At 44.6% G+C, this 288,358-nt stretch overlaps 13 protein-coding genes and 3 pseudogenes across 22 annotated transcripts; 9 read left to right on the forward strand and 7 right to left on the reverse strand.

The window, feature by feature from the left end:
- Positions 1-5,544: 5,544 nt before the first annotated feature.
- LOC311355524 lies at positions 5,545-6,608 on the forward strand (annotated as a pseudogene). Its single transcript has one exon. The product of its transcript is annotated as an uncharacterized misc_RNA (transcript).
- A 24,178-nt stretch (positions 6,609-30,786) lies between these two features.
- On the reverse strand, positions 30,787-36,841 carry LOC311355353 (inositol monophosphatase 1-like). Its single transcript, XM_084475115.1, has 9 exons — positions 36,799-36,841; positions 35,463-35,551; positions 34,951-35,084; positions 34,558-34,662; positions 33,815-33,860; positions 33,307-33,415; positions 32,480-32,588; positions 31,722-31,873; positions 30,787-31,067 (listed from the first exon to the last, which is right to left on the reverse strand). The coding sequence occupies exons 2-9, from the start codon at positions 35,523-35,525 to the stop codon at positions 30,940-30,942; spliced, it is 846 nt and encodes a 281-aa protein (XP_084331241.1). The 5' UTR covers positions 35,526-35,551; positions 36,799-36,841; the 3' UTR covers positions 30,787-30,939.
- A 7,314-nt stretch (positions 36,842-44,155) lies between these two features.
- On the reverse strand, positions 44,156-49,307 carry LOC311355354 (inositol monophosphatase 1-like). Of its 4 annotated transcripts, none has more exons than XM_084475116.1 (10): positions 49,219-49,307; positions 48,691-48,768; positions 48,264-48,397; positions 47,663-47,767; positions 46,622-46,667; positions 46,113-46,215; positions 45,685-45,793; positions 45,392-45,543; positions 44,544-44,699; positions 44,156-44,439 (listed from the first exon to the last, which is right to left on the reverse strand). In XM_084475116.1, exons 2-9 carry the CDS (start codon positions 48,751-48,753, stop codon positions 44,581-44,583), a joined length of 831 nt encoding a protein of 276 aa, XP_084331242.1. In that variant the 5' UTR covers positions 48,754-48,768; positions 49,219-49,307; the 3' UTR covers positions 44,156-44,439; positions 44,544-44,580. The 4 variants fall into 4 exon arrangements, with proteins under 4 accessions (XP_084331242.1, XP_084331243.1, XP_084331244.1 ...); XM_084475117.1 differs by having other exon boundaries at positions 48,691-48,803; positions 49,219-49,285; XM_084475118.1 differs by having other exon boundaries at positions 48,691-48,771; positions 49,219-49,238.
- A 1,031-nt stretch (positions 49,308-50,338) lies between these two features.
- LOC311355440 (ADP-ribosyl cyclase/cyclic ADP-ribose hydrolase 1) lies at positions 50,339-54,336 on the forward strand (the record flags this gene model as incomplete). The annotated part of the gene is made up of 9 exons (XM_084475202.1): positions 50,339-50,381; positions 50,734-50,854; positions 51,063-51,189; positions 51,524-51,659; positions 52,127-52,209; positions 52,631-52,704; positions 52,797-52,889; positions 53,071-53,157; positions 54,215-54,336. The coding sequence occupies 9 exons, from the start codon at positions 50,339-50,341 to the stop codon at positions 54,318-54,320; spliced, it is 870 nt and encodes a 289-aa protein (XP_084331328.1). The 3' UTR covers positions 54,321-54,336.
- A 5,099-nt stretch (positions 54,337-59,435) lies between these two features.
- Positions 59,436-83,460, forward strand: LOC311355182 (ADP-ribosyl cyclase/cyclic ADP-ribose hydrolase 1-like). Its single transcript, XM_084474911.1, has 8 exons — positions 59,436-59,763; positions 69,338-69,464; positions 74,886-75,015; positions 75,165-75,244; positions 78,376-78,449; positions 78,736-78,822; positions 78,913-78,996; positions 82,301-83,460. Exons 1-8 carry the CDS (start codon positions 59,576-59,578, stop codon positions 82,356-82,358), a joined length of 828 nt encoding a protein of 275 aa, XP_084331037.1. The 5' UTR covers positions 59,436-59,575; the 3' UTR covers positions 82,359-83,460.
- Positions 63,435-68,219, reverse strand: LOC311355181 (zinc finger MYM-type protein 1-like). The gene has a single exon (XM_084474910.1). It carries the CDS (start codon positions 65,811-65,813, stop codon positions 63,783-63,785), a length of 2,031 nt encoding a protein of 676 aa, XP_084331036.1. The 5' UTR covers positions 65,814-68,219; the 3' UTR covers positions 63,435-63,782.
- An 884-nt stretch (positions 83,461-84,344) lies between the features above and the next one.
- On the forward strand, positions 84,345-91,969 carry LOC311355494 (uncharacterized protein). Its single transcript, XM_084475248.1, has 10 exons — positions 84,345-84,482; positions 84,662-84,757; positions 85,482-85,554; positions 85,875-85,946; positions 86,050-86,115; positions 86,260-86,394; positions 86,509-86,601; positions 90,048-90,128; positions 90,851-90,964; positions 91,357-91,969. The coding sequence occupies exons 2-10, from the start codon at positions 84,678-84,680 to the stop codon at positions 91,492-91,494; spliced, it is 852 nt and encodes a 283-aa protein (XP_084331374.1). The 5' UTR covers positions 84,345-84,482; positions 84,662-84,677; the 3' UTR covers positions 91,495-91,969.
- Positions 91,970-92,448: 479 nt separating this feature from the next.
- On the reverse strand, positions 92,449-119,202 carry LOC311355260 (F-box/LRR-repeat protein 7-like). 2 transcript variants are annotated; one of them, XM_084474998.1, is made up of 4 exons: positions 118,831-119,202; positions 114,178-114,267; positions 95,535-96,197; positions 92,449-94,053 (listed from the first exon to the last, which is right to left on the reverse strand). In XM_084474998.1, exons 1-4 carry the CDS (start codon positions 118,865-118,867, stop codon positions 93,317-93,319), a joined length of 1,527 nt encoding a protein of 508 aa, XP_084331124.1. In that variant the 5' UTR covers positions 118,868-119,202; the 3' UTR covers positions 92,449-93,316. The 2 variants fall into 2 exon arrangements, with proteins under 2 accessions (XP_084331124.1, XP_084331125.1); XM_084474999.1 differs by lacking the exon at positions 114,178-114,267.
- A 1,084-nt stretch (positions 119,203-120,286) lies between these two features.
- med1l (mediator complex subunit 1-like) lies at positions 120,287-127,224 on the reverse strand (the record flags this gene model as incomplete). Its single annotated transcript, XM_084475203.1, is given in 17 exon segments — positions 120,287-120,701; positions 120,834-120,936; positions 121,370-121,468; positions 121,805-122,003; positions 122,234-122,355; positions 122,582-122,706; positions 123,338-123,458; positions 123,760-123,822; positions 123,941-124,017; positions 124,215-124,289; positions 124,364-124,438; positions 124,635-124,663; positions 124,869-124,995; positions 125,498-125,552; positions 125,705-125,777; positions 126,990-127,050; positions 127,052-127,224. Coding segments are annotated over 17 exon segments (1,992 nt in total).
- Positions 127,225-127,947: 723 nt separating this feature from the next.
- ralaa (v-ral simian leukemia viral oncogene homolog Aa (ras related)) lies at positions 127,948-138,686 on the forward strand. Of its 3 annotated transcripts, none has more exons than XM_084474928.1 (5): positions 127,948-128,086; positions 129,987-130,251; positions 131,016-131,224; positions 132,345-132,519; positions 135,984-138,686. In XM_084474928.1, the coding sequence occupies exons 2-5, from the start codon at positions 130,138-130,140 to the stop codon at positions 136,104-136,106; spliced, it is 621 nt and encodes a 206-aa protein (XP_084331054.1). In that variant the 5' UTR covers positions 127,948-128,086; positions 129,987-130,137; the 3' UTR covers positions 136,107-138,686. The 3 variants fall into 3 exon arrangements, with proteins under 3 accessions (XP_084331054.1, XP_084331056.1, XP_084331055.1); XM_084474930.1 differs by lacking the exon at positions 127,948-128,086 and adding an exon at positions 128,418-128,484; XM_084474929.1 differs by lacking the exon at positions 127,948-128,086 and adding an exon at positions 128,432-128,551.
- A 363-nt stretch (positions 138,687-139,049) lies between these two features.
- Positions 139,050-151,700, forward strand: cdk13 (cyclin dependent kinase 13). Its single transcript, XM_084475134.1, has 14 exons — positions 139,050-141,109; positions 142,923-143,483; positions 143,641-143,808; positions 144,188-144,327; positions 144,451-144,621; positions 145,117-145,306; positions 145,574-145,630; positions 146,367-146,468; positions 146,887-146,964; positions 147,313-147,429; positions 147,689-147,820; positions 148,247-148,443; positions 148,931-149,530; positions 150,065-151,700. The coding sequence occupies exons 1-14, from the start codon at positions 139,983-139,985 to the stop codon at positions 150,706-150,708; spliced, it is 4,284 nt and encodes a 1,427-aa protein (XP_084331260.1). The 5' UTR covers positions 139,050-139,982; the 3' UTR covers positions 150,709-151,700.
- Positions 151,701-156,064: 4,364 nt separating this feature from the next.
- LOC311355214 (uncharacterized protein) lies at positions 156,065-157,139 on the reverse strand. Its single transcript, XM_084474950.1, has 2 exons — positions 157,053-157,139; positions 156,065-156,943 (listed from the first exon to the last, which is right to left on the reverse strand). The coding sequence occupies exon 2, from the start codon at positions 156,712-156,714 to the stop codon at positions 156,289-156,291; it is 426 nt and encodes a 141-aa protein (XP_084331076.1). The 5' UTR covers positions 156,715-156,943; positions 157,053-157,139; the 3' UTR covers positions 156,065-156,288.
- A 31,903-nt stretch (positions 157,140-189,042) lies between these two features.
- Positions 189,043-193,224, reverse strand: LOC311355442 (uncharacterized protein; the record flags this gene model as incomplete). The annotated part of the gene is made up of 6 exons (XM_084475204.1): positions 189,043-189,386; positions 190,890-191,049; positions 191,416-191,636; positions 191,844-191,996; positions 192,136-192,213; positions 193,152-193,224. 6 exons carry the CDS (start codon positions 193,222-193,224, stop codon positions 189,256-189,258), a joined length of 816 nt encoding a protein of 271 aa, XP_084331330.1. The 3' UTR covers positions 189,043-189,255.
- A 32,725-nt stretch (positions 193,225-225,949) lies between these two features.
- Positions 225,950-232,681, forward strand: LOC311355445 (N-acetyllactosaminide beta-1,3-N-acetylglucosaminyltransferase 3 pseudogene; annotated as a pseudogene). The gene is made up of 2 exons: positions 225,950-226,190; positions 231,531-232,681. The product of its transcript is annotated as an N-acetyllactosaminide beta-1,3-N-acetylglucosaminyltransferase 3 pseudogene (transcript).
- A 511-nt stretch (positions 232,682-233,192) lies between these two features.
- LOC311355446 (N-acetyllactosaminide beta-1,3-N-acetylglucosaminyltransferase 3 pseudogene) lies at positions 233,193-238,626 on the forward strand (annotated as a pseudogene). Its single transcript has 3 exons — positions 233,193-233,207; positions 235,326-235,477; positions 237,706-238,626. The product of its transcript is annotated as an N-acetyllactosaminide beta-1,3-N-acetylglucosaminyltransferase 3 pseudogene (transcript).
- Positions 238,627-240,538: 1,912 nt separating this feature from the next.
- On the forward strand, positions 240,539-241,417 carry LOC311355447 (uncharacterized protein; the record flags this gene model as incomplete). The annotated part of the gene is made up of 1 exon (XM_084475207.1): positions 240,539-241,417. The coding sequence occupies one exon, from the start codon at positions 240,539-240,541 to the stop codon at positions 241,394-241,396; it is 858 nt and encodes a 285-aa protein (XP_084331333.1). The 3' UTR covers positions 241,397-241,417.
- Positions 241,418-288,358: the final 46,941 nt, after the last annotated feature.

Here is a 288,358-nt window from a genome sequence, read left to right on the forward strand (position 1 = left end):
CAGCCCCCACCTCGTCCCTCCTGAGGCCAATCTGCTGCCTTATTTGCATAATATTAGCATATATGGCTGTGATAGGTTCAATATACTTGTAATGTCACAAATGCTATCATACCTGCACATCTCTCTCCCTCCTCTGAGACGGAGAACAGAGAGAGCAGGGCGTCTTCGGGGACACGAGGGGGGCCGGTCTGAACCGGATCTGAGACACGGCCCCACTGGCTTTAATCATCTTTCTTATCTCTTTTCTTACATCAGAAAAGATTTTCTATTACGTGTTGAAAACTTCTTAATATAAGGTGGGTGTTAGACGACAAGATGAGCTCTCTGCTTTTTGTAAAATAATAGTTTGATATTTAAAAGCATTTGTTTTGAAAAAAAAAAAAATTGTATTATATTCATCCAATATGATACATTCATAATTATTTTAATTAATTCATTGTTAATTGAATCAAAATGTTTCAATGATTAATAATGCTCTCATTTCTAAATGCTAAGCCAACACTAAATAGGAACAATTGAGATATGTCATTAAGGAGCAGGTATAAAAGAGTTATGGCATATAGTTTGCCTACAGGTTAGACTGGGACCATTGTGGGTAGAACTTGGACTAGACTATCCTGCCCCCTTACAAACAACAAGAAATCCTACACCAGAAGTTGCTTTGCCTCTGTTTGTGTCAATGTATTCAACGTGAAAATATTCCATCACATCTCTATGGCAATGATTCCTAACTCACCTGGAACCTCATATGTGAGTACTTTTATTTAGTAGAGCAACCTCCAAATTCTCAATTTATGAATGCTTCCCAAGCTTCACGTAGAGAAGATAATTTTCCTTCAGAGCAAGCCAGAATATTCTTAAACTCCTTCACCCATCTCTGCCCACATCACCACTACAACCACCACCACCTCCTTATCTCCATCTTCACAACACCAGCACTGGCCGCAAACTGCAGCAGACGAGGGAAGATCTAATTAGCCAGGAAACTGAATTACCCAGGCCTGCTCAGAGTGCTTGTGGCAAACCCTGCACTTCATTTATTGCAAGTATGATTGATTCTAAAGACAGCCATTACTCTAGGTCAGAGCTGGGCCCCAGGGGGGGAGTTTAAAAGCTTAAGTCTGTAGCGTGTTTTCACAAAGTGTGTTTACACATGCGACACACATGTTTCCTTTAAACGGTGTACTCTCGGCAGATCTACTGGAAGTCTTCCAGAGCGCCTCTGGTGCGTGGTGAAAAGGGAAGGAGTTCTCAAGTTCTCAAGGAGATATAAGCACGGGATAAAATGTAGATTTGGTTTTAGGGAAAGTTTGTTACGGATTCTCTTGCTAAATTGGGACAGTGATTTGAGTAAAATTGAGTAAATTGGTAAATTTGGGATTTTGAGTGAAGAGTTATTTTTTTTGTGTGATTTATTTAATAACTTGATACTAAAAGTGGAGAAATGGCATGAGGTGAATGTCATTCGATCTTTAAGACACCCTCCCTCAAACCTGACAATTTACAACCGAAATAGCCTATACTGTCTCCAGTTTAAATAGGCCGTACCCAAGGAAAGACATAATTCACATTTTGAAGACCAGCTGAGCGGTAAAATTAATGATATTTCTGCTGCTCCACCTCTGTCTCCTCCTCCTTCATCGCCTCCACCTTCTCAACCTCTACCCCCTGCTCCACCTACCCCCTTATCCACCTCCCTCACCACCACCTCCTCCTCCACCACCTCTACCACCTGCTCCACCTCCACTCCCTAATCCTCCTCCACCTCCACCCCCTGATGCACCTCCCTCACCTCCACCTCCATCCTACCTCCATCCCCTCTCATCCCCCGCTCCACCTCAACTCTCTGATCCTCCACCATCTCTGCCCTCTGCTTCACCTCCCTCATCCACCACCTCCTCCTCCACCCCCTCTACCCCCCCCCCCCCCCCCGAGAGAGAGAGAGAGAGAGAGAGAGAGAGAACGAATCAGAGTGAGAGAGAGACATAGAAACAGAGAGAGAGAAAGAGAGAGAGAGGGGGGGGGCGGGGGATGAGACCACAGATCACCACCATGTTGTGACATAAGGCAGTGTTATTTATGAAGCCCAGATTCACGACAGCGCTGGCGGAGAAAGAGAGATGAATATTATGGTCTGCATCCATCCATTAGGCACAGGGAGGTGGGGATGTGAAGGCTCCGAGGGGCTGTAGATCTAGCCCCTGCTGGGACAACAGCAGACGGCTGATCACGGCTCTTCCAGAGGCTCCTGGAGAGAGAGGCATCCCGGGATGCAAGAGTGAATGAGGGGCTGTTGGTGTGTTTGATCATAGGCTGGTCTGGAGGAACGTGATAAAGATGTGAGGTGAGGTGTCAGCTGCAGCCATTAAATTTGTGGAATCATCTTAGAAATGAACTAAAAACGTGAGCACTTCCAAAATAATGTTTAGGGCAAATGATATTGATCCGTGCAAAACAATGTAGTTAATATTGACCTTTGTTTTTTTATGTTTCGTTTTTTCACATTTCTAATTTACAGTATTATATGTAACTGTAAAAAAAGGAATGCAAAAAAGAAAACACATTATGCGTTGGCTTCAGCCTACACACATTCATTCGTTCATTCGTTCGTTTGTTCGTTGGAATACACATATTTCTATTTTCTTTGATTTTGTACTCTCCTAGCACACTGACCTTTGAAAATGTTGTTAGAACATGACCCAAATTAAAGAAGTGACTTTCTCACTCTCTCCCTAACTCCTAACTATGCAGAGTGTCTCCAGCGCTCCAGTGAGTCAACATGAGGGCTCTTGGGTGGAGCAAGGCCCGGCCAGGTGTGAGCCGGCCTGGGCTCTCTGACCTGGGAGAGTCAGCTCTGCTGTACCGAGGGCACACAGATCCTACAACGATAGGACACACAGCAGCCACGTATGCAACACGGGTGGTGCAGCATGATGTGCTGAAATCAAATGGCGGCTTTGACGTTGGATATGTGGCTGTATGGATGGGAGGTTGGATGGTTGGACAGATGGATGGACGGTGTGTGTGTGTGTGGATGGAGAGCTTAATGGGTTGACGGATGCGTGGATAAATGCATAGATTAATTTACATTAACCTTTAGGGCATTTAGCAGTACATTTGTCAGAAGAAAGATAAAGGTTATACCGCTGTTGGTACAGTAAGGATGTTCATAGAAATACATACCAAGTATTTACAATCGCTAGCTAAACCCATTCCCTGTATACAACAAAGTTACCTAAGATGCTACACAGTGCTAAGTATTATTTCTGAGTGCCGGATACACTGTAGAAGTCTTTATAGGCGGTGGATGTTCAGATGGAGAGTTGCTGGATCGATCTAAAGATGGGTGGATGTTCAGAACGAGAGAAAGATGGATGACGATGGATAGATAGATGGTTGAATGAATGATTGGATGGATGAGATGTAGTTTGGACTGGATACTGTAATGCATTCCACAGTGTATGTTTCCTGTGCTGCGCGTATTTCCCGTATATTATTAGCTGTTTAACTAGTAGGAGACAGGAGTACAGCAGACTGTCTGTTCAAGTCTGGGTTGTCACTGGAGGCCAGAGACAGAGCCATGAGAAGAAACACAAAATATATATAAATTACTCATCTGCTCGGTGTATGTGTGTTTGTATGTGTGTGCGTGGGTATGTGTGGGTGCGTGTGTGTGTGTATATGTGTGTGCGTGAACAAGGGTGGATTGTGTTTGGCTGTATGAATGTGTATATATATGTGGCTGTGAGTGTTTGCCTGTGTGTGCATGTGTGTGAATGCATGTGCATTTGTGATTGTGTACATGTGTGTGTCCGCGTGTGCTTGCACATTAATGTGTCCCACTGTGTGTGTGTGTGTGTGTGTGTGTGTGTGTGTGTGTGTGCGTGTGCATGCGTGTGTGTCTGTGCCTGTTGTCAGTGTGCTTGTGTGTGTGAGTGTGTGCATGTTTGTGTGTGTGTGTGTGTGTGTGTGTGTGTGTGTGTGTGTGTGTGTGTGTGTGTGTGTGTGTGTGTGTGTGTGTGTGCTTGTGTGTGTGTGTGTGTGTGTATGTGTGTGCCCATGTCGGCGCTGCACTTAGTATGCAGCACCTGCAGTACAGTAGCTTATGAGCTCTGAGGGGATATGAAAACACAGTAAGTGGTTGGGTTACAAGCGCGACCACAGACACTGGCTGGCACACAGCGGCTGCAGACCGCTGGACCACGGCCCAGAGCCCCGGCCCACTCCAATTAATGAAGCCTGGAGCGCATATTAATCCAAACCCCACAGAACGTGACCTTTTGACTGGACCCGTCATGTGATACCTTAGGGGCGGCCGGAGCATGTAAATAGGCCTGTGAGTTACAGCTACATAGCACTACTTGGCACATCTGCGCTCCGGTGAGTTAGCATCCCATGATGCAACTGATTGGTGTTCTGAGCCAAGCCACATCCTCGCCTTGACCTGACTGTAGCTAACTTAATGTTTAACTTAACCATCTCTAACCTAATGGCTGAACCTAGCCATGACTTTTGCCAGTACATTTGTATTTAACTTAACCACCTCACTATTATGAAATAATTTTAAAAAAAATGAAAAGATTGAATAAAATGAATCTGGGTAAGACAGGCAAATGCCAATTTACATATACCTCGGTGTATACCTTTAACCCTCTCTTTAACCTTTAATCAAATATATACCTAATTCCTGTGTGTGAGTATTTTGACCTATTCAAATAATTTTCTAAAATAGTAGATGTTACCATCTCTACTGCATTGTGAGGAAAACTGCAAAAAAAAACAGATTTAATAATTTGAGCCTAAACGGTCCAGCAGCGGTCCTCGTGCTCCGCGCAAACTTTTACTTTGAAAAATCAAGTGTCTCCATCAGCCTTTCAACCACTTCCCTCAGCCCGATGCCTCCGTCGGTGGGTACAGTCGAAGCTTGTATTTAACGTTTGACTTTCAGAAGAAGAGAGATGTTTGGTGGACGCTGAGGCAGTAGAATGTTTCGTGTCTACATTCACAGATCCTCTCCTGACCTTCCTGACCACCGTGTCTCCTCCTCTCCAAGCCCCGTCCTGTATGTGTGGCAGGATAATTACCTGCTACAGCTCTTATCAGGGACTACACCCTCTGCCATACCGGCCCTCATGTAGCCTGGGCCGGGGGTAGACCAAAGGCCCACCAAGTATCTCTAAATCTTGTCAAAAATCATTTGAGGATCGTTGTGGAGGGGGGCGGAGTCTGGCCGGTAGGGGGAGTATGGAGCACCAGGTCGGCTGGGGCGATTGGGTCTGATTGCCGACAGGTGTCCGCAATCAGACCCAATCAGGAAGTGTGTATTTATGTGCCTGCTTTGCCTTTCAGTAGGGGGAAGAACACAGAGAGCGGCAGACGCTCACGTGGACAGATCGACAGGGGAGAAAGGGCAGAGAGCCTGGCCACAGTGTTTGTGGACCCTACTGTGCACGTTTCGTGCGTTCTATGATTTACTTGTTGTTCGCTTTTTGAGCAATAAAGCGAACCGCGTGTTCAAAACGCCAAGCCTGTGTCCGCCCACTCCTTGAACTCGCTACAGTGGAGCCCAAGGTGAGGCGAGTGCGGCTATGGAGCAGTCACCATTGGCAGCGATACTCGGGCATCTCACGCAGATGTCCGAACGGCAGGCGCAGCTACAGCAGGCGCAGAACGAGGTGCTCCTGGAGCTGGGCCAGTCTTTGACCGCCGATCGGGCGGTCCTCCAGGAGCTCCTCGTCTCCAGCGACCGCGATCGGGAACCCAGAGCGGCGGGGGCGGTGGGCCACATCCACGTCCCCAAGATGGGCGAGACCGACGACGCGGAGGCCTTCCTGGAGACGTTCCGGGGGGTGGCCGAGGTCTCCGGGTGGCCACGCCAGGAGTGGGCTCACCGCCTCCTGCCGCTCCTGACGGGCGAGGCCCAGCTCGCGGCCCACAGTCTGCCAGCAGGGGCCCAGCGGGACTACGAGGCGGTGGACAAGGCCATCCGGGACCGGCTAGGCCTGAACCCGGAGGAACATCGCCGCCGGTTCCGGGCCCTCACCTTTTCAGAAGGCGATCGCCCCTTCACCTACGCCCAGCAGCTGCGGGACCAGGCGAGGAGGTGGTTGGCCCCGGAGAGGAACAACCCCGAGGAGATCGTGGAGCAGGTGGCCCTCGAGAGGTTCGTCGAGGGGCTCCCAGCCAGAACATCCACCTGGGTCCGGTACCACCGGCCCGAGAGCCTCTCGGCGGCCGTCAAAATCGCGGAGGGCCACCTGATTCCCCCCTCGACCGACAGAAGACCACCAGCACCAACCCCGAGCCCGCGGACCGGTGCGGCGGCCCTGCGGGGGTACAAACCCACCCCGCTACCAAGAGCGAGGTGGGGGGGGGGGGCCCACTCCAGAGCAGGCACATGAATCACCTTCCCCCCCCATCCCGCAGGCGGGCCCTCAGACGGCAAGAGAGGGGTGTTGGCGGTGCGGACAGCCGGGACACCTTCGGAGGGACTGCCCGATGATGGAGGTGGGCCAGGTTGTCCGCGTCACCGGTGCCCCGATCCCTCCCTACGGTCCCGGCGAGGCGTACCGTATCCCGGTGAGGATACAACGGGGTACGTACCAGGCGCTGTTGGATTCCGGCTGTATGCAGACCATGATCCATCAGCGCCTGGTGCGGTCCGAGGCATTGGTCGAGGTGTCGAGCGTTTCGGTGAGGTGCATACACGGGGATGTTCACACGTATCCCTTGGTCCCTATCGAAATTCGTTATGGGGGAAAAACGCATAGGGTCAAGGCGGCGGTTAGTCCGAGCCTCACGTACCCCCTGATTCTAGGGATAGATTGGGCTGGGTTTCCAGGGGCAGTTAGCGAGAGTGCGGGGGTACGGACACGACAGATAGGGACATGTAAGTCATGTGCTGTGTTCTGCGCCGATGCGAGGGTGTCCGACGCTGCTCAGGGATCGGGGGAGGAGGCGGGAGGTTCTCAGCCCGAGGGCCGAGCGTCGACATTCCCACCGGTGGACGATTTCCCCCTTGAGCAGTCTCGTGACGCTACTCTACGCTCCGCCTTCGACCAAGTGATTTCCATTGATGGTCTTCGGGTACAGCCAGACGCAGTGCTGACTTACCCACACTTTGTGGTGATTAGGGACAGGCTTTATCGGGTGAGTCGTGACACCCAGAGTGAGGAGGTTGTTACCCAGTTGCTGGTACCCAGGAGCCGCCGGGAAATGATTTTCCAGGCGGCGCATTACAACCCAATGGCGGGCCATTTGGGGTACGACAAAACACTGAACCGGATAATGGCTCGGTTCTATTGGCCGGGAATTTGTGCGGAAGTGCGCCGCTGGTGCGCCTCCTGCCCCGAGTGCCAGCTGGTGAATCCCCCGGCCATCCCCAGGGCTCCCTTGCGGCCCCTTCCCCTGGTGGAGGTCCCATTCGATCGCGTGGGCATGGACATTATCGGGCCATTAGAACGTTCCGCACAAGGGTATCGATTTGTGTTAGTCCTGATCGACTACGCAACCCGATACCCGGAAGCAATTCCGTTGCGCAATATCTCCGCGAGGAGTGTTGCGCAGGCGTTGTTTCACGTCATATCGCGGGTGGGAATCCCAAAGGAGATTCTCACTGACCAGGGCACCAATTTCATGTCACGCACGATCAAGGAACTTTACGGGTTGTTGAAGGTCAAGGCCATCCGCACGAGCGTCTATCACCCAGCCACAGACGGCTTGTGTGAGAGGTTTAACCGGACGTTAAAGTCCATGATCCGGAAGTTTGTACTGGAGGATGCTCGAAATTGGCATCAATGGCTAGACCCTCTGTTGTTTGCGGTGCGGGAAGTGCCTCAGGCTTCCACAGGGTTTTCCCCGTTTGAGTTGCTCTATGGGCGCAGGCCCAGGGGCGTCCTGGACCTCATTAAAGAAAACTGGGAGGAGGGGTCCAGCGACAGCAAAAACGAAATCCAGTACGTCATGGACTTGCGTGCAAAGCTCCACTCACTCGGGGTAATGTCACGTGAGCATTTGCGCCAAGCCCAGGAGAATCAGAAACGCCTGTACGACAGAGGGACTAGATTACGCGATCTCACGCCGGGGGACAAGGTCCTTGTTCTGTTGCCCACCTCTAGCACCAAATTACTCGCGAAGTGGCAAGGTCCCTTTGTGGTCACACGGCGAGTCGGGGACGTGGATTACGAGGTAGTGCGGTCGGACAGGGGCGACGCCCGACAGATCTACCACATCAACCTCCTGAAAAGGTGGAATGATGTGGTCCCGGTCGCGTTCGCCACGACGCTACCGGAGGGAGAGGAGCTTGGACCGGAAGTCCCTGCCCCGGGGCCCGTCCCTCCGGTCGGCCGAGGAGAGGATCTGTCGGAGAGTCAGGCGGCGGACGTGGTCTCTCTACAGCTCCAGTTCGCCGACGTCTTTTCGCCCCTGCCCGGTCGCACCCCGTTAATAACTCACGACATCGAGACGCAACCGGGGTTAACGGTGCGGACACGCCCCTACAGGCTGCCCGTACACAAGCAAGACGTGGTACGGCGCGAATTGGCAGCAATGCTAGACTTGGGCGTCGTCGAGGAGTCCCACAGCGACTGGTGCAGCCCCGTCGTGCTTGTGGGGAAGCCGGACGGGTCTGTCCGGTTCTGTGTGGATTACCGTAGGGTGAATGCGGTGTCTAAGTTCGACGCCTACCCGATGCCTCAGATCGACGAGCTTGTGGACCGGCTTGGCATGGCCACCTACTACACGACCCTGGACTGCACGAAGGGCTACTGGCAGATTCCGTTGTCTCCAGCAGCCCGAGAGAAAACGGCGTTCTCCACTCCGCTCGGTCTGTACCAATTCAAGGTACTTCCGTTCGGGTTGTTCGGGGCCCCAGCCACGTTCCAGCGGCTGATGGACCGGGTGCTGCGACCTCATGCTGCATATGCTGCCGCCTACCTCGACGACATAGTCATCTATGGAGACGACTGGGGGCAGCATATGCAGCGGGTGGCGGCCGTCCTTCAGTCGCTGAGACGGGCGGGGCTCACGGCCAACCCGAAGAAGTGCGTGATCGGGCGGAGGGAGATCCAGTATCTGGGGTTCCACCTGGGGCGGGGGAAGGTCCGGCCGCAGGTCGGTAAGACCGCGGCGGTCGCTGCCGCCCCCCGCCCCAGGACCAAGAAAGAGGTGAGGCGGTTCCTGGGGCTGGCGGGGTACTATCGGCAGTTTGTCCCAAACTTCTCCGACCTGGCCAGCCCCTTGACCGACCTCACCCGGAAGAGGGCCCCAGATACGGTCCAGTGGTCGGAGCCATGTCAGGTGTCGTTTGATGCTATTAAAACAGCCCTCTGCGGGGAAGCCGTCCTGTGTGCTCCTAATTTTGCTCTCCCTTTCTCTGTGCAGGCAGACGCGTCGGATAGGGGGTTGGGCGCGGTCCTGACCCAGCAGGTGGGGGGGGCCGACCGACCGGTGCTGTACCTGAGCTGGAAACTATCGGACCGGGAGGGTCGGTACAGCACCATCGAGAAGGAGTGTCTCGCCATCCGATGGGCGGTCGGCGCCCTCCGCTACTACCTGCTGGGTCGCCAGTTCACCCTCTATTCCGACCACGCCCCCCTCCAGTGGCTCCACCGGATGAAGGATGCCAACGCGAGGATCACCCGGTGGTACCTCGCGTTGCAGCCCTTCCATTTCCGGGTGGCCCACAGGCCGGGGTCGCAGATGGTCGTGGCTGACTTCCTCTCCCGTTCCGGGGGGGGGGAGTAGGCTACGGCCGGATGGGTCCCCGGCCTGTGTCGGGCGGTGGGGGTATGTGGAGGGGGGCGGAGTCTGGCCGGTAGGGGGAGTATGGAGCACCAGGTCGGCTGGGGCGATTGGGTCTGATTGCCGACAGGTGTCCGCAATCAGACCCAATCAGGAAGTGTATTTATGTGCCTGCTTTGCCTTTCAGTAGGGGGAAGAACACAGAGAGCGGCAGACGCTCACGTGGACAGATCGACAGGGGAGAAAGGGCAGAGAGCCTGGCCACAGTGTTTGTGGACCCTACTGTGCACGTTTCATGCGTTCTATGATTTACTTGTTGTTCGCTTTTTGAGCAATAAAGCGAACCGCGTGTTCAAAACGCCAAGCCTGTGTCCGCCCACTCCTTGAACTCGCTACAATCGTATCTATGATGGCCCCATAGAGGATGGCGCGCTGGTGGGTCGTCTGTATTCTGACGTGATTATTCTTTATACTGTTTAGAATCGAGTTGTTTATCAGATGCTTTAATGCAAAATGGCCTCCAGTAAATGAAGATGCATGTCATTAAAGGAGACATAATATGGTGTTTTCCCAACAATAAACATAGTATATGAGTTCCAAAAAACATGTTTTTGAGGCTGTTTGCTGGAAATAGCTTTTAGGGAAAAAAATCTTGCCTACCGCTATTCCCTCTGTTTCAGTCCCTTCAGAATGTGCTGTTTCTGGTGTCTGTAGCTTTAATGCAAATTAGCTGCTGCCCATTGCATACAAATGAGCTGTGAGAGTGAAGCATGGAGGAGAAGTGATTGTTGCTGTTTGTGGACTCCCAGAGCTCTATATCTATATAATTTAATATAATATAATGTTATATAATAATAATAATAATAATAATATAATATCACATAATATATTGGTACCTATATAATATTATATTTAATATCACGGCCAAAAGTGCACTTCCAGATGATATTATGAATCATAGACTGCGTATGACGTCTCTGGTTCTTCCACAACAAGTAAAGACTCGTAGTGGGGGTTATCTTGGCCATAGTTGAGAAGAATTGGGGGAAAGGAACTTTGGCTTTGACTCTCTGAAGTCCAGAATGAACCGCGACATGGAGGAGAAAGGGATTGTAATCCCGGAGCTGAGCTGCCGGACTGCCGCCCAAGCTCCCCCGCCGGAGCTGCCAGACTGCCGCCGGAGCTCCCCCGCCGGAGCTCCCCCGGCCGGACTCCCTGCCAGGCAGTCACATGGCAAACTGACAAATTAGACATCTATTTTTGTATGGAATCTCCCTGCTTTTGAAATGCGCAAAAATCTCCGCCCAGCACTCGTCCGCTGGGCCACAAAATGTTATGGGGTATTTCTGGGTACTTTCAGAAATGCACATCTCACTCAAAAAAGCATGTACGGACTTTCAAAGGAATTTCAAAGTTTGTATGCGTGTGGCAGCACCAGAGACCCAAAACAACACCCCAAATCCCAGGAAAAGTGTTGTTTTCATAATATGTCCCCTTTAAGGAGCTGTAGAATGCCCCCAAGAAGAGTGCATTGGGGTTCGAACCCAAACTCTTCGGCTCTGGGTTAGAGTTACTGGCTCGATGCACCGATGGACAACCCTGATTAAGAGTCAAACCAAAAATGTTAAAGTAAATACCCTAACCCACTTTGAATGAATCGGTTTTACGTCTTCTGTTTCCAACATGTTCTCAACTGGGTCATCGCAACTCGCAATACAAGTTGAACTTGAAAGAAACACGCCACCTTTTAAACATTCACAGTGTTCGATGGGCCGCACGCCGGAAAACACGCTAAACTGCCATGACACACTAACAACTTCCCCCCGGCGTCGGAATGCGTAATGCTAACGTACAGCGCTCACCGAGTCGGGACCTCCGCCGCCCACCCCCCCCCCCCCCCCCCCCCCCGCCCTCTACCCTCGCCCTCTCGTTTCTAAATTCATTTCCGGAAATGAAACTGATTAACACGACGGGCGCCGTGAGCCTGGCTCCCCCTCCCCCTTCCCCCCCCCTCCCTCGCCACCGTCACCTATTCTTTGATGTTGTTGTTTGCGTGCGATGCGCCGCCCCGTCATTTGAATATCACACGGCGGCGGCGGCTCCTGCCCGGCCACTTGCCGCTCCTTTGTTGCCGTGATTAAAGCAGGTGTCGCGCGGGGTTGTGTTTGCTAACGACAGCTCGCATTTAAATAGCTGTCACTCGCGCTGTCAGGGGCGAGGCGAGGGAGGGGACGCTGTTTGGTTCCGGAAGCCTCCAAAGTACTGGCGATGCATCTCTTTTACATAAGCTTAACCTAGCTTTCGCAAATGAGCCGCGGGAAAAGTTTTGACGGAAGAGTTGAGGCTGCCTACCTGCGTCCTATAGGCCCGCCTTGCATCACTTTGTGTTTGTTGTTGGTGCGTGCGTGTGTGTGTGTGTGTGTGTGTGTGTGTGTGTGTGTGTGTGTGTGTGTGTGTGCGTGTGTGTGTGTGTGTGTGTGTGTGTGTGCGTGTGTGTGTGTGTGTGTGTGTGTGTGTGTGTGTGTGACTGTGGGGGGGTGTTGTGTGTGTGTGGGTGTGTGTGTGTGGGTTTGTGTGTTGTGTATGTGTCTATGTGTGTGTGTTGGGGGGTTTGTGTGTGTGTGTGTGTGTGTGTGTGTGAGTGTGTGTGTGTGTGTGTGTGGATTAGATGTTTCTTTGAACAGAACCCATACTGGGACAGCGCCCCCTGTGGTTAAACGTTGGCGGCAGCGATGGAGAAGTGCAAGTGGCTGATAGTGGTGCACTGTGGGGCCGCTTGCCATAAGTTGAGTTCTCTCTGATCGTGCCAGGCAATGTCACTTGCTGCATAATTGGTTGTTTCTGATTGGCAGAAATTGTGCTCAGTGATTAAATTTGTCTTCCTGATTGGAGGTTTCATATTTTAGTGTACAATTTTAGGAGAAGCTAACCAAATTTAACTGTTCTGTACATTTATCTTGTTTTAGCGGACATTACAATTTTTTTTAATACAACATGCATTTTGAATGTTCAAAAGAAAATCAAATGTATCATGTTTCCTTTTCCATTGAGGAGGGGGTTAACTTCTAAGTTTCCAGAGATCTGTTTAAGAAGCAGTAAAGTTGATGGTCAAGGATTAATCCAGAACACCAATCCAGTAAAACTGTCCTCTTTTATACCAATGTTCCAGTCAAACAAAAACGTTGTCTCCCCAGTTCATCAGCCTTCTTACACTGAACTCGGTAAAGTAGAGAGAGGCTCCGAAACAGAGATCCTGACGGTAGAGCGGTTCGGCCCACAGATGTTTTCAACAGTCGCACTAATGGAGTAATTTACATGTATGTGTTGCGTATCGTTCTATCACAATGATGAATGGTATTAACATGAATATTCACTTTCAATTACGGCATTATTAATGAACGGCGACACACACTGTAACGTTCCGTCTATAGAATCATTTGTAATACAATATTTGAGGTACCTAAGTACGTACTGCTACTATTTACAGACAGGAAGACTGCAAGTCTCCGTTTTCAATCCTAGAACATTGTGTCAAGAGGCCGCACTCCATAACCACTCAATAAAGAGAAAAAGAGGAAGCTTGAGTATGGACGTGCGTCTTATTATGGTATGTCTTGGCTATCACTTCAGATCCGGGCCCGGGATGTGAGGGGCATGTGAGTCAAGATGGCAGTTTCGTCCTTGGGAATAGACAGCTTCCTGTATGAAATAATGGCCCTGGCCGTGCTCTGCTTTGATTGTGTTTCTGTCCTTGATGGGTCAGGCTCACGCGAGTTTGCCCGTTTGCTTTGGCGCACGCTTTCATCATGGACGAGGTGGTGGGAGAAGAAAGGTTTGGAGAGGGAGCGGGGCGGAGTGGAGGGAGCGGCGGCCGCTGCCTTCCAGTGATAATTAGCCATTAGGAGGCGCTTCTGTGACCGGCGACGGCGCTGGCTTACCTCCGCTGGTAATTACCGTTTGTTGGGAGACCCAAGGGTCCTGCATCGGGGGGGGGGGGGGTTCATCACATGATGGGTTTTTCGCGGTCTATGTTGTTTGTTTTTGTTGTGTGATTTTTCTATTTAGGCCACTATATTCCATGTTTACCTACGGTGTCACCTTCCCTGAGGGACATCTTCAATGCGTGTTTATTAGGAATAAAGGTGAGCTTTTTTTAGCCTGTGAGAGACACTAGTCCTGCTTTGAAATGTTTTCCCTTTTATTTTACAGATCATCTTTAGTTTAGTTTACTCCCTCCAGTTCATTAAAAAAGTAAAACCCAGATTTTCTATCATGTGAGCCTGGATTATTTTCCTGTAATTCTTACTCGGTTCGCTCACAGTCACTTCAGTAAGTGATGTCGAAACTAAAGAGAGAGGGGAGAGTGAGATGGAGACGGAGAAAAGAGAGAGAGTGGGGGAAAGACAGGGGATTTTGGACTTAAATAAACGGTCTCATCAATTATCAACAGAAGATTTCCCATCGGGTGGGGGGGGGGGGGGGGGGGAATCACCGTGCTGCTCACCGGTGCATGCGGTCATGTGACACATCCATCCCTTACATTACACAAATGAAGACAGGGAAAAATGAATTCCGTCGCCACAGTCTGCGGTGGCTGCGGCCGCTACCCTAATGGTCCTGCATTAGCAGTGAGGAACGCAGCCTTGTGAGTTTTCTTTCTCTGCTCGCCTTCGCTATTGGCCACCTCGCCGCAGTCATGGGGAGATTAGCCATCAGCGCTCAACGCCCCGTGATCAATAATCGCCTAATTGGGGAATCGCTGTGGCAACAATGACAACAACAACAACAACAACAACCGCAACAAACAATGAGAAGAAGAACAAACAAACAAACAGGGAGAACTCAGCCAACAGCGTGAATCTACGCCGCTAAGTTTTAACGAAAAGAAGAAGAATTCAACCACAGAAGCTTTTTTGTCTCAGAGACCTTTAATTCGATACCCGGGGTTGGGGGGAGGGTATTTCTGTCGGCGAGGACACGGTTCGCCCTGGTTTCTGGGAGCAGTACCGGCGGGCGAGGGGCACAGAGGAGGAAAACATAAATCCCCCAGCGCTCAGCACGCATATTATCCCATAGGCTTTGGCTCGCATTGCTGTGGCACCGCGTGGTTCTAGTTTAACATGGGGGGGGGTTAGACAGTGTTGTGACTGGGGGACGTGTCTAACTGCCAGTGTTCAGCAGTAGTAGAAACGGTTCTGGGATCTGGGTTCGATCCCCAATATTGGCAGCCGAAACCTGTAGGCATCCTTGAGCAAGATGGCCTATAACCACCACCTGCTCCTTAGTGACCGATTTCTGGATTCACTGTAAGTGGCTTTGGGTTAAGGGGTCTCCTAAGTAGTATTAATAATTGACAATGCTATGTCTTCATTAACTGTGTCATCCACTGTATTGTTTGCTGAATATTCACGCTGTGGGAATACAACACTGAAGTTGTAATTAAGTAATTAAGTCTGGTCATAACGATGTGTACTAGAATTTTAATTGTGAAGTGACACTGCGTCCCTTCACTGTATAGCAGTATTGTGTGTGTGTGTGTGTGTGTGTGTGTGTGTGTGTGTGTGTGTGTGTGTGTGCCTAGTTCTTAAAAAGTAATTCAGTGCATTTCCCTGTTGTCCTCTTGATCAAACTGTTTATTTCCAAACCAATGAAATGTATTGAGGTCCAGAGGCGGGACTTCCTCTCCGGCCTAAACAGACCTGAACCTATCACGGAGAAGCACTGAGATAATCTGTCTGTTTGAGGGAGGGGCACTTCGGTACTCCTGAGAGAATCAAGCAGAGGGAGTAGTACATCACTTCCTGTACGCTATAGATTTCCACAAATCGAGCCTCTCGCCCTTAAAAACCCCTTGAGTTTTATCCGACGGCTGCAACGGCCGAATTAACAACATTGTCCCATTTACACAGACGGAAACGTTCTGTGTTTTCATTAATGGTCACTTATCTCCGATGTAGGCCAATCACAAAGGGAAGGACGGCGTCAGATTCATTTTAGTATCCCAGCTCCGAAAGAAAAAAGGCCCGCGGTGTACAGAAAAGCAAAAGGCCAGAATACTTTTAATTGACGGTGGACGATTTTATAAGAGAGACTGGGTCCGTGGCTGGAATATGCAAAGAAGAAATACAATTGTGGAGGAATGGTGGGAACCCTGTGTTCCTGCTCTGGGTGGTTGAGGGGGTGGGCTGCTCTGGGTCTCCCAGCGGACCCCTCGTCCACGGTAAACACCGCACGCCAACCCCAGGGCCAATTAGCGTTGGATGGGCCTCGCGGGACGGCTCGCAACGAGGGGAGGGGGACTTAATTTCAAAGCACCCTAATAACCAGGACGCCCCCCCCCCCTCTGCCCCTCCACCGCCTCCCCCTCTCCTCTCCTTCCTCTCGCCCACGGGTGAGAGCCAGCCTTCCAGTGGGATCAGTGAGGAGCTTTTTAACATTTTGTGTGTTCTGCTGTTTGCGGAGACGAGAGGGCAAACGGTGAAATCACGGCAGCCACGTGTGTTTGTGTGGAAACAAGCGGCGCATCGCTGACTAGCATCCACCACGGAGCGGTGAGATCACATGACCCCCCTCAGCACCGGGGGTCCGCCCACGTGGCCTCAGTCTCTTCCTCGGCGCTACATGCGCGCCGCCGCGTGCATCATCACGATGTATATTTGGGGGGGCGGGGAGGGGGGGTGGTGAGGGGGGGCGGGGGGGCGCCTTGAATTGTCCAATTTGGTGGGGTTTTAATTCCTGACCTTTCTCCACGGCCATCGGGGGCGGCGGTTCAGTATCCCGACCGGATGACCTCTCAGAGAGTTAGAGGTTAACCACAGAGGGCATGTGAATCAGAACAAAATGGCTAATTAGAGTTTACGATGAACGTACCGTAGCCAAGCAACAGCAACCCGGGGCCCCCATGTCAGTCTAGCTTTATGGTTGCACGACTCCCTGATACTGTTGACCCCTGGTGTTGAACACCTCGTCCTTTACGCTTGCTCTATCCCCATTGGCTGCTACCACTGCTGGAACTGTCGCCATTGGCTGATACTACTGGCTCTATTTCTACTGGCTTCCACTTGGCTTCTATTTCTACTAGCCTATTTCCATTGGCTACTTCTAGTTCTGGCTTTATCACCATTGGCTTCTCCTACTGGCTCTCGCCCCATTGGCTACTTCTGGATTTATCCCTATTGGCTACTACTGGTACTGGCTGTATCAACTTGGCTACTTTTAATTTGCTACTACATTTAGCGCTATCCCAATTTGCTACTTCTACTTATACTTCTGGCTCTATTTCCATTGTTGTCTACTTCTACCGGCTTTATTGCTATTTTCTGCTCCGAATTCAATTGTATTTTTCTTTCCATTTGCTACTTGTGATAACTACGTTTTACAGATATTTATGGTTCATACTTGGAAACTTCTCTCCCAGCAAACAAACCTCAGGTGTACCCATGTTCCATATTCATGGGGCACGGCTCGTAAACTTAATTTATAAATATTTAAAATGCAAACCCCCCCCCCAAGGGTCCTAATGTCCCTGATTTGCTCCAGACGATGGGTTAATTAGGGTCTTGTTGGCGTATTCTATGCATGCTTAAAGTACAATCCATTATTTATTAGTCAATCTATAGACTCTATAATCATCATCTAAATGTGACTTCCTTCCTGAAACTGAAAAAAAACTGAAAAACTGTGACTTCCTTCCTGAAAAATAAAAACATCTTCATCCTACCATGTTGGACTGAGGGCAGACTGGACGCTGCAGTGATGCCTTCAGTAAACTGGGCTAGTTTCTAACTTTATAGTTATTATCGCTTCAACACAATACATAGATGTCTTTGACATAGCGCTAAAATTGTTATTTCAACACTTCTGTTATAATTGTTGTTGATGTTTCCAACTGATAATCGTACATGTCAGTCCATTCTAATTGGATAGATGCTTCACAATAACCACCAACTTTCAAATTAAACATAACAATGCACTTGACAATCCAGTCACTCATAAAACACAGCCGAATGAGGATATGCCTGCTTAATATGTGGAGGGGCCCTTCTATAGGTTATTATATTATAGAATACCATTTCGCTTTCTGATTACAAGAGCAGGAATCATCAGAAATCTCATCCCTGTCCCATAATAGCTACTTACCGCTTCTGACTCAAATTAGCCAACACGCCTTCAGAGTAAAAGCGCAATCTTCCGTGCAATGGGCTGCCGCCGTCGAATTATGTTGATTTATTTCTCTTTTCTCCATCTTATTTGCTTTCCATGGAGGTGGTGGTGTGACAGAGTTCAGTGTAATTAAAGCAGCGCTGAACAGTCATACAAAAATCGTAAAAACCCACAAAAAACGAAATATACAGTGATAACATTAAAGATAAAGTGATTTATCGATATGCAGACAATAGGAGGGGTACATATAGTATACGCTAACACATAAATCACAGTGATAACCTGGTTTTACTACTGTATACCATGTTAAGGTATCTGATTTGCTAGTGGTTAGGGTTTTTGACTACCAACCACAAGGTCCTGGGTTCGATCCCCAATGATGCAGATGAACTAACCCCCTGCTTCCTGCTGAATGAATATTATTCTGAATTCACTGAAAGTTTCTGTTTAATGACTCACAAGCTCAATCCAAAAACGTACCTGAGTGTGTGTGTGTGTGTGTGTGTGTGTGTGTGTGTGTGTGTGTGTGTGTGTGTGTGTGTGTGTGTGTGTGTGTGTGTGTGTGTGTGTGTGTGTGTGTCCTCCAGGACCTCAGCCTAGCTTCGCTCCAGCAATCCATCACTCAGCAGCGCACTGGCTCACCAGGTCAACACCAGTAGAGCCCCACCACTCTCTTCATCATCCAGAGACCAGCGACATCATCACAATCATCATCACTATCCTTATCCTCCTCACCTTGATCATGATCATCACCAGTTTCATCATCTTCCATCTACTTCCTCCTTGTCATAATGGTGAAGATGAGGAGGAGGATGAGGATGAGGATGATGATGATGGAGGCCGTGCAGCCCCTGTCCCGTGGTGGCACCACTTCATGTTGACTCAGTACTGCTTTTGAGCAAACACTCCCGTGTGCTGAACACACAACCCTGCTTTGGGGAAGAATGTGCAGCGTGATCATGCAATGGGAAAGTTATGAACGTGCACAATGGTCCTGCACTCTGATCGTGCACTGGGAACGTGCAATATGAACGTGCACTATGAACGTGCACTATGATCGTGCACTGGGAATGTGCACTGTGAACATGTACTATGATTGTGTACTGGGAACATGCACTACTATGAACGTGCACTATGAACGCGCACTGGGAATGTGCACTATGAACGTGCAATATGAACATGCACCATGAATGTGCACGGTGAACATGCATTAGGAACGTGCACTATGATCGTGCACTGGGAACGCTCCCTATGAATGCTCCCTATGAACGCTCCCTATGAACGTGCACTGTAAACATGCACTAAGAACGTGCACTATCAACGTGCACTATCAACGTGCACTGGGAAGGTGAACGTTCCAACGGGATGGTTTGGTAGAATCAAAACCGCTTTGTGCAAAAGGGGTCCGCCTCCCCGCCGACACCCTCCTGCCGAAGCCGGTTTTATTCCACCGAGTGCCAAGGAAACAACCAGAGAGTCTTACTGTCAGGGTCTCACCCTCTCTCGGGGGGGGGGGGGGGGGGGGGTGGGATGGGGGGAACTAAGCTAGAGATGAAGTTCTGAGCTAACCTCATTTAACAGGTGATTCGTCCCACAATCATCACCCTCCCCCCCTTCCCTGCCCTCACCTCACCCCCCCTCTCCCAAAGCCTTCTGAGGCCGTATCCATTACAGGATCTGTGGGAGGTTAGTGAGACGCAGGGACCATGAACGAGCCGCTCCGCCGCACAGCGCTCCACCCTGCTCGCTCTCTTTCCCTCGGTGACTCTCTTGCTGTGTTTCTCTCTATCTCATTCTCCCTGTCTATCTCCTTCTCCCTCTCTGACTTCCTCTACCTCGCTTTCCCCCCCCCCACTCTCCCCTTCCCTCTCCCCTTCCCTCTCCCCTCGCCCCCTCTGTCTCTCTCTCTCTCTCCTTCTTATTCTCTTCACCATTCCCATTGTATCTCCATCTCATTCTCTCTCACTCTATTTTTTGCTCCCTCTTTCTCTCTCCCCTCTCTGACTTTGTCCATCTCGCTTCTGCTCCCTCTCTCCCCTTCCCTCTCTCCTCGTCCTCTCTCTCTCTCTCTCTCTGCCTTTCTCCCCTCTCTCTCTCTCTCCTCTCCTACTTAATCTCTCTAGCATTCTCATTGTGTCTCTCTCCCTCTCTCGCCCTTCAATAGGCCATTGTTAAATTCACAGTGCTGTCAATCGTCGCCTCCATCTGGAACTGATCCAGCAACTGAACCACTTCCTCCAAGACCATATTTGGATTTGGTTGACACACACACACGCACAAACACACACACACACATGCACACACAAACACACACACACACACACACACACACAGGAGACTGTGACCTAAAAACAAGCTCTACACTCGTATGTATTTGCTTACTTTTCAAATCATGTGTTTTTTAGGAAAATACGAGAAGTGTGTTCCCAGTGGGCGAAAAGAGCACACATATGCAAATGTCTGGTGTGTGTGTGTGTGTGTGTGTGTGTGTGTGTGTGTGTTTGTGTGTGTATGTGTTTGTTTGTGTGTGTGTGTGTGTGTGTGCGCGTGTTGTGCGTGCCTTCCAGCCTATCCGTGTGCCTGTGTGTGCAGGGAGCAGGTGGATGCCTCTTGGGCCCCCACCAATGCAAGGGTGCGACCATGTGACCGCCTGTGCTCTGATGCCAAGCCCACGAGGACCCCCCGCCCCCCCCCCCAGCTCTGCCAATTACCGCATCGGACCATGACAGCATATGCTGTGGAGCCAATTGTTTAATCTCAGGCTGTATCATGCATTTGGAAAAAGTATCTATGTATGTATTGTATTCATGTATGTATTTATGTATCAATTTCTTTATCAAGACACCTCTCAGTTATGTTCAGAACTAGAACTCAGGCGATGTAGTCTGTAAGGCCTACCAGGTTAAGTAGATGTAAAGCCCCATACAGAATGGTAGTAGTATCACTTGAGGCATTACACAAGCAAAGGTACAATCCTAAAATGTTAAGTAGGAGACTCTGCAGCTACAGGGGATGTTTGGTTTGCCGGTCGTAGCGTGGTCAACAGTATTGATTATTTAAAGTAGTAAGTACATGCTGCTGTTTTCAGAACAGCAGGATGTGTGTGGATCAGCCAAACACTGAGAAAGGAATAGAATGGAATGGAGACAATAGGCATTTTGGCACACCCTGCAATTTCACTGTCTTGCCTGTGTTAAAACCGAGGGGGTAAAATCCCCATTTGTCAAGGAGCCGGCTTTCTTGGTTCACTGGGGGCGCGGGCTACGCACCGAGAGTAGACCTCTTTAGAATAATTTGCATACTCCAAATGTTTTAATGATTCAAGATACTCACTTGCAAGAATGAGTATACATCTGAGTGTAGGCTACAAAAGTGATAAACTATTTACAAGTGCAAAATACGCCAACATATTCTTTATTTTGCTGATATTTTTTTATTCTGCTAACTTGTTTTTTATCCCGCCAAAGCCTTGTAAGGAATGTTCCTCTGGTACTTTCTCGTAGATTGCACCATATTTCCCCATCTTTGTTCAATGTGACTGCATCACCTTCTCTCCCATGATGGTCAGAAGCTCATGTTGATATCGCTGCGTTGTCTCTACAACAGAGACACCACCAACAGCAACACCTCTACCCAAGTCCTGCCCCTGGAACCGCAATGCTGTCTTTGTCGCATTTACATCAAAATGAAACCACCAATATGTGTAGGGTCCAAGAGAGTAAATTGGGGTGCAAAATCAAGCCAGTTTATTACCTCGGTCAGTGTAAACGCGCAGACCATGCCAGGAAAAAGGCGGGCATAAGACGGGCAAATTTGGCAGTGTAAAAACATTGAATGTGATAGTGTGTGTGAGAGTGAGAGAGAGTGTGAGATAGTGTGAGTAACTTTAAGTAGAGACTACCACTAAATATTACTAAGGAGTAATACTAAGTAAGAATAAGTCCTAGCTACTGATGGTATTCATTAAACATGTATACTTAGGTTCATCTGAACACGTTATAAATTCGATAAATACTAGTTGTAATAGTACTATGTAAAATGAGGTAATCATAAGTATTACAAAATAACATGTTATGTGTAGTATTTAACACAAAATGAGTTAAATACTACATATGAGTTAGCAATAGTTACAAATAGTTAGTTCATTCCTTGCTATAATGATCTGGTGTGTATCTGTCGTGATGAGGAGGCAACTGTTTGTGGGCTGAATTTGAGTACTCGTGGGCGTCGACAGTTGGAACATTTTGGTTTCAGCGATTCTCCTCCAGCTCACTTCTAAATTCGCCCTCCTTTGGCCTCACATTTCCCATCGATTCAGCGAGCCAAAGTGCACGTGAGAGTGACCCCCCACCCCCCCACCCCCCGCTGCCTCCGCGATGACGTGCTAATTGCTAACACCTACACTAGTGCCAGGCCTGACGCATCGATCCCAGAGTCGTCACTGCTCAAACCGCTGCACCGATGACAGCGTTGAATGGTGACGCCGCGGCCGAAATGCAACATACACAGTTTTTATTTTTACGGTTGTCACTGAATGCTGGTCACATCGGCGTGTGTTTTGGGAGGGATGCAAGCTGGTGGAAAATGGTGAGAAATGCCAGCAGTGGCAAGGGGAAGAGAGATAGAGAAATGAGTGAGAAAGCGGAGGGAGTTTTGTCACATCTCAATAAACCCGAGCAGAGACGTAGAGATGTAACAAGACACGTGCCACACTGTGTGTGTGGCAAGTCAGATGTTTGGTGGGGAACAGGATACTAAAGTAGTTATGGTGTTTGACTGCCAGATGTAGGCTCTGGGTTCGATCCCCGATGTCTGCCTGTAGTCATTCTTGAACATATGAACATATACATCCTTAATGACATCTGTGTTCACTCAAAGTTGCTTTTGGACCAAATAGTCAATCGTAAACATGCTAAGGACGTTGGGTAGAGGGGTCTGTATTCGGGTGAGCACCTGGTGTGCAGACGTTGAAATGAATGATGGCTCCAGAGAACACCTTGCAGGGCTAATATAAAGCAGCGTCGTCATTGATCGGGTGTGTGTCTTTGTCTTGAAATGATGTTAATGTGTCTATTGATCCTGTGAATACTTTCAAATGGGTTTTGAAAAAATACATGAGGCACATACACACACATACATACACGCGCACACACACACACACACACACACACACACACAAACGCACTCTCACTCCCACACACACCTAATCACTCAGACATGTATGTTACCAGTAGTATTCTGCTGTTTTGTTGCGCTGTGTGCTTCATTTCTTCGGCTCAGGGAGGATTATAAAAATCAATGAGGCTCAGATAGAAGCTAGGAACAAGCCTCAACTCCACCATCGACCAATCAGCACATCAGAAACAACCAGGGGTGGGTGGGTAAGTCAAGATGGCCGCCAGCCAGAAGCAGCTCATCTTTTCTGTCTTGGACTCCAAATGATCCGGAAGAGTCTGACACAACGGTGGGCGAGGAGACGGGGAACTCTGGGGGACACACAGAGCTGTCAGCTGTGCGCTGGCGGCGAGTCGGACACGGCACAAACAACCGGGGACGCCAGGAAACACACGAGACAACAGGTAACACAACAAGGCACCCAACACGAGCCAACACAGACGACAACCGCCTACAAGACAACAATAGAAAACAAGTCAACATGAAACAAACATCCACGACAGCCACAAACAAACATCGACTACGTCAACGTCAACAACCTACAAACAGCAACAACTTCCTGGTTAAGAAACAAGTTGTTTTCCTCTGGAAGGCTACGGCGGCGGTCCTTACGGCTACACACACACCCGGGAATGGTAGCCGCGGTAATGATTGTTAACGATAACAAAGCACATCGTTAATTTGCCACCCTTGTTCGTCCCTTAGTGATGATGTGTATGCTGGGGCGATTTGTTTACAGTGGGGCTTTTCGGAATGGTAAAGCCGCCCGGAGTGGCAGGAATCGATCTTAACTAGACCTGCATTGTTCTGGGCTCCACTGGAGCAGAGAGACACTCATAGTGGATATCTGGAGGCTTTTCTGCTGCTCTGTTCTCTCTCTCACTGTCTCTCTCTCGCTATTTCTTTCTCTCTGTCTCTCTCACTCTCTGTCTGTCAATCTCTCATTCTCTTTCTCTCCCTCTCCTGATTCTGATCATGCACTCTGTCTCTCTATTAAAATGTCCAATTTCTTTACTGGTATGACAAAAACAAAGTTTGTTGTATTGCCAAAGCATAATACATTAATACATATAAATACATATATATAGATATAGTTATAGATATACTCAAGTCACTAAGTAACTCATTTCATTCCTCTCTCATCTTTCACCCTTCTCGTTTCAGAGGTAACTTGCCCTCTCTCATCAACGGTCTCTCTGGTTCGCATGACTCACTCTGCCGCTCTCCCTCCCTTCATCCCTCTCCTCAGTCACAACCCACCAAACATGTTGATGTCCTACAACACCGGTGGCTCCTTTTTAGGGGTAGAAAGGCTACGTTTTTCTGACGGTTTCTTCGGTTTCAAGCCGATGTCAAACTCACCGACGTTATATCGGCGAGCCACAATTAACGCGTTTAACATGAAAAAGCCATGCTTTGAATTACCATCAAAAACAAACCTGTAATTTTAAATCAAGAATTATTATATTAAACTATACCTTGATACAGGGTTGCCAACTTTGGATTTTTGGCTGGAGTGAGACTCTGTAAAATCTGACCGAATTATTAATGGGGGGGGGGGGGGCTGTTGCATCGCTGCAATGTAGCGGATCAACTGGGATCAACGATCAGAGAATACTGCTGTGAGAACGTTGTAGGGGGATGTCTTAAACTCCTCCCCTTTCATTAAAAACAATACGCTCTGGTCTACTCTAGTCAAGTCATCAACTGTTCAAAGATTCACGGGAGTTTTTTGTTGTTTTTTGGCGTGACATTTGTTGCGTGTGCGTGACAGTGTGAGATTGAGATCACGCCAGATGCATGAGAGTTGGCAACCCTGTTGATACCCTGCACGAGGCAATCAGGGAGGTCAAAAGGACGTCAAATTCTGTGGTTGTCTGGCAAAATCAGACCTAAGTTGAAATTTACTCTTTAACCTTTACAAGTTCTAATGAAACACAAATATATCAGATTGTTATGCAGTGCTAACCCACACAGTACGCCTATGCCATTTGACTTTTTGTAACATAAAAGATTTTACAGTCAAAGTAAATATCAAACAGGTGTAAAAGGTAGTACATTGATCAATGACATTTCAAAAAGAGTAATAAGTCAAAGATCTATTAAAAACAAGAAAAGAACACCAACAACGACATTCAATTTGAAACAATTCAAACACACGTGAGACACCGACCGCCCCGGCTGGGGCTTCAAACGATTCACGGCAAGGCCTCGCTGCTCCATGCGGACCGCCTCTTCACCGCACTTGAACAGGAACACAACAACGCATGAGGCACAAGCACAACGGCTCAACAACAGTCTCGCTTAATAAAGACACACTTCCCTCGAGTGGGAAGGCCACCGAGTGCATGAGCAAAATATCCTTTTAGCTTTGCACTCAGAAAGTAGCACGATGCTGACAGCTAGCAGCATGTAGCTTGCAAGAAAAGATGTAGTATATATAGATATAGATAATTATAGATAATTACTTGTCGAGTTATGTTTGGAGATTGGAGTTGGTTGGCAAATTGGAGTTGGTTGGAAGACACGATGTCCATCAGACTGAATTGCGCCCATGTTTTAAAAAATGTGTGTGTGTGTGTCTCTCTCTCTCTCTCGCTCTCTCTCTCTCTCTCTCTCTCTCTCTCTCTCTCTCTAACACTCTCTTTATCATAGGCAAACATATAGTAACAGTAACAGTGATATCGTACTATTTGTTGCTAGGGTTCATGTCATCAAGCACATGTATCCAGGATCCTAATTTAAAAACAATAAAATAAGAAAATGGCATTCCTTTGGGTGCAGATGCTATTTCTTCTCACTGTAGTGTCCTTTATATTGAATCACATTTCAAATGTCTTTAATGGTGCAGTAGGTAAAATGTTAGACCCTATTATTTGAGTGTTTTTGTTAGAAATAACCATACTTCAGCTTTTGATGAGTAAACTGGGCTGTTTTTCGACTTCGCCGGACTCTGCATGTATGTATGTATGTATATAAGTATGTACTTACCCCACACAAATAAATATGAAAAATAGCAAAAATAAGTACCCCTTCTCTATAATGCACACTGAAGGAAGAATATACATGATTCTTCTTTCCTAGACAATGTTATAGGGGGACACACATTTTGTCAGACTGTATACTTTCGACCTGCCAAAATATGTATCCCCTACTTAAATGAACACTGAACCCATTGACAACTTCCAAAAATCGATTTTTATATTTCTAAATGTTTCCTCTTGTCTTCTGTTTTGCTCTGCTAACCTAACCCTAACTCTCACCCTTACTCTCATACACACTTACACTGCCAACCCTTACCCTGACTATCAAGTGCTTAATTGTACACATACTTTAGATCATAAATAATAACTATTGAGAATATAAATATGTTTCCTCTTTCCTAGCCAAAGTAATAGGAGGACACACATTTTGTCAGTATGTACTTTCGACCATCATGTAAAGTCATGCATCATACTGAGTGGTTACTCTTTCACAAACCATTCGTTCACCAGTAGTTACACTTTTTGAATCATTCAGTATTTAAAGGGGCCGGGGTCCTATTATTCAAAAAGCTTAACTACTAGTGTCCCCCTATTACTTTGGCTAGAGAGGAAACATGTTTATATTCTCAATAGTTATTATTAATGATCTAAAGTATGTGTAAAATAAAGCACTTAGGACAGACAGTGCTCATTTTGAGTAGGGGATACATATTTTGGCAGGTCGGAAGTAGTCCGATAAAATGTGTGTCCCCCTATTACTTTGGCTAGGAATGAAGAAACATGTTTATATTCTCAATAGTTATTATTAATGATCTAAAGCAGGGGTCAGCAACCTTTTCAACATGCAGTGCCAGTTTGACATTTTTTCGTTAACGAGTGTGCCTTAAGCAACACTATATTAAATATTAAGCTGAATCATGATACCGCGACCAAAAACATTTCCAGAAGACCTGGAATTTTATTATTTCCATATAGTCCACTATCATATATCAACATTTTAAAGTTTTATTATGTTGTTAAATTTGCAACATGGCCTTACAAATTATAATTACATATATCCCATCTCAAACACTGCTTTCAGAAACGCATTCAAAAACTGTAAGAAATGTAAAAAACAGACATTATATGAGAATGACAGAAACATCCACATCAATATCTTTAAGACATGTACAGCTTTGCAAAAGACATGTGAAGGCCATGCATACAGGCTACTTGCAAACTATTAATTGATCCCATTTCAGAACACTGCTTTGAGTAGGCCTAACTCATTTAAACTTCTTTGGGAAATGCCCAAAACAAGATAAAGTGCAAAAAAAAATCGGTAGTGATGATTATGCTGCCGCATTGTAGCAGTGAAAAAAAAGTAATAAGAAAAAAGTAATAAAAAATAACAATTAAATAATACGATTTTTTTGTTTGTTTGTTTGTGGTGACACGCGTGGCCATGCAGTGGTGGCACGCGTGCCTAGGGTTGCCAACCCCTGATCTGAAGTAGGCTATGTGTAAAATAAAGCACTTGGTGGTAGGACAGAGAGTGCTCATTTTAAGTAGGAGATACAAGCTTAAACCAAAAAGCTTAACTACTGATTCAAAAAGCTTAACTACTGCTTAACGAATGGTTTGTAAAGCTTAACTACTAATTCAAAAAGCTTTACTACTGGTATCCCCCTAATACTTTGGCTAGGAAAGAGGAAACATGTTCATATTCTCAATTATTAATGATCTAAAGTGTGTGTAGGCCTACAATTAAGCACTTGATGGTAGGACAGACAGTGTTCATTTTAAGTAGGGGATACATATTTTGGCAAGTCGAAAGTATACGGTCTGACAAAATGTGTGTCCCCCTATAACATTGTCTAGGAAAGAAGAATAATGTATATTCTTCCTTCAGCCTGCATTATAGAGAAGAGATACTTACTTTTGCTATTTGTCGTATTTATTTGTGTGGGGTAATGAAATGCACTATAATTGCGATAGGCCTACCATGATCAATGTTATAGTTATTATGTATCCGCAGATTTTGCAACTGAAATGTGGATTAGCCTATAGGAATAAAATAGCGATCAGCTGGTTTCAGTAGACAGCTGTCAGTTCGGCCGCGGTGGAATGAATGAATAAAGATCTTAAACACATAAGAAGAATAAAAACATACATTTTGACAGATGCTATGAATTACTTATTTACAACCTCGTTGATAACAAACATATAGAAAAACATACTTTTAATTCAGCCTTGGGTGAAATTGAAGCGTGTCTCTTTCCGCCTGCACTGGATGCATGCTCGCTCCCGCGGCAGGGGATACAATTTATATCGGGGGTAACTACATTGGCACGACACCGGGTCGCGCGTCTCTCTCTCTCTCTCTCTCTCTCTCTCTCTCTCTCTCTCTCTCTCTCTCGCTCTCGCTGAGGTGATCGAGTAAACAGATTTTGTCATGTGAAAGACGCGTTACGTCTCTATCTCCACATCACAGCCCTCATCTGCACTTCACAGACGCGGGGGAAATGACAGATTGTATAGTTGTATAGTAGTAATTACACACACAGGCACGCGCGCGGAGGTTGGCGTCTGTGAAGCGGCACTTCAAACGCCTTCGTAGACATTGCGGGCCTCAGGTGGGTAAAACACACACACACGCGCGCGCGCACACGTGTGTGCACACACACTGGTAATGTTTGATATCTTAAGCTTTGCCTTTGTGTGTGTGTGTGTGTGTGTGTGTGTGTGTGTGTGTGTGTGTGTGTGTGTGTGTGTGTGTGTGTGTGTGTGTGTGTGTGTGTGTGTGTGTGTGTGTCTCTCCCTCTCTCTCTCTCTCTCTCTCTCCGTCTCTCTATTAAATGTAAAAGTAATCTCTCCATATCATCTCTTTCTCTCTCACTCCATCCGTCTCTCTCTCACACACTCTCTCCATCTCACTCTATCTATCTCATGACCTTCTCTCCATTCAATTTTAAAAAATCGTAATTTTCGCGCAGAATACCTTTCACAGTGCCAACGCGGTTTAAAAGTGAAACAAAGGAAAAATAACACCGTCGACTTGTTCTTGTCCATCCCTCTCGATCTCAATCTCTCGTCTCTCTCTCCGTCCCTCTCCATCTCTCCATCCGTCTCCATCTCTCTCTCTCTCTCTCTCTCTCTCTCTCTCTCTCTCTCTCTCTCTCTCTCTCTCTCTCTCTCCTCTCTCCTCTTGTCGTCTGCTGTGACGAGTGATATATCAAAGCTCGAGGACAGCTCCCGCGGCCCAGCGTGTCTGACCCCGTCTGACCTCATCTGAACCCGTCTAACCTACGCGTCGTCACGGACGCAGCTGCCGTCGCCGCGTCAGCCCCCCGCAAGACTAAATATTGTTTCAAGCATTAATGGTACAAAACGAACAAAGTTGCTGTCATGGCGATGACGCGAGACCACGGCGGTGCTGGGCCCACGGATACACCTGGTGAAGCGCGTGGTGTTTATAGTGGGAGGGTTTAGGGTTTCATTAGTGATTAGTACTGTACTATAGGAGGGGTAGGCAGTGGGAAATGCTCCGGAAAATAACTTTGTAAGGGTTCATCTTAGAGAAGGTCTCTGGAAAGCATGGCACATGCATGTCTCGCGCACATACGCACACGCCCCAAAACGCACGGAAAAAGACACAGACTCGCGCACACACGAACGCGAAAACACAAACATGCACCCACACAAACCTCACTCTCTCTCACACACACACACACACACACACACACACACACACACACACACACACACACACACACACACACACACACACACACACACACAACCAAATGCAAACACACAACACCATAACGAGTATTTACACTCAGCGGGCGGCCCGCTCGTTTCTCATGCACACAAACACTCTTTCCCTCTATAGCCTTTTCTCCCGCGCTCCATACAACACTGCTTATTTAATTACATCCTTTCTGTGTTGTTATATGTGTGGATAATATTAGACCTACTTTTTGGGCACCGTAAACTTTTACAAATAAAACCATGCACATGTTTGGGCTCATGCGTGCTTCTGTGCGCTGACTGTGTGTGTACTTGTGTCTTTTAAGAGCCTGGCCCTCCGTGGGCTCCAGGGTTGGCCTCCTCTTTGTTGGGTGTGAAAGCGGCGCCGCTGCTGTCCTCGACAGAGCTGTCCTGCCTGCCTCGCTCCATTCACTGGTGTACATCGACACCTTAAGCGTGCTGCGGTGGGAAACGGCACGAACAACACGTGGCCCATCGGGGAGAAGTAGCCCACTATTGGACAAAGGATGATAGTTCCGTTTTTTTCGCAATCAAAAAGAAGAAAAGGAATGGCCATATTTTTTTCGAAACGCAGGAAGTCAAATAATTGAATGCGACCTCTTAAAAGAAGATGCATAGGCTTCGTCATTTATCCGAAACTACAACTGAGCTGAAGAACCCAATACGCTGGTCCTCCTCATTCAAACATTTACACACCGACAAAAGTAAACGACGAGTTCTAGATCTGCTATTATTTATGTTTTTCTGACCTCTTGTGGCCATTAGCAGAACTACACCTACAGGAACGAGGTTCATGCCTTGGCTCAGCGTTCCCCGCGGTTTAATATATGACTGATAGCAAAGATTTGACACATTGCCAAAATAGAAAATACTTTTATTGAGTCAAAAGCAACTTACTCCTATCAAACCATCTCCACCGTTATGTGTGATGGGCTAATTTTACCCACCACAGTATAAGGGTGGGGTACAAGTCATTAGGCCACCTGTCAGGACCTTTAGGAGACCTTTACAACCTGGCCTTTATTTATTGTCAACATAAAACAATCACAACAGATCTATAAGTCAGGAGCCCCCAGATTAAAGGGTTTCATCGGAGGTAAGAAACGTTGACGTGTGCGCCGCGTCACTGGTTGGTCTTCACGACATCGTCGCGCTCCGCCGGGAACACGTCGATCTCCTTGATGAGCCGCTCCGCGATCGTCTGGTTGTTTGCCGACATCATCCGCCGGGACATCAGGTCCCACGGCCCGCCTGCGGACAACGGGGAAACACCATTGCTTTACCGACTCGAGACATAATACATGTGGAAATATATAGATGGAGAAGATAGACTATTTTGATATAATTACATTAAAACAGGATATTTTATTCCTGCTAATATCCAGCGATAGGCTATTTTGGTATAATAAACAGGATATTCAGGTGAAAGATTTGATTGGCCGATAGCGGAAGTGGCCTACCTATTGTCAACTGTTTACTGTCACAAATCTATCAGAAGGCCCTAACTGTGATTTTATTGGTTGAAATGTTATTCCCGCCCACTTGGACTGTGTTTTGAATGGGTGAAATGGTATGCCTGCATCTTTGGGACACACACAAGAACCTGCCTGTTTTAGAAGTACTTCATGTGAATAGTATTTCATGTAAAATGAGTATTGAGAACCAAAACTGAGTTTATTATAATTTAATTTTGGGGTATTTTGCATCAAAATTAAATGAGTGGTAAGTATACCATAATAATTACATTTCCTGTTTTGTACTGAAAACACTAAAAAAGGTAAAAGCGGTAAAAGTTCAAGTCCAAATGACGAAAAGCCAACATTATTTCCTGTGATAAAGTCCAACGGAGAAAGGCTAATCTCAATGTAACAGATCTCTAGCTCTTTAGCCCCCCTCCGTCCTCACCGTCCACATCCAGCAACACCCCCCCAGCCTCGGTGACGATGACGGCCCCAGCGGCCACGTCCCAGCAATGGATCCCGATCTCGAAGAAGGCCTCCACCGCCCCGGAGGCCACCAGGCACATGTTGGTGGCCGCCGTGCCCGAACCGCGCAGCCTGGACCGGGGGAAACACACACACATGAGAGCCTGCTTGCTCTGGAGCTTTGGGATGGGTGTGTGTGTGTGTGTGTGTGTGTGTGTGTGTGTGTGTGTGTGTGTGTGTGTGTGTGTGTGTGTGTGTGTGTGTGTGTGTGTGTGTGTGCGCATGTGTTTATGTTTCGCAAATGTCTGTGTGCACATGCATTTGTGTGTACAAAAATTTGGTTTGAGGACTGTGGTTGGGGGGATTACATAAGAAGGAAGCCAAACGATTGGCAAAACTTTGCTCTGTTTCAGCCACCATAGGTAGTATGCGAATCTGGGGACAAAGATGTTTTGTTTGTCCTTAAGTGTTCAGTGTATAACTTAACTTATCATGTAGGTCTTGTAAAGGCATGTAAGCTTGTTGAACCTAACCTATCAATATTCTTTCTTCCCAAAATGTTTGGATCTTTTTCTCCTTCTTTGTAAATTTGGATCCAAATAAAAGCATTTAAATGTATCCTTGTTTGTGTGTGTGTGTGTGTGTGTGTGTGTGTGTGTGTGTGTGTGTGTGTGTGTGTGTGTGTGTGTGTGTGTGTGTGTGTGTGTGTGTGTGTGTGTGTGTGTGTGTGTAGCTCACCCATGCACAGGGATACAGAGGACCTTCTTCATGGTGGAGAAGATCTTGCTGACTGTCTCTTGGTCCCTGAAGGAGCCCAGCTCACTGATGATCATAGACTTTTTGATATCTGGGGAGAGGGGAGACCGCAATATAACATAACAAACACAATATAAAATATATCACTATAATATAAAACATACCATAGCAGTACAGTGTAAAACATACCACTATAATATATAACACACCATACCACTACAATATACTGCATAACATCGTGCTATAATATAACATGACGTACCACTAACATAACACTATAATATACAGCTATAATATATAACATAACACAATACCACTATTATATACAGTATAACATACAGCTATAATATGTAACATACCACACTATTATATATAACATAACACACCACTAAAATATATAACATACAGCTAGCCTATAATATATAACATAACACACCATACCATTAAAATATTTAGCATAACACACCATATCACTATAATATATAACATAACATACAGCTATAATATACAACATACCACACCCCTATAATATATGCAATTCCATTATTCCACACAATGATTACAAACTCTACCACTATCAATAACGTACCATGCCTCCATTATGACAGCTCGGTCACTAGGTTTGATTTCACAATCACTCACAGTTAAAAACACACGCTCTTCACACTAACAGACAGACAGAGATGGACAGCAGACACATGCTTCATATCGCGTCTATGGAGGAACTAGTCACATCAGAAACCTGTCGTCCGTCTCCTTCACAGTCAGCCAGACGGACGGACAGACAGAGACATTCTCCCTGGAGGTACCTTTCACATCAGAAACCTCGAGTTTCTCTCCGTCACAGAAGGCGCCCTTCCCTTTCCTGCCCGTGTACATCTTGTCCTCTATGCAGCTGTACACCACGCCGAACTCCAGCTGGAAAACACAAACGCTTGTTCTCAAATCGGTGCGAGCGTCGCTCTCACTTCCACACTCCCCTGGGCGGCCAGCCCCGCATGTCAGGGTTTTTTTTACTATCATTCAGTACTCAGTAGATAGATGAGTTAGGATAATCCAACACCAATGTAAAGGACCATGGCTGGGCTATTGCAGTTTCTGGTTAAATCTGGCTCAAGTGAGTCCCCTGGGAAATTCTAACAAAGTTGTTTTGTAGTAGAATTACAGGTTCTGATTGGCGGAAATTGGTGCACAGTGATGTCACTGGCTGGGTACACATTTTGCGTGCACAGTGAAACGATGAAGTAAAATAAAAGACAGGTACGGCTGTCCCTAAAGCTCAACATAAGTTAGAAATCGTTGGTTGAAGTGTCTTACCTCTTTGTTGACCGCAAAGCCGATGGACACTGCCACGAACGGAAACCTGAGGAGAAAGACATTTTTTAAAGTTTTTAACAAACAATCAAAAAATCCAACAGCAGAAACACCCCTTATTGAAAATGATAACAACTTGGCACATTTCATATTTATGTCAAGCAGCACTATTTCACACCAGTAGCCAATCAGAAATAACAGTTGCAATAACCTGCGTGTACAACAGAGGGCGCTATATACCTCTGAAGGATAAGTCCCGCCTCCGAGGCTCCCGGTTCCCTCGGTCAAATGTCTATGGGAAATAACATGGGTTTTTTGAATGATCGTACATAGCAAACTCTGTAGGTGGCGAATAAGTAAAAGCTGCGTCACGTTTTGAACTACACACATTTTCCATCTAGTTTCGACTGGCTTTTTGGATTGTCAGTACTGTTAAAATAGCATTTATAATCGTTTACTACTTTAACGGCACCAACAATCCAAAAAGCCAGTCGAAACTAGATGGAAAAGGTGTGTAGTTCAAAACGTAACGCAGCTTTTACTTCTTCGCCACCTACAGAGTTTGTTATGTACGATCATTCAAAAACCCCATGTTATTTCCCATAGACATCTGACCAAGGGAACCGGAGACTCGGAGGCAGGACTTATTCTTCAGAGGTCTATGGGTTGTAGAGTGCAAACAGCTAATCACGCCATTGGGTAAAACGCTATAGGTTTGATTCCACGTGCACGTGAAGAGGTCTCACCCGTGCACAAAGTTGGTGGTTCCGTCCACGGGGTCGATGATCCAGGTGGGGTCGTCTGTCAGGATACACGGGAGGCCGGCGGCCACCGACTCCTCCCCGATGAAACTGGAGACGGAATCAGAAACAAACTCATAAAGGAACAAACCAATGCTGTGTGAGTCTGTTAAAACTAGGGTTGGAAAATTAGAGAAACCAGCTAAGTAAGCTAGGACATGAAAGTGTCAAACTGAAAAAGTGTGTGTGTGTGTGTGTGTGTGTGTGTGTGTGTGTGTGTGTGTGTGTGTGTGTGTGTGTGTGTGTGTGTCTAGCCTGTGTGTATGTGTGTGTGTGTGTGTGTGTGTGTGTGTGTGTGTGTGTGTGTGTGTGTGTTTGTCTAGCCTGTGTGTCTGTTACCTGTGTGTGGGGAACTTCTCCTTGACGGAGGAGATGATGATCTTCTCCACCCTCTGGTCTGTCTTGGTGACCAGGTCCACACTGGAGCTCTTGGTCATCACCCTCACCTCGTTCTGAAGGGCATCTCGGATAACCTGCTCACACACACACACACACACACACACACACACACACACACAAACACACACATGCACACAGGCACACACACAGGCGCACCCGACCACACAAACACACAGGTTAGACACACACACCCACAGGTGAGATATACACACACACACACACACACACACACACACACACACACACACACACACACCGCCATTATAACGTGCTCTGCTCCATTACAAGGATGAATGATCTTTATAACAATTACAACCCTTCTAACTCCACCCAGCTATTATAACCTAGGAAGAAAGGAGGACAGACTTAAAACAAATGAACAAGCAAACCAGTTTGAACAGAAAAAATTGTGAATGAGTGAATGACACCCCATAGTCTTCATGCTGGCTTACCACTCCGGCCTTGCGTGCCACAGCCACAGCATGATCGAACGATTCCTTCCATGGGTCAGACATTTTGTTTTTGTTCTTTTATTGAGTTACTGAAAAGAGGGTGTAGACAAGTTAGGATGTTAGAACTTGTGAATTCAACAAATAAAGTAAGGACCTGAAGCCTTGGTTCCCACCCTTGTTTGGCATGTTTCCACATGTCTAGGTTTGAACATCTTTTGCGCTCCTAGCTTCACCACCCAACATTTTGATGCAATGAAAACCATTTACATCATATCCACGCCCCCAGGAACATATGCGCATTGCACAACCTATGCTATAATTATAGTCTTGTAATCTATGTTCTTGGCTTTTAACAGTCTATGCATTTGTCTATGTATATTAACACAATGTGATGCCCCTGGGCACCATACCTCAAACGTAACCCCCCCCCCCCCCAAAAAAAAAAATTGTGAAATGAATATTCATAATCGATTAATGTATAGTCATTTTCAAGTGAATAATATAAAAAATGACAATTCTTTTTTTTAAAGCAGTGCACCCCCCCCCCCTCCCCACTGGTTGTCAATGGGTGGTGCCCCTGGCCCCTGTGCCACCAACAAAAATATAATATAAAACTACAAAAATACCAATATAAAACTAAAGTAATCAATGTAACAAAACAAAACACAATCAATTGATAAATATCATTGTGGTGTGAGTAGTGGATGTCAATAGCAACAAACCAACTTAGGCCCAGAGAGAACATTGCAGGCTGGAAAATAATGTAACGCCGCTAGGGCTGCTTGTCAACGCTGAGCACGCACACACACACACACACACACACACACACACACACACACACACACAGACACACACACACACACACATGCACACAACCCCTGCTAGGTGCATTCTTGCTGCGTTCCTATGTTAGTACAACATGTACGAGCTGGCATTGTTTCAGTCATCCATTCAAAGCTTTAGTCTCTGCAGCTGTCGACCTCCTGCTCTGTCTCTCCATAGTCCTCTGCCTGGATCTTGAACAGTACCCTCTTATAGATCTCTCACCTCTGTAGATAGTTTAACAATGCATTCAAGTTCTGATGAAAATCGACCATTAAAAAACACAATAATAAATTAATCAAACCCAACTTAATTGATAGTGTTTCTTACAGATGTAACACAGTCAAAATAGTTAAATTAAATTAAATATAAAGAAATACATATTACCAAAATGCGTATGCGTAAAGTAACATTAATATAACATATAAAATAAAGACACACACACAGGCGCATGCAACCAGACACACACAATAACATAAAGAGTATCAATACAAATTAACTAGTAAAAACACACCTGGCTGCAGACTTGTGGAGGGAGCTTTAATCTGTTAATGCCCTGATCTGGTGTGGGATCTCTGCTTTTAAAGGACGGCCTTTCTATCTGACACGAGACGGTGATGGAAAAGTACTGGCAACGCCCTGCATATTTCCTCAGCGAGGGGAAGCCAAGAAACCCAATAAAACATGCAATCCCTGAAGACATGCAACAGCACGATGCAGGCGTCCCCAACCATTGAATTGTTTCAAAGCGACACCTATTGTCCTGAATGATGAGAGACCAACCCGTAGAAATAGCATCACTGGATCCTCATTCATACACAGTAAAGGAACCGTTGGTTTTGCATGGCATGCTTAAGGGCTACATGGATAGGACATGGACACTCTGTGTGTCATATCAGTCCGTTTGGCCCCTTCTTGCACCCCTAAACTTCCCTGGGAGGAGGGGACCCCTCTTATGGGTGCAATCTCCAGGCCACTTCTTCTCCTGAAGTTCTCAGGGTGATGGGGGGTAGTTTAATGTGTGCCTGTGCCTGGGAATCCCTCTGAGAATGTAACCGTGATCAAAGATTGCGTTAATAAAACAAACTTGACCTGACTTGTCGGCCTGTTCTCGAAGTGGATTTTTATTACGGGGCGCAGTGTCGCAAGAGGTAGAGCAGTTGTTTTAGAATTTTGGATGGGGTTGTCTTGATTTGTGTATATTGCATATAGGATAAAAGGTAGAGCAGGTTGTCTGGCAACTGAAAGGTTTCTGGTTCGATCCCCGGTTCCTCCTAGCTTAAAGTTGTGGTCCCTGAGCAAAACATTCAACATTAACTATGCCCCAGCAGGTGTTTTCTAGATGGTTTTCACTGCCGTCAGTGCATGTGTGGGTGAATGTGGAATACTAATGGAAAAGCACTTCAAATGTCTGTAGGTTAGAAAAGTGTCATGTAAACACAGTCTATTTAACCTAAACTAAATGCAACCCTGACTTCTATAACAGGAAATGTTAAAACATGTGTTTTATTGCTGTGTTCCTACGGTATGTTGGAGAATGGGTTGGCACATCATTTAGTATTTCCTGTTTCCTCACTTCCTCTCTATGTTTCAATACATGCTCGTACTCGTACTCGAGTTTTCCATCACACTGGGGAGTGCGCCTGAATGCCAGACTTCTGTGTGTGTGTGTGTGTGTGTGTGTGTGTGTGTGTGTGTGTGTGTGTGTGTGTGTGTGTGTGTGTGTGTGTGTGTGTGTGTGTGCGTGTGTGTGTATGTCTGTGTGTCTGTCTTGTTTGTGTGGGTTTTCTAAGCCCCAACTTCTAGGAGTGGCCCATATGTGTGACTAAAGTGATTTTGTGTCATGCTTTGAGGTCTTCTAATACCCTGTAATCTCTGTCGTTACGGACAGCAAAAGCGTCACATCTGTTTGTTCGTGATGCTTTGGTGAAGTCCCTCAATATCTTTGGTTATCTGTTGGAGGGAGATGGTGGTCATAAAGCTGATGACAGAAACAAGGGTGTGTTGAATGAGGGTGACACATGACGCCCCCCCCCCCCCCCCCCCCCCCCTCCATGGATTCCTCCATACCTCAAAGAACACGGCTAGCTGAGTTGACATGAGTCATGCAGGTATTATTATGAATGTTCATATTGTGACTATGACGGAACTTATTGTGCAGCCAGACAGACTTTTGAGGTGATCGTTTCCTATAGGATGATACAACGAAGAACCTTACCCTGAACGGAATTACACCAAACCGCGAACGGTGTAGGAGAGAATAATTTTGAAAATGTGTGTTGTAAGTGAAATTACCATTAACATACATTGATTCAATGAGGAATTTGATTCCTAAAAAAAGTACCCAATATTTTTGATTTTTTTGTGTTTCAGTTCAGATGTTTTTTTTTCCAACATTAAGACATATTTTAATTTATTACTACATTATATTTATTTTTTATTGCGTTATCTAGATGTCCATATACTAAACAATTTTAGATGAGATAAAAAAATCCTGCAGTGTTGTTTTTTGTTGGAATATCCCAATTAAGGTAAACCAAGATTACTTGATATAACCTCCTCATCTTCATCCTCATTATCTTTTTCAAATAGCTTAATCTCTATCACTTCATCGTGATGTGCATAGAAAACCAAGGTTGTCCTCAGTATCTCCTTGGGGAAAGGGCATTAACTGAAGTATGCCTTGGGCTTTAGTCAAATTTTACACCTTTAATCTACAAAATAGAGAAAAATTCTGAAGATCTTAGCTAGCCTAAACCTTAAACCTAAACTTAATCATTTCCATACTTAACTACAGCAAACACTTAAAAAACACCCTAACCTAACACTTTGCCCTGAACCTTAAACAACAACAACTAACAATTTCTAGCTTCAATTTACGCTGAACTTACCTGACCCTTACCTAAACATAATCATATTGTAAACTTATATTAAGCCTAATACTTTAATCATCATTAATGATCATTTTAACTTTATACCTAAACAAACCATTGTTATTGTAATATTCAAACCACATACCATTTCTGTTGGATCATGGTAAATTACCACCAGCAAAAGTAAAATAGAAAAGTCATAAATCAAATATAAAATGTACAAATAAGATGACACTTGGTGGATAATTACCTCAGTCAATTACAATTCGGCGTGTGACCATTTCACATTTACTGACAATACAGAGGGAAAAAAACTATATATTCCAACACAAATATAATAAAAAGTAATAGTCCATTCATGAATTGAGACAGAAGAATAGATTGATTATTTTTTTTCAAAGTCTAATCCTCTCCCCATCCATTGATTAATGAACTATGGGTGGGTTGGTGAAAACCGCTGTTTATGTCCGTGGACAGAATCCCTCATCCTGGTGCTCTCTCTCCCTACTAAGTCCCAAACCTGGAGGAAGAAAGCCTGACTTAATGAAACAACAATACCAATAAACCGATGAGCCAGCAGGAGGGTTTTGGAGGCGGCACCTTGACGCGCGCAAGCGCGCCCCCGCAAGCTTCACACCACTGTTCTATTCCCTAGCGTCGCCGCGCGTGAAAAAGTGCTATTTTAAAGCTGTTTTGTACATCCCGGCTTGATACAAGGTCCTGTACATATGGAGATTGTTGATACAGTAGATTAATAATTCCACAATGCAAAATGAATGAGCAATGACAGCAAATAAAGTGACTAAACCGCAAACAAAGTGCCCGACAGGACATAAGTAACTATGAATTAATGTGACGATCATTGTAAGCACAAACAGAGGATCATGGGCATCAGGGCCATATACGTAGTCATAAAACAACTCGTATAACGTAATGGTAGCCTATACCGACTATGTTTGTTAATCTGCTGCTTTCAAAACATAACCACAACGGTGCTGCAGCGCGACGCTTCCTATTTGTTCTAGGGGCGGCGTTTGACGCGCGGAAACTGAGCACCGCTGCGCTTCGGCGGCGGTGTGTGGCCGGCTTCAGCCTGCATTATCGCTGCAGTCTGAATGTCAACAATACAATACAAACTAGTGAAGGAAAAGGTTGAAATACATGTAGAACGTGCTGGTTAAATACAGTAGTCATATTCCGTACACATATGTACGGAATGAGATCTATCTATACAATACATATAAGTTACAAAATAATGTATAAACTACTATATAAATGTATATTATGTAGAGATGAGTACAAATAGATTGATGGCCCAAAAGCTGGATTCACTGGTTCAGACATGCCTCTTAGACCTGCCGCACCCTGACACCCTGAGACACACACACACACACACACACACACACACACACACACACACACACACACTTCTGGGAGCACTCAGAGCTGCCGTGTTGCAGGCGAGTTCAGTCTTATCAAAAATGTTTATTTCAACTTCTTTAACCAACAGAGCTCAAGGTGGTTTTCAGCAGACGTTCATCCAAGGCCACTTGAGAAAGGCTCCGTATGTGAGGTGGGACAAGGAGAGCTCCTTCAGGATATGCAATCGGAAACTTCCCTGGAAGATGCTTTGGACATAGTGTCTGCAACATAGTGAAGTTCTTTGGCCCTCTGTGGCCATGGGCACGTTCACACCAAATCAGGCGTACCGGCCATTACCCTTAACTGCTACAGCGATGTGGCAGCATCACATCATGGCCCATTTGTCTGACGTCATGTTGCCAACTGAAATCAAACCTTCAGGGCAGGGTTGGCCAACTCCGGAAAGGACAACACAGCGTCCCTCAGTCTCTCTTCTATTGTCCAAGTTGCTCGCTAAACAGTGGCATGCTACAATGCTAACGTTACATGGTGTAGGTTGCAACTTGCCTCACCTGGCCGAGTCTGATTGGACTCTGGGTGAGGCTGCACAGGTTCAACCAGCCGTCGCCCTCCACACTCAGAGAGAGCTCTCTCGAATGGCACAGCATGGAGCACAAGGTCATGATTTATTGTGTGCAAAACTTTCAATAAACTGGATTTTCAACATCACTACTCTGCGTCTTTTGCTTGGAGGAGCCCAGTCAAAGTCACCTCGGTGGAGGGTGGTACGGTCTTAGTCACACATGGTCATGTGTGACTAAGGCTCTTCTTGTCGCGGGTGGATTTCCGTTTGAACGCCGGCTTCTAGGAAGGAGGGATGCATTTCTCCATATGTTGATGGTTTCTACATCTCGCCTCAGGCCGGCTGTGCCTTTTCACAACCCAATGCAGCCCCGCAGCCACAGTGTTACCACAGTGTCAACACTAAACCACACACGTCTGGTTTAGTGTTGAGCCCTCCCTCTGAGGCTGGACACCTAAAGTACAGCTTGAAATATTGATACAGACCTTGGTTCTTTTTTGTATTTATCTCTTTATTCCTATTTTGTACATGACCATTGCAAGGCTTCTAAACAATAGCGTTTACTCAAGACGGTCAGACAAATAGATCAAAAAGCAAAAGAACAGTTGGTTTGCATAACTGCAACTTGAAAACAGGAACTCCAGGAACTGAAGCAATAAAAGTACTGATGTTTATTTTAACTGTGACAGAAATATCCTCAGTTGAGGTGACTTTTCCCATTCCAGTGTGATCGGCACTAGACCACCAGATTGTGGTATTTAGATTCTGTCTTATGAGTCCTGGAAAAGGGACTTTGGGGGCAGGAAATGGAACTTCTTAATAAGAAGTTAGGCAATACTGCTGACAGTATTGCCTAACTTCTTATTAAGAAGGAGTGGTCCACCGGGAGATTCAGGAGCTTTCTCCGTTGGGCCGCTTCACTGTTGGCTCGGTTGGAAGCAAAATAATGAAATGTGACACACATCAGTTCCTCTTCTTTATAAACGTTCAACCTTCTACAGTGGTGAGACCACAGCCTCTAGATGATAGCCGTAGATCGATGGACGCTACCACCTGAGAGAATCCCCCCCACTACCCACAGCGTGGCAACAATATGCAACATTTTTGGGGGTATATTTTTAGATGTGTGTGCTAACCCTCACCCTATTTTAGGCCATAACACAACGCGAAAATGTTCACTGACCAACATTGCCTGATGGGCTATATTGCCATGAGACACCAGTTTGCTTATTAGCAAGCATTCATCAGTGCCAACTGGGCTGATGGTAATTGCAAAGGTGATCCGGCCCTAAAGGTTGTTTTAGAACAAAGCTCCTTACTGCTGCTTTAAATGCTTCTGTAGCTGGTGAGAATGATGATGAGCCAGACGATTAGCCATGAAGAGGCCAGGACAGAACAGTTAGAGAGGATACCAATATAAACTTTATATATATATATATATATATATATATATATATATATATATATATATATATATATATATATATATAAATTAGAGGTATTGCAGTTTACTAGAAAACACTTAAGGCCAATTTACACAAGCCGTTTTAGAAGCGTTTTTTAGTCGGCCGTCAGACGTCCGACTTCAGCTAGAGATAGAATTCATTCAAACTAGTGCACCGATTTACACCGGCAGTGTTCTACGCCCGTCTCACGGCCGACCAAAGCTTAACTTTATGCTTCACTTCTATTTTCAAGCGTTTCTCGGTTACGTGTAGGCCTATAATGATAAATCTTGAAAATATAGCGAAATAAACGGCGGCGGTGTGAATTGATACGCCTACGTTACACGTCTCTCTCTCGCCTGCGGTGGAAATTCCCAGTTAGCCTACACACAAGCAAATGTTAGGTATTTAACATGAAATCAAGATGTTACGAAGCTTATGATGTTCATAGATTCAATAACCAGTAACTCTAAATAACACTAATGAATCATGTTGAATCAGTAAAACTCATTTCAGATTGCCCTACATAAACTTAACATTGAAGTTGTTAAGTTAATAGCTGCTCTGAGTATCTGTTTCCATAAAATGATGGGGCCTATGGACCATGGCTTTCACTTTTTTTATAAAACAATTCAATAGAGATCCTTTAGGAGAGGATTACCAACAAAATGTGTGTGTGTGTGTGTGTGTGTGTGTGTGTGTGTGTGTGTTGGGGGGGAGGGGGGGGAGGTCTCTATTATAGGCCCCTCCTGATTTAAATACATTAGGATTTTTCCTGTTAACTTCTCCTGTTCCGGTTTAATGTTCATATTGAAGTGAAATTATTAAGCTGTTCACTTTTTATAGTCCTGTTAAATATAAGTAGCCTAATAAAAACTACAGGATAGTAAAAACTGATTTGTCACATAATTTATCTTCACCACGAAAAATTGTGGTCTGGTCTTGGGCATGGGGAAACTTCCGGCTTGAAAAGGATCTCAACCCTGTCCCTTAACACTGCTGTCTTACAACACTATTGGCATGCCTGATCCATGACCAACATTAACAGACGTCATATGACTCCCCACATGAGTACTCATACAATCCTATAATCTTGGATGTATAGTAGATTAGTTCACCAGTTGGGACATTCCACTTGATAGATGTCTGGGGGAACTCCCTGACTGGGATGTCACACATCTGAAAATTTTGAAAATGCATGCAATGGAAAATAGATAATAAATATCCTGTGTATAATGACCAGAATGAATAAATACCAAATGTCGAAAGGGAAACGAGACAGGGCATAGGGAGCTCAAACGCAGAGCAGGTGGCATCCAAGGAGGTTTCAGCGCCTTCGGTTGGTAGAGCTATAGAAACGTTTGAAAGGCCGGGCTTCTGAAAGTCACAAAGTGTGTGTTTGTGTATTATACATCGTCATCATCATCTGTCTGTGTGAGTGGATATCTGTGTGTGTGTGTGTGTGTGTGTGTGTGTGTACGTGCATCTGTGTTTGATTTTATTGTGTGAAATAATACACCGATGCACAATAATATTATACTGCATGATGATAAAATTAGAACGATTTTCTTGCTTAGAATTAAGTTCACAATTCTCTCATGATTTGTTTTCAATACAAAGGTTTATTGCACAAATTACATGGTACAGAAGGAAACGCAAAAATATATATGACGGTGCCTGATATAGGACCGGCACATCAACCTTGGACAACAGAAAGAGGACACTCCTGTTTTTAGCTTAAATGCAACTGCTTCTTGAATCTCACACTGAACATATTTGTCCTTCCTTACATAACCTTTTTCTCAAACTTGTAATTCGCTGGCGCCTCACTGACTCGCCCTCTGGCTTTATTTCCCCGGGTTTCCTGCTGCTCCGCATCATGTGGTTTAAAACTGTGTTGTCATTGGTTGAGGGAGAAAGTAGGAGTGCTTGATTTAATGCAGCAGAATCATTCAAAAAATGACACATAGTTAAGAATCGAGAGCGCCGTTTTTACCACGAATCCTCGTGCAGCCCTAGTGTTGGCATGTCCTTCAGCCTGCCACGTCATCCCGTCCACACGGGAACACGGTGAGCTCCTGAGCGACGCGCTGGGCCACCTGGGGGCTGCTGGCTACGATCAGCCGGCGGGACATCAGGTCAAACGGCCCTCCTGAGGAATACATCAGGCGTTATTGATCAGCAAGCGGATCATTGTTTGTTTCTCAAGAGGGGCCACACAACAGGACAGATAGACTCTCCTTGTCACCACATGACCACATGACCAAGGCGTTTTGGTTCGAACCCAAAGCTTATTTGTCATTAGCATCATATTGTTATCATGTTATAGATTATTGTCAACGTGACCGACAGGCCAAGTGACCAGATACCTCACCACATTTTTTCCCAACCCAAAGCTGATATGAACAGTGTATTAGAAACATAGCTTCTCTAGGCTAGGTACCACATATCTCAGAGCAGGGTTGGTTTGATCCCAGAGCTAATACGACATTAGCATCCTATAAGCAACACTAGGGAGGATTAAGTGGTTGTAGTACAAACATACACTCCTTTCTGGTTACCTATAGTCTGGTTGTAGGAATGAATGAAAAACACATGATTGAGTGAGCAAATCAATGAATGAGTGAGTCAGTGAGAAAGAGAGAGAGATTGAAAGAGAGAGAAAGTGTGAGCGACTGAATGAGTATGTCGATGAATACGTGAAAGGCGGAACTGGATGAATGAGTGAGAGAACGTGTGATTGAATGGATGAATGAATCCCTCGCCACACAATGGTGCATATTTGAAGGTTATCAATTAAAGAAGGAGTGAACGGATGAAGGAGTGATTGAAAGAACCACAAACCTGTGACGTCCACGACGACCCCCCCGGCCTCCGTGACCAGCGCCGCCCCCCCGGCCATGTCCCAGCAGTAGATCCCCTGGTGGTAGTAGGCGTCGGCAGCGCCACACGCCACCAGACACATGTTGACGGCCGCGCTGCCCGGGCACCGCACGCTGACCAGGGGAGGGGGGGGGGTCAGATCACAGATTACATTAGATAACATTAGATCACATTACAGATGAGATTATAGAACACCAGACGCATGTTGGTGGCGTGCGTGTGCGTGTGTGTGTGTGTGTGTGTGTGTGTCGCACCCATGCACAGGGACTTTAAGTATTTTCTGGATGTTGTCCATCATGGTTTTGAAGTGTTCCGGATCCTTCTTCAAACCCATCTCCGTAAGAACCAGAGACTGGGTAATATCTGAACGACAACTAATGGTTGAAAAGTGTTCAATCATGAAAGAATTGCTGAGATTAGTCCAATCTTAAAGCACAATAAATCCTGATCGCTCATTATTTGATATAAATACTGAATTCTAAATGAATGAATGAAATAAACTCTAAAAATTAAATAGATCTAATGATTTGAATGGATTATATAAATAAAAATGATGAATTTCATGAATTAAAAAATTAATCTAATGAAAAAGATGAGTGAGTGTAGAGCACCATCTGGTGGCCAAACGTGGAAATTGCAACCACACAGCCGAGGGCCCTTATCGGTGTGTGCAGAACGTTACCTTCTTGACCGGACACCTTGATGGGGAGTCCATTACAGACCTTCCCTCGCCGCGCTGTGTACATTTTGTCCTCCATGCAGCTGTACACGATTCCAAACTCTACCTTTGAGTCACATATTATACAGTATGGCTCACAACAAACATAAGAGTAAAAGCCCCTGCTATTCTTCTGATGATAGACTGTAGGCCTATTAAATAGCAAGAAAAACAAGTAATCATACAACCTATTACACACTTGAGATATGAAATAACTACTATCATTTCAAGTATGTATATTCATTAATTAATAAATACATAAATTAATAAATAAATGAGCAGGGTAGTAGTGGCCTGTGTGTTTGACTCCGGGCCAAACGGTTCTGGGTTCAAACCCCACTGTCCGATACCCTCCTGCTGTAGGCGTCCTTGACGACGACTCAACCCCTAACTGCATGGTTGACCATGGCTAACGAGCTCAGGGTCTGCTAAGTGATTAGATAGCAAATTAATAAACTGATGAATAAACCAACCTCTTTGTTGACGGTGAAGCCGATGGATACAGACACAAAGGGAAACCTAGAGCCAATCAGAGAACGACAGAGAACCACTCAGAGAGACTCCTGGAGGAGTTGGCCCCAGAGGACCACGGCTGTCAGGAATTCAGATTAGCCGCGTTATGATAATTAAACATGGCAGGGAGATTGGAAATACAAATAACAATGAGGAGAAGAATGAGAGGGACAGCGTTTTATTTTGAACACACCTTACAAATTCATCAGCAACATTCTTGTTGTTGATAGATCTGGATCTGAGTGTGTTTGAGATGAAACGTGTCCTGTTTGCAGTCCATTTGATCCTGACTTAAAAGTAATCAAACTAAAGTTGAGCTACTGAGGAATAAAGTAATCCTAACAGCTCATATGGATTCACCTTCATCCTGGTCCCAGCCCCCTCCCTGCCAGACCGCTGTCTCTATACCCCCCTGATCTTGAGGAGTTGATCTAACGGCTAATATGGATTAACCTTCATCATGGTCCCTTCCTCCTCCCTGCCAGACCTCTGTCTCTAACCCCCTACTGCTCTTGAGGAGCATTAAATGGCCTTTATTTCTATCTCACAGTCGAACAGATCCTCCATAGACCGTCTGGTCAACCCTGGTCAATCTCGACCCCCCCCCCCCCCCCCATCTGCTGTACAGCCTCGATAGGGTGTAGGCAGGTTGTGATTGGGTGGTTCACAAACCAATTTTTCACTCTACTTTGGCGGTGACGTCAACGTACGATCCAAAGATTGATGCAGAGTCTACATATATATGTCTATGTGGAGAACAGGTAACGATTGGAAGGTTTCTGATAGCCCTGCCCGTGTCCAGTGTTTTGATATACTGTTGTCTATGGGAAATTAAGCAGAGGATCCCTGAAGGACTGCACTGGTTGTTTAGGGTGTCCTGAGAGAGCCTGTGAATAAATGATTGAAAGTTAAGTCTTGAATCTGTGGTCTGTTTGGAACAAAGGCCACAGAAACTATACCTTGATTTGAATCTTCTAGCCGGGAGACTTCTACAACCTTACCTGTGAACAAAGTTGGTGGTGCCGTCGATGGGGTCTATGATCCAGGTGGGGGCGTCGGTAAGAACACTGGGCGCACCTGCAGCCACAGACTCCTCCCCTATGAAGCTTTTCAAAATAAAGGCCAATCATCAACATTCCGATGTTAGATGTTATTTTATCTGGTAATGATGCCGTTGCATTCATGTTTGATGTATGTTACTTTTAAAGACAGAGATGTTAGAGTGTATCTCTGTTATTCTGTACAATGCAGTTTTTCCCCAACCTTTTAGTCTTGTACGGCTCAAGGACACTTAGCTCATATTACACTATTATCAGTCAGCATCATTATTCACACTGAAAAAGTCTGGCCTAGGGGGTGTTTATGAAGAAGGCTGAGGCATACTTCTATTATTTGTCTTCCCATTATTAGATACAATGAACATATGTTAACATCTTTAAGGGCCTACTGGACCCTGCTCAGGGGCCCCCTAGGGGACACATACCACTGGTTGGGAACCCCTGCTGTAATGCTATTTGCCAAGTATTTAAAATGGCCATCTTTACAATTGTGTAGAAGCACAAGCACAGACATGAGACCTGAGGTAATAAGAAGGCTATCTACCAGTGTGTGGGGTACTTCTCCCTGATGGCGGATATTATGAGCTTCTCTACTCTCTGGTCCGTCTCTGTCACCAGATCCGTCGGAGAACTCTTCTCCATGACCGCAATGTCCTTCTCGAGCGCCTCTCGGACCATCTGTTGGACGCAAACACTGACAATAGGTTTACTGTTTTACTTGGTAGGACAAGATTCGATTAGGTTGCATTTCCATTACCCCGACAGAAATGCAGGGTGTCACAGCAGAAAGTACAGGACAGTTAATAATGAAAAACCCATGTAAAACATAGTACTAAGAATTTAATGAAATACAAAAGATATGGGCCTACAGAAAATCTATTATTTTCTGTACACACACACACACACACACACACACACACAATGTCTACTCCATAATGACAATGAAGTTAGAATTTGGATTAATATCCCACCTTCCCCGCCTGTTTGGTTATGTCCACACAGTGGTTCATACATTCTTGCCATAAGTCCGTCATGTCGTTGATCAAAGTCTGCTTTGCACAGGAAGAACTGATTTTAATGACACCTACGGCAATGACAACACATACAATAACATTGGTAGTATTGTCCAACTGACCAGCAATGTAAGGAGTGTAATGATAGAGGAAAGGTTCTGGGTTTGATGCCCAATGAACATCTAAACTAAGCGAGATGAGCACCCCTACTACCTGCTTATTATGGTTGTCATATATCTGAATTCACTTCTGCAAGTCGGGTTGGATATACTTCTGCTGAATGACTAAATAGCAATACAATACTAGAAAATTGCCATCAAACACTATTGGACAGATTATACAGATTAGATCGAGTTTGAATCAATAAAGTCCAGCCATTAGCATAGGATGTATCGTAAGCTCCTGCTCCGCTGGTTGTATTTTAGTGAAATGGTTGCGATACTGAAGTTTTAATGATCTTCCTGTATATTCATTGAGCTGACCTACCTCAAATATAAAATTCAGTGTTGTATTATCGGATATTACGGTTAACACTTTCGCATTGAAAGGGAGTGCAATGCTTCCTAGCTGCTCCACGCTACGCCCCTCCTTTTTAGGGCGTGACAAATTGTTGTTGGCTATCATAATGAAGCTAGTTGTCGTACACAACTGCCATTGGTCAAACACATGAGAACATCTGTGACCGCACAACGAACAGAATATTTTAAGGGGAAACCGTCACAACATAAAAGCCATTTATTTGGAGATTAGATTACCATCTTAATGTTTGTATTTATGTCAAACTGAAGTTAGTTAGCCAGTCCAATCACAGGCTTTATGTTTTATTAGAAACCCTGATATGAAAAAACAAACCCTACCCCTAAATGAGGCCAATACATTGAATACAGTATACAGTTTAGTATTGGTCAATCTTAGTAGAATAAATGGATCTTGAATGCGAATTTTCAGATAGATGGAAACGTGAGACAAATCATTCATATTAACACTGAATCTATGTTAAATAAACCCTTTATTTCTCTTACTTCTGACTACCACTGGGAAAGTACATGACTCCATCCCCATTTCAACCAAATTGAAGTCATGTGCTCGTCTGTCCCTCGTGGCCCTGTGGACCTAGGAAGAGCATAGTCTTCAGGGCAGCAAACCACAAGCCCGGAGCAGACTAGTTGGTTAGTTAGGGTTAGTCAGTCAGTCTGTCTGATAGTTGATGAGTTGGTGAGTTGGTAAGTTGGCATCTTGGATTGGTAATCAGTTTTTAGTGAGTGTGCGAGTGAGTTAGTTGGTTGATGAGTGTGTTAGTTATCTGGTCTGGTGATCATGAAACGGTAAGTGCGTATTTATGTTGTCATCTTCACTCATGATGTTGCTGTGTGTTGTCGTTTGGATTACGTGACGTCATTAGTTAGTTGCCAGGGACATCCCAGGCGTCTTCTTTTGTGCCAGAGGAAAAATAAATTGTATTTTCTGAGCTCATCACATAATCAACAGACACATGCACACACACACACACACACACACACACACACACACACACACACACTGAATTGCTACTTCTTTTCACCCTTTCAGCCTGTGGACATGAATGATAAAAGGTGAGGTGGTTGCCATGGAAACCGCTTTGTCCTCGACAGCCAAAAACTTGTTTGTTTGTAAGTAGCGCCTCTTGTTTAAGGTCAAAGTTAAACGCTGGTAACTGTTTCTTTAAGGGAATTATACACTACCTTATGTCACAAATGTTTCTTTATTTCTCTCTTTCCCTCACTTTTTCTTTCTTTTCTTTACCGTGTGCTCTTTCATGATATACTTCCCTTCCTTTCTAATGTAAGATATTGTTTGAGAACGCTATTATAGGTGATCTTTCTTCTGTTCTCAGTCTTTCACTCTTTCTCTTTCCTTCTTTGTCGTCTCTCCTTCATTCTCTTTCTTTAGCTCCTGCTTTCCATCTATAATAACATCTGAGCATGATATGAAGTTTAATGTTACCTTGTCTCTGACTGAAAGGGTTTATTGTTCTGTTCTGCTGCGGTGGATGGAAATCTGAGGGCGGAACCACACCCAATCTGAAGTCTATAGTGATTGGACGATGTTACAATTACATCATGCTGATAAACCCTACCTTCAGGTTCAGTAACAAGTGTCTCATGTCAAAGTCATGAAGAGATTGATCTCTATACATTGAATACAATGAACATCTTTGTGTGTGTGTTTGTGTGTGCACATGGGTGCATGTGTGTGTGTGTGTGTGTGTGTGTGTGTGTGTGTGTGTGTGTGTGTGTGTGTGTGTGTGTGTGTGTGTGTGTGTGTGTGTGTGTGTGCGTGTGTGTGTGTAGTTGTGACTGTGAGGAGGTTTGGAGGCTGTTTGAAGAGGCTGTGGCTCCCAAGTCCTCCTGCAGCAACCAAGTGAAGGACTACCAGGAGATGTTCAGCATCCTGCCCCAGAACTCCCCCTGCCACCAGGTAACACAACCTTAGCACCTTACACTAACCAGCAGGTAACCCACGGCAACACAACCCCAGCACCTTACACTAACCAGCAGGTAACCCACGGCAACACAACCCCAGCACCTTACACTAACCAGCAGGTAACCCACGGCAACACAACCCCAGCACCTTACACTAACCAGCAGGTAACCCACGGCAACACAACCCCAGCACCTTACACTAATCAGCAGGTAACCCACGGCAACACAACTCTAGCCCCTTACTCTATCCACCAGGCTAACCCACTGCAACACTCACTGTAGCCCCCAAACTACAACAGTCATACATGATGATAATAATGTGATTTCAGTTCCTGTTCTGGAGCAAGACAAGATGGATGATGGAGGCCTACACCACCCTGATGGAGAATGTCTACACCCTGGAGGACACGCTGGTGGGCTACGTGTTCAACCAGCTGGTCTGGTGTGGACACCTCCAACACACAGGTGGAGTGGGTGTGGGTGTGGATGAGCTTATCAACTTTTCCACCATCCACCCATCTATCTATTCTTCTATCCATGAAGCCATCCGTTCATCCGTCTGTACGTCCATCCATCCTTCCATCACGTTTAAAGCGGCGTGGTGCAACAGCGTAGCCTTCTGATGTCATAGGGGGTCGCTCGGGACAAGACTAGATTCATTTTTTAATTTGTTTCCAATGTAGGCTGTTGGAAATTACAACCCTGTAAAACTCTGTGTCCTTATGGGTGTGTCCTAATGTCCTTAAAAAACACTCTGATACTTAGTTGATGTGCGGCAAAACCACATTTTAAATCGTCATCTTGATTACAAACGCACGCAGTGCCCCGCTAAATGGCCATACTCTTCCCAGAATGATCCCAGAATTGAGTGGTTCACCTCATCGACTGTACAGTTGGAGGTATTCATGTGCTTCTGTATTTTCTTCCCGTAGGATTTGATTTTGAATCCTGTCCAGAGTGGTCGACCTGCCCTTTCCATCCCGTCTACTCTTTGTGGAGACAGGCCTCCCAGCATGTATGCTGCATATCAAACTTATTTTCTTTATATCGTGCTACCTGGGCCAAACGGCAATATGCTTCACAATGTGTAACAAGTTAGGTCAACTCCATAGTATTTGTAAAGCCTGTAATCACACAATTAGAGTCTCAAAGGGCAAGAACTCTCAAAGCAATGTTTACAAGGAAGGAGCATTGCGGAGGGACACAGCAGACAGGAAAGAGAAAGCAACACCGCAGAAAAAAAAAAAAAAAAGTTTTAAATAGCAATCGAATAGCATCACATTGTCGGACAGATTAATTTCAGAGGCACAACATCATTTTAAAGATTGTTTGAATTCTGAGGAGCTGTAAGTAGATGTAATGAGTTCAATATGTAAAATTATATAAATGATAAATAAGGGTGAAAGAATCAAGTCACTTCATTCATCTGTTTTCAGTTTGCAGAAACTGCTTGCGGCAACATTACTGTTCTACTGAACGGATCCATCCACTCCCCGTTTAACAGGAAAAGGTAATAAGACCCATGATCCTTTGACTGGAGATTCCATTTAATACTATCAACACACAATCTCTAATTGTGTGGGCGTCTGTTTGTGTTTGCAGCATGTTTGGAAGCGTTGAACTCACCAGCCTTAATCCTAGCATGGTGGAGTATGTCAACATCAAGGTGGTTTCCAACCTCCAAGGACCTTTTATGTGAGGCCCCACATGAACCTGAACTGCATTGAGATGTTTCAGACTAAAGAGATGGAGATGAGATGAGTGATTTAGAATAGGTTAAGATGATTGGTGGGATTCTTCTCTGATGTTCCTGAATGGAGGAATGTCAGAGGGAACGTCAGAGGAACGTCTCTGATTGTGATGTTCCCTCCGTCAGAGAGTCGTGCGGTCGGGGTTCCGTCGCGGAGCTGATCCAGATCCTTCAGTCCCGGGGATTCAAATGGACCTGCACAGACAATGACCTGTAGGTTGAATGACCTTCCACATTTAAACTACTGCATGTTCTTATGTTTTCCTCCAGATCAGACCAGATATTACTCTTTGTGAGTGAATCATGTAGATTGACAGATCTAGCTGTGAACAAACACCATGACCTCTCCATGATTTACATTGTATATTATTCATGAGGCTGAAGTAAAAAAAGAAGATGCGCTTTATCGATCCCAGATAGAAGTGGGTGTCCCAGCAGTAGAATCACAGAACAATGAAATAATGAATGCACGCAGATGACCGCAGATATAATCAACCCTGGATGATCATGTTAACGTCAACAGTAACAGTCGTGACAAGCTGGCTCTATGCATGCAACATAAAATGGGGAGACCACGCTGTTTATTATATAATAAAGATAATAAGAAGTGTGGTGCAAGTCAGTATAAATGTAATTAGTAAATGCTACATGTGAACCTCCTAAGATTGCGCAATTTGATTGGTTCCCTATCGCGGGATATTGGCCAATATCCCATGATTGAGATCTCAAACTTGGGATATTGTTTTCGCGAGCGTGACGGTCATCTCTTCACGCTAATAAAAACAAATAAACCACTAATAATTAATATTATTACTACTAATAATATTATTTTTGGAGTGTTCACGTGTAGTATGTTAAAACAATTATTCACCTCAGGCTCCGTGAATAGTGAATTCACTTCACCTTTGGCGAATAATTGTTAAGTAACCAAAAGTGTCATGCGAATAGCAGTCCATGTGTTCCGAACAAAGGAAATGAAATGCCGGGAGGCAGGAGGGAGACCCTGGTCTGTTGTCTGGGCATGCTCTTTATACTGCGGTACCGGTCCATCCCACACCTGCCGACAGTCTCCTAAGTAGGAGGGAGAGAGAAACACAAGCATACACACAGCAGGGGCTGGGTCAAAGTCCCACCTGGGTCGTCACACAGTTCATTGGACCTTGTGTGTGACAAGAATCACGGTGTCTCTAAAGTGACTAGAGTGTCGAGTGGCCTGTGTGTGCACTGTGAGGTACAGTTTATAGTAACGCTGTCTGATTCTTGTCCACAGGACTCTGAAGCTGCTCCAGTGCATCCAGAGCCCCCAGGACCCCTCCTGCCAGACATGCTCCTCCAGCCTGCTGCAGACCCAGTGGTCTCCTCCCATCGGACCCTGAGCTCTGCTGCAGTCTGCTGTTAGTATGCAGGATGTCCTCCCCCCTAACCACGCCTCATTGACTGGGATCCTAAATCCTAAAGCAAATCAATCAAATATAAGTTCCATTGGATGAAAGTGTCTAGTAAATGGATTTGGGCCTGAACACGTCCTGTCTGTTCCTCGTTTTTTACGGACAGTTTCTTGTTATCTCTTTCTCTAGTCCAACATTTCTAACTAGTTTTCATAGAATCAGCAAGATTCCCCAGGGCGGGTTCACAAAAGTATTGTGGGAAGAAAAATTGTAACTGCCGCTTATCTTAAGATTGGATTTATTCACACATTGGGATGTTATGCTTGGATAGGAATTGATAATATCAATTTTACAGTTTTTATTAATTCTATTCACAGTATTTTTAACATCACATTATTATTATTATTATTATTATTATACTCTAAAAGACGTAGGTCTTGGTTACTACTAAGCTAACTATTCAATTTGTTTATCCCGTGATTTTTTTGTGATCCAAACACTCACCAAAAGTGAGACTTAAGAAACTCTTGTGAAGTCCTGAAGAACGTTGCCCCTGGCCATGGGCCTATACTACCAAATAACTTCACAAGCCCAGCTGCCCAGGATATTTTTTATTCTTTTCATTAGCTGGCTTCACTAAATCCTATGAACTGCAACTACGCATAAGCGGTGTCACGGTGGGGGTCATCCATTCGTTAAAGTTGTCATCTAGAATTAAGCGGTATCTAAAACAGATCAGACTTGGCATTGAATATAATATTCAAAAGTATGAAAGAATCACAGTTTGTTTTTTTGTCTTTTTGGGACCTTAAAATTAGGCTTTCATAGGCCATCATTTTGGGATTTCATGAAGAATTCTACAAAAGAGGGGTAAGTGTTATCCCCATGGCTGGGACCCATTTGTGATACTTTTTTCTAGCAGTGGCACCATTGTGTAGGAGAGTTACAATGAGCGATGTAGTCTATGAAATGCACCACGCAGCATGGCGTTATACTTTGAAGGAAGTTCCTTTGCCCCACACTAAGGGTGGCTTTTCCGGGCTCCTCCATAACCAGGACACAGGATAATGTTGTTTAAACCAGTTTATTGTAGAGCTTGAAGGACAATGATACATGTAGATGGTGCTCCATGGTGCCATGTAGGAGATCTCCCTTAGTGTGTGTGGTGATGGACGGTTTAACCTGTGTGCTGGTTGCAGGTGTACAGCCTCACCCTACCCCAAAGTTTTAACAGTCTGACTCGGTTAACCACACACATTCAACATACTATAAGTGTCCTAGAAGTTTAAAGGATAACTTTAAATTAAGGGGTTTTTAAATCATTTTGGGTCTAGGGCACCTCAGACACTGCACAATGTTGTGTCACCACGTCAGAGGATTTTCCCACACTGATCAACAAGGCTGTGCTGAGGACATTCTTTCATGTGCCCAAAATAAACTGGAGGAGGCATCCAAGATCACATGGACCAAACGGGCTACTATCCATCGAGTAATACCTTACATGTTTAAATGGATGCCATTTTTTACCTAGAGATGTCTGAGTGACAACTGTTGCATTATTAAGTTTGTCGTCATACTTTTCCACAAATCAACATGACTTTCCTCTCCTCCAGGGAGTTCAAAAGAATGCCCTGTGGTGGTGTGGTAATGTATTTGGCCCTCAAAAGAGAGCCTCTTGTTTGTGGCAATAGGCGCAGTGGGCTGAGAACACAACACTCTTGTCTTCTCTCCTCCAGGACACGCTCTGTGAGACCAGGATGGGAGGGCTGCTCGGTGGGTTCAGAGATAGGTTTGACTGCCCGTTGTTTAGCGAAAGCGTATTTGTACCAGGATATTCCTAAGTGAAAAATATATAGCAGCATCTAGTTCACCCTGTCTTTGAAGCACATGATTTCACTCGTGTAGTTTTAGGTGATTGCGGTTGTTATACAAGGAAATAGTTTCAAAATGACTGCTCGTCTTTTTTCTACAACCACAGCATCTTAGTAACTCACTTATCCCTTGAGTGGAACTCCATAAATCAAGATCATAAAATTACATTTATAAATAAATGCCACTCTATTGCTCACGCAACAAGTCGCTGAACTCCAGTAATGTAGGAGGTTAATGTTTTCCGTTCAAGTGTTCAGAAAAGGTTGCTAAGCTAAGCACCGATCGGGCCCATGTAGGAGGCAGTGCAAGGTTCTCCCCAGATAATGATGCTTTGGTGCGGTCTGATGTGGATTTGAAAGAAGTAGTTTCAAGCTAGAGGAACTAGGTCCAGTTTATTGGTGGTTCTTCATCTGCTACGTGTTGAGTCTTAAATTAAATTGCTTTTGGAGAATTATCCACCATCATCACCTTCCTAAAAAGTATGGAAGTAGGTGTAGCAATATCTGTTAATACAAGCTAGGTGGCTGCCACTCCACATGGGTGATTTTTTCTGCGCTACTCCAAACACAAAGACCTAGTTTGATGGTGTTAAATCAGATTTATTATAGTAAGCCTACAGTAAATATTTGTCGATAATGATAGGTGGTGCTTGTGCTCCACGTTGCAATGCAGGAGATCTATTCCTTAGTGTGTGTAGTGATGGCTGGTTTAACCTGGGCACACCTATAACTCAATGTGCAACAGGTGTGCAGCCTTACCCATCCCCAGAGTACAATCAAACTGAGTTTGATTGGACCGAATTATTCAGTTTGTCTTTCAATGTGGACATTATTAGCACAGGGGTTCATTTAATAACTACCATGATTTTCCATTGCTAGTTAGTATTGCTATAATGTCTATGATTACTAGAGTAGGCATGACATGGTCCAATACAGCAATGTTACGGGACAGATTAGGGTGCGGTATAAATGACGGCAGAATACAGCGGAGACCTCCGAGGACGGATTGACATTTGACACATAAGACAGGGCACATAAAGAGGGCCTGCAAACTGAGAGAGATATTCAAAAAGTTTATATTTCATACAGGAAGAGGAAGAGAATAGTGAGGAGAGTAGTGAGGATGTATTTACTGTTCACAGTATGAACACTACCATTCCCAAAGTACCTCCTCTCAGGCAGAGTTAAAAGTGTAATGTGAGGGTTGAAAATAAAAGACTGGTCAAAGAATTTCCTGTTGTAGTTGTAGCAGGGTCAGGAACAAACCTGCTTGGGTGATGATGGATTTCCGCGTTGGATGTGGACTGGCATACAATGAACAAGATAATGACAGCAAAGATGCTTTACAGGAAGTGTTAAAGAAACATAAGCAGGTGTTCAAGGAGGAACTTGGCAGTTATAAGCGGCACAGCAAAGACACATGTAGCTAAGGTAGAGGCTGAGTTTGACCGTCTCTTGAAGGACAAGATTATAGAACCAGTGAAGTTCTCAGACTGAGCCGCACAAATAGTCCCAGTGTTAAAACCAGACAATACAGTGAGATTGTGTGGTGACTATAAAGTGACAATAAACAGAGTGGCATCCCTTGAACATTATCCTATTCCTAAAGTGTGGAGAACATGCTCACGTACCTAGCGGGGGGTGAAATATTTTGTAAACTGGATACGAGTCATGCTTACCAACAGATGAGGCTAGATGACTCAAAGGTCTACAAACTCGGTGTCCAGGGCGGCTCTGTGTTGTGGGGAGCCTGTGTTGTCGTTCTAGAGAGCGGACGCACAGCAATGATGGAACCACTGCATCAGAGTCATCCCGGCATGACCAGAATGAAAGGCTTGGCCAGCATCTACATGTGGTGGCCAATTATGGATTCTGACATTAAAAAGAAGGTAAAATCATGCACCACAGAAAAGCACCTGCTAGTGCCCCACTCCATCCCTGGGAGTGGCCCAGTAAGCCATGTGAAGGCTACACATAGCATGTGTTCATGGGAAAATATGTTTTTGGTAATAGTAGCCGCACACTCAAAATGCATGGACGGACACCCAGTGAGCTCAGCTACGTCAGCTGCTATCGTGGATCGGCTCAGGAAAAGCATCAGTAATCATGTCATTCAAGAGATGATAGTTTCAAATAATGCTCAGTGTTTTGTGGGTGAGAACACCAAAGAGTTCATGATGAGAGTTCATCCCAGAGTGTTTACCATTATGGCTTTATTAGGCCTTAGGCCTTAAGGCAGTGCCCCGGGTTCAATTCCTGCCTGTGGTTCTTTGCTGTTGTCCTCTCCTCTCTCTCCAATACGATCCTGTCTAACTCACTGTATCTTCATGAATACAAATGAAAAACAAGTCTTCAAAAATAAAGAAAATGATTGTTGTCAACATCAGTCCCTAAGACCTAAAATTACAGGAAAATAAGCTCCTGGTTGAGAAACTTGCCATGTGGTTTCCAGTCCCATTCGGATCAATCATCATGATTTACTTTTATTGGTGTGGGAAAAACTCCCAACGAACATTTGCATTCAATGTGAAAGGAACCTTACTCCTAACCTCAACCCATTGACCAATTTTTAAAGTAGGCTACCTACTGCAGAATATTGTCGATATGAATGGGTAAGAAACACAACAATGTGAACCATTGATTAACGTGTTGCTTAGATGTCTTTTGATGGCGTGTATGACAATTTCAGCTTTATTCTTTCAGCTGCAGCCCCGGTGGCAGTGTTACACGGTCTTGGGCGCAAATAAAGAATCAATATAGGCTTATACAACCATAATTCAAACCGGTACTTGTTGCAGATCCAAGGTCAACAATTACCAGGCTTTAGTGCTTCAAGTAGTCTTTGTTGGAGGTTTGTGCTTGCAGCCAAGAGTTATTTGCAGCCAAGATTATCATTATTTTACCTCACTTTTCACGCACCAAGGTCCACGGGGTTTCTGGGAATGGTGATTGCTTTTTCCAAAGATGTGATTGGTCAGTAGGCGATGCTCACTCAGTATTCGTGAACCTGCTCCGGAGCATGCCAGGTGTGCGGCATGCTAGCATTCCTTTGGCTCTGGTTTAAATACATGCCTCCATAATTGAATATCTTCCGTTTATTTATCTAAACAATCCATAAACAACACTAAAGACCCAAGTCCTCGAGCTGCAGGCTGCCTAGCGGTAACCTGAAGACTGGAGGCGCGCGGCCGTGCGCACACTTGTTTCTACTCTATTCCAGGGAGCGCGCCCGTATAAATAGACTCCGAGGAGCGACAAGCGAGCGAGGAGCAGAAAGTAACAGGCGGAGGAACAAGTTCAGGACAGGGCGCGTCAACCTGTAGGGCTGTATCGTTCCAGATAGCTGACGGATTGAGTTCAGACGCAGGCTTGATGGATTCGGACCCGATCCGCGGTGGGCACCGGCGGCGGAAGTGTCGCGTGCTGGTGGTGGGCGGCTGCGCCATGGCCGTCCTGCTGGTGGTGGTCGTTGTCCCCGCGGTGGTGCTGAGCAACAGAACCGACACCTTCAAGGCCACGTTCATTCAGGACTGCGAGAGGATGACTCCGGAGAACACAAGGTAGGCCTATATAGAGCCAACATTTTCATTTTTTTTCTTAAAATCTCCCTTATGTGGGATAGTCTGTGTATGATTGATGCGTTGTTGTTTGCAAGTGCATTCACAGCTTTTAATTGGTCGTCATCCATTTAGCTTCATCAAAATCGATTCATATATTGATATTGACTTTTTTGTATTGTGTTGTTTGCGTTCGTCCATTTATCAGACGCTTGTCCAAACTAACTCACAGGGAGTTCAACAATGAAGATGTACCCCGTAAAATGCAATAATAATTTAAGTAGGCCTATATAAATAAGCAAAACAACTGCTTTTACGTGCTACGAAAACACCATAGATTCACTTCATGGCCATCCACCAATACGCGTGTGTGACAGATGAGTGTCCAGCCCGCGGCGGAGGACGGATCGGCTCTCCTCATGTCAGTCCTTTCATTGTGGCGCTAGGACAAAACAATTGAGATTTTGTTGAGCGCTGCTGGTTCTCACGTAAGCCCGATGATGGAGCAGGCTAGGCGTTTAGCACGCAGTTTGGCAGTCACGGAGCGTAGCGGACGGGCTAGGGGGGTGTCAGAGAGGGGGGGAGCGGGTGTCGGGACGTCCTGGATACAGGATGGGCCTTGAACCATGTGGCACGGCTAGGCACGTTCCAGGGTCTTGGGTGTACCAGTGCAGGGGACGGAGGAGAGGTGTAGTGTAGTGTGGGAGACTTTGGGCAAGTTGAAGTTGTTTGTAGTTGTTTCCAGAAAGCTTAGTGATCCTTATGGGCTTCTCCTCCAGCCCGCACGGTCATTCTTGTGTGTTGGCATCAGTCCCGGCCTGAGATCACACAAGTAGCCTACATTAGCGCCTGGAGTCGCTCCAAGTTCGGACCGTCAGCGAAATACTCCCTTAGTCAATATATGCTGAGTCAAACGAGGCTTTGTTAATGTGTTACGCATAATCTACTGTGCCCGTGGAATTACACTTTATATTCGGACAATTAAGACAATTAAGGCTCGGACATATCGTCCGCGTTCCGGATTGGTCGGGTTTCCACGCCACTTTAGATAGCCTTCACGCATTTCTCTCTTACAACCTGATCTAATCTTGAAATGCAGTAAACTGCGTGCAAAGCATCCCAGCAAACATTTCCTCGACCTGCGTCGAAGCGAACAAGTCCAGTAGACGTCGATTCAAGACGTGACTTCATTTCGACATGAAAACATAATCATTAGAGGAATGGTGATTTCAATGAACTTATTTTAGAGTGGTGTAACCGAATAAACACTCCTAGCAAACATTTATGCATTCAACAAGTCTAAAATACGCCGGGTCACAACGTGACTTTATTTCGACCATTTGTCGACATGAAAATATATGCCACTATGAACTATCCCAGCAAACATTTCGACGTCAATTAGACGTCTAATCGACGTTGGTCATGGAGGTCGAAACGACGTCGATTTGAGGGGCTGATATGAAAGTTTTTCTGACGTCGGTCGAAAGACCGACGTCGTTTCGACGTCTCATAGACGACATCAATCGACGTTGTATAGACGACATTTCAACCTACATGAAATTTACTTTTAAGCCAATACACTAAATACCCACTTAATTATGAAAAAAATAGTAGGCCTATTAAGCTACATTTCAGTTACCTTGTAGTGTGCCCCAATTTACGGTTTTTCAGTATAGCTACCCACTGAACCTATAACAAGCAGTTCTTGTGCTGCATGTAGATAATTAAACATTTCTCAATCTGTTGTAAACATATTTACCTCAAACCGTGTGGTCAACAAGTCCAATAGACGTCGAGTCGCAACGTGACTTTATTTCAACCCTTTGCCGACATGATGTATAGATAGAACCAAATGTAGCCTATAGAGCATTTGGTCATATCAAAAGGACAGCAATATTTGGCTACATCTATAATATTTTGTTTAATTATGCATACTCTTATCAATCAAGCATGAATACATGTCCTATTAATCTTCAACAAAAGACAGATTTCAGGGTATATAGTGCACTGCATCAAAAACATTTTATTTATACCCAAGTAGGCCTACATCTTCTTTAAACAACAAAATTAAAACTTATTGGGATCAAAATCCCATCCCCCCAGTCCTTGCAGGTGCATGTTTCAGGTGTAAACTCATGGCTGCTTCGATTACTGTATCTGTGGCCTCGGGATTCCATCTCGTCACAGCAGCTGGAAAGAACACCAGTACAAAGTTTGGTGAGAGTGAGAAGTTTGACTGGCCAAAATACACCAAGTGTTTGGCTCAGTGGACGAAGACAGTCACCATCCAGCGCCCCAGCCTCAAGGGCTACCTGGTGGCTACATCAAGTCCATTTAGCTTAACTACATCGGAAGCTATCACCCCTCTCGCTATCAATAATGAGAAGAATGGGTCCTAAAATTGACCAACAGTTCACAGGTCTAATGCACGGGGAAAGGGCTTTGCCACCCGTGTTTTATTTTCAATATCACACAGCTACCGTTAGCCCTGAAACGGGACGCTGCTGCTCCCCAGCTGGGAAGTAGCAGCGTCCCGTTTCAGGGCTAAGCTAACGTTAGCCTGCTAGCTTCCCGCTCCCAGTTCGTATGTAACGTTACAAATACGAAAACCCGCTATCCATGAGAATACGCCATGTAGCCTCAAATTCAACAGTTAGGCATGCAAATAACAAAAGGGTAATGTCTCTACAGTTGCATTTTGAATTGCAGTGTCTTTTCGAAACTCACCTGCAACTCCCGCATGCTGCTGAGTGCCGAACTTGACGGTGAACTGATATCACCTGCGCATGCGTTGGAGGGATTACGTGTTGGTGCGCAAGGAAAAATAGTTCCTCAATGGAACTTGAGTAAATGCTGGAATAAAACCTTTTAGCACCTATATTGGCCATATACATGATAGCATATTGCGTTTGGAATAATAACACTTTTTAATAATACTATTAATGTGTAAACATTACCGTTCACACTAATGTTACAAAGTTACATCGTTGTTAAGTTAAATAGCGATATAAACAGTGTTTATTCAGTTACACTACTGTCAAACAAGCTTTCCTCGAAATCACCATTTCCGTAGCGGCATATATGTTTTCATGTCGGCAAATGGTCGAAATAAAGTCACGTTGTGACCCGGCGTATTTTAGACTTGTTGAATGCATAAATGTTTGCTGGAAGTGTTTATTCGGTTACACCACTCTAAAATAAGTCTTCCTTGAAATCACCATTCCTCTAATGATTATGTTTTCATGTCGAAATGAAGTCACGTCGTGACTCGACGTCGACTGGACTTGTTCGCTTCGACGCAGGTCGAGAAAATGTTTGCTGGGTACGAAGTTCATTCACGTTCCCTGTTTACTCGCACAAACCACACACCTCGCTCTGGTTGCTGTCCGACCTGCTCACGTCAGTCACCAAACACACAAGAAGAACAGCCTAACTTGCTCCTATAGTGACACTTTCTCACGATTTTTCCGCACTGGATTATTTACCATAATATGATCGCTGAAGAAATCCAAATAAAGACAGCATTTTTTTATGAGATCTGCAAATGGCACAAAAACATGTAAAAACAGGTTTTATGTTTTTATACTCTTTGTTGACATTGGGATAACGTCATGCATGGTTTCTCTGCATGATAAAGCTTTGGGTCATGTGATCAACCGCTAGGGGTTCTAGGTGTGCCTGGTTATATACAGTATTGACTTGTCCTGATTGATTTGTCCTAACCCATGTAATCCAACATTCTATGGCCAGTGGTTTCTGTCTGCTGCCTAATCTGTGGTCCTACTTTTTAGGATTTTCTTATGAGGCGTCACTAGGTTTTAAGGACAGGGGGGGCTTAGCCCCAAGGAGATGCACAGGATGTTTCACAAACAGCTAGCAAAGACTGAGAAATGATTTATTAGTTACTAGTAGTTATTTATTAGTATTTATTAACAGTCTTTTTTAATACAGTAGAACAATAAACAAAGGTTTGCAAAGTAGCAGTATGTTTACAGCATTAACAAGAAAAAAAATTGCTACAATTACAAGTTACTTGGTGGAAGCATCAAAGAATGCCGTCTGTTTTTAAGGGTGGCAAATCGGTCTATCACTCTGTTGTGACTCAGATGCTGAAGCTCTGCTTTTTCAATTGACATGACTGCAAGACTGTGAAGTCTTTTCTGACCCATTGTTTGACGCAGCCAGGAGTGCAGCCGACGCAGTGCACTAAAGGACCTTTCACATGAGCAGCTGCTTACAGGCACTGTTAGGGCAACTTGGATGGTTGCCTTCAGAGAGGGAAACATGTCTGAGTCAAGAAGGTTGTGCACAGACAAGATATCTTCAGGTGAACATCCAGCCTCTGTTTTCCGGGCAAGAAAGTTTCTGGCCACCAGAACCTCCTCTGTTTTCAGGTCAATGCTGTAGTGTTTTGCAAGTTCATTCAAGTGTGATTCACACAAGAAGGTCTCACATTTAGGACTGCATGCCTGGATGCCTTTTAGTAGCCCTGCATCTACACTGCAAAATCTTTGCTCAAGCTCGCCAACCATCCTATCCATACAAGGGAAGAATAACTCTCTTTTCAATGTGTCTGAGTTGTTCAGTTCAGTGCGTGAACCTGCAGTTGCCTCCAGCACAAAATCCTCCATTCTCCTCTGTTTATGCCTTGTCTTGGCACCTGGTTCTGGGATACTGTGGGTGTGGCACAGGGCTTTGGTTCTCTCATATAGCTCCGTGGCAAATGCATCTGTGCGTTTGCCCTTAAGTGTGTCACACACTGCTTGTTTGCAGATCAAAGCTTCTGCCAGGTCTAAAGTCTTTTTCTGAAGGAGCTTGTGGAGTCCTTCGGTTACAGACAGAAGTGACTGAAACATCAGTAGTGCGTAGACTGCTGAGAACTTATAGAGCTTTGCTCTGAGACCAACAGCTATGGGGGAGCGAATGGCAGAAAGGCACTCCAAAATGGCAGGCAATGTCTCAAGAACTGCATTGATCGATCGCAACTGACATGCCCAGCGAGTGTTTGAAAGTTGCACAAGCTCAGTTGTTCCAAGCCTTGTCTGAGCCTCCATGAACTTATGATGATTCACTAGGGAGGTGCTGAAGAAAGAGTACACACACTCCAACAAGCTGAAAAGCTCCACAGCCTCTGGGATGGCCTTGCAAGTATGGCACAACACCAGGTTAAGTTCATGAGCATAACAATGCACATAAATAGCTTCAGGATGGAACCTTCTAAAATGTGCTTGTACACCTCCAGTGGACCCACTCATGACGGCTGCACCATCATAGGTTTGTGCTACACACTTAAGCTCTGCAAGACCATTGTTTTGGATCTGCTGCTGCAGCTCATTTGCAATGGACTTGGCATCAAATGATTTTATCTCTGCAAGTGCTAGGAAACGTTCTTTCACTTCCCCCTCTGACACATACCTGACACAAACAGCTAACTGCTCTGATTTTTCATCCCTTGCCTCATCTGCCATGATGGCATAGATTTTGGACTTTGTCATTTCAGACACAATGACACTAGTAACTTCCTGGGCACAACAGTCAATCATCTCATTCTGGGATGTTGGTGAGATATACTGAGCATTTGATGGGGGATTATGTTTTTGGAGAAAAGGATCAAATTCCTTCAAAAGCTCCATGCACGCAAGAAAATTCCCTCTGTTTGTGCTGTCTCTACCTTCATCATGGCCACGAAAAGGGATTCCCTGTCTCCCTAACATAGAAGTGACTGCAACGATTCGCTTGAGATACTCTCTTCTCTCTACTATCTCACTCACATTTGCAGATGCTATCATCTGTGCAACGTTTCCCTGTTTGCTAGTTGCCTGGTAGCTTTTCCATGCAACAACACTGTCCTTATGTGTTTGTGCCATCTCATGCTTGCCAAAGATGACTAAAGCTTTCTTCCAGTTCTTGCAACCACTACTGACCAAACTATCATGTTTGATATTTTTGCCAAACACTCTACATGGGAAGCAGAAAGCTGTATTCTGGTTGACTGAATATTCTAACCAGTTGTGCTTTTCAAACCAGCTGTGGTGAAATGCTCGCTTCTGCATACCAAAACTATCTTGTGGGTAGCTCTTCAGCTTTACCTGTCTGGGCCCTGTGTCTTTGGCACCTAAATCAAACCCTGTAGTGGAGTGAGTTGCTGAAGCTGCTTCATCATTTTCCCTCTCTTGGTCTGTTTGCTCTCCTTCTCTCTCTGTAATAAGTTGATCTTCCTCTGCCTCTGGATCCCCTTGCTCTCTCTGACTTGACCTTGCCTGTTGATCTTTTTCTCCCTCAGCATCTCCTTCTGCCTGACCCTTCAAGATACACAATGAAGTGAATTAACTGATTAACATAGAGGCTAATGCCATGACTTTCGCTCAGAACACAATAATTGTTTGCTCCCAAATATTTTGAAGTCGCACAGATTACATTTTGGGCACATATGTGACTAAAATGGTTGTAATTTCAAGCCCTCAAAAATATTACTTAATTATTTGAATTAAAGTAATATTTGGGTCAGGCTAATCTGGTTTACATCTGTATATAACTTAAAATAAAAGCTCAAGTTAAATAAGTATTATATGGTGCACAGTGTTTCCCACAGACCAGGTAGCAATGTGTGGCGGATTTGTTGACGGGGGGGGGGATAATAGAAAATGCGGATCATTTTCTTTCTCGTGTGTCTCGTTTTTCGCCCGTGCCTAAAACCGCCACTGCTTATAATGCTAAAGCCCAGTTCAGACCAAAGATTCGCGACGCAACTGCTTGCAACTCGCAACTCCTTGCGACTCCTTGCGACGAGACGGGCTGAGACGTACTAAAAACTGGGCAGTTCACACTGCTGCACCGGGCATCTGTGGCGCAGCGCCACACATTGGCCTATGTGTGGGAAACACTGCTTGACTGAAATGTTTCATATTTCATATTCAAATTGAGTTCCATAAAGTTCCAAGACTGTCTGCATCACAAATGACTCTATTCTGTGAAATCCTTTAGACTCACCTTTCCGGTAGAGGTCTCTCCCCTCTCACTCACTGTGCTCCTCTGCCCTGTGCTCATCTGCCCTGACTCCTACAGGCCAATAGGGGTGGTGGAGTTATTATTATTAGTTTAAATATTATTATTATTATTATCCACTGATGATAATCATACGTGAATGAGCTCAGCTCCTGTTTCACAGTGTGGGATGGGGGTGGGATGCGGGGCCGCCGTCGCGACACCAACAAGCATGCCGCTCCGTGATTGGCTGGCCCAAACGGCCCGCGAGAAGCCAAACGGCCCGCGAGAAGCCACGGCCCTTCTGGCATCTGCCCAAATGCCAGACCGTCCAGTCCGTCACTGATTACATGGGACTTTCTGTTGTTACCTGGGGGCTGGAGTATGGAGCTACGGTCCGTGTATGTTTTGGTCATTGGATTTTCCGTTCAGAAAAGGATATTTAAAAACTAAAAATTAGTGGTTATTTGAAAATTGAAAATTCAGTTTCGGATCTGTCTTTTTCAGTTACAAATCTTTCTTTTTCAGTTTGGTTTGGTTTGGTTTGGTTCACGTTGGTGTATTTTTCAAATTTCAAGATCAAAACTTGAAATTTCAGTTTCAGATTTCATGTTTTCAAGTACAAAAATTTTGACCCTAATCTAGCTCCATATTGGAGCTAACTGAATACTGAATACTGAATACTTACTTTCCTGAAAAACTTTCTTATATCCGTTCTTCATCCATTCATGTTCTTCTCTAACGTGTTCTATTCGGCTCTGTGTGGAACGGTAGAAGTACCAACGGCTGTGGGTACGGAGCCGCAAGCAAGGTCGCAGGGAAAACGTGGACTGGATTTTCAGTAATGTGCGTTCTTAACAAGTGGAATGGATTGGATAACAACGCACCAAAGGGGCTCTCTCTACCGTACACTGCGAAGTGAAGGGAAACTGACAGATTTATGATCACATTTAAGTCCTTAATGACAGGTTACATGATTATTTATGATGCTGGCCGCTTGATATTGAATTTGTCTGCATTTTTTTATTAAAAAAATAAAAAATAAAAATAAAAAAACACCAAACTATTTAGGGGGGCTTAAGAATATTTTAGGGGGGCTTCAGCCCCCCTAAAACAGGCCTAACAACGCCACTGAGTGACCTAACCCAGCAAACATTTCAACGTCGATCAGAGGTCTAATCGACGTTGGTCATGGAGGTCGATGCGTCTAGTTGAGGGGCTGATATGAAAGTTTATCTGACGTCGGTCGACCGACGTCGTTTCGACGGCTCATAAACGACATCAATCCACGTCATTTCAACGTTGTATAGACGACATTACTTCAACCTACATGAAATTTACTTTTAAGCCAAGTCACTAAATACCCACTTAATTATGAACACATATAATTAAGCTATATTTCAGTTACCTTGTAGTTTGCCCCAATTTGGGTTTTTCAGTAGCATATATAGCTTCCACTGCCACCATAGAGTTGACCATTGACACACCCACCAAACCTGTAACAAGCAAACTCATGCTGCGTGTGGATAATATTTCTCAATGTTATAAACATATTTCCCATTAGACTGTACTTCTTAATTCCAGCAAATATTTCCTCAAACTGCGTCGTCAACAAGTCCAATAGTCGAGTCACAACGTGACTATATTTTTACCCTTTGCCGACATGAGAACATAATCTTAAGGGAATGGTGATTTTGAGGAGAACTTGTTTTAACTTGTAACCAAATAAACAAACCTGTGATAAGGTGTCATTTAATTAAGTATTTATTATTGAATTTCACCCACTGTAAAATATGTGGCTCAATTGCTAAACACCTAGATCATTGGTTCATATCAAAAGGATAGCAATATTGAGCTAGACAGATACATCTATAATATTTTGTTTAGTTATGCATACTCTATCAATCAAGCATTAATACATGTCATATTAATCTTCAACAAAAGACAGATTTCAGGGTATAAAGTGCACTATCCAAAACATTTTATTTATACCCAAGTAGGCCTACATCTTCTTTAAACAACAAAATGAACTTATTGGGACCAAAGTCCCATCCCCCCAGTCCTTGCAGGTGCATGTTTCAGGTGTAAACTCATGGCTGCTTCGATTTCTGTATCTGTGGCCTTGGAATTCCATCTCTTCACAGCAGCTGGAAAGAAAACACCAGTACAAGGTTGGGGGAGTGAGAAGTTTGACTGGCCAAAATACACAAATGTTCGGCTCAGTGGACGAAGACAGTCTCACCATCCAGCGCCCCAGCCTCAAGGGCTACCTGGTGGCTACATCAAGTCCATTTAGCTAGCAACATCGGAAGCTATCACCCCTCTCGCTATGAATAATGAGAAGAATGGGACCTAAAATTTACCAACAGTTCACAGGACTAATGCACGGGGAAAGGGCTTTGCCACCCATGTTTTATTTTCAGGAACACACAGCTAACGTTAGCCCTGAAACGGGACGCTTCTGCTCCCCAGCTGGGAAGTAGCAGCGTCCCGTTTCAGGGCTAAGCTAACGTTAGCCTGCTAGCTTCCCGCTCCCAGTTTGTATGTAACGTTACAAATACGAATACCCGCTAGTCTCTGTTTGTGTTTGAAGCACCGACTGTGTGAAGGTCTGGAGTGCCTTTGAGCAAGCATACGTCGGCCGGGACCCCTGTCAGGTCCCCCAGGAGGCCTACGATCACCTGCTGTCCGTCGCTCCTCCGCAGCCCGCATGCAACCAGGTAAAAATCCTGAGCACACTACTACTTAACCTGTTTCTAACTCATGGTTAGGGTTAGGGTTAGTTTAGTTTTTCTTAAACAGGTGTTTTCTATTCATTTGTTGTAATTCCTTGACTTAAGTAAGATATTTATGTTAAGTGAGTCAGTGGGTAGTTGTATTTTAATCATAGTATTGTATTTTATTGTATTTTAATTAATTTATTGTATTTTATAGAGTTTATATTATAACTTTAATGCAAACTGTGTGTACCATAGTCTTTTTTAAAAGGTGACATTTTGAGTTCTGCATGAGTGACATGGTGGCAACCTGACCCCACACTCTGCACAAAGCAGTGAGAACACTGATAAACAAACGTAAGCTTTTAAATTGTCACATTTTTAAGTTTTGTTAATTTTAGCGTTTATATAGTGCATGAATGAATTATTACTGCTCAGCCTTACTATAATGACCTGCTCCCATTTTTAACAAACTTTAGCTTGGATTACAAAGCAACGTAATTGGATACAGCCTACACATTTAAAAACACACAACATTCCTGTTCTGACCTGTATCCTGTCCTCTGTGGAAAGGGGACTGAGACACTGACGACCAAGTCTTTAACTCAACCCCCGCTTACAAATGATCTCTAATTGGTCAGCCTATGCTTACGCATGTAGCCTAGCGATAAAGCTTACCAATGATAAATATTTAGTTGTGGTTAGTGGAAGAGGATGACAGGACAGAGAGAGCAATGCAGCAGTCCACCCTCCACATTTCTGTCGCAATTGTAGAAACAAGTAGGCTGTCTGCCTACGTGTGTGTGTGTGTGTGTGTGTGTGTGTGTGTGTGTGTGTGTGTGTGTGTGTGTGTGTGTGTGTGTGTGTGTGTGTGTGTGTGTGTGTGTGTGTGTGTGTGTGTGTGTGTGTGTGTGTGTGTGAATGTATCTCTCTCTCTCTATATATATATACTGTATATGTCAGTGGCGGCTGGTGGTTTTTAAAGTGAGGGAGGAAGGACTGCGCGCTTGGTTGCCATTGGCTTGCTTGCAATGTTAGTGGCGTATGGTGGCATAAGTATGTGAGAATGAAGTTGTTTCAGGGTGTTTTGGTGAACTCCAAAATAGCAGGGAGGGATAATTATGTGAATAAAAATGATACAAATCCACCAGTGGCAGCATTGTACTTTGAAAGCTGGTGGGCATCATGTCTTGGACTAGGGCAGAAGGAAAGGATGCAAAGCCAATTAGTCAAATCAGGCCTCTTGATTTGTAAAACTAAATAAAAAATCTGGGCCTATTTTTGCCCTCAATGACTGAAGCTATTGGTTGTAATTTGGCTATGTTTATTTTCAGCTACAATTGTTTTAAGAAAAATGAAGACACAAGCCCAAAAGTGATGCCATTTAAAATGCATCATGCTCTGAATCATTCACTAACATCCTTTCCACAGTGTTGAACAGAACGGTCAGACTAACAAACAATTAAAAGAACAACAAGAACATAATTTCACAACTATTGACATGGGCTGTAAACCTAACATTGTTTGAGGCAAATGTGGATGTTAATGGATGTTTCAGAATGTTGGTCATGGTGTTAAGCCAAATAAGATTGAGGGACTTCATTAATAGATCAAGTCAATCCTCCTTGCTGTTTATGTTGCAAAGATATGAAGTGCCCTTAAGCAAGGCACCTAACCCCTCACTGCTCCCCGAGCGCTGTAACTGTAGCGGCTCACTGCTCCGGGTTAGTGTGTGCTTCACCTCACTGTGTGTTCACTGTGTGCTCTGTGTGTTTCACTAATTCACGGATTGGAATAAATGTAGAGACCAAATTCCTTGTATGTGTGAGCATACTTGGCCAAAAATCTGATTTACATTTACATTTACATATCAGTGACCTGGTACCGAAAAATAGGTAGACTCAGCACGTTTATTTCGGCAGACTTTTGGCAGTGGAAACGCCAATATAAGCGAACCGCACCGCACCGCACCGCTCGGTGGAAACGCCAATATAAGCGAACAGAGCCGCACTGTACCGCAACGAACAGTAGCACACTGCTCGGTGGAAACGAAGCATATGAGCGGGTTTGTTGGTTCTCGTAGCCTAGAGAGTTGAGACTTGAGGGTATAAACCCTCCCTCCGGGCTGCTCCACAGCCAGGCTCCTGCTTATTGGTTCATAGCGCAGCGAGGGCTCCTGCTTATTGGTTCATAGCGCAGCCAGGGCTCCAGCCTATTCGTGAATAGACGTTGACTCGATTCAGATCCCTTAGCTAGTCCCACCCACTCAGAGGAGGACTTTCCTCCTCTCGCCCATTGATTCCCATGTAACTCACCGGCTGCCAGTAGTTCCCGAGAAATGAATGGGAGTTAATGGAGGCTGAGGGAGGAACGTCCTCCCCGAAGTAATATCCAATAAGCGATAGGGGGTGCTAATGTCCCTTTACCCAGGGAAACAAACATTACAGTACAAAGGCATTAAAGTAGTCATATTTAAGGGCATTAATTCATTACAGTAGTCTGGGCAATCTACATTTTTTATTCTCAACAATGTTAAGGAGGATTTTCCTCCCTCCCCTCACTGGAGAAGCCGCCACTGGTATATATATGTGTGTATCTATCTATCTATCTATCTATCTATCTATCTATCTATCTATCTATCTATCTATCTATCTATCTATCTATCTATCTATCTATCTATCTATCTATCTATCTATCTATCTATCTATCTATCTATCTATCTATCTATCTATCTATCTATCTATCTATCTATCTATCTATCTATCTATCTATCTATCTATCTATCTATCTATCTATCTATCTATCTATCTATCTATCTATCTATCTATCTATCTATCTATCTATCTATCTATCTATCTATCTATCTATCTATCTATCTATCTATCTATCTATCTATCTATCTATCTATCTATCTATCTATCTATCTATCTATCTATCTATCTATCTATCTATCTATCTATCTATCTATCTATCTATCTATCTATCTATCTATCTATCTATCTATCTATCTATCTATCTATCTATCTATCTATCTATCTATCTATCTATCTATCTATCTATCTATCTATCTATCTATCTATCTATCTATCTATCTATCTATCTATCTATCTATCTATCTATCTATCTATCTATCTATCTATCTATCTATCTATCTATCTATCTATCTATCTATCTATCTATCTATCTATCTATCTATCTATCTATCTATCTATCTATCTATCTATCTATCTATCTATCTATCTATCTATCTATCTATCTATCTATCTATCTATCTATCTATCTATCTATCTATCTATCTATCTATCTATCTATCTATCTATCTATCTATCTATCTATCTATCTATCTATCTATCTATCTATCTATCTATCTATCTATCTATCTATCTATCTATCTATCTATCTATCTATCTATCTATCTATCTATCTATCTATCTATCTATCTATCTATCTATCTATCTATCTATCTATCTATCTATCTATCTATCTATCTATCTATCTATCTATCTATCTATCTATCTATCTATCTATCTATCTATCTATCTATCTATCTATCTATCTATCTATCTATCTATCTATCTATCTATCTATCTATCTATCTATCTATCTATCTATCTATCTATCTATCTATCTATCTATCTATCTATCTATCTATCTATCTATCTATCTATCTATCTATCTATCTATCTATCTATCTATCTATCTATCTATCTATCTATCTATCTATCTATCTATCTATCTATCTATCTATCTATCTATCTATCTATCTATCTATCTATCTATCTATCTATCTATCTATCTATCTATCTATCTATCTATCTATCTATCTATCTATCTATCTATCTATCTATCTATCTATCTATCTATCTATCTATCTATCTATCTATCTATCTATCTATCTATCTATCTATCTATCTATCTATCTATCTATCTATCTATCTATCTATCTATCTATCTATCTATCTATCTATCTATCTATCTATCTATCTATCTATCTATCTATCTATCTATCTATCTATCTATCTATCTATCTATCTATCTATCTATCTATCTATCTATCTATCTATCTATCTATCTATCTATCTATCTATCTATCTATCTATCTATCTATCTATCTATCTATCTATCTATCTATCTATCTATCTATCTATCTATCTATCTATCTATCTATCTATCTATCTATCTATCTATCTATCTATCTATCTATCTATCTATCTATCTATCTATCTATCTATCTATCTATCTATCTATCTATCTATCTATCTATCTATCTATCTATCTATCTATCTATCTATCTATCTATCTATCTATCTATCTATCTATCTATCTATCTATCTATCTATCTATCTATCTATCTATCTATCTATCTATCTATCTATCTATCTATCTATCTATCTATCTATCTATCTATCTATCTATCTATCTATCTATCTATCTATCTATCTATCTATCTATCTATCTATCTATCTATCTATCTATCTATCTATCTATCTATCTATCTATCTATCTATCTATCTATCTATCTATCTATCTATCTATCTATCTATCTATCTATCTATCTATCTATCTATCTATCTATCTATCTATCTATCTATCTATCTATCTATCTATCTATCTATCTATCTATCTATCTATCTATCTATCTATCTATCTATCTATCTATCTATCTATCTATCTATCTATCTATCTATCTATCTATCTATCTATCTATCTATCTATCTATCTATCTATCTATCTATCTATCTATCTATCTATCTATCTATCTATCTATCTATCTATCTATCTATCTATCTATCTATCTATCTATCTATCTATCTATCTATCTATCTATCTATCTATCTATCTATCTATCTATCTATCTATCTATCTATCTATCTATCTATCTATCTATCTATCTATCTATCTATCTATCTATCTATCTATCTATCTATCTATCTATCTATCTATCTATCTATCTATCTATCTATCTATCTATCTATCTATCTATCTATCTATCTATCTATCTATCTATCTATCTATCTATCTATCTATCTATCTATCTATCTATCTATCTATCTATCTATCTATCTATCTATCTATCTATCTATCTATCTATCTATCTATCTATCTATCTATCTATCTATCTATCTATCTATCTATCTATCTATCTATCTATCTATCTATCTATCTATCTATCTATCTATCTATCTATCTATCTATCTATCTATCTATCTATCTATCTATCTATCTATCTATCTATCTATCTATCTATCTATCTATCTATCTATCTATCTATCTATCTATCTATCTATCTATCTATCTATCTATCTATCTATCTATCTATCTATCTATCTATCTATCTATCTATCTATCTATCTATCTATCTATCTATCTATCTATCTATCTATCTATCTATCTATCTAGAGGATGCTGTGGTGTGTGTCCTAGATGTTGTTTTGGAGCGGGACCAAGGAGGTGGCCCACCAGGTGTCAGAGGGCTGTTACCAGACCATGGAGGACTCCATGCTGGGATCTCTGCTGGACGGAAAGACCTGGTGTGGGAAGGAGGGGAGCAGCAGTAAGACACCAGACACCACTACTATATACTGTATACATTACTACAGTGTGTATATATAGTGTATTTATATATATATATATACAGCCCGCCTGTGTTTAGTCCCGCCCCCTAATATCCTCTGGTCTGTCTCTCTGCCTCTGTTGTGTCAGACACGTTCACCTCTGGGTGTCCCGGCTGGTCTGACTGTGAGAACCCGGTGAAATCCTTCTGGGAAAGAGCGTCTGCTGAGGTACGTCATCACGAGACAGTGGACTCATAATGTTTAGGCCTACATTGGTGTGGATAAGATAAGCCTAGCTTACCTTGTGTAGCACCATTCGAAAGCAGCTTACAATGTTCTTCACAAGACAATATCAAGATTCAAGCGATTCAAGATTATTTATTGTTGCATATCGTATACAAGTACAAGGCAGTACAAATTATTTAGTTCTGGCTCCTCGGCCTGGCAGCGGCAAAAATGTATATCTATAGAACACAATATAATTGAAACAATATAAATCAAAAAATAATAATAATAACTCAGTCATAAAGTCACGTAGTCATGAAAGGTATTCACAACCCACATATCTCTGGCATCAGCGACTGCTGTTGGGGTAGATTCAGGCGATTCAGGGGGGCATGTCTTCAGTCTTAAACGCGACTATGCCTCCGACAGGGGCTGGTCTTTGTTCTTCAGCACTGAGTCTTTTATTGCTCCAAAAAACACAGATACAGACACACACACACAGACTCAGACACACACCCATACCCACACACACACACCCACACCCACACATACACATTAAGGGAGGTGTCCTGTATGAGCATGACATGTTCCCAGTTCCTGCCACTTGTGATTGGACTTGTGATTGATAGAATAATGTTCCCTGATAAGCATATTTTGAATTTGCCAGAAATTTGCAAATTCGTTTTTTACACAGAAATGTACATCCATCATGGGGCTGACTGTTAACTGTAACCTGTAACTTCGACAGTTGAGTATAGCGCCCCTGATAGGAGAATTGGCACCAAATCTTGTCTACTAATTTGAAAACTTTTGGGCAATCAGAGGCTGAGCTTGAAGCGTTACCAATACAAAATAATAATAATTCACAAACCCTAGAGTCAAAAGAGTTATCCACAGATACTCTGTAAATACCATAACAGAGTGATTGTGCAAAGGAATAGGAACAGGCAGCAGGCAGCAGGCCGCTAGAGTCCACTGTTCATGAGCCTGGTTGCCTGGTGGAAAGATATGTCCAGTAGCCTGCCGGTCCAGGCCTTGAGGCTGCGGTACCCCTTGCCGGATGGAAGCAGCCGAAACAGTTTGATGTTGGGGTGTTGGGGCGCATCCACTTATGCACTGAACTGATCGCACAATCCTCTGCAGTGCTCCGTGGTTGAGGCCAGGGCAGTTCCCACTTACTTTGCATTGAAGCTCTGCTGTAACTGAGTCAGACTCAGACCAAGTCGAGACCAAGAGTGGATCCGAAAGCCACTGACTTCCTCTATACATCACTTACTTGATATTGCAGTTTTGCAAGTTTTGAAGCGTTATTCCAGTAAAGCGTGCGTTTTAACCGATACGACCGTTTCAGAAGTAGCTAGATACCTATTTTCAAATGTGACACAGCCCCTCTATTACATTGTTTTGTGAGAATTCTATAGAATTCTATAAAATATATATTAATATAGGACATATATATATATATATATATAAAACATGTTTTGGAAAACCAAGACCCCAAAACTGTGACAGAATCGAATTGTGAACTGTTCCTTCCATCCCTTATATATATATAATACATATATTATAAATGCACTGCAGTATAAGTGCAATTCTAATAAAACAGTACTTAGACTGTGTAGTAGACTGTGGAGACAAATCAGTTTGAGTTTGGTCGGGGACTTATGTATGGAAGAACAAGAAGGAGAGAAAGAGAGGAGAAGGAGAGGCTATCTCCGCCTGACTCCCTGTCAATAGCTCTTTGTTTGTTGTTCTGATCGGAGGTGCATAGTCCAGCGCATGGCTTAGCGCTCTCCTTAGCGCGTGGCATCCCACTCGCTCGAGCTGCTAGCTGCTATTGTTGCGAAGCGGAGAGGCAGAGGAGAGCAAGAATGTGCTTCCCAAGCACATCTATAGCCCTGGAAATGTTTATGCTAACAGAGCTTTGGAGGGATGAGATCTGTTGTTCTACTCCATCAAATGGTACACCTTCCATCTTAGGACTGTGCAATGTTGTACTCTGGTCCAGACAAACCCTCCGATCTACCCTGCCTACCTGTAGATATCTTTGACTGAGATGCCCCTAATAATCTATCAGCTGAGACAGTTCAGCTGTGAGTCAAACACCCTAACCTACCCTACCATGCCCCTCTAGACCTTTGATTCCTGCCTCTCAGCCTTCGTGTCTTACTTTTACTCTTGTTATCAATCAAGGGGAAATCCCGCTGAGTAAGCAACATGCCAGAAAGGACTCCGTCATCCTCCCTTCAGCAGTGCAGGAGCCTGACTCACTTAGTAGTGGTGACTCAGGAGTAGCAAATATGAATACATTCTTCTAGACCTTTCTAGAAGAATTTCTACCTTACAAGATAACAAATCAACTAAATGTGACAAATAATCATTATTTTGCTTTATTTGAGCTGGTCTGCATATCAATATGCTATATCAATGAGATGAGTGTGGAAAAACACTGAGTCGTTGGTGAGTCTCCTGAAGAGAGATTCCTTTAAAGATAAAATAATGTTCTGTGCCACCAGTATGTACTAATATTCCTTGTACAATAAAATGTGTCTGTTGAGGTCAAGACAACCAACGGTTCGAAAATGTTGCTAAAGGAAAGGATAAGGAAACTGGGCAAACCAAGTTCCGCTTAACAAAAGTCGGCTGATGATAAAGCCATGCATGGGCATTGTTTGATAACAACCCTGGCTTGGAGATGATGGGAGGTATTATATAGTTAGACAATAAAAAACTGTTTACAGAAGCAGGAAAGCAGGTGTTCTGCAGACCAGCTCTGCTTTTTTATTACCTTCTTAAAGTTATAAATAAAGTTCTTCAAGTTGATTCAACGGTTTCCTGATCTTAAGTTTAAGTGTTGTAATATCATCCCACAACAACTAACGTGCTTATCCTGACAGATCAACACAATGATGAACACGCACACCCAACACATTCTACCATTAAGCAGACTTTTATCCAAAGATACTTTTAAGATGCATGACATTAAGAGGCATTAAGAGTTGGGGGAAAAGGGGTATCTTGCCTGCAGACAGGCTGCAGACGTTGAGCATCAAACCCAGAACTCAATGACTCAATAACCACTATCCTGGCCGCCCCTGGTCATAACAACACATGTGACATGTTGTCTGGTTCAGTTTGCAGCAGTTGCCTGCGGAGATGCTGCCGTCCTGCTCAATGGCTCCAGAGTAGCCCCCTTCAGGCCTACCAGGTGAGTTACCGCGTTAATGAAACGATGTGTAACACTTAAACTAGCTTGTAGAGTAAAATAACCTGGGCATATCTGTAGACAAACAAGAACCGCTGTTTGGGATGATTAACAGCATAGCTTGAAGCTATGATTCATTGATGACCTTGTTCAGAGCCTGGCTGGAGGGAAACAAGGCAGGGCTTTTATTTTCTAAACAGGGTGCTTTTTAAACAGTTCCTGTAACTGTTTTCTATGTCTTATATGTCAATGAGGAAACTTAGCTTTTTTTGTGTTTGCACTTTTTAAGTATTTTTGGCAGCATCGAAGTCAAGAAGTTCACATCTGACCGAATGAAGAGTCTCACTGCCGTCCTGGTAACCACGGACAACGTTGTGTAAGGATTTTTACTAATATCTCCAATAATCCTTCCTAAATATAAAACTACTTTTGTTGACTAAACATACTATTTTAATTTCCTTCAAAGGGCGAACTGTGAGGATGAATCTTTAAAGAAATTACAGATGGAACTCAAACCTGGCATCAAGTACATTTGCAAGGAGGTCACAGAGTAAGTGTGTGTGTGTCGTCATCATCATCATCATCACATTTAGTAGTGGCCTTGGGGCGCTCCTGCTTGAACCTGTGGTCCGGCAGATGCAGGAACTGTGTTCTCTTCATCATCATTCTCCTGGCCTGCTGAACATCAACGTCCAGCAGCCTCTCTATCCGAGTCCAAATCTTTCTAGGCGTCCTCAGTTCAAATATAACCAGTTTCTGTAGTTCGCTATTGTCCAGTCTGATACATATTTAAGATGTTGTAGGTAGCAAAAGTCACGTATCGGGGGTGTCAGTTATTTAGCGCAGCTGTTCGTTAGAGATCTTGAAACTCCGGTCTAGGTCACCTTTGACATGTCATTTTGGGTCCAAATTCTTTCTTCTGCCACTCCGACTAGGAGCATTCTTCTGTTCAAAACCACCTCCTACCATCTTTCTCAGAAACCCGTGTCATATGACCTCAACCTTGCAGAGTTCATACTCTGAGTTCCCAGGCTTGAACACTGTAAAGAAGAAGAGATCGGACACAATGTTATAAACTACTAGCCTTATGCGTTTGTCCATTAGGACATGTTTCAGTTCATTCCATGTCTGGAATGCCGCACAAATTATTGTGTGGAGTGAAGATTAGATGTTCTCAGAGTTTGTGATGGTATATCACAGGTACTTAATGCTCTGGACATTTTAGATATTTTTCCCACCAAGAGTTATCAAACTCTCTTGGTACATTAATCCTTCATCAACATTAAATGCCATTGTTTCCGTCTTATCATATGATATTTGCATTCTGTACCATTATTGGTGTTGTGGTAAATGGAGAGTATGCTCTGCTGAGTTGGCAAATATAACCTGATCATCAGCATAGAGAAGTTCTGTGATTTGGCTTTGACCAGATGATTGTGCTTTACTACGATGCTCTCTGGAATACTTCATTGGGCATACAGTACGTACACACACACACACACACACACACACACACACACACACACACACACACACACACACACACACACACACACACACACACACACACTCGGGCTGTGTGTATGGGTGTGGGTGTGTATCCCAGCAAACATTTCGACGTCGATCAGAGGTCTAATTGACGTTGGTCATGGAGGTCGATACGTCTAGTTGAGGGGCTGATATGAAAGTTTTTCTGACGTCTGTCTTTTGACCAACGTCGTTTCGACGGCTCATAGATGACATCAATCCACGTTGTTTCAACGTTGTATAGACGACATTACTTCAACCTACATGAAATTTACTTTTAAGCCAAGTCACTAAATACCCACTTAATTATGAACAAATATAATTAAGCTATATTTCAGTTACCTTGTAGTTTGCCCCAATTTGGGTTTTTCAGTAGCATATAGCTTCCACTGCCACCATAGAGTTGACCATTGACACACCCACCAAACCTATAACAAGCAAACTCATGCTGCGTGTGGATAATATATTTCTAGTTATAAACATATTTACCATTAGACTGTACTTCTTAATTCCAGCAAATATTTCCTCAAACTGCGTCGTCAACAAGTCCAATAGACGTCGAGTCACAATGTGACTATATTTTTACCCTTTGCCGACATGAGAACAATCTAATCTTAAGGGAATGGTGATTTTGAGGAGAACTTGTTTTAACTTGTAACCAAATAAACAAACCTGTGATAAAGTGTCATTTAATTAAGTATTTACTATTGAATTTCACCCACTAAAATATGTGGCGCAATAGCAACATTGAGCTAGACAGATACATATAATATTTTGTTTGGTTATGCATACTCTATCAATCAAGCATTAACACATGTCCTATTAATATTCAACAAAACAGATTTCAGGGTATAAAGTGCACTATCCAAAACATTTTATTTATACCCAAGTAGGCCTACATCTTCTTTAAACAACAAAATGAACTTATTGGGACCAAAGTCCCATCCCCCCCAGTCCTTGCAGGTGCATGTTTCAGGTGTAAACTCATGGCTGCTTCGATTTCTGTATCTGTGGCCTTGGAATTCCATCTCTTCACAGCAGCTGGAAAGAAAACACCAGTACAAGGTTGGGGGAGCTTGAGAAGTTTGACTGGCCAGAATACACAAATGTTTGGCTCAGTGGACGAAGACAGTCTCACCATCCAGCGCCCCAGCCTCAAGGACTAACTGGTGGCTACATCAAGTCCATTTAGCTAGCAACATCGGAAGCTATCACCCCTCTCGCTATGAATAATGAGAAAAATGGGACCTAAAATTGACCAGTTCACAGGACTAATGCACGGGGAAAGGGCTTTGCCACCCGTGTTTTATTTTCAAGAACACACAGCTAACGTTAGCCCTGAAACGGGACACTGCTGCTCCCCAGCTGGGAAGTAGCAGCGTCCCGTTTCAGGGCTAAGCTAACGTTAGCCTGCTAGCTTCCCGCTCCCAGTTCGCATGTAACGTTACAAATACGAAAACCCACTATCCATGAGAATACGCCATCATGTAGCCTCAAATTCAATAGTTAAGCATGCAAATAATAAAATGGTCATGTCTTTACAAATACAGTTGCATTTTAAATTGCAGGGTCTTTTCCAAACTCACCTGCAACTCTTGCATGCTGCCGAACTTGACGGCGAAATGATATCACCTGCGCATGCGTTGGAGGGATTACGTGTTGGTTCGCAAGGAAAAAAAGTTCCTAAATGGAACTTGAGTAAATGCTGGAATAAAACATTTTAGCACCTTTATTGGCCATATACATGATAGCATATCGCGTTTGGAATAATAATACTTTTCAATAACACAATTAATGTGTAAACATTACCGTTCACACTAATGTTACAAAGTTACATCGTTGTTAAGTTAAATAGCGATATAAACAGTGTTTATTCAGTTACACCACTGTCAAACAAGCTTTCCTCAAAATCACCATTTCCGTAGGCATATATGTTTTCATGTCGGCAAATGGTCGAAATAAAGTCACGTTGTGACCCAGCGTATTTTAGACTTGTTGAATGCATAAATGCTGGGAGTGTTTATTCGGTTACACCACTCTAAAATAAGTTTTCCTTGAAATCACCATTCCTCTAAGATTATGTTTTCATGTCGAAATGAAGTCACGTCGTGACTCGACGTCTACTGGACTTGTTCGCTTAGACGCAGGTTGAGGAAATGTTTGCTGGGATGTGTGTGTGGGGGGGCTCTGGGTTCTGAGTTCAAACCCCAATCTCCCCTAATCTGCTCTTTAAGGGCATTCACTGTTGGTCACTTTGGATAAAGTGACCAATTTATTGACCTGCTTAATGACTGATAAGTAAACAGATGATTTTCCTTGTCTTGCAGGTCTGAGCTCCTCACCTGCAAAAAGGACCATGACAAAACCTGTGTAGCCTGCTGGTGAACCACTCATCCGCTGGTCCTATAAGGCTCTGTTCCAATAGTCCTTCTAAAGCGATTCCGGCCTAGATCTCCAGATGTTGTCCTCGACCACCATGTAGGCCTACCTGCTGTTCCAATAGACGTAGTGAGCTAGCAAGAGCAGCCCGAAATAGCGTTGTTAGCTACAAACGGTTGAGACGGTCAAGACTACCATATGAACTGAAATAACAGCGAAACTAGAAATATCTAGCCACAATTATTTGTTACAATATGGAGCGAAACAAACCGAATGTCAGCTAATGTTTTAATATTTGTTTTTTGGTTCACACAAATTCCGATTTTTTGGTTTCTTCTAAATCATGTCGGATTTGATATGAAAACTTTGTTATAGAGCTTTAAAATCGAGGCTATCTAACGGGTATTGAGTAATTGCTTTTGAACAAATATTTGTATTGTGTAATGACTGCATAAATAATGCTAACAACTTGAATAACTTGAGCCAGTAAAAAAGCCAGTAAAAGGGACGCAAGCCTTTATTTTTTTCTATTTTTAAAATAGAAATAGAAGCGTCCCTAGGCCTACTATTTTTTTAGGCTACGTATATATTTTTTTATAATTATGAATTACTATTACACTTATAGCCTATAGCCTAGTTTCAGAATAAGTCAGTAGGCTAAATTGTCGTGTAGCCTACTTAATTGTGTGAGTCAGCAAATGGACATTTTTTAGATTTACGACAGATATGCAGAAGTATCAAAATGGACACTATCAAAGTGTGACATAAATATATAGCCTAGACGGGTGGGAAAGAGATTCATGCTACGGGAATTACTGCTCTATTCTTCTCATCAATATTGCTTTTCTACGTGCTTTTGTGTGTCATGATGAGGAGTATAAAACACAGAGCCTGGTATATGGAAGCATGGTTCTTTATTCAAACTCATGTTTTCTCCCCATGTTTTCTCCTCATGTTTTCTCCCCAAAACGTGCGCGGGAACTTGGACCTTATAACGTTCAATATGTTTTTATCTTTCATATCCCTCTTATAGGTCAGAGGCTTTTTTTCATGTTTCGATGGAAAACATTGAAAGACATGTTTCAATAACAAAAAAATAAAAGATCGATTTACAAAAAAAGAAAAACACTCCAATATTTTACATTTACTGAAAACTGTTAACTGGCCTAGATATTTTGCGGTCATATTATGGCCTGCTATGTTCATTATCTCAGCGTCCACACACACACGCACACGCACACGCACGCACACACACGCACAGACTTATGGGAAGTTGCTGCTTCGAGTTGCTTTCCAGTCAGCGCCGCCGCTCCCCATACGCAGAGTACGCAGAGCGGGGGGCAAAATGAAGGTTGATAATTATTAGCCTACTTATTATTATTATTCCAATTTTCAAAATGTATAAATGAATTACGAACAGGTCCACCGTTGTTATTTCGCATCGGAGGCGGAGCAACCCCCCTCCCCCCACCCCCAACAATCTGCGCGTAGGGCCCCCAAAAGCTTAGCAACGGCTCTGTTTCCAGTAGTAGGCTATTACATTTGAAACAAAAGTCCACAGTGCGGCGGATTCCGCAACCGCATCTGCTGAGTCAAAAGTTTCAACCGTGTGAGAACAGAAAGCGCAACAACGTCCTTTTTTATAGATATAAAAAAAAATTAAACGCGGACATTTCCCATAAGCCAGGGTTGAAGTGTAGGTTTCTCTCTGTAGAGAAACGTGCCTGTAGTGTAGCCCTTGAAACCCCCCTCCCCCCCGTGTGACTCTCCCACACACATGACACAATCCGCCGTGACACCTCTCTGTAGTTTTTTATGAATGATAGCCAGAAGCTGCCAGTAAATTACGGGCTGTATCGTTTTCACCATTGGGATAATGAAATGCAAGAGCCAGGCTTTGGAAATGGGAGCGGGCATACTTGAGGGAATCCCAATCCAAGGTTCAAAAGGGCGCGTGCTCGGCGACACCTGACGTGAGGCTACAGGGGGCGTGACCGCCGGGCCCGACGTCACACGGGATGCTATTTATACCATACGATGAAGTCACCACACCTCACCTTGGGTTCACTCACGCGCTGGAGTTTTCATTCAAGATTTAGGGGGCGCGGGAGAAAGAAACGGACACGTGCAGTAAGTAGACAGCAATTTACGACGATTAAGTAACTTACTTGCCTTTACAATTGTGGAATATTTAGGTAATTGTTTGTCTTTATGAAGTTTGGCGCAGAACTGGTCAGTTGGTTTCGGTACTCGGTCATGCAACACGCGTGTGAGTCGTTGGTTCTTACACACACACGTCCGTTCCTCAGGTTTGACAGCGGACCGATGGACAAGCAACTGATCCCCGACACCACGAACACAGAGCAAGTGAACCATTTATATCCATCACTGCCGATCTCAGCAAGGTGGGTCAATTATTTTTAGATGGATTGCATATTTCTAGTAGCTTATTATAGTAACAGTAGAAACTAATAATAAATAATAGAGAGCATCGTTTGATCAGTGATCATCCTCCATAAACCCAGCTATGCGTTTATGGAGGATGATCACTGATCAAACGATGCTCTATTATTTTCTATTGGGTTATATTTTTGATTATATTGTCTATTAAATTATACTATGTTGCGTTCTATTTAACTTTTTATCCATTATATTATATATAATAGAATATATATAATAATTATATATAATCTATTATATTCCGTTGTCTTATATTCAATTATGTTGTATTCTGTTCTGTTTTATGCAATGGCATTCTTTATTCTATCATATTCTTATCCATTCTATTATTTTCTATTCAATTATGTTGTGTATTATTCTGTTCTGTTCTATTGTAACATATACTATTCTACTAAATTACATACTACTACCACTACCACTATTGCTGATACTACTACTACTAATACTACCGCTACTACTACTACCACAACTGCTGGTACGACTACTACTACTACCGCTACTGTCTCCTACTATTACCGCCTGGCAGAATGGTCAACAGAGCTACTGTATAGGTTTTAGGCAGAAATGAATGCTGCATATACTATACATGTGAATATGATATATTTGGAATAGCTTAATGTATCTATAAAAATAAACATATATGTGTGTTAATATATGGGCCGTCCACAGGCTGAGCGGAGAGGAGTTGCATGGAGTGCACAGAGGAGGGGTGGATGACCCAACACCAGCACCACCCAGACAAGTAATTAAGAGATTACAAAACTCAATGCTCAACATGTTGGTTTACCAAAGTTTCACATTCAGTCATCATCATGACCACAAACACACACACACACACACACACACACACACACACACACACACACACACACATAGTTGTCCCCTAGCCACAGGAAATGATGGTGTTGTGTTACTGGCAACGCTTTACATGAGAACTTCCAGAGTGTGTAAAGGGAAGTGAGTAGTTGAGATAGCATCAAACACACTCACTACTTTAACTAACCATCTCTCTCTCTCTCTCTCTCTCTCTCTCTCTCTCTCTCTCTCTCTCTCTCTCTCTAGACCAACATGTCCTCAACAGACGTAATCTCAGTCAAGGCCCAATTGGACATGTTGTGGAAGCAGAGAGCAGAGGTATGTTGAGGTTAAAACACACATACTAATGGGCATATAGAAACCCTGAGAACTATATTGAGATGTAATACAGGATTTTTGTTTTGTTTTTTTTCCCACACAGCTTATCTCCATCAATAACAAATGGGCGGATCAGTACAAAGTCATGATTTCCTATTACAAAGGAAAGGTAAAGGAATGCAAGTTTTTAGTTTAAGTTAATTTTACTTCAAGGTTAAGATCCACTTCGGAGCCTATTGTAATCTCAATAAATGTCAATGTAAGGGCATTATTTAATCTTACTCAATGTGTTTTGTATTATTTTAATCTTCAGGTCAGAGAGCAACAACCTTCGGCCAAAACCGGCCAACCAACCCACCTACCGAATGAAGATATGCGCGAAAACAGAGTGGAACAAAATGTAGAACAGAAAGTCGTAAAAGCAGAGACAAGTGAGGAGAAAGTAATGGTAAGTAAACTGGAGGAATTACAACTAATCCTGTAACCACATTTCCTTTAATTGCAGTTATCTGCTCACTGGTGTATCATTATGATTTGTATTATCACGGGAAATGTGTTGCAGAGTCACACCGACGCAGAGCAGCTCAGGGTGCAGAACGCACACTTGACCAGAAGGGGGCAGCACCAGCAGCAGGAGATACGACGTCTGAATCAGGTGAGTCATTCAAATAGTTTGAGCGTGTGTGTGTTGTTACCTCACTGAGGGGTTTCCGCAAAACTAATTACATAGTTGTTCAATGACTTGGCAAATACTTTCAACTCGCGTCAGAGATCACAATGACATCACAATCTGACTTAAAAGGGTTCAGCCGTAGACACAGCACAAAGGAAGTTTTGCATAATCTGTTGAACCCAAGGTTGCCTACATCAAAACATGGCAACTTTTGCATTCCTGCTGTAATCACTAAGAGAGTAAACAAAGGGAAACTTAGATGCACTGCTAACCTCTCAAATCTCATACCTATTCCCTCCAAACCAAAATCAACCTTAAAGCCTATCAATAACACCATCAGGATGGGTCTACTTAATGTTAGGTCTCTTAATAACAAATCTTTTTTAGTTAATGATTTTATTACCACTGCTCAACTGGATTTTATGTTTTTAACTGAAACATGGCTAGAACAAAATAACAGTGCAACCGTTCTGATAGAGACAGCTCCTCCCAACTATAACTTTTTTGATGTATGTAGATCTGGAAAAAGAGGTGGAGGGCTTGCTGCTATATTTAAAAATGTATTTCAGGGGAAACAGATGCTATTTGGTGATTTTCCATCATTCGAATACCTTTGTGCTGTATTGAAATGTTCCCCCAGAGTTCTCCTATTAATTATTTACAGGCCACCCACATACGCTGCAAATTTCTTCGATGACTTTACAGAATTATTGTCTAGCATCTCCACAGACTTTGACTGTCTAGTTATAACTGGTGACTTCAATTTTCATACTGATGATTTTAATGATAAGTGTGCAAAAAAACTTTTTACCATTTTGGACACATTTGAAATGTCTCAACATGTGAAAGAGGCTACTCATTGTAAGGGGCACACTCTAGACCTGGTTATCACAAAGGGTCTCAATGTTTCAGATCTCTCTGTGACTGATCCTTCACTGTCTGACCATTTCTGTGTTTTCTTTAATATATCTTTTATTCCCGACATACAGACAAAATCAAATACTGTCAAAAAACGGTATATCAATGAACATTCTAATGTACTTTTTAAAAAGGCCATCTCCTTGCTACCACCTCTCAACCCATGTTCTGCTGATGATCTTTTAGAAAACTTTAATTTGAAAATTTTGAAAGTCATAGATGTCATTGCACCTTATAAAGTTAAAACGATTTCTGGAAAGCAAAAGGCACCTTGGAGAAAAGCTGCTTTTGTAACAGCCCAGAAAAAAGAATGCAGGAAGGCTGAACGCATATGGCGTAAAACAAAACTTCATATACACCATGACATCTATAAAGAGAGCCTCCGTGCTTACAATTTAGACTTAAAAAGTGCTAGAGAAACATTTTTCTCCAATATCATTAAAACCAATACTAATAATGCCAAAACCCTATTTGCAACTGTTGACAGACTGACCAAGCCCCCAACACAAATTCCACCTGACCTTCATTCCACTCAGAAATGCAATGAGTTTGCAGAATTTTATACTGATAAAATTGAAGGCATCAGACGCGCCATCAATGTCTCCACTTTAAACAAAAATGCTGGACTACCACCATATTCAGGCAAAAGTAACGTGGCAATGACATGCTTTAATGTCACAGACTCTAAAACTCTTGTGGAAACTGTGACACAACTGAAGCCATCCACCTGTTGCCTTGATACTTTACCTACCAACCACTTTAAGAATGTTTTTGACTGCCTAGCAATAGACATATTGCAAATAGTTAACAACTCTCTCCAATCAGGCACTTTCCCAAAAGGCTTAAAAACTGCAGTTATCAAACCCCTTTTAAAAAAGCGGAGCCTAGATGCCTCTGTTATTAACAACTACAGACCAATATCAAATCTACCCTTCATAAGTAAAATCATTGAGAAAATTGTCCTCCAGCAACTTAGTGACTTCCTGGCATCAACTGGTTGCTATGACACCTTCCAATCCGGATTTCGACCCCTTCACAGCACTGAGACCGCCCTTATTAAAGTTGTAAACGACATCCGTCTTAACACAGACTCTGGCAAAATCTCAATACTAATGCTACTAGACCTCAGTGCTGCATTCGACACTGTAGACCATACAATACTTTTGGACAGATTAGAAAACTGGGTGGGGCTTTCAGGCACAGTTTTAAATTGGTTTAGGTCCTACCTACAAAATAGGAACTACTTTGTTTCCATTGGCGACTTTGTTTCAGAATCAACAAACGTGACATGTGGAGTCCCACAAGGTTCGATCTTAGGACCCTCTCTATTCAACATCTACATGCTCCCACTAGGGCAAATCATGCAAAATAACAATATTGACCATCACTGCTATGCTGATGACACGCAAATCTATGTATCTCTATCACCAAATGACTATCAGCCCATAGATCTGTTGTGCCAGTGCATTGAGCAAGTCAAAGACTGGATGTGCCAAAATTTCCTTCAACTAAATGAGGACAAAACCGAGATAATTGTATTTGGTGCTAAAACCGAAAGGCTTAAAGTTACCCAACACCTTCACTCTCTGTCCTTGAAAACCTCAATCAAAGCCAGAAATCTAGGGGTTATTATGGATTCAGATTTACATTTCGACAGTCACATCAAATCAGTTACAAAATCGGCATATTATCACCTTAAAAACGTAGCAAAACTTAGAGGGCTCATGTCTACCGAAGACTTACAAACACTTGTACATGCCTTTATCACTAGCAAGCTTGATTACTGCAATGGTCTCCTTACAGGTCTCCCAAAAAAAACTCTAAGGCAACTACAGCTTGTTCAGAATGCTGCTGCTAGAGTTCTAACAAAGACCAAAAAATTTGAACATATTACACCAATTCTCAAATCATTACATTGGCTCCCTGTATGTCAGAGAATTGATTTTAAAATCATGTTGCTAACCTACAAATCCCTACATGGTTTAGGGCCAAAATATTTAACTGATATGCTTCCACTACATAAGTCTTCTAGACCACTAAGATCCTCTGAGACCAATCTGTTAATTATCCCCAGAGTCAACACGAAACATGGGGAAGCAGGATTTAGTTACTATGCAACAAATAGCTGGAATAAACTCCCTGAGGATTTAAGACTTGCCCCAACTCTGACAGCTTTTAAAACAAGACTGAAGACTTTTATGTTTGCTTTAGCTTTCTGCTAAATCTTAAATCTACAATGTTTCTATTTTTATTTTTATTTTATTAGTAACTTTGCCTTTCTAAAATGCATTTTTATTAACTCTGCCTTTCTAAAATGTTGTTTTTTAACTTTGCCTTTACTTTCTATCTATTTTACTTTTTACTTATCTATTATTTTATTTTATTGTATGACAATGTTTATATGTGAAGCACTTTGAGTCTGCCTTGTGTATGAAAAGTGCTATATAAATAAAGTTGCCTTGCCTTGCCTTGCCTAAAACAAATTGCTTTGTTTTTCCATGTGTGGATAGGCCTTACAACAATCTATTGAGAGCGGTTTTGTCTGGGGGGAATCCAGAGAAGATCCACAAGACAATGTTTGGAAACATCAGGTAGTTGATTTTGAGTATTCTCTCAACATTGCAGCCTTCTTTAAACAGTTTGGGTCAGGGCCCAGTAATGCTTGACCCTCCAGCTATGGGGCTCATTGAGACCTAGGCTGCATAAATTATCAAGAGTTGGCGTATATGCAAAACTTGAACTATTTTTGGTAACCTCACGACTGCCAGGGCGGCAGTTATCCGATTTAGGGCATAGCAGACGCTGTTAGAACGACTTTCAATGAGTCCAGTTGCCAGAAGAAGGAGAAATACCAACATATATATAGTATGTATATATACTAGGGTAACCCTTTCCCCGTATACAAAGAACTTTATCATACTTATTTTTAAGTGCCAGGACGTGAAACATACAATGAATGCGTACATTAAGGGTGTACAAACATACAATAGGTGAAAAAGAGGGGTGTTCTTAGGAGAGTAAGGGAGGAGTGGTAGTAAGGGGTGAGGATGGAGGCTATGTAGAGTCCAGGTGAACTCTGAACAAGTGAGTCTTGAGTCTCTGGTGAGCGACTCTGCAGTCCTGACTCCGGCAGGGGGGGTAAATGTCTGCTATGCGGTGAATGTCTGCTGAGTTTTGTGTTTTAGAACATATTGTATATATATGTATATATATATATATGTATATATATATATGTATATATATGTATATATATGTATATATATACATATATATATATATATATATATAGTAATGTCCATTATTCTTCGTTTAGGCTCAGGTCTTCAAAGAAGACTTTCTGAAGGAGAGAAAAGACAGGGAGAGGCTCAAGGGCAAGCTTATGGAGATTGAGAAAAAGTACAGCGAACTCCACACTCTGAAGTCCAAGGTACCAGATACATAATAGTTTCAAAATAAAAGCTTGATCAACATGCTGGGTGTCCAGTGCAAAAAATCATTGTAGTTTGGGAAAACAGTTTTATTTTGAAAGTATGAGATTGCATGTGTGAAATGAGAAAGAATCCTATACATGTTAACATTTATCCGGTTTAAATGTAATAAATTATGAAGACACATTATATAATAATATATGTATCAAATTCCCTAGATTTAATTACAAATAATATGTTGCCTTGAAAAAAACATGTACTTAATTACTTTACATTAAAAGTGAAAAATGTATGTACCTTCAAAGTTTTTTTAGGTACATTTTCGGCCTACTTCGTTTGCACATATCCTTTGATGAGATGGCCAACGTTCTTTCCTCTATCCTCTTCCCAGATCACATGGGCTCCGGTCCTAGCTCCACCTGTTGCCATGTGTAACTGCCCAAACCAAGCGCCCCCAGCCAACAACTACAACACATATCCTCACACTGAGCCCCAGCAGATCCACAACCACACACCCCGGTCTACCTGACCGGCCCAGACCGCATGGCTCTGACACAGCTAGGGCCCGATGACCTCACCTTTAACCACTGTGACATCATAATCAACCAGGGATTACCTCAATCACATTTACCTTTGAAATAATACTGTGTGCACTTTACGGTCTACTTTCACTCAGGTCTAACTGTTGTACTAACCTCTCACCTGGTGTGTGTTTGTGTGTTTTGTTGAAATATATATTGAAGTTACACATTATTAAATGTGAACTTTATTAAAAACTCTTTCATGGCGGGGTTATGTTGTACTAGACTCACTCGAGTTTGCTGTATGTGTGACATTAAACTGAACTCAACAAACAAGCAAACCAATTGAGATAGTCTTGTTGTTGGTGTCTGTCTCCAAGCAGAACGTTTCTGGGTTCAAACCCCAATATTCACAGTTTACCTCTAGGCGTTGTTGAACGAGATTCCTTTAACCTCTACCTTAAGGTGACCAGATTTCTGAGACAAAATCCGGGGACATTTTCGGTTCAGCGGTGTAAAAACCTCCAAACATGTAGTGCTTTTGTCATAGGGGGGGGGGGGGGGGTGCTGCTAGTTAGCTACTACTAGCTAATAACATAGTCACTACTAGTTAGCTACCCTTAACTACTATTATAGCCTCTTCAAGTTAACTACTACTACTTTTATAGCTACTACTAGTAAGTCATTTTCTAGTTATATACTACTAACTACTATTATAGCTACTGCTTATTAGTTGCAACTATCTTCTTATTATAGCTACTACTAACAGCTATTATAGCTAATATTTAGCTACAACTAACTGCTATTATAGCTTCTCGGTATTTTGATTGCATGCTTTGATTGTTGTCAGCCTAATTATCGTTTTGGATGAAAATGTGTTTGCTGAACGACTGAATGTGAATGTAAAGAAGTGAACCTCCACAGAAAGTTGTGTTTCAAAGTTTTGTTTTTTATTGGTGCAATTATAGCAGCAACGGGTTCCTGGTCATTTTAATGTACAAGAGTCTCCGAGAGTTTTCCCTTTGGTAGCGGTCATCGCCTCTGTCCGTCCATCCATCCTCCGCTCTTCATATGACATTATCATCTTCATCGTCGCTGTCGTCGTGGCAACCGTGATTTAACTAAGCTTAATGTGTAGTGTGGAAGTCCGCTGTGAATCACTTTAAGAGTGCTTTTGCACCGTGCATCGTGAACAGAAGTCATACTTGTAGTACTTGCAGTGAGCAAAGGGGGGGTGGGGGGATTGTAACATTACCAGTTCCCTTGTTGCTGTTTGGATTATTAAGTATCTTAGTGGTTTATTATAAATAGGTGTAGAAATGAATAATGAAGAATATCGTATTTATTATTGGAGGGGTTGATGGCGATGAGAAAAAAAAAAAATCGACATGAAACAAAACAGAAAATATTAAAATGCATAAATTGCGAAACTGTACCAGGTGCTACACTTAGTAGCATCGGTTTAGAACAGGTGACACATCGGAACCGAATGCTAACGTGACTGAAAAATGCTAACGTGAATGCTTATACTTGCATGTCTTTACCTTTGAACAGATAAATATGTTAAATACATTCTTTAGAAGTATTCGTAAAATGATAAAAAAAAATAAAAAAAACGGACTGCATAATCAACATCATCATCCTCACCATCATCCACCACGCGGGCAGGAAGAAGAATTGCACACTTTGTGTCCAACCAGTCCGGGCGGCGCGGCTAAGCTAACGCCACCGCGAAGCAGGAGTAGAAAACAAACATCCACTTGTCAGAAGGGGGGAGGGGGGACTTGGAACCCAGAACCCAGAACCCTTTCACCGTCGCCACCGTTGCACTCAGTAGAACGCCGGGTTGGTGTGTTCGATGACGCAGCGCCGGCAGTGGCGCCGCACGAAGCGCAGCGCCTCCGGCGACACCTCGCAGTCCTGCACGTTGAGCAGCTGTAGCTCGCAGCAGTTGGCCGCCAGCGCGCGGAGCCCCCGGCCGCTCACGCTCTCGCACGCCCGCAGGCTCAGCCGCCGCAGGCCCTGGCAGTACAGCGCCAGCTGCTCCAGCCCGCCGTCCGACACCAGCGGACACTTCCCCACGTCCAGGGACTTGAGCTTGGGGCAGCTCCGCGCCAGGTGCCCCAGGCCGTGGTCGGTCAGGCCCTCGCAGCCGCGGGCGTTCAGGTAGCGTAGCCGCGGGCAGTAGCGCGCCACGTAGCGCACGCCCACGTCGGTGATGCGCGGGCAGTGGGCCACGCTGAGGTAGCGCAGCCGGCCCTCCAGGCGGGCCACCTCGCGCAGCCCGAAGTCCCCCAGCAGGCGGCAGTCGCTGAGGCTGAGCTCGCGCACCGAGGGGCAGTGGAGCGCCAGGTGGCGGAGCGACTCGTCCGTGAGGCGCGGGCAGCGGCGCAGGTAGAGGTGGGTGAGGCGGGGGCAGTGGCTGGCGATGATGCGCAGGCCCTCGTCCTCCAGAGAGAGGCAGTCGCTCATGTCCAGGAAGCTGATGGAGATCTGCTGGCCGTGCACGGGGGCCAGCTGCAGGGACGCCTCCTCGGTCAGGCTGATGCAGGTCACCTTGGAGCAGCCTGGAGGGGGCGCACGGGAGCAGGGAGGGTCAAGTACTTGTACCTCCAAAAACTTTTTTTTTTTAATGTAATATAGACTATTGTTGAGCACATGTTATTTATTGAGCAGCAGTTAAAATGCAGGCCGAGCAATGACAATGAACAATGTCCTCAATATTGGGAGATGGTGTAGAACGCTCAACAATAGGTTCCTACTCAAGGCATTGTTCAGCAGATGGTATTGTTAAGTGGCATTGTATTGGTTTTTAATGCCGTCTGGAAAGTTTAATAAGAACAGTTATTACAATAATTATTCTCATTAAATTGGATTATCATTACTGTATACATGGTCATATGACTTTGCTTTAAGTCATATTACCATTAAATCAAGGGGAATAAGTAGTTAGTAAAAGCAGATCTATTCCAGATGGAGCTTGTTTAATTAAATGTACTGCTTCAGTTATGTTCCTGTGTATTCGTATTCAAAGCTGTGCTATGCCATAAGAGGCCACTAGAGGACACTACAGCCAACTAGGCTCTATTTGGACAAACCTGAACTGAACCAAACTGAACTCATCGACCAACAACTCAGAGAGAACTGAAAAAAAAGAATCTTGAAAACTGAAAAAAATAAGGGAAAAAATCACTGTACATCTTTTCCAGTTAAAGAAATGGTCTTCATATAAAGACTCAGCCCTCCTCACATAAAAACACACTCATTGATTAAAAGGCCTTTTCTTCCCTTTCCAATGAGAGGCGTATTTCCTTCAGAGTGCAGCACCAAAGACCTGTCCGACTGAACGTTTTATTCGTGTCACTTTCTTAATGAAAGCAGCAGGCCAGACCTCTTACTCTCGCTGAAGAAAGACTTTCTTCTACCAGATGGGAGATTAAGGTTGGCAGAGCTTCCCCCCCACCCCCGTTCCCCTAATGGCTTTACCAGCTTCTGGGGGAAAACGGCTCAGAAGAACCCAGAAGAATGACTCTTTGATTTCAGAACCCAGACTGATGACCCAGGTCCCCAGATATGTGTGTGTGTGATGTAAAACCCAAGCAACTCCTCAAATAAAAGTGCATTAATCTTAATCCTTTAGGGTCACTTAAACAATTGAGGAGACGAGGTCAGGGGTCCCCAAACGTCCTCTTGCCAAGGACCCCCTAAAATATTGCTACGACCCTCCGTTATCTAAACGCAGACTTTCATATTTAAAAAACAAATTAAAATACTAAATTATATGTAGCTGTTTATTTAAACAGCCCTGTAAAACAGTGACATCTCTAAACGATCTGCTAAACGTTTGTCTTCTATGCATTAAAATACTCTATTTTGCACTATATTTGCACTATTTGTTCCCTTAAAACTCTCTGGTTCGAGTCGAGCCTCCCCATCATTCATCTTTTTTTCATACGATTTGTGATGTCACAAGTGGCTACAACCATCCCCAGCAACAAGATCCCTCCTCGTCCCGATTCGGGGGGGGGGGGGGGTGGGTCACACCGACCTGCCAGGTTGAGGTGCTCCAGGTTGGGGCAGCGCGACACCACCTCGAACACGGCCTCGTTGGACACGTTGTAGCAGCCGGCCACCTCCAGCCGCCGCAGCTCGGGACAGCAGCGCGCCAGCACGTAGAGGCCGCGGTCCGTCAGCCGCTTGCAGCCGCTCACCACCACCGTCTCCAGGGTCAGGCACACGCTGGGCGTGTCCTGGCACAGCCGGTGGGTCAGGATGCGGATGGCCCGGTCGGCGTGCAGCAGCTCCCCGCTCAGCCGGATGGAGCCCCAGAGGCGCGGGTCCCACGCCAGGTTGTACCAGCGCCGGCTCACGCGGGCACAGCGGCACAGCTGGTTGGTGGGCAGGTGGGCGAAGACCTGCAGGAGGGCGTGGTCGGGGAGGAGGTCGATGGGGGAGGGGCCGGAGGAGGAGGAGGAGGAGGAGGAGGAGGAGGAGTGGTGGCCTTTGGGGTGGCGGGCCGAGCGGGCGTGGGGGCCGGCGCCGGGCGCGGCGTGGACGACGGCGGAGGTCTCGGCGGGCGCCGAGGAGGAGGAGGAGGAGTGGGTGTCGTGGCCGTTGCTGCTGAGCGCCGGGGAGGACAGGGAGGAGGACTTGGAGGGGAGGATGAGGCCGGGACTCGGGGTGCTGAGGGTCCGCGTGCTGGAGTCCAGGCCTGGGCGAGAGAGAGAGAGAGAGAGAGAGAGAGAGAGAGGTGGGGGAGAGAGAGAGAGAAAGAGAGAGAGAGAGAGAGAGAGAGAGGTTTATGAGGTTGATTACATTATGTTTTACAGATGCTTTTCCCCCACAGCGTGAAGCTGAGAACAACAAAACATGCAATCAAAATCTGAGTATCTGCAACTAATTTCTACCGAGTGCAGAGTAGCTGCAATCTATTTATATTCTACTGCACATTCCTGTTGGGCCTGTTCTTGACATTTCCAGTTAAAAGTGTTTCCTCGTGCCAATAAAGCTCTTTTAAATTGAACTTAATCATTAAGTGAGAGAAGGAAGAGGAGAAGAAGAGGGAGAGAGTTCCAGTAAAGGGGCGTGGATCACAGGACAGCATCCTTCTGAACTTCCTTCCTGCACGCGATGAGAGGCCCACCGTGTCATGCCTTCTCCGTCAGCCAATCAAAACAAACGCCCGCATCGCCAAAACGCTTCGATCAGCCAACCCGAGAAAAAATAAACAAAACCCAACCAGCCAGCCAGTGTTGCCATGGCTGTCCCGGTGTCGGGGGAGAAAACACAACAAACGCGTGAGGAGTTGAGTGTGTGTAAAGTGTTATCTCCTGCGTGCTGATTGGACAATGGGGGGGGCCTCTTCATCAGGGGAGCTGGCTCCACACGACGGTTCGCTCAGCCCCTGTGTAAACACTCGGGCCCCCTCCGACAGATTGCGGCTGATTACAGACACGTTTCGGGAGGAATCTTCACATCTGTGGGGGCGACCAGGCGTCGAACCACCGGCGGCTGAACGCCACGAAGATGGCGTGCGTGCGGCGGAGCGAACACCAATCAGATGGCGTTCGCATCTGATTGGCTGAGGGATCAAATGCATCACCGCCGCCACCACTAATGCCATCAGGCTGCAGGTTACATGTGTCTGGTCTCTATGGAGATCACCTGCAGAAAGGTCCCGTTGGGGGGCTTACGGCCTCATAACAACAAGGTCTCGTTGTCTCTGTGCGATGGAGGAGCACTCCCTCCAGGGGAACCTGCGCAGGCCAAGGATACTTCTCCTACATTTAATTAAATCACTTTGTTATTCTTATCTGATTTTATGCGATTCTCATCTCCCCGCCCGCCCGAGCAAATTGAGTTAAACATTCCTCGCATGCTTTTCTTACAGACACGGCGATGAATGTCTTCATTTTCCCAAAATGCTTGAAGTTCATTTCATGATTCCCTTTTCTCGACTTCCCAAAGTGATGAATTTGTCATTTTGAGAGGCAATGAAATCCTTTCCATTCTTCCAGGGGCCATATGGATAACATTTGGGCCCCAGGCACCACTCTTGGCCCTCCGGGCGGTTTGATCCAGCTTGAGGTGAGATAAGCATTGCAAGTTTACATTTCTTTTTCCACCCCAAAACACTTTGAGCAACAGTCTGTCTGGAGGCGTGTGATGTCTATCAAACTCCATGGAATGTGTTGTTCAACTGAAAAAGGCCCTTTCCCTCTCGGCTGCTGCTAAACCCAAAGCTGGCCCCTAATACTAAATATTTGTGGCCAAAAACAACATATTGTATCACTTGTATTGCAATATTAGTAAACTTTGAAAAGTAAGCAAGCACTAGAGGGAGGCAACAGAGACAGCACCAGTAACACAAAACTGATTGGCTCAAATTGGTGCCAAAGCTTTCTCTGCCCGACGGACAATGGGACCAATTAGAATCAGTTTAGACATGACACCTTGACCTTCACTCATTTCCTCCTGAATAGTGTCATGCCCGGCTTTGCCATGCTGGGCATGCTCACTCCACTTGTGACATATTAAGTTTAGGCGGTCTCTCTTCCCCCAGTCTGAAGGGGGCACTGTCTGTTTTGGTCCTTCTGGACTAGACAGCAGTTGATTGGCGGGACATCTTCCACCAGTGGTTCGGGGCTCTCTGCTCTGCTCTGGCCTCTTTGTTACAGACAGAGGCTGGCTGCAGCAACACCTGATTTATTTTGCCATCTTTGGCCTTTTACACTACACATACATTTTACTGATCTACACTATACTTTTGCTTTGCTTTTTCCTTGTTTCTCATGGACTGCCTTTTGACATTCAATTTATGCTTTCATGGGCTAAGTTTATGATTAAAATAAATTATCTTGATTTAACTTAACAAACGGTGTGGTCTCCCCTTATGTCACTGCTACTGAGAGCTAGGTAGTCATGACAATAGTCACCTTTCTCTGTGATTGTGGCACCAAGTCTTTCCATTGCAATTGTCAATAACATTGATAATAGTATTGCAAACACCACTGAGATGTCCTCAAAGTACTCCCGCCATCACAAATCAACTCTTGAACTATCAACACACTCTCTCCCTGATCGCCTCGACACTAAGTTGAACAGCCGCCATAGGTACGCAGCAGGTACTACAGCCGGTGCTCGCATTCAAGGTTCTGTGTCTGTGATTTGGAGATAATTCTGCAAAAGTGTAAACGTGAAGACGATGTGTTTGTTCTCCACTAATCAGCAGGGCTTCTTCCTCCCTGACGTGTGTCCGATGCGTACACTTTCCTACACGTTCATCCCTGACTTTTGTCCCTTTGACCTGAAAACGTGTGTTTAATCCTCCTGCTTTCCAATGTCGAGGAGCGAAAGACAGTTGGACAGCAGACAGCCGGACAGCCCAGATCCGTCCAACGGTTCCACACGGCACAACCGGACGAGCGGGTCCTGTAAAATATCCCTCTATCTCCGTGACGGATGGCCCTGTCATGTCAGCTCGCACGGGCAGGAGTGACAGAGGGGGGGGACGTATGTGTGGAGGGGGGTTGTGGTGGATCTCTATTCCAGACCTGGGATGGATGGGGAGGGGAGGGGGTGTCTGGGGTCAATCTGTCTGTCTGTCCCATGGTGATGACATCAGCAGATGTCACCCCTCTCCCCAGGGGAGAATGTCCTCGCTATGACGGATTTAAAACTAAACTGCGCTTTAAAAATAAACGCATATGGACTGACACACACACACACACACACACACACACATGTGCAGACACCACATATGTACAGACTACACACGGCACTCACTCACTCACTCACTCACTCACTCACTCACTCACTCACTCACTCACTCACTCACTCACTCACACACACACACACACACACACACACATTATACCAACACAAACACATGGACTGTCCCTCACATAGTGGATTTACCAGTGGTTTGAGAATATATGTTGCTGATGGAGATAGTGTTGGCTACGGATGTTTTGTTTTACTTGTACACAAGAGCACCAGTCTTTGAGATTCTTCACAGCAATGGTTGTAGACTGATGAATCAATACCGTGTTTTACCTGACATGGGATGGATGTTAAACATGCACTATCACACACATGAACACCAGTTAAACCACTTAAATCCTTCCCATCCAACACCCAGTTGGCCGGCAACACCGCCTGCCTCCAACTGACAAAAAAACACATTTCACTCCACGATCACCCTCGAGGACTGAAATAAGGTATTTCTCCTTCAGTTATTACTCTCCTGTCTGAATATTTCACCCTGGCAGTGTGGCTTCTGTGTTTGCCTAAGCGCTTTATAAATATTAAAAGATTCCTGAGTGAATGCTTGGTGCTTCTTGGGTTAGCCGAGCGGTCTTGCGCTTGTTTTTCTCTCTACAAAGAAAAACTTCACATTCCCCGGATCAGTCCATTGAATAATATGTGGATAATGCTACAGTATTAGCATAATACTGAAAACCATACGCCGTCGTTATAACAATTTGAGTTAAAACAATTCTCCCATTGTCACCACCTTTATGGTTTGGTTAACTAATCCAACCCAACATGGCATCAACAACAGTAAACCAGTTTCCAGCTGGGAAACGTCTGTAAATGCTTAATGGGGAACAATATCTATCATCATTATAAGCAAAGGACTGACGAGGAAAAGTTTGATCAAGCTAGCCAGCTAGCTAGAATCTGCCACTGGCCCATGAGCAATTTCAAAGCCCACTCACTCAGAAATAAAAATATGCCATCAATGGAGGTTTGGTCGATTCACATTTCTATTATTATTCTTATTTTAATTGTTTGCTCTCCCTTTTTTCCTTTTTTTGCTAAGATCCAGCGTCTCTAACTGGTGTGAGCCTTGTGATGTAAAGACAGCTTGGCTTTATTATTATTGTTTCATTTTTTATTTCACCTCAAGCCTCGGGAGGTGGAAGCATTTCAGTCTGAAAGATCGGAATCTATCTAATTACTGTCCCCTACCGCAGCGTTGAAAGGAGAATTGAAATGCTGTGTATAAACCGGGCGTATAAAGAAAATATTTTTTATTTTCATTGCTGCTCCAGTAGAATGCTATAAGATACATATCTTCAATTTGATAGATTGCTTTTACCTAGTACCAATCTATTTTCTAATGACTGAATCTTACTCAACCAATCCACTTTATATTATGCTAGCTTTATGTGTGGGTCCATTCAGCACCTACTACCTCCAAACAGTCCCATAGTAGGAGGGATCCCTCTTCCGTGTTTCTCCTCAAGGTTTCCTCCCTCTGGGTCTTGGGGGAGTTTGGGTCCTTTAAGAGTGCTAAGGGTCGGGGTGTGTTGTATAAAGTGGGCCCGTGAAGCCCTCTGAGACTGTAACTGTGATTGAGGGCTAAACACATAAAAATGACTTGACTTCTTTCACGGTTTTCGCCAAGGCACTTAAAAATGAACAGGCTCGGTAATTATGGGATGTTGAGTTTTAGAGTAAACTGTGGAGGCCCAGCACAGGCCTCAGTCCATACTTCGCTAGCCAGACCATGACCCGTTAAAACCTGACCCCTTCAATGGCTCGAGACACGGTCCCCGCTCTCAAGAGTTCAGGAACGCTCAACTCCCATCCCAAGAGTGAGACAAACACAACCTGTCTCTTAAAAAAAAACCTGTTCTTCAAACCCCTAGCCAACTTCATTATTATTCCACTGCACGCTATCCCTCGCTACAGCCAGGGTCTGAGGCAGAGAGTGGATGCAGACAAAGAACTGGCAGGAATATCTCCCGAGACCAGAGCCAAACCCAGATAACCTGGAGAAACTGCCGTTCTATCTGTTTTTCTCCTGAAAAACTAATGCTGAGCCCTCATCCTGCACTCTTTCAGTTGACCCTTATTTGAAAACAGCCCTTACTCCAGGAATTCACTCTTTCACAAATCATACCATAAAAGTCTTAATACACACCAATCGTGTGATTCCTACTAGGTTTAATCTCAACTGCAATATTCTGTTTCATCAAGGAAACCAGAAGAACGTATTGGCTCCCCCTTTAAGAGTAAGTATTGGATAACAGGGGGGAGTTAAGATCCACCTGTGTAGACCTCCCCTGAATTCCCAATGTCTGCAGACTAAAGGTGAAAGTATATTACTCTGTATCTGTAATCTGTAATCTGACTCCGTAACTACGGAGACCCCTCGAGCATTTGCAGTTCTCCATTGGGATGTCGGATACGCAATGCAATTCGCCGCCCGATCGATCTTATATGCTGACTACAAATCATGTAACTAGTGTTGGAAATTAACTTCCGAAGCTTTTCAAATCTTAGTTGGTGTTTTACTAGTCCTTAATGTGCAAAGTAAACAATGTACAAAGTAAATTCAAAGTCACAAAGTGAAAGTCAAACCGGGAAAAGTGATTCCAGAAATGATTTTGTTAGAGGACCAATCACAGCCCGTCTCCGTCCGTCTCCATATGCATCGACGGATAGTTAAAAATATTCGATGTGCACGTAGAGCTACGGGGAGGGTCTCTGACAGGCTCTCCATCAATGGAGAGGGCTCTGTGTCTGCGTACAGCACTTTACGGAGTAGTATAAATCCACCTAAAGCTATAGGTGTCTGCAGACTACGGACTTTAGAGTAACACCAAAGTCGACCCACAGCAACAGCACCACCTCTAGGAAGTAACAGAACTGCAACTGCAGTACACCTGAATGTTTTTATTATGGCAAGAATAAAAAAAACTGTTACAATGTAGTCAGAGGCAATGTTGCCCTACTTTTCCACTTTGGAAGAAGTAACCAGAAATACATAGATCCTCACTACTTAGCTAGTTCAGTAGTTGAGCTAGTTATTTCAAGCAATCCCTTGATTAACTGTTGCTACCAATTTTCCCTTTGAGGTGAATCCACCGTTTTCCATCTCTAATGTTACTCACCATAACCGTCGTGAGCCAACTCTCATCGTTTGCAGAACAAATACACCACAGCTGGATAAACCATGTCGGAGGGTTGTTTTGAGTGCAGATGTTGCAAGACTCATTTGGGTTTGGGGAAGGAAGTCAGAAGGAAACAGATTCAAACATCTGGTTGTTACATCGCAACAAAGCAGGCATCGGAGCTGAAATGAAAGGGAAAGTCATGCGTTGTGAATGTGGCTGCGGCCGCAGCAAGGCATACCGGCATAAATGAAATCATCAGGCCGCTAATACCCGGATCTGAGATGAGCTCCAGTGGTCTGTCAGCGGGACCTCGTTAATGCAACCAACCAGAACCTCCTAGAACCAACCAGAACCCCTCTGGAGCAGCCAGCCTTTGATAGCAGAGCTGGAGTTGGATGTGAATCAACGGCTCTGTGATTGTGGTGTGGGTGAGGGGACGACGGCCCTGAGGACAAACAGTAAAGCTGTGTGTTGTGGGCACCGGGAAGGGGGTGACAAACACAGAGGACATCAGGGGGATGGGGGATTGTTATTGACTGTTTAGTCTCGCAGCAGATGCTTTTATCCAGAGCAAAAGCGACTTACAGTAAATCCAGATACAGGAGCAGATAGGGGTTAGCGTCTCTTACAAGAGACCTTAAACACCCTAAGGGATGATTACAAGAGGACTGTGAGTAATGGGACCCAGAACCTTTCCTGCTAATCCCCCCCCCCCCCACCCCCTCCTCTATATATTCCTTGTCATGGACGATGCAGGGAAAATCAATAGTCATCTCAGACAGATGAACGCACGCCAAGGTGACCAGCGCCAGGGAGGAGAATGAGAAGCAGCGAGGCTTCCAGTCGCTCGGGGGAACGGTTCCAGAGTCCCTGGAAGCCAGCGGAGAAAAGCAAACGAGGGAGACAGAGGAAAGACGAGCTGCCAGGGGGGGAGATGGTGAGCGGAGAGCCCAGATGAAGACGAATGGACGAGCGGGGTTCGGTGGAGGGCCGGTGGGAGTTCTGGAGGGGCTGGATCAGGGTTTATAAGAGGACCGTGAAGACCCAGTCAGAGCTGGACCCAGGAGGGGGATTATCACCAGTGGTTCTGGCTGAGGCGAGAGGGCCATTAGCTCACTATGACCAGTCTCCTGCCTCCAAGGACTGACACATGTGGTGATGGCGTGTGTGTGTTTGTAAATCAGAATGAGTGCATGTGTGAATGAAAAGGTATGTGTGTGTTAGTGGCGTGCATAAGTGAATGAGATGTATGTGTACGCAAGTGAATGCCGTGTGTGACGGTGGGCTGAAAGAAGGGTTTCATTGTTCCAGAGACCACCAGACACACATTAGGGTCGGCTGTCCGCGGGCCCTGCAGCCTGTAGGCAACCAAACACCAACACCAACACGAGCTGTGTGTGTGTGTGTGTGTGTGTGAACATACTTGTTTGTTAACAAAAGATTATACACTTTATACCAGATCTCTTTTCAAAATCAACAGAAGTGGTAAAGATTCTTTGAAACGGCAGTCTCACTCCTACTCGTAATGCTTAACACGTTACATCAAAAACGATCTAAACTTTCCTGCAGTGTAGCAGAACAGAAACAACCAGTTCTACGCTGGGCTGGTTTGAATGGACGGAAGTGGCTCCTACAGCTCAGGACCCTCCTGTCAGAGGCCGCACACAGGAAGTTGTGACATCACAACCACGCAGCCAGACAATAGGCCCCTGGCCTTCGCTCACAATATCCACATTGAGGCAGGAAACCTCCACTTCTGCCAGCTCCTCCACCCCTCCTCTTCTTCTTACTCTACCCGCTCTTATCCTTAAGCCACACCCACCTCCTCCTCCTGCACCATTTCCACCACCTTCTCTGCCCCCTTCTTATCCCACCTCATACACCTACTAGACCACAATTTCCTCCCTGACCTCCTCCTCAGTACTATGCCTGATTCTATTCATGTGCATCTCCCCTCATATCATTATTCCCGTCCTCTGGGTATACTCCTAGCGCTGGTTGACTCCTCCTGGTCTCCTAGCCTCCAAGTGCTTGTCTCCTAGCCCTCATAGCACTGGTCTCCAAGCCCTGCTAGCTTTGGTTTCCTAGCCGCCTTGCTCTGATTTCTTTCCTCCTAGCTCTCATCTCCTAGCTCTGGTTTCCATTACAAGCTGTATAACACTGGTCTCCTCGCCTCCAAGCTCTGGTCTCCTCGCCTCCTAGCTTTGGTCTCCTCACCTCCTAGCTCTGGTCTCCTAGCCTCCTACCTCTTTTCTCCTTGCCTCCTACATTGGTCTTCTAGCATTCTAGCTCTTGTATCCTAGCCTCCTAGCTGTGGTCTCCCTTCCGTGGGTAAGCTCACTTTAAATTGAAACAGTTCTGCAGTATGTACTCATACACAACATAAAAACTAAATCTGCTACAACTATGTGTGTTTGTCTGTGTGTTTGATTGTGTATTTGTGTGCAGAGTGTGTGTGTGTGTGTGTGTGTGTGTGTGTGCCTGCGTCTGTGTCTATTTAGCTCACTGCTAATTTGGGGAATGGAGAGGACATTCCAGACTCTGAGCTGTTTGGCACTGAGGGACAAAATGGCCTCCAGTCGCCTGCAAGACGGCCGATGCAGAAATCAAAGAAGGTAACAGAAAATGGAGGACGGCTAGTGTTTATCAGGTGGCTACAGAGTGAGGAACAGCAGCTGAACCTAACGGACCACGCATACGATAGGAAGAGTGGCCGCCTTTGAAACGTTCCAACTTCAAAGTCTTGTGTGTGTGCGCGTGCGTGTGCTTATGTGTGTGTGTGTGTGTGTGTGTGTGTGTGTGTGTGTGTCTGTATGTGTGTGTGTATTGTGCATGTGCGTATTCATATGTCAGTGTGTGTTTGTGTGTGTACATATTTGTGTACGTGTACATTTGTGTGTGTCCGTATGTGTGTGTGTGTGTATGTGTGTGTGTGTGTGTGCACAGTCACACACATACACACACACACACACACACACACACACAGAGTGACGACCATGTGAAATGACTCACGGTAAAGTGGCACACCCACACACACACACACACACACATACACACACACCCAAATATATATATACACACACACACACACACACACACACACACACACACACAGGACTGGAAAAGTGTGCGCACAGGCCCAGCAAGCTGATTGGTGTCTGATGAGGAGCAAATGTAGTGATGTCATGCGGTCATGGCAATGGAAGCATGGAATAATCTGGAATATTCCAGAGCTGCATGCGAGTGGAACGCACATGTGCGTGCCCGGGAACACCGACGCAATTTTACAAAATTCCAGAAGGGAATTCTATACCTCTATATATAGAATCAAACATACACATACACACATATACATACACACATAAAGATACACACATCCAAACACCCATATACTGTATGTATTACTGTTTAGTCCTTTCACTGTTGTTTTTTTCCAAACTGAATAACGGTAATTATACACTGTAAAACTCCAGGCAAACAGACAGGTATCCATCCATCCATCAACTGTTGAAACTTCCAATAATCAAAAGTAGCAATGTGTGTTGTCTGTGCTGTGGGGAATTTGGAAAAGTTCAAAGGTCACATCGACTAAAGTGTAGTCCCATTGTTCTCTTTCTTACCCACAATGCATTAGCAGGTACAATTCCAGCTGTCATGCGGTGGAACATTAAGTGCCAAACCACAGACTGAGAGAGAGAGGAACAGGTGAAAAACCCAGGGCAGCCATTAAGACCAGAGCCTGTGGTAGCAGTTGGAGCGCCACAATAAAAGTCCCATAATACCAGGTGTACAACCCTCCCAACCAAACTTACCCCAGCTCAACAAAAGGGTAGTGAGAGAACGAGTGTAGGGGTGGCACAGAGCGAGAGAGAGAGAGAGAGAGAGAGAGAGAGAGAGAGAAAATAAGACAGCAGGAGCATCTTGAGGATGACGGAGGGAGAGTGTGAGAGAAAGAGAAAGAGAAAGAGTGAGAGTGAGAGCATCATTAAAAAACTGGGACCCATTAAAACAGAAGCAGTTGGACCGCCATAATAAAAGCCCCTCAGACAAGTTGTACACCACTCCATCACCTCAAACTAACCCAGAGCCAAACCGTCCAACATTACAAGCCAGGAATACGCACACACACACACACACGCACACACACACACACACACACACACACACACACACACACACACACACACACACACACACACACACACACACACACACACACACACACACACACACACACACACCCTGACACCAAGACATACTTTCCACCACACCCCGTCTGTCCAGCGTATGCTAGGCTTTGAACGACTTCACAGAGTCAATGGATTCACTCAGAGGAACCAAATGGCACGCGCTGGCGGGCCCAGCGGGGTTGTGTGTTAAACTCCCCAAGTCAGGGCGCGCCAAGCGGTGATCACAGATGAGTTATGGGAGAGAACCTCCACAACTCCCCTTCCCTTTTACCCATGAGCCTCTAGTGCAGGACCTCTTGGCTGGTTGTTCCCACTGCTCCCAACGCCTGTCACGCTGGTGTGAGCTTTTTTGTGTTTACTCAAATTTCCGGACATTGGGAAGGAGGGAGGGAGAGAGCGAGAGAGAGAGAGATATGAAGGAAGGAGGGAGGGGGAGAGGAAGGGGACATGGGAGTGGAGAGAGAGAGAAGGAGAGAGAGAAGGACTGAGAAAGAGGGAGGAAGGAGGTTTAGAAATAGAGAGAGGAGACAGCGGGAGAGGAGGGAGAGTTGGAGACAGGAGTGACGGAGGGAGGGAGGGAGGGAGGGAGGGAGGGAGGGAGGGAGGGAGGGAGTGACGGAGGGAGGGAGGGAGGGAGGGAGGGAGGGAGTGACGGAGGGAGGGAGGGAGGGAGGGAGGGAGGGAGTGACGGAGGGAGGGAGGGAGGGAGGGGCCTGAGGAGACAGTAGGGAATGAGTAGGTCCAGGCAGTGTGAAAACAGCACAGGATATTCCCAACCAACACTTATCTACAAACATTTGGTTGCAACATTGCGGCTTTCAGGATAAAAAAAAACTGAATTTGGATTGTTTTTCATTTGGGATGAAAAAAAAATACTTTGAAGAAGATGTTCAAGAAGACTTTGGTCAGAGAGTTCAGCCCTTTCTAGGAAAAACTTGAAAGTCTATAAGCACACGATCATTAAACAGTTATCATGGGTTTTTTTTTACCCTCACTACTCTAGTGAGTTAGCTTGCTAGCAGTAGTAGCGCGTCACCTGTCACACCCTGCCTGGCCTCCGGATGCGTTGGGGAATTTCCTTCCTTTCGCCAAACTCCTTGTCGTGTTTCAACGCCCATCACCACCACAGCTGCTTCCCACCCGCAGAACAAATGGACGCTAAGCGCCTACGAGGTGTCTGCGCGCCACTCCTCGGCTAGCCGACAATGCACAAGGCACACAGCGCTATAATTAACCCCGGCGACTGAATGACGGATGCACGTTTGATTCGCCGCCTCATCCCGCACTCCAACGACCGTCCAGGGCCAGCCGATTCACCGCCGGACATGAAACACGATGCTTTCGTATAAATATCGGATATCGTGAGGCCGTAAATCCGGGCTCATCAAGATGTTACGAGGGCTGTGGGGGGGAGGGGGGGGGATGGGGGGTTGTTTAGCAGGTGAAGGCTAAGGCGGTTTTGCTAGCGTCCTTTGCAGATGATGGGTGATGGTGGTGGTGACGCTGGGGTTTGGAGTGGACAGCTGACCACGGCACCGGCCTTGCCGCAACATGACCTTACTCCCCCGCAGACCCCCACAGGAGAGGGCTGACGGTGGGGGAGGGGTGTGGGGGATTCGAAGCAAACAGCTGGGTTTCAGGAGGCTGATCCATCTAGTCCGGCAGTGATGAAAACCATTGTTCATCTAACCTTTATTCCAACTCAATTTTGAGATTGTGCTCCTCTTTTGCAAGAGAGTACTCATAGCAACAAAAATGTAGGAACGCTACAAGATAATATAGCCATAATGGACATAGAGGCCCAGTAAAGATTTCCAATATGTTCAGAATAATTGCTTTTTCATAATGAGTGCCAGTAACAACAACAAGATTGTGGTTGCTTCTGGCTGGATAGTCTACGACTAGGCTCTAGGGAGGCTAACCTGCCAGCCGGGCCTCAAAAGTAGCATAGTAAGCAAGGCGCCGCAAATATCTGTGTGTTTGTAGACAAACTACAATATTGTTGTGTTGTTACTGGCACACATTGAAATTTTTCGAAAGAAATTAAAAGTGTTTTCCCCTCACATGAACAGGAGCTAGGCTACTGTTACTCTGCAAGTCAATGGAATACGGCTAACAGAACAAAAATGCTAACCCCATTCCTCCTCTGGACGGAAAAAGATGAATTTGGAATTAAATAACTCTGGGTAAGACAGGTAAACACCGACCTACAGATACATTGTAGTATCCCTTTAAGGTAATACTTGATCCATAGGCCTGTAACCTGTTATCTTAGTCCCTGAAATAATAAAAGAATGCACACAGGACGTCCTTCACGAACGCACAGACTATTGTTAGATAAATATGACATATTCTCAGCGTTAATCTTGGACATCAAAGGACAGGCTGACTCCTGCAGAGATTTAGGACTCTGAGATTTACCGCCGCGGGTCACCCTGATGTGTGCCCGGAGGGATAAACATGTCTACCTGCCGATTGCTAAACGGCGTTATCTGGTGTGAAACACAGATTACCCCCCCCCTCTCACGGCCCCCCCTCCCGGCCGCGGTGCCAGGCGGACAGGAAGTGTGTACGTGCGCGAGCCTCGTTCCCACGCATTGACCGGCCCGCCGCAAACTTCCTGCTTCTCCCAGTGATGGATGACGGGGGGAGGGGGGGGGGGGGGGGGGGGGGGGGCAAAGGAGGGGACGAGCGGCACCCCTCGCCCAGGCATCCTGATCTGTCAAGGGGTTGACATTTGACCCAGACTCTGCTGATAACCTGGAATGAATGTATGAATGGAAATAAATGAACACCCTGAACATGTGTTACAGTGGAGACCTAACTTCTGTTTATCCCTCTGCCTGCCCGGTATATTACATAGATGTTAATGTCCATTAACTACTACTGTCGGTTGCCCACATGTTAAAGTGTTGTGTGACTCTACTACATGCGTGTTGGGTCGTACATGCAGTCCTACAGACGTATGTGTCCTCTACATACAGTCAATATGCATGTGTTTGAATCTACATATTGTTTAAATGTTTGTGTTTGAGTCTAGATACAGTCAATATGTGTGTTTGAATCTACATATTGTTTAAATGTTTGTGTTTGAGTCTAGATATGTTTTAATGTGTGTGTTTGCGTCTTGGTTCGAGTCTACATACAGTCAAAATGTGTGCTTAAAGACTCCTCTGCATACAGTCTACGAGTTTGAGTCTTCTAAAAACAGTTTACAGTCTACAGTCTACATGTGTGTTTGAGGCTACAGTCAACTTTACAAGTGTGTGTGTGTGTGTGTGTGTGTGTGTGTGTGTGTGTGTGTGTGTGTGTTTGGTTTGAGTCTATAGTCTACACGCGTGTGTGAGAGCAGTCGTGCCAAACAGGAATCCTCAGAGGCCCCGACACAGCAGGGAGGTCAAGGGGTCAATCCATGCGGTGTGACGCTCAACTCCGTCCTCCCCTAGGGGAGGATTAACTGTACGGCGCCTGCAGTTCCCGCCCTGCCTCTGGCAGGGGTTAGCCAGGCTACGCTAGGCTACGCTAAGCTAACTGGGTCAGCAGTCCCGCATTCCCCGTTGTAGATCTCACTCCGAAACAGAAGAAAAAGATCCAAGATGGCTGCTTTCTGAAATGTAACATTTCATCGAACATTTAACTGACTCATCAGGTGGTATAAATCCATCAGATGGGCGTTTCCTCATGAGCATGAATGATGACACATGCGTGTGGGGGGGCATGGATTATGCATCAGTAAAATGAAAAACTTTGTTCTGGGTGGATTAGTGGGCAATTAGTGTATGTGTGTATGGGTGTACAGTATGTGTATGCATGTGTGTGTGTGCCTTCAATGCCTGTGTGTAGTGCTTGTGCGTGTGTGTGACTGTGGTTGTGGTCGGTTTACACATTGTAATTATTCCCTCCTAGTAGTAGAAAAAATAACAATTTGGGTTAAAACATTGAGGGGGGGGGAATTATGGTCTTGTAGCCGCCGGCCACAGTCTAGAATCATCTATCTATATATATATACAGTATATCTACCGATCTGTCTATCTGTCAATCTGTCTGCCTGTCTCTCTTGCTTGTTCTGCTTGTCTGCGTCTCTATCTGCTTGCCTCTCTACTTATCGTTCTATTTGCCTGCTTGCCTAACTGTATGTCTATATGTCTCTCTCTCTCTCTCTTTCTCTAGTCTCTCTCTCTCTAGTCTCTCTCTCTGGCTATACTCTGTCCATCTGCCAGTCTGGCTATCCGTCTGTCACTCTATCTGCCCGTCTGTCTGCAAGTTGTTCCTCAACCATACAACAATACCAGCACCAGGACTCTTGCCTGCATCTCATAATAACACAGGGGTTAGGGTTGCATCGCCACGGAGATATCCTGGTGAGTCAGCGTTTCCGCGGGCAACAAGGGCAACTGGGGGAGGCAGAGGGGGGTGGGGGGGATGGGGTGGTCTTGAGTCTCTGAGAAGATGCAGCCTCATGTTCATGTCTTTAATCAGACAGACCTCCAGGAAACAGACCATCACACACCGCCCTCTGAGCAGCAGCCTCAGGCCTCTGACTCCACCACCAATGACCAACCTATCAGAGTCCCTCAATGACTTCAGCACACCAGTGCTTCAGGAAAATGGGCTTTTCAACTCGATAGTTGATGACTACTTTTCATAATGACATAACAGTGGATAATTAAACCTTGGATTTTGATATCGGAGGTACTGGGTTTGATTCAACCATGTCTGCAGTCTTACACTAAGTCATCCTTGAGCTATGATTCTAAGGCCTTCCTGCTACTTAATGACCTGTCTGTGAACTGTCTAACACGTACCTGTTCCTTATGGACATGCATCGGTATTCTCTATCCCCGACCTGCTCCTTATTGACATGTATCTGTACTGTCTAACCCCTACCTGCTCCTTATTGACATGTATCTGTACTGTCTAACCCCTATCTGCTTCTTAATGACATTTATCCTACTCAATGTAAGTTGCCTTTGTTAAAAGTATCTGCTAAATAACTACATTTATCCTGCACGGTTTTAATTGTCAGTGTGTGTGCCTGTGTGTTTGTGTGTGTTTGTGTGTGTTTGCGTGTGTGTGGGTGTGTTTGTCCCTTCTATAGCTGGACGACAGGCCTGGTTTAGCATTCAGTTTATTGTTTCTGGGCACATTTCACCACAACAATACAGTGAGTCACCAAACATTTAACATGGTTACACAGTGTTGCAATGCAGAGCTTGGGTGACTTTGAGTGCTTGTGAGTGTGTGTGTGTGTGTGTGTGTGTGTGTGTGTGTGTGTGTGTGTGTGTGTGTGTGTGTGTGTGTGTGTGTGTGTGTGTGTGTGTGTGCGTGCGTGCGTGTGTGTGTGTGTGTGTGTGTGAGTGTGTGCGTCCATGTGTGTGTGTGTTTGTGTGTGTGTGTGTATGTATGCTTGCATCAAACCCTGTAAAGAGAGTGTTAAGCTCTAACCATAACGTTACAGCACGTCAGGTCCAGTAAATTAAAGGGAGCATGAAGAAAGAATGTACAGAGGAAATGACTCAAGTGAAGACAAATTACAAAATAATAGCCACAGAATTCAAAATAAAAGCCCCCTTCTAATTCCCTTAGAAAAAAAGAACTACTAGTCGCTCATCTCGTCCACATCTGTGTCCCGGAGGCTTCAAAGACCACCGCCCACCACAGAGAAGCTTAGAGAGATGCTTTGCGCTACATAATACACGCGCACACACACACACACAGCCCACCACACACACAGCCCACCACACACACACACACACACACACACACACACACACACACACACACACACACACACACACACACAGAGCCCACCACCACCACCACTCTACCAGGCTCTTCCATGCTCTGTGTTGCATGCTTGGAGGGCTGCCTGGCCTGGCTTGGCCCAGGCCTGGATGTGGGGAAGAGATGGAGGTGGAGCGAGCCAATAAAGACACATGACCCATTCCCTGTCTCTCTCTCTCTCCCTCTTCGGTCCTTTGTCATGCACACTCTATCCCTGTGTCCCAATTTCGTCTTCCCTTACCCGCATCTATATCTGCCTCTCACCATCTTTTATCCATTTCTGTCCGTCTCACCCATTCTTTCTGTACCTTGTTCTGTTTCGCTTTATCTTCCTCTCCCCCTGGCAACTATCTCTGTCTCCATCTCATTCTCTCTCTCTCTCTCTCTCTCTCTGTCTCTCTCTCTCTCTCTCTCTCTCTCTCTCTCTCTCTCTCTCTCTCTCTCTGTCTCCATCTCTCCCACACACGCGCCCATGTGTAAACTGAAACATCTTGATTGTGACGAATGACTGAATTGAGTGTGGCTGAATGATTGAGAGTAAAACACAGTAGATTATCTCTTGTATGAACTGAAAAAATTGTTTTCCGCTCTCTTCCGATGTCTTGTTCTAAATAGTTTGGGCCCAGGCCCTAAATGTGTTTTTATTTATTGAATGGAACTCCGTTTCTCTCTGTCGATTTTATCAACTCAAATTACACAGTTGTGTTGGCATGATAAGACATTCCTCGAACCCTCAAAGCAAATGTCTGCACAGGTTGAAGTCTGTGTCCCTCTCTCTCAAATCCTCACCCCTATCGCTATGTTTCTACATCTCTCTCTCTCTTTCCCTATGTCTCTCTCTCTCTCTATCTCTTACACATGGTCATCCTTTTTGAGAATGTTTCTGCATTCTGAAACCTTCTTTTTCTCAGCTTTTCTCTCTCTCTTAATTTCTCTCCCTGTCTCTCTCACTATCCATCACGCTCTCCATCTCCCCCTCTTACTCAGCACCTCTCTTGTTTTTCTGTCTATACTGTCTCTCTCTTTCCCTCTGTAACTCTACATCTCTCTCTCCAACTTTCTCTCTTCAACACTTTTTGTCACACACTTCATCTCTTATTCTGCATCTTTCTTTCTCTCTCTCTCTCTCTCTCTCTCTCTCTCTCTCTCTCTCTCTCTCTCTCTCTCAATATCCCCCGTCCTTCCACACATCCATCCCTATACGTTCTCCCTGCCGCCCCCTTAGCCGTGACATTAACCACAGTTTAGACAAGCATTCTTCTGCAATGAGAAGCCCCAAAAGTGTTTCTCCTCTCTCTCTCCCTCCCTCCCTCCCTCTCTCCCTCCCTCTCTCCCTCTCTCCCTCCATCACTCCCTCTCTCCCTCTCTCTCGCTATCCTTCCCTCTCTCTTTGTCTCTCCCTCCCTCTCTCCTTCCCGCTCTCTCTCTCTCTCTCTCTCTCTCTCTCTCTCTCTCTCTCTCTCTCTCTCTCTCTGCCGCTCTCTCTCTCCGGCTCCATTCTTTTTTCTGGCGAACAACGCTAAAGAAGAATAAGAGAGAAAATAATTCCTCTGGCTCTTGGTACGAGGAGGGGCGGCGTGTTTGTTTTCGGTTTAAGGTTATCCCGGGAACACACGAGTTTCTCCAAAAATAGGCAGCAGAGATGGGAGATGAGGGGGGGGAGGCGGGGCTCAGGGTATGGAGGAATGGTGTGTGGGGGGGGGGGGGGGGGGGGGGTTAGGGGAGGAGGGAGGGAGGGTGGGGGTCCTGGAGTAGGGTAGGGTAGGGGGGGTTGGAGGGGGTTGAGTAATGAACAGCAGATGCCGTATACCTTCGCTGGTAGTCGCATTCTTCGGAGCTCTGGTGGGAGTGTGATCCGTTCCTGAGCTTATGTCAGAGAGGGTGCTAGAGCTCTGCTTACCTGCAGGAGAACAACAGCTTTAGGGGAGACGGTACAACAGGGAATAGCTTTAAGGAAGGCCATACACAGGGAATAGCTTTAAGAGAGAATTTACATGGGTAATGGATGAGTTGTACACAAGACCATACTTTGAACTTCAACTAATGTTGAAGCAGCAGACAAAAGTTATAATTAAATAATAAAACAATGTAATAATTGTAATTATTAATACTATAATATAATAATATATTATATAATAATTATTAATACTGTAAGTCGCTTAATATTTTACATTTGAGGTATCAAACAGACAGTCACCAGTGTCAAAGACTTACACTTAACCATATCACTGATGTCATGTATTTCACTACCCTTGCTAGTGACCACAAGTGGGTTAGTAGCTGTCATCTAGCACCCATAAAGACCACTCTCTCTCACTCTCTTACTTCCTGCCTTTTCTCTGGATGAAATATGATTGGTTGGAGCTGGGAGGGGCTTCCCAAGCGTGCTCAGTGTCATGACCCCAGAGAGCCATAGGATCTACTTCAGGACCCCACCCATCCTCACAAACATGCACTGCAGCGTTAGAGCAGAACTATCTGTTCTTGTTTGAGTCAGTGCATGGCTCTCTCCTCCACGACTGCCTGCACCCCCAGATGCACATCTGAGTGGTTTAAGTTATTGTGAAGATGTTTGTACTTGGTGATGTATAGAGGTGTGGTGTTTGTAGTTACGATATTGGCATTTCAGATGCAATATCTCAAGTCGCTCATTCCCATCACTGCTAATCACGTTTACGTTTGTCTGTTTGGAAAATAGCCGGGGTCAGTTTTATGTGTCCCATCCTGATGTGTGGAAGACAAATCGCCTGAACTGAAATCCCATTTAACTTGCTTCCCTCACAGTGAGCCAGAACCCGTCCTTTGAATGAGAGATGTGCATTAGCCGTGTTTGATGTACGATTACCGCTACATGTGTCATCAACAGAATACTTCATAAGTCACTCGCTCCGCTCAATGTCTTTGTTTTATTGCCTCAGCGTTGATTTATCTTTCGACTTGATGTGAACGGGAAACGTGAATGCGCCGAAGCTTATTCCTCCCATAATTCAACAGGAAACGTACGTCAAACAGGCGCTATGTTTGAGTCGGCTAGCTCAGTGAGTGCTAGGCTAATACGGCTAACATATCATGAATACTGCTTTACAATTGGGTCATTTAGAAGACACTTTTCATCCCAACGTGATTTAGGGTGAGTACAAGATCCTGCTCAATGAAGCTGTGGACATCTGGGATCAAACCCACAACCTTTCATGGTGGGAGTCGAACGCCCGAGCCACTACACTACTACACCACATTAACTAATATACATTTGAATTGATTTTGTTTAGTTTGATATTGTAAGGCATTGTTTCATATATTTGCATCAGTTAATGTTTGGTGAATTTCTGCTACTACTACTACTACTACTACTACTACTACTTTATTTCAGCAGACGCAAAGTGAATTAACAGTGAATTTTGTTTTAAGTTACGAGTCCTTAAAGTTCAGGTAGGGGTCAGGGGGCATCTTGCTCAAGGACGCCTACAGGTAGACATGTGGACATGGGGGGGTTCAAACCTAGAACCTTTCTGCTGGGAGTGAAACACCCTAAACCACTGGGTTAGGGGGACACAACTGAAGTGAGGATGGTGTGTATCGGGGCAGTGAAGGGTTGGTTGAGGAGCCACGTTCCTCTCTCTCCGGTCACGAGTGTGTCTCCGTGGCTTTCCTAAGACAAAGTTTGTCTCTCTCTAGCAAAACCCCAACCTTGACCACTGAGCTCCCAACGCGACCTGGTCTAAATAAAACTAGACGACGCAGCGGTAACCACCGACTTCTGCAAGAGCGTCAGAGTAACAGAGCCAAGAAATGCTAGACGCCGGGGTTTTTTTTTGGTATGGAATGTGGTAATGTTTCAGAGATTTCAAGACGACGAAGTCTGCTGGAGGTTAAACAACGTCATTCCATCACCCCACGCCCCTATCAGACACAAACATACACTCAACCATGTAAACACACACACACACACACACATACATGCATAAATGTTAATATATATATATACACGTGATACTCAAGACAAACACCAACACACAACCTACATTAAATACACACCCACCCACACACACACAAGGTACATTACCATGCAAACAAACTATATTCAACACACACTCACACAAACACACAAGGTACAGTGACGTGCAAGCAAACTACGTTAAACAAACACACACACATACATAAAATGACACAATTAACACACACACACACACCACCAACAACACCACCCCTCATTACAACATTATAAACTATACACTACACTGACAAATAGATATGTGTGTGTGTGTGTGTGTGTGTGTGTGTGTGTGTGTGTGTGTGTGTGTGTGGCCCATGATAACAGTATGCCATGACATCACTCGAAGGGAGGGGATATCAACTGGCCTCCGCTGGAGATGTTGGACAGCAGAGAGGAGATCTCCTCCTCTCCACCACATGAGTCCGTCTCGCTCCTCCACATAGCCGTGATGTTGCTTCACCCAAAAATAACTGTTGTTGTTTTGCTCAATTTAACATCTCCTCCTCCTCCTCCTCCTCCTCCTCCTCCTCCTCCTCCACCCTCTCTGCTTCCTCGTCTCCCCGGGCAGCGCACACGTCCAGCAACAGCGACAGCACCGTTATATCATAGGCTTACTTATATTTCGGGCAGTCACTTTTTTTTGCAAACCAGTAGTTTGCTTTGTGTATAAATAACTTGGCACCACTGTCTGTCCCTGCTGTAGAATGGTCATTTGACCCCCTTCCTGTGTGATTTACGCTGCAGGCCAGGGTGACTGGGTTAGGGCACGTGAGTCAAACGCTTTAATGAGCATGCGAACGCAGAGCGGTTTCTAGGGAGATTGGGCGTGAAAGGTTACCGACAGTCCACTTCCTGTCTGTCATATGTCCGGACTGGAGTGATCAGAATTGGTCTGGAGATTTGCCTTGTCTTTGTGACAAGTGTGTAATTGATCTGTCTCCGTGGCAGGAAAACAGGATGTGTCATTTGATTCACTCTGAAAATAGTTGATCACATTATCCATTTGATTGGTTAGACTGCTTATAAAAATCTGCCTGCAGGGTTGTAGAGCTTGTTTTAGTGTGTGTGTGTGTGTGTGTGTGTGTGTGTGTGTGTGTGTGTGTGTGTGTGTGTGTGTGTATAAATGTGCGTATGTGTGTGTGTGTGTGTGTGTGTGTGTGTATAAATGTGCATATGTGTGTGTATAAATGTGTGTGTGTGTGTGTGTGTGTGTGTGTGTGTGTGTGTGTGTGTGTGTGTATGTGTGTGTATATGTGCGTCTGTCTGTCTGTCTGTCTGTCTGTCTGATTAGCTCAAACGGGCAGTGGGAGGAGGCTAGGGAACACAGAGAGAGATCACAATATGCTAACTCCATCGGGCTAAGAGACCCATGCAGGGAATCGAACCCGGTTGGCTGATGCTTTGAGCCAATAGAAGATAGATACTCATAGTAAGTCTTGGGTTGAGTTTGTTCATAATGAACCATAACCTGTTATAATAAAGTTGCTTTCCACCTCTTTGGACTAGGCCTATTTGTAAATGTGTGACGTCACAAGTAGATTGGACCTATTGTGGTACAATATGCATATATCTGCAAATTAATGGTGGGTTTACCTGAAACTTTTGAAAGTTGCATATTTACATAGTTATTTGTATATCACTCTGTATTGTCAAATGCCAGATATGAATATTCACAAATTGGCTCATGATTGGTTCTTAATATTTGTCTTCAGTAGTCTACAGGAGTATAATGCATCATTAGTGGAGTATGTAAAGGCAGACAAGCTTCGCTACAGCAAAAGATTGTAAATCACAAGTAAACAGTTGATGATGATTGGGGGATATTGTAGCCTTTGTAGACTGACTAATTTGTACAAAATGGCTACCTTTCTTGACCCGTGATAAAAATGATTCCTATTCAAAAATACCTTAAGCATTTATGACATTGGGACTGTGCTCTGTCATGTTGACAATGCACATTGGCGTTATAATAAAGTCATGTCGTTTAGTGGTGAGAAACAAAGGAGCCTATTGAGAGCAGGACTGGCTGGAGGTGAACAGACGCTGGACTCAGGATCTTTGTTCAGACATGTGTCACAACTTTGTTGAGCGCTTCACTTTAATCCGGTTAAGAAGGCTTCGTTATTACAACTTTGTTCTCAACAAATGTTATACTTGAACGAATGCATGTTTGTGTGGAGTAGGATTCAAACAGTCTACCAATATCATGTAGGCTATTCCGTTTGAAATAACGGAAAATGAATAGCCTATAGCGCAATGGAAAGCTAACGGAATCAAATAAAGAAGTCTATTCCAGATTTGAAAATAGAAAACATTGCCATCCCCGATCTTGCTAAATCAACACATTTGATCCATTACGATATTACCAGGCTACAAAACCCCGACAGTGATCATGCCAGATAGTCCCACTCAAAACAGGATCATTCAAAAGTTGAGAAACGCCAGATGTGGAGGCAACATATCACGTACCTTCGCTTCCATACTGTTTTCCATTGTTGGCACCCATCTTAAAGAATACATAATCTATTAAAAACGAGTCAATATCCACAGCGGGCAATTGTTTTCGCCAAGGAACCGGACGAGCCGTGCACGGAGCGGGCTACTGTTCCTGGGCCGCCGACTCCCCCGATAGTTAATCCAGATGTTGCATGATCGCAGCACGGCTGAACATGACGCAAACTCAACATCCACGCTCCTCCGAGGACCCGAAGCGACGGAGGCAAGCCCGCACTGTGCTACATCCTCGGGCCCGCATTGTTTCGGAGGTATCCGGATTCGCGTGTCTTTTTCGAAAACTTTTTCAGCCCGCCGTAAATGGCAAGCAGCTGTGGATCAGGTTGAGCGCTCGGCAGTGGGAGCTGCCAAGCGAAGCGAGCGTCTGCAACACGCACAGCGCTGGTCCGGAGGATCTGGATTTAAAGAGACCGCAGACCAGGGTGGAGAAGACTAGAGCGTTCAGAGCGCACACTGCACACGATATCCAAACTCCACAACCACCAGTAGAGTGGAAGGACTAAATCACTGCGAGGAACAGAAAAGCATTGTCTGTGTGTGTGTGTGTGTGTGTGTGTGTGTGTGTGTGTGTGTGTGTGTGTGTGTGTGTGTGTGTGTGTGTGTGTGTGTGTGTGTGTGTGTGTGTGTGTGTTGGAATAAACGTTTCACAGTTTGACAGTTTTGACTTTTCATTCTGTCAAAAAGTACCCCCCCCCCCCCCCCCCCACACACACACAGACACACACACACACACAAACAACCAATACAAGGTTTCCTATTTTACTAACAAGGGTAAAAACACACAATGACACAAACCAAATAACAGGCACTCCAGAATCACACTTTTGAACACAATATAAAAAGTTTTTTTTGTACTAAGGTTTTTCTTACCACAACGTTTAATGTGCTCTAAAATGTGATCAATTGAAGTCCTAATCATTGCGGCCAGTCTTCTTTATTTACTTTTTAACTGGCTTTCTCTTGGAATGCATTACCCCAAAAACATTCAAACTCTCTTGGCTGTCTGATTGAGGTCAGATACCAAGGACCACGATAAAAAACAGTTTACGGCTTGTTTACCTCAATGGAATGCACACCGAGAACTACTCCTGCGAACTTAAAGACGCATGTTATCAATCCGTGACGTGTAAGAAAAAAGCAGAGTTAATGACAGAATTTATATTTTATTAATTTAAACATGAGCAAAAACACAGAAACAAAAATACAATCGATCAAGAAGCAAAGTAGCCCTTCAAATAGTGATGTCAAAATAGATTGGAACTATCGTGGTCCATAATGAAAACATCGGGAAAAAAATTGAGGTTTGCCTCAATATAGGGGAACTTAAATATGCATATTCATGTAGATTAGCATTCTTAATGAGTGCCTAGTTAGCCAACGTAGCACCACGTCATTCAGGCACAACGCTATGTCACATGAGGTCTGCTATTGGGCAGTCAGTGCTCATCCAATGGGAGTAAGCGCCCACGGGTGCGTCGCCCACGTCACAGGGCGATGTTGTCATGGGAACCTCAGCCACCTGCTCCGGCGTGGAGGTCGAACCCGTGAAATAGTCAGACCTGTACCCGGCGTGCTCGTCCTCTGGTCCCTGTGCATTGTGGGAATCGTAGTTCGGCGGCAAGGACCCTGGGAGGGGGTCGCCGGGTTGGGAGATGAGGAGGGTCTCAGAGGAGGATGGGGCAGGACAGGAAGTGACACTGTCACCTCCTGTCTGGGCGTGGAGGAGGTCCAGGGGGGGAGGAACCGATGAGGAGGAGGAAGAGGAAGAGGAGATCTTCTCCAGCTTAGCACAGAGCGCCCTCATGGTCACCGGGATGGACATGCACCTGCACATGCAAAGCTAGGGTTGTGTAGTTGACAGGTAGGGGTGAGGGCATCTTGACCCGCTAACCACTAGACCGTGTCCTTGTCATAGGATACCTCAGACCTCTTGATGTGGAGCACTACATGCATCGTACCTGTTGATGACCCTGCAGGTGTACTCTTCCAGGGAGAGCTCTCTGGTCCCGGCGGTGAACAGACTACAGCTCAGCTCACCAGAGAGCGGAATCTCCACCACCACTGCAGACACACAAAGAACCTTCCAGAACCTCTAAGGTGAATTCCCCCCCCCCCCCCCCCCCGACCGCCACTGGAGTGAACCCATAGTAGGTCCAGTCTGTGGGCCCCTGGTACCCCATAAGCCCCTCCATGTCAGAAGACGCATTTAACATTGAATATAAGTAGTTATTATGTATCTATGATGCATATGTATGCAGCCAACCTTTAAGCCTCTACCCAACTGTCCTTTGGGGCCCATTGGTCAAACAGACAGCGCTCCCTCACTGGTTACCTCCTCCTTGGATGAATCCACGGATTAACCGCAGTATGCCTTGTATTGGCCCAAGGTTCCCTTCCCCACCTGTGGTCCTATGCTACATGCCACTCCCTCTCTCTTTAATGTCCCCCTTTACTGTCCTGTCCACAAAGGCACGAAGGCTATCAAAACACTCACGGATAGCGAGAGAGTCAACGTCTGGTCTCTGGAAGGTCACGGCCAGGCTGGTCTCTGACTGCATGAGAATCTCAAACACCAGGTCCTCTCCTGAGCCTCCTGCAGGTTTAGGATAAACAACAGCAATAATCATACGACACCAATCTTCAATTTAAACACAGAAAAATGGGGGTCACCTGCTAAACCCATTTCTTCCGTCACTCTGGAATCAATCTTAATCCTCTGTGCATTTATTTTATATTGCTGACGACAATCTCTCAAGGAAATTGTAATTGTCACCAACCCATTGGGGAAATAATGATGTTTTTCAGTACAATCACCATCATCATGTGTGATGACCTCCCCAGCAACACAACTGCCCGTCCTTTACCATTGCACCGAGAGCTCAGACCCTCTCTGTCCCCCTCCTCTGTCAGCTAAGCACGGCCCCCTTACGTGGACCAGCCGTCTGTGGGGCTAGGCAGCTGGCCAGCAGGGTATTGACGGCACACTGGTGGCGAAGGACCTCCAGCAGGCCGGGAATGTGGCCGGGGTGAGAGAAGGGAAGGCTGCCCACCACAGTACCCCTCAGGGCGGGCAGCTCCCACGCACCGGCTTGGAACACGTAGCGGTGCTGGAGGTCACCGGGAAGAGACTGTGACGCAAAGAGAGAGCACAAGAGAGAGAGACACTTTGGCCACCTGAAGGCTTTGACATTTACATTCGTAGATATACAGTACAGACTGATGATCGCACTAATGCATTTTTAAGGAGTTATAAGCTAGCTGGTAAAACGGCCACTCCTATACCCCAACAAGAATGTAAAGAATAGTAATTTAAGAGAAATGCTTTCTTTAAGGTCATAGCAGGTGAATTTCGAGGTACCACTTTAAATTCTCGGTCCGCCTGGTCCAATGCCTCGTCATCACTACTGGAGTCGCTCAAACTTTTCATCAGAATTGTATGAAATGGCGCCCACTGTAGGTCAACATTAGGTACTGCCACATCTATAAGGTAAAACAAAACAAACGCATTAAAACAAAAGTAAAAAAGGGTCAACTGAGATTTAGACTGATGTGAGACACGTTTAACCTTAAGACTTAAATCTGTTGCTATCAATCATACAAAAAGAATAAATAAGTTGAGTAAGTAGGTAATTAAGTAAGAAGTACAAATTTTTAAGTTTAAATGTCAACAGACAGAACTACCGTTAATGGACAGTATTACCCAGACCTGTAATTTGGCCGATCTTGGTCAGAAAGGAGGAGAACATGGGCAGAGGTGGGTGTAACCTAAGCACAAAGCATGCTGGGAAACTCTCGCTGGGTATTTCACTCAATGGCATAAACACTGGATTACTGCCAAAAGACATAAGAACCACAATCATAGCATCAACAAGTAGTTTATGTAGCATTACATACACAATAGGGTAAGTAATAACAATATACAGAATGTAGTCCTATAGCAGAAGCTTTTATCCAAAGTGAAGGGGTTATACAGACAGTCTTTAAGGAGTAGATATGGGTTGGACAATGCATACAGAGACAGGTAATAAAAGAGCAGGTAGGGGTTGGACATTGCAGAGTCATGTTATTATGGAGCATTTAGTAATTAAGGGAGCCTCTTGCTGTAGGATGACAACAGGTTAGGCTGCAGACAGTAGCTTTTGGCTGGGAGTCAAACATCCTACCCACTCCCCTATCTATCCATCTATATCTCACAATACAGCTTCCTCAGATAAGGCCTTATACACGTGGATGTTTATGTATGGTATTACTAAGATGCTATTATCATGTAATTTATATTTTATGTCCATTACTAGGATATCATTACCATTTATTAATTAGTAGGATTTAGCGGCACCTAGCAGTGAGGTTGCAGATTGCAAGCCTATACTGCACCTTTAAGAGTAAGCGTTGTTATGGTTTTGCTGCGGTATTATGATGGTGATGAGATGATTTTACAATAGTAGTAGTAGAGACTTGTTACCCCTGTGTATCGAGCTGTGGGGGAACTGGAAGCAGGGAAGCCATCTGCAGAACATGGACCACATCACTGAGACCTATCATCACCTGGCCCACCTGGCCTACCTCCTCCATGTCCCAAACACCTGCACAAACAACATTAAAAAACCCAATATTGTCCATGGTCAGTGGCAGGAATATTTCTTTCATGGGGTGCTCAAAGACATGAAAAAATCAACAGCAACAAGTTAAAGGTATGGTTGGCAATCTTGAGAAACCTGCCAGAGTAAGATAGATCACCTATAAAACACATGACTAGCTTTCTAGCTTTAGCAATAGGTTTGCCTAGCCTTGTGGACGACTACGGTCATGCTCCACAACACACGGCCAGAATGCTCGCTGTTAGCCACGTAGGTAGGTTCACAGTCAGCTAGGTTATCACCTTACTTGAACTTGAAGCTTTGAGCACATCAGAGGGACTGACGTAGAACTGGATGGTCAAAGGGCAATCTGAAAGAACCGCGTTTTCGGATCAGTTTATTTAGCAACATGAGTAACTTTTGAGGATGAGGAGGATGAGGATGAGGAATAACTTTCGAGGGTGAATTTAAACAATGTCCACACGCACCTTCCTTTCCTTCAGTTAGATACCCCGTCCTTCCGTTAAGTATTGCGTCCAATCTGGTGTTATAATCCTTGATAACTCTGACGGGGAAATACCATTACATGCAGTATTTATTTAATTTTTTTATTATTTTATGTATTCCTTTGTGTGTCGATGCCACTCCTTAGTAAAACTCTCTGCTTAGTAACGTGACATGCTATAAAGACTAGCATGACAAGTAGCCTTCAAGTGCCTTGTAGGCTAGGTTGCCAAAATTCATAAGTATCCCCACACTGACCTTGGTAACCGAGAAATCTTCTGCAGATCCTTTCCCAGATACTGTAGCGACGTGAACAACTTTATTTTGTCTTCACTGGAAACAACCGAAAACAATTTAAATGGGTAAACTGTGTTGGACCTTGACCAGGACCATAGGTTGAGGCTCACCTTTCATTCCCTGGCACGTTGTAGAGAGCAGCGAAGCCCTCCAACTTCTTTGAAAATGCCACAAAATTCTTTGACCTGTGTGACAACCAAGTACGCTGTTTGTTGTGACTTATAGTTATGGCTCATGAAAGTGATCCAGAGGTACTTAACAAACCAAATCTTGGCCAAGTAAAAAATTAAAACTGAATAATAATATTTAGATACATTTACGATACAAAACACAGGTATCTTTAAACATTTTTTAACAAATAACATTGATTTATACTGGTACCTCAAGAGCACTAGCAGGGATTCATTGGACTGAAAGGAAAAAGGGAATTCATTGATAATCATTAAGATTATTACGATTTTATTCCAACTTCGATCATCAATCAGCCAATCAAATCATTGCGTCCCAATCTATTGGAATTCTAAGGACTCTTTCTAAGGACCAATTAGCCAATCAAATTAACAAGATGGGTTTACACAAGCTAACATTGGTCTGATCATGACATATCGTTCTCACCATGGGAGGCTGTCCATGGGGGGCCACCTTGACGTCCTGAACCCCTCCCTGGAGGGACAGCGCCACCTCCAGGTAGAACAGGTCTGCTGTCAGGTAGCATGTTGCCTCAGAGAAGTGGAAGCCCATCCTGAGAAACCCAGGTGGAAATTAAAATGGTTATTATTAATGAATTGCATTTGTAGGAGCCAGAAGGGTTGTTATTGTTTCTCATATTTGATGGTTGGTTGTATTATTCTGATGCATTCACATGCAAAACCACTAGTAGGCCTTTTCCCCATGAACTCCAGATTAACTCTGGAGAATCAGGTCGGGAGATGATCAGGAGGTGCCCTTTCACACATGTAACACACAACCGCATCAGACATGTTCACACATATTGGAGATACTCCATAGGCAAGGGGTGGCACCTCGGTAGAGCCTGTAAGAGGCAGAACGTGACACAACAAGTATGCAGTGGAATTGCATTGGAGTTTTGTTTACAACACATCGAAGATGGTTGGTGAGTCCACCAACTCAGTAATACTGACTTTTCTTTCTGTGATATCAGTACTAGTACGAGTTTATCTAGACTTATCCACAATATCAACAGAAGAGTGGAAAGCAGAAAGAGGTTATTTTCTGGCGTTTACCCTCGTTGTTGGGCTATCTTCTCAAGATGGGACATCATGGCATTGAGTGAGAACACTGAAACACACAAAGTTGAGTATGATGGTATAATATCAGGCATTGTGTTACGAGTTAAAACTGACAATCGACACTCCATGATACCTCTATTTTTTATTATGTCTCCACAGATGAATGGACCTGTTAAACAAGTGTATCTTTTGTTTTCTTACCATTGAGAGCTCGGAATTTCTCAAGACATCGAACCAACGGCTCACAAGGTTTAGTCTTGTCTCTCGCTTTGTCCTGAAAGAAACAAAACAAAACAACAAGATGTGATATTTTCCATGCTCCCCCTAATCATCAAGACAGAATCAGCTAGTACGAAACATTTGGTTATTTTGCACCCCACAAGCGGGGTGGCTGTTAAAACCTCAGGGGGCTGGATTCTGTAAACACCTGGCCTGCTAAGATTAAATTACTGTTTCTACCCAGCACCCTAATAAATAAGGCAAAGACCATTACAACTGGTTTGAGACCCAACCGGTCACCCACTTGTGTCCTCCTCCTCAGCCAGATCATACACAGCAGGTCCAATAGCTGCACCACCCACACTACTCTCTCATGCTCTATTTACATTGGCTCTGACTCATGTCAATCATGATGTGCATGAATTAACTCGAAATAGAACGAACAAAAGCCTTAGAAGGCCTCCAATCTTCTAGTTGTCCTACTAATAATTATTATTTGACAGTTGCTTCTCTCGGTGTGCCCATCCCCTGAATACTCCCGAGTCAACCACTGACCTGAGCACCTGCCTATTCCACGATGAATCAGACCCTCAACACACCCTGATTAGCAGGCCAACGCCTCTGTGTCAGCGCTAGAAAAGGCAGCACAGCACAGCATACCACAACTAGGGGTTATGCACTGCTTAGCTTTGCTTCAAAACAACATGATGGCAAGCTAGAGGCATCACTTTTAACGTGTTTGGGGCCATATCTACTTAATTATAAGTAGAGGTCTGGTACCACTTGAATATCTTCAATGAGCCAGCAATAACCCTGTCTATTTATTATAACCATACACACAACACACATAAAATCAGTGGAACAAGGCCCTATCTTTCACAACAAGTTTGTGGCGTCCAACATTTGGTACCAATAAACAACACTGTATGAAGCCGGTGTGAGTCATCTGCTCTGGCGATGCAAACCGGTTTCAATTTCCTTCACTGAATCCTGCAAAAGGCGCAGCGGTTGATGACAAACGATCTCCAAGAGGAGTCGACGGACAAACGGACCCCGCGTGTTTATTACCCAGAGACAAGATAAATGTTTCCAGGATCACCACAACAATGACATCATCATCTTAATGATCCTGTCGCCTGGTTTTCTTCCCTCATTGATCAACATTTCAAAACAGATAAAAAACCCTTCAGTGAAGAGCATCCCTCTCTGATAATGTGCATTGGTTATGTAAATATAATCTGTCATTATAAAAAGTTCAAACAAGGACCTTTGCTTTTGAAGGTAGAAAGGGTTTGAGGGGTAACTGTCGTGATCGTTGTAAGGATGTAGATGTGTGTGTAGGCTATATTAAGACATGGTTGTAATATGATGATGTAACGTGGAAATAATTTGAACATAAATGGTGAACTGTTGATGTAATGATAGAGGGCAGGAAAACAAAGCATGGTCATCGTGTGGTGATGTAGGCTAACTCCACTAAAATGCTTTAAATAATCACTCATCATTGGAGAATCAGGAACCTTATTCGTTATTATACAATCCCTCATTATGGCCTATAGAGAAATTGTCAACAGATATATTTTAAAATATTGTCAAAAGTTTGTTTTGTTTGTTAAATCCCAACATGTTTCTTATGTTTACCATGCATCTGCGGACAAGCTGGAAGGTCTCGTTCCAGGTCTTCTCTCCAAATTTGACGTGCAGGTCAGGGATTATGTTTCGGCTATTCATCTCTGACTCACAAACGATAAAATATGGATGAATTATGCTTTTCGTTGACTGACTTGGAGAGTTGAAACGGACGACTGGCTACTTTTAATGGCATAAATAGAAAGGCAACAAAACAACCTCTTACTGGTTTGAGGTAATCATAATAACATTGTTTTCTATTACGATTTCCTTTACACCTGTAAATATCGGGGGGAATCGAGGCCTACTGCTACTACAATCTTTACTAATATGCATGCAGCACGAGGGATGAGTCTCCGCTAATGAGCCAATTAATCAATCACCTGCCGGCGATCGATCCATTGTCTGTCTGAAATATAAAACCAAAATGCCGTTTAACAACAATCACGTTATACAAAAATCCCATGCCTTACCTAAAATAAACACCGTGCCAAAAATGACACAAACGATACAAGAAGTAGGCTTGGTTTCAACACTGGTTTTTGCTGTGTCCCCGGTGGGCGGGCGTTGTCTGCTCTGTCAGACGGAGCCGAGCCCTGGACATGCAGTCTGCTAGGGACCTGTCTCGGGAGTTACCTCGGAGGCTAGTCATGAGCTAACAAGTACCCAATTTAGGTCTTCCTCCCCCCACTTAACCACTACAGCCCAGCCTTCACGTCTGGAGGCAGTGCTAAGGTAAGCCTGGTTCGACTCACCTTTAGTGGGTATTTGTTTTACTGGAACCGGTGGTCTCGGCTTCAATGGCAGTGGGAGGCGGGCTTATCCGATCCGCTGTCAGTGCATCGTCTTGGGGTTAAGCTATGTTCACGCCTTATGGGAATTTGTGTATTACCTTACCCGTACGAATTTTAAATAATGTCCGAACCAACATTCAAATTGTAATTACAAGAAGGAAGTTTGAATCTTTTTCTAAAAGGTCCGTAATTATCCGGCTTTATGGGAAAGATTTCCCACATGACGTGAACGCATCATCATGCTGCCTTCACGTCTCGTGGGGGTAGCAGAGAGTGGCGATGGGAAAGCGGAGTTGCCTTTGCTAGTTGGCTATTCCGGCTCCGGAGCTAAGTAGCTAGGTAGCCTATACACTTGACACAGACCGTGTGATTTCCATGACACGATCGACCGAGCTGCGGACGAGAGGTATCTTGCTGTGTTTTAATAATTGTCCGTTATGATCACATGGAATTGTGTCCCCCTCCTCGCTAAATTAGCTTTGTGCTCAGCCGGTTAGCTATAACCTTATAACTTAGAGTTAACTAGTCGTTATTATCGAGGCTTATCTGATTTAACTAGTTAACGTGGGTTAATTATGTGTTATTTCTGGAAAACAACCATGGGTTTAACTAGTTACTGGGACATTGAACCGGCTCACCCCGCCGAGCGGTTCAGTTCGGGATGCGATTGACGGCGTGCCCGACATACTAATACATCTCACCAGCCATGAGTGTTTTTAACCTGTTAGTTGACACATGTTGAACAGGTTAGTGCTGAAGCCCCCGCCAAAGACAACGCCTATCCGCTTCCTGGACGCAATTAACTTGGCGACATTGTTGTTTTGGGCGAATAATCCATTGTTTTTTTACAGGCGTGAGAAATAAGGGTGTGTGACTTGACATTTGCATTTAGTCCTATTTGAGGGAAATGCACCTGACTCCCTGCTGGCTAGAAACATGTATTCCTCCCCCTTGGTTGTAACATGTAATAATGTCATTGACGTTTCAACAATAACAATAATATAGCATATACCGGTCACTTGTGTAGTGGTCAATAATGTATACGTTCAATAATGCAGCAACGGTCTGACCGGACAATTTAGCCACTTATCTAGAATGGTCAATAATGTATAGGTCATTAATGCAGCTTTACTGTAATCGCTACCTTAACTGTTTGTTATGTTTACATTTATTGTTTTGGTGTCGTTTACATTTTGATTTTAGTGTCTTTTTAAAATTCCTGTTCTATTGTACTTTCTACTGTGACCGGTCTGGGATAAATAAAGTAGCCCACATCTTGTCATCTCATTAACATTTATTATATTTATATTACTTTCAATCGTTATGAAAGATCTGTAACAATTCTGTATTACTGATGTGTGCGTCAATATCCTTGTCAATCTCTCTTGGTTTTCATATTTCTCGGAAATCGTTTTGTGGTTTTGTGATTTAATTAGGTTCATAGTGAAACTACTTGATAACTCCCCAGTGAAAGGGAACGTCTTGAAATCATGAAGAAAAATCCCCCAAGTGCTGTTAGATGAAAGCCATATCGACCCTAGTTGTAAATACAATGGAAGAATTTAGAAAGTTGACATTCACAGTGATTCGTCACTGTGAATGTGATGACTATGTTAACAATGACATTCTCTCAGGACTTTTTTGATAGAAGAAGAAGATGCCCTCTTGATGCATTATGCATCCATTGTTACAGCTGCTGAATAAAACGTTAAAATTGTTATATAGTACTTGCTATACCCCACAATAAAACAAAGATAAATGTATTAAATAATGAAGTACACAACCAAATTAAACCCAGATAACACAATCTAATGTGTAGTTTCCTCTTCCCCTGTCCCCAGGAATTGCAACCCTGCCTCATTGCAGCTGGACAATCTGGTCAATCCCGCTGGCTCCCTCTCCCCATCCTCTCCCAGTTGACCTCCACACTTCCTGTCCAGAGCTTGACCTCACCTCCTGTCCCCTGCTGCCAAGCACTGGGTGAGCAGAGCCATGGCCACCGCGAAGCCCAAGGGCCAGAACTCCCTGGCCCTCCACAAAGTGATCATGGTGGGGAGCGGTGGGGTGGGGAAGTCCGCCCTCACCCTCCAGTTCATGTATGACGAGGTAAAGACACGCACGCACGCACGCACGCACGCACACACACACACACACACACACACACACACACACACACACACACACACACACACACACACACACACACACACACACACACACACACACACACACCTATTGTTTTCACCTCAGTGTATTGCTGTGTCAGATTCACTCTTGGGACAACATGACCCTTCCAAAAACCTTTTTGTCACTAGTTTTTACCGGTAGGGCATTAAATATAAACACTCAGATCATGGTGTTGGAGTTGTCTTCTCACTAAGCATTCTGTGACAATGAAATCCGACAGGAATTTGTATGCCAGCATTATTTAAGAAATCATCATACTTAGTGTCGTCATCATAAGAACCAGTCAGATTATTAGCTTGTCATGTCCAGCTCAACTAACATAGAGCAAGTCATCAAAGATAATAAATATAAATGGTTATTGGTGGTCACTTCAATCAATCAAACTTGATTTATAAATGTGAATTATGTGTATAGGATCCCTGCAATACAAAGGGCTTAACAAGGGATACTACACAATTTGAAGAAATTACATGTAAAATGTATAAAAATATCTGATTTCTTCCCCATAGAGATACACTTTAGAGGTTGATTTAAAGAAAAATGACGACATATAATGTATAAACCAAAGAGGAACTTTAGAGGAAAGCTACATTCTTAAGATGAAGGTGTCCACCAAAAAGTTAACCAATATGCTGCGGATTATGAGCACACCATACAATTACAGTCTTAATGTGGGCTCCCAGTTTGTGGAGGACTACGAGCCCACCAAGGCCGACAGCTACAGGAAGAAGGTGGTCCTGGACGGTGAGGAAGTCCAGATAGACATCCTGGACACGGCGGGCCAGGAAGACTACGCCGCCATCAGGGACAACTACTTCCGCAGCGGCGAGGGCTTCCTCTGCGTCTTCTCCATCACCGAGCTGGAGTCGTTCGCCGCCACCGTGGACTTCAGGTGACTTAGATCCTAGTCATGTGACCGTGGTCATGTGGGCACTGCAGTTTTTACTTCAATCTTGTACGTGCGTTAATAGATCCCAGAACAGGCTGTGAGAAAGTGGGTCTGTGTCTTGGGTATAGTGAAGGATAGTATGGTGGCAAGACTAAAGGAAGAAAGGTCTTGGGTTCAGTCGGCTGCCTAACCTGTAGGTATTCTGGAGCAAGCCGTTAACACTACCTCCTCCCTTAATAAACTAACTACCTTTTGAATAATATTCTTCATTAAATATACTTAGTTGTCTTACCTCTGTGTTTGTTGTGGCGCTGTTCCCGAATTTTGTCCACCCTTTTTTTCTCTGCACCTGCATGAGAGAGAGATTCATGTGCGGGTACATTGCATTGCTGGCTGTATATATCAGAAGCCAGTCTTCTTCACTGTTCACTTCACTGGCGTTTTTGAATTTGTTTTGTATTTCACCCTTTTTATGCCACCTGCTTTTAAAGGGCGGTTGCACGAGCCAAGACATAAACACTGATGTAAACAAAGCAAAACAACTAGATACTTTCTCCCGCGACTTGAGGTAGAAGAATCAATCATACGTGACATTGTGTGGGAACTAGTTTCTACAAGTGTGTTTCAGTTGATTCAGACAACTATTTTTATGCAAACAAATCACAGGAAAAATCCACCACTGCATCTTTAAGAGACACTTTATCTGACGCGGCATAGAGTGAATTCAGATGCATCTCATTGATTAGCAGGTTGTGGTTAGGGCGCCATGCTCAATGATGTCATGTTAGACTATCGACGTCAGGGATTGAAATCCGGTCTCTTTCAGTTGGAATCGGTCATCATTAGCCACAAAAATAGACTTTTGTATACATTTCTTTGGTGTATATAGTGTCTTTATTGACCTGTATTTCTTCCTTGTGTATTCTCGCACAGAATAGTATTCGTACAAGATATATATATTTGGTTCAAGGTATTGAGGTTAGTCCTTTATAGGACTGAGGGCTCTGTCTGTCAGTTGTCACTGCTAACCAGAGTCTGTTTGTCGAGATGTGGGGGTCAGTCCGCAGGACCACAGAGGAACATATCTTGTGACTGACCACGTTCCTCTGTGTTCCCGCCTCAGGGAGCAGATCCTGCGTGTGAAGGAGGACGAGAACGTTCCCTTCCTGCTAGTGGGGAACAAGTCGGACCTGGAAGACCGGCGGCAGGTCAGCGCCGAGGAGGCCAAGGCCCGCGCCGAGCAGTGGGGTGTCTGCTACGTGGAGACGTCCGCCAAAACCCGTGCCAACGTAGACAAGGTGAGAACCATGCGCCTCCCCTGGCCAGCCGCACCTAACGGACTACTTAGCCAACGCAAGACACTGTGACTTCAGATACATTGTCATGTGTTAGTGTTGCACAGATCATGATTGGCCGATTTACGCCCTGAACATGTGATTGGTGATCGTGCCGTCATTAGGTTCAGTCATTAAGACTGTTGTGTTATCCTGCTTTTACATAAATCCACAATAAGGGTAGGCTTCACCAAACCATATAAATAGCTTTTTGTTGATCTTGGGTTATAGGATGCAATAGCCAGCCTGCATCTCAGCGGCTACATCCTCATCGCTTTTTGTTTTGTGTGTTGATTTCCGCTAAAAGTAGAAAACCTAGACTTTTCGTTATGACAACGAGTAATACTGACACTAATACTGGAGCAAGTCTAACCTGATACAACAGGACTGCTCCCCTCCTATTCCTTCTGCTTTATGTCAAACAGACTATTTGCCCTGCCGCTTTATGGAAGATAAGCAAGAGTGATCTTCCTTCATCTAGACAGTGTAAACATTACATATAGCCAAACAATGGCAGCCATAGTACTTTCATGTCAACATAGTTCATACAATGTGAGGCGAAGGCTTTCTTGAAACCTAGACTTCATAACAGCTGTCCACTGCAGCTGGAGCCCCGGTCTGAACTGCTGAGTGAAGCCCTAGACAGCGCTCCTTTCATTGGCACGGACGTCACAAAGAGTCTGTGTTTTATGCTAATACAGTACGCGCTTCCTCTGCATACTGGTGATTTAAATTGTGTCAAATTTTAATTGCCGTTTTGGATCAATTTATTCATCCCAATGATAGGTTTCCAACTTAAATCCCAATAAATAATGACTGTTACCATAGGCTATCGCCGACCTGGTTGACTATTTCAAATCATAACACACGAGACCGGCATCCTTTAAAGCGACGCGGTTGTATATCTGGATAATAGACTTGAAGCACACAGGAAGCAAAAAGTAGGCTTTGTACTGCGTGCTTCACACACAGTACAATCAGTTTATTCTATACACACAAACAATACAATCATGACCAATTCATTTTCCAAGTCATTATTTGTTATGCAAAGCTTACTAACACCCCCTTCTTCCCGGTAGCTGTCCTTTCCTCTGCCTGTGAATACTGATACGTGCAGCGCGTGTCACATGGGATACTGTTACATTTCATTACAGGTTGGATTAAATATTTTCTGGGTTTGAATTATCCAAACACAGTTTTTCCTTTTTATTATTATTATTTTTTTATATAGCTCATTTACTAAGTTCGCGATTGAGTGTGTTGACCCGACTCATTCCAATAAAAAGTAATCCTACTGATTTCTTCTCCTTTGTTAGTGATGTTAAAGGTCCCATGACATGCCACCAGGTGTGGTGTGATTAGCCATTACAAGCCGTTTTGGAAATCTGCCCTCCCTTCATAAGGGGCAGAAAGTGGGCGTGTCCACCTAGATGTGTGCTGGATAGATCAGTCTATCAGCCTACCCAGTGGACTGTAGCAAACGTTGCTCATCTGTCCATCACCCATCTAGGTGGACACGCCCACATGTGATGTCTTAAAGTGTAATTCCGGCGAAAATTTAACCCAGTGTCTTTTTTTTGGTATGTACACACATCAAATAAGCCCTCCAGACCCTTTTATCATTGATAATCGAGTATAAGAGTTTAACCGGCGCAATGTTTGGCTTCCATGTTATTGGCTAGGGGCACCGCGGAACGCTTCCAAATCTGCATTTTTTTAACCACTAATATAGCTCAAAATAGCACCAAACCTCTGCAGTAGCATGATAAGGGTCCCTACACAAAAATATAAATAAAAACGAAGCATCAACAACTTAGTTAGCATAGCGGGAGTTTATTAAAAAAGACTGTTTTCCAAGTCTGTGCTTTACCTGTAGGTCCATGTTTCCAGGAAGTCCACACAAGTCGATTGCCGGCTACCATAACAAATATAATAGAGACGTAACTAATTTAAAAGAGCCAAGTATCAAGAGATTGTTAAGTTGAACTTGTTGGCGCCTCTCTTATATTAGTTACAGTAGCCGGTAATCGACTTGGTAATTGACTTGTGTGGACTTCCTGGAAACATGGACCTAAGGCACAGACTTGGAAAACAGTCTTTTTTAATAAACTCCTGCTACGCTAACTAAGTTGTTGATGTTTTGTTTTATGTGTAGGGACCCTTATCATGCTACTGCAGAGGTTTGGTGCTTTTTTGAGCTATATTAATGGTTAAAAAATGCAGATTTGGAAGCGTTCTGCAGTGCCCCTAGCCAATAACATGGAAGCCAAACATTGTGCAGGTTAAACGTTCAATTTTCGCCGGAATTACACTTTAAGGGGCTGATTTCCAAAACGGCTTGTAATGGCTAATCACACCACACCTGGCGGCATGTCATGGCACCTTTAAATTAACTTTAGCTTCTGTTGCGTCTTAACTTATAGAAACACTCAGAAAACTCAGAAAATCTTGTTTCCGCTCTTAATTAGTCCAAACTAAACTCTGGGCTCTGTTTACATGCTGTCTTGTCTTATCTTAAAGGAACACAACGCAATTCCGCGGCTCAACAATAACTCGTATAGTACTACTAACTAACTAAGAACACTATTTATATACATTTCACCATAAAAGAATATGTGATCTGTATCGGATCGGCCGATCACACATTAAAAGGATAAGTGATCAGTATCGGCCTAAAAAAACCTGCTTGATGCATCCCTATCATGTATGACTTTATAATTATTTACTATTCATTTTTAGTCAAAAGCGTTGATGCTTTTTGTTACAGGTCATTATATATTTGCATGTACACTCCATATTTGGCTATGTTTGGCCTATATCTAGCAAGCCATCTATTTATTATCTGAGTATATCTTATGCAGAGAGAACCTCCCATTTGCTTGTTTTAGCCGCTGTGATAAACTCATATCGTCAGCCGTCTACTGCATGGATGGTCCTTGGCTCAGGTGACCTGAATTTCCAGGCAGCCACACCTGTCTTGATTAAACAATCCTTTGTAATCTCTCTAGCTCTTTAAAACTCACTGAAGAGTGTGAGCATACACCATATGTACCTGGGTAGATCAAGCCCTCGGTTAGAAAATGACAAACTAGCGACTAGCGAACTAGCAATTGATGGAGGGGGTTGAAAGGAGTCAACTGTCACAATTTACTCACTGGTAGAAAACACGGTAGTCCCTGGCTGCATTCAGGTTCCATTTCATTCCATTTTGGTTCTGTATAATACTAGTTTCCTTTGCCTAAACATCTTCTCCTCAATAGCGATTGAATCCACCTTCCAAATACGTAGAAAAGATTAAATATTAAAGCAAACAGCCTCGAGCAGCTTGGGAAAGAGGAAACACAGGAAGTGCTTTGGAGGTTTCCCAAATGAGTCATTAGACATACATAGACATACATTAGACAACATTAATGATGGTCGTTCTGCAGGTTTTCTTCGACCTGATGAGGGAGATCCGAGCCAGGAAGATGGAGGACAGCAAGGAGAAGAACGGAAAGAAAAAAAGCAAAAGTTTGGCCAAGAGGATTCGAGAGAGATGCTGTATTTTATAGTGGCAAACGAAAGCAGCCCTGACTGCTTGTTTGTGTGTGTGTGTGTGTGTGTGTGTGTGTGTGTGTGTGTGTGTGTGTGTGTTTGTGTGTATGTACGTACGTATGAATGAATGTATGCGTGTATGTTTATGTATACATACATACATACAATATATACATATACATACACATACACACATACATACATGTCTCAGACTTTTGCATTTACTTTGTGCCCGCACCTGACCGCAACCTCCTCGTTCCTGGACCTCAGGGGGTCTGGGCTATGGCCCTCCATTCAACACTCCACCTCCCTGTTAATGTGCTCACACTCCAGACGATCCATGTCACACCTCCATTCTCTGTCTCTCCCTTCCTCTTTCTCTGTCCGTCTCTCAGTTTCACTCTTTCAATCTCGGTCGTTCTGCTCTCTCTGACTCCGTCTCTTACACTTATGTTGAGACAGGGTTTTCATTTAGGGCAGACTTTCTGCCCTAGAAAATACAGATAGGGTTATTCCCAAATGTTTTTTGGTCGTGTTAACAATTTGGTGTGTATGTATCGTCAAGAACGTGTCTTAAGACAAGGTTGAAGTCAGGGTGGGTTTAATTGTTGGTAGAGTTTGCTGTAGGGGGACGTTTGTACCTCGGCTTATTTGCTCGGTAAAGGCCGTCTGTGTGTTTTTAGGTAGCTAGAGTCGTGTGACGTAAAACCAGAGTTAACCTTTTGAGTGCGACCCATTAGACCGACATTGCACTGATGCATTTTAAGAAGGAAAGAAGCGGTGAGTCCTTTAAGCTACCTGTGGTGTTGAAATGCCATTCCTATATTTTTAGATATCAAGTTTATTATCTGTTATGGATATATACACATTAATATTAAATGCATTAATTTTTATTTAGTGTTGAATGAATCCCAGTTGAACGTAAGCACACTACTAATGTTTATTCCCGTGGAGGGGAGTCGCCAACCATAACGCAGCAAGGTTTGAGGTCTAGGATGAATTGTGACATATTTCATTCTAACATTTCAGTTTTTACCTCACCTGGTTGAGAAGATTTCATGGCGTTTTTGTTTACTTCCTGAAGGTGCTCTGACGTAAACACCAAACACTAACAGAGTTGTTCACAATTCTGAGTGGGAATAATAAATTGACAAAACAATGTCGAAAAATATCTATTCCCCCCCCCCTTGCACTGAGTCGTCATTGCTTACAACCCAAACGCCTCATTTTATTTCCTTTTGCAGACGTTTCCTAATTATATTTCACGGTAAATCAGAAAGGCTGTCAAATTAACATGTCCTAGGGTTAAAATCTTTCTCTCCTGTCACAAAACCTCCTGTAACATTCTAATTGAAAGGCATACCAATGCATCTTTTAATTTTATGACACCCAGATTTGTTATTCCTAATGAGCAATGGTTAAAATGGTTACATTGCCTAATCAGGCATTTCAATTAAGTTTGTTTAAGGATTTGCTTATCCATGTGCGTAGTTGCCTTTTTGGCCATACTGAATGTGATTGACCTCTGTTTTAAGCGTTCTGCAGGATGCTTAGTCAGAGAGTTTAAAGGTTATACACAAGGTTATGTTGGTGAGACTATCTGTTACACTTTGAAAGGTGCCCTTGCGTAATTCCTCTGTAACCACAGCCCTCTCGGAAATGGATACTGCAATGTGTATTTAACATGGCCAAGACTTTGAAGACTTTAAATATAGTAACATTTAATTGAACCCAAGTCTTAAACAAAGACTTTTGATCCTCCTAATCCCTCATGTAAACTCATTTCATTAAACAAATGGTTTTCCATACCAATCATATCGCCTGATATAATATAATATGCAAATTGAACAATTGAATGGCACAGAGGAAGAGAGCAGTTAACCCAGGCATTCTTCTCGTATTAAACATTGTTTACATGGATTACACCAAATGATCATGTATAGCAAAAGTATCTTATTTGGCAATGGCACAGAATGTCATATCAATTCAGATCTAAACTATTCAAATTTAAATAAAATGTCGTTATGGCCTGAAATAATTCCTTCCTATTGGCTACATGATCGTCTATTAAGTGTCATCAATCATGTGGTAATTATTGTATTTTTGCTCTCCCAGATGGTTTATATTTAGAAGGACCTGAAGCCAGATGTGAAAGTTGGTACAGCCAAGGTGCAACAATGCTTATATAAAGGGCAGGTTAAAATACATTGTTTGACATGACTGCTTCCTACTACGACCCTCTTAAGTCAAATTTCTGTATTGTAACATGACAAATCAGTCTTCGTGTAAAAATGAAACGTAGTTTCGGCCAACGGGCCAATCATTTGATGAAATATTCAACTTAACCTTTTGTCAGACTCTTGTGTATTTGTTGGAGCAAGGACTGTATATTATTTTGGTATACATATGAATTACATTGCCTTTGACCTAACCTGAGGGACTTACTGTTTAGCCACTAGCATCTCAATTTGTTATTTTCTTTATTTAAACCAAACCACTAATGTAGCTTCTGTGTCGCAACAAATGAAAAATAACATTGAATTAATTTTGTGAGCTATTTGCAAATAACAAATAAAGTGAAAATTACTAATTATGTTTTATATCTTTGAGTTTGACTTTGACTTCTCCACTCATGCTTCTTCACGCACACACCGTTTTCATGTTACGTATTCAAAACAGTTCTATTCTATTAGTTTTAATTGTATCATGCTAACTGTCAAAGTCAATCGCTGAATTTGCATACACACATACACAACTCATTCATAATTTAAATAAAATAAAAAGATATAATATAACTTTCTCGGATTTTACAATTTACCTTTTTTTGTGTCAAGTGTATGGGGTTTCCTCTGTAGCCGACGTCACTGCTAATCTGGATTACGCACACGACTGCGATTGGCTGACAGAAAAGCACAAGGCCTACAGTTTGAAAGCTCTCGGGGGGGGGGGCAGCAGCGAACAGCAAATGCTAGCTACTTTGCGAACAAAGTTTACGATTTCTTTCTGTAAATCAAACATATTTATCAGACCCACTTGAACCTGAAATTGCTCTAAAACGCTTTGTCGGACGCCGTGGCTGCCAAACAGGAATACCGTCTCGATCGGATATGCGGACGCAGATGTGCTTTTGAATGGCATTGTTGTGCTGTATCTCGCCGGAGTGGACTTGAACTCCACGCCAGGAGAAAGAAAGGCTAGCTTAGCGGATGCTAACTGGCTCGCGACCTGCCACAGGCAACCTACAGCCAGCTCGCGTGCTACTCTACTTCCTGGTTGCACACTGGGAGCGTGTTATGGGAGCCGTGAAGAAGTTTGTGGACCGGGAGCATGTATTTTATTCACTTTAACTCCGCGTGAACGAATGGATTCTACGGTCTCTGTGTGCCGCGTCGTGGCGTGAGAAACCACTGTGTGTGAGAGATCTGGAAGCTCTTCGGGCCCTGAGTGGAGCGGAATGCGACTGTCTAGTTTGGGACACAATTGCTAGCTAGTGTGCGGCTAGCTAGCCGGATCAGCTAGCCGACAGCTTGTCCATGAAGCAGAGGTGCACAATGATTGTTTTGTTGTGTGTTTGACTCGACTTCTTGGTCAACTTGATTCGCAAACCGAGGCGATGCTGTTCCTGTGTAGAGAGTGTGGAGGAACATCGGTAGATCACTTCATAGGGTCAGCGGCTATCCTCCAGTGAGCTACTTTAGGAATGCTATCGCTAGGCTACCACTCGGCTACCTGGGTGGCTGTGTAATTGTTAATTTGCTGGAAGGTTAGCAGCTAGCTTGCTATACGGCTAGCCAAATGTTGTGCTACGTGCGTTGGGGAGTTTAGAGTGGGCAGAGACACTTCGGAGAACAACCCCACACAAGCCGTGAGTGTATCTTATATTTTCTAAATAAATGCCTAACACAGAGGTACTCCGGGAGGCTCGGGGGAGAAGCCCCTCTGCACAGAGGAATGCTAAGCGACAGGAGAGGCGCAGTAAACCTGGAGGCGGCGTGGAGCGAGAGGGGCACCGAGAGAAGAGGCGCTCGTCGGCGTCTCGGAAGAAGAAACGCCGACAGCCCAGGGACCCGCTGCCCGTCGGCACGTCGGAGCCGCCCGGCAGTGGACGGAAAGGCACTTTGGAGAGGGAGAGCGAGCTCCAGACTTTGGTGGAGTACGACGACGTGAGCTCGCAGTCGGAACGCTTCTCTGGGAGCCCGTCTCCCAAACTTGACCCGCATGCTGATCGACTCTCTGTCGACCGGCACAGCGAGAACGACTTCGAATACAACGGACCTGCGTCCCCTGGTCGGAGGCACCAGCGGGACAGGGACGCAGTGCTCCCGGCAAAAGACGCCCCGGCGGCCAGGGGCCTCTCAGATAGGACTAGGCCGGAGAAGGAGCCCCGAAGAAAGGAGCGACAGAGTCACGAACGGGACTCCTCAAAAGTTCGGGGTGGGGGTGCGTTGAGTGGCTCTAAAAACAGGGACTCTTCCAGGAGTAGTGACAGAAATGGTAAAAAGTCAGCGGCAGCCCAGCCGCCAGTGATCCCCACTGAGAAAAGGGACGTGAAACGACACAAAAGCGCAACGAGGTCTGACAGACCCGAGAAGGAACCGCCATCTGCGTATAGAGAAGCTCCACAGTCTTACCGGGATGACCGGGAAGAGGTAAGGGGTTATCGGAGGAGCCCCGTTTTAAAGTCGGAGAGCCCCTACGGTACTTCGTATCCTTATGGTTACCAGTCCCCCAGTGGGTACAACCAGTCGATCTCCAGGAGGAGCCCCACGTACGGCAACAAGAGGCTGTCCCCCAGCTCGGCGTACTACAACCGGGACCCAGATTTCTACCAGAGCTACGGCGCCTCCAAATCACCCAGCTCGTATCCGAGCAGCAAGAGGAAGCGGTCTCCGACCAGCCCTGCCACCTGGCGCAGGTCCCCCAGCTTTGGACGTCACAGTCCCTACGAACAGGGCGAGTTCGGCAACAGGAAGTCCCGGAGCCCGTACAGAAAGTCACGGAGTCCGAGTCCCGAAGTCAGGTGAGCAGCACTCTTGTGTAAGGTGCCTCTGTTTTAACCACCAGATCTGTGGTTAGGTCTGATGTTGATTAGCTCGATTCCAGAATCGAGTCCATTCATGTCTGGTCGGTAGACGGTAGCCTGATCTATCATTCACCTGGGTGAAATCTGCCACTTGGGATGTGTGATGGAAAAATCTACATGTTGTTTTATATTATAACTTAGGCCTTGTTCTTTCCTTCGCATATTGTCTTGCCATCCTGCCTTTCCCCAGAGTCGACTATTCATTGACCTTTGTACTTGATTCAGCCACCTCATAAGTAAGCGATGTCGTCAAAATGTTATCCCATGTGCTCTGGTCAGCTGTCCCACCTTCCTCCTTAGAATCAATGCCCTTGTGTTGTGGTCAGCGGTCCCACCTTCCCTTCTCTATGGGTCGCCGGCCTACCATCCTCAGAGTCAACCAATAGTATTAACCTTCGTACTTGGGTAAACGGGTCACAAAGGAGAAGACATCCCCCTAGGTACTCTTCTCCTTGATAAAAACATAGGCACCTCTGTGTCTTGGGTAAACATCACTTGAGTTGATTATTGACATCTGCAATATGGGGAGGATCTGAAACGGTATAAATAACCCTGTCAAACTGTATTCTGGACTCACTCTGCTAGAGAGGAGTCTAATGTATGCATGCATTAAACCTAGGATAATTGCTTTCCAATGTATTGTGTGCTTTTTTGCAGTGGGAAATCTCATCTGTCCTAGACGCAATATCTGTTAAAGGAAATTGCCACGACAGATGTCACTACAGGGTCGATTTCGAAGCTGCTTGTTGAACAGCTGTGGGGTAGAATAGGGGACCTTTTTAAATGTTTGACTGTCAGGGTTCCTCCATGGTTTCATGTCAATGTTAGTGCATTTGTATTAAGTCTCGCTTTACAAGACTTCCAGACGTATGGTGTCATCTAAATGAAAGTTATGCTGGGATCACATGGGATCAGGTGAACGGAAACGGACGAGATGCAATGATTTTGGAGTTTGTCTTCACACAGTAATAGAATAATTAACATAAGATGATAGACTCAATTAGAAAAAAACCTTTTGATCAGATTAGTTGCCGGCCTCTGACAGCCCCCCAGTGTAATTTACACTTCGTGGCGTGAGCGTAAATGACGCTCGCGCCACATTCTCCTCCTTAATGAAACAAACCTGGAGATAGTGAGCAACTTTGTTACACGAGCGAGCGACAGTTTTAAAACATTGAAAATGGATGTCATGAGCAATGCAGGTTTTTTTTACTATAATTTTTTCCACCAAATTTAACAGCGAAAGCATGGAGATTGTCCTCACTCTCGTTGTGCGAAGCTTTTGGATACTAACTTGTGAGTCTAGTATGATCTAGTTCAGAAGACGACCCATTCCTTCTAAATATGTTACTAGTTATGTATGGAATCCATTGCAATTTCTTCAGCCAATCCTGCAGATGTCGATTGCCGAATTCTTATAGCGAGTCCTGAATGCCTCGCTCAGCCAAATCAAATATACATTCCTAACACAACATACTATTGATTTGCTGCCAGCACCACTTTTCTGCCCGGGCTTGTGGAATTATCTGGTATGCTAGCAGCCTGGAAGCCCTCCCCGGCTAACGGGGATCATATCCAGAATTGTTTTGTTTAAAGAACACGCAGTTCACAGTTGTTTGTTTTAAAATGTTTTTAGGAAGTGTAGCCTTGAATGGGGCGCTGTCCTAACACAAACGTGCTGTCCAACTCCCTTCTTCTCCTCCCCTATTTCTGTCTGGGGTCAATAAAGAATGTCTTCTTACCTCGTTAGGCGTCCGGCGAGGTCCCGCAGCAGGAGCCCCTTTGCGTCGACACGACCCTCGCGGTCCCGTAGCCACCACCGCCACTCGCGTTCCCGCAGCCGGCCCTCCAGCCTCTCCCCCAGCACCATCACCTTCAAGACCAGCCTGGCAGCAGAGCTCAGCAAGCAGAAGAAGGCCAAGGCTGCCGAGGCCGCCGCCAAGGCCAAGACCTCCAGCAACGCCTCCACCCCCACCAAGAGCCACTCCACCTCTGCGGCCCACCAGCCCAGCCCCAAGACCAACCACCACACCTCCAGGAAGGGCCGGCCGCCCTCACCGCCACAACCTCCACAGGGGCCCAAGACGCCCCCGTCCAGCCAGCCCCAGTCTCCTGCCGAGCGGCCCGCCAAGAGGAGCGCGGAGCCCCCCAAGGAGCGAGAGAGGGAAGGGAAGGGGAAGGAGGACAAGAGGAAGGCACCGCCGGGGTTGATGAAGGACAAGGAGCGGAGCGCAACGGTCCCGGTCCTCGCTACACTGGCGTCTCTGCCACTACCACACGCGGTTCTCGAGCACATGGACAAAGGCGAAAGGTACACAGACGAGGCAGGGTCTTTGGTTGATGTCCTTACAGATTAACTAAACTCCAATCGTGTGTTTACCCAGTAAACTGTGAGGATGTGATGAAAGTGCTTCTGATTCCTCATTTGGTCCCTCTTCCCCAACTCTTTCCTTCTTCCAACCTCGTAGCCTGAAGGACGGCGCACTCTCAGGAAAGAAGAAGCTGGAACGTAAATCCCGCCAGCTTCTGACGGACCTTCCCCTTCCCCCCGAACTTCCCGCGGGCATCAGCTCCCCCGCCTCGACCCACAGCCCTGCCGAGGAGAAGAAGAACCAGCTCCCACGCCGCAGGCCTAAGTATGGTTCCACTACCTCTGCCCGTTCTAGTCTGCTCGCCGACAGTACATTGTTGTGATGGCCAAGATTGAGAGGTGAATGTCATGGAGGGCAGTGCACTGGAGTTGTTGTAAATGGTCAGCCTTCTGAAGGCTCTGGGACGGCCTTCAGAACTTTATACACACAAATCTGAATGGCTGCAGTCATTTGGCTTGGCGCTGAGAACGCTCGCCTTCCAATCCCTGGGTTTCCGTCACGTGGCACGTTTCTCCCCATGGCATGAGAAGTGGGTGTAGCACTGGTCTAACAGACCTCGTGGTTTTCCCCTTGAGAGTTAGGAACTCTTGTGTTTTAAGTATTTATTTATTTATTTATTTATGTATATCCCTCTCTTCACCAGGATCTGTGGATCCCGGTTTGGTGAGATCAAGGAGACGGAGATCGACTGGGGTAAACGATGCGTGGACAAGTTTGAGATCATCGGAATCACGGGGGAAGGCACATATGGCCAGGTGTACAAAGCTAAGGACAAGGACACGGGTAACGCACAGATTCCTCTTTTGACTCGTAATCTAATTCCAACCTACTTGTGCAAAACATTTCTTCCCATGCCCTGTATGCGTTTGAGTGTTTCTTGACGTTGGCCTCCCTCTGGTTCCCCAGCCGAGATGGTGGCTCTGAAGAAGGTTCGTCTGGACAACGAGAAGGAGGGCTTCCCCATCACTGCCATCAGGGAGATCAAGATCCTCCGACAGCTCAACCACAAGAGCATCATCAACATGAAGGAGATCGTCACGGACAAGGAGGACGCCCTGGACTTCAAGAACGACAAAGGTATCGGGTGGGGCCCCCAATAGGTGGAATGTTATTGTGTTCACACACTCAGATGTTGGCGCTCCACTGCTTGGTATAAAAGCATGACTGGAGACGAGGTCCTGATGGCGCAGGTAGTGGCCTTCTTTCTCAAGTACCCTGTTCACTAGACCAGTGGGTTCCAGCTAGGGGAACATATAGCCTAAGGAGTACATGAGCAGGCCCCAGGGGTTAGCGTTAATTTTTTGATTTTACTGTTATCCATACACGAGAAAGATTACTGTAACGTATGAGTATGTTGAGTTGAATATTGTGTTCATTTTTAGCTGATGGATAAAGCTAGCATCTAGCCTAATCATTACACCATGATGATAGTAGAATATCAGTATAAAGGAGAACGTTCAGCGGTAACGGTGGAGGCGTTCATAACACTGCCCATGACCAGCTTGTGTGCTGCCTTTCGATGCACGGTGGCCAACACTTGCTCTACGTCTGCCCCCTCCCCCCCAAATACAGGTGCGTTCTACCTGGTGTTTGAGTACATGGACCATGACTTGATGGGGCTGCTGGAGTCCGGCCTGGTCCACTTTAATGAGAACCACATCAAGTCGTTCATGAGGCAGCTGCTGGAGGGGCTGGACTACTGCCACAAGAAGAACTTCCTGCACCGAGACATCAAGTGCTCCAACATCCTCCTCAACAACAAGTGAGTCCAGATAGCGTCCCACCAGAGAACCAAAGTGGGGTTTAATGGTCTTTCTTTAATTTGAAGGAGGATGGCGTTATTAGGGTATTATCCAGAGAGCCAACGGTTTTTAGATGCTTGTCATTTAGGAGAAGTAGTGTGTCTCGTTCTAGGATACAGACTCTGGGGTTAGAACCTGGTCTCTTTCGGTCCGGAGCAACCTACATTTATATTATCAAAGTTATTATCTTTTTTTTTTAATCAGTTTCTATTTTCTATGTACATCAGGGGTCAAATCAAGCTGGCGGATTTCGGTCTTGCTCGACTGTACAACTCAGAAGAGAGGTGAGTACTGTGCCCTGCTGTGAGTACTGTGCCCTCGCTCTCAATCCCATTGTTTTGGGTTTACGTAGAAATGCCCCACAACCCCTTCCAAGGGGAGTTCCAGCACCTTAGTGCCTCAGGAGAATAACACAGAAAGGGCCTCACACCCCAAAATTGTACCTTTGCATTTACCTTGCGAGGCAGCTGGATTCTCGAGTTCCCGATCATGCAAGCATCCACAAGCGGACCAATCAGCGTCCTATCAGAAACTACCGGAGACGTGATGGAGAGATGGTACATCCAATCACCTGCAAAGTATTTTTAGAAAGTGCCTGCCCTTCTCGAAACAGATTCCAAGGGGGACTTCCCAGATGGTTCTGTTTAACATACCATCTGGCACGTCATAGCAGTGTGCAGAACGCATACTTCACGAAATTAACCGATATTGATTATCTGAGAAATAAAAGCTATTGCATCCGAAATATGAACAATATCTTATGGGCCCACACATCAGATGTCCCTGGACTAGTTTTGTAAAAATCGTGAATGTACTTGGGGTGGTCAATAACATGTTGACATGCCCCTGTGTAGGGGGTTGGAACTCTCTAGCAACTACACTCTCCTCTCCTCCCCCATGGCGACCGTACCACGACCCTGTCCTCAAGGACTGGGCTCCTGCTCAGTGTGTCCTGGGAGCCGCTCCACAGGGTCTCCTCTAAGCCATCAAGACTAAGTGTGTGTGTTGGGTTTGTTTCAGCCGACCGTATACCAACAAGGTGATCACCCTGTGGTACCGCCCCCCCGAGCTGCTGCTGGGGGAGGAGCGCTACACGCCGGCCATCGACGTCTGGAGCTGTGGGTAAGAACCGCACCAACCCTCCGCCCCACAACCTCCTCCTGTTTTAAAAGGCTGAACCAGCGTAAAGGACACGTCTAATACATATGAGCTTGTAACTCGGTACCTAATGTTGACCACAATAATGGTGATGGGTGGAAATGTGATGCTTTGTTGTCATCCATTTTAATTCTCAAATAATATATTGGGTATTAACATCAACTAAAAATTACCTACACGATTACCTACCGATATCCAACTATTGTTGGATATCAATCATTCATCTGGACACTCCCGTTTGTGATGTCACTAATGGTGAGGTTGAAATATGTCTATGTAATGGCTAATCAACATCCCACCTGCTCGTAAAAAAGGGGCGCTTTAGTCCACCATTGTTCATGGTGCTCGATGCTCACATCCCTCTTCTTTGTGTGTTTTCTAGATGTATTCTGGGGGAACTGTTCATTAAGAAGCCCATCTTCCAAGCCAACCAGGAGCTGGCCCAGCTGGAGCTCATCAGGTACGTGAGAGCACCGGAGACATTCCCATGCGTTCAGTTGCTGAGTTGCTTTAGGCTGAAGTGGTCCCAATCATAAAATCTCTTTCCTGAGATGTGTGAACCTCACACAATCTGATATTTTCAAACTAGACCACTTTTAAAATTCAGACCACTTTCATACAGGTTTTGAAATCTGTTTGACCTTATATGTGGTTTTACATCTAGTTCAACGTCAGATTTCTGATCACAATTTAAACAGTTAGGCAATAGATCAGATCTGAGTTAAACTTGTGCACCACCAAAAGCAACACCTGACTGATGATGTATCCCCACTCTATAAGTAATCACCTTCTCTCTCTTGTCTCCCAGCCGTATCTGTGGCAGCCCCTGTCCTGCCGTGTGGCCAGATGTGATCAAACTTCCCTTCTTCAACACCATGAAACCAAAGAAACAGTACCGCAGGCGCCTACGCGAGGAGTTTGCCTTGTAAGAAACCATTCTTAAATATATCATCCTACTATACTGGTCTGACAGGCTGTGCCAGATGTAGGATGGGTGGATCAGCCTCCGGTCTGTTGGTCTGAACGGTCTGTTGTACATCTGGTTGGACACGCCCACTCGTGATGTCACAAGTGGGACATCACAAGGGAACAGCTCATCAATGTCCCACGGTGATGGATGTTGAGGCTCTTTTTTTTATTTTATTTTTTTTTTTACAAATGGTCCTTCCCCTCTCCCCTCTCAGCATCCCTCCCTCGGCGCTGGACCTGTTCGACCACATGTTGAACCTGGACCCCAGCAAACGCTGCACGGCGGAGCAGGCACTGGGCAGCGAGTTCCTGAAGGACGTGGACCCCGACAAGATGCCCCCCCCAGAGTACGCCTCATACACCTCTGTAGTCTCACACCGTAGAGGGGAAGGAGAGGGGTTATGCTGGGTTTGATGCCCAGAACGGCGACCCAGTTCTCTTTTGAGATTGAGCGACTTGTATACAACAATACCACTTTTAAGTTATTTATATCATTCATTTATATTGTATTCTAACTTATGTTTAAGTTATTTGCATGAATCCTCTTTTTGTATGTACAGCGATATACAAGTATTTGTATGTTTCAATCAAAACGAGGAAACGATGACCATAGAAATCGGTTAAATAAAAAGAAGAAACAAGCTAAAGTCACAGAAACAGGAAAGGAAAAAAATGACAGGAGATATAGATGGTTGAGAACATTAAATTTGTCCGTTCTGCAGCCCCACAGGTCAAAGTAATTAATGATCTCTCTACTGTCCGTCCGTCCACAGCCTCCCCCTCTGGCAGGACTGCCACGAGCTCTGGAGCAAGAAGCGCCGGCGTCAGAAGCAGATGCCCGAGGAGCCGGCGGCCCCCAAGGCCCCGCGCAAGGAGCTGGGCCTGGACGACAGCCGCAGCAACACACCCCAGGGCTTCCCCGCACCCGGGCCCCTCAAGGCCCCTGCCGTGGCCGCCTCCGTGCTGCTGGGTGAGGGCCCGAACACACACACACACACACACACACACACACACACACACACACACACACACACACACACACACACACACACACACACACACACCACCCCCACCCCCCCCCCCCCATCACTGTGTGGTTTCACGTTCGTTAGACTGGGGCAGGATAGCGGAGAGGGTTAAGGTGTTTGACTCTCAGCACACGAAATCTGGGTTCAAACCCCGCTGGCTGTTATTCAATTTTATATTGCGGTTATCCAAACTGGCTGAGTGGGTGAGTGTCAGTTGAGTTGGCCATCAATCGGTCTCACTGTAAAGAACACGAAATATTGATTTTTAACACATAATATTGACTTCAAACAACCTATCCTTGTATGCTATTATCTAAAGGGACTTGATTTAAGCATCACGACACCAACCTAGGAACCCTATTGAGTTTGAATGTTTTGAAGACGTTTGACGATCGTCCTTTTCGCGCTCTCTCTCTCTCCGCCCTGCAGACCCCAAGGGCCCCAGCTCCCAGCTCACCCAGGAGCAGCTGGCTGTCCTCCTCAACCTCCTCGGCCAGCCCAAGGGTGCCGTCAACCCCGCCCAGTTCGTCCAAGCCATGAGTTCAAAGGTCAACCAGGAGACCCTGCAGCAGCTGTCCAAAGCCCTAGCGCCGGGCGACACCCCCGCCGAGCCGGCCCTTCCCCCTCCTCCTCCCCCCCCTCCTCAGAGCCTCCCCGTCAAGCCTCCGCAGTCCTCCTCCTCCTGCGGTCCGGGCGGGATGCCCCGCACGCCCCCGCTGCCCAAGCTCCCGTCAACTCCGCCCCCCCCCTCCTCCTCCTCCTCCTCCTCCTCGGCGGCGGCGGCCCCGGAGGGAGAGGCGGCGGCGGCCACGCAGACGGCCATGACCATGCTGCTGGCCCAGCTCCTCCAGGCCCAGCAGGGGGCCTCCAGGCCCGAGCACCCCGGGGAGGGGGCGGAGCCACAGGAGGGCACCACCCTCTCCTCCTCTTCTTCCTCCACCAACTCCACGGTGGGAGGTGCCGGGACGGCCGCGCCGCCTACCTCACAGGACGCTAAGCGGCCCCCGGAGCCCAGTCCCGTCTCCCCAGGTACTGATGATGTTGATGATGATGATGATGATAAGTTTTATTTATAGGGCGCTTTTCTAATTCTCTAAAATATTTGTAAAAAAATAAAGGTCGTTTTGAGGAAGAGCCAGGGGATTGCGTTCTTTGAACTTGGAATAACCCACACATGCGCGTGGAATTATTAAATTAATAATAAACTTGGATTAACCAAGTATTTATAGCGGATTGTACTTAAGTCAATATTGACTTAAGGTATGAAATACAGTTATCTCATATGACAAACCTTAAATATGCACGTTATTTGCCCCTCCAGTTGGTTATTTCCTCATGTCGGTTTTAATTCAGCAAGCACTTTAATGCACAAGAGACTTCCAGTGAAATCAGACATGGTTCAGCAGAAGGTAGGAGGCCTCTTGCTAAGGGCTGCCTCGGCCGACTGGGCAACTACAGCCAAAAGGCAGCCCCCCTCGTTAACCAGTAGTTTACCATTGCACCAAAGTTCATGTCTTTACCCAAACTCTTGCAGTAACATGAAACGTCTCCCTTGTTTTCCAGCGTCTGAGGTGGGGGCCATGCCGATCCTCCCTCCAGACCAGAGACCCCCCGAGCCCCCGGAGCCCCCTCCTCACGCTGACCTGGACTACCGTCAGGCCCCCCCCGACCCGAAGACCACCCAGCCCACACCCCCGGTCAACTCCGCCGGGGGTGGTGGTGGAGGTGCCGCCGCCCCGCCCCCCTTCGCCCCCGCAGGGTTCGCCGACAGCTACATGGGTCACATGATGGGCGGGGGTCTGCCGCTCCACGCCCTGCGGGAAGTGTTCAGCGGCGCCGCCCCTCCCCACTCAGGCCCCGCCTCCTCCTCCTGCAACACAGCCCTGTCGTTGTCGTCGGCTGGAGGGGCCCCGATGGGGGTCCGCCCGGAGCCCTACCCCCAGAACCCCGCCGGGCCCCCGGGGGGCATGGTGTTCACTGGGGACAAGGACCACCGTTTTGAGTACAACCACAGCCCCGGGGAGGGGCCTCCCTGCCCCCTCCCCCCCCACCTGTACAACCACGCCATGGGCCGGCCCGACGGCCCGCACGCCCAGGCCTGGGGCTCCCCCTCCCAGGCCGGGGCACCTCCCCCTTCCTTGCCCCTTGGCTATGTCCCGCACGTGAACTCAACGGCCGCCATCAGGGGGCGGGGGCTGCCGTTCTGATTGGACAAGAGGGGAGAGTGAAGGGTGGGAGACATCCAGGCAGCAGGGATTTGATTGAATGGAAAATGAGGAGGACTCGACCAGAGCACATGGAGCCTCTGAGGCGCGTGGCGATGGATCCTTGATTTGTATTAACTTAAAGGCGGCGTCGTGTTCCTCCTCCCGCAGACACACAGACGAGCTTTTCTTGCTCGTACCATTTTCATATTTTTTTGTAATCTATTCTGCTGTCTTTTAAATTAAACTTTTACCTACATTGAGTGTACATTTACCATGCCAGGTATATTTTAAACCTCTCTAATTGCCCAGGGGCCGACTAGTATTAAACGTTTTGCACTACTTACCCAAGTAGGCAGAGAACTATTTTAGGTATGGAAGAACTGGAACAAGGTGAGGTGACCCAATGACGAGTTCCTCTCCCTTTGGGGACGCAGCCTTCAAGGCGACCTGCGGTCTCTGTATGGATCCACTCCACGGTTCAGGGCGGCAGGTTCAGAATCAAGTGCAAGCGAAGGCCCAAAACGACTGTGCGATCGGCTTCCAATAAGCAGAGCCCAGCCCTGCCCCGCCCATCAGAGTCCAACAATGACGCTGCTTATTTTTATTTTTTTGAACCGGAGAGAGTGGAGGACAAGGTGATCAACAATGAGTTCTGGTCATGCTATTAGTGGGAGTCAAACTAACCGTCAAGTGTGACGGCACATCGTGAAGGAGCTGCCCACCCAGTTGGGGGATGGGCTCTGAAACAAATTTCTGTCTGGTCCAGCGGCGATAGGGCAACAGCAGCACTTGGGACCACTTGGAAGAACCAGTGGCTGCTGTAGGACTCGATGGAGTAGGGCTGGATTTGTACTGGTTTTGGACTCTGTTGTAAGTGGACCCAACACATGAATTATGACTTCCAGACGGACAAACAGGCAATGAAAGGTTTTTGTTTTTTACTAAAAATGTTTGTCCCTCCCCTGCCCTACCTCTTCCCTTCTTGGCAAATGTTTATTAAAGAAATGCCAACGACGTTCTGTGGAAGTGCATTTACTCAAGCATCATTTTGGGGGACGATTTATTGCGTGGAATCAGATGAACCAGGCAAATGGTATGAAAATAATTGAGTATTCTCACATCTAGTGATCAATGGTGTTTAGCAACATTTCCTAGGATATATATATATTATAGGATACAATATATTAACCAAAATATTGTAAAAAAAAAAAAACATTTAAACAAAGTCTACCAGAGGGCTATTCCATCAACCAGGCTAAGCGCAAAGCCGGGCTTCTTTCGCTTAGCCGGGCTTCTTTCAGCTAGAGCTGCGTTCCATGAACGTAACACCCCCTACTCACTGTACACATCCGTCGACAAATCTCACTTGACTTTGCATGGGACACTCCCGAAATGCATTGTGGGTCCGTCCGTCAAATCGTCTCTTGCGTCCAAAAGTTGAGAAAAGTTTAACTTTTCAGGCAGCGACTGATCCGTCACCCAATCAGATCGCGTTATACACACGTTATACGCAGATCGTGTTTTACCCCATGCGTCGGACACGCCCACTCTCTTCCGTCGACGGACGTGAGAGGAGCAAGAGGCGTAAGGGAATCTCATGGCAACCAGTAACCATGGCAACTTATCCGACCAAACAGGCTAACTTGAGCGGTGTTTCAGAGAAATCTATCTGTCAGCAACAATTGTACCATCAGAAGGTTTCGCCAAGCCTAGTCCTCAAAATTTTGTCATAAATGTTGCTTACATATATGAAGTAGGCTAAAAACACAGGGGCGGACCGTACTGTTAGGCAAACCAGGCACTTGCCTGAAATAATTCAATGAATTGCTATCTATTGTTACTGTGGCTATTTTTTCAACACATTTTTACACAAATCTATATTATCGCGTAATCAGGAATCAGCGGCTGGGTGAATGGTTTAGCACAGTGGTTCTCAAACTTTTTACCATGAGTACCACCTTAGAAATGATTTGGCTCTCCAAGTACCACCGGAATTAAAATAAAGTTTACAAAGAAGGCATTAATATTAATAATATGATTTATTATTCACATAACTTTACTTGACTGAAGCAACCAACTGTAGACTCTATGTAAACTCATGTATTGTATTTAAACACTTGCAACGAGACAATACTAACAACAGGTCAGAATATAATGCTTAGGTTTGAAGGAGAATGTAGCCTACTCAGGCACAAATTGAAAATTAAGAATAGTAGTAGTAGCAATTCGCTGGAGCTTAGTTTGTTTAGATCCCGCTAGTTGGATACATTGCATTCTTTCGTAGTGGCGACTTCTCGACTGCAAGGGAAGCTCGGCTTCACCTAAAATTTCGAAAATTAAATGGTCAGATATATACTGTTGTTAACATTTCATTGATTAAAAATGTGTTAGAACACGTCCATCTCGAAGACGAGCTGTTCTTTCCCAAATAATTTAACCAATCATTTACCCTAAAACTAGATTTTGTTTTGGAAGCCTGGAATATACTTTGCTCGAATGTATTATTGTTATTATTATTTTAACGCATGGCATAGCCTACTATACTTCATTCATGTTCATTCATGCAGCCCTATGGAAAAAAAATGTTTCCACAATCCACACGCTATTTCTATGCAGTTTCACACGTATGAATAATCTTTGACATCATAATATTTAACATGCAAGTGTAGTGGTGCCTGGTTGCTGCGGGGGAAGATCAGCTTTGCGCCGGGTGCAAACTAGCAACGACACATGCGTCGGTGTAGAAAGTCAATTGCACCGGGCGCAAGATAGGGCCCTTCTTCTGTTTGGCGCACATGGCTAATTTGCAGAAAAAGGTACACCCTTATCAAAAGCAATATCATCATAGCACATTAGGTTATCTTGCGTCCATGTTGGCCTAGTCCATTATTCAACCAACTATTCTAATTACAACAGTTACAGCGAACATGTTAAGGTAAATTCATCATTGATAGCCTACCACATAGACGATCTCTTAAGACCAGTTCAGACCGAAGATTCGCGACGCAACGAGACTCTTTTGGGACGTCGCAGGGGAAAAGTTGCAGCTGTGTGAACTGGTCGTCGCAAGGCGGCTGATGCCGTTCCAAGGAGTCCCCAAAGATTGAACATGTCAAATCGCCAGGTCCAGTTTTAGAACGCAACGATGTGGCTATTTCTCTTCAGCCAATCAGGACACAGCACAACAATTTAGGCTTATACAAGTTGTAGATGCTAACGGTATTATCTTTGGTTTTACACCGCACTTATTTAACATGCCCTGCAAATATATAAATCAGTGTTCGAATTACGTGGGAGCCAGAGGGAACCGAGCTTCCAAAAAGGCAAAGTCAAAAAACTGAGGGGTCTCATATCTGAAGGTGTCTGCCATATTTGGCATTGTAATTTCATCTTAAACAACACTCATCCATCCCTGTGCAGTCTCTTACCATTAAAGATGTTAGATTAAAATATAGGCTAGCCTACTATACGTCACGTAGACTGACTCACCGGGTTGCCTTAATTACATCGGTCGCATTTGTCAGGTGAAAACTAAATGTCAAGGGAAAGAGGCGGTGGTTGAAAAAAGTATTTCGATCGCTTATTAAGTTCACTCGTGGCGTGTAATGATTTATTCGTTTCCCTGTATCATTTCCTTAATTTAGAAGACAGTTAAAAAATAATAATAACAAAATAATAATTATAAAAAAAATGATATAAAAAAATTCTATAAAAAAAAAATTATGAAAAAAAAATTCTATAAAAAAAAAATTATGAAAAAAAAATTCTATAAAAAAAAAATTCTATAAAAAAAATTCTATAAAAAAAATTATAAATTAAAAATATAAAAAAAAAAAAAATAGGACCTGCGCACAAATGTTTTTTTTTGGACCTGTGCGCGCATCTTTTTTTTTGGATCTGCGCGCGCATCTTTCTTTTGGACATGCGCACGCGCATCTTTTTTTGGACCTGCGCGCGCATGTCCAAAAAAAGATGCGCGTGCGCATGTCCAAAAAAAAGATGCGCGCGCAGGTCCAAAAAAAGATGCGCGTGCGCATGTCCAAAAAAAGATGCGCGTGCGCATGTCCAAAAAAAAGATGCGCGCGCAGATCCCAAAAAAAAGATGCGCGCGCAGGTCCAAAAAAAAACTTTTGTGCGCAGGTCCAATTTTTTTTTTATATAATTTTTTTTAGATCATTTTTTTTTAAATAATTTTTTTCATATAATTTTTTTTTCAGAATTTTCTTTTTATATAATTTTTTAAATATAATTATTTTTTATATAATTATTTTTTCATATTTTTTTAATATCATTTTTTGTTCATATTTTTTTAATATGACTCCCACGTAATTCGATTTATACATTTCAGAGCTGCCAACTTGCACGGTTTCACCGTGACACACGTTTTTGCCTGCTGACACACGCCCCCCCCCCCCCAACTGGTCGTAGGAGACCATTCGGGAACCATGCCTATGTAGGTAAACAAATGATAGGCTACGTCTAAACGTAGGAGTCTTTGTAGCGCGTTAAGACTGGACGTTATCGGGAAACCGGGCCCAAAGCTCTTCTGACTGCTCAGATTCCACAAGATGGATCATATCTGAAGCTGACTGGTTCCATGTTAAACACACAACATAAAGCATGTCAAATGTAAGTAACATAATTAATATACCTTTCCCATATCTGACCAAACTCTGTCTCTGGGACTTGCTGGTGGTTGACTGGTGTGCATTTAGTTATGGTCAACATTATGACAGCCTCTAAACACGCTTCAGTAAAGATATGACTATACAAGCTATAGTTATAGTAGGCACACAAAATATTACATATGCGTGTCCAGAAAAACGTGAGATTTCAAGACAGTTGACAGATAAACGGCCATCATTGGATCAAATCAATATTTAATATCGCATCCATCAATCATGAAAAACAAATTTAAAAGCTACTGAATAGTAAAAAAAATAATAAGCATGGAGTTTAGTGAGATTACTTCCAACGTGAATGATTCCTCTGCTTGGTCCTCCATTCGAGAACTTGATTAGCAGAATATAACCACAAGGTGTTGCAGTAGACTGTTTTATAGGCCTATTACAAGAATAAGCAGACTGTAAAGCACTGAAAACTACCAGCTTATATCAGAGGCACAATGGTAGTCTCCTATACTATATTCAATCTCCCTCCAAGTTGGAACTTGCAAACGCACAGCATGAAAGTAAATGAGACCAAAGTCTATAGGCTTTACAGATTTACAAGCCAAAAACTTTTTTATTTGAACAGAGGTTGAGCAGACTCATAAGGAAATTAAGGTAAAACATTAACAATCGGTTCCTTTGACAGCCACTTATCAATATGGTTAGTCGAGTTTGGTTAACTCGCCTTCACTTGACTTAACATCATGGAAGTAAATAAACCAACCCACTTAGAAGACCATGAAGAAACATCTCCACATTTATTCTGAACCTGCCTTCCATTCATCTTTGAGGTTTCTGCTACTGCAGTGTTTCAACCAGTTGTGTGTTGTGTTGTGTGTGTTCATATAAACCAACAGAATTCAGGCTGACAAGACCAACAGCTCAGCTCTGTAGCGGTAACCGTGTCGCTCTACTGCTTGCGTTTCCCTTTCCTCTGTTTGATGGTGAAGAGGTTTTCGTCGGCGGGGTACATGTCTGCGCCGCCGCCTTTAGATGACCTCTTCTTCTTCCCGCCGGCCCTCTTCCCCGCCCCACAGCCGCCGTACAGCTGCTGCGGGGTGTAGGACTCGCGCTTGAAGGGCGACGTGCGCGGCTCCGTCGCCGCCGCTCCCCAGTTCAGCCGGTTGGGGTTCTTCTTGTTCCTGCTCTTCTTCGCCGCCTTCTCTTCCCCGCCCTGGAAGCACTCCTCCTCGTAGAACGTGCGTTTCTGTGGTGTGGCGGCGCCGGCGGTGGAGGAGGAGGAGGAGGGCGGAGCCTTGGTGGCGGGGACGTCATGCTTGGGCTTCCACTGGTTGGCGGCGCCGCTGACGGGCATCGGCTTCAGCTTGGCGGACATCTTGGTCTTGAAGACGACGGCCGGCCAGCGGGGCGTGGGTGTGGGTGGGGCTGGAGCCGGGCGTGGGGACCCTGGCGGAGGAGGGACGGGTGTTGGCGTTCTCCTGCTGCCGGTGGTGGTTCTTCTTCTTGTAGTCGTGGTAGTGGCTGGTCCTCTGCCCCTTCTTCGGTGGTCCCGGGGCGGTGGGGGGGTTTGGGTGTGGTGCCGAGCAGGCCGGCTTCCTCAAGTTCTGGACGGGGGGGAATAGTACATAAAATCACAACGTTATTCAGTGGCATTCTGAAACTAGTGGGGTCAGGGTGCTGTGTGTCAGAGGAGAAGAGAGAGACAGAGCTTACCTTTGACCTTCCACTTCACTCTGTGCTCCCTCTGGTTGAAATTGACTGGAGTGTCGTAGTGATTGATGAAGGGCGTGCTGGGGTAGGTCCCATTACACATCCGACGCTGTGTACATGCCTGAGACACACACAAACACCTAATACTGATCTTGCAAAAAGGGCACACGCTCGCTATATTTTTTGATAATATTCATCTTTAGATCATAAATTTGATTCATTATTTGCTTTGGAGAAAATGAAGAAAGGGAGAGCAGGGTAAAGAGATAGAGGGAGGGACAAGAGGAGAGGATGCTGCGGTGCAAACTGAAGCGGCGACTCACGTGGCTTAAGTGGCCCTTTCTGGAGCAGTTGTAGTAGTAGGCGGGCGTCCTGCCCTGGTCCAGGGGAGAGAGACAGAGAGCAGGGGAGAGAGACAGGGAGCAGGGGAGAGAGAAGACGCACATGAATAATCACAAAAAAAAGGAAAGCCTATCAGAACGACACCACACTGCCTGTCAGCGACAACACCCCTCCAGCGTCAGCGTGTTTAAAAGTGACATGTTATACCACTAGGTGTGAATGCGATTAGCCGTTGCAAGCAGTTTGAACAAGTGGGCGTGTCCACCTAGATACACGCGCTGGATAGATCAGTCTACCATCGTACATCTAGGTGCACACGCCCACTTGTGATTTTTAAAAACGGCTCGTAAGGGCTAATCCCACTCCCACCTGGTGGTATAATATGTCACCTTTAAGAGCAGGATGCTGGGAGTCCCACAGCAGGTTAGCCCTCTGCCGCTGTCACCCGATAGCCTCCATTAATATTTCACATCAATGACATCGTGTGACGAACATCTGCTTTCTGAAAAAAAGGCCTACTAGTAAACTAGGCCTAGGCTATTCACATGAAATAAAACAAAACATTGAGACCATTCCACAAAGCACACTGGGTAATAACAAATTCAACCCAATGGACTTGTGGTAAAACCACTCGTGGTCTCCACAAGTAACTAAACTGTTGTAAATTGCAACTTACGTAACTTAGGGACTGTTGGTTATTTATCCCGGAGGGATTTGGACCTCTGATCACTTTATGCATAACCCCCCCCCCCCCGGCGATATAATTTTATTTTGACATGACCCTGCAATCGACCCTGCATGACCACCCCCCCCCCCCCCCCCCCCCCCCCCCCGCGCGGACAATTCATCATCAACTCAATAAGTCATCAGAAATATTGAGTGACATATATGAAAGGATAAATCTAGTGATATATTCTGTCAACAAATTCCATGAGAAGACAAAAAACAATAGATAATTGATCCTACTAACAAGTATTAGTTGTGTATCCAAATCCTGATGTGGCATAAACATGGACACAAAGCATTTTCATATATATTTTGGAGTTGCCCCTCTTTAAATCCTATTTCGACCAACATTCACAGCATCCTGGAAACTTTAACCAAATAAAATCATAAATAAAAATAAATGAATGTTCACCCACCAACCCATGGCCCATTTATTGTGTGTGAGAGCAGAAGCCAGCGTGCGAGTTCTCGGAGTAGATGCCCCGCAGCCCCCCTCTTTTCCCCTTTCCTGTAGCCTGTCGCTAAATAAAAACAGTCCTTGTTAGAGGGCCCCCCTTTATTTTCTATGGATTACCACATTGAAGAAACCCTTGGTGTCTAGAAGTCCTCTGGTCAGTATTCTACCCATAGAGATACCAACTGTAAGGTTCTATTTTTGTGTCTCTTGGGTTTTATTACTTGTAATTGCAATGTTTACTTGTGTCAGTTTTAAACGGCTACAATTATTAGTTATAAATTATTTATGGATATAAATATGGATGCCCATGGAATAGGAATTAATTTGTCTTCAAGTACTTGGTCAACACACTAGTCTTTGCAACAACTTCTACAAAAGTTTTAAAAACAAGTTTTCACTGCCATCTTTAGGTAGCAATAACTGAAAGAAGTACTCATTACATTTCCATGCATAATTTTCATACCTGGTATGCAGTTTTTGAAAGTCACCCTGCACTCTCCACACATATCCAGAATGTACATTTTGTAAAAGTCTGCCCTGTATTGTGCCGAGAACATGGTCCAGTTTGCAACACCTGTTGTTACAACAATTTTGAGAATAAGAGGATTTCTCAAATTGATTTAACATGGAAAACATGCAGTATGCAACCAGTATAGCTACGACCGTTTTTGTAATCTTACTGTCAAGCCACAGAAAATGCACTTTTCTCTTGAAGTATTCCCTCTCCACCACTTCTCTAAAGCAGGAAGGCACCAGGGACAGGGTCATTAGAGCTCTGTCTCCATCATGAAGAACGACCTCAGCAAAGATGATCTCCAACAGGCAAGATGGCAACTGAAACATAAGATTCTTCTATTGAATACATCATCTCCAGTTAGTATTAAGCCAAACAGCATTAATAGAAATACTGAAAGCATGAGCACTGAATGTATTCAATAAATATTATATTCCCCCAAAAAAGAAACACATGCAAACAAACAAAATCAAAAATAAATTATTAATAAATAAAATACCTGCTCAATACATGTTGCCAACTCCTGCTCCTGCTCTCTTCCATGTGTCATGGGCTCTAGCCGTCTTCTCTTCCTACGTAGAAATGTCAAAGGCAAGCAAGATGCAAGCCTTTGCAAGCATTAGCAAGATGCTTTTCATGTAGGGGGGGGTTTGACGGTACACATGGTTTGGTTCATATTTCGGTTTAAGAGTCCATTTGGTACAGGAAAACAAAGTGTTATTATTGTTGACAAAATTCTCTTGCTGGGGACTAATACAAACTACAGTACCTTTCCTGTTCCTTTAAGCCCCCCCCCCCCCCCCCACAGAAACACATCGTAGTTATCAAGTAAGAAGTTGTTCATACCTTTGGTGTTCAATGTTGTCTAACAGAAGCTGGCACCACCATCTCCTTATATGTGGCATATCATGCTAGTAGATGAAGAAAGATGTCATTGTAGTTTCAATCCTAAAATCTGTACATTAACAATTGCAGATTTAAATTGCTGACCTGAGTGAAGTCGAAGGTCCAGTCCAGTGCCATGTACAGTGCATACTGTAATCCATATTATAAACAACGGTTAACATTCTTTTCATATGATAGAACAGTTGATACACAGTTGTTACTGTACATATAAACCATGTCAATGATCCTTTTCTCTTGGCACCTGCTTATGTTATTATGTTTGATGCCGAGGTGCACAATCCCATCACTTACCATTAGCATGAACACGCCACAGTCCGCGCTGCCTGCTTGTTCTGGAATATTCTGATAAAAAAGCCAGAAGTTATTGACAACTCAATTATATTTAAATATATTTAATACAATTACATTTCTTAGTACTATTCCAATGCATAGCACATTTCACAAGGCATATATAAATCCAAAATTTCCATCACCTTGTTTGAAACAAATGCCCAGGATCCTGGCACTATCTTTGCTGCAATGGTGCTATAAAAGACAAAAGGATAGCATGGTGAAATACACTATTAAAGACCTCACATGATTTTGATGTGACGTGACATTTGTGGTCAACATTTTAAGCCATTTAAGCTTGCTTAATTAATTGACTTCCATTATTGGTTTAAGCAACAGTGGAGCAGGTGTGCATAGTATGACTCCAGATTGTGCTACCTTGATCACCACAAATGTAATGAACACATCACCAGAAGTCTTTTTTGAACACAGCAGAACCAACATTGAACAGTTGATAACATACTTAACTCTACAGGCTTCTTTAGAACACAGCAAAAGCAACATTGAACGGTTGCCAACATTCTTAACTCTACTAGGAACATTGAACGGTTCCTAAACATAACAATATGAATAATAGACCAAAAAACAGCACTCATCACCTTACTCTTGAAAAAAGGAAAAGATCCCTTTGAGTGCTCTAGTTTTAGACCAATATCTTTACTTACAAGTGATCTTAAGATATATGCTAAAGTTCTTGCTCTGCGCCTTGAAAAAGTTATTCAATCTCTAGTCAATGAAGACCAAACAGGCTTTATCAAGGGACGCTATGCATCTGATAACATGAGAAGGCTGCTACACATTATAGATGTGGCAGAGACACACCCAAATCCTTGTGCCGTATTCTCACTTGACGCAGAGAAAGCCTTTGATAGGATAGAGTGGGATTATATGTGGGCAGTTTTGCAACGTTTTGGATTTAGACATAATTTTATAGCAATGATCAAGGCGCTATACCACTCGCCATTAGCAAGTGTTCTGACAGGGGGCATGATCTCTTCTCCTTTTACCCTGCAGCGTGGAACAAGACAGGGGTGTCCACTCTCGCCACTTTTATTTTGTCTATCTCTGGAACCCCTGGCACAAGCCATTAGTGTTACGCCACGTCCCGCTACACGGTCCAACACCCACCTCTAGTGGCTGCTGGGCGTAACTGGTCCTCCTTCCCGCAATCCCCAATCTACGTTCACTACTTAAGCCGGGGTTCCCCAATCAGCCGGCGCCAGTTCGTTGTTTCCCTAGCCTACTAGCAGTTCGCAACAGTCCAGCCTGTCTACTCGTTCCTCGTCCCGCCTGCACCATCGTTCTCCCGGTACCAGACCCCGCCTGCCTGACTACTCGTCCCTCGCCCCGCCTGCACGATCGCCCTCCCGGTACCAGACCCCGCCTGCCTGACTACTCGTCCCTCGCCCCGCCTGCACGATCGCCCTCCCGGTACCAGACCCCGCCTGCCTGACTACTCGCCCCGTCTGCACGATCGCCCTCCTGGTTCCAGATCCCCCGCCTGCCTGACTACTCGTCCCTCGCCCCGCCTGCACGATCGCCCTCCCGGTTCCAGACCCCCGCCTGCCTGACTACCCGATCGCTCATCCAATAAATCCCTTTACCTTTTACCCTGTCTCCGCCTCCCTGTGTCCAGCATTTGGGTCCCAGTCTTGTACCGTAACAATTAGGCAATCTACAGCTTCCCCTATGAAAATTGGCCATCATAATCATATTATATCTCTATATGCGGATGATATAATTTTGTTCTTAGATCATTTTGACTCCTCTATTCACCCAATCATTAAGGAATTTGGTCATTTCAGCAGCCTGTCGGGCTATAAAATTAATTGGACGAAATCTGCACTTATGCATATCTAAATATCTAAATAATATACAAATACAGACTCCTATTCCTACCTATATTCAGACCAAAAGCTCTTTTACATATCTGGGCATTACAATCTATAAAAACATACATCAAATTAACAGAGACAACTTGAACACTATGCTAAGCAAAATAAAATCAGACATTCATAGATGGAGGAATCTAAAGACGTCTCTTCGAGGTAGAATTAACACAGTTAAAATGAACGTATTTCCCCGTCTAAATTTCCTTTTCTTTATGCTACCACTCTGCCCCCCTCCAAATTATTTTAAAGACATTCATTCCATGATTTCCAGTTTTATGTGGGATGGGAGACGACCTAGGGTTCGTTTGACTACACTGCAACGACCCAAACTGCTGGGGGGTTTGGCAGTACCAAATTTTGAATTTTACTCTTGGTCTTTTCAGATCAGAGCACTCAGCACATGGGTTGACCCACAGTCTACCACTGCATGGAAATTGATTGAATCTGCTAGAATATTACCACACAAACTGCAAGAAATCCTATTCTCTAACGTAACAAACAAAATAATTAAAAATTAAAACTGCGAGCAGTGTTGAGGGAGTCAAGCTGATAAACTAATTAAACAAAATTAAAACATAAAAGATAGATCTAACAGGCCAAACACGCGGCCTTCAGCACTTTCGACAAGTTGCACGTCAAAAAATAAAGGATCGACTGAGATATGATAACACTCACCCCCTTATAGGTCAAAGGTCACCAAATTCATTGAGTATCTCCATGATGATGTCATGGGTCTATGTACCAAGTTTGGTTATGATATGTCAAAGGGTTGCTGAGAAATTGGCTTATTTCCTGTTTGGCGGTTTTGCGGTCAAATTTGATTGGCTGTCGCAGATATTTCCGTGAGAAATCATTTACTAGCTATATGGGGAGGTCTCATAGTATCACCAGACATTGGAAATGTGTTTGAAATATACTCATGTGAAGAGAGAGGAGTTAAAACACATTGTCATTAATTATAGCGCCCCCTAGAGGTCAAAGGTCACCAAACCTAATGAGCGTCCCCATGATGATGTCATGGGTCTATGTACCAAGTTTGGTTATGATATGTCAAAGGGCTGCTGAGAAATTGGCTTACTTCCTGTTTGGAGGCTTCGTGGTCAAATTTGATTGACTGTTGCGGCCAAACGGTTTTGAATTTGGATAATCTGTTGTATAGCTTTTGTGAGGCATGGTCTGATCAACATATGTGCCAAGTTTGGAGATGATTGGACAAAATGTGTGATGTGTGAAGCATTTTGAAGGTTTTTGACATAAACCAAGATGGCGGAAAATCCATCATGACGCAATATGACGTCATAGGGTGCGTTGAACTCGGCTTGGCCCAAGGATTCCAATGATGCCTTGTTTGTGAATATTGGATGAATGGGTCAAAAGTTATGAACTTGAATGCATGTCCAACTTTGACCTGTTGGTGGCGCTAGAGATCATAGGCTAGCGACCTTAAATTTGCTGGGAGGGCTTATGGGACTGTCCTGAATGAGTGTGCCAAATTTCATAACCTTTTACCATTGGGTTCTATGGGCTGCCATAGACTCCCATTGAAGGAAAATAATGTTTGTCCTGTTGGTGGCGCTAGAGCTTATGGGCTAGCGACCTCAAATTTGCTGTGAGAGCTTATGGGACTGTCCTGAATCAGTGTGCCAAATTTCACAACTTTTTACCATGGGGTTCTATGGGCTGCCATAGACTCCAATGGCAGGTAAATAATAATAATAATAATAATAATAATAATAGGAAAACGTAGAATAACAATGGTTGTCTCGCAGCTTCGCTGCTTGACCCCCAATAATTTTGGGCCTATCATTGCAAACTCTATACAGGTGTGGAAGAAAGCAGAACGTTGGATGGGCGCCCCTTCTAAATTCTGTCAAAATACACCACTATGGCATAACCCGAGGTTATTATGCGGTAACAAACCATTTCATCAACCATCTTGGTCATCTCTTGGAGTGAATAAATTAGGTGACATATATAACGCTCAAGGTCTTTGTTCCATACAAGACTTAAGAACACGCTTCTCTCTTCCTGCGTCCTCTTATTTTGTTTACTTTCAGCTAAGATCTGCCTTAAAAACATATGGAGTTCCCTGGAATTCTCCTCTCCCCTCACATCCCATGTTACAATGGATTGCACCATTACTGGGCAGATATTCTGTCTCTCTAATACTGTATATAGTTCACTGATTCAACACAGGGCCAAGGCTTTACCAATTGAATCCATATGGAACAGGGAGCTGGGGAGTTTAAATATAAATTTGGACTGGGAGAGAATTTGGTGCAATCTAAGTATGACTTCTAAGAACCTAGCTCACCAACTAATTCACTTCAAAACCATACACAGAGCCTACATCACACCCTATAAGAGATTTCAGATGAAATTGCAAATTACTAACAACTGTCATATATGTACCACTGCTTCACCCGGAACATTCTTACACATGTTTTGGGATTGTCCAGTTATCTCTAAGTTCTGGTCTCATGTAAACTCAGTTTTAGTGGATATACTTGATATTTTTTATGTTCCTAATCCTGGTTTTTGTCTGCTTAATGATAATTCTGATATTAATCTAAAGCAAATTCAGTTGAAAATGATATTTGCAGGTTTACCTCTGCAAAGAAAACAATTTTGAAAAACTGGTTTTCTCCAGATATGTGTATGAAAGCGTTCTGGATCCATAGCCTGGTCAACATTGTCAATCTTGAACATACAACTGCCCGACTTAATAAGGCACGACCAGTGACTGTTCAAGCTTGGAAATCTTTCTCATCCAAAATAATCTCTTGGGCTAGGGACAACAACTAGGCAATCTCTGATGTGATGTGTTACCTGCTGAACATGTTTTTGTTGCTTTATGTATTGTCTTACCAACCTGATATTTTTCTTCTATCTTTTTCTTTTTTTACTCTCCTCAATTTAACATATGACTTTTGATATGTCTGTAACCCCCCCCCCCCCTCCCCTCCATTTGAAAAACAATAAAAATGTTGATCACAATATGAATAATAACAATATAACACCATGCAAAACACAAAAACGAACCGAATATTAATTTACGGGAACAATGAACGGTTCCTCAATATTAGACTGAAACATGAACATGGATAAATAATGCTAGTCTCCATAGCAACTAAGCTTGGAGCAATCAAGACGTATCCTCTTAAATTTAGGCTTCAGGACCTGTAAAATATACAATTTTCAAGTAAAGGTTGAATCTGCATTGTACTACTGCAAATGTACATTACAGCTTCACTGTAATGGCTTTTTCATAACTTTTAAGTGAACATATGTGACAAAGCAGATTATTTTACATGACATAGATTACACTTCTCATGACTGTGTGGCTGGAATGGATGCAGTCTCTAGATGCTGCATCTACCTGCATCATTCGAATGACAACAATAAGAGCTTGTAGTTTCAACGTGAAGATATTTTTAGATACGCAACCATAGTACGAGATACTGTCACTATGTACAGGGTTAACAAACTTAAGCCATACACAACACATGCATAGAACTTACTGGCAGCGAGAGAAACGGGTCGACATTGAGGTCTCCAAGTGAGGATAACATCCACAGTATGAACATCCTTTCCCTGTAAATCACAGAACACCAGTTTAAATTATTTGGGTTTACATAAAATAAATAAGCACTATCAATGATAGAAAGTTGTACCTTGAAATGATACAAAAAATATCCATACACACCTTTTGCCTGGCAATCTTGATGACCAGTGATAAACAATAGTTGACGATCTGTAATAAAACAACAGAATGTTTTATGGATTGCAAAGACATTTTACTAAACAATTTTCAAATATTTGGGTGATTAAAAGTGTACTTACTGTTGCCTCCACTTCACTCCACTCCACTCCTCCAGGGACAGGAAGTCCAGCCTTTTTAAAACTGTGGTGCCCACTTTACAAATCGCCTCGTCTGGTGATTTTGTGTCATCCAACACATCATCAAGCTTTAAAATGACAGTCAGTTAAGTACTTACTACTACTACAGTATATCATACTTGACAGCAAAAAACAAACGACAATAGAAAACCTCTTTAGAACTCAATTATATAAATAAATACTTCACTTTGTTTAATGTGGGCCATATTAGGCCTATTAGAACTAAATCAAGAAAAATAAAAAAATACATTTACCCATGTCAATTGTCCTTCGTCCATCTCATGCTCCGTTACTTCCCTTCTTGCACATATGTGGTATATGTGCTTCATTCCACAACAGTGTTGATTGCAAACCTCAAAACCTCCTGCAATATGGTCACAGAAGCCCAATTTCAGAAATGACAGGAGCATAATAAGCAATGTGTGGAATTTGTACCATAGCATGTCTTTCCAGCAATTGACTTAGTAAATAATGTTACAAGTTGTACAACATTATATTTTAGTGCATTAGATAGTGTAGTATTAGGTGCTACATTTTTGTACTGTGATGATCTCTGGAATACCTGTTGTGGTTGTAGCTGGAGCTTCCACTGCTATTGTTGCACTCATGCCAGAAGCTTCTACGTTAATTGTAGGGGCTACGTTGACAGCAGGGGTCGGTGGTGGGATGATGGCAGCGGCCTGGTTCGTACCGGTGGTCGGTGGTGGGATGATGGCAGCGGCCTGGTTCGTACCGGTGGTCGGTGGTGGGATGATGGCAGCGGCCTGGTTCGCAGGGGGTGCCACGGATTGTGTCACAACAGAGGCTGCTGCAGTGTTTACAGACTGGGCAGCTGTGCAAGATGCAGCAGTGGCTGCTGATGCTGTCACCAGGCAAGGGAAACAATTAAGATTATGACATTTGACATTCTTAACAGTACGTGTTAACCAAAACAAACAATTACTGCTAGGAATTTCCACACATTGGATTAATAAAGCCTTTTTATTGCAGGAGATGGCTTTACAAGACAATACCAGTTTGAAATCCGAATGTCACAACTATACTGTGCACGTACATACCTAAAACCGTCTGCCCACTGGAGTTCAACTGGATTTGCAGTGCACTCCCCAATGTTTTCTTCATGTTCTCTTTTGTTTTGGCATTGCATCCGTTGTTGTAGTGGTGCAAAATGTTCTTCATTAAAAAAATATGGGACGATAGACTCATCATGTCTAAGAAGTGGTTGTTCTTCCTCAATCCACTGCTGCTCGGCACACTGGCTATTGGCCCAGCCACGTAACTCAGGCACAAGCTCTACCTTGCGTAGAACATCCTTTGGGTCTTTGGTGTTCCTCATGAAAGCGGTCATAAAGAGCATAATGCTCTGATGACCCTGTAATAGGGTGGCCATCTTCATCAGGTACTGGCTTCTTTGTAGTTAGCCAAGGCAAGCTGACTTTCACTTTCTTTGCAGAGGCCAATCTGATGTTGTCATCAGTAGGATCCAGCAGTCTCCCCTCATGAGGGCTTAAGGGCGAGGACTATGGCTCTCTTATGTTTGTATGTATGTGTTGCCAGTCCCCTTGCAAAATCATACAAGGTCACATTGGGGAAATGCTTCATTGATAGCAGCAGATAAGCACAATCTCTTGGGCTCTCAGCCCTTGTGCTGTTGTTTATGGAGTTAAACTCAACCTAAGGGCATGTGACCACAGCACATCCACCTGGTAAAATAAAATTATCGTACCCGCTATGAGTAACCATTACAGTGAAATGTAGTGAAGTCTGAAAGTTATTACTGATGCAAACACTTTTGAATATAAATCAACTCACCAGAAGCCCCCCAGACCTTTGCAAACACTTTGCAAACTCACTCACTCATATGCTGACCGGTTCTGCATTTCTTTGCGGAGCCTCATAATAAGGTCCATCCTGGAGCCCTTGGAGTCTATGCCACACCCCTTGCAAAGACTTAGCACAGCTTCCATCTATGATGTTAAATAGCAAATATTACAGCCCTGATAGATTTAACAATGAGAAAAACCATACAAATACTTCAGTGTGCAAATACCTTCAGTTTCAGAATCTCGTCAGTGAGCCGGTCCTCTGTAATTAAGAGGTCGGATTCTTCATCTGGGTTCCTTGGTGTGTGGATTTTGCAGTGTTCTGTGTTTGACACCATACTGGAGCCTCTTGTGTGGGGACCATGGTGCCCAGTTATGGTAACTGGGCCGTACCACAAACGGATTCTGCTTGTAACCTGCAGGAACATTTCAGAAGAAGAGTACAGAATATGTTACTCTCATTGCAGCACCTGTAGGATTTTCATTCATGTCACCCAAAACATATTTTGGATGTTGACAAATTCTGGTTCTGGATGTAGTTCATACCAGTGGCGGCTGGTGGTTTTTTAAGTGAGGAAGGAAGGACTGCGCGCTTGGTTGGCATTGGCCTGCTTGCACTGTTTGTGGCGTATGGTGGCATAAGAATGTGTGACTCAAATTGTTTCAGGGTGTTTTGGTGAACTACAAAATAGCAGGGAGGGATAATTATGTGAATAAAATTGATACAAAGCCACTAGTGGCAGCATTGTAATTTGAAAGCTGGTGGGCAGCATGTCTTGGACTACAAGGGCAGAAGGAAAGGATGCAAAGCCAATTAGTCAAATCAGGCCTACTCTCGCGGACGAGCGCTATTGTTGACGTGGGGGTTGGATCGCGGACGAGCGCTGTTGCGGGCGCGATTGTTAACGGGGGGGGGTTGGATCGCGGACGCGATTGTTGAAGAACACTCAGAGGGCACTTTTTAATATCAGGCAAAAAGGGCAGGGGCTCAAGCACCCCTAGGGCCCTATGTGTGCACGTGCCTGGTAACAGCACATTGTCGGACCGTCGGGTGAAAATGAGTCATGGCTCAACATGGAGCAAAGAGGAGACGGAATGTCTATTGGATATTTGGGCAGACGCCCACATAGAACGTATGCTGGCAAACACATAAAAATGCCGATGCATTTAACACATTGAGCACCAGGAAGAGGGAGAAGGAGTTCGAAAATGAATCTGATATTGTTTATTATGAAACAGATAGATTTATTGCTTGTGTTCGTTGAAAAATACATGATATGAGGGCCGTGAAAAAATAATCGCATATTAAATGGCAATCGCAATATTGAGGGGAAAAAAATTGCAATTAGATTATTTTCCAAAATCGTTCAGCCCTACTTTCTACAATATCACACAAAACGGTCAGAGTAACAAACTAGTAAAAGAACAACAATAACATTATTTAACAACTATTTACATGGGCTGTAAGCCTAACATTGTTTGAGGTAAATGTGGATGTTGGTCATGGTTGAGGGACTTAATTTGTATATCAAGTCAATCCTCCTTGAGGTTTGTGTTGCGAAGATATCAGTGACCTGGTCATACCAAACTGGATCTTTTGTTTAGTGATTTCAGCATTTTCTTTTCAATCAAAATAATGGCCAAATTTGTTAACCTCTCCTGCCCCTGAACAGTCCACGTTGGAGATTTGACATTATTCATGAGCAAACAGGGCCAGCAATACAGTCGATTGTTAGTAATGCTACCAGTGAGCCATGAGTACTTAGCAAACCATGTAGCACTCACAACATTGACTCTGCCATTACTTTTGGTGATCTCGATTTTGGGAATTGGTCTACCTTTCACTTGCTTTGTGTCTCTTAGACTGAGCTGCACTGCAGCGCGGGTTTGATCTCGTAACCGAGACAGCATTGCCAGATTGGGCACATTTTCCACCCAATGATTATTTTTCCAATCTAACGTGGTTAAAAGTAGACCTGTAAATCTGACCAATCTGGCAACACTGAGCCTAGCCAGGGCTCCTGCTTATTGGTTCATAGCGCAGTGCGTATGAACCAACCACCGCGTAGTTGGCGCGATTCGATCCCTTAGCTAGTCCCACCCATATATATAGTGGGTGGGACCATAGATATATAGAACATAATATATGTTCTATATATCTATGGTCCCACCCACTTGGAGGACTTTCCTCCTCTCGCCCATTGACTCCCATGTAACTCACCGGCCGCCAGTACTATGAAGGTATTATTGTAGCAAAAGTCTTGAGCATGTGTACACTAAAGTCACAAATGTGTAACAGTAAAGTTGAAGTCGTAAATATTTATGTTGCATGTGTACACTAAAGACACAAATGTGTAACAGTAAATTTGAAGTCGTAAATCTTTTTTCTACCATTGTAAACACAAAATAGGGGCTACGAGTTCACAAGTCCTTTGTTACAGGTGCACAAATCCTATCCTGTGCATCACAACTTCAAAGAGTCATGCACTTGACACTTTTGCTACAATCATTGCAGCGCAGTTGGTGCAAAACACATTCGCACACCCGTGTTTCATAATCTGAGAACGTGCACAACATTTGTGCATTCGTAAACCCAAATGTGAACTAATGCATCAGAAGTTGCACATCTGTGAAATATTTCCTCACAAATAAAATGATATAGATCACTATGTTCATTGAGCATTTTAATGAGCGAGCACAAGTCCATCGATACAACTGCTTGAATCTGCTGCTACGAGTCTCAGCTGTTGTTTTTCCTGCGGGTACTGTTGCAACACGTGTAGGTGGTACATGTGTAGCAAAAGTGATTCGTATCCGTATGACGCAGAGCGTCCGTGGGCGGGACAAAATTGCAGCATAAACCAATGAAAGTTGCCGGCAGGGGGTGCAGGGAGTGCAAATGAGCTCATTAAAATGAACATAGCGATCTATATCATTTTATTTGTGAGGAGCGGTTTACAAATGCACAAATGTGCACATTCTCAGATTATGAAACACGGGTGTGAGAATGTGTTTTGCACCAACTGCGCTGCAATGATTGTAGCAAAAGTGTGTGACCCTTTGAAGTTGTGATGCACAGGATAGGATTTGTGCACCTGTAACAAAGGACTTGTGAACTCGTAGCCCCTATTTTGTGTTTACAATGGTAGAAAAAAGATTTCCGACTTCAAATTTACTGTTTTAGTGTACACATGCAAAATAAATATTTCCGACTTCAAATTTACTGTTACACATTTGTGACTTTAGTGTACACATGCAACATAAATATTTCCGACTTCAACTTTACTGTTACACATTTGTGACTTTAGTGTACACATGCTCAAGACTTTTGCTCCCTTGCGTCTTTTAGTTGCGCGTGAAATGTTTATTTTGAGTGAAAGACGTGCGTTTGGGAAGAAGAAAATAAAGTATTGGTTAACCTTTGTGTCGTGTTCATTTCTCCGCCCTTATTTTGGTGCTCCCGGTCAAATTTGACCGGCCTGTTGTAATTGCTCTTACATTAACACACACAAAAAAATTGATCATCACCAAATTTTATTTAACTCACCTTTGAGCTGTAAACAATGTCTCAGAGTCATGGTTTACATGAATAACTGCAGTGAATATACAAAGAATAGACACAGAAACTGTGTGTGCGTGCGGTGGTGATGGTGGACCACAGGTGTTACAAAAACCACTCAAAACCACTCAAAATTCAATGAAAGTGGTGATCAGCAATTGTATATGTTCAAATGCCTAGTGTGGAGGATATCATAAGGCCTTAAGACAATAAAATGTAAAACACAATATGTATGATTGATGAAAGTAGGAAATCGGTCAGATTTGACCCAAACACGACAGAAAGGTTAAGGTCTGAGAGCGCAAATAAATGCCTCAAACTAGTGCTGTCATTTTAAAATAACAACGTTACGTTTCTTTTATTACTGTTATTTTTTAAGGCAATTAATGTGGATACTCTGCTATTTGGTTTCATTTACTTACTCAATACTTAACCTAAAATTACAGCCAGGGCATCAAAATGAACAAGAACATTTTTATGTGATTCCAAACATTTGAACAAGAGAGAAAGATGGCAAAAAGATACCTCAAAGAGCTTTTCAGAGAACTTCTCTTAAATGGCATGTGTAGCGGACGGAACCTACGTCCGCTTAGTAGGGGTAAATCACTCTTCCCTGAATGGCTGGAAATCAGATTATCTAGGTCCCTAACCCCCAGGCCTATTAGTCTCGTGTCTACTCTGCCTGCTCAGTTGAAGTACAATAGCTTAGGCTTCAGAATTTAGACCTGTCACAGTGAAGACCTAAAGAATAGAATACCAGTAAGTAGCTGTGTGTGTGACTTACCTTGTATTCCCCCTAACTACTACACTTTAAGGACAGAGGGTGAGACGCCCCTACTTCAGAGAAGAAAAACTCCACAATAAAAGCAATAGTGTAAAAGTTGAAAAATGAGTGGTTATTTATTATACTAGTTTTCTTATGCTAAGTAAAATAGAAAAGTAAATGAAAAATAGAAATATATATATATATATATATATATATATATATATATAAAGCATAGAGGAATAGCTTCCCTATCAACCTGTAACCACCATATAATGTTCAAAACCTTACATCAACATCCACTTCACCAGAGTGGCTCAATAACACTTTCACGGTTTGGCTTAACAACACTATCACTATTACACAACAGTAAGTATGTCAATTGTAACTTCAGAAACGGTTTTGCACCATACACATAATAACACTCAATAACAATATGTCCATTCCCGGTTCAATGTTCCTTTTGGTTCGGATTGTCCACGTTACGTGTGTGCCGACCGTTCACCAATTAGACATGTCCATCACGAGTGCGTTGCTGTCCGTTGAGAATGATAGCCATGTGTGGCAGCAGGGTAGCCTATTTACTCACCCACCGCACATCAATGGCGGGAGAGGGAGAGAGCAGGAGCCACAGACACGTCCCGGTCTGTAGCAGTGAACTGGCTGGCTCTTCGTTCTTTGGCGTGACAAGCTTCCAACGTTGGCGACGGGCTAGTAATATAACTGAATAGTCAACACTTTGCACTACCTAGCGAGGACGGTCGCCTCGAATCCGTGTATCATTCGTTCATTCGTTTTTCAAAATAAAACCAAAAATAAGAAAACGAAAAAACAATTCCTTTTCTCAGTATTCGTTTCCTAAACTAAAATGAAAAAACGGATAACGACTCGTTTTTTTCAGTTTTCGATTTTATGCTCAAATGAATAATGGAAAAAACGGATAACGAGCGTTTCCCGTTTCATGTTGCAAGCATTTGGTACCTACATCGGAAATTACCGTCACCCGGAAGTGGCCTGGAGCAAAGCTAACGTTAGCAGAGCCAGTCAATTCTCTGACGTTACCGGAAGATAATTGGAAAAGCGTGGAAAATGGACATTTATGTCCTCTTCAAGGCCGACAAGAGGGTCACGTTGAGGCCTGACGACATGACCACGGAGAAGATAAGTGTCATTTTCCAGGTATGTTTTTTTATTTTTATTTATTTATCTAACGTTCGTTTAAAACAACACTCGTGGTGGTAACGTTAGCTAGCGCACTCAGCCAAAACAGAAACGATTGCTGGATTTTTATTCAAACTGCACGTTGGTAACTGTTTCAGGTTCCACCATGACTTTATTTTCCACACTGACTGCTCGAACATAACCAGCAACAACAAGTTTCCCGGGGCAAACTTCATACTACTGTACATCCATGCATACGTCTTATCCGGGAGTGTACAACAAACACCCTTCAAAATAAAAGTCACAGTCACTCATAACAACACGAAGAGTGAAGTCGCGTTCTTTCACATTGCTCCTCCTCTCTTCTCCTCTCCTCTCCTCTTTTCCTCTCCTCTCCTCTCCTCCTCTCTTCTCCTCTCCTCCTCTCTTCTCCTCTCCTCTCCTCTCCTCCTCTCTTCTCCTCTCCTCTCCTCCTCTCTTCTCCTCTCAGCTCATTTTGAACTGTCAATTGTCTGTTGCACTTTGTAGTTTGGCCTTGGTGTCTCTCACTCTCTCTGTGTTTCCACAGATCCACCGGAGCTCCATCTCTGCAACCCCCCCCCCCCCCCCCCCCCCCTTTCCCCGGCTGTTAAACTGGCCTGTTCCTATGAACCAGTCTGCCATCCAGTCCTCCCATTAAGCTGGTCTGCTCTCCCTGCCTCCCTTGCCTACCAGAAGCTTCCTCCTTCAGCTGTCGTTAACATTTCCATGTTTATCACATTCTCTGTTGTAAACTGTTTTCTTGTCTGTAACAACATCTATGTCCCGTCTGTCCGTCCTGGGTGAGGGATCCCTCCTCTGTTGCTCACCCTGAGGTTTCTCCTGGTTTTCCCTGTTAAAAGGGTTTCTATGGAGTTTTTCCTCAGTCAATGTGAGGGTCTAAGGGCAGAGGATGTTGTTATGATGCCATGTGAAGCCCTTGCTTTTAAATCTGTACTGTACCTGCCCAGGGACTGCAGATGTAAAGGAGCGAAATAGCTAATCATAGCTAAATCTGGCATAAATCATTTTCTCTCATTTGAGATTTATGTATTTGTGCATGGCCCCCCTTTCATAAATAAATAAATACAATTTTAATTATTATCTTTATATGTAATCAGTAGGACAAAATTTACCCTTGAAGAAGTTGTCTGCATGTAAGGAAGCCTACTGATGTTATGTCTGTGTTGAGACAGCTTCTCTTGCATGTACAGGGTCAAATAAAACTCCCTGCCATGATCGACTCTGATTTGGTCCCACATTCCATTGTTGGCAACTGCTTTCCTGTAATAGAGAATTGTGCAAATTATATGGATACATGAATGTGGATATGATAAATTCAGATTTTTAACCTTGACTACTTGCCTGTAAACTTCCTCATAAATAACAAGATTGTTCTTCACTGGCATTGTGGATTCAGCAACAATTTTGCTGCTGAAACCATCAATAGCCAAGACATGTGTCACTCCAAACATTCCCAGCTTCTCATTCTGATCAAGGTGGAGTTTGTGGCCCATGTATTCCGCATGGTAAGGAACTGGATTTAGATTACTCGCTCCCTAAAACAATTACAATGCAATCCATGAAAAGTGCATTAACATTAAATCTGCTAAAATATTCTAATTATTCACAAACCTAATACATGCATGTACTGATAATATACTGTAAGTCTAAATTAAACTTTTCATGAGGTCACTCATTTCAAAAATCATCTTTTTGCTCACAAATACAATTAAAGTAGGTGACTCACCTGGCGGCGCAGCTCATTATATGGCTGGTGAACCTCTCTGAGAATCCTTCCCACTCGTGCTTCACCTGCTTTAACTCCCACAGATGACAGGTATCCTGTCATGAACTTTCGTCCATAAGTTGGACCTGTCTGTCAAGACAAAAAAGGGTTAAATTAAATAATTTGCGTAGCCTTGTAATTAAGACTTAATACTAATTTAAGGTTTACATTAAAAGTCAACAAGTCGACAAAAACTGTTGTGACTTTTGTGAAACTTGACATAGGTATAGCCTAACTACCTTTTACAAATTACACACATGACAAGGTCAAATATATTCACAGGAATTAGGCACAGTGTGTTTAATAGGGTGACCATGTTTTTATTTCAAAAAGAGGGCACTCATCCTCGCCTGGAAATACAAAGGCCCAGTGTGTAGTAATCAATAGGCTACATTTCGTAGCACTTTTGTCCCAATTAGAACAGTAAGTGGGGGATTTTTTTTTCTGTTATTAATTTATAAAACTAAACTTTGCACCAAGATGGATTCAACATCATTTTTAAAGTGTAAAGTGTCTTTGAGCATTTGTAAAAGCGCTTATAAATAAAATGTATTATATTATTAGTTATTATTTATCATTCACCACCGAATTGCGTTACTCAACAGCTTCTTCAAAACATGCTGATAGAGGAATGCATACATTTGGTTGTGCGTAATTACGCAGCAGAGCGCAGACAGGGACTACATAACTTGATTGTCGGAAAGGCACGAATGTTTAAAAAAGGAAGAAAAAATACCGTCATTCTGATCATAGGAGGCAACAATTGTCGGAATGATCAGACGTTTGACAGCAAATTAGGCTAAGTGTTGCCATTTAGACAATTAGAGGCTGTCGGACTGGTGGGATGTCAATGGCAGTGGCCACCCAATGTGCTTTTGAACCTACTGTCTAACAGTAGCCTATAGGCGATCACGATCAAAACACTATTTCCAAAAATATAATTAATGTGAAAAGCGTATAGTTTTAGTTTGTACGCTACGTGTTAAAATGCGGACAGCAGTTTCCAGTTCTGCGTCTGACACATGTCTTTTACGCCTGAGTTGGTGTTGAGCACAGAATCTTCTCACCGACATTTCCGAGCACCTCTGAACACCGAACTGCTGCAGCGTGGTAGAAATCTCGGCATGCGTTTTACCATCCTCAAAAAGCTGTCCAATTATATCTGCATGATCCTCAAGTCCTGCCATTATTTTTGTTTTGCGCGCCCTCGCAGTACAGACAGAGACAGAGACGGTCACTTCCGCTTCGCTTCCGGCTCATTGAACTTGTTTCAGATCAAAATGGGATAAAACATGAAACGGGAAACGCTCGTTATCCGTTTTTTCCATTATTCATTTGAGCATAAAATCGAAAACTGAAAAAAACGAATCGTTATCCGTTTTTTCATTTTAGTTTAGGAAACGAATACTGAGAAAAGGAATTGTTTTTTCGTTTTCTTATTTTTGGTTTTATTTTGAAAAACGAATGAACGAATGATACACGGATTGCCTCGCACTACGCGAACTATACTTGTTAATAATACGACCCCGGATGAATCTTCAGCGCTGATGGCGTGGAGTCTTCCGCTCCTCCACACGCCACTCCAGCCGTAACTGTTCCGTAGCTCAGATTAAAACATGTCGCACACGCAATAACTAAGAGCTAAACTGTTATTCAACTGATCTATCATACCGAAATCTCCGTCAGCATGGGACCTCGCCAAGCGCCGCCATCTTCTTCGTTCTTCCTCACCAACTCTCTCTAGTCCCGCTCTCTCAAGTCCCGCTCTCTCAAGCTCTCTCCTCTCATTCGCTCTCTCCTCTCATTCGCCAGTGCACTGCATGCGAGTACCGATTGGCCGAGCCTATGGCGAAGTTCATGGGTGCGATTGGGTGAGGCTATTTTGAGGGAAAGGTTATCGTAGGGGCTCTGTGTGGACCTTGTTGGATTTCAAATTGTTAGTTTGGTGTTACTTAGCCTATATTTTATTTATATTACAAGTTCCTTTCGAGCTAACCACGGAAAGAACAAGTAGGCTTCTATAGGCTAGATAATCCATAGGCTATGTTACAGTTTCAAATATGTTAATAAGGACATGTTATTTTAATTCTGATTTAACATTAATTCCATGTTGTTACTTTTCAATCAGTCATTAGGCTAAATAAAGTCACGTTTGGCAATTAGCGGAGTCCAAGTAACCTATTCTCGCAATATAGACCCTAAAGGTCTAAAGGCCCTCCTCAAAACAAAATTACAAGGTGTCTTAATGTAGTGTAGGCTATCAACCAATGACCAAATTACTAAACTAATTAAAGGCCATGACACACTGTTACCTTCTGTTAAATTCCTTATTTCTGGGTCAGACTGGGAATAAATTCTGAGGTCTTGGTTAAATACATATCTATGGCAGCAGGTATCAGTATACAGCTGTGTTCCCATATCAATGCATGATTAAATGCATGATTAAAACATATCTAAACACATTTTGAATGTCCTACGTCAACAACAGCCAATGGCTTTTATATAAGCCTTCCTTCAAGTTGTTGATAGGCCTACTAAGTAAACTAAATTTGGGTTATGGTTATGTAACAGACTGTTCTGTGTTTAGCTGGGAAAAGGAGGGGTGTCCCTCGGGAGTTGCCGTAAGGGGGGGTGAAGAATTAAAGTGAAGCGAAGTTGGCTGCTGAACACACTATCTCGTCTCCGGTCCCGGTCATTGTTTTCTATAGTCCTACAACAAGGCGAACCCAGAACGCTCGGCTACATTGGTGGCAGCGGTGGGATCTCCGTCCCATTTGCGGGACTTTGTCATGTTTTGAAGTTATTGTGTTCTGGGTTGGGCAATGCAGTGAAAGCTTGCTAGTTAAAAAAAAAAAAAAAAAGATTGAAATTAATGAAAATGTGGAAGGGGCCATCCACACGGAGACGCTTTTTGGTTTAAACGCAGATGTTTTGCATCGTTTTGGCCGATCGTCCAAACGAATCCTGTAAACGCATTATCATTGCTACATTGTCTCCAGCATATGGCGCGATTATGGACAGTATATTTTATTAAACACTCAGCTTCTGGTTAGTTCAACTTTGAGAATAGATTAACGGCGATATTTTTTTTATCGCCCGATAAGAGTCTCGCGTTAACGCAGCACGTTAACGCCGATAACGGCCCACCACTACGCAAAATATTATGCTCCTGTGCCACCACGCTGAGCAAAAAAGACTGATGGACAACCACATAAGCCACATTTTACAAACAAACAACAGCCATGCGTGCGCCAATTGAGACGATCAAAAGGGTTGCGTTAACGCTTTATTACTTGAGTGACCGTTTCCGGTGAATTTCTAAAACTAAAACAGCGCCACCTGTACGCCTGGAACATGAAGTAGCGTGTTGAGTCGTATTGAGATGGATCCGTGTGGACGCAAATGTTCTTGATACGATGCCAGGGAAAACGGGGGAAAAAAAGATTGTTTTGGTACGTGTGGACTTGACCTGACCACATTTTCATTAATTTCAATCTTTTTTTTTTTTTTTTTAATATTGGTGGTGCAGATCCGTACGAGTTGGCTCCCTCGTCTTGGATCAATGACGACCCGGAAAGTCTTCCGTCTCTTTGTTATCCTGACATCGTCAACTACCTGGTTTTCTCGCCAAGCCCATACACAGCGGAAGACCTTAAAGCTTACAAAAGTTTGGAGGCCTATAACCAGATGGTATAATTTATAATTTATAGTACTGTATAGTTTATAAGCTATCTGTTCTGATAACTGTGTGGTTTTCCTTTAATAAATCAGTGTTCTGATGATAGTGTTATGCTGTGTTCTCTTCCACAACAATACATTAACAAAAACTGTAAATTAACAACCGTTTATAAATAATTTTAGGCTATATAAATAGTCTTTTTATTGACAAAGTGCATATAAAAATATACTTCAGTCAAAATCAACAATGGATGGGCAAAGGTTCACCAGAGCACAACAGACAAGTCCAATCTTATCAATGGTACAATAACCATCACTATCTTTGCACATCAAGAAATCAATTGGTAATATCCCCCCCAAGATAGTATATTTCTGGCGCACGCTACCAATTACACGCTCAACATGAATCCTGACATGGGCAATTTTTCTTGTGGTTTCTAAGTCAACAGGAGCCAACTGTGACTTTCCACGAGTGAAGGCTGGAATTGTTACATGAGCCATTATACAACCCAAAGTGGCTTGAATATTAAAGCCACGGTCAGCAAGGACAAGATCACCAGGAACTATGTTGTCCAAAAAGCCACAGTTTTCAGTTAGGTATTTGTCACTGACTCTTCCTCCCCATGCATTTGAAATGTAAGACACTGTGCCCTGTGGTGTAATACCAATCAAGAATTTAACTGTGTTATGGTGCTTGTAGGAAGACCATGTTTCTGCTCTGGATTTAAGGTTAGACGGACGTTCTATAAAAACCTCAAAACAGTCAATAATAACAGCACATTTTTTCCCAAAATGTTTCCTGAATTGCATTGGCATAGTTTTTTGTAAATGCTCTCTTTCTGGCCATATGATAAGTGGTTTCATACGAATAAACATGACATCAATGACATCAGTGACTATCCTAGAAGCAGTGGCTATTGATATGTTAAATGCATATGACAGGAAGGTCGTGGAAACATTAAGCCTAAGGCGCATCAGTGTCAGCATCAACTGCTTAAACTTATCAAGTGACTTCTTCACAGGGAGGTGGGGACTAAGGAATGTGAAGAGTACCAACAGTATCTGGTATGTAGGTAGGCCAGTGAAAAATAAAACCTTTTCATCCTTATCAACAAATGCACTTTGGTCATAGGTAGTGGACAAATGTGCAACATCAGAGCACAACTGGATGTTTTCAGTTCTAAGATTTTGAAGTTCGCTGGTCATAGCCTCAATTAAATCACCAGTCAATTCACTTTGAGTCTCTGTGCTGCACAAATTGCTGCTGATATAACCACTTGTAGTAGGGTCATCAGTCTCAGAATCATCAGTCTCTGCAGCAACTCCAGCACCAGCAGCAGCATCAGCACCAGCAGCAGCAGCAGCATTCCCACGACGGCTGTAGCGTGATGATGTCCCAGCTTTTTCAGGAGACCTTTGCTGACCTGTCATTCCAACAGATGGCACCCAATCTGGGTCATCCTTTTGATAAAGGTCAGACCTTTTACCTGGAATACAATGAGAAATACAGCACATTGTAGCTCTACATTTTAAGAACTGTGTTGCTACTGTAGCAGGCTATTAATTATGATCCTAATCAGATATTAAGTCAATAATGCAACATAACATGTCACTTACCTGACAAGAAATGGGCCGAACAAATTTGGACATTGTCCAGATGTTTGCCATCCTGGTTCAGCTTCGCTAACCACAAGCACCTCCTTTCCTCTGACAACTTTCGCATTGTTCTCCTTGATTTGTTATAACTTTTGGCAGTCTGTAATACTCCAAATGTTTTTCGCGGTCTGACCGATTGGTACAGCCAAAAACACGGCAATAATTTACCATCTTCCACGAAGATGTTCGGGATCTACTGCGGCGTGCGCTTTATTTACCTTGGCGTGCGCTTTATTTACCTTGCCGAGTACCTCCAACATGGCGACTGCCGGATTGATGACGCGCTGATGACGCGCCGTGAAAACCCTCTATGCATTTGGGGAACCTGGTTGTTCATTTATTGCTAAGAATACACTCAGTGGTCCTTGTGTAACTGCACCGGTCCAATGGAATAATGGCCACGCTTCATACTGATGTCTTTATTAAGTCGTATGGCTTGACACCGTGAAAACTATAAAAAAAGGATGACAAACAACACTCAAATCTCAAGCCCAACACAGAAATGAACTTAATATTACAACTGCGAATAAACCATTACCGTGTGCGCCTCTTGGACCGTGAACAGAATTATTTACGTCCCTTGCGTATAACCCGCGATTCCTGTCAGGTCCCGTGACCAACTACGTCACTACGTCTTTTTTAAACATTTACATTCATGAATTACAAAGGAAATCTAATTTATAATAACTTTCATAGGGAACATTGCATAACCAAAACAACAAGTCTCTGGGACAGTTACACTCCCACCAAATTATTGATTCACAACAAACATACATTTGAATAAATCAATTAATTTCTCAAACCAAAAAAAATTAAATTAACTCTGAAGTCACAATGACATTTTTTAACTCTTCACATAGGTATCTAGAGACTAGTTCCTCTGACACATCTTAATTGTTTTCTACAAGTACAACTAACTTATGAATAGGTCGTTCAAGAATGGATGGACTAGCATGTCGATGCCCCGCTTTCCCTAGCTTTCTATCACCTATTTGTACTGTGGCCTTTCGGACCAAGCCATCTTCATCTTTACAAACATGAAGAACTCTTCCAAGTCTCCACTCATTGCGGGGAGTACTTTCCTCTTTGAGAATGACAATGTCTCCGGTCTTCACATTTCGTCTTGCAGACTTCCAACGTTGTCTGCTGGTGATGTTTGCTAGGTATTCCTTCCTCCATCTACTCCAGAATTGCTCTGTCAGATATTGAACTCTGCGCCATCTCTTTCTGAGATACAGATCTTCTGCCACAAATTTTCCTGGCGGAGGCAGTGGGACAGCGGTCTTCAGGGTGAGTAGATGGTTTGGTGTAAGGGGCTCTAGACCTCCGGGATCGTTGATGTTGACTGTGGTAAGTGGGCGGCTATTTACAATAGACATGGCTTCATACAAGAAGGTTCTCAATGAAGCGTCATCCACTCTTCCAACACTCTTTGAAAGGACCCAGCTTAGGACTCCTCTTACTGTCCTAATCTGCAGTTCCCAGACACCTCCCATGTGACTGGCATCAGGCACGTTCGTAGTGAAGTCACATTGTTTTTCAGCCAGGTAAGAGGCCACTCTGTCTTTGTCCATTTCCTTTAAAGCCTTTATGAGCTCATTATTCGCTCCAACAAAGTTTGTCCCTTGATCCGATCTGATTTGCCTTACAGCTCCACGGATCGCTATGAAACACCGAGCCATTTATGAAGGCATCAGTCGTTAGATCTTCCAAAAGCTCTAAGTGAACTGCTCTCGATGACAGACAGGTGAATATGAGACCGCATCGCTTATTCTCTTTTCGACCTTGCTTTGTGTAGAACGGTCCAAAACAATCCATCCCACAGTAGGAGAAAGGTGGCGAAGGATCAACACGGTTGGCTGGTAAATCCGCCATCTTTTGTGTCTCAGTTGGCCTGTGAGCTCTCCTGCATGTGACACATTGTTTAATGTGGTTTGCCACAGCTTTACTCCCACCTACAACCCAGTAGCCATTTGCTCGCAGCTCATTGAGGGTCTGTCCTCTGCCTTGGTGTTGAGTTTTTTCATGGCAGTAATCCAGGATCAGTCGTGTGATCACACCATCTCTCGGCAGAATTACTGGATGTTTCACGTCATGCGATAAGGAAGCTCTCTTTAAACGTCCGCCCACCCGGAGAACTCCATCTTGCAATACTGGGTCCAGCTGGAGCAATGGGTTGCTGGATGGCAGGCTACCATGACTCAGTATTTGCATTTCCTCTTTGAAAGCATCCCTTTGTGCCAGCTTAATGAGCACAACACTGGCTTTTCGTCTGTCTTCCACGCTTATAGATTCTGCATTTCTGGTTCTCTTTGCTAGTCTATGGATCCGAGCAACAACATTCAGCGCTGTGTGCCATTTCGAGAACCCTTTAAGTCTTTCCAAAAATATTTCCTCTTGCACTACTTTTGTTTGTAGCACTTGTGATCTGACCTCAGGATCACCGACTAGAAGCTCTGATTTTGACATTGGTACGACAATCTCTCTCTCCCACAGAAACTTGGGTCCATTCAGCCAGTTGGAGCTTATCAATTCCATCACCTTGAGGCCCCTGGAAGCGTGATCCGCTGGATTTTGATCAGTGTCAATATGGTACCAATTTGCTGTGTTTGTTGTTTCTCTGATTCGTTGTACCCTATTTGCCACAAAAACATGAAATCTTCGGGCTTCATTGTTAATGTAGCCCAGGACGACCTGTGAATCTGTCCAGAAGTACTCTTGGTCAATCTGGAGGTCCAACTCTTCCTTCAGCATACTGCTGACTGCTGAGGACACCACTGCGGCTGTCAATTCCAGCCTAGGTATGGTTACAACACTAGTGGGTGCGACTCTTGCTTTCCCTATGACCAAGGAGCAATACACTTCCCCTTCACTGACCACTCTGAGATACGAGCATTGACCGTATCCGTAGCTGCTCGCATCTGAGAAATGATGCAGCTCAATTCTCTCTACCTTCCCTAGGTTTTCAGGAACAAGGCATCTTGGGATTTGGAGTTTTTGCAAACTGTCTAGGTCTTTCAGCCAACTTTCCCATCTTGGCTTCAATTCTTCGGGCAGTGGTTCGTCCCATCCAATCCCTTTTTGGCACATTTCCTGTAACACTTTCTTTCCCAGCAGGAGGAAAGGAGCCAGAAATCCTAGTGGGTCGAAAACAGAGGCTACAGTCGAGAGAATGCCTCGCCGTGTTGCTGGTCTCTCATCCAGGGTGAATTTAAAGGAGAGGGTGTCATTGTCTACCCTCCACTTGATTCCCAATACAGCCTGGACTGGGAGTTCATCACATCTGAGATCCACATCCTGAACTTCACTAGCTCGTTCACTGTCAAGAATTGATTCCAAAACACTTCTGGAGTTAGAAATGAACTTGTGGAGATGTAGTTTCCCCTTTGCACACACATCTTGTGCCTCTCTTACTAGTTTAATGGCTGTGTCCACAGATTCTACACTGATCAGACCATCATCCACGTAGAAGTTCCTTTTGATGAAGTTAGCCGCCATAGGGTACTCCTTTTCATTTTGGCTTGCAAGATACTTCATTCCATAATTTGCACAGCCAGGAGAGGATGCTGCTCCGAACAAATGGACTTTCATCCGATACTCCTTCGGTTCTGAATTTGTGTCACCCACTTCCCACCAGAGGAACCGTAAGTAATCTCTGTCTTCTTGTTTTACATGAAACCTGTGGAACATCTTCTCCACATCACAGCTGATTGCGATTGGGTGTTGACGGAATCGGCAGAGCACTCCTGTCAGCCCATTTGTGAGATCAGGTCCAGATAGTAGGTGTTCATTCAGAGCTGTTCCATCATACTTGGCAGAGCAGTCAAACACAACCCTGATTTTTCCTGGTTTTCTGGGGTGATAGACCCCTTGGTGAGGAATGAACCACACATTCCCTGCTTTAGGTTGGTCAACCACTCTCTCTGCATCTCCATCCTTGAACACACCTTGCATAAACTTAACATAGTCTTCTTTAAAGTTGGGATTTTTCTCAAGTTTTCTCTTTAGGTGCTTCATCCGCACCAGAGCCAGTTGCTTATTTTCTGGAAGTTGTGGGCGTGACTTAAATGAGAGGGGCATTTCCAGGTGTCCTTCTTCATTTTGACTTATTCTTTCATTTAGCAATTGCATGAACTGTATATCATCTTGTGATATGTTCTTTTCCCCTGGCTTTGTATCCTTGAAATCTGATTCAAGGGCTCTGATGACTGCGGCTGGTGTCAATAGAGGCAATTCCTTGACAGATACACGGTGGCACAAACCTGTCACTTCTGTTGACTTTGCTATGCGCAATGAGCTGCCGACAATGCTCCAGCCCAGATCTGTCTTGATGGCATATGGTTCATCATCACCTCCTGCGAGGACTTGCCTTGGCGCCAATGCTCTGGGGCAATCGTAGCCTATTAGGAGTCCAACTGCACAATCCATCAGTCCTGGCATTTCCTGTGCTATACTACTTAGATGTGCCCACCTTTTGGCAGTTTCAGGGACAGGAATGTGGGAACGTTCGAGGGGGATGAAATCTCTGGTATAGGCAGGTGGCAAGTTAATAAAGCTTGACGAAGAGTATCCTCTAACTCTAAGACCACTAGCTCTCTCACTCTGAACAATGGAATCCTTTCCCACTATAGTGGTAAGCCTTAACTTAACTGGTTCTAACTCTGCCCCCGTCTTTACACATACCTCTTGGTCAACAAAAGTGTTGCTACTCTGTGTATCTAATAGGGCGTACACTAATTTCTCTGCTTCAGGATTACTAGTTGAAGAAATCCATACAGGCACAATCATGGATGTACTCCCACCATCGCCTTCGTCCACGATGCAAGAGAGGGAGGATGAGTTTCTTTCTGGTTGCCTAACCTGGAAGGATGTGTGCGCAGTAGAAGCCGGACGGTCTTCATGAAGTGGTGTTGGATGAGACCTTTTGCATATGCTGCAAGTAGCTTTATTCTCACATTCTTTTGATTTGTGTCCTCTCCTAAGACAGCCAAAACACAGGTTATTGTCAAATATGAACCTTTTCTTGTCCTCTGCAGGTTTATTGACAAACTTCTCGCACTTGTGGATGGAGTGGCTTTCTCCACAGCACGTGCATGTGACTTGGTTTGAGGATGAAGCTGAGCCGTTTGCTTCCTTGAATCCCATTGAAGGATTTGCACTGTTATCAACAAGACTGTATGATTTCATCTCTGTATTTGATCTGTCTGATGCTTCCACATTTGTGATGAATGCAGTAGCCTTTGGTTGTTTTATGTCTCTAAAGAGCCTTTCTTCAGTAGGTTTCAGGGCCTGAAAGGATGACACAGGATTGCATGCGATTTCTGATTCTTCTGCCAAAAAATCAGTGAACTCTTTGAAACTGGGGTATTCTTCAGACTGTTGCAACTGCTTCGAGGCATAGCGATTCCAGCGTGAAGTTATCCAATCAGGGAGTTTCTGGAGCATTTTTTGATTCTCTTCACAGTCATTTAACACCTGTAGCCCTTTAACGTAAGGCATGGCATTGTTGCAAGCTGTCAGAAAATCACTAAATTGTCTCAACTTCGCAGACTCTCTTGAGCCAATCTTTGGCCAACTGCTCAATTTCTCTCTGAATGCACGCTGAATCACAAAGGGGTGGCCATATCTAGTATTTAAAGCTTTCCATGCTTGGTCGTAGGCTTCATCATCCTTTCTGTAGAAGCTTCCTTCCAATACTGATAGAGCTTCACCACTGATGTATTTCTGCAGAAAGAATAATCTGTCAGCTGGATTGGGGCACCGTTGTTCTATTAATGACTTGAAGCTTGTACTCCACTCCAAGAACTTAAGCGAATCTCCTGAGAAGACTGATGGCTCAGGTGCAGGGAGTCTGGTGAGAACCATTGTGTCATGTAAAGCCTTTGCTAATGATGCTTCGTCGTAATTGTTAATGGCTTGTTCTTTGTTATTGTTCTTACATGTTTGTTGACCTTTTATTTCTTTGCAGGGTACTGGAGGGCAACTGGCCACTTCACTGCATGCTGCTTTGTCTTCGTCCCAGGCCTCACCTGAGTCGGCTTCAGAGTAGGCCTTAAGCTTAGCAGCCATTACTTGAAGATCTCTCTGATCTTCCAGTTTCTTGAGCTCTTGCTTTTGGGCAGCAATTGTCTCCTCCATCTGCATTTCAGCTTTCTTTGCGGCCAACTGTGCAGCACACTCTACTCTTTTGGTTGTAATGCTGTGCTGTTGTGATGAACCGTTTGAGAGATGGCTTCTGACAGTAGATTTAGTGATTGTGGTCCCAAATATTGACTGTGTATATTCTTTGTTCAATACTGTACGGAGTCTTGCATTTTCTGCCTCAGCATCAAACTCGTCTAGTCCCACTTCACTCATGCGCACTTTTAGTAGCCCCATCAAATCTGATGTTACTGCTGTGCAAGAGTCCATCCTTCTCCTAATCTCAGTAGAAGGTGCTGACTGGGAACGTATTTCCTCGTACACACCTCTCACTTTAGTCTCAAGCTCCTCAACATCATCCATCATGACACTAAGATCTTGGTCAGAGCACTCTTTTTTAAGTTTGGTGCGTGCAGCTCTAACTTGTTCTTTCCAGGTTTCATAAAGTCTACTGAATATGTGCTCCTTCTGAGAGGTCTCTTGTTGCTTTATCTCCTGCATCTTTGGGGTTAACTTTCTCTCTCGTGAAGATTTCCTAGGTTCTACTGTTGCTGAAGTTGCGCCGGTACACTCCATCTCTGTTATTTTGCATATCTCTATTTGGGCATGAATGTCTCCTATGAGTAACTCTATTCTTTCTATTTCCACATCGTCAGTCTGTGACTGTAATTGTTCCCGTAATCTATACAATTCTTCACGAAGATACTGAGTTTGCTCTTTAACTTTACTGCCGAGTGATTCTTCTCCATGAACTGACATCGTACATGTTCTGAAGCGTTTGCGGAGCCTCTCTCTCGTCCAAACCAATATCTAGTCCGTATGGGAATTATTTGCAAAGCTGTACCGCTGGTAAACGCTGACCTCTGGTGACGAAATCGCGCTACTGTTCTCAATGGCGCCAGAATCGACGCTGCCGTTTTCTCCGTGAATCGGCCAACGAGTCTTTTCCACCGTTGTCTCCGGTTACACGCTGCTCCACGATTGCTTCCCTCCTCTCTTCTTCACAGGTACGTGCCGTTCTTTACTTCGAACTGTCGGCCATGCTGGCGGTACGTTTTCACTGTAACTGCACCGGTCCAATGGAATAATGGCCACGCTTCATACTGATGTCTTTATTAAGTCGTATGGCTTGACACCGTGAAAACTATTTAAAAAAAAAGGACGACAAACAACACTCAAATCTCAAGCCCAACACAGAAATGAACTTAATATTACAACTGCGAATAAACCATTACCGTGTGCGCCTCTTGGACCGTGAACAGAATTATTTACGTCCCTTGCGTATAACCCGCGATTCCTGTCAGGTCCCGTGACCAACTACGTCACTACGTCTTTTTTAAACATTTACATTCATGAATTACAAAGGAAATCTAATTTATAATAACTTTCATAGGGAACATTGCATAACCAAAACAACAAGTCTCTGGGACAGTTACACCTTGATTAAGAACATCATCAAGGTGGCGTTGTCGACAATTCAGTTAAACTCCTTGCCACGCCTCGGTTACACATGCGTTCAAGTACATAGTCCGAGATCCCTACACCAACTCATTACGTTGGTGTAAAGCAGGGTTTCTCAACGGGGGCGGCAGCGCCCCCTGGGGGGCGTTCGTAGAACCTAGGGGGGCGCTGGGAACGAACACGGGAGCGTCACAACTTTGCTTTGTGTATTGGTCATTATTTTTTACTTTTTAAACTTTCATGGTTTTCAAATATTTTCGGTGCAAAAATAGGATAACTGAAATAAAAAGCCTATCTTCATATGGGTTTCTAACCCCTCTATCGTCTCATCTACTTTTTACTTTATGCTCAGTGCCGTCATGATCGCTATAGTAACGCCGATAAACAAACCCACACAGCAAAAGGACTCCGCGGGGGATCCGCCGCGGATGTATTGCGGCTTCCGGGACGGACCCGCGAAACGGACCCGTATCGGCGTCCACTTGCCCTCAGTGACGGATCCGCTCCGAAGGCGGATCGAGGACCCGCAGTGGCTCCGCACTGCATCCGCTCCGCATCCGCGATTAAAACCTTAGATCCGCGGCGGGTCCGTTTGGGACCCGCAAATGTATACATACATAGGCCTACATCCGCCGCGGACCCGCAACGGACTCCTGGCTCATCTGGCCCGGGTCCGTTTTGGACCCGTTTATCTTATTTTCAAAATCCCTTCTTGCTGTAGGATAAAATAGGATAAACTAAACTATAGGATAAAACTAAAAACTATCACTAGAATTGGCTATTACAGCAATATAGGCCTAAGCTTAAATATGCATTCCTTCTATTTTTAACCTAACAATATTGTCAATAAACAACAAAAAACAGAAACAGAAATTAATATGTTTTATTCAACGTAAAACAATAAACATCTACATAAAACGTAGAACAAAAAAGTGGCATTTAGTGCAGGGGCGGAGCCAGAGGGACCTGATTGGCCACCCTAGGTGCCAACAACAACCCCCCCCCCCCCCCCCCTCAACAATTTTTGACATGAACTGCCTGCTCTGTGGTGTGGGTCTACTGCACACATATAAGGAATGACGCCCCTGATTTAGTGACAGACAGCCGGCGGGACACGTCTCCTCGCCGCCCGATCCGCCGCCAGGTTGAACCACCTGATCGCGTGCTTGCCTATCTCCGCGTCCGTGGCTGCCCGTGTGACCGTGTTTTTCCTTACAGCACCTGTAATCAAACAGACATATTTTATGTAATAGGTTTTTACTAACTTTTCGGGGCACCGCGGCGGCCGGAGCGGAGCTCCCGGGCGCGGTGCACGGCAGCCGGTCCCAGCGGTCGCGGTCCCCCGGCGGCCGTGCCCTGGCCGAGCTCCCGCGGTGCGCACTCCCGCGGGTACGGCGATTGAATACAGAAAGAAAAGCCGCCTCGGGGCACCGCGGCTGCCGGAGCTGAGCTGAGCTCCGCCACGCCCCGCGGCCGCCGTGCATCGCGGCTACAGTGCACAGGCCACCGTATCGTATTCAATCCCCGTGCCCGCGCGAGTGCACCGCCGGAGTCCGGGAGCTCGGCCGGTGCACGGCGACCGGGACACCGAAAGATGCGGTGCCCGAGGCAGCTCTTCTTTCTGTATTCAATCAACCGGAAACCCACAAGGAGCCCAGTGGTTCTCTCTCGCGCTCTCGCTCGCTCTCTCTCCTTCGCACACATGGTCCATAGATATGTTGTCTATGATGATGTCTATGATATATGTCTATGACTGTCAGTATTTATAAAACGGGTGGCTTAAATCAAGCGATCTGATTGGTTCCCAACTGTTGTATATTGAGCGTATACACACAGCTATGACGCCCGTTCAGTTTACAGAGTTCAGTATCACTCCGCGCCTAACTTGAACTGTTGTTATATATAAAAGCAATAGCATAGTTCACTGAAGCCTAAAAACATGTTGATTGCTGGAGAGGGTGGAAATGTTGTAAAGCAATAGGCACACGGTGAGTGAACTCGATAGTAGGCTAAATTGCCGGCGAACCGAGGTACCTCTAGCCTTCTCTCTGAAGGACGCTACAGTGTGTTGCATAGCAACCGCCGTACACTTTGCAGGCAGCCAGGAGGGACTACTTTTTTTGTATTATAAAAAAATGCTTTTTGCAAAATTGAGGGTGTCTATGACTTTCATTTCGCCATACTTACGTAACCGTTTTATAAAAGCAATAGATCACTTCAGTCAGTGGTATACGGTCATACCACAGCCTGTCGTGATCTATTGCTTAAATATATCTATGCCCATGGTCAACGCCAGCGACAAACTGAAGGAATCAAAAGTAGGAAGTCTCACAGCAGAGTGCATGTCAGAAAGGTAAGATTTTTGTTATTATCATTATTGCGCTGATAGTTAACAGGAATATTTTCAATAGCCTATTGTCCCTACTAAGTAAGACCTGACCGTGTCAGGTTTTCACTGACGCGCTATAGCTATTGCATTGTGTTATTAACATAACATCACTCATAGGCCTACCTGATTGAAAATCTGCGTATCAGGGAGTCATGATCATACTTTGTTTGATTTCGATAAAAAGGCATTAAACGTCCAAAAAAAGTATATGGTATAGTAGCCTACAGTCTAAAAAAGCCTGGCTAGGTCATATTGGTATGATGGTTGCTACGATATTTAAGGCTGCCCCAACATTTACTAACTATTGACTTTGAACGTAAATTTTAAATACTTACTGAAAAGCAAGGTCTTTGTTGCCATCTTACTAAAGGGCTTCTTGTTGTTAACACCCTTCCAGTTTATCTGGTGAGACACCTCATCGGTGAAGAGCCTGCCCAGGATGTTCCATGTCACCCTCTTCAAATCATGGCCTCCAATGGTGGCCAAAGAAGAAATCTAAAAGACATCTTTTTTAAATAGACAGCAAGGTAAACATTTCTAAGCTTAAGTTGCATTTAAAATGTTTTTGTTCCAGTTGAAAGTGTCCAGAAATGTAGAAAAACAGCTTATACGTTTAAAAAATCTTGTTCTCTTGGGTTATTTCTTTTCTAAACATGTACTTGGCTCACACCCTCATGGACCTGTGCCACCTTTACTCACAATGTCAAACCAGGGAGATTGTCACTCACTGACAGAATCTTACCACTGGGAAAAGGCAGTTCAGGACAGGCCTGTTCAGGGCTGCTTCAATATAATATTTGCAATAATCATGAACAATCAATAATCCTAATGGCACCATTCATATTAAGTAAGAAAACTCACCACTCTCTGTCGAGCTGTGTCATTTGACGAATCCTTTAAAAATGATTCAAAGGCCTCCACAGCCTCCAAATCCTCCAAGGGAAACTGGACATTGTCGGGCATTTGTATGTCTTGCCCCGGGGTGCTGTTCAGCCTGCTGCAAAGGAAGTTCACCTTTGCAACAAGCTGGTCTTGCTGCTGTTTGATGGTTTCCAGCAGGCTAAGGATGTGGACTTCAGTTGCTGTTGACAAACATGAAATATAGCTAAAATGTAGTGTATAAAATATATCACGTTTCAGTGCTTATCCTCATTACTCACAATACTGACATTAGTTATTGATAAAGTTTGAAGAAAATATGTGAGAGTTAGGGTTAGGATTAGGGTCAGAATTTCTTCCAAAATCTGTAGCATAGAATGACCCTCCAGTATTTGTCAGTTATTGCTTACCAGAGCAGGGAATGGGCTCATTTATTCTTCCCCCTCGCCATGTTGGTCTATAGGCCAAGGTAGAAGGAGAAGAGCCTGTAGAAGGCTCCTCTGATTGCCGCAGGTTCAGGGTTGATGCCGGGGGTGGAGGGAGATGAGGAGGGACTGCCGTTCCTGGCCCGTAGTGAGGAGGATGTCATGCGGTGTGCGAGAGGGGGAAAGAATTGTATTAAATGGCAGTCATCTGTTAATCATCACTGATAATACACATGGGACCGTTCTATTCACTGATATTTCAGAGATCAGTCCTTACCGTGAATAACTCTCTGCATGTTAAATGCGGGTGCAGGGAGATTTGGCAAAGGTTGCGGTCCTGCCCCATGGTAAGGTGCTAAGGGACAGAAATTGGTATTAAATGGTTAACCATGGTAGGCTGTGAGCTACAGGGCCAAACAATGGCAAACCTCTGGTGCATTCATTTGTATGTTTCAACATTTTGGTATGCACTACCTATTTCAATTCCATTAATGGATTGACAATGTATTTCAATACAATTTGATAATAATGAATGATAAATATTGCATGAATGCAGATATTTTTAACCAACACAGTCTCACCCCTATTCGTCAGATGCTTGACAATTTGCCCCTAAACGTTGTTTAACAACGTCTAGGGTACCCCCTCTTCGTCGTTCAACGACGGAAAGGGTCATCCGATAGTTTTGACCTCAAATACCTCTTCGTCGGATTTTGACGGAACGGGATTTTCGCGGACGAGGGCTATTGCAGGCGTGATCGTTGACGGTGGGGGGGTTGAGAAAATCTAAGATGGTAATGCAGATGCAATCTGTTGATTTGAAACAGAGTGACCATTGGCCACTGTATTCAATATTATTTCAGAGATCAGTCTTTACCTAGACTGTTTTCTTCAGGTCGAGGAGACCTGCTGCCTGGCACTCGGCGAGATGTTGGGGGAATGGATGGAGCTGGAGGAATGGATACAAGGAGAGGTGATAATTTTTAGCACTAAGAATGTTAACCATATCTTAATATTAATGTTATGATTTTGTTATTTTTGATGGCAAGAGGTTATGCCTTACTCTGCCAGTGCAATTGGCCATGCAACCCCGGAGATGTCAAATCTCCATCTTCACTCTCATCAGAGTCTCCAAAGCGATGGCTGTTAAGTAACCATATTATATTATTATTAGGGTTACTGCAATCCCAAAATCGCCAAATATACATACAGTATAGCACAAACATCTCTGGTTTATTTTTGAAATAACCTTCCTATCACTACAAAAACATAAACAAGACAGAACACACTTACACTGGCCTCCTCTGTCTTTTATCTGGAGGCCCACACTCCTGCTCTGCCTCAGACTGTAGGTCATGTAGGTCATTCCAATGTTATTGGAAAGTGATGGGGATGGGACATCAGGTTCAGAATCTGAACCTGTTGTCCCATCCCAATCACAATACACATCATCAAAATCCATGTCCTCTTCACTAAAATATTCATGTGAATCAAATGCATGAGCTGAAGAGGGTGGAGTAGTGTCCTCAGAGAGAACTCTGTCATCTGCCGTCATTGCCGTCATGTCCATCTCAGTCATGTCAGTCATGTCTGTCGTAATTTCAAGAAGCCTTTTTTGGACGTCAACACGTGCCCTTCGTCTTAAGGCGTTTAAGGAGACAGGCAGAGTCTTTCTATTCATTTTTGTTCTAAAAGAGACATTTCAGAAAGACAGGTTGCAATCATGTGTACAATTGATCATTGTTCCTAATGTAATGTTCCTAATCATTGTTCCTAATGTTGTTTTTAAATAAATACATTGTTGAATAGACTTTAGTGGTGTTTCATTGCTATAAACTAGACAAAAATAGAGAAAAAGAGCAACATTTGTGATTTAATAGATTTACTAGATTTACATTAAACATGTATGTGTGAGGCATTTTTCGTGGCCTATCTGCTTGGCCTTGACATGGTATAATACATTTTAATTTTGACTTACTTGATTAATCGAACCCAGCAGAGGAGGCAATGTTCAAAGTTGAAGCTGCAGAACACAAAATAGAAGATGATGGGGACCAAGTTCCATAATGCTACCATAAGAAATCACAAACAGGCGGGAACACCCATTCGTTGTCCAAACTGTGATTAAAATGTTGAAGCTTATAATTTTCATTACAAAGAGGATGGAAAAGGGGCAATAGACACTATGAGACCAAAATCGCCAAAATGCAAACTTAGCTAGAAGCTAGCGCTAAACCATTATCAGGGAGCCTGGGATATGCTTTGATCGAGGTTATTTTTAAACATTAGGCCTATGTTAACGTATGGCATGATAACTCTCAAGCGCAGCGCACACCGGCCGCGCCGCGCAGCGCAGCGCCCCCATATTTCCGACGGACGAGCCCACACCTTGCCGCGCGCGCGGGTGCGCCGCCCTAGCACTGTACACGTCGGTCGACGGAAGAGAGTGGGCGTGTCCGACGCACGAGCGGGCGCGCGGCCGATGTGTGCAAGTTTGAACAGAGTTTTAGTTGATAGAAGAAAGTTTCAAGACGCTACCTGTTAAGAAATAGGCAACGGCATTTTTGCCCTGTGGAAGTAGCCTAATTTAAGAACGGCGAAATATTTATTATATATTTATAATATTTATTTAAACGATACTCTGATATCTACATCATGTAGTCTGTGGTTGTTGTAGGCTATGTGTATTCTTACTTAATATAGGCTTCCCTAATCTCTCTCTCTCTCTCTCTCTCTCTCTCTCTCTCTCTCTCTCTCTCTCTCTCTCTCTCTCTCTCTCTCTCTCTCTCTCTCTCTCTCTCTCTCTCTCGCGCCGCTGAACAGTACGCCCCCCCCCCCCCCCCCTAACGTAGAACCACTCAGTGGCGGTTTTAGCTACGGGCGATATGGGCAGCCGCCCAGGGCGGCATTACAGGGGGCGGCGGCACGAGCAAACGGAAAAAAAAGATCCGCGCATTTTCTATTATCGATCATACTCCCCCCCGTCTCAACAACTCCGTTAGCCCCCCCCCCCCCCCCCCCCCCCCCCCCCCTCCCCTCAACAATTCTGTCAGACTGCGATCGCGCGCCTCCCATCATTTATCCACTCACCTGCCCCTAACGCGCATGGGTCATTAAGATGTAGCCTATCCCATTCACTAATGTTAATTTATCCGCATAACCAATTTTATCACTCGCTGATAAACTGTTGTAGTAAGCTGACAACATCGCTAGTTAACACCGCAACTGCAAGTTAACCACACGGAGATAACCGCAACGGAGGCAACCGGTGAAACTTTTTTCTTTCTGCAGTCATGCTGCGCGCACATCCGCCGTGTTGATAAACAAATAATCCCCCTATACATTAATGACACAGAAATTAACCTTTTCAATCAATGGAAGTGCCGCCACTCCGACAATTACTGTGTGTTCACACCGCACTTTGTCCCATTTCGCCTATTCGCGCGAATAGGCGAATGTTGCCGCGCGACAAATCATAATCTGTCGCTGTGCATTTATGTGTGCATTCGCGGGGCGAATTTTTTTTTTGCCTGACAACGGTCATTCATGCCAATTCATTCTCATCAACCATGGCCGAGATGTGTGTCTGTACCTGTTGTGGAAGAGGGAGAGCCCGTCGTTTATGGGTTAATAATATAATCCGGAGGCGCACACCGCTTTGTGCCGTGATATTATATATATCGTATATATTATATTATATGATATAGATATTTATATATTATATGTAGATATAGAGCGGGAGTCGCAAACGGCAATAATCACTTTCTCCTCCAAGCTGCGGTTCACTGAACGGTTGAACGGTGATTGGCTGTTTTACGTTACTTCACCCAGGGAGTGAACTGATTGGCTGTTACGTGACGTCACCCAGGGAGTGAACGCTGATTGGCTGTTTTACGTTACTTCACCCACGTTACCCACAGGGAGTGAACGCTGCTCATTTTCCCCATAATGACCGGCGTTCTATACATTATCCCTTACATAAAATTGCTATTGCATTTTAAATCAAATAGGCTACAGACTCACATGATCAATCACTTCTCGGTTCTACTGCTAGTTCAATATCAAACAAAGTCATTACAATACAATTATATCATAGACCTATACACGATGAAAACACAAAGGCCAATGTTTACTGTGAATGTCGCAATATCTCAATTAATAAATGCACTTACTCAGTCAAAAGGATTCAGCACAAAGTTGAAAAAAGAAATGAAATGACCGTCTCCGACTCTCCGTCTACGTGATAGCTCAATATTTACGTGATAGCTAAAAAAATGCTAGCTCATAGATAGATCAAATTCGTGATAACCGTTCAATCCAACCGTTCACCAAATTCAACCGTTATAAATGGGCGGAGCCCACTTATATTGCCTCTGTGAAAGGCGCGTCCGCCAGGGATCCGACTTGGGTCCGCGGACCGCTGTTTGGCAGTGGGCGGAGCCATCCTCTGTGAAAGGCGCGTCCGCGTCCAGGGATCCGACTTGGGTCCGCTCAGGATCCGCTGTTTGACAGTGGGCGGAGCCAGCTCTGTGAAAGGCGCGTCCGTGTCCAGGGATCCGACTTGGGTCCGCTCAGGATCCGCTGTTTGACAGTAGAATTTTTCGGAGGCGGAGCGGATCCTCTGGGCGGAGCCAAAACGAATGTGACAGTAACGCGGGTTTGGTGACTTGAAAGCGGATCCGCCTAGGAGTCTCATGCTGTGTGGGAATCCACCTCATCGCAGCAGCGTGGTGCTTTCCGAAACTGTTTCGCCCTCCCCTGACTTCCACTGGTTGGTTTGCGGGACATGCAAAGCAAGCGGTGGATGGGGCATTACACTAAGCAACATGAATCTCATCCATATTACATAGTAAGGCAACACAAGACGTGAATAAAGCTAACGCCGCTTAGCATGCTAATTGTAAACAATAGAACGTGCGCATTACATGTATACCACTGCAACGTCGCTCTACGTCTGCGAACCGATAAACACTTTCATAAAGTACGCACACCAACCGGCACATACGCATTTAACACTGATGTTACAGGCGCTTAACTTGTATAGTAACAAACTACTTTAATTACTATTTGGCTGCAAACTTAAACGTGCTACTCGCCAACTCAGAACGAAGCGGATAAAGGCTGCACATGTACATCGTTGCTAGGCAACGTCACGTAAACAAAGGGAGTCTTTCGTGCACATATTGAACCCAAGTTCGCGGGTTAACAGTTCAATAACCAATACAAATGTACACAAGCACTGTTACGTATTAAACTTCAATAGCTCAATATTAAAACCTTTTAATAAAACTCTGAATACACATTTTCTTGTCCAGAAAAAACATAATGGATATAGCCTACCCACGGGTGTCATAATTTTTTTTTTTTTAACAAAATGAACAATAATATTGGGGCGGGCGCCAGAGGATCAGGGTAAGGTAAGGGGGGCATTTGCTCAAAAAAGGTTGAGAAACACTGGTGTAAAGCGTTGATGGAGCGGTGACTGCTCGTCTGTGGCGTGGTGGAGTAGCCTATAAATGAAACGAATGGTATTCTCTTCAGCCTTACGGCATATTTATTAATTAATAAGAAGAGTATATATGAAACACGACTGGCTGCCGCTCAGTCATTCGAACAACAACGTGCACTTGATTTGGTGCACTCATATACTTCAAGCGTAGTGACATCATCACGTTACCATGAAACATTTAAAGTGATGACAACAGGATAATACTATAATATGATGGAGTAAGGGCGCAATCACATATAAACACTTAACACCCCCACTCGCACTTAGCTCACTGGGTTACCTGAAAACAAAACAATAACAAGGTTTCCCTTTTTGGCTTAAATAAAATCCAAGTGCCAAACATATCCTGAGCAAACTTCTTTAGCTTTAGCTTAGTGGCTGGCTTTGTAAACACATCAGCGATCATTTGCTCAATAGGACAGTATTCCAAGATTACCCTTTTATTATTTACAGTTTCCCTGATAAAGTGGTACAATATCTATGTGCTTGCACCTTTGCCTGCTCACTGGGTTTCTGGCTAGTGCAATAGTACCCTGGTTCTGGTTGTCTTCGTATACCTTTGTTTGTGCATATTTGTATTTGTCTATGCCTCCTAGTAGCTGTTCTAAGTAGATACATTCCTGTAAGGCTGATGCTAAAGACATGTACTCAGCCTCACATGTAGATAACGCTACTGTTGGTTGTTTTCTGGTTTTCCATGAAATGAGAGAGTTTCCCTCACTCAAACTGGCACAATATAATAATAATAATAATAATAAATTTTATTTAGAAGCGCCTTTCACGCCACTCAAGGACACTTTACAGCAGTTAAAATCATCAAAACACAGAATAAATCATCAATAAACAATACCAAAACAAAACACACAGCACGGAATAAACAACATTAAAAGCACAGAGTAAACAACAATAAACACATCAGTAAAAATGAATAATGAAAAGAACAAATAAATAAAAATGTGCAGAATAAAAGGGAAGTGTTAGGGTGAGGGGTGGTGGGGTGGATAGGCAATTTGAAACAGGTGGGTTTTGATTTTTGTTTTGAAAAGAGGGAGAGAGTCAATGTTACGGATGTGAGATGGTAAAGAATTCCAGAGTCGGGGAGCAGAGCGACTGAAAGCTCTGCTCCCCATGGTGCTGAGGAGAGCAGGGGGGACAGTGAGGTGGAGAGAGGAGGAAGATCTGAGGGAGCGTGCTGGAGTGGCAATGTGGAGAAGATCAGACAAGTATGGAGGGGCGAGGTTGTGGATAGCTTTGAAAGTATACAGAAGGATTTTGAATTGGATTCGTAATGTGACCGGGAGCCAGTGAAGTTGCCGTAGGATGGGAGTGATATGGTGGGAAGAAGGGGTTTTGGTGATGATACGTGCAGCGGAGTTTTGAACCAGTTGAAGCTTATGGAGAGACTTGTGAGGGAGACCGAAGAGGAGAGAGTTGCAATAATCAAGACGGGAGGTGACGAGGCTGTGGACAAGGATGGAGGCGGTGTTGGGAGTGAGGGAGGGACGGAGTCGATTGATATTACGTAGATGAAAGTAGGCAGCCCGAGTGGTGTTATTGATGTGAGATTTGAATGATAGAGTGCTGTCAAGGATGACACCCAGACTCTTAACCTGAGGGGAGGGGGAAACTGAGGAACTGTCGATAAGAAGGGGGAAACGGTCAATTTTGGATAGTGTAGATTTGGTGCCAACTAGAAGGATTTCTGTTTTATCACTGTTTAATTTGAGGAAGTTGGAAGTGAACCAGGATTTGATTTCGGTTAAGCAGGTGATGAGGGAAGAGGGTGGGAGTGCGGAGTTTGGTTTACTGGAAAGGTAGAGCTGGGTGTCATCCGCGTAGCAGTGGTAATGGATGTTGTATTTACGGAAGATGGTGCCAAGGGGGAGGAGATAAGTGATGAAGAGAAGGGGCCCCAGGACAGAGCCCTGGGGCACACCTGTAGTGACTGGGGAGGGGTCAGACTTAAAGGATTTGAGCTGGATGAACTGAGTGCGGCCTGAGAAATAGGAGTGGAACCAGTGAAGGGGGGTGTGGGTGATGCCGATGGAGGAGAGTCTATGAAGGAGGATGGGGTGGGAAATGGTGTCAAAAGCTGCACTTAGGTCGAGGAGGATGAGGATGGAAAGTGAACCGGAATCAGCTGCAGTGAGAAGATCGTTGGTGATTTTTATGAGTGCAGTTTCGGTGCTGTGGCGGGGGCGGAAACCAGATTGAACAATATCCTGTTGTACTATGCCTATCTGTTACGTCTGATGCCCAGTCAGCATCACAGTACACTCTGAGACCTAGTCTCTCTGTGTCGCTTCTATTGAAGCATAACTCTTGCTCTGTTGTACCTTTGAGATATCTGAACACGTGTTTAACTGTGTTCCAGTGTTCTTCTGTTGGTTCAGCAAAGTGCTGAGAAAGTTTGCTGACCACAAAACTCAGATCTGGTCGAGTGCATGTGGACAAGTATATTAAACTTCCCACTGCCTCCCTATACTTCCTTGGCTCTTTAATTCTCTCAGCATCCTCAGAGTACTCAAGCTTTGGCTCACATGGAGTCTCTCTGGGCCTGCAATCCTGCATTTCAAACCTCTCTAGTATCTTGGTCACATATCTCTTCTGTGACATCTTAACCTGACCTTCTGTTTGGTTAAAGTCTATCCCCAGGAAATGGTTCAACCTCCCTAGGTCCTTCATCTTGAACCTCTCTGCAAGGATCCTCTTTATACTGTTCAGTACATCCTCATTACTAGCAGCTACTATAATGAGATCATCAACCCATAAAATCAAAATAACCTTTCCGTTTTTCCCTTGTGTACACACAGTGATCTGCAGGATTCTGTTCAAAACCATTTTCACTCAGATGTGTATGTAGCATAAGATTCCAATTCCTTCCTGACTGTTTAAGACCATATAAAGACTTCTGTAATTTACACACCATTTTTTCACCTGTTTCACTCTTTCTCATAACCTTGCGGTTGCTCTATAAATATTTCACAGTCAATCGGTGCATGTAAATAGGCCGTCTTAACGTCCATCTGGTGCAAAACAAGATTCTCCTGTGCTGCTTTTTGGATGACTACTCTCACACTTGTCATATCTGCTGTGGGTGAGAATGTCTCCTCGTAGTCAATCCCTGGTTTTTGACTGTAGCCCTTCGCTACAAACCTCGCCTTATACTTGTCTGACCCATCACTGTCACTCTTGAGTGCATAGACCCACCTACCCCCCCCTGCCTGTTTACCCGGTGGCAACTGGGTGAGATTGTAAGTCTTGTTCTCGTCCAGTGACCGCATCTCCTCATCCATTGCATTTTTCCGCTGCTTTGACTTGGTTGACGCTATGGCGTCCTGGTAGGTTTGAGGAATGTCGCATACGGCTCTATAACAGGAATCCACGCATGTTTGCAGATTGTCAACCGTGTCCTCGGTCTCAAACTCCTGCAGGTGACTTGGTCTCCTCCGGTTTCTGGGTGGGTTCCTTCTGTTCACAGTCTCAGTGGCTTTACCCGGCTGTGTACGTTCAGTCTGTTCAGGTAAAGCCTCAGAAACACCACTTTGATTTCCCTGACCTGGTACATTTTCCACACATTCATCATCAACATTTTCTTCCCTGTTGACCAGTGTTGAGACTAACGCCGTTAGAATAAACGCGATTACGTAACGCCGTTACATTCCTCTGTAATTTGTAATCTAATTAATTACTTTATCCAGCGTTACTAACGCCGTTTCCGTTACTAACATGACTTGTGTTGCCGTTAGTCCGTTACTAAAATCGGGGCCCCAGCGCGATCATGGAAAAAAAAAAAAAAAGCCTGCAGCCAGCATGAGTTCTAGGCTATTGTTTTTTCTTTTCTTCCTTTCCTCCTCCTCACTTCATAAGCGGGCTGCAGAGTAGAGAGCACACTAGTACAACACGGTTTCGATAAATACCAAGGATAAGACAGGTCATGTTTTGCGGATATGGAACAAGGAAGTAACTGACTTGACGATGTATAGCTGCGTGACATCATTGACGAATCCTTGTAGGAGTTTATTTTACACACAAACCGACGTAGCTTCTGTGCGGCGCACACACACAACTTTCGACCGGTAAAACCAAAGTGATAGACAGAGAAGAAATGGCGAGTACAGAAGAGGAGGATAAAGTGGGAAAGTCGGCGTTTAGCAAGTGGAAATATAAACACTACTTCACCATCGTTGAGAGAAAGGGGAAGAACTTGTATTTGAAGTGCACGTTATGCTCGGGAGGAAAGCGTTTGTCCACATCGGCCGCGAGCAACTCAAATCTAATGAAGCATCTGACCACAAGTGATGTGTCAGTTTCAATAAATATTATGTTGATGAGCAATAAATTGAATTATTGAAGTTCATATCCCCCCCCCCCCCATGGCAAAGGATATTTGTTTAAGGTTAATTATCTCTCTATGCTGTTCTACTCTATGAAACTGGCGTGTGAAACATGCTTCTAAAAAGCCGAATTCTTTGACATATTACTTTGTTTTAGTAACGCAAAAATTATTTTTCCTAGTAATTAGTTACTTTTATAATAGAGTAATTGAGTTACTAACTCAATTACTTTTTTAAGAAGTAATTTGTAATTGTAATTAGTTACTTTTTCAAAGTAATTTGCCCATCACTGCTGTTGACCCTGTGATGTACCTCTCTATCACTACATTCTATGTGTGATTCAGATGTTAGTGTTTCTCTCTATGTGGCTGCCTTGGTTGTAAATTTCACCAACCTGTGCTTCTGAACCCTCTCTGTGTCTGGATAGTACAGCAGGTAAGCTGGGCTGTTTTTATCATAGCCTATGAAAACACCCTGCTCACACCTAGAGTCTAGCTTGCCCTTCTCTTGCTTGTAAGCAAAACACACTGATCCAAATGTCTGCAGTTTGGATACATTTGGTTCCTTGCCATTTAACAGCTCGTATGGCGTTGACTTTGTGCGTCTGTTTCTCACGTAAGCTGCTGTCTGGATCGCGTAGTTCCACAGCTTGTTTGGTAGCTTACTCTCTATCAGAAAACATCTGCCCATCTCATACAGCGTTCGCCACCCTCTCTCTGCTGTGCCATTTTGGTGGGGCGAATAGGGCGCAGACGTCTCGTGCCTAATCCTATTCTTCCTTAACAGTGCTTGAAAGTCTCGACATGTAAACTCAGTGCCGTTGTCTGAACGGATACACTTGACTTCTGCATAAGGTGCTACGTCTGCCAAGAATCTTTCTGTGGCCTGTACTGTATCACTCTTGGACCTTAGAAAATACAGCAATATGGTACCTGAGTAGTCGTCTGTAAAAGACTGTGCATATTTGTGCCCTTCTATGCTCGGTGTTCCTATGGGGCCTGCTAAGTCAGTGTGCACTAGTTGTCAGGGTTTCTTAGCCTTACTGTCTGGCTCCCTATTCCTCGTCTGGGTAAATTTGCCCTGTGTACACACTTCACAAAATGCTGGCCTGCACTTCCCTTTATCTCCATGCCTTTCACTACACCTTATGTAGTGAAAGGTTTGCACATCATGACACACACATTGTTTACATTGATCAACATTAACTTCAACAGTTGGCAAGTAAAACAAATTTCCACTCTCATGAATAACAAACCTGCTCCCATCCTTGGTAACCATGTGACTGTCCCCTTTCTTGAAAGTGATTGTCGCTCCTCTGTTTGTTGCTCTTGCCACCGAAAAGATGTCATGTGGGTATGAAGGCATGTACAGTGCCTCTCGAAGCTGCGCTCTGTGCCGTCGCCTGGTGTCATCTCGTAGGTAGGCCGTTCCTCTCCGTTGTGCTATTCCGCTGCACTTGGTTCTGTCGGCCAACTCCACTGAATGTGACTCCGGCCGGAACGAGTCATCTTGAACTCTTGAAGCTCTTGAACTTCCCAATGTCATTCACAATGTGGGATGTCGCTCCACTATGATGCCTTTAATCTTCACGTCGTCTGGTGGTTTCTCTCTTTTCGTGTGGTTGGCCATGAAGAACTGGTCCTGGTCGCTATTCGTTTCCTCTGCGACTCTTCTGGCTCCATCTTGAGTCCCCTTTTTCCTGCATATGGACTCTTGGTGTGTGTTGCTCTTGCAGTAACTGCACCACACTTTTCTGGAGCATGCTCTTGACTTGTGTCCTTTTGTTCCGCACCTGTAGCACGTCACGTCGGCATCATCACCTTTTCTGCTGTTGGCGTGCGTCTTGGCGGAGCCTCGGCCTGGCCTCACACTAGTCTTCATCACGTTGTCCGCAGATTCTGCTGTGTTCATTTTCTCAGACTCTTCATAAATCCGTAGCCTTCTCTTGAAGTCCATGAATGTAATCTTATCTTCATTCTGTGTTACATGGACAGCTAGTGGCTTGAAGGAGTCTGGTAGCCTGTTTAATATCATGGCTATGGTCAGTCCATCACTCATGGTCTCACCCGCGTCTCTCAGAGAAGTAATGACGTTCTCCCCTCTTATCATATAGTCTGTAACACTCTCGTTCTCTGCCATGCTCAATTTGGTCAAAGACGTGTACAAGTTTATTATTCTAGGCTTGCTTCTTCCTGAATAATGTTCCCTCAATATTCGCAGGGCTTTCCTACCGTCATCAGCTGCATTGTGCCTGATCAGCGATAGGCTCTTGTCATCTATCAGTCTTGTCAGCTCAGAGTAACAATCAGCATTCTTCGCTCCATCTTCTTCAAGTTGATCTTTGTTGGCGCCGATGGGCTCATTCAAAATTGTCCCTTTTAGCTTACGAATGTGCAAGTGGCCTAGGAATCTTGTTTCCCACAGTTCATACTTGTCTTCAGATCCATCGAATAAAAGTTTTGCTGTAATAATTCCTGCCGTTGTGCTTGCCATTTTTGCTGGTCCGCTAGTTTGCTATACTTCCTTGCTAAACTAGCTCATTAGCTTCTTTAGCTCTAATACATCGTGACTCGCGTTATATTTCTTTCGGGAATCTAAACGTTCATTTAGCTCCAAGCTGGTACTCCAAGCATTCACGTTAGTCAAGCATGTGCAAGTTCTGTGTGTATACTGTGCGGTAACTTCTTCCGGTAATTCATCCGTGTAAAGCTTACTTTTCTTTACTTTGCTTGTGTCCAAACTCTGCCTGGGCCCATAACCTGTAAAGTGTTGATGGAGCGGTGACTCCTCGTCTGTGGCGTGGTGGAGTATAAATGAAACAAATGGTATTCTCTTCAGCCTTACGGCATATTTATTCATTAATAAGAAGAGTATGACACGACTGGCTGCCGCTCAGTCATTCGAACAACAACGTGCACTTGATTTGGCGCACTCATATACTTCAAGCGTAGTGACATCATCACGTTACTGTGAAACATGTAAAGTGATGACAACAGGATATTACTATAATATGATGGAGTAAGAGCGCAATCACATATAAACACTTAACAAAAGGAGACTTGAATATGTGTACTGGTAGACTGCATAGTCGTAGCAGAGCGGAGGAGCACGCGCACAGGGCTGATTATGGTTCCACGTTTACGCAACGCAATGACCACGCAGACGCTTCGACGCAGTTGTGAACCTTTATGGTTCTGCGTCGGGTTTTAGTGAGCGGACCAATCACGAACCGATAAGCGAACCGAACCGCACCGCTCGGTGGAAACGCCGATATAAGCGAACAGAGCAGCACCACTCGGTGGAAACGCCGATATAAGCGAACAGAGCCACACTGTATCGCAACGAACAGTAGCGCACCGCTCGGTGGAAACGAGGCATACGAGCGGTTTCGTTGGTTCTCGTAGCCTAGAGACTTGAGGGGATAAACCCTCCCTCTGGGCTGCTCCACAGCCAGGGCTCCTGCTTATTGGTTCATAGCGCAGCCAGGGCTCCAGCCTATTCGTGAATAGACGTTGACACGATTCAGAACCCTTAGCTAGTCCCACCCACTCAGAGGAGGACTTTCCTACTCTCTCCCATTGACCCCCATGTTATCCACCGGCTGTCAGTAGTTCCCGAGAAATTAATGGGAGTCAATGGAGGCTGAGGGAGGAACGTCCTCCCCAAAGTAATATTCAATAGGCAATAGGGGGTGCTAATATCCCTTTACCCAGGGAAACGAACATTACATATACAAAGGCATTAAAGTAGTCATATTCAAGGGCATTAATTCATTACAGTAGTCTGGGAAATCTACACTTTTTCTCAACAATGTTAAGGAGGATCTTCCTCCCTCTCCTCACTGGAGAAGCCTCCACTGACAAAGGGTAACCATAATCAAAGAGTTAGGGTAGGAATTTGTTAAAGGTTGGTCCTTCAGTCTCATTTACTGCCTGACAAACAGTAACTCTCCAAAGAACACTACAATACCATGACATGATATGATCACTTCAACCATACTGTTTGCGAAGAATAGAACAGCTTCCCTTATCGTTCTTAAACCTTAGCAGCCCTGAGAAATCATTTTTAATAATTTCTTGTAAATCCGTATTGTAGCATATAATCAATCGAGGACGACTCAGCTATACAGAGATGTCATGTTGTAGACATTGAGCCAGTCCACCGGAGATCAGGACCATGACCTGCTCCTTAAGACACCCCTGTATCTAAATTATTTAGACTCATCGTTATTCCCTTCATGGGAATGTCATATTATTTTTAATGCACAGCTCTGTAAACAAAACATAAAGAAATTATTATCATAGTTGGTTATTAACACTACACCAATACGAGAGACATTCATAAACATACAGGCAAGCCCCAACACATTCCTAACCCAAACTCACAAACACACACACGCACCATCCCCATTTAGCTGACCTGGCCCTGTCCCTCCCCTTGTAGCCCAACCTGGCCCTGTCCCTCACCCTGTAGCCCAACCTGGCCCTGTCCCCCCCCCTGTAGTCCAACCTGGCCCTGTCCCTCACCCTGTAGCCCAACCTGGCCCTGTCCCTCACCCTGTTGCCCAACCTGGCCCTGTCCCTCACCCTGTAGCCCGACCTGGCCCTGTCCCTCACCCTGTAGCCCAACCTGGCCCTGTCCCTCACCCTGTAGCCCAACCTGGCCCTGTCCCTCACCCTGTAGCCCAACCTGGCCCTGTCCCTCACCCTGTAGCCCAACCTGGCCCTGTCCCTCACCCTGTAGCCCGACCTGGCCCTGTCCCTCACCCTGTAGCCCGACCTGGCCCTGTCCCTTACCCTGTAGCCCGACCTGGCCCTGTCCCTCACCCTGTAGCCCGACCTGGCCCTGTCCCTCACCCTGTAGCCCGACCTGGCCCTGTCCCTCACCCTGTAGCCCAACCTGGCCCTGTCCCTCACCCTGTAGCCCAACCTGGCCCTGTCCCTCACCCTGTAGCCCAACCTGGCCCATGTCGCTGTTCAATCTTGACTTCAGGGAGTGAACACTGATAGGCTGTCACGACAAAGCATCAAGCTAAATTTACAGAAACGTTCAAATATTTCAATTTGCGGGAGATCTTTGCGCGAGTAGAATCAGGCAAAATCTGCGTGAATCAGGTTGGCTGTCTATATGGATTGGAGAATTGAATATCTAGAAATAGACCTCCCTATTGCTGGAATTAAATATATTCTAGAAATGGCTACATGTTGGATTACATAGCATTGACTTCTATGCCTACCAACACCCTGGACAAATTAGTACAAGCTTCCATTAAAAAATGCTCACATCATTACTTCAGGTTATTTGTTACTATAGGCTTTTGTGATGGCCAGATTGCTCCTGCTCACTTGCATCATGAAGCAGGATTGCTTCCACGCTCAGAAGGAAAACAATACACCCATGGGGCTGGGTCCAAGGACACTGAGACCAAGACAGTGAATCACTATTGATGTTTGAGTTTATTAAAGCCAACTTTGGAGCAAGGTTGTGTTAGACTAGAATAAGATAGAATAGGTCTTTATTGCACAGGTCTGGATATAGAGGTGACATCATTTACCACCAGGTGTGAGTGTGATTAGCCATTACAAGCCGTTTTGAAAATCTGCTTCTTCTGACATCACAAGGCGTGTCCACCTAGATGTATGGTGGATACAGTCCACTGTGTAGGCTGGTAGACTGATCTATCCAGCACACATCTGGGTGGACACACCCACTTGTGATGTCACAAGAGGCAGAATTCCAAAATGGCTAGTAATGGCTAATCACACTCACACCTGGTGGTATAATATGTCAACTTTAACTACAGAGGAGAACCCCATACAAATCGGAGCATTATTGTGGTAAGGTAAGGCCAGTGAATCCAAATCTATAAGGGTACAGTTGCTTTGTTATGGTAATTGTATATTCACAGGGGAGACCCCTCAGTACCTTTTTCTCTGCCAAATAAATACGTACGTTTTGTCGCAAAGGCGCTTCTTTAGTCACAGAGTCAGCTAAGCTGAGAGAGGGTTTGAGTGACACTACTTCTATGGTATGAAACAGTTACTGTAATAAAAGGGGAAATAAGGCATTGTTAATTACTTCGAAAAAGTCAATATAATTGATCCGCAGCCCAGTCACACAGCCCAAGTGACACAGCTAGTATGTAAGAATGTTTTAAACGCTTACTAACATGAATGGAGATCAATACAATAGCAAACATAGCCCAGTAAGGCACACACCTAGTAAGTAGGACCTTACTTTTAAGACTTACTAAAATCAATGGAATAGCATCTATAGCCAAATCAATCCCACACCTATTAAGAACTTACTAAAGGCTGACCAACTTCAACAGAGATCAACAGAATAGCATCATTAGCCCAGTACCTTGCAAACAAAAAGCCACACTAGTTTACCACTACATTACTTAGCTTAGTGAACATGCATATTGATATTTAGGCATCAATGAATAATTATTTATTATTAATTCATTAACAATTTGCCAATCTTTGTTTGTCGGAATTTACCGTTAACCATTCATTTAACGTTACGTATCTCCCTCCCTCAAGGTGGAAACACAGGCTATCTGGACAACGAGATTAGGTTAGGTTAGTTTATTAGTCTCCACCAGGGAGAAATTTGTCGTGGAGACAGGGAACATGTTGCATACATAAAAACACATACAGTACAAAAAGAACATCAAGTTAGAAAACTGGTGGAGTAAACAGACCACTGGACAATCCTGCACATGCAGCAAGCCGACATGAACGTCATTCACATGCATCCACACCGCTACTCTAACTGTAATCATAAAATATACATTCATATCAGCATCACATAACCTCAAGCATACATTAATCAATTCACTCACATATGTCCATAGTTTGACTCATAATACATTCATTTCCATATACACATAGCCTATGTTCGTATGCATATACAGAGACATCACAATCATTTCCTGCTGTTGAGAAGCTTGGTTGATACAGGCACAAAGGAATGTTTGTATCGATTGTGCCTGCACAAGGGAAGCCTATATCTCCTTCCAGAGTTCAGGAGAGTATATTCACTATTCAGCACATGAGAACTATCTGTTAAAATGGCATTTGCCTGTCTGATCGTCGCCTGCTCAAAAAGGTCCTGTGGATTTAGGGGGGGTGTTATTCCCATAATCTTGCCAGCAGTTTTGACAAGGCTTGAGATTTCAGCTCTAGATTTAACAGTTAAATTACCAAACCAGCTGGTGATACCATAGCGGAGTATTGACTCAATTGCTGCTCTAAAAGAAAATTAGCATAATATTTTTGCAAACTCCAAATACTCTGAGCCTACGTAGGAAATGGAGACGTTGGTGAATTTTGGCACAAACATTGGCCACCTGTGTGCCCCAGCTCAAATCGCTGTCAACATGGACACCAAGGTACCTAAATGTTTTAACCTGCACAATGTCCTGGCCGTGGACGGCCACAGGGCTCTGGTCTCCCATTGATCTAGGATCCAGCAACATCTCAACAGTTTTAGTTGTATTAATGAGCAGCGAGTGGGCATCACACCAGTTGACAAACTTGTCAACCGCAAGTTGATGAACACTCGAATTAGTATGTTTGGTGAGCAGGCTAAGTATGACAGTGTCATCAGAAAATTTTATTGTGAATTGATTTGGCTCAGAACTGACACAGTCGTTGGTATACAACGTGAACAGAAAAGGTGAACTAACACACCCCTGGGGGGCACCAGTGCTGCATACAGCCAGGTCAGACAGAGCTGAGTTAAACTTAACCTGCTGTGGCCTATTCGATAAAAAAGAATAGTACCACTATTGAGTGGTAGAGATGAGATGCTAATCCTTTTAGATCCATGCCCATGTCCATGCATTACTAGACTAATTACAAAAATATTAGACACAAAATAATTCGATTTGATATGTTCCATTCTTTGGAAACAATGCAACATTGTCATGCATGTTTTGTTTGGGCACCCTGGTCAAACAAAGGTGTATCACTCAATTGTTTCGCTGAACCACCTCATAGGCAAACAGTAGAAAACAGAATACACAGTGGCTAAGCAAATAGTGCCGATGCTGATTGTTCACCCAACCCCAGCAGAAATGAAGACAAAACATCAATGGAGAACATTACAATAGACGCAACAGTGTCTATTGTACACGATAGTGACACTATTTGAAAAAAGAATAGCAACAATATTGGTAACCCTTGCTTTTACAGTCCTCTAATTACCAAGTATTTACCCGGTAAATATATGGTAAATTATAGTATATTATTGGGTAATTACCACTGGTAATAAGAAGGTAAATACAGAGGAACAGCTGAACAGCTGAAATACTAAGAAAAACCTCCACTATTACCCATCAACTCAACTACCGTGTAGTTGTGACTGTTTTAGGTAGGCTAACCCATTTATAAAGGTATTATTCGATTTACCTTAGAAACTATGGAATTGTTTTTATTTAAGTTGGAAAATTACAGAAATATGTCATGGTACATATTCTTAAATACTGGGTACAAAGCCTTGTTTGTTTCCATGGTATCACCATGTTCTTACCATATCCTTTGTAATAGATTATTCCATTGTCCATGCAGTTAACTGGAACTTGTACCATATATGTTCTGCAACGTTACTAAGTAAAACATGACCATTTACCCAGTAAGTAAGCTGAAACTGTACTGTAAAAGGAAGCCTTGTTTGTTACCATGGTATTACCAGGCTCTTACCATATAATTTGAAAATGGTTATTCCCTTTTCCATGCAACAGACACAAACCTTTACTATGTACTGTATGTTCTGCAACGTTACTAAGTAAGATATTGTGATATATTGTGGTATAATGAGAACATTCCACAGCCTGTCGTGAGCTATTGCTTAAATATACTATGATTTACCATATATTTACTGGGTAAATACTCAGTAATTAGGGGACTGTAAAAGGAAGGGTTACCACAATATTTTAAATCAAGTGATTCTCCATAACATATTTAATTGTATATTTGTCCATTTGAATGTACCACCTGCAGTATCTGTACCACAGGTTGACACTTACCTGAAGAAACATTGGCTTCTGATGGAGTGCAAATATGTTACACGATGGGACGAGACCACATAGCAATTACAGTGTTGACTGAAGCTAATGGCCAGTTGGCAGGTGCTGAGCTCCTGTACGGTTGTCATTGAGTTTATTCCCATACCCTTGAACAAACTAAGTTTCAAGAAATATATTTTAAAAAAATAAGGCTTTTATTACGTGATATACAGTGGAATCGAAGACCTGGTGGTGCTTTCTTAAAAGGTAAGCAAGGATACATTTCATCATGTAGCCTATTTTACAATATATTGTTTATTATGTATATGGATTTTCCACTCAGGGAATGAGTGGTTGGATGGAAACACTGTTATAACCCTTTATCACAGAGCTATGACAAAGCAACATCTTTCCTGTTAAAACAAAATCCTTTCTCCTTAAAAGAAATGGGCTTTATAAATAAAGCCCATTTCTAAATAAATTTAAAAATATATGTTTTCTAAAAGTTATTAGAACTGTTATTATTAAGAACTGAGCAGTATGAGTTCAGAATTCAATTAGAAAAGGAATACCAAATAAACAATATAAATATTATTGAAATGAATAAATGAAACAAAATATAGGGGGATTATAAATAATATAAACAGACATACTGTACCTCAATCAACACAAATAAAGTGGAGCTAAGTCAAACAAAGAGCTCAACATCTTTCTTGCAATCTCGTTTGTTGAGTTTTTTGAAGCAATGAAATTTTTTTTTAATATTATGCATGCTTTTTTTTTATATTATGCATCTCTGTTGATATATTGTGGCATTGCCTAAGAAATGGACATACATTTCTATGGAATGGGTGAAACCTCAAGCAACCTCAACACCTTCTGTCCGACACCCTTCTGGACCTCGGATCGGACTACAATTCTCCCCTTCTACCCGTGAGTAGGCACCTACCTGCGTGGATCTCCAGCTGTCAACATTGCCCACCGGGAAATAATAACTCTGCCGACCTAACCACCTCCGTCACTCCAGTCACATCTGTTTCTGTCGTCCGGTTATTGTTTGGACTGTCCTCGCTTGCCTCTCCATTCTCCATCTGTGCCCGCGACTTGCTGGCAGCTCTGGCTCACGGGAAAGCGGGCTAACTGGTCGCTAGCTAGCCAGCTGGTGACTAGCTGGCTGCTACCTGTCCATGCCACTGCTGTCAGCTGTCTGGGATCTGCCTGCAGCGCTGGGCCATTGACTAGCTGGCTGCCGGGTGACTGGCTACATGCTAGAAGGTCGACGGCTAGCGGGCTGCTTCAACCCGGCCCTCCGTCATCGTCCCCTGCTAAAACACTGGTATTCCATCTCCGAACTCCTTCAACTACGCTCTTCACCAAGCACTCCTCCCGGACACATTATATCCACCACCATCAAAGAACTCGGACTCCTACGTCGGCCATGATATGTCCACAGAGGCAGACGGAGGAAGTTTGTTTACTCCGGCTCAGGAAACTCCATTCCCTCTCTGTGGGCCAATCGGCACCCACCAAAGGCGCGACGTCACCATAACAACCACAACGTGCGCACTGTTTATCTCACTCCGCTACCCAGAGCTCCTCAACCCATCACCAACAAAAACCCATCTCATCTGAAATGTGCACTTCTCAACACCCGTTCACTTAATAAAAAAGGACTTCTTCTCAGTGAATTTATCTCTGACTCAGCACTGGATCTTCTCTGTCTCACCGAAACCTGGCAAAAACCCATAGACTATTTTTCACTCAATCAAGCCTTGCCCCCTGGATACTCTTACATTGATAAACCCCGTCTGGATGGTCGAACTGGCGGTGGAATTGCCATCATTCATCGCCATGACATCAAAACCAGTGCAACATCCATCCCAACCCCTTCATCATTCGAATCCCTTTCTTTTTAACTATCTGGTCTCAAGCCCCTGGTCATTGCAGTCATTTACCGTCCCCCTAAGACCGACCCTGCCTTTCCCTCTGATCTATCTGCATTCCTTACCCAGCTCTGTGCAATATCTCCATTGGTTCTCCTCCTGGGCGACTTCAACATTCATGTTGACTCCTCTGACTGCAAATCCGCAACCAAACTTCTGGAAATCCTCTCATTCTTCAACATCACCCAACACATCGATTTTCCAACCCATAACAAAGGCCACACCCTGGATCTGGTCTGTTCCACTGGCATCACTATCAGTCACCTGGCCAGTAACAACCTCCACATCTCCGACCATCTGGCCATTACTTTTCAAACTCACACCCCCTCCCCCCATGAGAAGCAAAAACGCACCATCACTTTCCGCAACCTCAAGTCCATCAACCCATCCTCTCTCTCCACATGTCTTTCTGAGTCCATCTCTAAACTCACCATCACCCACAACTCCCCTGACAACCTGGTTAACTGCTATAACTCATCACTCTCATCCTGCCTTGACCAGCTTGCACCTGTTCAGTCTAAATTGGTCTCATTCTCCCACTCTGCCCCATGGTACACTGACGAACTCCGCCATCTCAAATCCAAGTGACGCCAACTGGAATGGCTTGCCAACAAAACAGGTCTTACTGTCCACCAGGAAAGGGCGCCTTTGCTTCAGCCGTACCTTTTGGAACCCAAGTCTGATACCGAATCAGAAATGAAGGCAGAACAGTGGAGCAGAACGTTTCAGTGGTAAGTAGATATGTGGTAGCTATCTTATATTTCAGAGGTCATTTTTCTACATCACAGTAGCAACTGTCTGTTTGTTGACTAACCAAAGTGTATTGTTGTGGATTTTGGTCCAGGAAAGGCCGCCGAGACAGGATCGCTTTTAACTCACTTTATTTGGTTAAGGTTATTGGTCTATTGTCTATCGTCTATGAAACAAAAGGAGAGGGATAGTACATAACACGCGCGGAGCGTCTCAAAGCTTAGCATTCAGGATACGCCGCCGAGAGATTCTGCTATCCAAAGGCGGAGTCTGAGTTTATGTATCCCAGGTGTTCTTCTTTGGGTTTCTCACTTCCTCTGTGTGTCCGTTGCTGCCCCTAGTGTAACTGTTTTGTAACTTTGTCAAATGTGTTCAGTGCTGCCCTCAGGCGATTAGGAGGGGAAATTACCTCTAAACTATGCTTGGTGCTACTGGATATGGCTATGTGAGAGTATTACAGTAAAAATGTATCACTAGGGAATATTACAATTAAAAAATGTCACAGTATTTTATTTCTTATTTAGTTGAAATTGCACCATAATGCCAAATACGAGACAGTTAATCCATTACTACAGCCTCTGCTTCATGTCAGGCTCCTGATCACCCTATTCAATGTATATCGTTCTTTATACAAAAGGATAGGGTTTTATGGTATGTATTCTAACACAATTCTATTTGAATTTGACAAGGAAGTTTGACAGGGAAACACATGTTGCTTCCTGGATCAATATTGGCTCTATGTCAGGAGGCTGATAAGCAAAACCACCAACGGTAGAATGGTAGCAAGTTGGCCGAGGTGTACAGCTGCTCTGCCAAAATATTTGACCACCATAAAATAAGGTAGCAAGTTAGTGGTAGCAAACATCTGAATAAGAAAGAGTTTCATTGATATCTTTGGATAATTAATGAGTTGTCGAGTTGTTGTCGGAGAAAACAACTTTTTTTACTGTCTTTGTCAGCTTAGCATTTTTTGGTATTTTGGTATTTTCATAACCATAGTATGAAACCAATAGTACCTGAATGACATACTATTTACGGGGAAATATGGGAAAGCAAGTGACCTAGACACACAAAGTCTCTCACTTCCATGTAATGGCGCATTTCCACCAGAGGGTGCCGGTCGGTTCAGTCTGCAAAGGTGCGGCACGGGTCGCGTTTCCACTGCCAAAAGTGGGCGTGACCCGGACTGAGCCGTATTGAGCCGTACTCGTCTCACAGTACTCCTCCGTTGAGGTACTGAGACGCCTGAAAGGGTCCCGGCAAGTTTGAGCTACACACGCCGTCCAGTGATTGGTCGACAGAATCGTCCCTTCCGTGAGACAGGGGGATAATAACAAACAAACACAGTACCCGCAAGGTATTTCTGGACAACAACGAAAGCTTGTTTATTGAAGAAAAACAATGTCACGCAAAAGTTTGCCGTCCTTCTTGGACGTCCTAAATTGTAGCTCTTTGTTCATTGTGTGCATTCTTTTTTCTTGGATTTATTAGCAGGCTACACTGTAGCTGCTTTCACATATGGACGTGCATCCGTCTGTTCTCCGTCTATTCTATGGAGGTGGCGTATATGTGAATGACATATCCTGACGTTGGACCTCCTGAAAAAATACTACCCCCGAGGTAGTATGTTCTCCGGAGGAAATGCTAATTACCTTATATGTGAATGAGCAGTAGGATGTCGGCATTTCACACCAGTTGAGTGGGTGTGTTGATGACGCTTCGGTCTACGTTTGCATGTCATTGAGTGGCACCCGCACCCTAATTTATAATCAGCCTATTGCCTTTTATTCGCTGAATGGTTTAAAAAATATTTTTATTATTATGTTACACCTTTCCTGCTGTCGGCTCCCAGACCATAGTCGAGGAGCACAGAAGCGATGTTCTGCTCCATCGATTCTCTCGGGAGTAACACCCTTCACTTTGACCGGCAGTGTCTTTGCTTATAGGTTTGAATATGGTCGGAATGAAGCGGCCACCGATTATTGACAGGCTGTGTACTTTATTCTTAGTTTCACTAACTTTACAGTAGGGCCTACACGTTTGCACAGACACAACCAGACTCGTTCATTACCTCACTAAACTGACACACGCTACCGCTCGCTCTCCTCACTCGTCCACTCACACACACTGCCATTCTCACGCACACACATGCGCTACTCTTGTAACAATTATTATTGACAACAGTTAGCTGAACATTATAGGGTCCCATCCTTCCACTCCCTGTTTTCTCAGTTAAACACAGGAATCAACTACATTTGTCCCAGTGTTTGTTAGATGTGAAATGAAGCCAAAAAAGACGCTCTCTTCCTCCGGTAACGCAGTCGTTCGCGACGCCTTTCTTGTTCGTCGTTTCTTCTATTTGTCTGTAACTCATGCTCCAATCTTTAATCAATTGATGCAGATGTTGTGGATGCAACGGAATATATGCATCGCTGCAGCAACATTTAACATGATCGCGATGAGTTCTGCCCGTTTTGCCTGCGTGCTGTCTGCGGTCAAACCAAAACAAACCCGATCCTGCCTCTTGCGACCCTACGTCATATGCCGCCCCTTGCAAGCCTGCCCCCCTTAAGCAGCCAGAGATTTTACTGACACCGATCTCCGCATATCGGGCATCAAGTGTGAATAAGTGTGAATGACCCTCATGGTCGAACCTCCTGCTCCACAAATGCGGAGAAAAGACGGAGGTCATATGTGAAAGCAACTTGTGTCAGGCTGCTATGAGATCACAATGCTTACGTAGCTGCTGTGGCTATCACCGTCCGGCTTATGGTGTGTTCCAGATGCCTCGGATACCAGCCTTCCGAGGTGGGGAAAGTGGGGAAATCTCCCAGCTTTCTTGCGACATTTCTCTGAGGCATGCCCCCTTTTGGTCATGCCCCCTTTTGGTCGTGCCCCCTCGGAATTCTGAGAGTTTACCAAGTTCAGTGATAACACTCTCAACCAAAATGGCTGTGCCCGGGAAGAGATTTATTTTCTCTGTATTTGTAACACTTTGGTCTTTTTAAAATGCTCTTACACACTTGATTACATTGCTACTTTATTCCGGTCAACAATGTATGCACGGTCTTGCTGTGTGTGCAATACAATGTAAAGTTGTGTTGACCGTTTTTGAGCTGGTTTGCTAAAGAGGCTAATGTAGCTAACAATAACAATGACTCTCCCTCAACTCAGTGCTGCTCACAGCAGCTGACTTAGCCACCAGGTCAGTAGCTGCATCACAGCTGATGGACACAATGTGGTTCAAGGGACCTGACTTCCTCTACAAGCCTCCAAAGCCAGACACCCATGAGCACTTTGAACTGATAGAGCCTGAAATGGATGTGGATGTCAGACCGCAAGTGACTGCTTTAGCTACGCACATCGAAGCCAAGCCGCTCACCTCTGAAAGATTCAAGCGCTTTTCCATATGGAAGTCCTTGCTGAGAGCCGTCTCAGAAAGCCGTATCAGAAAGCCGGCTTTCTGATACATCAGGTGCGTTCTCACAAGTCAAGCTCCATCTCAGACACTTTGCAGCACACATGTAAAGGATGGCATCAGTGTAGTAGGCCTCAAGCTCCTGAAGAACTCGCAGCAGAGAGGAGACTCATAAGAGACTGTTCAAAGAGACTCGTTTCCAGACGAACATGCTGCTCTTCGAGCAAAGAGAGCCATTCCCAATTCAGGTCCGCTCCTGACCCTTGACCCCTATATCAGTGATAGCCTGCTGAGGGTAGGAGGGCGTCTCAGACATTCCTCCCTGGAATCAGAGGTAAAACATCCCATTATCCTCTCAAAAAATAGCCATGTTACTAAACTGCTTGTGGAACACCATCACATGCAAGTGAAGCACCAGGGCCGACAGTTCACAGAGGGGGCCATCAGAGCGGCTGGACCGTGGATTGTCGCTGGCAAAAGGCTGGTGAGCTCTATCCTCCATCACTGTGTGACATGCCGTAAGCTTAGAGGGAAACTGGAAGTGCAAAAGATGGCTGACCTTCCTCCAGAACGGCTCGACACCTCTCCACCCTTCAGCTACGTGGGGCTGGACGTGTTTGGACCATGGACAGTGGTGACCTGACACACTCGAGGAGGTGCAGCGCAAAGCAAAAGGTGGGCCATTCTGTTCACATGTATGTGTGCCAGGGGAGTACACATTGAAGTAATTGAGTCTATGGACACAGCCAGCTGTATCAATGCACTGCGTAGATTCTTTGCAGTTAGAGGCCCAGCAAAGCAGCTCAGGTCAGACAGGGGAACCAACTTCATTGCTGCCAGTGCAGAACTGGGAATGAGGCCTCCTGATGAAAGGCAGAACAGCATCCTGAATTATCTCCACAGCACGTGGGAGTTTAACCCCCCGCACGTGTCCCACATGGGAGGTGTGTGGGAGCGAATGATTGGGGTGACACACAGAATATTAAGGCCGCAGTATACTCGCCATTCCCAAGTTGTCGCGCAACAATGTGACGTCAAAATGACGTTGATCTCGCCGGCGCGACAGGATTTAAAGCCCTGTCGCGCACCACTCTTTTTTTGTTCAGTGGCGCGCGACAAAGCGGAAGCACAGGACGGAACATTTCGAAGGTGGACTTGATTGAGAGTGTGGATGGATCCACAGGTGCATGACCAGCTGAAACAAAAGCTGTTACAGACTATGTTAGAGCACACCCAGCAGCACCCACGAAGAATGTGTGAACGTTGATGCACATTTAAATGCGCGTTATTGTTAAGGTTTTAGTTTGTTTTATTGTTTCTTTCTTTATATTTTCAATTTTATTGTGTGGTGTGTGTATATATATTAGTGATGGGCTGTTATCGGCGTTAACGCGAGACTCTTATCGGGCGATAAAAAAAAAAAATCGCCGTTAATCTATTCTCAAAGTTGAACTAACCAGAAGCTGAGTGTTTAATAAAATATACTGTCCATAATCGCACCATATGCTGGAGACAATGTAGCAATGATAATAGAAACAACTTGGGTTGTTTGGGTTCAAACAGGAGATGAGCCCCTGGTCTAATGCGCCACCTGGCTTGAGAAACCCGTACTCAAAGACTTACTTTTAGTCATTATTTAGGTAGCACACACATATTATGAATGCCTTCGGCAGAATTCAAATGAGCCATTTTAATCTAGATTAATCTAGATTAATTCCAAGATTAATCTAGATTAAAAAAATTAATCTATGCCCACCACTAATATATATAAATGTGGCATTCGACGGTCGAGGGACCAATAAGATAGTTTAGTTTAGTTAAAGAACTAGTGACAAGTTGCCAACAACGCCACCCCAGGAATTTCACCTGGAGAGTTAGATTAACCTAAGTTAAAGCACACAAATTTGTTACTAATGAAAGCTTGAGACTGGGTCCAGCATACAAATTCAATTCCTTTTTAATTAACAATATATATAATCTTTAAACATGACTTCTCAATAAAAATATGTTCACACAACCACACTAAAGTGAACACACACACACACACACACACACACACACAAACCAAACACAAAATACACAAAAAGGGGAGGGCAAATAACTAAATGGGGTTTAAATCAGGGTTAAATCACTTCAACCCACACCACCAAAATAACTAAGAAAACAAATTAAACCAAAACAAACATGCAAAGCAACCCACAAAACACAAATAGTATCATCAATAAGATCAGTTAGAAGTCGGTTAAATGAATAGATTAAGATAATGAGAACTCGATCACTCAGCTGATCGCTCCCCGCTGCAACAGGTGGAGGGGGAAAACACTCGCACGCCCTACAACTGCAGCCGATACGGGAGAGGGAAGACCCGGCCAATGAACTGCCTGAGGGATGGAAGCCAATGTTGAGGACTTGTGCAAAGTTTAGAAGGTAGGCCTACACAGATGCACACAACTACTACATACCAACCAACGGCGAGCTGCGCGATCCAGCCACAAGGCGATCAGGTGAGGCGGCCAGGTGCGGTGATAACAGGAGGCGGGGCAGCCAGGAGCTCCCAGACCACCACCACTCACCTTTATAGGCAGCGCACCCAACAGTGATAGGCCGGTACTGCAGCACTAATTAAAGGCCCATACTGCTACATAAACATCCATAGAATCCAATATCGTTGCCAACATTGACTGTGACATCATTGCTGCTGCCAGCTCTGCCATTTCTTCTTCTAGTGCGTGGAAATAGTAAAAAGTCGGTAGCCTTTCCTCAGTGGCGACACCTCTGTTCAGGAGAAGACTGCAAATAGTGTCGCGGCCACCAGCGCGAGTATATATAGTCACGGCGCTCCCGTGACGTCACAATGTCGCACGACAACTTGGGAACGGCGAGTATCGTAGGTTACGAATGTAACTATGGATCTGTGAGACCGAGGGATGACCGTCACTACGGTCTAAAAAGGAATGGTCACCTTCGTTCTGCCTATCACCGAGACCATATGTCAAAATAGTCATGTCCATGACCTCCGGAAGCAGAACGACTTGCGTTAATAAATAGCAGAGAATGCTCCCGGGTCAGTCTCCTATCCCTGAACGCCTCAGAATGGTCCGAGCGACAAGGATAGTGACGGTCATCCCTCGGTCTCACAGATCCATAGTTACATTCGTAACCTACGATCTGTTTCGACCTCACTCTGACCGTCACTACGGTCTAAAAAGGGATGACACATACCAAAAGGGTCGCGAGGAACCCAGAATCAATTATTAAAACCTCGCTCGGTCACGGACATGAGGGCGGCATCACCGACTGGAGGCGGGCGAGTGACATCCACCCTATAAAAACGGGTAAAAGTGCATGGCGTCGACCATGAGGCCGCTGCACAGATATCGTCTGCTGCTACACCCCTAAGGGCAGCCCAAGACGTAGCCATACTCCTGGTAGAGTGAGCCCTCGTACCAGAAGGAACCGGTATTCCCTGCGCCCTGTAAGCATGGGAAATAACCTCCACCAGCCAATGCGAGAGTCTCTGCTTGGAGAGTGGAAGCCCCTGCCTTGCTGCACCGTAACAGATGAAAAGCTGAGAGTGCGCCTTCCGCAAGGACTGCGTACGGGCCAGATAGGCCCTCAAGGCCCTGACTGGGCACAGGGTCAGCAACTTGTCTTGCTCTGCCTGTGAGGTGGAAGAAGGCTGGAATTGAGTCACCTCCAGAACCTGGTTAATGGACTGCGGATTAAGAACCTTTGGCAGGAAAGCTGGATTCGGCCAAAGTGACACGCTAGCACCTCCTGCCTGCCACCTAAGGCAGTCGTCACTAACGGAGAGAGCACACAGCTCACTGACACGTTTCGCCGAACAGAGCGCCAAGAGAAAGGCAGTCTTAAGCGACAAGGAACGCAAATCTGCGTCTAAAATAGGCTCATACGGGCCTACAGTAAGTGACGTTAAAACCGTGGGTAGATCCCAGCCTGGTGCCCGCAAAGTGCGACCTGGACGCAACCGGCGGCCTCCCTTCAAGAACTGGCAAACCAAGGGATGCCTACCAAGGGGACCATTGTCCACACCCCGGTGAAAGGCCGAAATTGCTGAAGCATATACCTTCATGGTACTGGCCGCCTTGCCTTGATCCAATTCGGACTGCAAGAAACGTAAAACCTGTGGCACGGGGCAAGTCGCTGGCTCGAGGCCCATGCCAACACACCAATCTGAAAAGATCCCCCACCTGAGTGCGTAGCAAGCTCTAGTGGATGGAGCCCTGGCGTTATTTAGCGTGTCCTGGACAGACACATCTACCTGCTCAACGACGGGCCCTGCAGGGGCCAGACCCACAGACAGAGGGTCCCTGGGTTCGGATGCCAGATCCGCCCGTCTGCCTGTGACAAAAGATCCGCTCTGCATGGCAACTGCCATGGATGACCCTGCAACAGCCGGAGCAGGTCCGGGAACCAAGGCCTCGCTGGCCACCGTGGAGCCACCAGCAGGACTGAGTGATGGCCCTCCTGGATCCTCCGGAGAACCTGTGCTATGAGCGGGAGTGGAGGAAAAGCATACAACAAGCCTGTCGGCCATTCTTGTGACAGAGCATCCAGGCCCAAACTGCCCCCCTGCCCTGTGAGGGAGTACCACTCCGGGCAGTGCGTTGTCTCCGCCGATGCAAAAAGATCTACATGTGCGATCCCGTACCGCATCCAGATCTGGCTTACGACCTCCGCGCTCAATCTCCATTCTCCCGGGAGTGGCCCCGTCCTGGAGAGAATGTCGGCTGCTCTGTTCTCCACACTCGGGATGTGCACTGCCCTCAGTGAAGACAGCCGCGGCCAAGCCCAAGTCAATAAGGCCTCCGCCACCTTGAGGCACCGCTGGGACCTCGTTCCCCCTTGGTGATTGACGTAGTACACCGCCACAGTACTGTCCGTCCTCACGAGAACGTGTTGGTGTTGTAACACCGGCAGGAATCTCTGCAAGGCAAGATGGATGGCCTTCAGTTCGAGGACATTGATGTGCTCCAACGTCCATGGGGGCTGCCACATGCCCCTCGCCGTCCGTCCTTCCCAGACGGCTCCCCAGCCTGTCAGGGACGCGTCCGTCGAAAGGACCTGTCTCCTGTGTGGAAGGCCCCCCAGTGGGACACCTCGGAGTAAGAACTCCCGGTCCCTCCAAGGGCGCAGGGCTCTGATGCAAGCCCGGGACACACGCAGCCTCACCTGCCTGTCGCTCTTCGGGTGAAGACCGAAGGCATTGAACCAGCACTGCAGGGGCGTGCCCTCAGCAGGCCAAGAGGAACTACCGCCGCAGCTGCTGACATCAAACCCAGCAGCTTCTGGACTCTGTGAGCAGTCACGAGACCACCCAAGCGGAAATGACCCAGCATGCCGAGCAGGCTGTCTGCTCTCCGTGGAGTGAGAGACACCGTCATGCCGACCGAGTCGAGGAGGACACCGAGGAACTCTGCCTGTTGGCGGGGTTGCAGGTTGCTCTTTTTGTGGTTGACCTTGAAGCCCAGGAATTGAATGTGGGCCAGAACAGTCTCCGTGTCGCGTACTACCTGTTCTCGGGAGGGGGCGCAGACGAGCCAGTCGTCCAAATACGGCAGTATTTTGAGACCGCGAGCCTGAAGGGGGGAGAGCGCGGCTGACACCACGCGAGTAAAAACTCGTGGGGAGAGTGAAAGGCCGAAAGGTAGGACCTGGAACTGGAACGCCCTGCCCTGGAAGGCAAAGCGCAGAAAGGGCCTGTGTTCCGGGCAAATCGGAATGTGGAAGTAGGCGTCCTTTAAGTCCAAAGATGTGAACCACTCCCCCTGCCGGATGGACTGCATCACCACCCTTGTGTGGACCATCTTGAAGGGCAGCACCTTGAGGTACCGATTCAAGGGCCTGAGGTCGAGAACGGGCCGAAGACCGCCATCTTTCTTTGGGACGATAAAATACTTGCTGTAGAACCCAGCGAGCTGTGCGCTGGGCGGTACTTCTGAGATGGCCCCTTTCAGAAGTAGCTCTTGAACCTCTGTGGAAAGTGCGGACATTAAAACCGGGTCTTGTACAGACGTTACCTTGACCCCTGAAAACATAGGGGGCCGTCGTCGAAATTGCAATCGGTAGCCACGAGCCACCGTGGCTACGACCCAAGGGTCTGGGACAATCCCCTCCCAGGAGGTCCGTGACAACTGGGAAGGACAATCGACGGGCGCCCCTGGGATGCTATGCGGGACCACTACCGCGGCCCGCACCCCTACCTGTGCCTCGGTGTTGACCCCTCTACCCCTGGAACGGGGATATGGGGCTGATCTCTGGTCAGGTGGACGAAATCGCCGGTCACCAGAGGACTGTGGGATGTTCCCCCTCGGCGGAGGCCGGGCCGGCAGCCGCGGCCTATATCCGCCCACGGACGCCCTGCTGACCGTTGAGGCAGGCTTATGGCACACACGCTGGACAGCTTCCCTCGACGCTGCGGCACGTTCAGCGCGGTCGAGCACCTCCTGGGATCCTGGGTGGAAAACATGCCCAGGGGCAACTGGGAGGTTCAGCAGCTCCTGCTTGATGGGCTCTGGCAGGGAGGTCTGTGCCAGCCAAACCTGCCTGCGGCACAACACCGCGGAACCCATGGCGTCTCCCACATCACGTGTCAGCTGGGCGTGGGATGACAGAGCTGCATCCAGCAGGGCCCTGGCGTCCTGGTCGTCTCGACTCAGCGTCTTGCGAAGCGACGCCAGCGTAATGGCCAGAGCGTTACCCATCCGGGCCGCTCGTGCTGCTGCATTAAAAGTACGAGTGGCCAGGCGGTCCATCTTTGCTCACTCCTTACGGGGGCACCGTGGGTTGGGTGACACACCAGTGAGGCCCAGAGATGTCAAGGCGGCCATTGATGGCTCGACCGGTGGCATGTCCCCGAGTCCAGTCTCCACGGGGTACGTGGCTGTTGCTAGCTGGCGGCAGCCTGCATTGAACTGTGGGCGCTGCGTCAACTTACCCCATGACGACCTCAGCATTGCCGTGTAGTCAGGCGGCACCGGCACGGGGGGTGGTGGGGTAGCACAAGGGATGCCCTCCCAGATACCTCCCATGGGAGCCGGAGCAGGTGTGGGCGCCTCAAGGCCCAGGATGTTGGCAGCGCTCAGCACCCGTGCCATCAGGGAGCTGACGGGGACCTCTCCCGCCCCCACGGAGCTGTCACCCAGCACTGCAGAGCCCGTCTGCAGATCGCCCATGAGGTCGTCTCCTGTGTGGTCTGACTCCGTTCGGGGAGCATAGAGGGATAGCACATCCGCACCGTCCCGTTCCTCCTCCTCACCATGGCTCTCAGGCCTGGATGAGAGGGTGCCCTCCTGGCCAGGGGGCAGGTTGTCTTGAGAAGAGGCCTGGCGATCTACCAGCCTGTCCATCTTCTGTGCCAGAGCCTGGAGAGCAGAGAGGATCTGGAGCGACTCCGCGCTACCACCCTCGGTCACTGCAGCTGTTGCCATACGCTCAGCAGGACGCTCAGCCGGACGCTCAGCCGGACGCTTAGCTGGAGTGGGTGCAGCTCTCTGGGACGGCCTGTGGGGGGACCCACGCTGTCGGTCCCGCTTGTGAGTGTGCTTACGGCCATGCCCGCTGAAAGGGAGTGGCTGGACAGGGGAACGTCGCCTCTCTCGTCGGCCCTCATGCACGTGGCCGCATATCAGGGCGGCCCGGCGTTGTCTCTCACCCCTGGAGAGGTCGCAGGCAGCGCTGCAGGGGTGGTCGACGTCCTCCAGGACGTGTGCGGCCCCAAGACACATGGGGCACAGGGAGTGCCCCATGTGTCTTGGGGCCGCCCATCACTGGCACTCATGGAGGCGCTGCAGATCCTGCAGCAGTGTGAAGCCATCGCAGGCCCAGCCTAGGCGGTGTTGATGCCTGGAGCCCTCCTCGATTAGTCCACCAGGGTATTCCGGTGGCCCGCACCAGCGCACAAATGCACCTAGCAGGTGCACACTAGCCCCACCGTCTGCGAACAGAGGTCTAGGGTGCCACAGAACCAGAGAGGTGGCCCGCACCAGCGCACGAATGCACCTAGCAGGCGCACACTAGCCCCACCAGCTGCGGACAGGGGTATAGGGCGTGGCAGGGGAGGCGACACAGAGGAGCACTGCAGCGATCAAACAAGAAGCACACAGTAACAGCACAAATAAAGCCAAAAAACAGGCTATACAACAACAGAGAACACCCCAGAAATAAATCCAGGTACACTCAAACAATAAACCACTGCACAAGCAGGCTATAGTAACAGAAAATATTACAGCAACGTGATTACTTACCGTGCTACAATAAATAATAAACTCCTCACTGCACAAGCAGGCTAGAGGAACAGAAAATATTACAGCAACGTGACTACTTACCGTGCTACAATAAATAATAAACTCCCCACTGCACAAGCAGGCTAGAGTACCACACAATATCAAAATAACGTAATCACTTACCGTTTAAGAATAAACAACAAACTAGCGCTAGGTGGCCTGCAGCAAACTGACAGGCCAACACAAAATCCGGCTGCACAATGCAGTAACACACAAAAGATAACAGGCAGACTTACGAAAAACTTCGGCTGCAACGACAACAAAGCACAGAAGACCGCACGGCGGCCCACACCAGTGCACGCACGCACCTAGTGGGCTCGCACAAAGCCCACGGCTGCGAACAGGCGTCTAGGCACAGTATAAACAACACAAATAGCCCGGAAACTAGCGCTCAAAACAGCAATCTAAGCTAAACAAAGAGCTAGCTTAGCTGAAAGAAAAACACCACTCCAATCCTCGGGGGCAAATAATATGCACCCGTACCACGCAGGTAGCGAATTACGTAAGTGATGTCTTACCTTACAGAAGTCTCGAAGTCTCTTCAATACTCACAAGGTCTCTGAGGCGAGAAGGAGAAAGAGACTGACCCGGGAGCATTCTCTGCTATTTATTAACGCAAGTCGTTCTGCTTCCGGAGGTCATGGACATGACTATTTTGACATATGGTCTCGGTGATAGGCAGAACGAAGGTGACCATTCCTTTTTAGACCGTAGTGACGGTCAGAGTGAGGTCGAAACAGATACTGCAGCCTTTAGACTCTATGCTTCTGCAAAACAAACATACTTACCTGACGCATGAGGTTCTATGCACGCTGATGGCAGAGGTGTCTGCCATAATCAACGCAAGGCCGCTGGTCCCCGTCTCATCAGATCCCTCCTCTCCTGTCCTGCTGTCTCCTGCCATGCTCCTGACACAAAAGCCAGGCCTGCTCGCTCCACCGGGCGACTTCACTGGAAAAGACCTCCTGAAAGGCCAGTGGAGACAGGTACAAGCACTGGCCAATGAATTCTGGAGCCGTTGGAGAAATGAGTACCTGAGCACTCTCCATCCTAGGCGTAAGTGGCACAGGACACATCGCAACCTTCAACCTGGGGACATTGTGCTGTTAAAGCAAACTCAAGCATCAAGGAACAAGTGGCCAATGGCTCTGGTCACATCAACCTTTCCGAGCAGCGACGGAAAGATCCGCAAAGTTGAAGTGAAGTCATCATCCCAAGGCACCTCAAAGACTTACCTGCGGCCCATCTCGGATGTGGTCTTTCTCCTAGAAAAGACTGAATAGAAATGAACTGAAAAAAGAGTTTAAAAAAGAATGGTTTGAAGTTAGTGGCATTACATGCCAGATGGGGAGTGTTCTGCCCTCAGAATTCTATGTGCAAACTTAAATGCACTTGAAATGATTTAATGAATTGTTGTGGATTTTGGTCCAGGAAAGGCCGCCGAGACAGGATCGCTTTTAACTCACTTTATTTAGTTAAGGTTATTAGTCTATTATCTATCGTCTATGAAACAAAAGGAGAGGGATAGTACAAAACACGCGCGGAGCGTCTCAAAGCTTAGCATTCAGGATACGCCGCCGAGAGATTCTGATTTCCAAAGGCGGAGTCTGATTTGATTTGATTTGAAAATCTTTAATGTCCCCGAAGGGCAATTTGGTTTACAGCAAAAGTTCAACACAGTAGAGCTCACATAGCACACACATGACACAATAAATACATATAAATACATATAGTCATCACAGATAACAGTACTGTACATCCTTCCCAACAGGTTCGCCTACAGCGTATTAAGGAATCTAACGGCAGACGGGACAAAGGATTTTAAATATCTGTTTGATTTGGCCTGACAAGGGAATGTGTACCTCCTCTTAGATGGGAGGAGTCGAAACTCTGCATGAAGAGGGTGAAGAGGGTTTGCCAGAATGGCCCTTGCCCTCTGAATGGCTCTGACCTGATAAACATTATCAAGGTCATTCAAGTTAATGCCAATTGTTTTTTGGCAGAGTTTGACCACATTCTTCATCTTATTCTTATTTGATATGCTGAGGTTCCCAAACCAACAAATCATTGCAAAAGTTAAGATAGACTCAATAAAAGATGAGTAAAACAGTTTAAGAAACTTCTTATCAACGTTAAAAGACCTCAGTTTCCTTAAATAAAACAACCTCTGATTTACTTTCCTGCAGATGGCATCTGAGTTGCTCTCAAAAGACAGTTTATCATCCAGGATGGTGCCTAGATACTTCTGGTCTGAGTTTATGTATCCCAGGTGTTCTTCTTTGGGTTTCTCACTTCCTCTGTGTGTCCGTTGCTGCCCCTAGTGTAAATGTTTTGTAACTTTGTCAAATGTGTTCAGTGCTGCCCTCAGGCGATTAGGAGGGGAAATTACCTCTAAACTATGCTTGGTGCTACTGGATATGGCTATGTGAGAGTATTACAGTAAAAATGTATCACTAGGGAATATTACAATTAAAAAATGTCACAATTGTTCATAGTTAAAGCTTATGGTAAAGAAAACACACAGACACAGTAATATTTACATGATGAGAACTAGACTTTTATTTTGAAGCGTGATAGTAGGCTACGTGATTCTTTGTTTATACTTGTTTGTTACCATGGCAACCATCAGTAAGAAAGACGGTTGGTGGTCACTCGGTGAATCTTCTCCTTCTCACGCTCATGAAAGCAATGGCTGTAAGTTCAATACTGTTTATTAGCGACATACTGTATAAGAAACTAAGGTTTTGTGTTGTTTATATTTACGGTTTCACTCTTGGTATTCCACCGTATACGAAAGGAAATAAAAGGAACGAGACGCTCCAATCCTGTTTGGCTTACTGTTACAACTGCAATAATGCATAAATAAGCATAAAGCATTAAAAATGCTGATGCATTTAACACATTGAGCACCAGGATGAGGGAGAAGGAGTTCGAGAGCCTTACTGTCAGTGATTGAATGGTGAGTCTTATTTTGATTGGTTTGCTTGTTAATTAATTGCAATTTCTTATGTATGCAATTCCCACATATAATAATAATAAATCACATTTATATAGCGCTTTATGTGGTACTCAAAGTCGCACATATAGCCTTCCACTAGATAACTTCATAGATTAAGGGCAGTATTTCTCAAACTAATATAATAATTTGTTTCTGTCATTTACTGCAGGGTAAGAGGAGGTCCATGAGTTGTCCAGTCCAGTTGACTGGGGATAGAAACAGAGAGACAGACAACAAAGACGCAGACAACTGGATAACAACAGAGACAAACACAGACAAGACAATAGTAGGCTAAGAAACAACGGAAACAGGTCAGGATAGCAACACCAATAAAATGTATGAAAGACAAACAGTCAGATGGACAATAACAAAAATGTTCTACACCCTTTGTAATTGTAAAAGTTATAATAAAATGTTTATATATAACCTACATAAATGTCTGTCTTTCTTCAAAATGCTATGCCCCCCCAAAGTGGTTAATTCATATAGGCCCTAGCTTTCATTACCCAGATTATAGCACTTATTTTGTGAAAACATGACAGAAATGAGCTTTTTAAAGGCCAATCATTATTACTGTGAACCATCCAAGCAAGTACAGAAATGGTTTGTCCTTTAACACTTTGAAATGAGTAGGTTTATGGTAGGGGGGCGTGCGCGCGCACACACGCGAATGTGCACGTGCACACCTGGAACAAACAAAGTGTCCTGCATTTGGGGTTGAGAAAGTTGGCAACCCTACCTATAGAAGCCAAGAGATTCAGTAAACTGAGCCTATATTGACTTGTTCTTTCCGTGCTTAGCTCGAAAGGCACTTAAAAAAACGGTAAATGGATTCTTTGATCTTAGCGGATATTTAGTACAGCTGTCGGACAATCAGCTAACACCCTACACTCAGCCTCTCAGCGACTGCTTCGTTTTGGATACTAGTCGCTACATGGGCTATTTGGCGTGATATCTCTTGCGTGTGCGTGAGATTGATGCTGAAAGCTTGAGTGTCACTCCAGATACATGAGAGTTGGCAACCCTGCCATAAGGGTACTGGCGGCGGTTGAAACGCGAGCCGAGCTGGGCTATACCGCACCCTCACTACTGGGCTGAGGCGTGCTGGGTCCGAAGCGCACCCGCCAGTGGAAATGCGCCATATGTAGCATAAAGTTTTACTTTGCTAGGCATAATATATATTTTTAATTTCAAATAAATGATTGTTGTAGTTGATATTATCTTGCTTTCATTGTCAGGTCATCCACTCCCACTCTGGACCCGCCCTCGTGTGACAGTCTGAGCCCGAGGTAACAGCCTTCACCCTGGCATAGGAGACGTCGTCACCCCACCGGAGTCACTCACTGCTACCACTACTAGATATTGGGAAGAATATCACTGTGGCAGCATTCTCTCACTATGGGGATGGCCTGGGGCTTGTAGGGAGGGTAGAGGGTTTTTTATTTTGTGTGGTGGTTAAAATGTTCTAAATAGATAAAAATGTTATAAAAAAAAACATTATAAAAAGGTTTTGACTGATTTATTATAACTGAAATTACATTCTCAGAGCTCCTTAGGAAATAAGGGTATCTCACAGTTATGAGTGTGGTCCAACTGCCCTAGCACAGTCAATAATAACGCTTTTTAGCTCATAATGAAAATATCTGACCTCTGTATGGTTCCACTTGGTTAACCTTAGCAGAGTACATTGTAGCTCATACAAGCACACAGATTAGGTACACCTTTATATCTTGTTTCATGTAAGACAATGTTTAAATACTTACAGTGAAGGTGAAACATTTGTGCTTTGAAATCACAGTTGTTACTGGGGGCTGTTAAAGTGATCGGTGTGCAGCTGACAGCTCTTTCAGATCATTTACCACGTAGTCATGTGGAAGATACCGTCAGATTAAGAAGCTCACTCTCCTTCCCTCAGGCCCAAGGTGGAGATTACCAAGAGTAAAGATGCAAATTCACATTTGGTAAAAATGCACAATTACAATGGTCTCATATGTCCCAACACTACTGCTCCGACCACTGTCATCTGTTATTATTGATTTGTGTTTTAGGCCTCCTATTTACAGCATTCTATGTATCAATTTGTGTTGGTTATATTCTTGTGTCCTACTCTGCTCTACTCTGCTGTAAAGTGATAGTGAAAGATGACTAAATATGAACTGATCCTGCCTATTACAATTATATACTTTAATTAAGGTGCCAAGCACAAAGTGCGAAGGCAACCTATTGTAATCATTAGTGTTTTTATTATTATTCCGCCATGTTTGACTTACACAGCCTAAACCGCTCGCACGCTTTTTATGAAACATGCTTACAGCTGTAGAGGCTGACTCACTTAGTGAGTATTCTAAAAAAGGCTGTGGTTTAAAACGTGTTAAGACTGCTTATATCAACATCAATGCAAAAGTTGTTCAGGATCAAATTCTGAACAAGATAAAGTCCACATATTTTCAATTAGGGTGTGGCATCAAGATGGGCGTGGCCTGTGACTAAAATAACCACAGTTCATACACAGAATGTTTGATTTGAGCGGGACCAACTTAGTTGGGGACCAAAGTTCCAACTGCTCAAGTAAAATGAAGTTGATTGACAAAACAACATGGCCGCCAGATGCTCAAAATCGTCCAAAATTAACCTAATGCCAAAAGGCAAGGTTAACTAAATTAAAACTAAATTAAATTAAACCGATCATCATCAAACTTGGCGTAGTCAAAGGCACATGGGTCAAAATAAACCTCTCCAAATTGTATCCCTATCAGGCTAAAGCGAGCGGTAAAACAATTAACTGAAAATGCAACCTCTCCAAATTGTACCCAGATCGGGCGATCGGGGAAGCTATATCAATTAACTGAAAATGCAGACTTTGGACGGCCATATTTTCTGATCCCTTTCTTCTACAGTCATGAAATTCTGTAGACATTTGTATCTCCTCATGTTGAGCAAATGTTCATAGGGAACCCAGAACCTGTAACAAAATGGCGGCTAGACGTCCAAATTAGCCCAATCAATGTTAGGAGACTAAAGGCGGGGTTAACTTGAGTCAATCATCACCAAACTTGGTGTACTTAAAGAAGCATAGGTCACGGTTAACCAGGCTAAAGTTCATCAAAATAGACAATAGGGGGAGTTAAAGTGATCAATTGAAAACTTTAAAAACTCATACCTCCTCAGCCTTTTGACGTAGGGTCATGAAAGTTTGTTCGCTCTCAACAGATCCAAGCTGAGGATATTCCAGCGTTGTCAACTGAATGCAAACAAAAGAGGTCTTAATTGTCTTCATCAGGGTCTTAATGGTCTGACAGGGTCTTATTGGTCGGCTTTAGCCTTGGCACCCGTAAAATGCTGCTTGCAGCTTTAATTATAATTTACAATTGTTTTGTGTTTTGTTTTTTCCATTGCAGTGAGGATGAAAAGGAAAAGAACATATTTGATTCTGGTGGTGGCCCTGTGTCTGATGGTGATCCTTCTCTGGACCAGCCAACATCCTCCCCCTGCACCCTCCAATGATGTTCAGCTCCTCACTCAAGTCAACCTGAGTCCCAACAGGCCACCCGCCATCTCCAGACGTACCCTGCACCTCTGGCCCACATGTCATCGGAACCAGTCCATGGTCAACGTCACTGGCTTCTCCGACCTCCCTGTGCGCCTCCAGAACTTCCTGTATTACCAGCACTGTAAACACTTTCCCCTGCTGCTCGACCTTCCCCACAAATGTGGCAGGACGGACGGATCGGACATCTTCCTTCTGCTGGTCATCAAGTCCCCGCCGGAGAACTACGAGCGGAGACAAGTCCTCCGGGAGACCTGGGCTGAGGAGCGGAAGCACAACGGGGCCTGGATCCGCAGGGTCTTCATCTCGGGGACATCGGGTGCTAACTTGCAGAAGCAGAGGATGAACAAGCTCATGGAGGTGGAGAACAGGAACCATGGAGACATCCTCCAGTGGAACTTTGAGGAGTCTTTCTTGAACCTGACCCTGAAGCAAGTCCTGTTCCTGGAGTGGCTGGAGGACCGCTGTCCCCAGACCCACTTCCTGCTCAACGGCGACGACGACATCTTTGCCCACACAGACAACATGGTGGAATACCTCCAGGGCATCAACGGAAACCGTGACAGTGACAAGCACCTCTTCGTGGGAAGCCTTATGGAAGGTACTGGGCCTGTTCGAGAGCCAAACAAGTACTTTGTTCCCGTTCAGGTGCAGGAATCTGACTCCTACCCTGCGTACTGTAGCGGAGGAGGCTACCTGCTGTCTGGCCACACGGCCAAGGTGCTATTCAAGATGTCCAAGTCAGTTGCTCTGCATCCCATCGATGATGCGTACATGGGGATGTGCCTGGCCAGGGCAGGACTCAAACCCTCCTCCCACATGGGCGTGAATCCCGGAGGGCTTCGCCTCCCGCCCAAAGTGGACACTTATGACCCATGTTTCTACAAGGACGTTCTGATGGTGCATCGCTTTCTGCCTCACCAGATGTACGTCTTGTGGGACCAAGTTCAAGATCCTAGACTGAGGTGTTGGCCCGCTGAACTGAACTCAACTGGGCCTTGAAATGGGTCTGACAGTCGGTCACAGGAGTATGACAATACATGGGATGTAAAGAATTGTGTGTGTGGCGACTTTGTATCAGAACCAACCAACGTGACATGTGGAATTCCACAAGGTTCGACCTTAGGACCCTCATTATTCAACATTTATATGCTCCCACTAGGGCAAATCATGCAAAATAACAAATATTGACCATCATCATCTATGCCGATGACACGCAAATCTATATAGTGCTATCAAAAAATGACTATTGGCCCATAGATCTACTGTGCCAGTGCCAAAATTTCCTTCAACTAAATGAGGACAAAACCAAGATAATTGTATTTATTGCTAAAATGGAAAGGCTTAAAGTAACCCACCACATTCACTCTCTGTCTCTGAAAACCTCAACCAAAGCCAGAAATCTAGGGGTCATCATGAATTCAGATTTACATTTCGACAGTCACATCAAATCATTTACAGAATCTGCCTATTATGAGGGGTCATGTAATGAGTAGTAAGCTTGATTACTGCAATGGTTTCCTTACAGGTATCCCAAAAAAAACTTTAAGGCAACTACAGCTTGTTCAGAACGCTCAAAGAGTTCAAATAAAGACCAATTCATTTGAACATATTACACCAATTCTTAAATCATTACATTGGCTCCCTGTATGTCAGAGAATTGATTTGAAAATCATGCTGCTCACCTATAAATCCCTACATGGTTTAGGGCCAAAGTATGTAACTGATATGTTTCCACTACATAAGCCATCTAGACCACTAAGATCTTCTGAGCCCAATCTGTTAATTTACCCCAGAGTAAAAAAAAACAACAACATGGGAAAGCAGGATTTAGTTACAATGCAACAAATAGCTAGAATAAATTCCCTGAGGATGTAAGACTTGCCCCAACTACTTTTAAAACAAGACTTTTATGTTTGCTTTATCTTTCTGCTAAATCTTAAATACATTGCACTTTCTACAATGCATTATTTTGCTTTACCTTTATTTTCTTGTGTTTTTTTGATCGCTTACATGTATGTTGATGGGTGTCTCTCGTTTTGGTGTAATGTTAATAATTAACAATGATAATAATTTCATTACAACAGATGATGATTATAAGGAAATGAATGGACCCATTAATGGAATAATGATCATAAAATATTTTCTATACGGAGGTATCTTAAGGAGCAGGTCATGGTCCTGATCTCTGGTGGACTGGCTCAATGTCTACAACAGGACATCTCTGTATAGCTGAGTCGTCTTCGATTGGTTATGTGCTACAGTACGGATTTAAGAGAAATTAAAAACTGATTTCCTTTTTTTTGATCTGGCTTAAATTGTTATGATTTTCATGGTCATAGTACTATTTATTCAAAGTTTTTCCCAAATATATATATTATTAGAGAGGTGTGGGTATTTGTAGCCAGAATGGTAAATGGATATAATTTGATATAAGTTGTTATTCAATTTATACATGTACATATACATGAGTGGATGTCTACTGTGTGTGTGTGTGTGTGTGTGTGTGTGTGTGTGTGTGTGTGTAAAATAATATCAAAAACTAAAACTAAACCCAACCTTAAGAGGAAGCCCTTACTCTAACACGCACCCACACACACACACACACACACACACACACACACACACACGCACCCACACGGACAAGTCTCTATTCTCTCTTAATAAGGGGCTGTAGTGAATGTCACATGCATATCCTTGCATAATTCACCTTGTGTTTGTAAGTGTTGTTCTACACACTGTTGCTTAGCTTTTACGGTCCACGGGATCGCTGCCCCTTTAAATGTCTGGTGACGTATGCCTGACGAGGGGTTTGTTATATGACTGTGTGTGTTCTGGTTTTTGGGTTAATTGATTAAACGAGTCACGCAGTCGTGGCTCAACGTGCGAAATTGTCTCGCGTCCTTCATTGCAATTTCCACAGGGCCGGACGGACTGGACGGTTTGGCATTTGGGCAGATGCCAGAAGGGCCGCGGCCACTCGTGGGCCGTTTGGGCCGGCCAATCACGGAGCGGCATGCTTGTTGGGTTCGCGCGGCCCCTCCGTCGTGCAACCAACACCCCCCCCCCCCCCCCCACCCTGGGCCTTATAACTATGATTTAGAACTTTAAAATTGTTTTCTAGAGCTTATTCAATTTGGAAACCACTTTCCATTCTAGAGGAATGTGCTTCCCTGCTGGCTGCACTTCACTTCCAAATCTAGAAACAGAATTTTCAGCATCTGCTATCATCTCCTCTATAAGCCTTCTCAATGAAGAGTTGAGAGCTAACCTAAGAAAAATCCCTGGACAAAGCCCACAACGTAAAACTAAAATTAATCTCTGAAACCAAACCAAAACCAAACTCTAGAATCAAAACCCTACACGGTTCTAACCTAACTCTAAACAATCCCAAACCCTTTGGATGGATCAACCCCAGTCCCAAGCTAACAATGACCCTATAGATTGTGTATACACAATCTATAGGGTCATTGTGTTTGAGTGTACGGCACAGCCAGTTGCATAACCTTAGACCGTGGGTCCTGTTCTTAATAGTTTACAGCGTTGTAAATTGTAAATTACACAAACCTTTGATCACACCTCCTTTAACCACTACAATTAGGCTTGTGTATCAAACATACATTTTATGTGGCTGTGTCCCCAGTAGCGGTTCTACATTCCCGGGCGAGACCCCCTCCGTGCGCAGTACCAGTACCATTTTCAGCAGTGGCAGTGCTCCCCAGTTCCACCCGTTGCTGGTGGCCTGGGGCCCCCTCATGAGGACACCTTCATACCCAGGAACATCAAGGAGGAACCAGGGCCAGCCAGTCTAAAGAGACAAAGTATTTAGAAGGGTAGGACATTTAACATTTCTTCACATAGTTTGAGTGATTAACAGGAATGCTGTTCGTGTTATTCTGTATTAAGGTACAAAAAGCATCTCAAAACTGTAACGGTGGACTCATACAGCATCACATAATAAAGGGAGTCAACAAACAATTACATTTTAAATCAAAAAGGTAATTTATTGAAATACTACATAATAAGGTGAAACAAATGTCTAGGGATAATAATGTTTAAATGCAAGGTCATGGTTTGTGTGTGAGTGGATGCGGTGAATGTGTCTGTGTTAGATATGAGACTATATAGAGTGAAAGAGTGAGGATGAGGGGAAATAATTAGATAAATCAAAGTGCCCATGTGAAAGAGTAAATCAATAGAGTGCCTGCATCAACCGAAAAGAGTGCCCATGTGAAAGAGTAAATCAATGGCAAGCCTGTATCAACCGAAACGAGTGCCCATGTGAAAGAGTAAATCAATAGTGCCTGCATCAACCGAAAAGATCATACATCATGATTTAAGATGTATAAATTGAGCTGCCGTTGATGTAATATTTCTCTGGTTGATGTTCTTGCAAGATTATTAGGTGTTTTATTTAGGCTTGTGAATCAAACATACATTTGCTGTGGCTGTGTCCCTGTGCACGGAGTGCGTGCGGGCGTGTGTGTGTAACGTAAAATGTATTAAATCAATTCGGTCGCATTTAGATTTGTGCTCACCATTGGTCTTTTAAATGCCTACTTTGTGTGTTGTGTATTAATGTAATCTAATTGAAGACCCATTATCTGCTGCTGTCAGTGTGTTCTTTACACAGACCTCGGGAGGTTTGTATCTGTGTGTGTGTGTGTGTGTGTGTGTGTGTGTGTGTGTGTGTGTGTGTGTGTGTGTGTGTGAGCGATAGATGAGAGGTTCCTTGTATAGGCTACCACATGAGGTCATAGTTAATAATCAGGTTGCGTTAGGTGTGTATTTGTTTATTTGTCATTGCAGAACAACCCAGTCGCCAGAGAAAAACGTTCCCAGAGTACTCTTCTACGAACGACGGATACGTAGCTCAGTCAACGTTTCAGGGCCAAAATACGTTACATGTCAACGTTCCATTGTAAAGAGTGGAGACTGCGCCCGCACCACGTGACTTTCAAGTTTCTTATTTCAGCACAGAAGAAAGGTGGCGGCCAGCCGTGTAAAATGCTACATTTTAGGGCCGTTTCTGTATCTTCAGGTTTTTTGATAACATTTTTAGCGAGAAATGTGTACTTTATGTTCACTATCTTGATTCAGAGAATGCATATGAGCTTTAGTTTAGATGTTACGCGGATATAGATCGTTCCTGCCAGCAAAACGTTGTGAACTGACGTAATGCCCAAGGATACGTTGACAGTATAAGTTTTCGTGAACACTGGAGAAGAAGTCAGAAGTCAGAACTATTAAACACCAGAGGATGGGCGGGGAGGGGCAGTGGACACACACACACACACACACACACACACACACACACACACACACACACACACACACACACACACACACACACACACAATGCATTTCGCTGCTACAGCAACAAAAAAATACAAGAAAAAGTTCCCTCTAATATTATTACTTTCAAAACATTGGCCAAAATTAAACACAGAGCTGCCAACTCTCACGGTTTGACCGTGTGACACGCGCTTTTGCCTGCTTACACACACACGCCACACATCCAATTTCTCACGGCAAAAAAAAAAAAAAAAAAAAACACACGCCCGTCCACCCCCACCCCCCCTCCGTCCACCCCCCTCAACAATCCTGATCGCCCGTCAACGATGCGGACTGCTCCGCCGGCAGAGCAGCCGGAGGAGTCGGCATACGACCGAGAGATCGGAACAATGGAGCGTCGGAGAAATGATATATAGGCCTACCCGAAATGAACTGACAGCTGTCTGCTGAAACATCGCTTTCTCGAATGAGTTTGTTGTTGCTGGTGACGTAAAGAGGTCAATCGGTGGCTCTATTACCACTAGTTGAAATGGGCACAGCTCCACCTATCGTACCGGGGCATGACACGCTTCGGCCAATGAATCGATTTACTCACCGCCATGTATACGCGGACAATTGCAGATGTCCAATTGAAGAGCATAATCGAGCTATGGCTTTAATCAAATTAAGCTGTGCATGTAAACGTACTGTGATTAAGTGAGTCAACGCTAACGGCCACCCGCCATCTCCAGACGTACCCTGCACCTCTGGCCCACATGTCATCGGAACCGTCACTGGTCAACGTCACTGGCTTCTCCGACCTCCCTGTGCGCCTCCAGAACTTCCTGTATTACCAGCACTGTAAACACTTTCCCCTGCTGCTCGACCTTCCCCACAAATGTGGCAGGACGGACGGATCGGACATCTTCCTTCTGCTGGTCATCAAGTCCCCGCCGGAGAACTACGAGCGGAGACAAGTCCTCCGGGAGACCTGGGCTGAGGAGCGGAAGCACAACGGGGCCTGGATCCGCAGGGTCTTCATCTCGGGGACATCAGGCGCTAACTTGCAGAAGCAGAGGATGAACAAGCTCATGGAGGTGGAGAACAGGAACCATGGAAACATCCTCCAGTGGAACTTTGAGGAGTCTTTCTTGAACCTGACCCTGAAGCAAGTCCTGTTCCTGGAGTGGCTGGAGGGCCGCTGTCCCCAGACCCACTTCCTGCTCAACGGCGACGACGGCATCTTTGCCCACACAGACAACATGGTGGAATACCTCCAGGGCATCAACGGAAACCGTGACAGTGACAAGCACCTCTTCGTGGGAAGCCTTATGGAAGGTACTGGGCCTGTTTGAGAGCCAAACAAGTACTTTGTTCCCGTTCAGGTGCAGGAATCTGACTCCTACCCTGCGTACTGTAGCGGAGGAGGCTACCTGCTGTCTAGCCACACGGCCAAGGTGCTATTCAAGATGTCCAAGTCAGTTGCTCTGCATCCCATCAACGATGCGTACATGGGGATGTGCCTGGCCAGGGCAGGACTCAAACCCTCCTCCCACATGGGCGTGAAAAACGGAGGGCTTCACCTCCCGCCCAAATGGGACACTTATGACCCCTGTTTCTACAAGGACGTTCTGATAGTGCACCGCTTTCTGCCTCACCGGATGTACGTGTAGCACCCGTGGTCTTAGCCGGAAGGGGCAGATAGGATGCTAGCATCAGTCCAGGTTCTTAAGAAGTTAAACACTAATGACTCACGAAGGGAGTTGGTGTTGGTTGAATAGATTAGCAATTTTAATGCCTTTCATCATAAAACATTGACATTTCATACAAAATAAAGCTTTAGAAAATAACAAACAAAATCAAAAGAATAAGTCCTTTGTAGCTGGACTCCCCAGCTACAGTACTCCTTGGGAAAGGAGTTCTTCGGTCAAGGAATGTCTAGTTCAGGGGGGGATATCCGGATATGTGTGTTTCAGTTTCTCTTACTACTACCCGGGTAGGTTAGTGTGTATCTATTTGTTGTCTTATCTGTAATGAATGTATCTTCACAATCGTCTATGGCGGTGTTCACGGCTGGCCACGCCGTATCCGAACCATCCACAGTTCTATTGGGCAAAGCTTGCCATCGTAGATTCAATCTTGGATCAAACAAAAAAAAACAACCGGAGAAGTGAACAATATAATTCACGGTAGTTATCTTGTATTTTCAATATTCAGGTCCGGGAGATTCTCTGTTGTGCTTAATACCTGCCGTCTGTCCAGTGTTACGGTTCAAGGTGACCCCCTGGAAACGGGGTGCTCACGTGTAATTTCCTGTTACTGGAATTATGTTGAGCGCTCCCTACTGAGGGGTGTTCCAAGAACGGAGGTTTAACAAACACAGAGTTAACGCTGAACTCTAGGTTGATTGATCCTGTGCCGACTAACCCAGAGCTGTCGGTTCCACAGCACCGGTTATGAATTAGTTCAATCAACACAGGGTTGGTTAACACAGGGTTGTGCGCGTTCACGGCAAACCTATAAAGACGTGATGTATGGATCATGGAAATCCTGATCAAAATGGCGAAACGGGCCGCATATTTTACCGATCAAGGTAGCCTACTAATTATTATTTTTCCTCCCTCAGCAACTAAAGAATAAAAATGATGGAAGAAAAGTGTTTTTTTAATTTTTTTTATTGAAATGATTTCTGCAAATGTGGTCTCGCATCCTTTGTCAGCCCTTACAAACATTTGCGGAATGTGTTCCTCCTCGAGGAACGGGTAAAGTGGGGAGGCATCTCTTTGCGCAGAGTGGCTATATTGTGGAGCCCATAGTGGAGGACGGCGCATGCAACAATTACATCGCATGCCCGTTCCGGGCAAACTCTTAGTCCACGTAGGCATTGGAATCTGGACTTCAATATCCTGAATGTATTTTCAATCTTAACGCGGGTTCTGCTGTGTGCCAGGTTAAATGTCTGTGGTCCAGGAGCGGGATACGGGGTGATGAGCGTCGGGAGGCATGGATACCCTCGATCTCCTAGGAGATCCCCATCGAATTGCCCTGCGATCAAATACAAACTTTGAGCTATCTTGCACAAGCACAACAATTATATGAGGTCTATGATATTGTGGCGACCACTGCCGTGGACGCCTGTTCGGGTTCCGTGCAGGGGATCATGGGAATTCGCTGTTGCCGTTGGATCGACGTTCTCATTGTATTTGTTGGAGTGTTGAGTTAAGTGGGATTAATGGGTTAGGGTTGTTGGAGTGTAGTGTTGTTATCATGTTGTGTTCTTCGTGTCGCACCGTTATTGAGAATGTCATGTATGTATGTGTGTTGGTTGTGCTGTGTTCTGTGCGGGGTGTGTTGAAAATAAAGACAACTTCCGTAGTCGTGCGGTGTATGGGGCACGGAAGTTGTAAACCAATTAAACCTGGGTTCCTGTCTCAATCTTTCTGAGCGTCGCCACATTGGTGTCAGAAGTGGGATTGAAAGAAAAGAACGATGGAGAAGAAAATCTTTCCCGAGTGGGGATTGCCCATGGCAGCGCGCCCAAAAAAAGAAGAGACAGATGACTGGCCCGGCGTTTCAGCTCCTGGCATGTCACCGGTCGCGACGGGCGCGACTGGTGCACAGCACCACCCAGTGGCCGATGGGGGAATCGCACGGTTGGCAGCGGTCGACCGCCCCCAGGTGGCCAGGCTGCCCAGATATTCCGGGACAACGCAGCTGGAACCTTACCTGGCGCAGTTCCGGATCGCTGCACTACATTATGGCTGGGGTGGGGACGAGTCAGCCACCCAGCTTGCCCTGGCGTTGGAGGGGACGGCGGTGCAAGTTCTTCTGGACCTGGCCCCAGCAGCCCAGCGGGACCTCCAGGCCTTGACCCGGGCGTTGGAAATGCGTTTCGGGCAGCGGGCGGTCGCTGACCACAGCCGGGAATTGCTAACCGGCCGCCGCCGCCAGGAAGGGGAACGCTTGGGGGCCTACGCCGCGGACGTTCTGTTGTACGCCCAGCGTGGGTACCCCACCTACCCTGCTGCGGTTAAGGAGGACCTAGCCCTACACGCCTTCCTTCGGGGACTTTCCCCGCCACGGCTGGGACAGCATGTCCGGCTTACCAGGCCCCCGACCCTCGGTGCTGCGCTCGACGAGGCGGAACAGGCAGAACGAGAGCTTTCCGACCAACCCAGCCTGCAGCCGCCCAGTGCCTCCCGACCTCACGTCCGGCGGGCGGACTACTGCGAGCAGGAGGAGGACGGAGAGGAGGTTTTCCAGGCCTGGACTTCGCCCCAGCGCCCCCGGCAGCGGCCACCACCCCCCGACCGTGCGTCCGGAGCTGACCGGCGCTGCTTCCGATGTGGTGAACCAGGCCATCTGGCCCGTGACTGCCCTGCCCCGGCACCACGGGCTAGACCCCTTCGTTCGGCGGAAAACTACGGCGGAGTGGGCCAGTGAGGGGACCACCACTCCGAAAGCCTACCCCTCTCCACGGTCGATGCGCTCTGGTCGGCGGCCCTGCCCGCGCCAGGGGCCTCTACCTCCACTGCAGGCTCGACGGCCGACCCTGCCAGGCCTTGGTGGACACAGGGTCGACCATCTCCCTGGTGCGTCCGGGTGTTTTTCCGGGCACCACCGGCGCACTCTCGGGGGGGTGGATGGCGACCAGCGGTCGCCTGACGACTGTGACGGGGCAGGAGGCCGGAATGAGGGGGAGGAAGCAGCTGGTCGTCCAGGTGGGTGACCAGGAGGTGATGCATGAGTTTTGGCTCGCCGACATTCGGGACCCATGCATCATCGGCCTGGACCTGCTGGTCCGTTGGGGTGCCAGGATGGACATGGCTGGGGCAGCCATCACTGTAGGCGCAGAGACCGTGGCACTCCAGTCCGGGCGGGGAGAACACAGGGGCTCTGGCGGTCAGCGGAGCAGTCGCCGGGTTACGGACCGGGTGCCCCGGCCCTGCAGTGAGAGCGGACCTGTGTCTGCTGCCTCCCCTTCCCCGGAGACCGTCGAGGCTGTCCACGCGCTCTGGCTGCGCAGTGGAGTTGGCCTCGACGTGCAGCAGAGTGAACAGCTGAGGCTGCTACTCGAGGACTATGGGGACATTTTTGCAGCTCGGGATGAGGACTGCAGGCGGACCGGGCTGGTGCAGCATGCCATCGACACCGGCTCTGCCCGGCCCATCCGCCTGCGGCCCCATCGACTAGCCATGGCCAAACGCCAGGCGGCTGAGGACAAGGTCCGCGAGATGGCTGCAGCGGGGGTGATCGAGCCCTCGTCCAGTCCCTGGGCGGCTCCGGCCGTCCTGGTGAGGAAGAAGGACGGCAGCTGGAGGTTCTGCGTAGACTACCGGCGCCTCAACGCAGTCACGCGGAAGGACTCGTACCCGCTCCCTCGCATCGACGACGCCCTGGACTACATCGGAGGGTCTAGCTGGTTCAGCTCCCTCGACCTGCGTAGCGGCTACTGGCAGGTGGAGCTGGACCCCGAGGCCAGACCAAAGACTGCGTTCACCATCGGGCAGGGTTTGTGGCAGTTTCGGGTCATGCCGTTCGGACTATGCAACGCGCCGGCTACGTTCGAGCGGATGATGGAGAGGGTGCTGGCGGACGTCCCCCGGAGTCGTTGTGTCGTGTACCTGGACGATTTGCTGGTGCATGCCCGCGACTTCGGTGGGGCGCTGGAGAACCTGCGGGAGGTTCTTGCCGCCATCCGCCGGGCCGGGTTGCGGCTGAACCCTGCCAAGTGTTCCCTGCTGACCAGGGAAACGCTGTTCTTGGGGCACGTGGTGAGCGAGCGGGGCGTGGCCACGAACCCGGCCAAGGCGGCAGCAGTCCGGGACTGGCCGACCCCCGCCAACGCCGGCGAACTGCGGAGTTTTCTGGGCCTGGCGGGGTACTACCGCCGGTTCGTCCGGGACTTCGCCACGGTCGCCAGCCCTCTCCACCGCCTGACCGAGGCGGGCCGGCCGTACGTCTGGAACGACGCCTGCGCCACGGCCTTCGCCCGACTCTAGGCGGTCCTCACTGAGGCCCCGGTCCTGGCCTACCCCGATGCGCGGCGCCCCTTCACCGTCGACACCGATGCCAGCGACGTGGGGGTGGGTGCGGTCCTCTCCCAGGGGGGGGAGGATGGGGAGCATGCGGTGGCCTACTTCAGCCGCACGCTTAGTCGGGCGGAGCGCAATTACTGCGTGACCCGACGGGAGCTGCTGGCTGTGGTTCTGGCTGTGCGGCATTTCAAACCATACCTGCATGGCAAGCGCTTCCTGGTCCGCACTGACCACGCGTCCCTCACCTGGCTCCTCAGTTTTAAGAACCCTGAGGGTCAGGTGGCTCGATGGCTGGAGGCGCTGCAGGAGTACGACTTCGAGATCCAGCATCGGGCGGGACGCCTCCACAGCAACGCCGACGCGCTCTCCCGACGGCCCTGTGCAGCCCTGGAGTGTCGCTACTGCCTGCGACAGGAGGAGCGGGCCAACGAGCTTCCGGTGGTGGCGGCTGTCCAGACCACCGGGGCTGTCCAGGCCGCTGATGATGCAGAGGGGTGGCTCCCGCTGTCGGCACGCCAGTTGGAGCAGCAGCAGCGGGCCGATGAGACCCTGGCGGCGGTGAGGGACTGGTTGGAGGCGGGGCGGCGCCCCAGCTGGCCGGAGGTGTCGGCGCGGGGGTCTGATGTGAAGGCCTACCACTCCCAGTGGGGATGCTTCCAGCTCCACGAAGGGGTGGTCTACCGCCGGTGGCAGGATCCTAGGGGTAAGGGCGACATTCTACAGCTGTTGGTTCCCCGTGTGCTTCGTCTACAGGTACTGCAGCTGGTCCATGGCTCGGTGGGAGCGGGGCACTACGGGAACGCCAAGACCCTGCACCGCCTGCGCGGGCGGTTCTACTGGCCGGGCTGTCGGCGGGACGTTGAGCTACACGTCCACTGCTGCGACACCTGCACAGCACAGAAAGGGCCTGCCCAGCGTTCCCACGCCCCGCTCCAGCAGTACCTGGTGGGAGCGCCGATGGAGCGGGTGGGGGTCGACGTCCTGGGGCCATTCCCAGTCACCGACTCCGGCAACCGCTACGTCCTCGTGGCCATGGACTACTTCACCAAATGGCCCGAGGCGTATGCGGTGCCGGACCAGAGTGCCGCCACCACTGCGGAGAAGTTGGTGGAGGAGATGTTTGCCCGCTTCGGGGTCCCCGAGGAGCTCCACAGCGACCAGGGGCGGAACTTTGAGTCCCAGGTCTTTGGGGAGGTCTGCCGGCGGCTGGGGGTGCACAAGACGAGGACGACGCCGCTCCATCCCCAGAGCGACGGGTTGGTGGAGCGGTTTAACCGCACCCTGGCCACCCAGCTCGCCATCCTCACCAGCCAGCACCAGCGGGACTGGGACCGCCACCTTCCCCTGGTCCTGTGGTCCTATCGGACGGCAGTACAGGAGACCAGTCATTGCACGCCGGCGGCCCTCATGTTCGGGCGGGAGCTCCGGACGCCAGTGGACTTGGTGTTCGGGTCCCCGCCCGAGCCTGAGATTGCGGGGGGTGCGGCGATGGATTACTTCCGCCGGCTGAGGGATCGCCTGCTGGTGGTCCATGACTACACCCGCCAGGCTCAGGCTGCCTCTGGGGTAAGGCAGAAGAGGGGCTACGACACTCGCTGTCGGGGACGAGCGTTCACACCCGGGGACAGGGTGTGGGTGTACTGCCCCGTGCGAAAGAGGGGGGTCTGCCCTAAGCTGCGGAGCCACTGGCAGGGGCCTGGGGAGATCCTTGGCGTCGTGTCCGAGGTGGTCTACCGCCTGCGGATGCCGGGACGGGGGCGTGTGGTGGTGCTGCACCGGGACAGGCTCTCGCCGTACCGCCCCCTCGCCCCAGTTGTTGCTGAGGAGGAGGGGGGCGGAACGCCCAGGGGTTCCCCGGGGGGCCCCCCGGCCCCTGCCGACTCCTCTGCCCCTGCCGACTCCCCCGACGGGGCCATTGGCCCCGCGGTTGCCACTCCCGGGGGAATCCAGCGGCCTACCCGGCGCCGCCGGGCCCCCGAACACTTGAGGGACTATGTGTCGGGTGAGGGGGTCGTCGGGGACGACTGACCCCTCAGGGGGGAGCTGTGTGGCGACCACTGCCGTGGACGCCTGTTCGGGTTCCGTGCAGGGGATCATGGGAATTCGCTGTTGCCGTTGGATCGACGTTCTCATTGTATTTGTTGGAGTGTTGAGTTAAGTGGGATTAATGGGTTAGGGTTGTTGGAGTGTAGTGTTGTTATCATGTTGTGTTCTTCGTGTCGCACCGTTATTGAGAATGTCATGTATGTATGTGTGTTGGTTGTGCTGTGTTCTGTGCGGGGTGTGTTGAAAATAAAGACAACTTCCGTAGTCGTGCGGTGTATGGGGCACGGAAGTTGTAAACCAATTAAACCTGGGTTCCTGTCTCAATCTTTCTGAGCGTCGCCACAATATGTTCATAATGCAACGCACCCTGTTGAAATGTATTGCTCACATTGGATGTGTGCCATCAATGCACCCAATTACATTAGGAAATCCTGAAATATAACACCCAGATGAAAATCAACAAGGATAATTTCGGAGCCATTTGGGAACACTTAAAGTAGATAATGCTGACCTGCAAGTTGGTGAAACTCCATTTTCATGCGTCTCGTGGGTTTATGGCCTGGAAAAACGATGAAGTTACGCAACAACCGCTTCAGCGCAAGACAGACGCACTGAGCGGCAGACGGTAGCTTTGTGTGCTCAGCATCTCCTACACTGTACAAAAAGCTACCCGTCGCAAAAAAACGGAAAGCTATCCACGATTGGTAACATTTACAATGTAGGGTTGGAGAAGGCTATTTAAATATATCAAAGAATCACGTGAAAAACTATATCTCTCCAGCAAAAAGTCATCCGGAAAGGACAATATGTCGTGCCGTGGTCTAATTAATCTCTCTGTGAATTGCACTAATTATTTGCGCTCCGATATCAATAGGCGAACACGTAAAAGCTGCGATAAACGCGGGTTTAAATAGCCTACTCTGAGCAAAACCGGGTTATCTTCCAAACTTAACCTGCGCAAAACCTGCTCCGACCAGGTTTGATTGAGAGCATATGTTTCTATAGCAACTTACATACCGTGTTCATTTTGGAACGGAAAACCTAGGGTTGCCGCTAACCCTGGGTTAACTTAGCTGGGTAAGTGATAAAACCCCCAGCAAACATTTTCTCGACCTGCGTCGAAGCGAACAAGTCCAGTCGACGTCGAGTCACGACGTGACTTCATTTCGACATGAAAACATAATCATTAGAGGAATGGTGATTTCAAGGAAGACTTATTTTAGAGTGGTGTAACCGAATAAACACTCCCAGCAAACATTTATGCATTCAACAAGTCTAAAATACGCCGGGTCACAACGTGACTTTATTTCGACCATTTGCCGACATGAAAACATATATGCCGCTACGGAAATGGTGATTTCGAGGAAAGCTTGTTTGACAGTAGTGTAACTGAATAAACACTGTTTATATCGCTATTTAACTTAAAGACCGGGTAAACCAAATTCAGTATTTTTCTTCTTATCATATTAATTAGGCCTTAAATGTGTCCCTCAAAACATGTAAAAAATATTTTTCCCATTCATCATTTCCTTGAGGAGCTAGGCCTCAGAGAATGTTCTGTGTGCAGGTTTAAAATGGGCGGGTCTACATCGAGGACCGCGTTACGTAAAGCGGTCTTACTCACATAAACCCGCCCCCTGCTGCCCTCTAGGTATAAATACATTAACCGCGCACTAGCATTCTGTGGTTTCACCCGTCTATGGTTTTACCGCTTACGAGTCTGATTTGAATTGTCAGTTTGCAGCTAGCTTGCCCGTTGGACCTCTCCGGTGATGGGCGTGGTTTCCTGGCCTGCAGCGCACACGCCCCCACCGTCCTGAGCCAGGGATTACTGCTCATTTTTCATCAACTTTGAAGCATAATTTTATATACTTCGCGATTTTTTTAGTCCTTCAAATTTGGCAGGGTGGTTAATAATATATTTTCCTGTGGTATTATAAACTCAAAACCCATAATTATTTTTGGTTTACCCGGTCTTTAACAACGATGTAACTTTGTAACATTAGTGTGAACGGTAATGTTTATACATTAATAGTATTATTAAAAAGTGTTATTATTCCAAACGCAATATGCTATCATGTATATGGCCAATATAGGTGCTAAAAGGTTTTATTCCAGCATTTACTCAAGTTCCATTGAGGAACTATTTTTCCTTGCGCACCAACACGTAATCCCTCCAACGCATGCGCAGGTGATATCAGTTCGCCGTCAAGTTCGGCACTCAGCAGCATGCGGGAGTTGCAGGTGAGTTTCGAAAAGACACTGCAATTCAAAATGCAACTGTAGAGACATTACCCTTTTGTTATTTGCATGCCTAACTGTTGAATTTGAGGCTACATGGCGTATTCTCATGGATAGCGGGTTTTCGTATTTGTAACGTTACATACGAACTGGGAGCGGGAAGCTAGCAGGCTAACGTTAGCTTAGCCCTGAAACGGGACGCTGCTACTTCCCAGCTGGGGAGCAGCAGCGTCCCGTTTCAGGGCTAACGGTAGCTGTGTGTTATTGAAAATAAAACACGGGTGGCAAAGCCCTTTCCCCGTGCATTAGACCTGTTGGTCAATTTTAGGACCCATTCTTCTCATTATTGATAGCGAGAGGGGTGATAGCTTCCGATGTAGTTAAGCTAAATGGACTTGATGTAGCCACCAGGTAGCCCTTGAGGCTGGGGCGCTGGATGGTGACTGTCTTCGTCCACTGAGCCAAACACTTGGTGTATTTTGGCCAGTCAAACTTCTCACTCCCCCAACCTTGTACTGGTGTTTTCTTTCCAGCTGCTGTGACGAGATGGAATCCCGAGGCCACAGTTACAGTAATCGAAGCAGCCATGAGTTTACACCTGAAACATGCACCTGCAAGGACTGGGGGATGGGATTTTGGTCCCAATAAGTTTTAATTTTGTTGTTTAAAGAAGATGTAGGCCTACTTGGGTATAAATAAAATGTTTTTGATGCAGTGCACTATATACCCTGAAATCTGTCTTTTGTTGAAGATTAATAGGACATGTATTCATGCTTGATTGATAAGAGTATGCATAATTAAACAAAATATTATAGATGTAGCCAAATATTGCTGTCCTTTTGATATGACCAAATGCTCTATAGGCTACATTTGGTTCTATCTATACATCATGTCGGCAAAGGGTCGAAATAAAGTCACGTTGCGACTCGACGTCTATTGGACTTGTTGACCACACGGTTTGAGGTAAATATGCTTACAACAGATTGAGAAATGTTTAATTATCTACATGCAGCACAAGAACTGCTTGTTATAGGTTCAGTGGGTAGCTATACTGAAAAACCGTAAATTGGGGCACACTACAAGGTAACTGAAATGTAGCTTAATAGGCCTACTATTTTTTTCATAATTAAGTGGGTATTTAGTGTATTGGCTTAAAAGTAAATTTCATGTAGGTTGAAATGTCATCTATACAACGTCGAGACGACGTGGATTGATGTCGTCTATGAGACGTCGAAACGACGTCGGTCAAAAGACCGACGTCAGAAAAACTTTCATATCAGCCCCTCAAATCGACGTCGTTTTGACCTCCATGACCAACGTCGATTAGACGTCTAATTGACGTCGAAATGTTTGCTGGGATATTGCGTTTGGAATAATAAAACTTTTCAATAATACTATTAATGTGTAAACATTACCGTTCACACTAATGTTACAAAGTTACATCGTTGTTAAGTTAAATAGCGATATAAACAGTGTTTATTCAGTTACACAACTGTCAAACAAGCTTTCCTCGAAATCACCATTTCCGTAGCGGCATATATGTTTTCATGTCGGCAAATGGTCGAAATAAAGTCACGTTGTGACCCGGCGTATTTTAGACTTGTTGAATGCATAAATGTTTGCTGGGAGTGTTTATTCGGTTACACCACTCTAAAATAAGTCTTCCTTGAAATCACCATTCCTCTAATGATTGTTTTCATGTCGAAATGAAGTCACGTCGTGACTCGACGTCGACTGGACTTGTTCGCTTCGACGCAGGTCGAGAAAATGTTTGCTGGGTGGTCTCTCGTCTGCAGTCCCAATCAGTCCCATACAAAACTCCACACGTTGTGACGGCGGCGTAGGGTTAGACTGCTCCTTCGCCTCTTCCTGGTTATCCTTAGGTTTGGCACTGTTCACTCGCCATAAATCCTTAGGTTTGGCACTGTTCACTCGCCATAAAAATGTACGTCTACTCACGGACATCTGAATGAGTTCGTCGCCACAAAGACGCCTGCTAACCTACGTCGCCGTGAGAACGCCTGAACTAAAACTTAAAACAGTTTTGGTCTTTTTGACACACAAAAACGAACGTTTTTTATAAAATGTCATCAACTTATTTATCAACAAGTATTTGGACATATTAATACCAGAAAATAATAATAATAAAAAACAAAACAAAAAATATAGACTGGGAATCGAACCCCAGTCTCTCGCGTGACAGTCAATTACCTTAACCATGACCAAAAAAAAAAAAAAAAAAAAATTATATATATATATATATATATATATATATATATATATTTTATGGCGACGGCGTGCGTATCCTCTCCCCACGGCGGCGGCGTACGTCTCTTCTCCACACATTTCACACGATGTTATCCTTCTCCTGGTAATATCCACTCGCCATACAAGGAGTCCTCTCCTCATACACTGGCGCGAGTAAATTTGGGTGATCAAACTTGCACAAATCACTCCCTGTCTTATTTGTGACTACTCGCGCGACCACACAAACAGGCGACAATTTTTTTTTTGTGTGAACGCATCATAACACCCATAAAACCCTCCTGGAGCCTTCTGAGCAACACAGATGGAGTCAAGGCCCTCCATTCCTCTTGTTGAACAGCAACTGCTGGCTTGCCAATCCACGTGGCTACCTGAATCAGAGCCTGTTGAGAAACTCAGAAAAAACATGTTCTGTGGCACAGTGATGTCAGATATCACAAACCTCCCTGATCCGGTGGTCTCATCAGAGTTGGAGGTTGCGATCAGATCCACCAGGGGTCCCTGGGATTGGCTTTCAACATGCTGTCCCCAAGTTCAGGCCCAGTGCACTGAAATAACTGGAAAGGGGCCTGGGCAGCTCCTACGCCTGAGCCGGTTCTAAAGACATCCCTGACAAAGATGAAGAAGCCCTACAGCAATACACAAAATAACAATAAGCTACAACCAGTAATTCCTACATGCACATGTCTAACATAAATATCATCAGGAACTTAACCAACCTTGACAACAACAATAGTGATAAAGAATAATAATGGACTTACATGAATTATGTTAACAGCTTAATATTCAACCTCCGTAACATGAACGTCTGTAATGGTGACAAACACAATAAGGCCGACTCCTAACTGAGCCGGTCAGCGGTCTTTAATCCAATGCTACCCCCTATTGGCCGGCGGTAAACTCTGCAGTCTATTCAGACGCCTTTTAGAAGAACATCAGGACATGCATTAAACAACTTTAGACGTATCACCCAGTGGCGTCACTAGGCTGTTTTATTCGGGGCTAAAGCCCCGGATCAAATAGAAATAGCCCCGAATGTTTGAAAAAAATAGATTCGTCAACAATCTCGTCCGCCCGCGATCGTCCCACTGAGCCCCGGATGTTTAATAAACCTAGAATCGCACCTGGTATCACCCCCAATATGGTCACTAGTTAATCTTTCGGATTTGTTTTAGTTTGGCATTTGATTTATTTAAAAACAATGTAAACAGTCCAAAAGCCAAAAGCCTAGATGTTGAACCATTAAAATCATCACAATGACTGACGAGCATCTGAAGAAAAGTTCTAGAAAACTGAAACACAATGAATTGATATTGATGGAATTTTTATTGTTTTTGTTCGAATGTGTAAAATCATAAAAATCTTGAATTAATCCGAAGATGAACAAATGGATTTTGTTTGAAGCTATTGTGTGCCTTCCTCTTAAAAAGTCAGGAAGAGAATGTGCAAAATATCAGCATGCCTAACTATCACAGACAACTGACTGTTTATGTGGCCATTTGTTTTACTTTGTTAGTGTTATTCATGTTACTATCCAATGTCCTACATCCCAGAATCAGCACCACCTCTGCCAGTGTCACTGGGTAAGATGTGCCCTACTGTAAAATGTAAGAAATACAGTAATTCATGAGAAAAACATAAAAATCAGCAGTACATTTTATTCGAAAAAGTATTATCTCTATCTCAATCTCGCGTCTGTCCAAAATGACACAAAGTGCCCCCTGACCTGATATGCAGATAAAGGAGGTATTGTTTGCATGCAGATGCAGGTTTTTCCTTCTGTGCCAGGCCGGTCAAGACCTCCAAAGACCTATATATATATATATATATATATATATATATATATATATATATTCTCAACCCTTTGGAGTGATGCAGTGACCAGAGACCTCCTCTTCCAAATCCATCTGACTGAGGGCATGCCGGTCAACCCCTGTACCCCTATATATATATATATATATATATACCGGTGAGTCCAGAAATGGATTGGCCGTTGCAGATGATTGCCAGCAGATGGCGTGAAAGGCAAGGAAACACACGGACAGCCGCATTTCAATGGCAGGCGAGAGTTTGTATAGGACCTAATGTTTTTCTTTTTGGCACGCTTTCCAATATTTGGAGAGGGACACATGCTCCCCCTCCATAGCTCGTGCCCATGTGACAGACAATAAGAGAATATCTAAATTCAGGGTTTAAGTTTAGGTTTAGGATGACCAATAACTTCTGACCTCATGTAGCATGATGGCGGCAAAGCTACTTAAAGTAGGCCTACCATGAATCAATGGACGTTTAAACTGCTTGGACAGAGGAGAGAGAGAGAGAGAGAGAGAGAGAGAGAGAGAGAGAGAGAGAGAGAGAGAGAGAGAGAGAGAGAGAGAGAGAGAGAGAGAGAGAGAGAGAGAGAGAGAGAGAGAGAGAGAGAGAGAGAGAGAGAGAGAGAGAGAGAGAGACACACACACACAGAGACACTCATGCTTGAACTAACACAGATGCCCCAGGCTGACATTTTTGGAAAGTGTTTTGTTTACAATTTCAATTTTAAATCAAAGTGATTTTTCCTCCCGTGGGCTCTTGTGGAAAAGTTTAGCCATTCAAATATGAACTCTGAAGGTAGCAGGGAGTAGGAGTCAGAGTAGAGTCTGCAAATAACACACATAATACAGCTTTGGACTGGGTCCGTCATGACATTTTCTATTCATTCAGGAATTACATTACCTTTGACTTATATTACATTAAAATACATGCCATTAAAGGGCCCCTATTTCATTAAATCTAACCCTTTGTGTCATCAGAAATGGGAGTGTCCGCTCAGATTGGCTGGTAAACTCTAGCCCACCAGTTGAAGACAGTCCAACCAATCATCTCCCTTAACCTGGTTAAACACACCCTCATTTTGATGACACAAAGGGATGGATTTTTACATGGCTCGTAATGGTTCATGAACATGAAATATGGCACCTTTAAATTATAGTTAATTTGATTGACATTTAATCACATAGCAGATACTTTTATCTAAACAAATTACTTCACCTCCAAGGCAGGTGTGAGTTAAGATGAACTTTAGCTTGAATCTAGTAAATAAGAACTACTTCAGTGATATGAACTAAGTGCTTTTAGGGAAGCTGGTTAATTGAATATTCACCAGCTGGGTCGTGCAGGGGTTGATAAGGAGACTGTTAAAATGACCCTGGACCTTCCCAAGGGGATGGGATCACTCCCACTCTCTCTCTCTCCTCAGTCATTAACGGCGATGAGATGATCGGGTGTCAGTGTTCCTCCACAGTGCAGAACGACAAACAGACAAGGAGCAAACAAGAATGTGGTATTTTTACTCACAAGCTGGTGATGAATTCAGCTTCAGTGCAAGACAGTGCAAGCCTTCTGCTTGTGGCGGAAAGCAGGCCAGTCCAACTAGGCTCAGTTGGGTTTTGAGCCTTGAACTGGCCATTCATTGTCTGCTGTATGTCAACTTGTGTATCTGCTTGTCTATCTATCCCTCAGTCCATCTCTCCATCTATCAAAATGTGTTTTTGGTGCCAAGCATAATACAAATAAAGCCTCCATCTCTATCTATCTATCCATCTCACATTCTCTCTCTTTTTCTCCTCTCACATCCCTCTCTCCTCTCTCTCCCTCTCTATCTCTCGCTCTCCCTCATCCCTTGTCTCTCCCCTCTCTTTCTCTCATTCCTCTCTCCCTCTTCCTCTCCCACTCTTTCTGTAACTATCCCTCATCTCTTTCATTTCACCTCTCTCACCTCTCTTTCATTCCCCTCTTTATCCATCTCTCTCTCTCTCTCTCTCTCTCTCTCTCTCTAAAGGTCACACTTCAAACACTTCCATGAAACTTTGCGTTCCACTGTCATACATACACCTGAGACACTACCACCCCAACCCACTCCGTCCATTACAGAAAGTTCAAAGGTCATGGAGAAATAGTTTTTTTTTTCCAGTAGAGCTGGAGAGAGTTGTGGTGAGTCATCCTTTTGAAAAAATACTTGAGCTCTCCCTCACTCTATGGATTTTTTGTTTTTGTTTTGAATGGACAGCCATTATGTTATGGGTTGGAAGCATGATGAACCTCAGATAAGACACTAGGATCTGGTGCTGTTCCAAATAAGAGTCTGATGAGATCTCAGTTCTGAAAACAGGCAAAGAAAGAAAGAGAAAGAAAAATATAGTAACAAGAAAATGAAAAAGAAGGATAAAAGAAAGAAAGAAAAAAATTAATGAAGGAATAAAGAAAGAAAAAAACATAAACAACGAAACTAAACTCTGAGAAGGAACACACAGGAAGGATCTTTCCTTCCAGGGATGGACAGGAGTTCAATACATTCAGATTGTGCAGATATGAAATAATCAATGAAGTTGTGAAACAATGTCAAATGAACAGTGAATATAAAATCAGTTCTCAAATTAGATTATTTGGATCAGAGAAAGGCTAAAGTAGGTGTCAGAGGACATGACCTCACTCTGTCCCTGTTGGTTTACTGACTCCGCCGTCATCATCACACGCACACACACACACACTCATGAGGACCTGCCACGTCCCCACAAAGCATAATCGTGTCAAAGGTAATTTTCTGCTGCCAATATGCCACCGTAGCCCCGGTCCCTGAAAGGACACATCAATAATTTGCATTTGCAACGTTACATCCATAAACAGACCTAATTTGATGGCTGAAAGCCAAACCGTATAGCTTAATGCTAAATCGACGTCTGCGTCAGCTTTGTAGCAGCAAATTTAATTTTGATGCTTTTGCCGTGTGTGTCAAGCTATGAGGTGGTTTGAATTGTCCTTACATTACTCTCTCTCTTAGTTAGAAAGTCTTTGGTTTTAGATTCCTCTCCTATCACTTCCCCTTCCAGACAGACTAAACAAACCTCAAAACCTCAATCTCAATTCTGGGGCATCTTGCTCAAAGATTGCTCCTGATCAGTTGGGAATCGAACACCTACTACACTATTTTCCACCTAAGACCCAAGTTTTACATCGGTTGTACTGCAATACGACTCTATTGAAATGGTTCAACATAATCAATCTATACGTATTGTCTAAGTGTGATGTGGTGTGATGGCTGTGCTTGTGGTTCTGTGATAATGTGGTCCTGTGGTGTGTCCGCAGTGCCCTGGGTGTAGTCTGGTCAGTGTACAACAACGTATTCTACAGCCAAACTGTTAACGACAAACTTGTCCTTATGAAGTGACGGCCCTCTCTCATCGACAGAAGAACACGTCTCTCCACTCGGTTATTAAAGTTGACGGTGTGAGCAAACAAATATATTTCTGTAAATGCGCAGGGAAAAATAGGAAATCAAGCGTGAAATGTAAGAAATTGTACTCTAGGAAATTAATGTGGTTGAGATTGAAACAGCACACAGGACGGCTGTGTTTGGCTTTGTGTGTGTGTGTGTGTGTGTGTGTGTGTGAGAGAGAGAGTGTGTGTGTATGTGAAAGAGAGAGGGTGAATAAGACCACTTGTTTCTTATTGGTGGCTCATCTTATTTAACTCTGGGCTCTGTCTGCACTTCTGACCTACACTATATCTACACACAACCCACACAACTATTATGCACTAACTACTACACAATATACCAAACACAATAAAACTACTACACAACATAACACAACAAATACACAATATGACGCAACTGCTCCTCAATTTACACCACATGAATACTACACAACACAATATAACATAAAACACACACCAACAGTGACCCAATACAACAAACAGCATATGTGATAGTGTGTGTATAACAGTATCCAAGTTGTTCTTAGAATCTAGATGTATAACTCTGTAAGTATCTAATGTTTACGAGTATGTACACGTGTATAAGTGTGTTTTCTATTCCTCATAGACAACTATAGGAGCACCATCAGTAGTATCTGAACGTAATACTTGGTATGCTTGGTTGAACCCCTGCAAGGTCAGCGACACACAATGTCAAGCATCTTCTTATTCACTGTGCTGGCGTTCTAGCAAATTCCACGCTGCCATTAAAAAGGACGCCTGCCTTGGCAGTCTAGGGGTCTCCATCTTGTGAGTCTTGTGAGTCTCCCCGGGAGGACTTTTCAAACTCCTTAGTGTGCCTTAGTCACCTAGCGGCCATCTTGGTTTCATCTTGGATCTAAACAGTAGCTGGGTAGAACCAACAAGGCACATTGCGGTTACTATAAATTGGTTATTAGTAGGCCTACAAGTGCTATTATTTGTACAATGTGTTTTCTGTCAAAACACATTGTTTTCATTACAGTGATCCTAAGAAAATTACATTTATAGATCAAACATTGATTTACACACAAATCTGAACACGTTTATATGTATATATTTTGGTCCAAACCAGGCATGTTGCTTACAAGGTACGTGGTGTTTATATTCCTTTTATAATAATCAAACATATACAGAACCCATATGGAATGCATAAATTAATTAAATTAATTAATTAAATTAATTAATTAAATTAATTAATTTAATTTAATTAATCTAATTAATTAATTTAATTCACAATGTGAGTTACATTGATATTATATTGCTTAATAAAAGAAAACATAACTTTTATGTGCAAATAAAAGCCTTTGACTGGCACACTCTCCCACTCGAACAGTGTCTGATATATAAATATGCTGTGTACTTATATGAGGCATTCTCACAGACCATGTCTCTATTCATCTTGGTGACCTTTAGTTGAAGGCATCAGAGAGGTGTTAGCTGTTCACCAGGTTCTGCTGTAACAACAGAGTTCAAGTGGTTAAACCAACCAGCTCCCCGGTCCCCATCAGGAGAAAGAGGGCTGATCTAATCCCACACATTAACCTTTTCATCTAATGAAACTCTATCCACTCGCTGTCAGGAACTGAACTTAACAAAGTGAAAGTCCCCTGGTATTTGGACTGTTGATCGTCTGTTTGCCAACGAGCCCCGAGACAGAGAGCTTTGACCTGCTTCACATGGCTGTACATTGAACAGAAACCGGCTCCAACCTGCTCCTGATATGTCTTCAGGCTCCACACAGAAACCTGCACTGGTATTGCGCTTGAGCCAAGTGGGGGCCTTGCATGTCTAATTGAATCAGAAATAAAGTGACTTTTAAGATGAGGAACAATATAAGACGTGATTTACTACTAAATGGCGTCTGATTCTCTAAATCCTTGGTGTGTGACCAGGATGAACTATGAGGAGAATATTCCAGAGTAGATTAACAGGCTCACGTGTGAGGGGTCCATTACCCCACCTTCCACACAAATGTCCCGTATCGGGAATTAAGTGGAGCTGCTGCTTACAGAAGAACAAACAGATTTGGGGCACACACTGAAAATTAATAAAACCACATATTTCTACTGATGACAACGTACAGGTTAGTCTGTAGTCACATAAAAAAGAGTACATTATAAAGTTTAAAAGACCATCAACGCCTTTGAATGCTGGGCCGTCCGACATCGCATTTCCTCATGTGATATTTGTACGAACAAAAGAATAAACGAAAAACGTCCACTATTTCTCACCTCAAGCGTCTCTCCACTCTGAACGGAAGCGAACAACCCTTCCAACAAGGTACAGAACGATAATGGACGATCCACCCCAAACCTCGCCTTTTTGCACGATGTATCTCCCGAAAGTCACCGCAGAATTGTTTGATGTATCTGCTGTCACTTGGTGCATTACCGCCCTGACCTTTTCTCCCCCATGCCGTCTCTGTGACAACGAGGGGACCTGGTGACGAGCGACCAAGACGGATGGATGCAGAGAGAGAGAGAGAGATGGAAAGAGGAATAATAGAGAGGGGTAATGAAAGAGAGAAGAGAGAGAATGAAAGAGTTGTGGGATAATTAGAACAAGAGAGAGAGTGGGAGAGGAACAGGGAGAGAGGAATGAGAGAAAGAGAGGGGAGAGACATGGGAGGGATGAGGGAGAGCGAGAGAGGAGAGAGAGATGCAAGAGAGGAGAAAAAGAGAGTGTGATGAAACTCAGAGTTTTGCTAGTCACAAACGCAAGAGTTCGATGTTCGTTGTGTTGTTATAGGAGGGGGTGGGGGACGACGACCAAAGTGTGGCCCTGTTAATAAGCAGCATAACAACTGGATGTGGCCTGCTGGAGTGATTGGAGATATTCCAGCATGCAATATAACAATACCTTTAGTAATAATAAATCACAACTAAGACAACAAATAAATTGTTGGCGATACAATTTTCTCAGAAAAAATAAAAATGTAGATTCCCAACGCTAAAATCCCACTCCTCTCACGTCTCAGTGTGATGGACGAGTTAGAGTTCCTCTCGTTCTTGTCAGGCCATGCCGAGGCGGTTCAGAGGACATGACATTACATTTCTAACCTTCCCTTCGCCAGAACCCAAAGCCAACTGAACAAAAAACTTCAGATGGAACAGAAAAGGAACTGACAGGTGGAAGTATTTCCTGTCTGTAGAATCAACCAGAGTTGAACTTGAGGCGGGGGAACTGAGTGAAAAATAATGAAATAATAATGAAACAAACTAGTAGGTAGAAATATGACAGAGAGTATATAGAGAGAGAAAGAGGGAGAGGGACTGAACTCCTTCTGTTTTCCTGCGGTGCTCAGTCTCTCTTCAGTTGCTGTAAACATCGTAGATCACAAACAAAACGGCAGCTGATTACTTTTCCACCCGCAGCGGAGTGTGTTATGGGCTCAGAACAGGTCTGATATGATTTACTCTGATGTATCTCCTCTCAGGACCAAGTGAGATTGCGATCTGTCTTGTACTGTACCTGTACTGGCCTCACTCCAGTGCTAATGATAACATTGAGAAAGAACCAGCTTCATTTGAGATGTTAGCAGCAACATTAACAAAGAAAAGGGTTAAATCAAGGTCGACAATAATTTCGGTGGAAAGGGATATTTCTGACAAACAAAAAACCCCCAAAAAAGCTAATTTGGAACTTCGCTATTTAACTATTTTAACTTTTAAGGCAAGGCAAGGCAGGGGTTAGGGTTAGTGGTTAGGGGCGTTTAACTCCAAGCAGAAGGGTACTTTGTTTGAACCCCATCGTTTACCTGTAGGCATCTTTGAGGAAGATGCCCTCACTGCTTGGTTCAATAAAAACATCTGCTAATTAACTAGATGGCAAATAATTGTGATTGTGATTGTGCAATAAAGCAGGAATTGCCATTGATAAAAGTACAGCCAGTACAACCAAATAGTAGCATTTGTTGTTTCCCAGCCGATCTCTCTCTCTCTCTCTCTCTCTCTCTCTCTCTCTCTCTCTATCTCTCCCTTCTTGACCCCAGGACCAGCAAATTACAAGGCCGTGTTATTCTGTCAGCATCCCAGAAACACATCTCCTCCGGACCACCATCACCTCCTCCACCCGCCCATAGCCACCCCCTCCACCCCTCTCCTCCTCAGGCGTGTCCAGTCACAAGGCGCTGACTGACTGATATTCAGCAGCACAGGACGTCTAAAGTACACACACACACACACACACACACACACACACACAAACCACACACACACACACACACATAATTCAAACACTGTGTTTGAATGTATGTGTGTGTGTGTGTGTCTGTGTGTGAGTGTTTGAAACACATACACACACACACACACACACACACGTACAAACACACGCACACAAACCACACACACACACACACACACACACACACACACAAACACACACGTACAGTAGCAGTGAAATCTAAAGTATACGTAAACACATGCATGTGTACACACATGTACTCTCTCTCACACCCACACACCCACACATACACACAAACACAAGTCATCAGTAATTAATTCTGTGTTGCTGGGTAATTTCGGGATCAGAGAAGATTTCAGAAAGAGACACAGCATAGAATTTGACAGAGAACACACAGACACAGACACACACACACACACACACACACACACACACACACACACACACACACACACACACACACACACACACACACACACACATACTTACACTTGTACATACAGACACACACAGCAATATCAGGCATCTTCTAGTTGGATTGATTGGACAGCAGATTCCCAAGCTATCACGCCGGACGGCTAAACTGAGAAAAACAGAGGAAAACAGAGCCGGGAATCGATAAGTAGGGCATCGCAGGAACACGCCGCCCACAGACCACACGTAGTTCATATCGAATCTGCTGCTCGAGCGTTTTGAAAATATTCCACCAAACTCAAACTTAACTCTCCAAAAAACACACAAACAAGCAACAACTTTGGATGACCTGCTTCTGCTTGGAAAGTTGTCCTCGTTATAAATGATTCATGTGTTGTGATCGACTCGCGCATCACACAGGAGGCATACTGATATGTCTTCAGATATATCTTTAGGGTCTATTTCTGTGAATATGTATGTACAGTATGTTGTAATTCACAAGTGGAGAGAATGATGCTGATTGGTTGTTTTCTTTTTTTAACGGGTGATTGCCAAGCTAATTTAACTCAAGGACAGAGAGAAAGACAACCAGTCAGTCAACCAGCCAGTTAGTCAGTCAGATAGTCAGTCCGCAAGCCGCTCAGCCAAAGAGCCAGCGACTCAGCCAGCCAGTCCTTCACACACACACACACACACACACACACACACACACACACAGGCACAGACACAGACACACACACACAGGTAGAATTACACACACACACACACACACACACACACACACACACATACACGTAGAAATACACAAACACACACACATACAAACACACACACACACAAACACACTCAAAAATAAGTGAGGAAATCCTTGTTCTCTTAAACATGGATGAAGTCCTCCACACAATGTGTAAAGCTACTTAGGTGGCCATTTTGTATCTGTTGTACTATGTTTATAAGCGTCGCTGCATCAAGTTTAACAGGCGCACAAGGTGAAAAGCAGCCAAACTACCCCAACTCCAGCTTACTTAACCACTGCCAGAGTGAAGTCCTAGAATATCTATATTTATTCTACTTCGTTTAAGAATGCTTGATTCTGATTGGCTGGGAGGAGGGCATTAACCCGGCAGGTTGCCCGCTGACTTGTCGGTTGTACTTGCTGCTGACTGAGCACAGTGTCATCAAATAGTAGATCAATACGCCGCTTGTATTTTTTTTCTATCACAGAAATTTCAAACATGAGGTCCATTGTAAAAATAAACCTTATTTAAAAAAGTTTTCCATAATGTGTCAGAAATCTATCGGAGGGTCAATCGATGCATAGTTTTGCAAGCAAAATACAATGTAGCAACTACGTTATTAAAATAGTGATCAGATGCAGCCTTGTCTGGTTGCTATAGAAACTATAGCTACAGCTACAGCTGAGCTAACGTTATTCACCGTAGTTCTAAAGGGGACTACTTTTTGAGTGAGATGAACTAAAACATTTAGTTTTTAGATGAGTAAACATTTAATAAGCATGCAATATGAATAAGAAAAAGCATAATTATTAAAGTATTTGAATTGTTTTATTATGTTGGCAAGCAAGAAGTAGAATAAACTGGATAATCACCTCAAGGCAGGGCAATAAACAGTTTGATATGCCCGGCTCGTGGACGGCTTACCGTCCACGAGCCGGGCATATCAAACTGTTTATTACCCTGCCTTGAGGTGATTATCCCTTACCTATTTATAACCAAGTGGACGATTAACAGGCCTGTTGTCATGACGCACCAGCCATCAGCTCTACTCCAGGAAGATATGCAAGCAGACAATAGAGCCTTATGGGAACCAGCTCTTTCTCACCAGGATATTCCCTCTCTCCCTGTCTCTCTCTCTCTCTGATTTAATATTGTTGACAGAGAATACGATTTAAACAAGTTAAAAAAGGGGACACTAATATGGAGATTTGCGGCCGGATAAAGGCTGAGCGTCGTAACAGCACTCTGCGGTTTATTGCTGTGGCTCTTGGAGGGCGGCCATGTTGGTTTGGCTGCTGTCGACTGAGCAGCTCCATCTCACCGTTACTTTCATGAGAAAATGCCCTCATTAACCCTTTTTATAATCACAACATTTTTACAACGTCTTTAAATAAGCAAGGCTAAGTACAAACATTATTTCATATTGAATCACAAAACAGATTATTAAATAACTTAAAAAAACATACAATCTTTAAAAACATCCTGAGGTAAAAAAGTATTCAGTAGTAAATGTTCAAGTAAATCTTCTGTAAAGGTTTTTAATCAGTTCTAAATGTAATCAGTCAATTTAGAAGCAAAACAACCCCCCAAAAAAGTATAACTAGAAGAATGATGAGTGCTTATTTTTATTAGTTTTATTCCAGGATTGATAAAAAAAAACCCAGTTGAAGAACAGGTCTAGAGTTGGAGAAAAAGGTGAGTGTGCCATTGTAGAAGTCACCATTCTCTGCCACCTCAGAAACAGAAACTCAGACCCCGCTGAATAAAGAACCGCCACGGTGCACCAAGGTTGTCATGTTTTCGTATTTATCTGGAACAGGAATTTAAATGTTAAGCGGTGAGTGACTTCCTTTGAAACCGACTGTCACACAAACACTTGTGTAGCTGCAGCTATGCTAAACTAAAGCCTTCGGTTGTCTGCAACTTACAACAAAAACTTACGACAAAAAGAAGCGTAAGAATACAAAGAAAATAAGTTTCCTTCAAGTTCCTACGGAGTTCCCTTTGCTTTATGGAAAGCAGCTCTGTCTTGTCCTCCCCTCAGGGACTGTGAAGCTAACAGACAAACTCTGCGCGGCTGTTTGATCCTTCTGAGGGAATTCAGTGAAAAAACATGTTAATCGTAACCAAATAAACCGTGTTTAAAATACTGAGCCGTGTTTGGGATAAAGGTGCACCCGCTTCTATTTTGTTGCGATGGCTGGAGAGTCTTGGCCCTGTTCTGCCTGCATTTGTCTATATTTAAGATGGAGGCTGCAGCCACCTTCTCTGCAGGACCTGTGGGGCGAGGTCAAAGCATGTGGAGAAGAATGTGATGAGACTGACGGGGTTAAAAGACAAGCACACATTCGAGGCAGCCAAGGATGCGTACAGTACATCTGTTTTTGTGTATCAGTTTTTATGACGGGGGATCTATCATGGAGTCCGTTAGTGGATACGTCCACCGCTTCACTCGGTTGAATCCTATTTATTCCTTAAACCTCTGGTGGCGCGCTGACGGCCAAACTAGAATCAATACAACATCAAATATGAGTTCCCTCCTGTGAGTGACGTTAAAGTTTTCTTAACCCCCTCCCCTTTTTATTCTCCTCCAGAAGTTGCCGTTTTTTTTTTAAGTGGCTAAAAAGGGCAAGGGTGTCTGTGTAAAGTTGGCTGGGAATTGAACCGACAACCCTGTGTGATGCACTGAGCCAGCCTCCTACTCGCCCTCCTCTGTTGCCACGGAGACCAGGGGAGGTTGGCCGAAGGTAGACAACTTCACAAAAATCACCAGTGACTCTAACGGCTCAGTCCTAGAGTGTGTGTGTATGTGTGTATGTGTGTGTGTGTGTGTGTGTGTGGGGTGTTATATAAATATAATAAATTATTTAACATTGGTTTAATGCAGCATCAATGTACTGATGGGCTATCAACAGAGAAGGCTGCTGCAAGGTGATCCTTGTTGGTTGTGTGAGTGTGTGTGTGGTGCATGTATAAATATATATATATATATATATATATATATAAAACAAGAGACAGAAATTGCACATACCTCCAGTTGATAAAACACCTCATCCCCCAACCTTGATGTATATTGGCAGGTCCTTCAGAAAGATTCCTGTGCAGAGCAAACAAACACACACATAACCACAGTCCAAACACACACAACACCACAGTCCAAACACATACACACACACACACACACACACACACACACACAATACAGTCCACACACACACACACACACACACACACACACACACACACGCACATACATCCAATTACCCTGCGGGGGTGCTTAATTATGCACGGCTGGCGGTAGTTCAAGGCGTGGACGGCCAAACACCCACACTGCCGCTGGTCAGAATGTCGAGGCCCTCCACCAATCAGGCGGGGCGGGGGGGGTTAGACAGCGGCTGTGAGCGGTGAGGACCCGGAGCTCCGCACTGTTCTCCACGCGGCCTGGGCTCCATCACTATCCATTCACTATTCATTGAGTCATTAGCGTCACTTTATACAAATTGGTAAGGTGTGTCCTGTATACATCTTTCAGCTGGGAGTCAAACACCCTTACCCCTAGAAAGATGTATCCAGGGTGAGATTTGTGAAAAAAAGTAGACGAGCGCGGCAAATCACATCCTGGATATATCCTAATGGTATATCCTAATGGTCTCATGGTCGTTGCTTTATGTAGTCTAGCGGAAACTGTGTTGTTGTATTCCTATCGAGGTGAACTCTCCACTCAGACAGGCTTCAAAAGACGTTTGGTGATGAACCTTGATAGTGCTGACCTCCGGGTGAACTCTCTGTTCGGAGCAGCTGGCGAAGAAGGGGGACGTTTGTAGTAAAATGGTCTGACGTCGATATTGCGAACGAATACGATATGCACAGAAATACAAGATGGAGAGAGGAAGGCCTGGGGAGAGAGGAGTAGGGAGAGAGGAAACGGATGAAAGAGAGAGACGGAGGGATGGACAGAGGGGGAGACAACAGAAAAGAGAGAGAGAGTAAAATAAGAACAAAGCGAAAGATAGAGAGAGAATAAGAGAGGAGAAGGAAAGAGGCAAAGAGAGTGAGAAGGGGGCGAGGGGGAGAAGGAAGGGGAAAGCAGTATAAATACATAGAGGAGGAAAGAAGACATGAAGGTGAGAGGGAGAAGATAAAAGACAGGCAGGGAGGGAAAGAAATTACTTGGAAAGTGTCAGATGTCAAGTGTGATCGCATGCTGTCCGACCTTAAAATGTAGTGTAAACGGCTCACTTAAATCAGCCAGACATGAGGAAATATTTTATGCCTGATGTTGAAGTTATGATACATGAGACATCGGTTTTCATTTTCTGTAACGGCAGAAGTCAAATATTGCATTTGTTGCCGCTGAGAGAATATAATTCATTTGTATAAAAATATATTCTTAAATCAATGTAACAGATTAAATGAATATGAAAAATGTAAAGATGTGATATACGGTATGTTATATATATAATGATGACAAGACCCTCATTATGGTTGGAAGAAAACGGACCGATTGAAAGTTTGCTGAGACTAAAAGCAACAGGAGTGTGGTTGCAATCATGAATGAGTTGATTGGCTGCTAACTCGAGGGGCCTAGGACCATCTGCCTGGACAATAACCCTGATTGGCTGAGGAGGTCCTTCCTGACGACCACCTGACCGTGGACTCATGACCCAAACCTGGATCTACCAGCAGCACTGATTACAGCGAGAGAGAGAGAGAGAAATATAGAGTAAGAGATCTCTCTAGGATTCTCTCCCACTCTAAAGTGAGAGAGAAAGAATCATAGTGACCGAGGAAAAGAGGGAGAGACACCTAGAGAGAGTTGCAGAGAGAAAGCAAAAAAGAGAGACACTACAGAGTGAGTCTTTTCTACATGTTTATAAACTCACACACCAGGAGCCTGTCTGTCACTAAGAGAGAACTGCAGAGGACATGCCAGGTCAAAGTTCCTGATGAACCTGATGTGTCATAAAACACGGCCGCTGGAGATGCTTCCATATTTGGAAACAACAGTGAATTACAATGAGCGACTTTTAGGATGGAGCCGCCATGTTGTGATGAGGTTCTTTGACCAGCTGTTAGGAAAACAAGCCTATCCAACCCCCTGACCATCTGGATGGCCAGTTGCTGCCTGTCCAGAATCAACTGGACACCTGCCTGTGCTGGCCAGTAGGCTGAACTCCTGTTCTACCAGGTGGAGAAATACACTTTAGTCTACCAGCTGAGAGGTGGAGAAATACACTATATTCTACAAGGTGAGAGAGATGGAAAAATACACTATATTCGATCTGGTGAGAGAGGTGGAGAAATACACTATATTCTACCAGGTGGTGAGGTGGAGATTTTACCCATGTTAACCAGGTGAGAGTTGATCTGATTCATAACACTTAAGAAGAGATTGAGAATAGAGAGAGGGAATAACAAAATAAACGGTGGGAATTGATTCTATATTCGAATGAGGAAGGGAACACTTTGGATGCTGAAGCGGTCTTGTGTCGATCGGCTAATGAAGGACTTAAGTAACGCTCCCAGATTCGAGACATCCTGCTGTAATCTATTCCTATTGTTCAGCAGACCCTCTCCCTCTCAGACCTTCCTCCTGCAAGCGGATTGGCCTAATAATCCCCCTCCCGTGTTCCGATTGGTCCGCTGGCTGTGACAACCAAAGAGCAGCCGCTCCCACTGAAATACGTTGTAAGGATCTACAGCTTTGTGAATCAGAAAAACATTGAGAGCCGGAAAGCAGTACCAGAAATTCAAAAATAGCAAGGCTATAAAAAATAACACACCATTTGAATAATACATTTAGTAAAGACCAATAGATTCTTTCCTCAGTGTTTTAGAGGGCTTCTAAATCCTTAAAAGGGCTGGGGGACAGAGGGTGTCATATTATGTGGGCCTGTAAATCCCTTTAAGTAACTTGGATTGAGGGCTGTACCAATAAAATATATTTGACGTCACCAATCGTTTTTATATACATATGTCCTATATATATAAAAAAATCTATCCTCTATATTGAGCAAGCCATTTTTACAAATGCCACGGGTTGCAAGAGATGAGTACACAAGCTCATTCACATGCACGTTCTAGTTGTGTATGGCTCATACCTTTGGTGTCTGTGACCCGACGTGTATATATATCCGCCAAACACTTTTCCAACACAGTTGGTCTCTCTCTCTCTCTCTTTCTCCTTCTCTCACTCTCTCCCCCTCTCCATCTCTCTCTGTTGCTCTACCTCTCTCTATAGAAGCTCTCTTTCTTCTCACCTGGAGCAAAGCTTATTTCACTGGAAAATCGACTCTTCCATTCTGCACACCTTATCCCACCCCCACCACCCCACCTCTCCAAAACCGCCGCTATTGTAGTGCCTTCAGCGCTAATCCAATTAGCTACAGGAAGAAAATGGAGCTAGCTCTCATTTTAGCTCGTCTTCTTCTCAGGGCGTGGGGAGGTGGAGGTGGGGGTGGAGGGGAATAAATCAGCGTGCTTTATGGGGGATTGTAACCATGGGGCAGGGCCAGCCAGGGAGGGGGTACCGAGCATGCTAATCTAGCTTTAGCCCCTGAGAACATACTGTAGTCTTGAAGTTGTGACACAGTGTTGAAAACAATCCACGGCTCCAGACTTGGCAGTGATGGAGCGTTAGAAGAAGATTGGAATAGAAATGGGAGGCATACACACAAACATGTGCACATGCACACACAATGCCCTACCCTCTAACCAGATTTCTGATCCAAGTATAGACATTTATTGTCATGTGCACATGGAACGACGAGCAGCAGTCATTAACGGCGATGAGACGATCGGGTGTCAGTGTTCCTCCACAGTGCAGAATGACAAACAGACAAGGAGCAAACAGGAATGTGGTATTTTTGCTCACAAGCTGGTGATGAATTCAGCTTCAGTGCAAGGCAGTGCAAGCCTTCTGCTTGTGGCGGAAAGCAGGCCAGTCCAACTAAGCTCAGTTGGGTTTTGAGCCTTGAACTGGCCATTCAAACCGTCAAATCTCATTCCACTTACCCTGCACTCTGGGAAATTCTGTATGTCTACTTGTCTGCTGTATGTCAACTTGTGTATCTGCTTGTCTATCTATCCCTCAGTCCATCTCTCCATCTATCAAAATGTTTTTGGTGCCAAGCATAATACAAATAAAGCCTCCATCTCTATCTATCTATCCATCTCTCACTCTTTTTCTCCTCTCACATCCCTCTCTCCTCTCTCTCCCTCTCTATCTCTCGCTCTCCCTCATCCCTTGTCTCTCCCCTCTCTTTCTCTCATTTCCCTCTCCCTCTTCCTCTCCCACTCTTTCTCTAATTATCCCTCATCTCTTTCATTTCACCTCTCTCACCTCTCTTCCATTCCCCTCTCTATCATCTCTCTCTCTCTCTCTCTCTCTCTCTCTCTCTCTCTTTCTCTCTCTCTCGCTCTCTCGCTCTCTCCAGCCCAGATGGCAGGGAAACAGCGGCTGCATCCCTCGACCGTGTGGGTGGCAGGGAGTTCAGAGGGGAGCGGCAGGAACCGTCAGCCCAACAGACGGACGGGCTGGCTACCACTTTAAAAACCCGTCGGCGTGACAACGGTAGCAGTTACAGCAGGAACATTTACTGTCACCGTCCCACGGTTCAACTTTTGACATCACATCTCTCGCATTCTCTGGGTTTGTGAGTCTGGGTTGGTGGAAATGATGATGAATAAAGAATAGGGAATAAGGAGAGACTGGAGAATGAAGTGGGAAATTGTGTGCCTTTGGGAGTTAACGCTTAACTGACGTGAAGAATGAACAAACATCTAACATTCAGTTACTATCTGAATTTAAACAACACGGTAGTTTTAAATGACTAGCTGTGTTAAAAAAAAACAAGTTTTGTAGGGTTTTAAATAAGTAGCTAGTTTGAAATAACTGGGTATAAATATCTAGCCCATTTTATACAAAGTCCTTTGTTTTACAATTAACTTGTTTGAAATGACTGGAACATTTAGATATCTAGCAAACTGAATAGCTTATGGATTTTTAACAAAACACCTGCTACTGGCTAGCACACTAGGGTGCTGCCAGTGTCGCTGACCTTGCACAGCCCTGACCTACATTGTGACCCAAGAATTTCGACATATAGCAGAAGTAGCCCCCAGTGTTTTAGCGCCTGGCCAAACCTTGTCGTGGCCGAGATGTGTGAGAGCCTCGCTGGGTGTTTGGTAGCCATTGCTGGGGTGGAACATGATGAGATCGACACGCAGAGGACACAGGCTCGCTCGAGGTTCTGTCGAGTAGCTAAGTTGTCAAGAACAGTCCATCAGTGTTGAGAGAGTGCTTTGTTTTTCTGCAGCATGCAACAAAATGAGCACTTTTGTTTCTAGCTCAAATATATGTATGTATGTATGTATGTATGGAGCTCAGATATATGTATGTATTGATCTCACTTTTCGGACTGTTGGATGGCTGCACATGGATGCTCTATTCCATTAAGGAGACAAATAAAGGGTTTCAAATTTTCTATATTAGATTCTATATCTAATCGATATAGCTATACATAATTTGTATATCTATTGATGTTGTGTGTGGGGTTGGACTTTTTTGATCACCAGTGACAGTGTACCTGTGCCCATGCCAGCTGTCTCCATATTTATCATTAATAAAAAACAGATGTAAACACTAACGGCAGGAAAGGACAAATTAGTCTTAAGTGACTTATCAAAAAGCTGCCAGCGAAATCAAATCCCCATCAGTGTTGATCCGCCCATGGAAGCTAGCAGATGTTGTCATCAAGATGGAGCCCATTCAGATGGAAATTACACATTCAGCGCCGCCGCCGTAACACGCCAGACTTCCCAGAGACGTGTATTTAACTTCAAAGAGGGATCTTTTTAAAACCGCCTTCCATTGGCATATTCCGGTCCCGCCAAGGACAGGATGTAGATTGGGCCACTGTACGTGTCGCAGACATTTCCCGGTGCCGCATATCAGCGGTGGCATGTGTTTGGAGAGGAGATGGCAGAACAAAGCAGGTTAATTGAGACGATGACAGCGGGGCCTCATGTCCTTGTGAATCTGGGCTCGTTCTCGGTGTGGACACCGGGGTAATTACACTGCCACGGAGTGCCATCCGTCACGCAAACGTGCAATCACCGGGCAGAAGTCTGACAATTAAAGAGAAGCTAACGATATTTGGTTTTCATTAGTGTCGCTGAAGGTGTCTCGAATGTCATTTCTTTCCTCGCCCTGGCCGTGTTCTCAACGCCCCGAGCTGGTCACCCATTGGACGATGCACACAGCGCTTGATGGTCATTCGGAAATTGTGTTTGGTTGCCATAACATCAGCCGAGGTGCCCTGGCAAAGGGACCCAACTGCCAGGGAGAAGAGAAGAATAAGCTTGTTCTAACCAAATTACGTGTATGTTTATGTATACAGTTGTTTAGTTATAAAAGTTTATGATAATTCCATGTTATATTTAGCAATCCCAAATGTTGTTATTATACAGATGCTGTTATGTCTGATCAGGTAGGCGGTTAGGGCACCTTTCTCAAAGATGCCTACAAGTAGACTGTGGACATTGGGGTACAAACCCAAAAGCTTTGCAGGGTTGCCAACTCTCACGCATCTGGTGTGACACTCACACTTTCAGCATCAATCTCACGCTCTCACGCAAAAATCAAAAAATCAACTTTCTTCCGTCCATTCACTGTTGATCACTCACTACTAGACCACAGAATATACAGGAAACATGCTCGTTAGATCTATCTATCCATCTATTCGGACATACTGCATTGACTGCAGTGCAGGCTGATCTACAACGTCCTCCACGCACCTTTCTCTGTCGCCGCTCCCTTCTTTTAGTTGCGGGAAGAAGAAAATAAAGTCTTGGTTAAGGTCTGAGAGCACAAATAAATGGCTCAAACTAGTGCTGTCATTTTAAAATAACAACGTTACGTTTGTTTTATTACTGTTGTTTTTTTAACGCAATTAATGCAGATACTCCACTATTTGGTTTCATTTACTTACTCAACACTTAACCTAAAATTACAGCCAGGGTATCAAAATGAACAAGAACATCAAACATTTTTATGTGATTCCCAACATTTGAACAAGAGAGAAAGATGGCAAAAAGATACCTCAAAGAGCTTTTCAGAGAACTTCTCTTAAATGGCATGATCCTTTCCAAAAACTCTTTGTCTGTCTCCCTCCCTCCTTCCATGTCTTCTGTCTCTCTGCCTCTCTGTGTGGACTGTGGACTTTGTTGAAATTCAACTAGAAATTGTTAGTTTGGTGTTACTTAGCCTATATTTTATTTTAAGTGCCTTTCGAGCTAAGCACAGAAAGAATGGAAAGAAGTCAATATAGGCTCAGTTTACTGAATCTCTTGGCTTCTATAGGCTATATTTTAATTAGGATATAGTATTTTAATTCTGATTTAACATTAATTCCATGTTGTTACTTTTCAGTCATTAGGCTAAATAAAGTCACGTTTGGCAATGAGGGTCCAAGTAACCTATTCTCACAATATAGACCCTAAAGGTTTTCTCATGGTTTGACAGCCCTCCTCAAAACACAATTACAAGGTGTCTTAATGTAGTCTAGGCTATCAACCAATAACCAAATTACTAAGCTAATTAAAGGCCATGACACACTGTTACCTTCTGTTAAATTCCTTCTTTCTGGGTCAGACTGGGAATAAATTCTGAGGTCTTGGTTAAATACATATCTATGGCAGCAGGTATCAGTATACAGCTGTGTTCCCATGTTAATGCATGATTAAAAAATATCTAAACATTTTGAATGTCCTACGTCAACAACAGCTAAATTTTTTTATACTAAGTAAATGAGGACTGTTTTGTAAAATAAATTTGGTTATGGTTATCAAAAACGTTTGCCGCGAGCGCGCTCTTCGCACGCCCACTGACATTTTGCAGAGTCTCATTCCAGCCAAAGTCCCAAAGTTGGCAACCCTGACTTTGGGAGTCAGAGTCCCGAACGATCTTGCCCTTACCTCGCAGCAGTGGAAGAAGCTGTTTGAACAAAGACGAATTGTTCCATTCCGCTCTATCCCTTCCTGTGCCTGATATGTACCTTAAACAATAGATCGATTGAATAGAAGATATTGCTCATGACACAAGATATTGCTCATGATCATGCTGTAAGCCTCCAAAAAACTTCATACGCTTCCAATCATTCTCCGTAGTGTGTGTGTGCCATGCACCAATTTCAGGAGGGCCATCAATATTTGATGTGTTCTTGGACTAAAGATCCAGTTACAGGCTGTGTGAATAAAAAATGTCTGAGAAGGAAATCATTGCCTTTAAAACACTGGTTATCAGTATTCAGCCCCATTCATATTTTATACCTATACTTCACTTTTACTTCAAAAAGAAAAATCCCTTTCTTATTGGCAAATGTTCCCTACTTTTGTTGTATTTTTATGAAATGACCCAATTGCCCTTTTATACCCAAGTTTTACCCTACAGAGCAACCATGTCATACTGCACATTTCATAATATAACACTTTGACTTTAATTTCTAGGCTTCAGCTACGTATATGGTAACGGGAAAACGGTTTAAAATGGGATTCTGTGTTTGACAGCAGCATCACTAAAAGAGCATTGCATCGCCCTGTCTGAAAGTAATTGAGGCCACCGAAATATTGAGATGAAAGGCGAAGGAGAACCAACCTGGACATTTAAATCGGACCATAGCAAATCAGCACCTCAATAGTGCGAACTGCCATATTTGTCAACACAGTGGGCTCCTGCTAGCTAGAAAGCTAGCTTATTTTGCATTTGATGAGCAGCTACGATTCGCATCAGAACTATGATCAGCATAGAGTGGATGCATGAAGGGACTTCAGCTGGCATTCCTTAACCAATAGCATTGCACTAGAAATTGAGCCTGGGAAACCAGACAATTCTGAGAGCACATGTTTTATGTGCTCCGGTATATATAGTCTTTATATTCATTTGAATATGTATGTAACAAATATATATATATATATATATAATGCTTGAAAAATAGGTCAAGGTCTAGGACAAGTCTCAAGTCATGAATATTAAGTCAAAGTCAAGTATTTTATCAATGTTAGCCAGCAAGTCTCAAGTGTTCAAATTTGCGACTTGAGTCACGGTATGTGACTCGAGTCCCCCACCCCTGAAAATAGCACTGTACACCTTCATGGGATCATATTCACACACACACACACACAGCTTCATCTATAACAGGAAAAAAGTACGGTATTCATTAATTTTATCACACATTTCCTCTCGTTATGGGTAAGGACAAAACCTTACTGGCGGCTGTATGGCATCAGCACAGTGAAACCGGACTATTATTACACTTAACACGAGCAATTATCACTTACAACATGACTTATTTAATTGAACATAAATTATCACAGACCTCCCCCGGCATCAAACTTCATTCATATTCAGCTCCTGCTCCCTCATAATGGAATGGCAAACTTTTGAGTAGAAGAAGAAGAGAAAAAAGAAAAACCTAAGTGGTTAATGTGACAATTAAATTGACATGTACATAGATAGCAGTAAAAATGGCCATTTTAACCAAGAAATTTAAACTGTAATTTTTTGGGCTGTTTTCTGATAGCCTAGCTGAGTATAGTTGTTCACAGGGACCATATGAATTGCAGAAGAGTTCATACACTTATGTTTACTCTACACAAAGACAAATAGTAAAAAAAAAATTGTCACCAACTGCTCTCGACAAGCTGGCTGTTGCCGTGCATGGTTGACACCGCCGTCGGTGTGTGAATGTGTGCATGAATGTTAGGCAATATTGTCAACCACTTTGAGTGGCCACTGGTTAGAAAAGGGCTAGATACTGTAAATGCAGTCCATTTACTAAAAAGAAGCATAGAAGATAGAGCGAGGCTCTCTGGAAACTGGAGAGTATCCGGAGGGTTCTTGGTTCAATTGCCCTGCCCTCCTCTCCTAGCAGCAGTTATATTGAGCAAGGCACCCTCTGCACTCGACGAAAAGGATATCACCTCTCAAAGTGATCAGCGAGGGACAATATGGAGGGTACATCTAACCAAAGACTGCTGTAGGCTAGAAGCTCTTCAATGACTGTAGCTCAAACAAATCAACCTCTGCAGCAAGGTCACCCTTTGAGTACTAAAAGTCCCATGAATCAAAAAACCCAACTGCCTGTCAGCAGATAAATCTGCCGAGATTTTGCATGAATTATTTCTGAATGCTTGTGAACCTTGAGCCGTCAGATGCGTCGCAGGAAAAGCCTGTACCCTACATAAGTCGAGGATTTCATACTGGAAGTATGTCTGCTACGTTTGTCCCACATCAGGAAAACACATTTGTCTGGTGCCGCTCAGCAACAACACATTACACATCTGTATCGGAACAGGTGTGGAACCGAACTGTGATAATTCTGCCCTGGAGAAAGAAAGGGGTTGAAGAGGTGGAGGTGGACATGGTCATCATTGTTATATCTGCCAAACATCAGCCGGGCTTCTTATTCTACCGATAAAGAAAAATAGTTATCAAAACCACTTCCTATTCCTGCTGCCATGGCGACTGTCAAGGCTTAGAGAGGATGAACGAGTGAGAGAGAGAGAGATAACATCGCTGTTGGAAACCGTTGGTTTAAAACTGCTTCCTTCGCTGGCTGCGCTTTATTGGCTATATTCTCAACAGCAATTAGAATAAAAAAAGAAAGTAAAAAAGTTAAAAAGAAAATACAGAACAAAGACAAGTAGGAAATCTTATCCAAAACGCATCTTCACACTAAAAGCCTTCTTTTATGCATAGATGAAAATCAATTTAGTGGACAATCGCAATCACTTCCACAAAGCCATTTCTAGTCTTTGGTTTACTCTGCCAATTTCATTGATTCAGAAATTGCCCAGAATTAGCTGAAGGCTGTTTGTCCATCTGAGTGGATCAGGGTAATTTGACAGTTCCATTCGAAACTATTCCATCTATGCAAATGAGAAACTGGCATGATAAGATACATTTTTTAAAAAAAAATCAGAATTCTGACCATAAAGTTTTCCCTGAGATAGGGGAGCACTGTTCTCTATCCATCCTGGCCTGTCACTCATGCTTGGTAATGCAAATCCTAGAGTTGTAACATTAAAGAACAATATGTAACAATGACACAGATCGTTCAAATAGGCACTGTGGTCCGAATTCACGATTTTGGAGAGAGTTGTCAGGTTGACAGTGTTGTGCAAGTTCACACTTCACATGAACTAGAAAATGAATAAATTCACGTTCATAGTTCACCAATTCAGTTTTGAACTAGTTCATGTTCAGTGCATTAACAGTTTTTTTTAGAAACCAAAGAAAAACTGTGGGAGTGAGTATTCTGTGCTTATCTTTTAAAATGAATCCTCTCCATTACCAGCTGCCCATCACTACCATCTAAAATTGTTGTGGATATTATTTGTACACCTGTTTCATTCATCACAACTAAGGCAGTAACTCTATTTAATAAACATGCCATCTGGACCTAAGCATCAATTCAGAATGTCACAAAATCTGAACTAGTTCAAGTTCAAGTTCTTTAGTTAAAAATATGTTACGTTCAGTTCAAAGTTCATAGAAAAATGAACTTGTTCAATGAACTTCATGCACGTTCATTGCACAACACTGCAGGTTGAGGACACCAAACAAACACAAGCGCAAGGACAACTGAGCACAACATATGGTTTTGAGAAACGGCAATTATTCTATTACCACAATGACAAGTGACGACGAGTCCTGTCAGTTGATCAGCTAATGTACAGCTCAAATTATAAACCAGCTGGTAACACTTAACAATTAAGACATTAAGTAACCATTGATAAACATTAGTTTATGCAGTAATAAGCATTACTATATATCATTAGCATAGGGGTTAGGGTTAAGGTGTTTGTATTACACTCAGTTGTTGTTAGTTAAAAATACTCTGGTTGCATTGGCACACTATCTTTCTTTATTTAGAGGTCTGAAAGAGGAGAAAGGTTAGTGGGTTAAGGTTAACCCTATAATGTATAAATAAATAACTTAGTTACCATTAACACCTTTTGAAAGTGATTACTAGACACATTAGTTAACAGTTAATAACCTGTTAAATAATGTGTATAACTGCATTAACTACTGCATGTTTATAAATGTTTACTGAATGAACCCTCATTGTGAAGTGTTACCAACCAGCTCATTTGGCATGTTTCTTGAAATCCTTGTGGGATCTAAGCTGTCTCCATCTTTCAAATGCAACTCCTAGATATCTGCATGTTTTATCCAGTTTATCCAGGGACAGCGGCCGCAGCGCGAAGGTAAGAGATGAGAAATGTGTTTCAGCGCTGTGAGCTCGCCGTGTAAACAGTGAGGCATGACGCCACGCACACACTCCCAAAGTACTACTCTAAAAGCATGTTGTGCTGCTTATTACGGCCACTGCTGAAGCTCCCTAAAGAGCATGATGCTGAGATGAGATTTTAAAATGGCAGTTCGGGAGATGCCAGACAAGCTATTATAATCCTAGCCACTGAGATACATTTAAAAACAGCCGTCCTCCACGAGCCAAATGGGTGCAGTCCAAAGACTGGTCTGCGCCATAGCCTGGGTGAAATACACGGTCCTGATGGAGTTGTGCTGCCATGGTTCCCATGACTGTCAAAAGCTGAACCAGATTTCAAAGATAAATAGTAGCAATAGCCTGCTTGTATAAAACAATAGTATATTATCAGCTTCAACATTGTAATACTGGAGAAATCTAACGTCAGTTTGGTGTGAATCCATGTAGCCATCTTCCATCACTCATCAAATATGAAATAATGACTTTGCTATCAGCCTATAGTTATTTATAGTGGGTTAAGTTGTGGTTAAGTGCATGTTTTTTCATACTGTCAAGGGTGTTCATAGTTTGTCTGGACCATGGTAGGTTTGTTTTGTGTTTGACATTGAGCACCTCTTTTCAGTTTATTAGGCTGGTCTCACTAGGGTTCACTCACTTGGGTTCACTCACTTAGGTTCACTCACTGAAGTTCACTCACTTAAGTTCTATACCTTAAGGTCACAAGGTCAGTTGCCTCTGCTAGGACTGTTCTGGTTTCAATTCAGAAAAGGATTCTGACGATCCACAGTGTGGGACGGACAGAAGTGTCTGTGATGTGACGCAAAATATCCAGTAGTTCTGAACTGACTTAGGAGCTGGGAGATGAGGGATGTAAATTGTGAGGGGCTTCCGACTTCCAGGCTTTCTGTGTTGAGGTTTTGTTTCTCAAGCACGTTTCTACTGCCACAAGTCATTAGATTAGTAGAAACACCCGATAGGAACCACACTCCTGGCCCATGCATATAACTTCTCTGTTCAACCTCATTAAGACTCATTAGCACCTCTATGCATCGTTAAAACTCCAACTCGTACCCAAGTATCCCGATGTGTCGCTATGCAGATGTCTGCGCCTTTTGTGTTTCTCTCGCTGTGGTAATTATCTCATGTTCAAACATGGGAATAAGTTATATTTATGTTATTTTAGAACTTAGCAAACTAGGAGGAACAGGTGGCTTCAAAACAAGCTCTATGCCTACGCTTCACTTTTATTACGAACAGAGTGACATTTGTGGCCTATTATCCCACATAAAAGAAATGAGTGCCAGCTAAAGGCATGTGCAAAAAAACATGTATACGGAGAAATGAACGCATGGCTCATTCTGTTTATTCATCTTTTGGGAGCTGGGCTTTTAGCTCAACTACCTTAGCTTATTTTCAAGCAATTACACGAAAAACACCCAGCAAACACACCCTGAACATGTGATTGAATTAGTTGAAGGTACACCCATCGGGTTACCTGACCTCAGGGTTCACAGGAACCTCATTTACTCCTTTGTTCCACTTTGTCACCTATCACCATAATTACGGCATCCACCGCTTCAAAGGTCAAAGTTCCGTGACCCCGAAGCGGCCCCTGCAAGTCATCCAATCAGTGTCTGTTCAGACACGGTAATGACTGCGTTGACACTCTGCACAGAGTCATCCCCGCCCTGAAATGATCTGTCTGCGATACACGCGGTTACAGGTGAATTATGACTTTTATGAACATATTTGCAAGCTGTGCACAAAGCGCTCGCAGATTCAATTAATCAGGATGAGGAACGCATGTGATGGATCCCCGTGGAGTTATTAACAACGTCACCTCACCGCCCATTTCCACGTCACAGACAGGACACGAATATGTTCACCGCAGAGAAGGTGAGACGGGGGGGGAAGCGAGGTAAACGTTATCGACTCATCAAGGAAGCGTGGAAGGGGGGGGGAGAGCGGGACGGACAGAGGGACAGACTCTTCACTTCGCCCTGAATCTGGCGCCGGGTATTCTTGTTTTAAGGGATTAAAGATGTATGGTTGGTAATCAAACATTTATGAATGGTTTTTCCTCCTGTTGAGTTTGGTCTTCTTCCTCGCAGCCGCGCTCATTAACTTTCAGACGAGCAGCTGTTTGGCCGACATCAAACGCTCCCTTCCCCCGAAGCAATATATCTTGCACGCCCGCGCACGCCATTTTTCCAAAGTACAACTTTCGTGATGCGACCTCTGTTTTACTTTGAAGTCCGAGACAAGTAGGCCTATGGTGTGGAACTGTGTGTACTTTAACTAATTGGCCCTCCGTATATGGTGCCGATGCACCTTATGAATGATATGCATCACAGTGGACTCAAATATAGATTACATTACCATAGGTTATTTATCGTCAGGTGATTTACATGTCATTCAAAGGATGACGCTCGATATAATAACACACTGATTGAATCCCTGCGCGGCTCCCTGATACATCATGTGTCTGTATTTTCTCTCTCTCTCTGTGAGCATGAATCAATATGACGCTCGGTCCAACTCAAGAACAAAGTAAGAAAGTAAGAACAACATTCAAACCAAACACGAAATTGGATCTTTCTGGTGGTTTTCAACATCTATACGTGGCCCAACTGGGTCACAACATCCTGGGTAAGATAAGACTATTATTGTGTCTTCCTGTCCCCCGCCCCCCCCGTTCTTATTTACTTTCTTAGAAAACCTCTGCTTTGATGCAGTTACATACTCACACATAAACACACACAACCCCTGCAGAATACACAGGCTGCTGCTGAATCAGTCGCAACAGTATACAACCAGAGTCAGGGGCAAGTAAATGAGACAATCGCATTGGTCATTATTTATTGAGTTGTGGCTTTGAGCAGACGCACTCGGGGATGGCGAGGGAGCTGCGATCAATCTCTTAGTTAAAACACAGCAGGGGAGCCGAGAGACGTCAAACACTTTAGTCTTGTTCTGCTTCACGTCTTGTTCCTTTCACCCGCAAATACAAACTGTCCTCGCTTGTTAAGAGCATTTAATCACATTTCTTGCCAAGCACAATGCACATGTGCACATGCATGCACGCACGCACACACACTCGCACAGTGTGCAAAGTTGATGTATTGGCTCTTGTTTTTCTCTGCTCTGAAATACATTGTTGTGTCTCATAAAGGTTTACTTTTCCATTGTAAAATGTTGCTTTCTATCCTTCAACTCACGAGGGGTCAAGTGAAGCCCAGCATCCTGTTCAACATCAGCATCCTCCTCAGAATCTCTCATATTCAATCTTTTTGTGTTGTTATGGACTCAGATAAATAAAGACATCTATTTGTTCTCCACTTACCGGTAGTTGTCCAGATTCAGAAAGCCAAACGGAAATGTATTACAACAACAACATCTGATGGCATGTATGTAAGATGTATGTAAAATCCCATTTAATATATATTTAGAAACAAATTGTTCAATTCTAGCTGTTACTTTTTAATAAACAGGAAGGAAGCACAATACTCTGGTTTGTATCCTGAATCTGAAGCATTATGCCATAATATTTCTGTGATTTTGTCCAGGTTAAAATGTTGCCAGAAAGTTCCACATGCAACCAGTATTTCTCTATTTTGAGTTTAGCCTTTATAATGAACAGATCCTGAGGCAGGAGATGCAATTAAACTCTTATTTCCACGTCAATTTTCTCTAAGAATGCAGCGCAGAAAACCTCTACGTCAAGCCATGGCAGCGTAATAGCAATCCATCAAGTCTTTATGAAAAGTGTGCATCAAAACATTAAATAGAATTTTTTCCTAACCATCCAGAGATTAAATTTTAATAGGTCAAACGGCTAATGGGTTTTGTGTGGGCAGTGGCAAAGTAGCCAGTTGTATTTTTATTATTTTTATTGGTCATTTGTATGATTAGAGCATTTCAAATTCACAACAATGCTGTCCAGCATACCAAATAATAATAATTTGGACAAAACAAAACTTTATTCAAACCGCTGTTGCGACACTATTACAATATTAACATAATTTTCTTCTTTTTTTTTCCAGGCAGAAGACTAGGTTACAATTTTACTATTTAGCAACAGTCAATTCAGATACATCATTGTGGATTAGGTAGGGCTTAGGACATCTTTCTAAAGGAGGCCTACAAGGAGACTGTTGACACTGGGAATCAAACCTAAAACCTGCAAGTCCAACACCCTAAGAACAAGAATATCTTTCAATGAAAGAAATGGCTTGTACAAACCAGCATTAGGTTGCCTGTACAAAAAACAATAGATGGTGTTCCTAAACATGGGAGAAATCCATGCAGTGTGTTTAAGACCAAGCCATAATGATAACTCTAAGACATACAAGATCTAACACAGCGCTCCAAGATATAATCATAAGTAGGGTGTTGATAATTAAATGTTAACTACAGCCTGATAGACGTTAATGAGCGCCACTTAGCAAAGGTTGCTACCACCGCTACTGCGATAAATGAGCTAATTATACAGTTCGGGAGATAATGTCTGGCGATAGGCTACAGGCGCTGATACTGTAGAGTAGCTCTGAAAAGCAGGCTGTTCCCTGGTCCAGGGGGTGGGAGCTGAGTGTTATCGGATAGCATCCGTGACGCTCTGGCACCTCCTACTACCGAAACACAAAATTCCAAACTTAAGTTCTGTGAGCTGTGTACACCAGTGGACAGTGGACAATGTCCTTCCTTCTCTCCTTCTCTCTTGTCTTTGTGCTGCTTTGGAAAGCATCAGTTATATTTATTAGTGTGAGGAGTCCTGTTGCGTTACTTCCTGTCCCATCACAATGCAGTGCTTCAGCAGCCATGTTTGTCAAATACACTATAAAACAGCTACAAAGCTACACAAATGCTAAATCGGTCCATCAGAACGTCAGCACAGAGGACTTGATCATCACCAAGAGGAGATGTATAGAACAGGTCAACGAAGGACACGTTGATGTACTGCCGTCTCCGTACCCCCTGCCCGCTTCTCTCCCTACACTGTACAATGGCACACCTGTGACTTTCCCACAGAGAGACCCAGAGGCCAGAGATGTCTAATCATGTAAATATAATACAGTGCTCCGTCTTCACTTGGTCGTTTGCCCTCCGGGTCACGAACTCTCCGCCAATCACCTTCAGATCAGAGGGATTCAGCACCCTCTGATTTGTAGCCTGTCTGACCCCCTGCACTCTGACCTGGCTGGTCGAACCATGCTGCATATGTCTGGGTACACCGTGAACAGTATGTCAGCACCCCCTGGACTCTGAGGGTCCGCACACGGGTGGATGGAAGAGCCTGGCTCGAAGCCAAGCTACGGTTCGCCTGCAGAACGCTCACCAACGCGGAACAACACTATTATTGTGGTTTAGCATCCAAATGGAAGTAAAGTGAGGTTATAAATTCATTAAAAAAAAATTAGGATGATGGATTCCTTCCACAAGTTTCAGAGAGATAGACCTCGAGTCCTTCATCGTAATCCGTCTCGGACTGGATTCAGACATGCTGCTGTATTTCCATTTCTGTGGGCAAAGTCTTGGTTGAAAGTAATAGGTTTTGACCTTGTGAGATCTCGTAGTGTTTGTTTCAATTTAGTTGTGACCTTTGGACTAACACGTAGCGGATATTCATCTGCGGGAAGTGAACGCAAAAACTATGTTGAACTGTCTGCTGACATTTTGTCTTATCACACATTTCCTATTCCGCATTTCTCACAAACACGTTTTTTTTTACCTTGGCTAGTGAGTTTTTAAAAGCTCTTTACACTACAGAAGACTTAATGTTTCCTTGCAGTGTAAAAAAAAGAGAAGTAAGATTGTACAAGCAAGGGCTTTGGAGAAAAGCTCAGTGTTAAAAGCGTCAGTTGAAGAGCTATTTAGATAAGGGAATACTTGTGGCAGAGGTAGAGCGCAGCCAATATATATATATATATATATATATATATATATATTAGTGGTGGGCATAGATTAATTTTTTAAATCTAGATTAATCTTGGAATTAATCTAGATTAATCTAGATTAAAATGGCTCATTTGAATTCTGCCGAAGGCATTCATAATATGTGTGTGCTACCTAAATAATGACTAAAAGTAAGTCTTTGAGAACGGGTTTCTCAAGCCAGGTGGCGCATTAGACCAGGGGCTCATCTCCTGTTTCCAAAATGCATCACAAACTCAAACACGGGAAAATATAACGGCGCCGGGACGTGCTCTCGCTACAGGTCCACGGGACACTCGTCTCCGGTGCGCGTCGCGGCGGCGTTGATGGCAGACGGCTGGTACGCGTCCGCCTACCGCCGTACCAAGGCGGGCAGCTCGGAGGAAGATTTGGATTATTATAACAACAACACCAATTATTTTGACGCTCTGATGTCACGATCAACCCAAAACGTGTCATCGCTCACCCAAGTTGTTTCTATTATCATTGCTACATTGTCTCCAGCATATGGCGCGATTATGGACAGTATATTTTATTAAACACTCAGCTTCAGTGAGTTCAACTTTGAGAATAGATTAACGGCGATATATTTTTTTATCGCCCGATAAGAGTCTTGCGTTAACGCAGCACGTTAACGCCGATAACGGCCCATCACTAATATATATATATATATATATATATATATTCTTGACAAAATGTATATATATATATATATATATATAATATATATATTCTTGACAAAATGTATATACAAAAACGTACGTTGATTTTAACAAATGCCGAAACATAATTTTCTTAATGCTTAATGCTGTTCACTTTACGCTAAAGACTAATACATATTAAATGGCTTGAGGACTACTATGTATTTGATGTGGGCAAGCATGACATTGGTTTCAACTACTAGACATAACTATAAATGTCTCTGGATCATAACAAGCTGATCGACCTCAAGGTGCCAATCACCCGGTCCATCACTGTACAAGGCTGGTAGCAACAGTCCAAGTTCTTATTCAGAGGACGTGGGTGTGTAGCTATATCCTGTCCTTCAAGCTCACCTCGCCTTGCTTTAACTGGAGCTGCTTCTTGATAATAGGCTCACTGCTCACCATCCCCGTTCAAGACAAGACAGGACCTGGAATACAAGAGTCCATCTTGTAATTGCTCTTGGTGGACATTTGGAGGACATAGTGACTAAATCTGACACCTTGCTCCTCAGGCACTTCATGTTGTCCCTCTGTCAACCAGGCATCTCACTCTCACCCAGGCTCTTCTCAAAATCCAGTTTGAACTGGATTCAACCTGGTTGGAAGGCGATGTTCTCCAATAAGTTAGTCTCGTGTTGAGTAAAGTGGTTTACAGGTGAAGCAAACAGAAGTTTTGCTGTTTGTTTACGCCACATCGTCCATCTTGTATTGTGTGCGAGTGTGAGCCAGAGAGATGGTCACAAAAATAATAAAGCGACACCAAACATAAAAAGGAATAAACCAAAATATAATATCATAAAAAAATGTAATGAAAGGTGCTTTTATGATATCATGTATTTACAGTTGGTGCAGACAATAACACGTTGTGTCCCCGGTACCTAACCGTGATGGGTGGATGGGTGAAGTCTCTTTGATTAGCTCACAGTCGCAGTATTCACGTCCATATATAAACACACAGACGCCGCCACAGCACAAGCCATGACAGAGAATACTCTCTGAACCATCATCAAACCCGTGGCTTCCGGCAGGAACGCCTTTTTTCAAAGTGTGTAAAATTGTCAACAAGATGAATTAATAAAGCGTTGCGATCCATATCTCTGAGCACAAAGGGAATGCTGTTCCTTCTTCCATCAGCGGTGAGGCACAAAGCGCTGGGTCGCTGCTCGTTAGTCTGACGACCTGTTGCCGTGGTAGCAGAATAAAAAGTAAAAAAAAGATTTCCGATTTGAATTGACTTGAGTTTGTGCACCGCGGGGGGTCCAGGGTCTAGAATAGATTTAGTGTAGCGCGTGAGCTCGTCAACTCGGCGCTCGTCTTTATGGCGTTCCGTCTGAAAGGACGACGTCATTCAATTTAACTTTCCGACACATCAACACAAGTAATGATTGGATACAATAAGAGCTTTACGACAAAGTAGTAGATGAACAGTGTTGCATTGAGTATGGTTATATCGAAAGATAACAGTGCGTCGCTCTGTTTGCTGTACACCAAACATACTACTATGCGATATGAATAAAAGGTATTTATGAAACACTATTTGTTTAAGTTTTGAGGACATTTGTCCTACTACCAGCACTGCCAAATAAAAGCAAAACACACCACAGTTCACAATAACAATGCTAAGACTAATAAGAAGAACAATAATGTTATTTTTGGTGCCAGGATTCCTGCAGGCTGCTGTTTTCAATTTATGATAACCATGGACTCAATCATGTGGCTGGACTGGACTGGGTCCTCATCGCCGTGGGGGGGGGGGGGGGGGGGGGGGGGGAGGCTCCACTGCCATACCGGTGTCAGAGATAGAGAAAGGCTGAGGTAAAAAGAGGGAGACAGGAGTGAGAGAGAGAGGCTGAGAGAGAGGTGAGCGAGAGAGAGAACGGTGGAGTTTATGAGATTAATATAAAGAGGTAGAGAGAGAAAATGCTAGAGCTTAAGAGTGAGATAGAGGTTGCAGAAAAGGAGTAGAGAGAGAGAGGTTGATAAACACACAGACAGGCAAAGACAAAAAGAGGGAATGAAAGGTTGAGCGAGATAGAATGTGACTGCTTCAAAGACTGAGCGCTGATAAAGACAACGCCAACAGTAGCCATTTTAAATGTGATGTCGCCCTGAAGGAACCTCCAACCTGTCAATCATACCTGCCCCCTCACACTCACCCGCGGTGGCCAATCAGAACACCATAATGAGATCTTGGGGTAATCTGGTTCCACTATTCTGGTCACTATTTCAGTTGGCCACTCCGATTCAGGCTCTAATATAACATTTTATATATAAAACGTTATATATGTATATATATATATATATATATATATTTTTTTTTTTTTTCTTTTTAAAGGGGTGACGTACCCTGGAAATCCAGAGTTCTGGCGAGAGCACAATTTGAATTTGCTCAGCGAGTCACTCAAGCAACAAGCAATATACTCACTCCTCGATTCTCCTGGATCCAAACATTAACCAATCACATCTGGTGGGCGGGCCAAAAGTGTTGCTTTTGGCCCGCCCACTTTTCTACTGATGTCAATCTACTGATTGACAAACTTTTTGTCCATTAATCAGTAGAAAAGTCCACAGCTCCTACCCCACCAAACGTCCAGGACGAAGTTTAAGAAATCCATTAATCCCAATGTGGAAACTCAAAGTACTCCATTAAAGGAAAGGTCCAAACATAAATTCATGCATTCAATGCTTTTATCCAAAGCGCTTTACAGTGTTGACTGACATTCACCCATTCATCCACACACCGACGGCGGAGTCAACCACGCAGGGCGACAGCCAGCTCATTAGGAGCAATTAGGGTGAGGCGTCTTGCTCAGGGACACCATAACACTCAGCTAAGAGGAGCCAGGGATCGACCCAGCAACCTTGCGGTTACCAGCCAACCTGCTCTACCTCCTGAGCTAAGAGCTAATGCCTGCCCCATCATATACATTTCAAAATTCACAAATCAATAAACAACTTCTCAAAGGAGAGGAATGAAAACCAATTATGAATTTAAAAGAAAAGGAAAATACATGAGTCTTCTCAATCAGTATGTCTTCCCAAACTACTACCCTATGCCCCGTTCCTCACCATTCCTTATTCCCAAACTCCTTCCTCCCTACGGACGCACACATTGTCATATTGTGAAAAGTTAGGTTAACTTCATGGTAGATGCAGTCGGTATTTAGCGGAGGCTCTGTGCCTTGAATAAAGCTGTGGGAAACCCTCATATGCCAAATTAATATTTTCAACCTTTTCAATGGTCCCAAAATGAGGCATCATTGAGCCACATATATAAATATGCCTAAGGATTCAGATTAGACTTTGACTCAATCTTATCTGAGGACATCCCTAATAAATAAATATATATATACACACACACAACCTCTCATTATATTATCTTCTACATCTCAGCCTTAAACATAATCAAATATATACATAATCCTCACTGTAATTAGCATATATATATATATATATATGTATATATATTAATATTTATACGCTCTTATCCCAGATAAGGAGTGCAGAGAGGAAGTGGGAGGAGGACAGGCTAGGCGGGGTGTGGATGAAGTGTGTAAACATCATGAACAGAGTGGGGTTTGACGGCAGGATTTCCTGCTGTATCTGTGGGTCCAGGCAGGTGGAGCTGAACAGGCCCTCTGCTTTGATTAAAACCTCAAAGGGCTCCACAGAATGAATCAGATGGTTCTCCTCTAATGCCTCAGAAGGAGGAAAAAAAACCGGGAGCGAGGGAGGAGAAGGACACAGTGGAAAGGGCAACACCTCCTTCTAGAGAGGAGTTGGGAGCGGGGGGGGGAGGTTGGGAGGATGGTGGTGCTAGGTGGTGACGAGACAGACCATAATAGTAAAAACGAGTTGACATTCGGCTAGGATGAATAAACAACAAAGCCTGAAACAACGTTTTGAACTGCTTCAAATAGCAATATATAGGCAGTCAATTTAATGCAGAGACAAACTGTTTTCCATTAATCAGTAGAAAAGTCCACAGCTCCTACCCCACCAAACGTCCAGGACGAAGTTTAAGAAGTCCATTAATCCCAATGTGGAAACTCAAAGTACTCCATTAAAGGAAAGGTCCAAACATAAATTCAACAGCAGGAGGCTAATCCAATATGAATAGAAAATAAGTCTTCAAATAACTTCTTTAGAATTGCTTAGGCTTTTAGCTTAAATATATATATATATATATATATATATATATTTTTTGCTTTTCTGTCCTCTCTATCTACTGGGCGGCCATCTTGGGTGGTGTGCCTCTAAATAAAATGTGGGTGTGGCAAAATGAACATACTTCCACCTGCTTTCAACTCCTCCCCCTGACAACACAACACAACCCCATTATACAGGAATGTATTTAGCAGGTTGCCTAGCAGACAATGTTATCCAAAATGCCTTACAATGAATGAGTAGGAGGCATCTCCATGTAGGCTGCGGGCATTGGGGATCAAACCAACAACCTTTCAACCAGGAGCAAAACCCCCTCACCAATACACTAGCCTACCCCAAATAACAGTAAATAGCAACATTATACTAAATACTCTTACTCTTAATACTACTTATATTAATTGGTTGTTTCATCAAAGAGCAGAACATATAGACAAAAGGTATTTTTTTCTACACATTATCGTCTACCAACATTCTCTTGCAGGCCTCGACCCTGTTTTTATCTCTAGGGACTTGAGCCAAACACTTGGCTCAAGTGTCTCCATAAACGAACAACAGAAGCCGACATGTCTAGGCCAACTCCACAAAGGTTTGGGGGAGAAGCAAATGTGGTGTAACAGGCTATGGTATATGCAAAGGAGTGTAGCACTCACAAACTAAATCAATCAACATCTAATAAGGCAGCCGTTTCTGAGACTGCGCACGCAAGCCAGAAATAGGCCTTTCAGCGCTTTAATTGGAGTAAATTAATGATTTAGCTGAGTGTACGCCGACTCAGGGCACCCATTGCGACTAATCTTTATCAAGCCACACGCGGCTAGATGTGGAAATGAAGGTGCATAAATGAACGCATGGAAAATACATTTAAACACATTTTTAGAGGTGGTGGTGGAATTTTCCATGTTTGGCTAAACCGTTGTGTAGCTGGTGGTGCTTTCTAATCCAGAGAGATTTGTGGGTAAAACAGCGCTATGTTAGCACTGTATAGGACCCTACATGCACGTTTAGATTCCAAGGATGGCGCCGGAGGATTTGCTCTGACCACGCCCCTCTTACCTAATACTGAAACTAACCCAGACCCTAAACTTGACCTTCTCTAACCTAATTCATAAATTAACATTGTCTAACCCGATAGCCTACCTAAACCTAACCATGACTTACCTAATACCTAAACTAAGACTAACCCTAAACTACTACTAAACTACCATTTAAACTTAACCATCTAACAAGCTAAAATTAGCATTTATTTACATAGAACTTTCCCTAAATAGCTGTGGAGGGGCTCGAACACACGTATGCATATCAAAATCATACGCACTAACCATCGTGCCACTGAATTTGTTAAAAAATTCTCTATATTGGCGTTATCCAGCTGCTAGTTGTGTGTCGTCATGTTAAGTTGGGGTGACCAATGAAACTAGTTTGGGGCGTGGTCAATGCAAAACCTTCTGTCGCTATCAAAGAAAATGTCAAGTCGAATCATACACAGGGGCCTAAAGGTAATTAAGAGAGTCATAAATCAGAGCTAGCTTGCGACGCGAGCTTGGTGTTTTTGATTAGGAAAATAAGTCTTTCATCCATCCCATCGGCCAATCCCCTTCTTCTTTCCATCTATAGCTTAAACATAACAAAATACCATCTGTAGGCGGGGTTCAAGATGAGTAATGAATGAAAACAAAATAATCAAAAACAAAGCAAATGAGAAATTGGTTGCTTTTAAGGTTGTGTACACATCTTACATGTTGGGTGGGTCATCATATCCTTCACCTCAACCTTCACACATCCATCCTTGTTCTGTCCTGCTGAAGGGGTTTTATTTTGACGCAAGAAACACACTATTATCCATGATGATTTATGTAGATGGCGTTTGAGCAGAGAATCAATTGAAAACATTGTTTTACATTTGGATGGATGTGTTTGATGAATGACAATGGAAATGAAAATCATGAGTTTTTAGACTATTATTATACATTGAATATATTTTCCTTTTCTTTCTGTGACAGACAGAGGTATCCCACCAAGCTGTCTATTGAGGTTGAAAGTAGTCCACAGGGTTGGATTGAAATAAATTGGAAAAAATCAACACATATAGATTTACTTTGACAATATCGAGAAC

The sequence above is a fragment of the Micromesistius poutassou genome (assembly GCF_964030765.1).
Source record: "Micromesistius poutassou genome assembly, chromosome: 11".
NCBI lineage: Eukaryota > Metazoa > Chordata > Actinopteri > Gadiformes > Gadidae > Micromesistius > Micromesistius poutassou.

What these genes read in the sequence shown, in the direction of transcription:
- LOC311355494 (XM_084475248.1), top strand. Translation starts at nt 84,678, where the DNA reads ATGGACAAGCAACTGATCCCCGACACCACGAACACAGAGCAAGTGAAC. An exon ending in CAAGTGAGGAGAAAGTAATG is followed by an intron (nt 86,395 to 86,508) that starts GTAAGTAAACTG and finishes AATGTGTTGCAG; the next exon opens with AGTCACACCGACGCAGAGCA. An exon ending in AGATACGACGTCTGAATCAG is followed by an intron (nt 86,602 to 90,047) that starts GTGAGTCATTCA and finishes ATGTGTGGATAG; the next exon opens with GCCTTACAACAATCTATTGA.
- LOC311355182 (XM_084474911.1), top strand. Translation starts at nt 59,576, where the DNA reads ATGGATTCGGACCCGATCCGCGGTGGGCACCGGCGGCGGAAGTGTCGC. An exon ending in CGCAGCCCGCATGCAACCAG is followed by an intron (nt 69,465 to 74,885) that starts GTAAAAATCCTG and finishes TGTGTGTCCTAG; the next exon opens with ATGTTGTTTTGGAGCGGGAC. An exon ending in GTAACCACGGACAACGTTGT is followed by an intron (nt 78,823 to 78,912) that starts GTAAGGATTTTT and finishes TTTCCTTCAAAG; the next exon opens with GGCGAACTGTGAGGATGAAT.
- ralaa (XM_084474928.1), top strand. Translation starts at nt 130,138, where the DNA reads ATGGCCACCGCGAAGCCCAAGGGCCAGAACTCCCTGGCCCTCCACAAA. An exon ending in TCCAGTTCATGTATGACGAG is followed by an intron (nt 130,252 to 131,015) that starts GTAAAGACACGC and finishes GTGGGCTCCCAG; the next exon opens with TTTGTGGAGGACTACGAGCC. An exon ending in CCCGTGCCAACGTAGACAAG is followed by an intron (nt 132,520 to 135,983) that starts GTGAGAACCATG and finishes GTCGTTCTGCAG; the next exon opens with GTTTTCTTCGACCTGATGAG.
- LOC311355353 (XM_084475115.1), bottom strand. Translation starts at nt 35,525, where the DNA reads ATGTCTGACCCATGGAAGGAATCGTTCGATCATGCTGTGGCTGTGGCA. An exon ending in GCTTTGCGGTCAACAAAGAG is followed by an intron (nt 33,416 to 33,814) that starts GTAAGACACTTC and finishes TGTGTTTTCCAG; the next exon opens with CTGGAGTTCGGCGTGGTGTA. An exon ending in CTCTGTATCCCTGTGCATGG is followed by an intron (nt 31,874 to 32,479) that starts GTGAGCTACACA and finishes CCCCCGGTCCAG; the next exon opens with GCTGCGCGGTTCGGGCACGG.
- LOC311355214 (XM_084474950.1), bottom strand. Translation starts at nt 156,714, where the DNA reads ATGTCCGCCAAGCTGAAGCCGATGCCCGTCAGCGGCGCCGCCAACCAG.
- cdk13 (XM_084475134.1), top strand. Translation starts at nt 139,983, where the DNA reads ATGCCTAACACAGAGGTACTCCGGGAGGCTCGGGGGAGAAGCCCCTCT. An exon ending in GCCCAGCTGGAGCTCATCAG is followed by an intron (nt 146,965 to 147,312) that starts GTACGTGAGAGC and finishes CTTGTCTCCCAG; the next exon opens with CCGTATCTGTGGCAGCCCCT. An exon ending in GGCCGCCTCCGTGCTGCTGG is followed by an intron (nt 148,444 to 148,930) that starts GTGAGGGCCCGA and finishes TCCGCCCTGCAG; the next exon opens with ACCCCAAGGGCCCCAGCTCC.
- LOC311355260 (XM_084474998.1), bottom strand. Translation starts at nt 118,867, where the DNA reads ATGGGTGCCAACAATGGAAAACAGTATGGAAGCGAAG. An exon ending in AAAACAGTATGGAAGCGAAG is followed by an intron (nt 114,268 to 118,830) that starts GTACGTGATATG and finishes GTTCTCCTGCAG; the next exon opens with GTAAGCAGAGCTCTAGCACC. An exon ending in GAATGCGACTACCAGCGAAG is followed by an intron (nt 96,198 to 114,177) that starts GTATACGGCATC and finishes TCTCTCGCCCAG; the next exon opens with GCCTGGACTCCAGCACGCGG.
- LOC311355354 (XM_084475116.1), bottom strand. Translation starts at nt 48,753, where the DNA reads ATGACGGACTTATGGCAAGAATGTATGAACCACTGTGTGGACATAACC. An exon ending in ACCACCAACTTTGTTCACAG is followed by an intron (nt 46,668 to 47,662) that starts GTAAGGTTGTAG and finishes GATTGGCTCTAG; the next exon opens with GTTTCCCTTTGTGTCTGTAT. An exon ending in CAAGGTGTCCGGTCAAGAAG is followed by an intron (nt 45,794 to 46,112) that starts GTAACGTTCTGC and finishes GTTGTCGTTCAG; the next exon opens with ATATTACCCAGTCTCTGGTT.
- LOC311355181 (XM_084474910.1), bottom strand. Translation starts at nt 65,813, where the DNA reads ATGCAGAAGCGAGCATTTCACCACAGCTGGTTTGAAAAGCACAACTGG.